The sequence below is a fragment of the Lissotriton vulgaris genome, chromosome 2_1, assembly GCF_964263255.1.
Source record: "Lissotriton vulgaris chromosome 2_1, aLisVul1.2, whole genome shotgun sequence".
NCBI classification, from domain to species: domain Eukaryota; kingdom Metazoa; phylum Chordata; class Amphibia; order Caudata; family Salamandridae; genus Lissotriton; species Lissotriton vulgaris.
In genome coordinates, this window is record NC_141687.1 from 303,319,630 (window position 1) to 303,607,987 (window position 288,358).

Genomic DNA, 288,358 nt, shown 5'->3' on the forward strand with positions numbered 1-288,358 from the left:
AAAACTCCGACCAGCAAGATCCAAAGCGTGAACGTCAGAAATCCGTTTGCAAGAAAGCAAACATAGCAACATGGTAAGCTTGGCCGAAAGTTGTTTGCGCGAAAGCAAGGAATTAACCGGCCAGGCTTCCAAAAATCGCAAAACAACCGAAACGTCCCATAAGGCCACATATTTGGGACGCGGAGGAACAGCCATACGAACGCCCTTAAGAACTTTGGACACTAAAGGATGTTCCCCGACAGGTTTACCGTCAATTGGAACATGACCTGCCGAAATAGCAGACCGGAAATTATTGATAGTACGGTACGCTAGACCAGAAGCCGAATACAGTGAGGCTAGAAAATTAACAATCAAAGAAACATCAGCTGATGTTGGATCAGCTTGCCGTTGAGCACACCAGTCACTCCAACGGTTCCAGGAACCTCTGTAACGCTTGTGGGTATTTGGTGCCCAGGCGTTGCTGAGGAGTCTGGTAGCGTCTGAAGAAAGGCCTGACACAGCCCACCGTTCCCCGAAATTCGCCACGCCAGGAGAAGGAGAGAGCCTGATTGAATCAGGGGATGCGGGTTCTGAAGCGGATCTAACAGGAGATTCCGCTTCTGAGGCAGAAGAAACGGCAATGCACAAGTCATTTCCAATAGAACCGGGAACCAAGGCTGAGCTCGCCACAGAGGAGTGATCAGAATCAGCTCCGCCTGAAAACGTTTCACATATGCCAGAACCCTGGGGATCATCATAAAGGGGGGAAACGCATAACAGAGGGAGGTCGGCCACGGCTGAAGGAATGCATCCGTTGCCAGGGCCTCCGGGTCCGGTCTCCAGCTGAAGAACCGGGGAAGCTGTGCATTGAGCCGGGACGCAAAGAGGTCGATCTGACAAGGGCCCCAGGTCCGTAGAAGTTGTCGAAACATTCGCGGATGGAGTCTCCAGTCGCTGAAATCCCTCAGGTACCTGGAATTCCAATCCGCCACCACATTGCGACAACCCGGAAGGTATTCCGCAATAACTGTGATCCCGTTGTGCAGACAGTAATGCCAAAACTCTTTGGCTATTTCCGCTAACAACCTCGAGCGAGTCCCTACGAGCTTGTTGATATAACGGACCGCTGATACATTGTCCATTCGGAGAAGTATACAGCAGCGGGACTGAAGGGGAGACAGACATTTGATCGCGAACGATCCCGCCAGCAACTCCAGACAATTGATATGGAGACAGCGTTCCTGAGGGGACCAACGTCCCCCAGTCGTGACCGGACCGCAGCGGGCTCCCCAGCCCCATTGACTGGCATCCGACTCGATCACAATCTCCGGAGAGGATCCGAAGAGGGCCCTGCCGTTCCAGGCCTCCATGTGATTCAACCACCACGTCATTTCCAACTTCGCCTCCTCCGATAGAGGGATGCAATCGGAATAGCGGAGGCCTCTCTGAAGATGCTGGATCTTCAAACGCTGCAACGCACGGTAATGCAGTGGGGCCGGAAATATCGCCTGCAGAGAAGATGCTAAAAGCCCTACAACTCGAGCTAATGATCTCAACGATACCGTCGGACTCGAGACAACAGACCTCAATTCCCGTTTGATGTAACGAACTTTCTGACGAGGTAGCAGAAGTTGACAAGAAAGGGAATTGATTTGAAACCCCAAGAAATCTATTACCTGTGTAGGATGAAGTACAGACTTGGGAACATTCACCAAAAACCCCAGAGACTGGAGCAGGTCTACAGTCCACGTCAGGTGAGACATAAGTTTCATCGGACAATCCGCTAACAGGAGGATGTCGTCCAAATAAATGATCAAGCGAACTCCCCGACTGCGGAGAGACTCCACGACCGGATGTAACAGTTTCGTGAAGCACCATGGTGCTGACGAAAGGCCGAATGGAAGAACTTGATATTGATACCACCTCCCCATCCACTGGAACTGCAGAAAGCGGCAATGGGGAGGAAAAATCGGAACCGAGAGGTATGCATCCTTGAGGTCTAGACGGACCATCCAATCCCGTTCCCTCAGGAGATCCCTCAACAGATGGATCCCCTCCATCTTGAAGTGGCGGTAAACCACTCCCGCATTGAAGTCCTTCAGATTGAGGACCAACCTCGAGCCCCCTCCCTTCTTCTCCACAAGGAAGATTGAGCTGACAAAGCCATGAGGATGGCGCACCGTCGGTACAATCGCCCCTTTGGCTTCCAGAGACCTGAGTTCCTCTGTGATGAACTCTCGACTTTGGTTTGAGAAATGGAGAGGAAAAGGAAGACGGGACTGACGCACCTGATGATAAAATTCCAGTTTGAAGCCCTGAACTGTCTCCAACACCCATGCATCGCTGGAGATTGATCGCCAGTTCTCTAGGAAAAGGCGAATCCTGCCCCCCAGAACAACACTGCAAGCAGGAAGAATGCTCACCTGAAGTGGCGGAATCGTGGTAGCCGCCGGAGGATCCACCAGCACGTCCTTTTTTGAACTGTCCACGTCCTTTTCTTGAGGGGTAGAAGTTTGAGCGAGGGGTATAACCTGAGTCCTGACGACCTCCTCTCTGAGATTGGTAACCCTTCTGGGAGAACTGTTGCTGACCTCGGCCGGAAGAACGTCCTCCACTTCTACCGGCCCTGTTGAAAACCGGACGAAGGGTCCGGCGGAGAGACGCCTGAGCCTTATCCAGACCGCTGAATGTACTGACGAAGTTGGTGAGCTCCTTCAAAAAAGGCTGCCCAAAAAGAAGACCCTGAGCCGCAGGACCCGACTCAGAAGTAGCCAATTCTTGCAACTTAGGATCCAGCTTCAGCAAAATGGATCTGCGCCTCTCAGCAGAGACCGCACAGTTGGCGTTACCCAACAGACAAATGGCGCGTTGAGCCCAATTAATCAGTTCATCCGGATCCACCATCCGGTTAGTACTTTTAGCCAGGAAACCAAGGTCCAACATTTTGGTGAGGGGACCCAGGAGATCTAACATCTTGTCCTGGCAAGCCCGCCAGGACCTATCCAGACCCTTTTTGGGGTCTTTAGCAAACTTGCGGAGGTACGTTGTCATAGTTGGATCAATCTCCGGAGTCTCCCCCAGATGATCAGCCAAGTCTGGCCGCGGGCACTCAGATCGGAGACGTGCACGTACCTCCTTTTCAAAGGGATGGCGGATGTGTTGCTGGACGTACTCCGTCACAGCCTGGGAAGGAAGCCAAGCCGTGGACTGGGGATGAATAATGTCCTCCGGCTCGAAGGTCAGGACTGGAGGATGCGAAGACGCATCAACAAAATGCTCCTTGCATCTCTTTTTCTTGGGCGGGGGAGGTGCGGGATCCGAGGAAGACGATGACTGCAGGTCATCGCTTTCACCTTCTTCAAGAACAACGTCTGACTTGGCAGAGGACAAGGACAGCGCCAATTTTTTGAAGACAGAAGAATGTGGATTGGCAGGAGAAGATGACGACTTCTTAGCCGCAGGGACCCAACCCTGCTGCTCAGCATACTTAGTCAAGTGCCTTTTGAGAGGCGTAATAGCACGCACTAGTGCTCTATTCATTGAGTGTTGGACCCCCTTGTCCAAAGCATCCACCAAATGTTGCTCCAGGGAGTCCGGAGCCTCCTCATCATACTCATCGTCATCCTCATAAAAATATTCACTCATGATTCACAATAGATGTGAAAAGCTATGCCCACAAATGAGGAATGCAAATATAAACAAGCCAAAGGCTCAAGTAAAGGGGGGGTGACAAAACCCTCACAGCAAGCCAAAGCTGTAGAGACTACAGGTGAAAATATATATAGAGAGTGGAGGGAAGGCTCACTGTTATCAAAAACGTCACCCTAGGCAGAGCCTATGCAAAGTTTTACAACCAGCGTCCTTTACAAGACACCGGCGTCGACAGGGTCAATCCTGGAGGCTTGTGGGCGTGTACGCCGCAGGGGACGACCTTCTGAGAAGCTCCGGTGAGGCAACAACACGGAGCGCCGGAAACACCTTAACGCGCATGCGCGTTAAACCGGCCGCCTGCACAGGAAGGAGAGGAGCTCGCGCGAATAGCGCGAGGCAGCTCTCGACCCCAAGAAACCACTCCACAACAATAGCAGAACCCAGGCACAAAGCGCCCGACTTCAGGGTGGAGATGCCTCGCACCCAACCGCGCCGCCACCGAAAACACAACGACGGAATGGCGAAGACAAGCGCATGCAGCGCGACACGCGCGGAAAACAAAGCGGCAGATATGCTAAACAGGCGCCGCGTAAGCAATACAAAGTGCAAGGCAAATAACAACAATCAGGTAAGAAGCACTTAACTGGCTGCGGAGCAGCAAAGAAAGAGGAAGTGGGATTGTCTGTTCACCTATTTATGCTAATGAGACTCTATGGTTATTACCCAAGTGTTTCTGGGTAATGTGGTTTTTTACTTGGCTGCTGAGCATTTCAATAAAGAAATGAGACTAAGCATAATCGGAGCCTCCTGTCCTGCAATAGAATTTGCTAAGTTTAGTAAGCGCTGAAAGGGAGATTCATGTTTATACTGATAAATAGGAGTGGTCATGCAATCTTTGGACCAACAGCCGGTCTGGTGCTGTTACTGCTTTAGTCGATGTTCTTTCACAGGCCTAACAGTTGTTCTGCCACTCTGCTCGATTTATTGCACTTGTTGATACATAACTGAAATTTGAGCTGTTCCTACCTTTATCAAGGTGAACTATTCCACATGTTCCGACCATTGAGATTACACATCTACCACTATCTAAATGCTATATAAAGTGGACAGTGTGAGTGAAGTTTATATTGCTATTGCAACAACAAGGTGATAGATGGAATGCTTGAATTGATCTCAGCCACTGACAGTCGCTCGGGCCGTGTCCTAATCCATTGTTTTTCGCCCATCATGGCACCTCATATTGGACCCAACCATATGTAAATCATCCTCGATCCTGCTCCAATTGGAACATTCCAGTCCGACATGGAGGGCCAGATCCTCCTTGAACCGGAAAACAATCAACTCTGGACCGGGTTCGCCCTTATTATGTCCTCATCATTCAGGTATAGCTTAATTCCAGTAGCACAGTGAGCATAGGACCCACTTCTCGGCATACCCTCGCACTTAGGGCAACAACAAGATGATAGATCAGAGTTATTCAAACTGTGGGGCGCGCCCCCCTGGGGGGGGGCGCGAAGCCATCTCAGGGGGGGCGTGCTCTCCACCATAAAATTTCACCTTTCATTGTTTCCCACGGCGGAGAGGCAGAGTGGAGCTGCAGGGGCCCTAAGAAGGGGTGAAAACCATCAACGCCTGATTAACATGCAAAAGGTCATTAAAAGACCTGTGAAGAACTCGAAGGGGGCTGTGTGTCTGCGAAGCTGAAGCTGTCTCATCCCGGGCTGCCACCCAGAGACACAGGAGGGGTCGGGGGGGGGAGGGGGGTAGGGGGGGGGGGAGGGCGAGAGAAGCCCTTTAATTCCAATGGGCGCCTGTTCTTGGCTCGTGATATCTGCGAAATTATTCACCGGCTGCTGGCAGCATAAAAATAATGAAGAGGTAGTGAAGGCACCACAGAAATAGCGTCCCCTTCTCCAGAGTCCTTGCAATACTTGTCTAACAGCGTAACCAGTAAGATGAAAAAATGTAGAGAGATTTTCGGGCTCCTTGTAGAAACCGCGCCCTTTCCGGTATAGATTAATTTGGGTACAATTAAGGATCCAGATCTGTCCGGAGAACGGGAGGGCAGGGGCATCATACCCGGCCTGGCATTTACACCCACGCTTTGCTGGCACCCAGAGGGAACGGGACAGTTAAAGACAAGCCGGAGGAGGCAGGAGATGAAACACATAAAAGGATCTGAGATTAGAACGGGACATAGAGTGAAAGAAAGTGTAGGAAGGAGAATGAGAGGAAGAGGGAGAAGCAGAGGAGGAAGGAGAGTGGAAGAGGGAGAAGCAGAATGGAGGACGAGAAAACATGGGAGGGGAAGGGGATGAACGAGGCCTTAGAAGTGAGGAGAGGCATATACTGAAAGGTGAGAAAAAGAAGGCGTGCAGAGGAAGAGAGAGGTTAGGAGGTATGAAAAAAATGGGTGGTAGTAGGAGGAAGAGGGAGATAGGAAGTGAGTGTGGAATAGAAGGAAGTGAAAAGAGAAAGGAAGAGATAGAAACCGAAATGGGAAAGAAGAAGCGTAAAATTGGGCAACAAAATGGAGGGAAAGGGAATGAGAGAAGATGAGAGTGTGTGAGGGAGAGAGAAAGAGGAAAAGAGTGCAAGTGAACGAGAATAAGTGAAAACAAGAACATGAGTATGTTATTTATGTATTTATTGTTTTGCAAATTGTTTAACAGTGGTCTTTTTGTCACTTACAGTAACATATGGACCGCTTGGGCTCACCATAGCGCGCTTAGGTAGAAAAAGCATAAGTAGGAGAAACCCATTTTCCCCAGCATATGCTTATTTGCACTTTTCTGCAGATGGATTGAGAAAAAGTTGAAATTAGAATCTTTTGTGAATATAAATGGCATTCTCCTTCCAGAAGGGCTTTTAAAATGTGCCAGGATTTTCTGCAGGTTATTTCGTTCATGTGTTATCGGATACAGAAGCACTGCCGTAATTTGCTCACTGCTCACCGACTGCAGTTTAAATTTTACACCCAGTGCTGCTTAGGATGGCCAGAGTTGAAATTGTTTTTTTTAATGCCATTGGACAGTGCTTCTCAGTGGAGAGCATGGTCTTTTAATGGTACTCATTTTATTGACCACAGAAGTTTCTTTGAGGAGGCTTTGCAAGCATTAAGTGCAGAACCCGTAACAATTTGCACACATTTTATCTTGAAAAATGTAGTTTTGGACTGTGTAGTAAGCCTCTGTCATTTCACCACACCAACTCGCATACCTGCAGTTTTCTAAACACTCTTACTGTGTTTAACATTATTAGCCAGATATGGACTGGGACATGCGGATGACAGTCGATTATGTAGAATACCAGGTTCCAGAATTTTTTGTCAAGTGGTGGGGGGGCTCAACCTAAAAAAGTTTGAAGACCTCTGTGATAGATGGAATTCTTGAATTAACTTTAACCACTGGCATTTGCTCCGAGCTGCATCCCAATCCATCGTTTTTCGCCCACCATGCTTCTTCAGTTTGTACCCAGCCATATGCAAATCAGCCTTCACCCTGCTCCAGTCGGAACTGTCCAGTTTGAAATACAGGACCTGGCCCTAGAACTCGAAAAACACGCAACCCAGGACCGGTTTTGGCCTTATTGCATTTATATAACGCTTACTACCCCATACGAGGTGTTGAAACACTTTTCCATAAACAGCACACTACTCCGGAACCCAAAAAGGACTAGTGGTGAATTACGAGAAATATGAGCTCATTAGAGCGGTGGACATGCAAGTCTGTTCGTTGGATTGAATAGGATAGTGGAGGGATAAAGGTGAGAAGAGTCTAGAAAGTTATGTCTGAGCTCATAGTAGTAAGATGAGGTTTGGGATTAGTAAAAGAAAAGATGGAGTAGGGAAGAGTCTCTAGAAAGGGATTAGGGAGATCATAGTAGTAAAATGAGGTTTGGGATGAGCCGAAGGAGGGATGAATTAGGGGATAATTTAGAAAGGGTTGTCTGGGAGATCATAGTACTAAAATGAGGTTTGGGGGAGCCAAGGAGGGCTAGAAGAGGGAAAAGTTTTGAAAGGGTTATTTTGGAGATCATAGTTGTAGAATGAGATTTGAGATGAGCCAGAGAGTGAAGGTAGAGGATATACTGAGAGAGGTATAGGGTGAGTCATGCAGTAGTGCTTATATTGTTATGGGCACACAGCACCTAGAAAATCTGTATATCAATAGTATGCCAATATGTTGTGTGGATCGGGGACAGTGTTAACCTCAAATCATTGGACAATGTGTCCCTGAGACAAGGTTCAAAATAGCATTTCGAGTAAGACCAACTCAAAAAATGAGTTCTAAAGCAGTATTATAGAAAACTATGAAGGTTTCTTAACAAATGTAAAGTGCAATACAAGATTTAGAAACATATATATGCAGCAGCAATGAAGGTCTCTCAGTAATAGGAAATAGAAAATGTTAGACACAATCAGAAATAGTCTCTGAAATGTAGAGCAAAATCAGTGAAACATCAGACAGCCTCCTTAGTGCATATGAAAGGTCTCCAATGAGTTCTGGCTCCTCCCCAAATCATGGGGTTCATATACAGTTTTCTTGCATAGACAAGTACAGAATCAGCAAAGTCAGCACAGTGTGATCATTGCTCTAACAAACCACGATTTGACATTTTTAAGCATCACTTAGCGCCATCAATTTAGCACTTGCCCACCACATGAATAATGATACGCCTTCTGACTTTACGCCATTTGGAGATGCCCGAACAAATTAGTTACATGAACAAATAGAAACCATTATGAATGAATGCAATACAGTGTGCTAGCAGGAGGAGCGTAGAAGAAATGGTCTCTTCTAGTAAGTTAGCCAGTTCTTCAAGAACAAATTTGTCATACAAATTGAAAACTACGCATCATGCTGCATGTATTGTTTGGCAGAAATATAAACAGAATGATCAGAAGGATTCAGCATCCATCCTAAATAAAATGGTATTGTGGCTTAGTTAACGTAACCCAGGAAAGCAAACTAAAACACTTCATATTGATTTGGTTTCAACTGCATTAGCTCCATACACATATGAATTCTATGCCAGGACTGGAAGGGAGGATTAGGCTTCAACTTCCTTCACCTTTATTAACCATCAGCCAATAAAAGTCTGTATTAATATTAAACTACATTTCCCATAAGTCCTTGGGAAATAAAACAAAGTCAAACAGTTTATCCAATCAGAGCAGAGCCCATCTTCTCATATTCTTTAAAAAAAAAGTTGTATATAGCGCAAACCCGACCCAAAGTTATCACAACGCTTTACATGAGCACCAGTTGCATTACATATGGATATATTAATTTTGCTTGGCTCACAGAGATTAAGTGATTTGCTCACAATCACAGGATGTTGAGAGTCCTTGCCGAGACTCGAACTCCATTCCCCAGTTTTGAAGCCGACCACTCCAGCCGTTCCTTGGGGACGTTCATTCCTCAGCTTTCTTCACTTCTCCAGCAACCTTAGATAAGCAAGGGTGTAACAAAACCTGATGGGGCCCACCTGCAAAGTACAAATGGGGGCCCCCCACTCAGTACTGACGGAGCTATGAAGTGTCATGAAAGTGGCATGTGAAAACCGGTCACACTTTTGCACTCACATGGAACTTGCTGTTTTTAGTTTGTGGCTCATGGTTAAGAGATAGACCAGTGGTGGGTCACTAAACAGATGTGTTAAATTGCATGTGAATAGTTTTGCAACCACTACACTGTTAGGATATAAATATATTTACTATTCACAATTCCACTTATGTTTATGTCCTAAGATACTAAGATAAGTAAGGGTGGAGAATAAAGCAGCAAATATATAATTACTTTACAATACAGTGGTAGGTTTCTATAATGTATGCAACATTATTGTAGGTTGATATTAATGACCTAGGGCCCGATGTAGGTGGCAAATACCGGTCGGAAACGGCCGAATTCGGCAGTTTCCGACCGGTATTTGGCTTCTTGAGATGTAGGGGGCCAGATTTTACAGATTCTGTAAATTTACCGAATCGGTAAATTTACAGAATCTGTAAAATACCGAATCGGTATTTTTACCGATTCGGTAATTCCCCGATGTAGGTGGGACTCTTCTGAGTCCCAAAGGCCCTACAAATTTGGTATTTTACCACCCAATCAAATTGGGTGTTAAAATACCGAATTCAGGTGTGCATGCACACCTAGCCATGTGACAGACAGACATGCCCTTAGGGCATGTCTGTGTGCCACATGGCGCACATGCCTATTTTTGGGGTGCCAGAGGGTGTCAAAGTGACACCCCCTGCACACTTGTGAAATTCGGTATTTACCGATTCGGTAAATACCGAATCGGTAATGCCCATTCATTCCTATGGGCTTCAAAGCCCATAGGAATGAATGGGCATTACCGATTCGGTATTTACCGAATCGGTAAATACCGAATTCTTCCGATTCGGTATTCCAGCACATCTGGAATACCTACATACCCACCCCTTAGATTTACCGATTTTTAATTACCGAATCGGTAAAATTCGGTAATTAAAAATCGGTAAATCTATTCTACCTACATCTAGACCTTAGTGTCTTCAGTAGGCCAACAGAAAGTAAATCTTCATGTACCTTATCCCTCTTACATACAAATAAATACTGACATGCCAGACATATATTATGAAGTGCTCCACATCGACTAGCTTTAAGGGAGATCACTTACATAATAATTTTTTATTTTATTTAACAGTTCATATCTGATGTTTCCAAGTGCAGCACAGGTGTTGATAGTATCCAAGCCGATTGTATTCAATTCATAGATTTCAGAAGTTTGAAAGGTTGCTGATTTGGTAGGGCTCAATCTCAAGAGTCACAGAAGCAGTGTAGCTCACTGAGCCATCTGTCTGGCTATTTAGCGCCTCTCAGGACATGGTCTAATAAAAGTTACGCTGGCCTGCCAACACTCACTTGATGCAGGTTTACTTGACTTTTTACTCAAAAAGGATAGTGAAAAAAATTAATCCTGGATTTAGTTATAACTAAGGCTGCCGGTTTTCGGTTTAAACGGATTTCTACATATAAATACAGACAGAAAACTGTAGTAACTAACTAGGTTGGCTGTGGAGTGTGGAATGTAGTGTTGGTGCATTCTACATTCCTGGAAGCCCGGTGGGTTCTAAGTGGTGGCAGTTACAGACGGACCAGCCAGACTGTGTCACTTCTACGCAGCCCCCCACCCAAGCCCTCTGTGATAATCTCGCAGCATTCTTTATCAACAAAATAAACACCATCATTCAAAACCTGAAAACACCCCCCTCTCTGGGAGCCCCCAACACTCAGGGACCCAGCACCAGCTCTCAAAACTTGACGCCTCTAGGCTCCGGTCTGACGGCCAGACTACGGGAATTTCCTCCTATCCCGGTCTCCGAGTTTGAAAGACTGGCGCTTGGAATTACCTCGGGTTCCCCGCTCGACCCCCTGCCTCCAAAGATTTGGAAAAGTTTTGGAACTGAACTTTTTGGCACCATGCGCCAAATATGCAACCAGTCCTTGCACAGTGGTTATGTCCCAACCTCGTGGAAACAGGCGCTTGTCACCCCACTCTTAAAAAAACCCTCCCTGAGTCCAGATTGTCTATCTAACTATCGACCCATCTCCCTACTGCCATTTCCAGCGAAAGTCGCTGAACGATGGGTCAGTTCTTGCCTCTCCCGTCACCTAGAACTGAACAACTTTCTAGACGATCACCAGTTCGGATTCCGTCCTGCCCACGGCACCGAAACAGCGGTCTTGACAGCCATGGAGGACCTTCGCATGCGTGCAGACAGGGGCCAGCCAGTAGCACTGATACTGCTGGACCTGTCTGCCGCATTCGATACGGTCAACCACAGAACGCTGCTGCAGAGACTAGGTGAAGCAGGTGTGGATGGCACAGCGTTGCTCTGGTTTCACTCCTACCTGCGGGACAGGAAACAGGCTGTCTCCCTCCCCCCATTCCAATCTTCCTTCGCACCGGTGCCTCAGGGAGTTCCCCAGGGCTCCTCCATCAGCCCCATTCTTTTTAACGTGTGCCTCATCCCGCTGATCACGTTAATTAAGTCTTTTGGGATAAAAACGATCAACTACGCTGATGACACGCAGCTCATACTCTCTTGGGAAGGAGAAGACTCCATTCCTTTAACCACCTTCCACGACTGTTCAAGAGAGACAGCTGGGTGGCTCCACAGAAACTCCCTCCAATTCAATTCCTCCAAAACAGAGGTTCTGTTTTGTGCGGGCACCAATATACCCCGCCAGTTTCCGAGTGAATTCTGGCCTCCAGAGACTAGAGACAAACCTCTGCCAGTCTCCTCGGTCCGCAACCTGGGAGCCATGCTCAATAACAAGCTGAGTATGGAAACCCAGATAGCAAAAACAGTGGGGATCTGTACAGCCCTGCTACGCTCCCTGCGTAAAATCATGCCACTTCTCCCTGCACAAGCCCGGGCGTCGATAGTCAGGTGTACAATACTTAGTCGCCTTGACTATTGTAACGCCCTGCTCCTTGAGTCTCCAGTGACGCTGACGGACCGACTTCAAAGAATTCAATCTGCCGCCGCCAAGCTGGCTCTTGGTTGGACGAGAAGGTCTTCGGCCACAGCAGCCCTGGCCGAGCTACATTGGCTACCCTTAAAGCAGCGTGTGGCATTCAAGTCCCTCTGCATTGTCTTTAAGGCTCTGCATGGACTTGGGCCCAGACCCCTGCAAGCTTTGTTTCTGTGGTACATTCCCACCAGAGACTTACGATCATCCTCAGCCTGTCTGGTAAAGGTGCCCAGATTCAACAAAGCCAGAACCGGGGGCAGATCCTTCAGGGTCGCAGCGGCCAAGTTATGGAACAGCTTGCCCATTAACATACGCCAGATCTCACAACTTCTTCCATTTAGGAAGCGCATCAAGACCTGGCTTTTCCCCTAAAATTCTACCCGCCTGCTAGTTACTCCGGTCTATCCTCAGCAGAGTATGCAAGGTATCAGCCGCGCATTATAAATATTCAAAATAAATAAATAAATAAGGGACAGCCACATATTTCTATCCGGTGAAACTATCCAAATAAATGCTTTGAATCAACCTATTTTAAGAAGTATTTCTTACTACAAAAACGTTTATTCCTTTGTCTGTATTTATAAATAGAAACTGAAAAATACTTACTAACCGGCTTCATGGTGTGCCCACAGGGGTTAGGAAAAGAAATCTGAAACTGCTGCTGCGATGTTCTCCAGATTATTCTCCCCTCTAAATCACTCTGCCCTCCTGAGTCTGGGCTGAGCACTCTGTTGCCAAGTGAGACTGATCTTTTAATGAGCGAGTCTCTGTACCTCCCAGACAGCAGCAGGCAGAGAGAGCTTATTGGCCTTTAGCAATACTTCAGACATGTATTGAACATGCCACAGGGTTAATTGCCCCCCAGACATCCTGTTAACACCATGACGCTCGTTATCTGTTGTCAGCTCATAGGAACTGCCTGCCCGGCGGTATTGTTTAAAGTGCAGAGAATTGGGCAAGCAGCAGGACAGTGTTGTTTTCATTGTCTCGAAGTAGTGGCAAAACTACACGTTGTTGTGGTGGTGGAGAAGTCAGTGCAGCTCAATTTCTTTGTCAATCTACAAGAAAACTGAAAGGCCCATCAAGAGAGCTCGTTTAAGGAGGGCCTGGCACCACAGCGAGGTTATGGCTTTATTTATCCCCACATCCCCAAATGAGTATGACACCAGTGTATTGGGGGTTTGGTGTGAAGGGGGGGGGGGGAGCTTAGCTTTCTTTAGTGCCTGTGGCACATTTGCTACGCCATTCTCCACCACTAAGCAGCTTCAGTAAAGAAAGAGATGTCGGGCAGTGTCCGCCACTTGAACTCAGAGTGCTGTGGATTGAACCCAGAGGACGGCAGCGACGCATCTTAAATAAAAGTGCTGGGGAACATCTGGGCATCTGAGATACAACAGCGCCTGGTTCACAGCTACAACCCAGAGCCAGTGAACGACCAGACTTGCCTTGGCATCACTGCTGTGGGAGATACATGAAGAAATCAGGAAACTAACAGCCTTATTCATCAAGCCGAAATCGGCTCGCAAAGGGTCAGATTCTGAGAATCTGGCCCTTTGCGAGCGCTATTTTTGCATTTGGGATTCATCATCCCAAATGCAAAAATCGGTAATTGCTAATTCGCTAAATTGCAAGGAATTACATTTAAGGAATCTCTATTTGAGATTCCTTAAATGCAATTCATCAACCATTTTTAAATTGCTAATTAGCAATTTCGGGCCGCTATTTACCGAGAGGTTAGACCTCTCGGTAAATAGCAAAAACTTAGAAAAATGCTTTTAAAAGCATTTTTCAAAGTTGCATGTTGCACACACACATGTCCTTTGGACATGTGTGTGCGCAACACCTGTTTCAATTTGCATTTAAGGTGTGCTACAGGGTGTCCTTTGGACACCCCTGGCACCCTTTAAATCGCTATCTTATTTGCGAGTAGCAAATTGCTAATCGCAAATAAGGAATAACTCCCCATTCATTCCTCTGGGCCTTTGGCCCATAGGAATGAATGGGGAGTTATTCCTTATTTGCGATTAGCAATTTGCTACTCGCAAATAAGGATTGTGTAGGAATCGCTATTTATTTAGCAATTCCTACATGAATCCCGTTTTGCAAGTCCTTAATAGCGATTCCTTATGAATCGCTATTAGGGGCTCGCAAAACGGGAGATTGATGAATCAGGCTGTAAGTTCCTTGATTTTCACTCAGCTTTATTTCCTTAGTCACACAGCAGGAATTAAGTTACTTCTATGGGGCTAAGAGTAACCCTGTGATGGCAAAAGGATTGTGATGTCACCTTCACTACCCCATAGCACTGGGGTGAATTAACAACCATGGATGTGAACATACAGGCTCAAGTCTCGGGTTTTAGTTCACCAGCTCAAGATTCTGGCCAAATCCCTTAATTTCCCAGTGTCTGTAAAAATGAAAATGACCTTGTGTACTCAAACTGTTACTATGTAAAGCACTTCAGTACCTTTGGTGCAAAGTCACACCATAAAAAAAGCTGCAACAAGTGTGCATTGTCTATTAAAATAAATAGCTGTAGCGACTGCTTTTGCTTGCCACAAAAATAAATGTGGATAAATACAGATAAAATGATTTAAAAAAAAATATGGATAAATACAGACAGAAATGTATAAAAAATAAATACCATAAAACCGGGAGCCCTAGTTATAACCGCACCTGCACATTTCATGGATATTGGAGGGAAATACTCTTTTACTATCTGAAAACTTGAAAGTATAAACCCAGTAGTTTGCGGTCAATTGGTCTTAACCACATGGCAGTGAGAATTCTTTTTTGCCTTATGGGGTCTGAGACAAACAGGAAAATCTATTGATCTCAAATTTCAGCAACTAACATTCACTAGCATTTATACATTTCCCTCCTGGCCCCTGCCCATGTGCTACAGTCTAAAATTATGTTGAAGCATTGATAAATATGTCACACTTCGCTTAAAAAAACTATAGTCACCACCAAAGCTTCAGCAAAGATACTCTGAGACACAGAAATGAGAAATGCAAGTACACAGGCAGCATGTTTTGAAGTAAAATTAAACCGGCTTCGAAAAGACCAAGGAAGTAATTTAATTCTGTAGCATTCTCTTCCCACCTACATGGCCTCAGCAAGACCCCACCTAGGAATGCATCCTCTTGAAGACTACAGCACTACACCAAGAAATACTCTTTCTGCATTTTTAGGACCACTCGATGGAAGCTACACAAATATTATCAAACCGAGCAGTCTTAGAAATGCAAAAAAACCAGTATTTTTTTCTTTAATTATGGCACTTGGAAAGACTTCAATTTAGGACATAAATCGAAGCGATACCACATAGCATGCTTAAAAAAAGAAATTCCCTTTTTGCATTTTGACCGAGGACCAGCCCCTCCAGTAGTTGTCAAAATGCAAAAAAGGGCATTACTCATTTCTTCAAACATGACACGTGTAAAATCGTTTCACCTCAATGTGGAGTCCTGAGGCCGCATGCGCATGGTGGGGGTAAGCGCTGCGGCGGCACAGAGACTCGGGATACCAGTTTTGCTTTCCGCGTGGTCCGGACTGCCTCGCCGGCCACGCCTTCTTTATTTTATAGCACTAAGCGTGACGTGCTGCGCCCGCGTATGCGCACGCCAGTGTGCGCGGCTAACTGGACTGCTAACCCGCAGTCCCAAACATTACATTCCTTTCAACCTTTATTTAAACAAAACAAAATATATATATAAGTCATTGTGTGTTGTGGTAGTAAGAAAATAATACTGGGCCATCCGGTCTGTTACCAGTCTGGTGGGTAGAAAGTCTGTGATCAGCCCACGGCAAAGTCCGCCAGTTGTGAAGACAGGGCCGGATTTCTTCTCAGTCCATACCCCTCTGCCTCTCCCCAGGGGAGTACCCTCCATGGGGTCTCTTGAGGTGGTTCTCTGGCACCCCAGGGGTCATCTGGGGACCGGGGGCTGCTGACTCTCGGCGTCTCCGTGGCAAAAGGGCTCGCCGCCGAGTCCTCGTACCGGGTTTCATTTTCACCTCCTCTTGGACTGCTTGGTCCTTCCGACTGACTGGGTGGTTTTTGCTCTGGTTCTTGGCCTTGGGGACCTGGGGAGTTTGGGGAAGCTTTCTTGAAGAACGAGATGTTGCGCGTGACCGTTTCCATCCCGTGTTGAGCTGTCACCATGGTGCCCGTGCGGCGCATGACTGTCCATGGTCGTGGTTCAAATGGAGTCTGAATTTGCTCCCTGGGTATCTGTCCCTTACATATACCTGGTCTTTTTCTCGGATTGACGGTTGTTTGGCCCTGCGTCGGAAGCTGGCATAGTCGTTTGACCGTCTCCAGTTCGATAGAGTCTTTCGTGAGTCTGCGCTGTTCGGGGACCAGGTGTGATGATTGGGAATTGTGTCTCTGACTATCCTCATCGCAGAGGGGCCTGGGGCTGCTTCTGTGGTGCGATGTGGTGTGAGCCGATATTCCCTCAGGAATGTGTAAATCGCTCTCTCCAAGGGGGCCTCCTCTGCATGGGCGATTCGGATGACTTTGTTCAGTGTGCGCATGAATCTCTCTACCTCCCCGTTGGCTTGAGGCCAGCGAGGGGTCACCTTCCGGTGATGGATTCCCCACTCCTTGAGGTATTCTGCAAATTCTTGTCCCTGAAATGGTGGTCCGTTGTCCGTCTTGACACACTCGAAGATGCCATGCGTGGCGATTGCTTTCTCAAACTTTGCAATGACTTCCTTGGCAGTGAGAGTTGTCACGATTTCCACCTCTGGGTATTTGGTGAAATCATCTATGATGACGAGCACGTATCTTCCATGGAAATGTCTACCGGCCCAATGGATCGCAATCGCCTCTCTCTCTATCTGAGAGTATCGTTGTTCTGTTTCGGTTAGGGACCGACTGGCGTAGGCAATGGGTGCCCAGTCATCTTCTCCTTGGCGTTGTGTCAGCACGGCTCTTAGGCCATAAGGGCTGGCATCCACGGCTATGTTGGTAGGCTTCGCCGGGTCGAAGTATGATAGGGTCTTGTCTGCCGACCTGCGGCCTTGGTGTTCCGGAAGGCCTTGTCCTGTTCTTCTCCCCCACTGCCAGGGGGTGGTGGACTTGGTGAGCTACCTGAGGGACCTGGTGAGGTTGGATAAGTCCGGGATGAATCTCTCGCAGAAATTTACCATGCCCAGGAAACTCCGTACCTCCAACATGTTAGAAGGGGCTGGGGCTGCTTGCACATCTCTCACCTTGTCTGGATCGGGGGCGATCCCCTGGTCCGAGAAGGTGTAGCCAAAAAAACTGATCTTGTTTTGGAGGAATTGGCACTTCTCGCGGTGCAGGGTCAAGCCTGCGTCTTTGATTCTCCGCAGCACGCCTCATAGCCTTTGGTGGTGTTCTTCGACGGAGTTCGCATATATGAGCAGATCATCACTAACGTTCAGGACTCCTGGGAGAACCTCTCTGATCGTGTTCTGGAAGACTTCCGCCGCGCTGGAGATGCCGAAGTTGAGACGTCGATACCGTCTGAGGCCTATGTGGGTGGAGAAAGTGGTTATATAGCGGGAGTCTGGGTGAAGGGGCAGCTGGTGATAGCCCGATCGGAGATCCATCTTGGAGAACCACTTTGCTCCGTCAATGGTGGGGGTTAAATGCCGTTCCCTCTTGACCGCCGCGTTGGGTAGGCGCATGTCTACGCAGATGCGGACCTGGCCTGGTTGCTTCGGCTTGCGCGCCACCACCATTGGAGACACCCACGGGTGGGCCCACTGACCTTTTCAATGATGCCCTGTCGTTCGAGGGCCTCTAGTTCGCCCTCCACTTTCCTCCTCAGGTGGAATGCTATTCTTCGATGCCTGAGAGCAACAGGTTGGATGGATGGATCAATGTGGAGTGACACCTCCTTCCCTTTGAGGCATCCGATGCCTCGGAACGTGTCTTCGAACTCTTCTAATATTGTGTTGAGCTCCTCTTCTAATACCGCCATTGCGAATGATAATAGTTGGAGTTCTTCAGCTGCCTGCCCACTGAGGAGCATGCCACTGCCCTCTTTGGTGATGTAGACAGTCGTCGGAACTTTCCAGTCTTGGTGCTGTAGTTCTGTTTGGAAGCACCCGATTAGCGAAATTGGGGTCTTCTGTCCGTATGCGAACACCCGGATCTTTGCTGTTTTCAAGGTTGGTTTCTCCCGCAGTTGGTTGTATACGTTTGCCGCCATGAGCTCAATCGAGGCCCCAGTGTTGATCGTGGCTCTTACTTCCTGTTGGTGTATTCTTATGCGACACTTTGGGAGACGCCTCTTCTGCCTCTGTGGTTGGTCAATGGCGAACACGTAGTGGACTGGGTAGTCGTTGGAATCATCGTCCATGTCTTCACTGTCTGGGCTCTCTCTGATGGCGTGGGCTGCCTCACTCTTCGACTGCATACCGCTGCGAAGGGGTTCATCCGTCCACACGAGCTGCATCTTTTCCCGCGCGCTGGGCAATCTTGAGCGCGGTGGGGCACGCCTCCGCAGTATCCACATTCTTTGCGCTTTTCCTGCTGCTTCCTTCCTCTGAATTGGCGTGATTTCGGCCGGACGACATTGACCTGTTCGGCCGTGTTGACTTGTTCTGCTTTGACTGGCCTATGGAGGGCTGCCTCCATGTGTGACGCTCTCTCTTGCGACAGTTCTTTGGAGCGTCCTAACTTCAGGATGTCTGCCAGCGGTTTTCCGTCTTCTTGGAGCATCTTCACTCTCAGGTTTGACGAGTAGCACCCTTGTATTATTTGACCTCGTATCTCCTCTTGCTCATCACGAAACCCACAGGTGCTGGCGAGTTGTTTAAGCCTGCCATGGAACGCATCAAGCGATTCTTCTGCCTCCTGTCTGGCTTGCCTGAATATGAACCGCTCATAATCTTTGCTGGCCATTGGTTCGAAATGTGCGTTGAACGCATTGAGGAGCGTGACGTAGGTATGCGGTGTGGCTTCTACTAGGGTCTTATATATCCTGTGGATATCTTTCCCTCCCAGATGAAGGAGTAACGCCCTGCGGTGTTCCCTCGCCGTGCCTGCACCTTCAAAGTAGAACTGTAGGCGTTCCGTCCAGTCCTTCCATCGCGGCGCCAGGGATGCGGGGGCGCCGTCCACTACGAATGGCTCAATGGGGGGAATGGCCGTCATGTTGGCACGTGGAGCGGCCTAGCGTGTGGCTAGGGGCAATATAGACGAAGTTCTTGCTTGTCGCGGTTCCACCGTGGCTCTGCCTCGCTGGGGGGCAACTTTGCTGTGTGCGTGCAACCAGGCTGGCGAATCTGGGGCCTCACGCTGTGGCAAAACTTGCTCCTGTGGTCGTGTTACGACCGAGGGCTTCAGCTACTGATCGTATGACCAGGGGTGGCGCTCTTACCACTGCTCCTGGGGTCGGGGCGCCAGCTCCGCCACTCGGGCACACCACGCCTGTCGGCAGCCTCCTTGTCCCACGGTAACATCTGCGGGGATCACCGTTCGCGAACGCCGTCGTCAGCCGGCTCCAGCCTCGGGGCGGGCTGCTCGGTCTTGGCCTGCTGCGCGGGGGCCGGGCCGCCGGTCAAGCGTTGACGCACCTCCGGAGGGCAGACAGGGTGTGGCGGACGGGGCACAGCATGGGTCCTTACACCCTCGTCGCTATTGTGGAGTCCTGAGGCCGCATGCGCATGGTGGGGGTAAGCGCTGCGGTGGCACAGAGACTCGGAACACCAGTTTTGCTTTCCACATGGTCCGGACTGCCTCGCCGGCCACGCCTTCCTTATTTTATAGCACTACGCGTGACGTGCTACGCCCGCGTATGCGCACGCCAGTGTGCGCGGCTAACTGGACTGCTAACCCGCAGTCCCAAACATTACACTCATATACCAAGGTGAAGCTATTTTGTGTCTTATATTCAAAGAAAGAAATACCCTGGGCCTCTGGTGCAATTTGACTACCCCCTGGGTTGCCCCCCATGTGACAGGAGCTTGGGGCCCCCCGCACCGCGGGGTCTGCGGGCCCTTACGTTACGCCCCTGTAGATAAGTTCATTTTCGCTCTCTGTCATTTACGAGGCTATTCTTTAATTGTTTATCCTTTATTATGACATTTAACCACAGTTTAGACAATCGCAAATTATCAGCCATTGTTCTTCTTTACCTACAGCTTGTGTTTTTCTTTCAGTGCGGCCACAGGAACATCTCTCACTCCTCCGCGGCTGCTTTACTTTCACCAGGCTCTCAGTGCAGTCATCCGACACTAGGGGACCCGCACAGGTTTAATTTACACGCTCTGCGTGTCTCTACCCCCTGTGCGGTCAGCACGTTGTTTTCACCCAATCTATTGGGCTTGGAAAAACGCGTCATGCAGTGGTACTTATTTGGGGCTGTTTTACATACAATTAATGCTTATTGTGCACTCTTGAAAGCCGCTTCCTTGAGCTGAACACCCACACTATGGGTAAGACTTAGTTAGGTACTCAGAATGTGAGACTTGCCCAGGCAGTTATTCAGTTCCCTAAATACATACCAAGGGAGTCCTGGTCCCAAGCCCTGTTTGGCCCTTTGATTATCCCTTAATGGGTATACACTAGGGATCGTCCTAATTCAATTATTCCCCATATCTTGCCTATAGGTGTGCTCTCCTTCCCGACACTACTATGGAGGAGTTAAGAGATAATTTTGAAGAGGACGATGTCACTTAGCTCCTGATAGATGGTCATTTTTGACAGGTCATGGACGTGTCCATATTCAAAGCTGTGTCCTAAGAGGTAGTACCCTGGGAGAAAAAGATTTAGCAACTCCAGGTTCACTGCCAATGACCCCGCGGAGCGAGGGAAGATATTGCTGGGCCCCAGCCCCTATACCTCCAGGACAGCCTTACACGTCCGTCGCAGACACTAAGTGCAAACGCGCAGATGATAAAGGGATTCACTAAGATGCCTTCCCACACCTAAAAAGGGCATTTATGGATTCCTAGTCCCTCCCTCAGGATTTCAATACCCAGGTACCCCACGAGGACCCTAATTTACTCCGACTCTCCAAACCCAGGAGATCCAAGCGGTTCACCCCATACCTCTAATGGTGATGGTGATTCTGGCAGACCCTGGTGGAGTTCTGGACTTTATTAAGGTCCAGAGGTGTCAGGGACAACACCCGAAGACCCCTGAGTTCTACCTGTCTCGGTGCACAAATAAACAGAAACACTGGCTTCTCAATGGTGGCGTCAAAGACCAAAGGTTTATTACTGCAGGGACACAGAAGTCACAGAAACTACACACGGGCAGATTCTAGGAGCCTGTTCGATTTGCACTAAGTTGGTTGCTCCTTAAATACAAGTTTTTTAGCTGTGGGCAACATTCTTCACATACTAATACGTTTCTTAAACTTTGTATCCTAAACAATAAATATTTGGCGTAAAACAGGAATCGTCAACAAATTTCTGATGTCAAACACTACGAATGAGGGGTTCCGACTGTTCGATCATAATCCCATGTCATCTTCTCATTCAAGAGCCGGACCGCCTCATCGTAAATTTCGTTACCTCCCCCTAATAAAGGCCCAGAAGGAAAGGAGCAGAGCCAGGTGTAGAAGATAGAAAAACAGGATAAGAGATGTTTGTAGGTCGTAAATGGGCAAGGCTACCGACTTCGGCCACCTAATCATGATCAGGCCAACGAGCACGAGAACCAGTATAGCAGGACTGGCCTCAGGCAGAGGAGGCAGCTTCTGCCGAGTCATGCGGCCACAGCGTTTTTGACTTTAGGTGTACGTGTCATTTTGGCAAGGTGAATCGCCGGCTAAAGCCTACGTGTCCTTAAAGCGAAATGAATTGATCAGAGGTCACTGTTTGTCCATTGACTATGTGAGGGCAAGAGTACAAGATGGATGCCATAATCTAAAATGGATGCCATCAGTGTACCGGAAATGTGCTCATAACAAGAGTGCTCTTGCTCGTAACATAGCGAAAACACCAGGATATACTATATGGATCATTTACGGTTCACTGGCACCGAAATTATGGGTTTTCGACGATGTCGAAAACACGGGTTCGAATCGTCACGGAACCTCACTGGCGTCCGCTTGGTGATCCTCTATCCACAGGGAACAATAGCAAAGAAACTGAGCTCCATGATCCAAGCTCAGATAAGCTAAACCCGGACAAACTATTGCATCGGTGGAATGGTACCTAGCTCCTAAAGAGGCCTCTTATATTGCTGGCTGGCTACAAAAGCCATTGGATAAGGAGATCAGGCCCCAAACCTGAGCTAGAAAGGAAAGTGGCCCTTAACCCTGAAGTGGATACCAAAATGGCTACCTCCTTAGCAAAATTTGTGAGCAATCCGAAAAAAGGCATAGATCGTTCTTGGCGTTCACGCCAAGACAAACTATTGGATGTGTCGGGCTCCCAAGCCAAAATTCTAGACATTGCCAGAGATGCCAAAGCATCTGGTTCCTGAGTCTTCTCAGTGCTCTTTCCAGCTGTGCTCAAATTGCCATCATAGCTTTGGGGAAAGGGAACTGTGCGATATCCACAGAATGTCGTAGGTCCCTTTTAATTAAAATCGGCCGAAAGTTAGGGGAACTCTTCCGTTTGGAGGCAGGGCCTGTAGCAGAGGGTAATCTATTTGGTGACCTATTCATAAAATATTTGGCACATTTGTGAACACATTCAACTCTCTAGATAAAGCCCAATCCTCTATTAAACGATTTTCACACCCCATTGTTTTTGCCAGTCATGGCAAGGGGCGCTCAACAGACCGCACCTTCCACCAAGCCTTCTACAAAGGTGCAGAATCTTGCAGAGAGCAGTGGCAGGACCCAGACAAATTCAGAAATGTTTACCCGGCGAGGACCTATCCCCGATGCCGGGGTGCAAGAGGAAGAGGCAATGGTTACAATACCCCATAAGGTGAGTGTACAGAGCTCCAAGGGGATCAAACTTAGGGGCAGGCTGGGGACTTTCTCACACAACTGAATAGCTCTGACCACTGATGCGTGGGTTCTTTAAACAATCAAGGTTTTCAAACAGAGTTCTATTAATCTCGATAGCAACCAACTTGCCCCAGGCCCCTGGTTTTCCCTCCTGGTCAGTTGGCACTAGTGGATGGTGATATTGTCCATCTTTTCGAGAAAGGGGCAATTGTGCCACAAAACCCTGCACCCCAACTGATTCCTCAGCAGTCTCTTTCTTATGGAAAAAAGATACGAGGGCCATCACCCTGTAATCAATTTGAGGGAATTCAACAAGTTGTCTTGCCTCCCCTTAAAGATAATACAGCGTTCCACAAAATACCACTCCCACACGGTGGCTCAAACACGACGAGGCAGGAGACATAAAACACAACACCACCTAAAAAAGGGGTTTCACTTTATTGAATGAAACACATCAAAGCATCTCTTTTAGAATGAGGCTTGGGGTTTTATTTATGCAATGCTCTCTAACAGAAAGGCTTTCCCAGATGCCAAATTAACAACGTTCAAATGTATACAGATATATATATATATATATTTAAATGCCAGCAATGATAACACACTTGCCAAATGCAGCAGTTAAATGCATGAATAATAATAATGAATAAACAACCAGCAAATAATATGGGACGTCCTGGAAGAAATCAGAACAATATATACACTAAATACGTCAAATGATTACTTTGGATGTGCACTCTGACTCACACATCACAAAGAAAACACCTCAAATGACCACAACCATTGGAACCACGCATCACAATGGTACTAGTAAGAAACAAATCACCTTACCTGATCTTTCACTCAACACCTTTGCCAACTCAAGCTGGAGGAGCCCGTAAATAGCCAGGCAATGGACTCGCAATCAGGACTCAAATCCAGATTCATGAGACAGTACATCTACTCCACAAGTGAACTCCCAAGCTGGCTGTCAACATTCTCTGGCTTTATAGTCTCAAAACACACAAGAAGATTCAAGAGTCTTTACCGCTTCACCAACGAAACTTACTGGAACTGGTCAGTTTCCATGCAAGCATTCCAGGCCAAAAAGGAGTTCCCACATTCCCTCTACATTCTCCCATGTTCTAGCCTTTATCTTAAAAAAGCTTATGAATGCCTACCAGGGTACATCAAACAACCTCTCACAAAAACAACCTTGAACGTGATTAACCCAAACAACTTGAAAACACTCTGGGGGCCTGTCTGTGCGCTCAGAAAAGCTCAAGCAAGGCAGAGTCAGAATTCAGGAGGACATGAAGCCATGTCACAGTCAGCAGTATTAACTTCATAATACTTCCCAATGTACAACATAATGCACATCAGTGAACCACTGCCGATAGCATCACATACTTGATCTCTCAATTTACAACATAATGCACATGTGTATACCAGTGCTCATAACACTGCACTTCGAGACTAAATACCTTCCACACCTCTCTCTTGCTCATGCTTGCAAATGCACATCCCACACGTTCTGTTCTTGGCAAGGCTGTTCTACTCTGTGACAGCTCCCACTGTAAGACTGCAAGATTACAAGAAAGAAACCTTCAAGATAAACAAGGCATATGCAGGGCGTACATTATGGCTAGGATAAAATAACACACCAAAGTCAATTAAAATGATGGTAGTCAAAGGTATTCACGTGGTGTCAGACCATAAGAGTGCCTCTAGCACTGCACAAGTGGTTGGTCAAGATGGTAGGTATCCATCTTCTCAGGGATTTGCTAAAAGCTGAGGTATGGATGGTACAATCCCCATTTTCCCTTCTCACAGACAATTTCTACAATTTCAGTGGAGGTCTTAGATCTTCAAATTTATCTTTCTCCCTTTCAGTCTGTCTTCCGCTGCGTGTTGCTTTACCAAGGTGATGAGGCCTGTTGTCGAGCGTCTGGGAGCTCAGGGTGTCTGGTTGATAGTCTACCTGGACGACATTCTAATCTTGAATCTATGTCCAAGGCATCTGTCATATCATTTGAAGATGACCATCGATCTGTTGTAATCTCTCGGTTTCATAATCAACGAGAAGAAATAATCCCTCATATCTTCTCAGAATATTCAGTCGCTGGGTTTTGTGGTGGATTCGGTCAACACTAGCCTAAGTCTTCTCAAAAACTTTCCAAATTAAAACAGGAACTCAAGCAAACTCTGACCAGACCAACGATTTACCTACAGCACTTAGCCTGGGTAGTTAGGTCTCCTGTCATCGTTTACACAGGCCATTTTTCCGGGTCCCTTGCATTACTCCGCATTACAGCGCCTCAAGATCATTCATTTGCAACAGAGTCTCCCGTGTTCCCAATCCATTTCCTATTCGGAAGAAGTAAACATGGAACTTCAGTGGTGGACCTAACATATGGAGGCATGGAATGGCCAGGCAATCTTCGGCTCTAAACCCGATCCGGTGATGGAGTCAGACACCAGCGGTTCAGGTTGGGGAGCACGTTGCAGGGAATACTCCAAAGGAGGAAAATGGTAATCCATAGAACAGATTCTTAATATAAATTGCTTGGAACTGATGGCAAGGTATTTTGCAGTGAAATGTTCAACCAAAGACAGAGCCCGGTGCTGTGTGCTCCTCAAGATGGACAATGTCGCAACAGTCCGCTACTTCAACCATCTAGGCGAGACGAGACCGAAAGCTCTGTCAGATCTTGTCCCTGACCTTTGGGAATACTATCTTACCAACCAAATTTCGATCTCAGCAGAACATCTTACATGAGCCTCCAATCTGGTGGCAGCCTGACATTCTCGTCATTCGGAGGATACTAGTCTCTGGAATCTTCACCCAAGGGTATTTCAGTAACTTCAGAACAGTCGGGCCATTCACAATTGATCTTTTTGCCTGACAGCTGAATCATCAATTGGAGAGGTATTGCAGTTGGTGACCGTACCCCAGCTCAATAGTGGCTGATGCATTTCTCCAGGTTTGGAGTGTGGAAAAATGGTGTGCCTTCCCTATGCTTGCAATGATTATGAGACTGTCTACTCGGGAGCGGTGACAGCGGGCAGATCTCGTGGTAATTACCCTGATATTGAAGTCTCAAGTATGGTTTCCAGTGCTGATGAAATTTTTTGGGGGATTTTCCAATCCTCCTACCCCTGTTTTAAGATCTTCTTCAGGATCCCCAGAGGAATCCACATCACCTGGTACTCACACTTTCACTTGGTCTTATGGCATGGCGAATTAGAGGGAATGTTGGAAAGGCCCAGGGATTTCAACAGAAGCTGCCACAGTACTCTCCAGAGCCTAGGCAGATAGCCTAAATAAGAGATACTGCTCTGCCAGGTCACTATGATGGGGTTGGTGTCATCAATGGCAGTTTGATCCAGTGGGAGTAGATGTTTGCATTTTGAATTTGCTGGCTGCCTCGGCTTCGTAGGGTCTAACTTATAGGTCGTTTAATACCTTTATATCTGCCATATCAGCTGGCCATATTCCAATTGATGGACACCCAGTCAGAGAGCACCCTCTAATTAGTAAACTCCTCAGAGGCATCAGTTTGTCTGTCCCTCTGAAAGCTCGACATTCTACCCTGTGGAATGTGAATAAGGTTTAAAACTATTTAAATCATGGCCATCCAATAAATATCTATCTAGGAAACAAATGTCGGCAAAATTAGCCACTCTGCTATGCTTGATTTCCTGTTGTAGAGTATCAGATGTGAGAGCCCTGGATCTGACAGGTAGAGTATTCACTCCAGAAGGGGTGACTTTTAATATTTCCAGAAAAACATAATGTAATTTGAAACTGTGTCATACCCATCCTTCCCAGATGTCCCAAAATTATCTGTTGTTAGAACATTGAGGGCTTATGAGTCTATGACCAATGATATACGTTCTCAGGGAAAGCAACAATTTGCTTATTGCTCTTACGAAACCTCACAAAGCAGTTTCTTCAGCTACCATTGCTAGGTTGGTCTGATGGTCATGCAAGAGGTGTGGATTGATGTTTCCCCTTTTGGGGCTCACTCAGTAAGGAAGGCTACAAATCTTTTTCACTGGGTTCTCGTTTAGAGAACATCCTAAGTGCTGCTGACTGGTCCTCCTATTCTATTTTAAAAAGGTTTTACTTCAAACCGGTTACAAATCTGGCATCTCTGGTGGTAGAGAAGCTTTAAACTAGCCCAATCATTTACTCCAGTCCTGACATAGATTGAAAAATTTCCTAGCTATCGTAACAGAAAGTTTAAATTCTTTTAAGGGCTCGGAGGCTGGGATTAGCCCATCCACGTCTAGAACACTTGATTCTCCCTCCCGATAGTAATTACAGTTTGTTAGACCTGGCACCATTGGTGTAGGTCTCCCTTCCATTTTTTGCTGTTGCCTCCTGTATTTTTGCTATAGGTTTTGCTGGTCTAGATGCTTTGGGCACTTTGCCACTGCTATTCAGTGCCAAAGTGCAAGTGCTCTCTACTGTAACATGTTGTATTGGATTAGTGACTCCATGATTGGTTTATTTGATTTACTTGTCAGACCCTAGTACAGTGCACCATATGTGCCCAGGGCCTGTAAATTAAACGCTGCTGGTGGGCTTGCAGCACTGGTTGTACCACCCACAGAAGCAACTTGTAAAATGTGACTCAGGCCTGCCATTGCAGAGCCTGTGTGCAGCCTGGGGCTACCATGTAGACTTGGCAAGTGCACCCACTTGCCAGTCCCTAAACCTTCCCTTTTCTACATAAGGTAGGCCCAAAGGCAGGGTGCATTGTATGTAAAATGTAGGACATACCCTGATGTGTGTGGCATGTCCTGATAGTGAATTACAGCCAATTTCTTTTTTCACTATTGCAAGTCTGCCTGTCCCCATAGGCCAGAATGGGCAGTTGGATTATAACATTTTATAATCCTAACTGACTCAGGGAACCAGGTAGAAATTTGAGTTAGTATGCCTGAACTCAGAATGATAAAATACATGTTTTAGTGAAGTTGGTTTTGACCATTCTGTGTTTGTAAATACCACTTTTAGAAGGTAGGTATTTTCTTGCCTAACCATCCAAGCCTGCCTCTGCTAGGTTGTGTATTTCATGTCTGGTTTGTGAGTGACAGGAGCTGGGGTGGCTCCAGGAGACAGGGTGAGTCAGCACTAGGCTGAATAGAGTTATTTGCATTGGGAGTGGTTGGAAGAGTAGCACCTGGGCCTGAATAGGGCTGTGCCTGCCTTCCACAATGCTTGCTCCACGTCCTGTGGTGTGTCTGATGATCCTGGCCCACAATGACAAAGGAAGAAGTTGTGCACTGGCAGAAGGCACCCAGAACAGGTGTGGACAAAGTACAGACACTCTCTTCCTTCAGAGACAAAGGATTTTTGGTTATAAAAAGGGTGACCCAAAACTTTAGATCACTTCTGGGAATCAAGACGACCCTTTGCCAAGGAGAAGTACCAAGGAAGCTGAAGGAGGAGACTGCCACAGCAGAGACGTTTTAAGGCTGGAGCAAAGTGGGCTTCGGCCCAGGGCCCCACCTCACAAGGGGCCCCCTTGCAAAGTCCCAAAGTCCCAGGCCCCACCTCGCACATTCAAAGTACAAAGCAGACACAAAGCACTTCTTGCCTCGGACAGTGCAGCATGTCTGCTAATGAGGCTTCGGTGGGGCTTGCCTTGTCACTTTCTTCATCCTGATATCCTATCAGATAGCAGGACAGAGGAGGCGTGCTCGCCTCCAACCCTATCCTAGCATCTGACATGGCTGGAAGTTGGAACTCGCTTGTCAGGCCAAGATGAGCAAAAGCTATGACTCATCATGACAGCTTCCGGTTGTTCAGACTGCCTGGCGCGCAGTTTGTGGGAGGCAGAATCCAGGAGAAAGAATCAGAGAGATGTCAATTTCTTAGAACTGTAATCTTTTCCAACAGTATCAGAGCCAAACTGGCTCAGATGGCCTCTATTCTAAACAAGCTATCCAATCACCCAAGCAAGGGCCTAACTCAAACCATACTCTAAATCTATTATTACACTACTGGAAGCAATAGGTATAATACAACACAATACAAGACATCTGTAGAGCGCACAGCTGCCTCAGAAGATGCAGTTTAAAAGATTATTACATTTAAAAAAACCTTAAATGTACTGAACTAAACTGTAGTAGAACAATTCATATTTTGGCGCCTCTTGTACTTACAATGTAAACCTCTGTATGGTACTATATGAATCCTATTATTTCACCACTATGGGAACCTTTTTTAATATTATGCTACACTTTAACCAACATTGAGTATATTCCTTTCGCCTTGTCTTTTATATTATGCTACGTACAGCAGTGACAACCCTGCTGAGGATAGGTCTGTACTTTGTAAAACACTTATAAAAATAAATAAACTATTTTTCACCCCATCCAAGCACTTCTCTTATATACCTACCCAGCCTGCTGCATAGTAATCCAAATTATCCTTGTGCCGTATTGCAGCATGGCTTCCAGTGCTGACACTTTTAGTGAGTTAGGGTACCGCTATTTCTTCACAGACAGCTGTTATGGAATCAAGATGTAGAGACTAAGGGCGTGCTGTAATTGGTGTAGTTTGCTTTCATGTAATTATGCAAAATTTCAGAAAAAGTATGTGAAATTAATTACATGAAATGTAAATCCATCAGTTTTGATTGTGCTGTGGAATTTTAGTTTGCGAACTGAACATCATCTGCGCCATCTTGCCCATTCCTCAGACTCACGTACGAATATGCACGGCAGCCATTTTAGGTACCATGGTCCCCCTGTTCACGATCGATCGTTAGCGCACTCCCCTGACCCTGCAAGCATCCCCCACGCACCCTGGCTGCCCCCGCTCTCACATGCACAAGTCATAAATCCTCTCCTTCCGCGTGACTCTGTCCCTGGGAGTCACACCCCGCGCCTGACCAACACCTCCTTTCCTTCCATGAATACCCCTCTTTTGATAAACCCTTCCTCTACGCTCGATTGTCCACACCGACCCTTCCTTTCATGAATATCTCTCCTTTGATGACCCCTTCCTCTGAGCCCGATTGTCTGCACGGATCCCAGGCCATCACCTAGCCGGAGGATACAGTTTATTGCCCCCTACTATATGAAGTCGCCCCTCTTCAAAGGAGCTACTATTGATCATGGCCTCCCCACCCCCTGAGATCCGATCAGGCGCACACATTCTAAGGAATCGGCGGAACACCCAGCTGCGTGATAGCCCCCTCCTATTGTATGTGGGGTGAGGACCTCTACTGTAGCCACGTGTTGGAATGGGCCGGAAACGGGGGGTTCCGGGGATGTCTTTTCCTTACTTCACAATGTCTTTATTGTAATAAAGAGTGGTCACATGCCATAAAACCAGTGTATAAGAGGCCAGGCCTCAGAGAGGCTGTTAGAGCACCTCGAAACGATACCTTGTTGTCCGATCTGATGTGTTCTGCTCCGTCGGAATAAAACTTGTTTCCTGTCTGCCTGCCTCCAGCGCCTGCCTCTTTGTTTGATAACCCTTGTATGGTATTAGAGGCGTTTAACGCCGGGCAAAATACTTGAGAGACATTGACTCAACCGCCTGACCATTTTTACTTTCAACAATTGGCGTCCCAAACGTGGGGCCCATCAGCGACACGTGGATCCAGTGGGAGAGGTCCCGACGACAGAGTGAACGACTGCAATGATCGGAAGTGCACCTGCCCGATAGACCCTCGTCTGGCAGCCGGTCATCCGAACTTCACTGATTCCGAGCAGACCTCTCTCGAGTGATCTACGGTCCTGACTGGGAACCATCAGGAGTGCCGCAGTAACAACAGAAAATAGAGGACGATCGGGCGCTGGAAACGGAAGACGAGAAACTGTCCATGCGGTCCGGGTAAGGTCGTGAAAGACGACGAATTACGAATTGATTGATTGTTTGCCTAATTGAAATACTAGTATTTTGTTTCGTCGCTCTTTGAGATATTCGCTACCTACAAACGGGGAGGAATAGAAATATTCTGTCTCCCATTGCAGATAGTGAAGGGTAGGTAACGCGGACCTTTGTCCCCCGTTGTAACCCGTCGTGCCTATCTCTTCTCCCCACTGATTGATTGTTGGACTCATGGGTTCTCTGGTTCGTTAGATTCGATACCTGAGATACCCGGTTGCTCCTTGAGACATTCGCTGACTACAAACCGGGAGGAATAGAAATATTCGGTCTCCCTTTGCAGACAGTGAAGGGTAGGTAACGCGGACTTTTGTCCCCCGTTGTAACCCGTCGTGCCTATTTTTCTCCCCACTGATTGATTGCCGAACATAGATTGTTTGCAGTATAGTGCCTTTGAGATATTCTCTGCTTGCAAATAACGGAGAATAGAAATATTCTATCTAGTCTTTGCGAGCAGTGAAGGATAGGTAGTGCGGACCTTTGTCCCCCGTTGTAATCTGTCATGCCTGTCTTCTCCCCACTGATTGGTAGTTGGTACAGCCCGGACCGCTTATTAGAGATGAACCATCCAGCTCCATTGGAGGGCACCCCTAATAAGGACATGTTCACTAAGCATGGACTAGTCGCTGTAGCTATATAGTAAGTTATGGCATAAATATACAAAGAAGGACCCCGAAAGTCAATGGCCACTGATAAGTTCCTTTGATGATCATAAAATAAAAACGTTAGAAGCAGCCCTTCGGAAAAATAAGGCAACGCCCACCATGCTCGATAGTGTCGGCATGTGGCGCAAAGAAGCAGAACAACAAAAGAAAAGAGAAGAAGCAAAAATAGGGAAAGAGTTACGAAAGGCAGCCCACCTGGCCGCTAAGAAACTAGAAGAAGAAATAAAAGGGAGAGAGGAAGTTAGACAAAAGCAAGAATCAGGGTCGGCAGGCCAATGCCCTGTTAGGACCCCCTCTACCCTCTACCCTGAGCTGCCCTCCAAACAACGGGCAAACGACGAGTTACTGCTAGGTCCTCCGATTATCTACATGCCCCCTCCATATGCCCCCTGCCAGCCTCTAGTACAGCACCTGCCAGTTCTGAGTGCGGGCGAGAGTGACCTTAGCGCTAGTGCCCCGGCCCTCGCGGCCTCCGCACCGGCCGCATTAGTAACAACATCAGATGAACTCGAGACTAGCAAGCAGCCACCAGCCAGGCCAAATAGGTTGAACAAAGATGAGCGGGATGGGATTGACAAGATAGCAAAGACACTGGTAGAACGGAAGGAGAGCGAAGAATATACGATGGATATGCACAATTCACATGCCGGTAGCCACAGGCGGCATTTCATTTTACGATTCAGCTACCACACCCTGAACTCATATGAGGATAGGTATCAGAATAAGGGTCCTGCTAAACTGACAACTTTATATAGAAAGGTCGATGTTGGAGATGGGACTGAGCACGATGTGACGGACCTCTTCATGCAAACGCTTGAAGTCTTCCGCCACCTCACGGAACAGAAACTAGAGGTTAAGATTACAGTCCCTGAAACGGCTGGGTCCTCATCAGAAGTAGCCAACACTATGATGCCTATCAGAGAAGCCACCCCCTACTGGGTTCCCCCAAGAGGTCAGGGAACAAACGACGAAATCAACCACGCAGATGCAAAAGGGAGGGTTGTGTACAATTGGGTTTATCAACCATGGGATCGACAGGATATTTTAACTTTTCGGCAAACCCTGCCTGATTTAAGAAAGAACCCAACAGCATTTTATACCGAATTAGGCACAGCCTTGGGTTCAACGAAAATGACTCTAGCGGACATTGACTTGTTTTTCGGATTATGTCTGCCGGCTGATGTGTGGAAGCAAATCCGGAAAACTGACCACACAGATCTGTTCGGCCATACCTGGAATCAACTCAGTGAGCTAGATAGACGGCGAGAACCCGGAAAGAAACCAGTTAAAGACATACTGGAACTCCCGGACAAAATAGTTCAGAAGCTAAAGACATTGATCCCAGAGAAAAAGGTAGATTGGTCGATAGTCACGGCTTGCAGTCAGAAACCCTAGGAAGAGGTATCAGAATACTTCTCCCGATTTGAGACGGTGTTCTCCGACTACAGTGGCCAGGACATGACCACCGCAACCGGACAACACCTATTCGTGCAAAACTATGTAAAGGGTCTATCGCAAGAGGTCTCCCAAAAGTTACAAACGAGCGAGAGTAGTTGGGGGGCCTCCAAACCTGCAGTTATCCTTCAAATGGCTCAGTACTACGAACACCAAAAGAATGAGAATGATCGGGCAACCGAGAGAAAGAAGAAAGATTTGAAAGAAAGGGTGATGATAGCCCAGATACAAGGGGTGGCGGTCGAGAAAGAACCCCACAGGGGGGGCTACCAATCAACCGCCCCTAGAAATCCACCCCCAAAGGACTGCACACCCACTCCCTACTCTGGACGTAGGGACATAGAGGATAATCAGTGTGCATTTTGCAAAGGATTCGGGCATTGGAAGTCTCAATGTCCGGTTCTTCTGAAACTAATTAAAAATAAAGAGACGAGGGATATGACGAATGGCCCCAGGACTAGAGGGCAGGGGCGAGGGTACACAAATGACACCAACAGCGACAGACCAGGAAGATCGAACACGTTTGACCGTCCCCGACAGAACCAGTACCAACTATCTGACAGTGAAAAACGCCCCCGACTTTGCATAGGACTGCCAGGGGCAAGGGAGGGATCCAGTCGAGCTCTGTGTTGACCAGCAAGGTCCTTACGTCACCGCTAAGGTCCTGGGTACAAAGTCTCCATTCTTGGTAGACACTGGGGCGACACGTAGTGTGTTATCAAAACGACTGATTCCAAGGGCATCCTTGTCTGGCTCACACATTACATCGATAGGTTTCGATGGAACGCCCTCCACTAATCCTCTGTCTGTACCTATCCCCTTCGACCTAGGAAACAACCCAACTGACACAACATTTCCGCTCTCCTCCAACTCCCCTGACGCCATTATGGGTATTGATTTACTAAAACATTTCCGAGCTACCATTAGGTGTTCCCCAGATGGAGTCCGAGTCATCCTGTACGACAACCCGAGCATGTCCAGATCCTGCCCCAAACGACATATGTACTCTATAACTGATGCTGACCTGTCCTTGCTCGACACCCTGCCCCCGTACCTATGGGCCAAAAACGACTCTGATGTAGGACGAATGATGATTGACCCTGTGCACATAACTGTTCGACAAGACGCAACGCTCCAGAAACTCCCACAGTACCGGATATCACCCGAAGGCGAGAAGGCATTGGTAGCGATTATTCAGTCCCTGGTAGATGCAGAAGTGGTAGAGGAAGTGGTTAGCAATGTCTGTAACAGCCCTATCCAACCCATTGTTAAGAAGCAAGGTGAGGGAGATGAGAAAGCGTACCGCTTCATCATCGACCTACGAGAGGTCAACAAAGTGGTTGTGCCACAGTACCCCGTAGTCTCAGACATCACCACCATTCTGACCCTCATCCCGTCCACTGCCACCACCTTGACTGTTATTGATCTTAAGAATACATTTTTCTCTATCCCCATCCACCCAGACAGCCGTTATCTCTTCGGCTTCACCCTAAAAAACCGTTCGTACCGATTTTGTAGAGCTCCCCAGGGCTATACTGAAAGTCCCAGCATTTACAGCCAGGCCCTCAAAAGACAGCTGGACGCCGTCCAGTTACCAGATGGAGTGGTGTTGATCCAATATGTCGATGATATCCTTTTGGCGGCCGACACCACTCCACTTGCCATCACGGCCACTATCCAACTCTTGCACTTTCTTGCGGAAAATGGCCACAAAGTCTCCAAAAAGAAACTGCAGTTCTGCCAGTCTCAAGTGACATACCTAGGCCATCTCCTGTCCAAAGAAGGGAGGAAACTTACGCCCGACCGAATCCAAACCATCCTAGATACCCCCGTCCCAAAAACACAGAAGCAAGTCCGTTCTTTAGTGGGTCTTACCTCTTTCTGCCGACAATGGTTACCAAATTTCAGTCTCATTATCAAACCCCTACTTTCCCTGTTGGGCAAAGATGTCCCCTTCCCACTCCCTTGGACCCCCGAATGTCAAGCGTCCTTTAAAGAGTTGCGGGATGCCCTTTGCTCAGCACCTGTCCTGGGAACACCAGATTACTCCAAGCCCTTCTCCCTCTTCACTCACGAAAGGGAGGGATGCGAGTTGTCTGTTCTAACTCAGCCCATCGGCTCTAAGCAGAGCCCTTGTGCCTACTTCTCTGCCACTCTTGACCCTGTCGCCAGAGCTTTGCCTGCCTGCCTACGAGCAGTAGCCGCCGCTGCTGTCTCTATCCGTCAGAGTGAGGGAATCGTACTTTCGAACTCCCTCACGGTGTTAGTACCCCACGCGGTCGACACCCTTTTGAACCAGACCAAGACTCAACACCTGACTAGTGCACGACTGACGGGGTACGAATTGACTCTACTTGCACCCCACATCACTCTGAAGAGATGCACGACTTTGAATCCTGCCACACTGTTGCCCTAGCCTGAAAATGACCCTGATGTGCCCCCTATACACGACTGTGTGACCCGCACGGACGAACAGACCAGGAGTAGAGTTGACCTCAGAGACACTGCTTTTACAGACCCTGATGGAGAGCTATGGGTAGACGGCTCTTGCATCAAACTCCCAGACGGCACCATTTCAGCTGCCTATGCGGTAACGACAGCACGAACAGTAGTTGAGACATCCCGCATCACACAACGATCCGCACAGGCGGCAGAGCTAATTGCCCTCACACGAGCATGTATCATAGCGGCAGGGACCACGGCGAACATTTACACGGACAGCCAGTATGCCTTCGGGGTGGTTCATCATTTTGGGCTCTTGTGGAGGGAAAGGGGATTCCTGACGTCCCACGGCACGCCCATCCTCCACGGAGATCTAGTTTCCGCCCTGATTGAAGCAGTTCTCCTACCAAAATGATTAGCAGTGATCAAATGTCAGGCACACAAGAAGGTGACGGACTTAGTCGGACAGGGAAACGCGCTGGCCGACATCACTGCCTGAACCACAGCTGAGAATAGGACGATGACACGCATGTATGTGACCAGGTCACAAGCAGAAAAATGGACTGACGCTAGGGAGACGATTAGGGACATCCAGTCGGCCAGCACCCCTCACGAACTGACCGAGTGGGCACGGGTGGGTTTAAAGGACGATGAAGGCTGCTGGTGGACAAAAGATGCAAACAAATGGTTGATGCCTGACTCATACTTGATTCCCATACTGACTATGGCACACTCTCCCGCACACATAGGATCTGCCCCCATGACTGAACTCATTTCCAAAGTCTGGCACAACGACAAAATCCCCGACTCAGCCAAATGCCTGGTCCAGCAGTGCCTTATCTGCCTGCAACACAACCCCGGGAAAGGAACTGTGGTACCCCGGGGAGGGTTTGGGATCCGCGACCACCCCTTTGAGGTCCTCCAGATGGATTACATCCAGCTAGAAAGATGCCAAAGCTTGAAATATGTATTAGTCATTGTATGTGCCTTTAGCAAATGGGTAGAAGCCTATCCAACCCGTGATAACACTGCCATGACTACTGCCAAAGTACTACTGAAAGAGTTTTTCCCTCGCTACGGCCTTTGTCGAATTTTATGGAGCGACAACGGCCCCCACTTCATAGCTGAAGTTATCCAACTAATCTTGAAGGGGTTGGGTGTAAAACAGGGGTTTCATGCGGTCTTCCACCCCCAATCCGCTGGCTTAGTTGAGCGACACAACGCTACATTGAAACTAAAACTGTCAAAAATAGTGGCCACCACAGGACTTAAGTGGCCAGATGCCCTCCCACTGGCGTTGCTATCGATGCGCTCCACTCCCACTAAGCACCATTTGACCCCCTACGAGGTTGTATTTGGCCGACCGATGAACCTCTGGACTGCCCCCAAACCGACCTCCATTCACGACGTCCCCGACGTCCTGCTGTCAGATTACTTGTATAAATTAACTAAAACGTTGTCTGTCATTCATCAGCAGGTGCAGCAGGCCATCCCCGATGCTTCCAGGGGTCCGGGTCACGACATCCAACCGGGGGATTATGTGCTAGTCCGGAATTTTCAACGGGCAAAGAGTCTGGAACCCCGGTGGACGGGCCCCTGGCAAGTACTGATCACCACCCGGACGGCCCTTCGAGTGGAGGGGAAACGGCACTGGCTGCATGCACACCCCTGCAAGAAGGTCTCCTCGACCCTGGCCACAACAGAAAACGTCGACACCCAGGAAGAGCTCCTGAACAAAGATCGGCCATCACTGAACTGCTATCCTGATACCGAGGCACTTGAACTTGCAAAATTCTCTGATCCCACTGTGCCATCCCGGGAAGGGTATTTCCTGCATCGAAAGGAGGGAGCTTCGGCTAAGTAGACCACCGACTAAGTTAAATCTCAGAACGGTGGCCTAAAACACAACCAAGGGTTACCCGGAGAGAGGCTAAACAAAGTCTGTGGTTCTGCCCACTACCGAGCACCTTGAAGATGATGGAAGCGCCAGATAAGAAGATGATGGAAGCAACCGGAAATGCCCGCTACAGGAACCCAAAGACTGACAATATGCACAAATCAAAGACAATCGCCTTCTTCATTGTCCTCCTCCTTTGCCTCCTCCTCATGACTTCCTTCTGGATCTTGGAGGAAAGCACACCCGCTCATCAGATATTGCTGACCACTGCACGGCCGACCACCATGAAAGAGCACCACCTGATCTCCCTTTCGCCTCAGCTCCGAGAAAGGTGTAAGGAGTTCTGGAACAATTCCTTTATGCAACTGTTGCACCAGCACAACCTTGCTGCCAACGCCACCAACTGCTGGATCTGCGGGTTGCTCCTGCATGCCACCGGACACTCCATCCCCTTCATCCCTTCTCCTTTCTCAGTTCACGGCTCCTGCCTTGCCTGGTTGATCCTCTTGCAAGAAAGCCACAAGGACAACGCCACTTCTGGTCAAACAGTGTCGCACTTCTACTATGGGTTCTGGCTGAACAAAACCAGAAGGACTTCTGCTCCCTTTTGTCCTGTAACCTCCGGTTCCGCCTTCCATATGGACATCCCTGCCAAAGAACGAGTTGAAATGCAAGTGCTCCATAATCCAGCTAGACCCACCTTCTCCTACCTGCGGAAGCGAACGGCTGCCACTCTGACTGTGGCTCTGTCTGTTATCAATGTCACGGGTCTTGTGTGCATCGAAGGCCTGGGAACACAGCTGGTGGGTCACAGTTCCTGCCACATCACCAGGTCATTGGATTCAACTGATCCCCCCTCCTTTGTCGCCTCTCCGAATATGTACTTTGTTTGCGGCACCAAAGTTTACACTTGGCTCCCGAAAGGTTGGGGGGGGTACTTGCTACATCGCCTTCATTCTCCCCCCCACGTATGTGGCCCCAGCCAACCATCACCGGCAGAAGCGCGCCGGAGACATTGGACAAGCCGACTCCACCGGAGCACAGTTCCTGGATGCGGTGAAGGGACTTGTTCCTCTGTGGGGCCCGATGGCAAACAGCCGCGCCATCCGACACCTGACCCAGGCAGTAGAAACGACCATTAACATCACGGCTGGCATCCTCGCTAACAACACGGCTGAGCTTCAGGCAGTCCGCCTGGTGGCTCTTCAAAACCGCCTTGTTCTAGATGTGGTTCTAGCCGACCGTGGAGGAGCATGCCGCATCATCGGATCCAGCTGTTGCACCTACGTGCCAGATAACTCGCCTTCAGTCTACAAAGTAATCGAACACCTCCACAGACTTTCCTCAGAGGTTCACCAGGAGCAAGAAGGATGGTCGCTTGGAAGCTCGTTTTGGGATACTTTGAAGGATTGAGGATGGAGGTTGTTCACATTTATATTGATACCGGTTGTGGTACTGTGTGGGTGTTGCCTAGGAATTCAATGTTTGCCACCTTTGTGTTCACTCATTTCTAACTGCATGTGCCCTAAGACTTTGGACTTCAGAACTGAGCACATGAGTCCCCTCTATGAGATAGAAATACGTGGTCTTATGGGGATAGATCCGAATTGACAAGCTGGCGAGACATGTTAAAAGGGAGGACTGTGGAATTTTAGTTTGCGAACTGAACATCATCTGCGCCATCTTGCCCATTCCTCAGACTCACGTACGAATATGCACGGCAGCCATTTTAGGTACCATGGTCTCCCTGTTCACGATCGATTGTTAGCGCACTCCCCTGACCCTGCAAGCATCCCCCACGCACCCTGGCTGCCCCCGCTCTCACGTGCACAAGTCATAAACCCTCTCCTTCTGCGTGACTCTGTCCCTGGGAGTCACACCCCCGTGCCTGACCAACACCTCCTTTCTTTCCATGAACATCGCATCAACAAAACCACCATGGGAGGTAGATCCTTCTCCTACCTGGCAGCTAAAACCTGGAACTCACTTCCCACTCACCTTCGCCTTACTCAGAACCACCTAGCATTCAGAAAGCAACTTAAAACGTGGATATTTGACAAGTAATTCCCCACCCTTCTCCAAGCGCCTTGAGACCCTCTGGGTATGTAGCGCGCTATATAAATTTATTGACTTGACTTGACTCTTTTGATAAACCCTTCCTCTACGCTCGATTGTCCACACCGACCCTTCCTTTCATGAATATCTCTCCTTTGATGACCCCTTCCTCTGAGCCCGATTGTCTGCACGGATCCCAGGCCATTACTTAGCCGGAGGATACAGTTTATTGCCCCCTACTATATGAAGTCGCCCCTCTTCAAAGGAGCTACTATTGATCATGGCCTCCCCACCCCCTGAGATCCGATCAGGCGCACACATTCTAAGGAATCGGCGGAACACCCAGCTGCGTGATAGCCCCCTCCTATTGTATGTGGGGTGAGGACCTCTACTGTAGCCACGTTTTGGAATGGGCCGGAAACGGGGGGTTCCGGGGATGTCTTTTCCTTACTTCACAATGTCTTTATTGTAATAAAGAGTGGTCACATGCCATAAAACCAGTGTATAAGAGGCCAGGCCTCAGAGAGGCTGTTAGAGCACCTCAAAACGATACCTTGTTGTCCGATCTGATGTGTTCTGCTCCGTCGGAATAAAACTTGTTTCCTGTCTTCCTGCCTCCAGCGCCTGCCTCTTTGTTTGATAACCCTTGTATGGTATTAGAGGCGTTTAACGCCGGGCAAAATACTTGAGAGACATCGACTCAACCGCCTGACCATTTTTACTTTCAACAGTGCAACTCGTCCTCGTGTAATTTTTAACATGAGAATGCACTTCGCAGTTAAAAAAAATTCAAAAACACACCTGGCGCACGCATTAGTCGGATGTGTTCTGGCCTTTCACATTATTCCTGCACGATTGCCTTAAAATGTTGCCACAAACAGCACTGAAGGCCAGATGTACGAAGCACTGGACACAAAATACTGGTCGTAATTTGCAACCAGTATTTTTGGAGCCAGTGTGGAAATTTGTGAACCGGCCTTTGTTCTAATATGTTGGGTCGCAAATTACCAATTCCTAGTGAGTTCACAATTCAACATACCTCAAGAATATTAATTAGGTAGGTCACAATATGCAATCCACTAGGAATCGCAGCCATGACACAGATGGTGGGCCTGCTGCGGTCAGCAAACCACCATGAATGTGACAGCTTTTAAATAAGGTATTTCTATTTTAAAGATTAGGCAGTGGTCCAAAGGACTATGTTTTTGTCATCATTCACAAATGGAACCTTCTGTTTGTGGTTTGCTTACCAGTTAATTTGAGGAGGTGGTAAAATATGAGTCTTCTGTGACCGAATTCAGTTGCAAAACATTAATACATATCATTATGAATCGTGATTTGGAGGGGACGTCCTAAACACACACCTTCCAAATGCTGATTTGGTCCTTGGTCGTAAACCCAAATTGTGATTTGGTACACGTTACCCAATTGCAATTTGTAGTTTGTACATACAGAAAATCTTTTTTACGGTTGCAAACAGTACAAGTCTGTGAATCCTGTAATTACATGATGTAGGATAATGGAGTAGTTTCCGAAATTTAATGTAAGAAGAGTAATACGAAATCCGAAATTATGCAAATTACGTCAGCTAATCCCAGGTTGATTCCAGGTGTGTGTTTAAGGTTAGGTGTGTAATACCAAAACCTGGGGAGTTTCGTATTAGTAGAGAGCGCCTTGACTGATACTAAAGTAATTTTTACATTCATCTGATCTTCATACAACTTGAGTGCTAGTGAGGTATGTTGTCTAGAACCTCAAAAAGTCACGGATCTCGGTTTTCCATGCTTTGAAGCCAGTTAGAATGTGTGCTTTATGTAAGTGCAACGTGTGCGAAGATAAAGTGCTGCGTGCATAGGCCACTAACTGCTCAATCAGTGCTAAAGTGCTAAGGTCCTTAAATTTATTGGCGTCGTTAGCCTCTGATAATTACTATATCTGTTTGCTGAGCTTTAGTGCGGGCTATGCGTTTAACCTTTTACTACTTGAGGCGTACAGTGCCTTGAGCTCTTCAGAATCCCTGATCTATGTTTTCTATGTCTGTTTACTTACATTAGTACAAACTAGCATACGGCCTATGGAAAATACCCTGTTTAAAATGCAGCGTGGTATGTGCAAAAGTGCTTTGTGCATTGAGCGCCATTGGGGGCAGTGAACACGATTTGTTATTTACATGCGGGTTGCCATAGGAACTAAATGTTTTCCATTTTTAAAATACAATATGTTAATTCAGTTCCCTCTTATATTTTACGTTTTTGAGGTGGATTGCTTCTCCAATTAAATGCTTATAATGTTTAATAAACTCAACTAGAAAGTAGAGCACATGGATAAGATTACTCGTAATAATTGCTGAACAAACTGTAGTAGTCTTGTGAATAGGCATGCATAATTGTAGGGCGCGGGTGGGACCTGGGGAGAGCTCAGGGATGGGAGAGAGCCAGAACAGTTATTGTGCAATTCATTCGTAGCCCTGACCTCCGTTCATACGCAATTAAATCCCAGATGACTCAGTGTCATTTGTTATAAAGTCTTATCATGCCCAGTTGTCTATTGTTAGTCCTCGGTACTCTGATTGATGCCACATTGATGCTACATTTTTTATATTGAATTTTTGCTTTTACAACCGTAGCAGACAGTTGTTCAACTACATAACAGCACGTGTCAGCACACTGGAATTGCAGTTTGTTGTGTACACAATTACACATTATGTAGAATAAGCATTCCCCATCACCCTGCAGTCTGGGTGTTGTAGAGTGCCCCAGTAGGTTGTATGACACTACAGCGCGGGCTATTACCACGCGTGCCATTACACCGCTGTTTTTACAACGCAAGTCGTTACAACGACTTGCGCTGTAAGCTCTGGATAGTGGAATAGTTTAATTTTCTATTCTAACTCCAGCCCACGTTACAGTAGGAAAGGTGTTGGAATAGAAAATTAAACTAATCCCTATCCAATAGCGCCCTCCAGCACAAGTCGTTGTAACGACTTGCGTTGTAAAAGCAGCGTAGTAATGGCAGCGCGTGGTAATGCCAGCGTTGTAAAGGCTGCTCACCGCCCCAGTAACCTAACAGGTTAGCTGTCATGCTGTACAGGGGTGCTCTCTCCAGGCCACCCGCCTCTGACCTAGCAGCGTCGTCATTGCCAACAGTTTCTTGCATTGTTTAAGGGAATCAAGGCTACACCCAGCAGTGCCATCATGGGAGACATAGGAATTATTTTATCTACCATTAGCTCTAGCGTGTGAATTACCTGAGACCGAGATGTTGTAGCTGTTGGACAGGGCTGGAGCACACCAAGTGCTCAAAATCTATCTGACTCAGGGGCAGCACACCCCCAGCATTTAGACCCTGCCAATATGCGGCATTTAGCAAGCAAACAGCAAAAAGATCATTATTTGTCAGTGTTTTCATTACTTATGTCTATAGACCAAAGTATGCAGGCTTAACCCTCTGGTTCTGAAGTTGCGCAGCCGAGTATGTTATAATATAAATACGAGTTATAAGAGGTTTAGGGGTTGGTTTCTCTAACAAGTAAAATAGCAGACCCCAGTCTGGCGTGCTTCTGAAAATGTTGGGATTAATCATTTCATTACGTATATAAGATAATATGATACCCTAGAATGTCCAATGTAGGGAAATGTGTTTGGGCTATGAATTCCTATAATGGAATTGATTTTTGGTTCGGAAATATGTCCCCCATGTGTTGTTATCACTGTAGCAGTGAAAGCAGGGCAGGGCAGGGTTGTGTTCGGTATGGGCATAGAGGTCATGTGTAATTTCAGCTTGTGTATTTCTCAGTCTGGGTGAGGCAACCTGCTATAGAGTTTAGACTGGATGGCTGCCTTCCAGATCTACGTGTAGTTGGTGTAACCTCCTGGATGACAAATGTACTTTTAACAAATTAGAATGTTGTGTGTTTGTGTGACCTGAGGACAAATTATTTATATTTACTATTTCTTCTTTTAAATATCTTCTAAAAGTAATCGCATAATGTAGGTCATGTGCAATTTTACTTACTATGGGTAAACTATACAAAACAGTACTTCCGGAAGCTTCCCACCCATACTTATCTCAAAAATGAAAGTCCCAGGAAGGCCTATTAACAGCAGCACAGTTGCCATCGATAACAATCTTGCTGGTACACTCCCACTTTTTAGGTAAAACTCACTCCATCTCATTTTCGTACCTGAAACCACGTGTTAATTCAGATGAACCGTGATATACAACATTTTAAGCAATGCTAAATGGAAAACTCCTTCTTTCAATAAAGCTGCCATCTTCATTACCACCGAGTGCTGCTAGGCACCTACCTTTTAATTGTGGTCCACATGTTTGTCAAATATGGAATGACAGAAGGCCCTCTCATAATGAAAACAGGCACCGGTAGCACTGCTATAGTAATGGCATTCAAATTAAAAGAAAAATGCAGCTATCTGTAGAGCTCTAGTGCCACACTGTAGGGGTTTGAGCTCCTTTATCAGGGTAGTGGGCTTTGAATGTGAAATTAGTGCACACCTGCGTTACTGTGCTTTGAAAAGAACTGAAGGGCTTCCCAGCGCTACAGAGCTTTGCATGAGACAGAAGGGCATTTCTAATTAGTGCTTTTGTACTTTCAGTGGGGCAGTTAGGCACTCCAGTGTCACTTTGCTTTGAATGTAACAGTAGGGCAATTCTCACCAGTGCAGTTTTACTTACAGGGGACAGCAGGGCACCCCAGAGCTAATGCGTTCTGAAGGAGATAGTAGGACACTCCAGGGTTGCTGTATTTGAAGTGAACAGTAGAGGACTCCAGTGCAACTGTGCTACAAATAGGGTGGAAGGGCACTCCAGGGTTATAATGATTTGAGTAGAACAGTTGAGTTTTTCCAGCCCTACTATTATTTGAATCGGAAAGTAAGGCGCTTCTCATCAGTGCACCTGTACTTTCAGTGGGACCATAGGACTCTCCATGGCTAATGTACTTTGAATGGGACCGTTGAGAGCGCTGGTGCTAGTGGGCTTTCATTAAGACTCTAGGCCATTCCTATGCTACTGTGTGTTGAATGGGACAGTATCACACTCAAGCGTCACTGTGCTTTGAATGAGGCAGCATGGCACTCCAGCACTATTGTACTTTGAATGAGACAGAAGGGCCCTTTTTTTGCAGTTTTATATAGCTACCTATGTTATTATATGACATCTCTTTAATAATGTAATAATTGCACTTTCACAATTGCTTCATTAACCTTCCTGCTTTCTCAAATTTGCTTGAAAATGCACAATTTGTCCACTCTTTTTTCACATTTTCTTGGGGGGAGAACCCCCCCCCCCCCCCCCCCCCGAGGCCCCGTAGGTTGTTCAGGGTCGTTCACTATGCTAGCTTGCCACAGTGTAGTAGGCCAATAATTTTACGGCTCACCACTTTCAAATGTCACCAGCCGCCACCCCCATAGCCCCAGCTATTTGGCTGCTTCATGCAGCCAAAATCTTTAGGGGAAACATGACAGAGTTTCCACAGACTATGTAACCTAATGAGAATTCCAGATGTGGCCAGTAACAGTTACCAACACAATTTGGAATTTTGAAACCACTTCAGTGCATCAAATGGAAATATGAAAGTGTGGGTACTCATTATCCTGGAGTATCTGTTTGCTCCTGAGATGTAAATGTGCTCTCCCATTAAGAGTATTGGCAGTCTGATGAGGAGAATAGGAGCTCTCCCTTTTATACTAAAGAAGAGCAGGGACTCAGTACCTGACAGTATCTGCACTCATAATGAGGCCAGAAACATTGACATACTCAGAAGTGGAACTGTGATCTAAATTTGTACAGATATACCACATTTATGTCACTGGACAAAAGATGCCCGCTCCTTGGCTTTTCTATGAAGTTAATCCATGGAAAAGAAGCAGCAGACGTTAGATACGTTTGATGTGTAGGTGTGTGTGTGTGTCGAGAGAGAGAGTAAAACATAATTACACTGCTGTTGTGGTTCAGCTAATGAAAACATGTGAAACTTCTCTAGTCAGCCAGTTATGGTATGCAGGACATACAATGCACAGCATGAAGTGCATTTAAAAGCATTTTCTTTACATATCTCTGATGCCAGTAAATGGTCAACTTTCAGCTAATAGTGCTCCATTTTTAATTACACAAAGAATAAATAATGTAAGATTATTCCTTATTACTGGAATAAAACTTTGACAGTAAAGAAAGAGTAGAGCCCTAACTGAGGTCCATAAGATAGAGCTGCCACTGTGTTCCTGGCACTGATTTAGCCACCTCTGAGGCACCGGATCGCAAAGCCAGTCGCAAAGCCAGTACCAGGGATAACAAAGGGCAAGCCAGGGGCCAGAGCTGCCATCCTGGTGACTCCTAAATGATGCTCCTGGTGTACAAATCATATATTATTGATCCCAAATAATGTACTAATTTATTCCTCGTGAGCACATAATTGAAATATTGATAGACACTGTACATTAGAAATCCAAAGGCCATGCTTTGTGTAATTTATTAGCTAGTTGAGTTGCCTGTATTTAACTTTTGTTTTGTTTTATGTTTCAATACGTAGCTAATTTGGAAATCCCACTCCCATTAGAAATTGACTCACTGTGAATATTTGGATGATGTGTTCAAAATAAATGTATCCATACTAATATGTATGCAAATATAATTTTAAATGAATCATAAACCTGCCCTGTCTTCATGTGAAAAATTAAAGTTGCCCAAAAACAAATTAAGTCCCACAAAGGAAAGTGATACCTTCTAATTGCTCCCTAAGTAAAAGAGCAATTCTTTCATGCAATTACATTTTTTAACTGAATGCTAGTTACTTTGTGCCCCAACCTCCCACCACCTTGCTGATAGGGATGGTAAATTTGAAATGTACATATTTTATACCTTGGCCTAGTAGGTCCAGAATGTTTGATCATGCTTCTGGATTTCCTGAACATATTCTTATGTCCAACATCATAGTCTGCAATAGTGTGTTGAACAAATGGTTACCAATATAAATAACAAACAACAATGTACTGTTTTCTTACTTCCTCAGCTCATGAGCACATATGTTATTGAATCTTTATATAATCTGATAAGTTTCTCGCTGCACAAAATGAGGCGTTCATATGTGAGTGGAGCTACGAAAAGGACAAAAAATCTGAAGTAAAACAGAAGCTTGCAAAGCTTCAAAAAGTAACTTCATTTTTTCTGGTACAATCGAAATGTTGTACTGATAATGCGGCGCAGTCACAGTATGAAGGAGATGATCTTGTTGCTAATGAGCCAGTAAGAGAATATACTGAGGATGTATCTGCTTCCACTTCCTCTAACATTATATATTTACAAACTGTTTCCGGAAATGCTTCTCACAGTATGATAACAGATGACAGCCAATGTTCAAAAATTCCACAACTAACAGCAGTGAGCTACGCAACAGATCCTGCCTTATGGAATCCTATCACAAACGAAACAAGATCGTATTGAGATCAAAGAGGGCCGTCAACCTGTCAAAATCGAAATAGTGATTTTTCCAGTTCTGCTCGTGTCTATCAAATTGGAGAAAAGAAACACAAGCAGAGTTTATCCGATGCTGCTTTCAAGCAGCAACTGCAAAATGGGGAATTTGTAAGTCATATATTCTCCTTCACAAGGATCAGTGTACTGTTTTGCTTGTCGTTTGTTTTCTAGCACAGATTCTGCCTTCAGTAGATCTGGTTTTAATGACTGGAATCAGGCAGCCCGTCGTATTTCTCAACATGAAGCCTGCCCTGAGCATCAAAAATGCATGTTAGTATACACCACCCGTCAAAAAGAAACTGGTTAAATTGATTCTGAATTAGAGGAACAGATAAAACATGAACAAATATACTGGCAGGATGTGCTGAAAAGAATTGTAGCAGTTGTTACATTTTTAGCAGCAAGAGGTATGGCATTCAGAGGAGAAAACCAGATGATAGTATCACTGCACAATGGAAATTATTTGGGTATTTTTGAACTTCTAAGCCAATTTGACCCGTTTCTTGAAGAGCACATCAGGAAATATGGAAATGCTGGAAAGGGCAATCCCTCATACCTATCAGCAACAATTTGTGAAGAATTTATCACATTAATGAGCAAGCTAAATATTATTCTCTCAGTGTAGACTCCACTCCAGATGTGTGTCACATTGATCAGTTGACATTCACAGTGAGGTATGTAAAGGGTCACGTACCAAAGGAGCGTTTATTTGAATTTATTTCCATTCATGGTCAAGGGGCAGAGTATTGTAGTGAAATTCCTAGAGCGGGCCGGTATTCCATTATCAGATTGCTGTGGTCAGTCATATGATAATGTATCCAATATGTCTGGTCAGTATTCAGGCTTACAGGCAAGACTGAAAGAGATCAAGAAATTTGTTGGTTACGTGCCATGTGCTGGCCATTCTTTGAACCTGGTGGGTATAAAAGCTGCTGAGTGCAGCATGCAGCTTGTTTCTTTTTTTGACTTTGTTCAAAATGTTTACACTTTTTTTGCTGCTTCTACTCATCGTTGGGATGTGCTACTTCATTCTGTAGGCCCAGATCACAAGGTTGTAAAACGCTTGTCTGATACTCGATGGTCAGCTCATGCAGATGTCCTCAATGCATTGTGTGGTGGCTATGATTCACTGACAAATTATCACATTCAGTCAAAAGATACAATGCATGATGCACTTAGTCTCCTTAGAAAAATGGACAAGCTGGAAACCTTTTTTTTGACCATTCTCTGGAATGACATACTGATGCGTTTCAACGAAACAAGCAAGACTGTACAAAAGAAGATGTTAACCTATCTGTTGCAGTCAAAATTATCCAATCTTTAACGTCTTATGTCCAAGAGTAGAGAGACCAATTTGATGACTATGAATACAAGGCAAAGGCAAAAGCTCCTGATACTCATTACAGAGATTTTGGAAAGCGTACAAAACAACAAAGCAGTAGACAAACTCGGTTTGAAGAACCCTCTAGTGACACCGTACTTGAACGGCGGAACAAATTTAAGGTAGAAGCATCATGGATGCTCTGATTGATGGTTTAACACGGCGAAGTGAAGCACATAGAGACCTAAATCATCGGTTTGGCTTCTTTATAGAATTAAAAACCCTGAACACCAAAGAAATCAAAGGGTGGTGTGAAAAGCTTGCCTTTTCGTACTATAAAGACCTGAACAAATCTGATCTCATCAAGGAATGCCAGCAGTTCAAACATTATCCTGTACACAAATATGAAACAATTTCAATGTCTTATCTTTACAGGAAAATAAGAACTGACAAACTAGAGAACACTTTCCCTAACATTGAAATTGCACTGCGGATATTCTTGTCGATGATGGTCACAAACTGTAGTGGTGAAAGGTCTTTTTCAAAGTTGAAGCTCATGAAAAATGAGCTACGTAATCGAATGCTACAAGCCAGACTCAATTCTCTGGCTCTGCTGAGTATTGAGTCAGAAATGCTCCAAGAAATAGAATTTGCTGATCTGGTTAATGAGTTTGCTACTAGCAAATCCAGAAAGAGATGCATACTTTAAGTAGTGTCTTACATGTGCCTAATATTGTACAGAGATGCTCCAAGGTTTTACTTAGAAGCTTTATTTTGCAGAAACACATAGTGACATTTTTGGTATTTATTGAATATAAGTAAATATTCATAGAAACACATTTACATTCCTTTTTCTAAAAATCTGCATTAATATGTTTAACTTCTACAACCTAACCTGCACTTAAAATACCCCTAGATGCTCAGGAATCACAGCACATTGTGCACTTATAGCATTTGACATTATATGACAAGAAAAACTGACAAATGGGAAGAAGACCCAAGAACAAAATCACTTTGAATAATGTTTGCAAGAAAATACCAAAACCGTATTTTATGTGACAAACAGCATTGTCAAAATTCAAGCCAACAGCATGGAGTTCTTGTACTCAATCTTCCCTATTTCATCCTTCTCCAACTATAAAACAACTAAAGAGGGTCTGACATTCCGGAAAACAGCATGGATGCCTTGCAGGCATCTGTAAGACTGAGTAGACCTGAAAAATGGTCAATCATAAATAGGGTCCATCTGAGCATCATAAAATTATTGTCAGCAGTTCACAAAAGCCTATAACTTTCTTTGGTCTATAACTTTCTACTTATCATTGAAACTTAATTCAAGCCTTTGAAACAGGCAGCAAACATTGCCTTCAACAAAACTTCCAAACCCAACAGCATTTATGTTCAATTCCTCAAAATTAAAATAGAACTCCTTAACACAATTACTGCACAGGTCAGGTGTAGATAACAAGATTTGTAAAGAAACAAGATGAGGTCAACAAGGATAATTGCTCAATCATGTTCTGTTTAACCTATGCACCCTGATGTATATGATATCATCCAAACAACCACCTATTGCACAGAACACTTTGAGGAAGGTTGAACGCCAGTGCTTTTCTGTATTTATTACTGTTTTCTGTCGACCCATGCAATAAAGTTCGTCCCAGAATCAACATAGTTAAGGCCTTAAATTATTTGAAATTCACCTGTAAAATGTTAAAGTTGATGTTCTGAGCATGTCTGTGGAAAGAAAGAACGAATGTTAACAATAGAAAGAAGGTAAGAAGAACAGTACTGAAAATAGTAAATGCATAGAAAGTTCTATACCTCAGGCTGAAATGAATGAAAACTAATATCATGGAACAAGACATTGATTGAAATCTAGATGGGTGATTACAGAATTTTGCTAGAAAATGGGACATCACTATGGCCTACTTCAATAATGTTATATTTGATACTTAGAGTGACTGAGAGAGTGGCCTAGCACAACCAGAGTACCCCACAAATCTTCATTTGTCTTCAGTTGTGGATTCAAGTAACATAATCACTATATTTAAGTAATTACAGCTCATTTTTCCTCTTTTAATGTTTCATACATTTTGAATGTATCATTAAATATTGTGTGACATAACAAGGGTGTGAATGAACGTAAAATGAAAAGTGAATTCAAAGGTATTGCAAACAGGGGCCCCAAAATATGTTTGCTCCAGGGCCCCCAAAATCCTTAAAATGTTCCTGCCTTCTAGCCCTGAGAAGATACAGTTCATTCATTGTTGTACCCCATTTATACCTCACGCCACTCTTGTTTCTCCCTCAGAATTCAGTATACTCTTGCCAACATTGACTCAATTTTGCCCTTTATCCCAGGCTGTAAACAACCCTTGAGCTCGGTAAATCCATGAAATTTGCTCTCCTGGTGATCTATCGACTCAATTATCTCTTTTGCTTTGGTGCTAATCTGTGTACCAAACACTGACATACACAAAAAACTCCATCATGTGTGTCTAAGTTCACACCACATAGCAAAAGGTTATGGCTGGTCCTCTGTTAAAAAAAACCTTCACGGCAAGTCACCAATTTGCATTACTGCAAAGCCACCTCACCGAGGTTCTTGAATGTAACTGGTGTCTGGAATCACTGTGATAGGCCTTTTGCCCTCTCCACAGCACCAAGGGCTAGATGTACAAATAATTTTTGCAGTTGCAAACGACCGAGTCCCAGGATCGGACTGTTTCTGACCTCAAAAATACATTTTGGTATGTATTAATCACAAATTGCTATTCAGAAACATGTTACCGAATCGCAATCTGGAATTGCAAATACATACCAATTCGATATTTGGAAGGGACGCGTTTATGGTGTCCCTTCCAAACACTGAATCAGAATGGGATGTATGAATGTTTTGCAACTGAAATACGATCACAAAGCATTTGCACTTAGCACTAACTCAAGGTTGGGGGTAACCCATTCGCAAATGAGAAGTAGTACCCTTAGGACCCCTTCCCCTTTGAAAATGTAATTAAAATATGTGTAAAGAACAGACAGTGGTACCACTGCGTACTTTCAAAAAATAAAAATGAAACTTTTATTTTGTTATTTTTAGATGCATCCTGTTTTCCTCTAAGGAAAACGAGCTGCATTTAAAAACATTTTTTTGCTTTATTTAAAAGCAATCACAGACATTTTGGTCTGGTGACCCAGGCATACCACCATCCCTGTGCTGGCAGCTAATCCTAGTTGGTCACAAATTGCAACAAATCTTGTTAACATTTATGAGCTAGGTCTATTTGCGACCCACTATGAATTGCTTTTTTACTTTTGTACATTGGTAATAGCGATTACCAACTAGCGCTTAGCCAAAAATCGCTATTTGGTAATCAATGTTACTAATCTTCATACATCTAATCCCACATCCTCTCACTTTTGTTTAACCCTCTTATTTTGCTATTATAACTTTTCAACTATACATTACATATTGTAGTGGTTAATAAGCTAAAATACAGTTACATAATAGCATATACGAATAAACTAAACAAAGCGAGTCAGTTAGAAAGATCCGCATCAATAGGCTTAACATTTCTGTATTAATTAGTGGTGAGGTATGTAGCATTCTTTAAATGTTCAGATCTAGGCCCCCAAATAAACAAGCATTTGCAATGCAATAGCTCTCGCCTTTGAGACCTTATAAGTATTTAGCTAAGCATCACATTATTGTCGGACAAGCAACATTTATTTTCTGTGCACAAAGCAGTGAAAGGGTGCAGTACCACTGGTTATCACTAGATGTCCCGTGGAACCTCATTTGGCTGCATAAGATATTGTAACCTGTGAGGGATCGTGCTTAGTGACAAAAGAAAGTACATACATTAAAAATACCATTAAATATGTTTTTGAAAACATACCGTGCTGCAACAAAAGGAATATTCTGAATTTGCTGCCGTGGTGCATTTATTCCAAGCAGAGCAGCCAGCTGAAGTTATAGAGATGCAGCGCTGAAGCTGCAAGTAAATGATAAAGCATGGCGCATGTGAAACAGGTGCCCCGCTAAGAGTAAAGTATATTTTAAGTTCTTTATTTAGCTAATGGAGGTAGGCGGGCATGCTGCAGCTGCAGGTAAAATATAAAGGGCAGTGCTCGTGAAATGGGAGCCGCACTGAGTGTAAAAGTATGTTTTAAGCTCTTTATTTAAAAAAAAGAGTTGGGCGAGTTGTGCTCTGCAGAACAAAAGAAAGGCACGGCAGCCATACTTCAAGACAAAGCTCAGCATGCAGAGCTGCACCAAAACAATTAAAATACATGAAAAATACCATTAGGGTTGAGGAAGTGCGCTCGGGAAGTCATAAGTTTGTGCATGCAACACAAGCTAATTAAGAAAATAGTGCTCTGTAATTGTAAATGAAACACACATTGTAAGAGCACATTTAATTGGGGCAGTCCTTTTTGGAGGTTACAAGAGTAGAAAAGGAGGGACTACTAAGCAAACTAACCAAAGAAAAAAAAGCATTAACAAAAGGCATTCACAAGAGCCAATTGAAAACATGGGCGGAGTTTAAAGCCCATAGATTGAACACAGTATGTCTTGCAGAGACAGAGCAAGCACTGCAGGCAAGACCTAAAAATACTATATCTGATAGGCACTAACGGTATAGTGTGTATACAGGTGTGTCTAATTACCTACAGCTTCATACTTCTACTGAAACCATTCTTTGGGGTCCTTCTGTACTCGTGTATTCAGAAAAGCCTACGCAGCCACATGCCTCTTCACGTCTCAGAGCTACCTCCTTCACCCTAGCCCATAGTTTGACATCTTTTTCCACCTACCAAAGGAGGGGTCACTACCTTTCTTCCACGCCATCGCTACTAAACAGTTGATTACTGCTAATGCCACGTCTAGGAATCTATAACCCGCTTTTGTGATTTTGGGCAGATGGAACCCTCCCAACAAGCATACCTCAGGCTTCCTTTCCACCTATCTATCCTGAGCCCCTTCCAGTGCTTAATTTGGGCCGGGGCTTTCTGGTGCTAAACACCTGCACTTAATTGGTTTCCAGTGCTCGGCACAGGCACCGAATTGTCAACATCACTCTCAGAACAGTCCACCGCATGGTGGAGTTGCTCATCTAATTTAGAGATGAGCAGAACATGGTTGTTTAGGAATGCTATATGCATTAAAATTACTAATGCCTGCCTCCCCAGCCATGTCTTTAGCTTTAGGGACCTGGAATAATCTGAGCTGTCGCATTTACATGCAAGAGTGATGGTTAATAGTTGTTTTGGCAGTGATGACAAGGGCGAAGGGTGGTGCAAGCTGCAGTGGCCTCCATGTCAGAGCCCTGGCACTTAATATTTTACAAATTAAGCACTGGCCCCTCCCAAACATTGTGTAATATGGTCCTGATTATGCATGTACCAGCCGGCAGCTCCAAACCACATGAATGAAATCTGAAGTGAGAGATGAACATTATGGGCAAGGTCACGGCTCACCTCCATATAATAATCCACTTTCCAGTAGAAAAAAATATATGTTTTATGCAAAAACCTACATTGTGTTAACTTCAGCTTAGAGTCTCTTGACACCTTCTATGTGTATTCTAATTCTAATTTTCTCCACATTTCTTATCTTCTATCTCATATACCAAGGAAACATCCCACTTTTCTGTTAGTTTGTCTAAACCACTCCCTTCATCCCATAAAGTGTCTTATAGAATAATGTGACCAGTGGTCCCTATTCCGTATTTTCATAGTAAGCTGTAATAGCACACATTGTGGGGGTTCAGTTGCTCCTGTCCCCCCAACTACTCTCACTCGTCTGCAGTTTTTGGGAGACCTCTTGTGATAGGCCCTTTACATAATTTTGCACAAACAGGTGTTGTCCGGTTGCGGTGGTCATGTCTTGGCCACTGTAGTCGGAGAACACTGTCTCGAATCGGGAGAAGTATTCTGACACATCTTCCTGGGGTTTCTGTCGACAGGCCGTGACTATCGACCAGTCTACCTTTCTTTCTGGGATCAGCGTCTTTAACTTCTGAACTAGTTTGTCTGGAAGTTCTAGTATGTCCTTTACTGGTTTCCTTCCAGGCTCTCGCTGTCTATCTAGTTTACCGAGTTGGTCCCAGGTATGCCCAAACAGGTCCGTGTGGTCAGCCTTCCGGATTTGCTTCCACACGTCAGCTGGCAGGCATAACCCGAAGAACAAGTCAATGTCCGCTAAAGTCATTATCGTCGAACCCAAGGCTGTGCCTAATTCGGTATAAAACGCTGTCGGGTTCTTTCTTAAATCGGGCAGAGTTTGTTTAAAGGTTAGGATATCTTGTCGGTCCCATGGTTGGTAAACCCAATTATACACAACTCTCCCTTTTGCATCTGCATGATTAATATCATCGCTTGTTCCCTGGCCACGCGGCGGGATCCAGTAAGGGGCCGCCTCTCTAATGGGCATCATAGTATTGGCTACTTCTACTGAGGTCGTTTCAGGGACTGTAACCTTGGTTTCTGGTTTTTGTTCCATGAGGTGGCGGAAGACCTCAAGCATCTGCTTGAAGAGCTCCGTCGCCTCACATTCAGTCCCATCTCCAACATCAGTCTTCCTATACAGCCTTGTTAGTTTAGCGGGGCCCTTACTCTGATACCTATCTTCATATGCGTTCAGGGTGTGGTAGCTGAATCGCAAAATGAAATGCCGTCTGTGGCTGTCGGCATGTGAATTATATATGTTCATTGTATATTCTTCGCTTTCCCTTCGTTCTACTAAGGTTTTTGCTATTTTGTCGATCCCATCCCGCTCATCTTTGCTCAACCTATTTGGTCTGGCTGGTGGTTGTTTGCTAGCCTCAGGGTCGTCTGACGATGTTGTTAATGTGGCTGGTGCAGAGGCCGTGACGGCTGGTGCACTAGCACTAAGGTCACTTTCGCTCGCACCTGGGGCTTGCAAACTTTGTTGGCAGGGGGCATATGGAGGGGGCATGTAGATGATTGGGGGACCTAACAGTAACTCATCGTTCGCCCGTTGTTTGGAGGGTACTTCAGGGTAGAGCGCAGAGGGGGTCCTAACAGGACATTGACCTGTCGACCCTGGTTCGTGGTTTTGCGTAGCTTTCTTTCTTTCTTTTATTTCTTCTTCTAGTTGCTTAGCGGCTAGGTGGGCTGCCTTTCGTAATTCTTTCCCTATTTTTGCCTCTTCTCTTTTCTTTCGTTGTTCTGTTTCCTTGCGCCACATGTCGATACTGTCGAGCATAGTGGGCGTGGTCTTATTTTTCTGAAGCGCTATTTCTAATGCTTTTATTTTATGATCGTCAAAGGAACCTATCAGTGGCCACTGACTTTCAGGGTTCTTCTTTGTATATTTATGCCATAACTTAGTATAAGCTATAGCGACTAGTCCATGCTTAGTGAACATGTCCTTATTAGGGGTGCCTTCCAGTGGAGCCGGATGGTTCATCTCTAATAAGCGGTCCGGGCTGTACAGGCTACCAACCAGTGGGGAGAAGATAGGCATGACGGGTTACAACGGGGACAAAGGTCTGCACTACCTATCTTATCACGGCGGACAAAGACTAGACAGAATTTTCCTATTCTACGTTGTTTGTAGGCCGTGAATACCTCAAAAGAATCAATACCGAACACTTAATGTACGGTCAATCAAACAATCAGTGGGGAGAATAAGTGAGTACGAAAAGTTTGCGTTACCCACCCTTTCTCTACCTGCAAAGAGAGACCTTGTTCTTCCCTGTTTGCAGACAAAGAATCTCCAGACAATAATCCCCGAACGATAGTTCGGGAAAACAGTGGGGGAGGAAGATAGGCACGACGGATTACAATGGGGACAAAAGTCTGCGTTACCTATCCTTCACTGCTTGCAAAGAGAGAGCCTGTTATTTTCTCCGTTTGCAGACGGTGAATCTCCAGAGGGTTCAACAAAGCGTAATACTAGTATTATCCAAACAAAACAATTATTCCTCAGTTCGTCGTGTTTACACGACCTTACCCGGACCGCATGGACGGTTTCCTGTCTTCTGAATCCAGCGCCCGATTGTCCTCTCTTCTTCGTGATGTCCGTGGCACTCCTGATGGTTCCCAGTCAGGACCGTAGATCACTCGAGAGAGGTCTGTTCGGAACTAGTGAAGGTCGGATGATCGGCTGTCAGACGAGGGTCTATCGGACACGAGCTCTTCCCGATCGTTGCAGTCGTTCACTCTGTCGTCGGGACCTCTCCCACTGGATCCACGTGTCACTGATGGGCCCCACGCTTTGGGACGCCAATTGTGGAAAAAGGTAGGGCTATGACCTTTTTCAAGATTTGCCCGGCGCTAACCGCCCTCGTACCATTCAAATTACCAAGCAATGAGGCAGGCGCCGGAGACCAGAAGGCAGGAAACAGAAGTTTTATTCCGACGGAGCAGAACACATCAGATCGGACAACAAGGTATCGTCTTGAGGTGCTCTAACAGCCTCTCGGAGGCCTGGCCTCTTATACACTGGTTTATGGCATGTGACCTTTCTTTATTACAATCAGAACATTGTGAAAATAAGGAAAAAGACATCCCCGTAATCCTCGTGTCAATCCCACCCCCATATACCTTCACAATAGAGGTCCTCAACCCGCTGATAAGAGGAGGGGGTCATCACGCAGCTGAGTGTTTCGCCAAGTCTTAGGATGTGTGCGCCTGATCATATCCCAGGGGGTGGGGAGGCCCTGATCAACAGCGTGTCCTTTGAAGAGGGGCGACTCCATACAATGAGGGGCAGTAAATGGTATCTCCTGGCTTAGGCGATGGCCTCGGACCTGTGTGGACAGTCGGACATGGGGTAAGGGGTCATCAATGGAGTGGTATTCATGCCGCGTGGACAATTGAGCGCGGAGGGAAGGTTTATCAACAGAGGGGCATTCATGGGAGGAGAGGGGGTGCTGGTCAGGCGCTGGTGTGACTCCCAAGGACAGGGTCATGCAGAAGGGTTATGCTCATAAGGGGGAGGGAGGGGGAGCCAGGGTGCGCGGAGGATGCTTGCTGGGTCAGAGGGCGCGCTGGCGGTCGATCGTGGACAGAGAGACCATGTTACCTAAAATGGCTGTTATGCATGTTGTACGTGGGTAACAAGCTGGCGCAGACGATGTTTAGCCCGCAAACTAAAATTCCACACTGTATTCCATAAACCTTTGAATGTTCGCCTCAGCGTTCCATAACTCAAAAACTGTTCATGAGCCATACCATATTCATCCATAAGTATTTCTAGATGAATTAGTGCCAAGTTCGAATAGCAATCTCCCACTGTATGAATTCCCGCTTCCATCCAATGAAGTTTCCTGGCAGTGAAAAATTTAGGCAACTCTTTGTGTGAAAGTCTATCAAGGGTAATGCTGAGGCATACAGAGGGTGGATAAAAGTATTCGCAGCACGCTTTTTCCATCATCTCAGATAATCTAGTACCTTGGAATCTAGTGTTATTCTGCATTAAAGGCCAGATATACAACCGTTTTTTGCGGTCGCAAAGGGGATTTTGGCCCCTTTGCGACCACAAAATAGGTCAGTCCAATGTACTAACCCGATTTAGCGAGTCGCTAATCAATTAGTGACTCGCAAAATAGGGTTAGCGACTCACAATTAGAAGGGGAGTGCCAAGGGTGTCCCTTCCTAATAATGTTAATGTTATTGGGCATTTGTAGAGCGCACTTTCACCGGGTGGCTTCATGGCACTGAATAGACCGAGTAACTACCAAAAAAGAGTTTAATTGTATGCGCGCACAAACAGCCAGGTCTTAAGAAGGCCTCTGAACTGCAAGATGTCAGTGCAGAACCGGATTTCCAAGGGGAATGAATTCCAGAGTTTGGGGGCAGGGACCGCAAATCTACGGCCTCCCTGTCTAACTCGTTTGAAAGTAGGGATAGTGAGTAACGAGAGGAGGGCAGAGCGAAGGTTTCGACTAGGAATATGTCTATGAATCAGTCTGTTGACAAAGGCAGGGCTTTTCCCCTGCAGGACTTTAAACACAAGACAGCCCGTTTTGAAAGCACAGTGCTGCAGGATATGGAGCCAATGTAATTTTCTAAGCAGAGGTGTAACTAGTTGCCATCTTGGCTGGCGGGATTTCAGCCGTGGTGCCTGTTTCTGAACCAGCTGCATCCGTTTAAAGAGATAGAGTGGCATCCCTAAATATACCGAGTTGGCATAATCCAAATGCGACATAACAGTGGCAATTATGATCTGGATAAGAGCATCGTGAGTGAAGAACCGATGTATCTTCCTAATTTTTCGCAACTAGAAAAAGCATTTAGAGATCACATTACCAACCTGTGATTTTAATGTAAGCTCGTTATTGAGGGAGACTCCCAAGGTTTTAGCCGAAGAGGAAGGGGAAGGTGAAGGACCCAGCGCTGGAGGCCAGTAAGAAGGGCTCCAAAATATATAACCGTCCACTGTCAAAACAATCTCTGTTTTCCCTGGGTTTAATTTAAGATGGTTATGGTCCATCCACTGTTGTATATGCAGCATGGTGGCCTGAAAGTCCGACACCGAGCTATGGGAGCCATCTATCTTAAAGACCAACTGTAGGTCATCCGCATAGTTAAAAACTGTCACATTCCTATCTATAACAGATTTAATCAAGGGAGAAATGTAAATATTAAACAAATGCGGAGAGAGTGCCGATCCCTGTGGGACTCCACAAGTGATTTTCCGCAGTGCTGCCAGAAAAGGCCCTTGGCGAACTGCCTGATACCTGTCATCCAGGAATGAAGCAAGCCAGCCAGCAGCCAAGCCTCCAATACCCGCAAGTCCGACACGGTCGACCAAAATAGCATGGTCGACCGTGTCGAACACTGCGGATAAGTCCAGCAGTACCAAAGCATGGGGAGAGCCCATATCAGCCCGATCCATGGAGAGTATCCAGGACTGCCAATATGACCGTTTCGGTGAAGTGAGTCGTCTAGCAGTGGGCCGCTCCAACGTTCGTCTCTTTCCTGGGAGCTCCCATAGGCCCGCTCCAACGTAGGGGGCAAGTTCTGTTTTGGGGCCATTATCTCTTTAAGAGTCCCCCGAGTGGGGCTCCAACGTTGGCGCAATATTTGGTTCGAAGGGGCAGTGATTGTTTCTGAGAACCCCCCGAGAGGCCTGTGTTTCCCCCATGGGATGTCTCAGTGTTTGGGGGACATCTTTATTTACAGAGCCCCATGTGGCTCCAGCCTGCGCCTAGTTGTTTCAGAGCCAGATGGCTCCAATCTTTAAGGGGCACATTTGTTTTAAGAGCTCACAGGGCTCCAATATGCTTAGTGTTATTTCCAGAGCCAGATGGCTCCCACGTTTTGCGCTTTGGTGGTTCTAGAGCCTAGAGGGCTCCAATGATGGGCGCAGTTTTGCTCCTAAGGGCCAGTGAGGGCCCATGCCGCAGTTTACTTCCCAACTGCCCAGCAAGTAGTGGGCAGCTGCGCCATAAAGGCGCAGTTGAGAGAGAGTCCCTGTGAGGGACAGAAGTGGAACAGAGGTGCCAGGCCTTCTACAGCTGCGCAGCTGCAACGTTTAGGCCCTGTTGTTGTCCTCAGCTGCCCAGCAAGTAGTGGGCAGCTGCAATGTTTAGGCTTGCGCCGGTGGCGCACCCCTGACTGGCGCTGCGTTGGTAGCGCGCCCTGACTTTCGGGACACAGGGCATTTGAGCCCCCTTTTTTATTGGCCAGTTGGCCAGGGGGGATTGTTAGAGGTATAGGGCGTAAGGCCCTAATGTGATTTTTGCACAATGTGATTTTCTACTATGTTTGTGATGATAATTGCCTAATGTGATTTATATGCTAAAGGTGATATGTGCTTTAAATGTGGTGCTAGGAAATGTAAGGCATCTAGTATGTTTTACGCACCCTGTGTTGATACCTCTAGAGATGGTTTTACCTGTGGAGGTTTGTGTTAGTTAGATTGTGCTTCACTATGATTTACGCCCCTAATGTGAGTTATGCTTAGGGGGTAGGGTCTAATGTGTTTAGACTAGTGAGGAGATTGCCTACTGTATTTATACTGGTTAGGCCTAATGTGATTTATGCGTAATGTGCAATGCATTTATGCCTGTGATACCTCTAAATGTGTTTTCATGCTTAGGAGGTTATTTGCCTAGTATAGTTTATAGTAGTGAGTTTATGTGTCCCTGCGTGATCTATGCCTATGGTTATTAGTATTGCGTAGTGTGTACCTACCTTTTACCAGTGGTTACTGGTTGTGGTCTATAATTGTTATTTGGTGTTACAGTTACACCAAGTGCAATTTCTACTAAGTGCCGATTCTGACAGTGGCCCACGTGACCCTGTCCTATGTAAATTATCCCTTGTGAATATTGCCCGTGCCAGTTGGCACAATGTATATTGTGTGATTACTATCTGATGTGTTTTGACAATACAAAAGTTATTTTTATATAACCTGTGTGAAGTTCCTTCTGTAGTGTGCCTGGGATGTTGTTGCTCTGTGCGTGCACAAATGCTTTACACATTGCCTCCGGGATAAGCCTGTCTGCTCGTTCCAAGCTATCAAGGGGGTGAGCAGGGGTTATGTTGGCGTGTGACTCCCTTGCCCGGACTAGAATGGTGGTTTCTGCCTGGCTTTGGCGTAAGCCTTAGCCAACCAGAAATCCCAGTTCTAACATTGGTGATCAGCAGTGAGGATTAGGACTTGTGTTTGCGCAGTACCACAGCGACAACTGGCTACATTGCAAAACTCTGCATTTTAGATAGTCACATGTTGGGGATTATTGTTTGTGATTTTGTTTTTCCTCAAGAGTGTCATTTTCAAATGGTGTTCCTGCGCTTTTATGTTTAGAGGCAGAAGAGAGAAAATGACAGGGCGGGACGCCAGTAGAGGGGGAGGTTCCCATAGATAAGGAATCCCTTGCTGGATCCAGTGCCCAATCCCTGTTCCTGTCCCCAGAGGTGTGGGTAGATAGGAAAGGAGGAGGAGGAGAAATGGCTAGCTCGGTAAGGTGGTTATCCCCTGAGTATCGTGTGTGTGTCTGGATTCCCCAGTATGGTAGGATCTAGTGGTGGCAGCTAAAATGTGTCCAGTGTGTGAAGTCCCATTCCTAGTTCCCAGAGTATGGTGCCTGGTGCTCAGTAAGAGGGGTACAGGATGAGAGTCAGGGGCAGTGAGGAACTGTCTCAGCAGTCTGGAGGCGGAGTGTGTGATGAGTGGTGTGTTGAACTGGAGGAGTTGGTGTGAGTTTTTTTGTGATAAAAGGAGCTTGCACGGGAGGTGTACCTCTGGTGGTGTGCAGGAGGTCCTGCAGAGGCACTGCACGAGAAGGTGAGCTTCTGGCGGTGTGCTAGATTTCTTGCAGAGGCATTGGGGAGTGATTCCAAAAGGAGTGGCTTGTGTATCTGATGATCCTGTGTAGGGGAAGAGGTTCATGTGTAGCCCAGCTGGGTCCCAGTAGAACGGGAGGGGTGTAGGGGCTCACGTCCTGTCTCAGTGGGGGCAGAGTGAGTGTGGGACGGTGTGTCCCAAGGTGGCCTGAAACCCTGTCTCAGGGCCTGGAGGGTTCCCTAAGGGAGCGCCAGGTCAGGCGCCTAGGCTGTACTTACAGGTCATTTGAGGAGGATCTTCCTTTGTCTAGAGGACGGGGAGCGTCTGTAACCAGAACTCCGGCGGTCCTGGTGTTGGGCAGTACCGCTCCTAAGTGGAGGGTGCAGAAGTCCTGGTTGAGGAGTGAGAGGGGGAAAGAGTCCCCAGTGGAAGAACCAGTGGGTCAGGGGCCAGCCAGGAGGGCTGGGCCACCAGTGAGTGACCATGGTGATGCCACTTCTGTCCTGGGGGATCTCTGACCTTGTCAGGTGGACAGGAGGTCGCGAGGTTGGAGCCAGGTAAGCTGTCACACGACACAGTAGTTGTTTCACCCTCGGGGGGGCATGCGTGCTTCCCGGGAAGTCCTGGTTCGCTGGGCATTTGACCGTCTAGAGTGCTTGACCATTTGTGGGGCCTCTAGAGGTTGTTCCCCGAGGAGGGGGGAGGCCGGGTTCAGGTTCAGCCTTACCTGGAGGGAAGGGCATCTGTAATCAGTGTCCTGACGGTTTGGCTTCCAGGGGTACCGCTCCAAGGTGGGAGGGTGCAGAACTCTGGAAGGGGGTGCAGAGGGAGGGCGTCCTTGCCTCTGACCCCGGTACAACCTGAGGGTTTAGACCCTAGGTTGGGAGATTAGGAAACTTCCAGGTCAAGAAGGAATCTCTGCCAAAGTAGATCAGCTGGAGAGACTAAGGGGGCTGCCCTTGCTGTGTGTTCTGGGGCTCACCTGCAGTTTGTTGTTTCCACTAAGGTAGAGGAAAGGGGACTTCGCTGTGTGCTGTGTCCCCCACCGGCTTGAAGAGGGACTGTGCTTTGTGCCTTGTACCTCCAAAGTGAAATAGTTTCCAGGTCCCAGGTGGTAGACCGGTGATGGAGAGAAGTCCTGGTCTGGTGGGAGATATTTGTTCTGGTGGGTGCTTCTCTGGGAGGGTGCGGAACCCCAGAAGTAGAGGTAGGGTGGGGCATTCTTGCCCGTGACCTCTGGTCAGCCTGAGGGTACGGTCTCTTGGTTGAAGGATCAGTGGTAGTTATAGCTACACTGAGAGGGAGAGTGGAGACTGGCTATTGTGTGCCAGGGGTTACTGCCCCCCACTCTGTGGATTGGTCAGGACCTGTGACATCTGGATGGCCTAGGGCCTGGTCCTGGCCATGGACTACTAGAGAGTGCCAGTGGGGTATCCTAGTTGGGCCAGAGAGCTCTTGTTGAGAGGAAACCATGTGGGTTCAGAGTGGTGTAGAATTGGAGGGTGTCCCTGCTGTGCTGTTTTGTGGCCCAAAGCAGGGAAGCCCATCAAGGGAGTGATTGGTCTACCCTGCGTTTTGGCTGGAAGGGGGTTGTGTTGGACCTGGCGCTTTTTGGCAGGTTCACCCCGAAACTTTTTGCTTTTTCCTAGCCTATTTCTGTAACCTGGTGTTGGTGATTTTAGGCCTCTGCGCACTTTTTCACTGTGGTCCAGTGTAAAGTGCGTGCGCTCTCTGTGTATGTGTGGTGAGAGTGACCTGCCCTCCCATAGGAATGCATGGGGAATATGTGTGACCATGGTAGTTCCTGATGTGTGGGGTGTGCAGGGTCAAGTTTGGTATGTGCGAACTCGTGAGATTGAATGCTACGCGATGATGTGTGCGGCTTTATTGTATCTGGTGTGGAAGTGCAACTTTTAGAAGTTGATAAGGTAGGGATTGCCTTCAAGGGGTTTTTTAGTCAAAATTTTCCACAAGTTTTTATAAGAGATGAATCACAGGCCCAAATAATTTTGGCCCAAGCTAAGCGATAGCGAATCACTACACAAATTTACAGTGACTATTTGATTTAGATAAGGAACTAGAAGTTACACAAAACAAAAACAAGAGGGCACAGAAACCGGTGTATATAAAAATACTTTATATTTTGTATTTTAAAGAGGGTACTAAAGTGTATATAAACAATGTGACAAGAAGGAAAACAATATACAATCAAGACATCTTTACTGTAACATTATGTAACACTTTTCTTCTTTGTTAAAATTGAGTACAAAAAATGATGGAAGAAAAAGCGTGGGTCGACGTTTCGGTCTCTATCGTTTCAATACAGAGACCATCTTCAGGACTTATTATTATTATTATTATTATTATTATTATTATTATTTATTTTTATAAAGCGCGATAGTCACCCGGAGGTATCCCAGCGCTGAAGAACCATGAATTCACCAGGTCAACGGAGCAAGAGACTGAGAAGAACCAGGGAAGAAAGGGGGAACTGAAACAGAAGAAGCGGGGGGGGGAGTACAGAATTAGGGAAAAAGGTGAGTTTTTAACAGTTTCCTGAAGCGCAGGTATTGAGGTTCAAGACGTAGGTTACGGGGAAGTGAGTTCCAAAGGCGGGAGGCTTGTACCGAGAAACGTCTACCTCCTGCTCGGGTTTTCCTGAATCTAGGGATGTTGGTGAAGTTTTCTGCATTGGAGCGGAGGGACCTAGAGTTCCTATAGGGAGTGACAAAGTTACTGAGAACAGGAGGGCCTTGGTTCTGCAGCGTTTTGTGAACGAGACATAGGGCTTTGAATTTGACTCTCTCCCTTATGGGGAGCCAATGGAGGAGTTTAAGAGCGGGCTTGGCAGATGCTCTGGCCGGGGTGTTAGTGATGATCCGGGCGGCCGTGTTCTGAATTATCTGTAGTTTAGTAAGGGTCGCTTCGGGGGCACCCAGATAAATCACATTGCTATAGTCCAGTCTCGATATTATGAGACCTTGGACTAAAAGTTTTTGGGATTTAGGGGGGAGGAGGGGCAGGACTTTCCTCAGAGATTTTAAGAGACCGAAGCAGGTCCCTGCCACCTTCTTGGCTTGTGAGGTGAAGGAGAGATCGGAATCAATCCACACACCCAGACTTTTCACCTCTTTTTTAGGATCAGGGGGCGGACCCAAACAAGCTGGCCAGCTGTCCAGGGGAAGTGAGGCTCCTTTCGGGCCTAGTATGAGGACCTCGGTCGGTCGGTCGGACTACACAAATATACAGAAGTTGACCCCTTTAACAGTAAAACAAAACATAATTACTGCTCAATTCTTGACTAATCTATCTAATAAAAACCGGATAAGATGTGCAAGACAAAATTAATACATTTCAAAGACAAAATTACATAACCAAACTGAATTCTTTAATCATTTAATGACCTTTTAATATTCAAATATATCTTTCTGAGTTATTGCCTTAATTTGACTTTATTCACTAAATGAACATAGTAGACTTGAAAAATAATACCCCTCGATACCTTTATAAAAAGAAATAAATACCTGATATCAGGTGATAGCAACCATATTCAAGTATGTCATACAGGTTTGCTTCAGTGGTTTAAAGTCGAATCTGAAACCATCAATGAACATATGTGATATATTATTATTATTATATTTAAGTTGACCTTGTTTAAAGTTCAACATCATCTTAAATAAAAAATCCAAAATCGTGGGGACATCTGGGCTGGCCTCATATCGCAAACCAGTGTAAAGGGTCTTGCTTATGCCTACAGTTGGTTAGATCCACTTGATTGTCCATCTTGCTTTAACATAAGGACAACATTATGTAAGTATGTTGTTCAATAATAGATGACTGTCTCAACAATATTTAAGCATCAGCCTCGCTATCATATCCTCAGTATCGATATGCATCAACAGGCATTATTTATATGATGACATAAATCATTGCTCTACAGGGATAATTTAATAAAGAGAGAAAACTGAGGAGCAAAGGATTATACGCTTATTATATAGAAATGATATAGTGCGAAATATACTTGGAGCTCTTTGATTCTTGTCATGAGGGCACTTATTTATTGTATGTGGAAGTTATCTAAGGCATTGGTTTAAAGCTAAAAGGGTCATTGAATGGAGTAAGTAATTATATAGCGCTATCCATCACCTTTGTTCTTTCTCGAAGGTACGCTTAATTTTCTGATTCAGGTGATGCTTTTCAGCTCGGAAGTATAATGTGCACTTGAGTACTAGATAAAGAGGAATAAAGGGCTCAAAATTCTAGCAACTGTACTCATCAAACCGTGTTTTATTAAAAATATATTACAAAAAAATCACCTTATTAGCTCAGCACGAGAACGCGTATCTTATTTTGATGCCTTGTTATTTGTTGTTAACGCGTTCTTGGATCGGGTCAATTTAATTGAAAACCTGCTAAAATAAAAATTGGAAAAAGTGGCTTAGACTACTTATCAAATAAAGAAAGTAGTCTCGGTTTTAATTTTAAAGAGCCACATTCTACGGATATCGACATACCTTGTGAACAGCGAAGAGCTTCATAGACTCAAGCGGCAACAATTTCCACAGAGTTATAATGTTGCCTTATAACCGTGTTTGGAGCGTGAAAGAGGACTTGAAGAAAATTAATGGCCGCCATCTTAAGCTAGTACAACAAAGTATATGGCTGCGGATAACTTGCGATGTTGTTGATATGGCACTTTCTATAGTTAAAGATATGTAAGAACTACTAAATTCGATCTAATATTTAGTCGTGATTTTATTTAGTTTTAACATAGAAGTATTATATTCGTAAATGGTTTCAAGTTCGACACTAACATATGAAATATAGATTCATGAGAGATAGCTTCGATTGAATATTTACATCAGATTATAGCATAAAACAAAAATAAATATAGCATCTCTCAGGGGTAACATTGCTTGGCATCTTTAGAGTATATTTACAACAAGATATTAAGTTTAAATTTTTCAGATATATATTCGCAATTTCAAACATTTCTTCGACAAAGTTGGTGCACTGCAAAACTTCTAAATAATATACAAATCAATGGGATATACAGAATGTACAAACACGAATAGTCTTTGTTATCATACATAAGTACACAAAGCATTTTTAGACTTAGACATTTTCAGTAAGGACTATAGTGTCGTGTTTATAGTCGAAGCCTAATTATTCATGTTATATATCACTGATGCGATATAAGATCATATTAATTTTAGTTACGACCATTACTGTTCCGAAGGCAAACATTGATGGTATTTAATGTAAGCAAGCTAAAGCATGCCATTTAGTGGCAGTATTCAGGCACCAGTCTTCTAGAAGTTGGCATGTCTGTGCAGTGAATGTGAATTGGCTGTCTGGCTTGTGATTGGCTGGAGCTGGCTGGTTTGCCTGGCTCCAGGAGTCAGGATGGGTCTGCCTCAGTGGTGAATGGAGAGATATGCATGTTGATGGCAGGGAGGAGTTGCACCTGGGACCTGAATAGGGCTTGGCCTTCCCTCCACAATGCTGGCTCCACCCCCTGTGGTGCGTCTGATGTCCCTAGCCTGGCCAGTGAAAGGGAGAGAGGAGCAGAGCAAAACAAAGTGCTAAGGAGTTTCCCATAACCAGTTGTAGCTGGTTCTCCCATTGCCTGCACCCTGATAGACAAAGGATTTTGCTGTATAAAAAGGGGACTGTGACCCCATGAAAATGTTCTTGTTTCTGACTGGAATCAACCAGGGGCGTGCTGCTGCTGCTGGGCCCAGGGGAAGGCTTGCCTCCCTGGGCCCTGCTCAGCCCCTGGATTACTGATGGACTTTGTTGCTGGGGGCCCTTTTCTTTCTTTAGGGGTCCTCTCTTAGGGGATTGATGGTCTCTGTGCCCCCCTGGCACCTGGGAATGCTGTATCCTCATTTGTCCCTTTTATTAGGGGCACCTAGCTCCTGAGGGCTGCATTTACTTGCAGCGCGGGTGTCTACTCCGCCTATTTTATTATTCACAAGCAGGAGCCTACCCTGCCTTTTTACCCGTGTTTTTGGTGCCCTAATTGAGCGGGTGCCACCCCGCTTATTTAATTATTTAAATTCGGGTGCCCACCCCGATTATTGCAGCTTAGTGTTCCTTTTTGCAGCGGGTGCCCACCCCGCTGTTCGTTTTCATTTTTCAAGGGTGCCGACCCCTGGTTTTTTGCCCCCGAGTTTCACCGCTGCGGGCCCGAGCCGACACAGGATTTTCCCCTGGCCCGCGCTCAGCACAACCCGGAAGTCAGGCAAGCCCTGGTTGGGACATGGGCGGGGCTTCCCGGAGGGAAGGAAGCCCCGCGAGAGAGAGAGCTGCCGAAAGCGAGGTCGAGAAGCCGGCCGAAGAGAAGCGTCCCGGAGCCATGAGTGCTCCACACTCTGAGTCCCGGTCCCGAGATGGGGGACCGGGTGAAGGAGCGCCTTGTAAGGGTGGGGCTCTCGTGAGGAGAGAGCCCAGCGAGTGCCGAAGCATAGCTGCCCCCGCCGCGAGTGAAGGAGGAGCGGAGACCAGCAGCATTCAGAGACCGGTGAGTGTGGCTTGCGAGGGGAGAGGCAGAGTCAGAGTGGCCCCCTCTAGCAGTGGGCCGCTCCAATGTTGTTCGTCTCTCTCCTGGGAGCTCCCATAGGCCCGCTCCAACGTAGGGGGGCAAGTTCTGTTTTAGGGCCATTATCTCTTTAAGAGTCCCCTGAGTGGGGCTCCAATTTTGGCACAATATTAAGGGCCGCGAGGGCTCCAGCGTGGCCACCGTTCTTCCTGTTGCCCCTCGTGGGCATATTTATTGCCAGTACTCGCCGAAGAGGGCCTATGGGTTTCAGAGCCTAGGAAGCTCCCACGAAGTGGCAGTGAATGTTGCTGGGAGCCCCCCCGAGAGGTCTGTGTTTCCCCCATGGGACACCTCAGTGTTTGGGGGACATCTTTATTTATAGAGCCCCGTGTGGCTCCAGCCTGCGCCTAGTTGTTTCAGAGCCAGATGGCTCCAACCTTTAAGGGGCACATTTGTTTTAAGAGCCCACAGGGCTCCAACGTGTGCAGTGTTATTTCCAGAGCCAGATGGCTCCCACGTTTTGCGCTTTGGTGGTTCTAGAGGCTAGAGGGCTCCAATGATGGGGACAGTTTTGCCCCTAAGGCCCAGTGAGGGCCCATGCCGCAGTTTACTTCCCAGCTGCCCAGCAAGTAGTGGGCAGCTGCACCGTTTAGGCGCAGTTGAGAGAGAGTGCCTGAGAGGGACAGAAGTGGAATAGAGATGCCAGGCCTTCTACAGCTGCGCAGCACTTAGTGCCAGCTGCAACGTTTAGGCCCAGTTGTTGCCCTCAGCTGCCCAGCAAGTAGTGGGCAGCTGCAACATTTAGACTGGTGCTGCAGGGCATTTGAGCCCCTTCTTGATGGCCAGTTAGCCAGGGGGGATTGTTAGAGGTATAGGGCGCAAGGCCCTAATGTGATTTTTGCGCAATGTGATTTTCTACTATGTTTGTGATGTTAATTGCCTAATGTGATTTCTGTGCTAAAGGTGATATGTGCTTTAAATGTGGGGGTAGGAAATGTAGTGCATCTAGTATGTTTTACGCACCCTGTGTTGATACCTCAAGAGATGGTTTTACCTGTGGAGGTTTGTGTTAGTGAGATTGTGCTTCACTATGATTTACACCCCTAAATGTGAGTTATGCTTAGGGGGTAGGGTCCAATGTGTTTAGACTAGTGAGGAGATTGCTTACTGTATTTATACTGGTTAGGCCTAATGCAATTTATGCGTAATGTGCAAAGCCTTAATGCCTGTGATACCTCTAAATGTGTTTTCATGCTTAGGAGGTCGTTTGCCTAGTATAGTTTATACTAGTGAGTTTATGTGTCACTGCATGATATATGCCTATGGTTATTAGTATTGCGTAGTGTGTACCTACCTTTTACCAGTGGTTACTGGTTGTGGTCTATAATTGTTATTTGGTGTTACAGTTACACTAAGTGCTATTTCTACTAAGTGCTGATTCTGACAGTGGCCCACGTGACCCTGTCCTATGTAAACAATCCCTTGTGAATATTGCCCATGCCAGTTGGCACAATGTATATTGTGTGATTACTATCTGATGTGTTTTGACAATACAAAAGTTATTTTTATATAACCTTGTGTGGAGTTCCTTTTGTAGTGTGCCTGGGATGTTGTTGGTGTGTGAGTGCGCATATGCTTTTCACATTGCCTCCGGGATAAGCCTGTCTGCTCGTGCCAAGCTACCAAGGGGGTGAGCAGGGGTTATCTTGGCATGTGACTCCCTAGCCCTGACTAGAATGGTGGTTTCTGCCTGGCTTTGGTGCAAGCCTTAGACAACCAGAAATCCCAGTTCTAACAGCCTTCAATAGTGAAAAACGAAAATGTCTGTAATTCACTATTAGGACATGCTACACACATCAGACTATGTCCTTCCTTATACTTACAATGCACCCTTCCCTTGGGCCTACCACAGGGGTGTCTAACATGAAGCAAAGGGAAGGTTTAGGGACTGGCAAGTGGGTGCACTTCGCCAAGTCGATATAGCAGTGCTAGACTGCACACAGGCCTTGCAATGTCAGGCCTGAGACACTTTACAAGCTGCTTCTGTGGGTGGCACAACCAGTGCTGCAAGCCCACCAGCAACATTTGATTTACAAGCCCTGGGCACACATGGTGCACTGTACTAGGGGCTGACAGGTAAATCAAATAACCCAATCATGGAATCACTAATTAGTACATCAATTTAACATAGGGAACACTTGCACTGTGACACTGATTAGCAGTGGCACAGTGCCCAAAGCATAAAACCAGCAAAAACATATCAAACCAGAGTAGGCAATCCGTCAAAATGGAAGTGTCGCATTCTAATTTAGGACCCTGATCAACCCTATGACCTTATGCCCCTATACGGCTATAATCCATTTATTCCCATATAATGGCATAAACGTTCAAGTGTAAAATCTCAGAATCTCGTCTCTGACCTCACACACACACAGCCACATTCCTATGGAGATTCCTCTGCAGCTCATTAGTAAATGACACAGCAGAAGTCACTATCTAAGATTCCTAGATTAACACTCCGAGTTCTTCAACAAGATGAAAACTCAGCAACCTGGGAAAGCCCTGCTTGCTATGTTTTGATTAGTAATAGAACTCTAATGAGCACTGAGAGACGATCACTTCCTAGTGACATCTTTATTGACGTCTTATGTCCAAAAACGTACGTCAAACAAGGCACCTTTCAGGTATAAATATTACCAACGTTGCCTTAAACAAATGCTAGCTGCCTCATAGACATCGCTGCCGTTATCGCTGCTGATGCTATCGCTGCGAACGAACGAACAACGGTGTGGTGAACAGAGGAGCTGAACAGCCGTCCATTGCAGAGCCCAGCAGATGCAACCAGCCCACGGACGCTGCCCCTCCTCCTCCTCTTTGACGCGCTGAGAAAGACGCTGTCTATTTTCACCTGCCGAGAAAATCCAGCTCCGGCATTTCCAGCCTACTCTTGCGAGTGACTGGGATATCGAGTCCTGAAGGAGATACAAGCCCTCCAACATTCTATTCCAGAGGTATGGTGTTGACTAAACCCTTAGAGAGAATTCTTGAAGCAAACCTTGGCAAACCCAACTTAACTTAAGCTACTTACTCCCTTCCACGTGTTAAGCTTAGGTCAGGTACACTGGGGTAGGCGTAGTTAGAAGCACCAGTTGAGTATGTTAGTCAAATGTATATATGAATGTATATATGTTTTATTCATTTTAAACCATTGTATGGCTAAGAAACCATATCAATGCTTTTACAGTATTATTTCGCAATACTCATTTTACTGTACGCACTTTTTATAATAACAAGTCTTGCAATTGTGGCAATTCATTTCTCTTGTATGAGAAGAAAGACTGTTCAATAAATAATACCTTTTATTGAAAACGCCCGTTTCTCTATTCTCTACATATTGTGGAAGTAATCTGCACAACAACTGACTGAGTAAAATAACTGTCTATTGTTTCACACAACTCTAGAGATTGACTCTTATCTGAGGAGCAAAGTTGTCATGTTGCACGGTTGTTGGAAAACTGAATGCCTTCTTGGCTGTGCCAGGGAAGCTGATCACTTCCTATTCAGTCAAGAAAGTTTCCAGTGACCTCTGAGCTAGTTGGTAACAAACCCAATTAAGTTTAGCATAGTCAGTAGAGGCCTGGAAGATCCGCACTTCTACGTCGATACTACTGTTTATGTTATTCCAATGTGCAGGGCCTATTGGGAAAATAGCAACTACACTACATGGCGCCCAACGTTTGGTAAGGCGATAAACTAACGCAAGACGTTAGAGTAACTCAGTCGTGCATTTTTCACACAGACCCCTTTCTCCCGTAAATACTCCAATAGACATCTGGAGTGGGTGAAAGGTTAAAATCCACCCGACCTTAGTAGGAAGAGATTCCTATGTAAAGCTCTGGTTTATTCAACGTTGAAGGATACAGTGTTCCAAAATATTGTGCACCTAATCTTTGTCTCCTTGGAGACCTGCTCTGCAAAACCTGCATTTATAAAATGTCAGTAGAAAAAGACAGAACTGATGCCGCAGTAAATGCGACTCAGCAGGGTCCCGATAGTACAGGGACTAATGAACCAGGTGCAATAATCATCCCGGCACCTTTAAGAAAATCTATAACGTTAAAACTTATAGAAAATGGACTGACCACACAAGGTGGCACAGTCGTCTTCGTGATAGAGGCACACGAATATCGGCAGATAGAGGTATTCTATTCTTGGATAAAATTTCCAGCAGCAAACGCTGCAACACACGAGTTCCACTACCCTGCAAACTCCTGAGGCGGAAGCCGGGAGACCACTTATTTTTAAAACTGTATTTTTGTGTCACCATTTGCTAAAATATCTGTATTTTTAAATCGAACTCACCCGTCTGGCACCACCGGAACGGGCTCTAGAAACGCCTTAAACAGCGATCTCTTCGCTGCAACAAACAAACAAAAAGCAAACAATTTTGCCGCCATTGACGGCGAGGAATCGAGGCCACGCCTACCCTTAGGCCACGCCCACCCGCCCACCGCAGTATAAAACGCTGCCGACAGCGCTACTAAATCAGAACCCTGCAAACTCCTGAGGCGGAAGCCGGGAGACCACTTGATTTTTAAAACTGTATTTTTGTGTCACCATTTGCTAAATTATCTGTATTTTTAAATCGCACTCACCCGTCTGGCACCACCGGAACGGGCTCTAGAAACGCCTTAAGCAGCGATCTCTTCGCTGCAACAAACAAACAAAAAGCAAACAATTTTGCCGCCATTGACGGCGAGGAATCGAGGCCACGCCTACCCTTAGGCCACGCCCACCCGCCCACCGCAGTATAAAACGCTGCCGACAGCGCTACTAAATCAGAACCCTGCAAACTCCTGAGGCGGAAGCCGGGAGACCACTTGATTTTTAAAACTGTATTTTTGTGTCACCATTTGCTAAAATATCTGTATTTTTAAATCGCACTCACCCGTCTGGCACCACCGGAACGGGCTCTAGAAACGCCTTAAACAGCGATCTCTTCGCTGCAACAAACAAACAAAAAGCAAAAATTTTGCCGCCATTGACGGCGAGGAATCGAGGCCACGCCTACCCTTAGGCCACGCCCACCCGCCCACCGCAGTATAAAACGCTGCCGACAGCGCTACTAAATCAGAACCCTGCAAACTCCTGAGGCGGAAGCCGGGAGACCACTTGATTTTTAAAACTGTATTTTTGTGTCACCATTTGCTAAAATATCTGTATTTTTAAATCGCACTCACCCGTCTGGCACCACCGGAACGGGCTCTAGAAACGCCTTAAACAGCGATCTCTTCGCTGCAACAAACAAACAAAAAGCAAACAATTTTGCCGCCATTGACGGCGAGGAATCGAGGCCACGCCTACCCTTAGGCCACGCCCACCCGCCCCTTTTCCACCCTTAAAGAGATGTGCAATTACCGGACGCGCAGCGGACGGGCACAGCGGGCGCGCCGTCAGCGCGCCGAAGGCGCGCCAAAGGCAAGCCCGTCTGGGCCCGTCCGGGCCCAGCCGGCCCTAGGCCCAGTCACTCTGCCCGTTGTAGACAGGAACGACCGGACCTACACCCGTGAAGACTTATTAGCCTTAAACACCGAAAAACACCCCTCCTGCTCGCGCATCCTGAAGGGTGATACGCAATTCCCCGGATGTAACATCTGCGACACCGCCAAACAAAACCCGGCACCCAAGGGCTTGTTCCTAGGCCTACTTAACTGCAGGTCGCGCGTGAAACACTCGCACAAAGTGAACCTCTTGATTACAAACTATGCCCTAGATATCTTGTTTCTTACAGAAACTTGGCTCACCCCTAGCAGTGGCCCCGACACCGTCCTAGCACTCCCTCCCGGGTACTTCATGTGCTCACTGAATAGACCTGAGGGCAGGGGAGGTGGACTAGCCATAATCCTTAAGGACGGCTTCACCTGTAGAATATCTGACGGCAACATCAAGGGATACGAAAGCTGCCACTATACGATACAAATCTCCCCAGTCACCTCGCTGTCAGGAACACTGGTATACCGCCCGCCAGGCAATCTAGCAGATTTTCCGAACAAAATCACGGAGCAGTCCTCCATTAAATGTACATCTACCACCAACTACCTACTATTGGGAGACTTTAATGTACACTTCTTGGACCCGACTGACAAACAGGCCAGTGAACTACTTCAAGACTTCACCTCAATGGGCCTTGACCTTAAAAACCCACAGGCCACTCATGAAAGAGGGCAACTGCTTGATCCCATTCTCTCCAATATTCCCGACCTGAAAACCCTTGACCATATCCCCCTTCCCTGGACGGACCACTTCTTGGTCCCCCTCGTATGGGACATCACCACTCCGCCCCCTCAACCTCCCAAAATCAGAACGTATACCAGACGATGGCAGAAACTGGAACCAGACGTATGGGCAGCCAAACTCAGGGAAAACACCCCCAACCCCTCTCAAAACACCTTAGTAGGGGACAAAGAATTTAACACCTGGATCACCCAATCGCTCGACGCCATTCTGCCTAAAACTCACTCTCTGAAACACACCAAGAGAGTGAACCTCTCACCCTGGTATACTCCGGAACTCAACCTCCTGCGCAAGGCTTGTAAAAAGAATGAACGCCTTTGGAGGAAGGAAAAAACAGAGGGAAATAAAGAAACGTTCCGTACCTCTGTAAAATCCTACAAAAAAGAGCTCCGCAACACTAAAACCGGCTTTTACGAGAACAGAATTAAAAACGCTACCTGCTCGGCTCACGAAACCTACTCCGTTCTTAAAGAACTCCTCCACGCCCCCGATCCCCCACTCACATCTCTTGACCCCAAAGAAGCTGAAACCAAATGTAACAATTTAGCCACCTTCTTTGACGAGAAGATTCAAAAAATTCTCCTTGCTATACCCCCCCCGAACTGGCCCACACGGATCAGGACCTCACCCTCATCCCCATTAATCCTCCCCCGCCGTCGGCCAGCCTTCAACCCTCCCTGGACGTTTTTGGCCCTGTAACAACAGAAGAGGTAGGGGCAACCTTGGCCTCAATTAAAAGCGGTTCCCCCATCGACCCTGCACCCCTCCGCTTCCTGAAAAAGGTCTCGAGCACCATTATCCCTCCCCTCACGGCTCTAATCAACTCCTCCCTTTCGGAGGGCATAGTCCCCCCTAGCTGGAAAGCGGCAGCAGTTAAAGGCCTTTTAAAAAAACCCTCCCTAGACCCTATAGGCCCATCTCCCTTCTCCCAGGAAATAGCAAGATCGTGGAGAAGCTGGTGAACAAGCAATTATCACTCTACCTAGAGAGCAACAACCTATTTGGTATCTCCCAGACAGGGTTTCGTCCAGGTCAGGGCACGGACATCACCCTCCTGGCAGCAGTGGAGAAGGCCAGAAGCATTTTGGACATGGGAGGATCAGTGGCAGTGATCCTCCTGGACCTCAGTGCGGCCTTCGACACTGTAGACCACCTCACCCTAATCCACCGACTGGGAGAAGTTGGACTGAAAGGCATGGCCTTGAAGTGGCTAAAATCCTTCTTATCAGGACGTTCATTTCAGGTACGGGAAAATGACAGCCACTCACCCTTCATCCCCCTCCGATGTGGAGCACCGCAGGGCTCTTCCTTGAGCCCTACGTTATTCAACGTGTACATGGCCCCACTGGAAAAGAGGGTCAGCTCGTTCGGCGTGTCAGTTATTAACTACGCCGACGACACCCAGTTGGTCGTAACCCTTTCACACCCCCACCAAGCCCCCTCTGATCTTCACAGCTGCCTCTCCGAAGTCCACCGATGGATGAATCTTTCATCGCTGAAGTTGAACGGGTCTAAGACTGAGATACTCTTGATGGGCCACAAGGGGCCCTCCCTGCCACTTCACCTTTGGCCTAGCTGCCTAGGTGACCCTCCCACACCCAAGGACGAGGTCAAGAGCCTAGGTGTGTGGATCGAGAAGGACATGAGCTTTAGAACTCAGGCAAAAAGGACTGCAGGGACATGCTTTGGTCTTCTCAGAGCCTGCAGGAAGATCTTCCCCTTGCTCCCCGAAACTGCAAGGAGGCTCCTCATTCAGGGTCTAATTCTGGCAAGATTGGACTACTGTAACGCCATCTACCTGGGAGCTCCCGAAGCCACCCTTAACACCCTGCAGAAAGTCCAAAATGCCACCGCCCGCCTACTTACGGGCACACCGGCAAGATCCTCTGCCAGGCCGGCGTTTAAGTCTCTCCACTGGCTCCCAGTCAGAGAAAGGGTGGTCTTTAAGGCCCTCTGCTTGGCCCATAAAACCCTCAATAATAACGCCCCCCCCCTTCTCAAAGAACTCCTAATCCCCTACAAGGCGGAGAGACATCTCCGCTCTAGTGGAGAAAATCTGATCTCGGTTCCCAGAGTCAAAAAGGCCAAGACCGGTGGCCGTCGTTTCTCAGTCCACACGGCCAAACATTGGAACCACCTACCACGGAGACTTAGGACAGAACTGAACCACCTCCAGTTCAGGAAAACTTTAAAGACTCTCCTTTTCCCGCAAACATAATCCCGTCATACGACAGAAACCCCTGGAGAAGCAGGTTAGCGCTGGGATGCTCTCTGAGTTACTACACGCTTTATAAAACCATTAAATAAATAAATAAATTAAATAAGGAGTTCCACCGGATGAATACGCTCCCTTCGAGGAGATTGAAATCCCATTATAATTCCAAGAGCATCTGCTCTGGTTTAAAGGCACCCTAAAACATAATGATCATATAACCAGGCTCGGTCCACTAGGTAGACCAGGAGCAACGTGGCCGGTTCTAGCCAGCTACACACCACATCCGGACATTGATAAAATGTCAAGTAAAGAACTCTTAGTTAAAATAAGAGAATTAACAAAAGCATATAGAGAGTTAGTAAAATTATTTATTAAAAATAATTCAAACACTCCTAAAAAGAGCTGGGATGGAAATAAACAATCCACTCCCAAGGAAAACGTTTTCCAGTCCAGAGGAAGGTCTCCTCGACGGAGGGAAAGAACTCCGACTTGAGAACACCAGTCTCCCCAGAGGGAGCCCTCTGAGAAAAGATATAACCTTAGAAATAGTGATAATTTGAAAAAACCTGATAGATATCAAAGTATTGATACACGTCCCTCTCGATCTTTTTCGCAGAAATCGGAAAGAAGAGGACAGTCAGACCCAGGAGAGCACACCAAGTCCAAAGACAAGGAACCTGCTCAAAGTAAAAAGTTACAATTTCCAAGAAAGAAGGTAGCCAGTATTAGAGTAATCGAACATGCCGAGAATACTGAGGACACAGTTGAAAAACGGGGAGTGGGCACAGACAATGCTAGACAGTGCAGCAGAAATCAGTATAGCCCGCAAGATCCTGATGAGTCATCTGGAGACAGTGGACACGAATGAATACATTCAAGTAGAAACTGCCGACACCAGAGTTAGTAAGATATACGAAATAACACTGCGTATAGAGAGTGATAAGACTAGGAAAATAAGGGGTCTATTTTGGGATAAACTCTTAAAAGGCTATGATATTCTGTTAGCTGAAAAAGATTGGTCCCCAGAGTTTGTCAAGGAGTGCCCTCGTGGCGAAGAAATGATTATGCCTGCCTTCTCGAATCATATTCCGATTCACAAAAAATATACTTATGCAAGGAAATGGGCAGTAGCCCAGGCGCCAGCATTATATAAAAATCATGTAGGATGGGATGAGGACTCTCCTCCTTACAAAATCCAGTTAAAAAGTCAACCGACTGCACAAAGGCAGTATCCCATTAAGCAAGAAGCTAAAAAACAAGTCAGGGACATTTTTGATCAACTTGAATACCAGGGGGTGATTGAAACATGCACCTCTCAAATGAACAATCCTTTGTTTCCTGTCTCCAAGCCAGACAATTCATATCGTCTAGTTTTGGACTACAGACACCTTAATGCATGTTGCAAAACTTTTGCAGTACAAAATTCGCATAGTGCTGCACTAATGAATAACATAGTTAGGAAAAAATATAAAACAACATTAGACATATCTAATGGTTTCTTTTGTCAAAACATTGCACCAGAAAGCAGATACTTGACCACTTTCTCAGTAATGGGGTCGCAGAAAATTTCTGTAGGCTCCCACAGGGATTCAAGAACAGCCCAGGACTATTCTCAGCTAGAGTTACTACAAATATATGATGATGAGGCATTATCTTACGTAGATGATATCTATCTCACAGACGACGACTTGGATACTCACTTGAAAAGAGTGAACACCATAATACTTGGGTTCGCTGCAGAAGGTTACAAATTCAACTTTAAAAAGTCTCGAATTGCCCATCTGACAGTATTATTTTTAGGATACGAATTATCAAGTGAAGGGAAAAGCCTAGCGGACAACTTCTTAGAGAAGTGCGCTGTACTCCAAGCTCCAAAAACGCTGAAGAACTTACAATCGATTCTAGGCTTTCTGAATTTCAGTAGAACTTACATTCTAAATTACGCAGAGAGGGTTAAACCTCTCTACGAACTAATTAAACCTGATTTTAAACCAATAACCTGGACTCAAAAACACACAGAAATTTTGAGATCACTGCAAACAGACATGTTAGCAAAAACAAAATTAGAAACACGTGATAACACATGCAATCTTGTAATCCGAGTCATCCCAGGAAGATGCAGATTCACGTACCTGACCTCTAATGAGGGAGAAAAGGTACCAATTTCAATTAAATCTCACTTGTACACACAAGCGGAAAAAACATTCAGTCACACAGAAAATACTGTGAAAGCAGTGCAAACTGCAATAGCAAATAAACGAGAACTAGCACACGGCAAAAGGATTAATATCCTCACAGCGGAACCCGCCTTCGAGGCGCTATTCAGCCCAGTAAACCTGCCTACAGTGTCACTGGATCCGAAATGGATACAGTGTATAAATTCTCTTGGAGCAGATGACGTGAAATACTATTTCGCCCCGCAATTCGAAAAACTGAATGAATTGACTTATGAAGAAGAATATCCTCTGCCAATCGAACTTATGCCTCTCCCACAGTACGCCTGTATAATCTATACAGATAGATTTGTACAGCATTTCAATGTAGAGAACAAATCCTACGATGCAGCCTGTGCGATTGTTAAAGGTCGTTGGCTCTGCGGTAAATTCAGACTGAAAATAACAAAAACTGAATCAGTAAGAAACTGTTCGGCTCAGAGAGCTGAAATCAGATCTTTAAAGATGGCGCTTGAAAATGCAGAACGTGAATTCCGGACACTAATCGTGTGCGATTCTCATTTTTGCGTCGACTCTTACAATAATAAGTTCCAGAGCTGGATCGAAAACGATTACAAAGATGACACAGGTGCCACAATAAAGCATAAAATGCTTTGGAAACAGGTAGCTCTTTTACAGAAAGAACTACAAAAGTCTCACGTGATACACACTCTGAGTCATCAACGTGATGGCGTTCACGTTGCAGGGAATTCATTGGCTAATACAGCCACAGCGGAAGCAACTAAACCGGCTTCCGTAGCCACAAAAAAGCGTTCAGAAAAATACATAGACGGGGAAACCATGCTGGCAGTAAAAACGTCTGTAAAAGGCGACTGTGCAGCACTACCCGTGAACTATCCACTCAATTATGCATACGTAATCGATGCAAACTCGGTTCCTTTTGCTCGAATCCCTGGAGTGGGGGATAGGGTAATTCCAAACAAGAACCGGAGGGGCTTCCTCTTACTGGAAGCATACATGGGGTTGGGTCTGAGACACCAAACAATCAAGGACTCTCTGAAAGAATTACAATCAGAGTACTGGTGGCCGGGAATGAGCGTAGATATTCAATATTTTGCTAAAAATTGTGAAGACTGCAACAGAGATCGCAGTGGAGAACCGGCCAGTGTAGTTTCAGGAACCCTGATAGAAAGCATAAGGCGATCTATCCGCGCAATCAAAAAAGAGAAACGCGTCCCATTGTACATCATTAAGACAAAATCCACTTAAAAAATGTGGCCCCAGCGCTCGGCTGACGCCAGAACGGTTATAAAAGATCTGCGAGTCTTTATCAGCACATACGCAATTGCCATGTTCCATTCTGACCAGGGTCCTGCTTTCAGCTCTCGAGCTTATAAGGAGGTCATGGCCAGCATGGGAGTTGGGTTGCGGTATTCTTGTCCGTCACACCCCGAAGGGAACAGTGTGGTAGAAAGAAAAAACCGGGACATAAAGCAATCTATAACAGCGAAGGTATTAAGTTCGGGTGCTGGGTGGGTCAAACATTTAATAAGTGTCCAGTTAAGTCTTAACAACTTGCCAAGAAATTCTCTAAAAGGTTTCAGCCCATACGAACTATTGTTCGGAACTAGAATGCGAATTCAGGACTTAGATAGTCAGGTATCAGTGGTAGACGATAAGAAAACAGACTTTGACATCAAAGACTGTTTGGCTGTTTTACAGGACTTGAATGAAACAAGAAAATCCTTAAGCAACATAAAGTTAAAGCAACAGCCAGCTACCACTGACGAGGCACCACCAGCACCAGCCCCAGCAAGGCCTGTCTGGATTCCAAAGATTGGGGATCTAGTCAGAGAAAAAATAGCGGTGAAGAAGGAATTTGGGCCTTCTTACAGAAAAGCAGTACCTATCTTAGCAATCAACGGAACAAGATCAGTAGTACTACCGCCCCTTGCTGGTAAAAAGGAGAACAGAGTTGTATCAATCGACCTGGTAAAACCACTAGCATGTGGCCTATAATCAACAGTAGGCCCAGTGGACTCCCAAGAAACAACAGAATACCCAAACTTGCAACAATCCAAGAGGTTCAAACTGAAAGACTAATCACATTCGATCAGCCTGCAGTGCACAGAGAGGGACTATGCAATAATGCCATGGAACTCGTGCCTCTTGAAACACAGATTGAAACAGTTCGTCAAGAAACACCAGTCTACAATGATGTGGCATCAGAATGTGCTACCGAAAGACAAATTGAAAGAACAATCCCAACAATTGATAGAACTGCCTCTGGCTACTTCATCAACTTCGACAACTTTTCCGAGGATCAAAGCAACTCCGAAGTGATGCCAGAAACAAAGACTTTTAAAGAAAAAGCAACAGAACTCTTTCAACAAATCAAAGAAGTATATCTGGATGCACCATTGATTGAGCATTGGATTATTTCAGGGGTATTCATACTCCTACTAGGCCTAATTTTAGTTTTAATTTTAGGAAAGTTTATTACGATACAATGGACACAGCAAGTCAGAACATCAACTTAGTCCTCAAACCACACAGATCATCCCATGTGAAGAAAAGAGAACTGTCAACAGTAAATGTCACAGCCATTCCAATACCCGGTGGGGTAGTATGGGAGAAAACTGACTATGAAATCTATGGTCCGGTCGAAATCCTGAAGTATCCTCATCAATTCAAGGTTTCTTTAAGTGACTTTGTAAAACCTAGTACATTTTCTGATGATTGGGACTTTGAAAGTATTAATAATATGATGTCTGATTTAGTAATGTCAGCTAGATTCACAGAACATGATTATTTACAAGGTTCGTCTAGTTATGAACAGATGTTCTGCTACACACATTATGGTGATCATTACTTGCATAAGTCTGCACAACTAGAAATGTTTTTAAGTATAATCAATGGCAACATTGTGCTACACCACCTAAAAGCAATTCTAAAACATTCTATGAGAAATTCCAGTACTTCTCAGGGTTTAACACCAGTGATGCAGAAACGTTTTATTATAAACTGTTAGATAAAACAGGGTTGAAAACAATGCTGACAAATACTAAATTGATATATTCAGAAGCATTTTATGAAAATATGATGACATTTGGTTTTGATTTTTGGAAAAATAACATTGAAACGAAAACCATCTGGGGTACAAAAGAGTGGCAGGTACAAGGCCTAGAAGCATTATTCAGAGCCTGCATGATCCCAGAACAAATGATGTTTTTAAATGACACAATTCACCAAACATCCTGTCTTGGCCTAGCTAAGATTAAAGACCTTAAACAAACCTTTATTCCAAAGCCAATACCTGAGAATACAACAACAGATATTGAGATAGACGTATCTAAAAGTTTACATTTAAACAGAACACATCCTGATTGGAAAAAGTGGTTAATCTGGCCTACTGACACAAACAACTGTCAAGATAGATTCGTGAATAAAACACAGGGGTTAAAAAATGACCAGACAAGACTCTAGATACTCCCAGAGACAACATCCAGGGATAGTAACAACATACAGTGTAGGGAAACTCTGCCTCGAATGGCTAGGATCATCCACACTGGCAGAAATGAAGCAACACTTGTCTTTACTTAAAGATGGTGCTGATTTGCGCGATTTCATTCTGGGACCACGCAAACAGCGTCAAAAACGTTTCATAGTGACCAGTATATATGCGGTATACAATGAGGCTTGGAAAGTCACACAAATTGAAACAGCAGAAAAAATACGAGAAATTGATAGTATTAATTTGGAAAAATCACTTTCTGTAATGGACAATGGGTTAATGACTCTGTCCTCCAGAATATATTCACTGGACAGTATTGTATCATCTGCCATAGATATAATAGATAAAGACTTGCTAATGTTACAGCATGGCCAGTCACAATTACGTTCTATTGTACAGTTAGGCTGGACGCTGCAAAATCTTTGTTCAGCCTATGTGCCTTGGCGTTTAATCAACACAACGTCATTGTTTTCCATCTTTAACCTTACTGATAAACAAATCAGCTTGGCACAGAAAGGAGCAGACTATACAATCCTGAGCATCGAAAAACTTGAGAGATTACCATTGACAATGTCAGAAAGTCCTGTCATTGAATGGATAATACACGGGATTATCACAATTCCGATAACAACTTTCCGATTTAAAAATTGCCTTGAATACATACCTACTGGCCAGTATGAACGATTGGGTAAAGGTTACATTAAGTCAGCATGGAAATTACCATACACACACAAACATGCTATAGTGACAGCAACAAAAATGTATTTCTTAGTGGTGAAAACTGTAAACATTCACTAAGCGGTATACTTTTGTGCCAGGGTATTAATTTACGCGGAGCCTGTGAAGGAAATTCTAACAACCTTTCATGCCACCAACATGTCACACCTGCAACGCAGATAGAGCCTTTCTTTATGCAGCTCTCGAATGGGAGTTACATTCTAATAACGGATCACAGCTGTTGTGGCCTTTTGCAAGGGAAAGCCTATCTCGTAAGCGTAACTTCCATGGTCAAATGCTGTATGCAAGCATTGTTTCTGAGAGGCCCTGGAGACATAGAGACTCCCATTTGGCCTCGTTTGAATTTCTCTTCTATACGAATTGATACTTTAAGCAAAATGAAGTCTGTGCTTTTGCAGACAACAGTGCCCATCACGTCATCAAAAGAGATGTATGATCTCCTAGTTGCAAGGGCGGCTACGGACATACATGACCTTTTAGCAACAAATTGCCCCGTGCATTTCACAGAAATGCTTAGCCAAATTCTTAACATGTCTAGTGCCATAGGCATCCCAGGCATATTTAAGACGATTTTTACGGGACTGCTAACACCATTTCAAGCAATTCTGGGAATCATTCCCAATTTTGTCCATTCAGTCTTTGGCGGCATACCCCTGATTTTGGGACTTGTAGCAGGAATTTTATTTTTGACCCTCCTGCTTCGATATGGCAAGCCACAGCTCAGACATGACTCCGGCGGGAATGAAAGAAACAATCCTAGCAGTGCGCTACCGGGACAGAATAACTAGAGTCCTTGGATTGGCCAGGCTGAGAGATCTAAACATGACCTGGTTCCTTTCATTCAGACCTATATGGCAAACCTGCATCTTACCTGTGCTACGATGTATGCTATGCGGAGATGAATGCGTGTTGGACACCTGTCTTGCACTTCCATCAGCAGTACCAATGGATATCGATACTTTGCCAAGTCCTGTAACGGCTCACGCATTGTGTTGTCCCCAGCGGTTACCAATCCTGATGACGGCATTCGTTGAGACTCCTGTACTACGACTAGGTGGTAACAGTGGAGCGAGTGACAAAAGCAACATCACCCAGATACGACCTTCTGTGAGCATTGCTGATCCAGACTTTGATGATAGCAATCATTCTCACACCTGCCAAGTTACAGCACTATCGAATTTGGTCGAACTGTCACCTGATTTTGTAGACCAATTTTTTGAGAGCCTATCTGAAATGATGTTCTCCCCTGAACAGAAACAATAACTTTTGAAAAGCATTCCGACACACAGCGTTCCCATGAACTCTGAAATCGGCCTTCAGTTTTGATCCACAAAAACTACTAAAAGCGTTGGAACTCTATTCTCCCGTTCACAAGAAAATATTTTTTGGATTGAACTATTTTTCATAATATTTTCCCCTTTTTCTGGCACGAATTCTTTGCTTAAAGTAGAACTATTCATAAAGAACAGAAGCCTCTACTTCTATTTAGGTAAATCTAGAGACATAATAACTTAACACCAGCCTGTAGCTCATTTTACAACAAATGCATTTATATGTGATGAAATTATCTCGCCCTTCTTTTCTGTATTAAGAGATATTTCATGTGTAATTCTTTCGCAAAATCGTTCAAACTGATTACATATGCTATAATTTTTTGAATGATTCCTATATTTTCACGTATTTCAAATACGCCTATTTCAAATGCAAATATGTATTTTGGGGTGGGCAATGTTACACATGCATCTTATTGCTCCAGTTTTAGTAATTTGATGGACATAAATTCGTGGAGTGGGTGTCGCGTTCTAATCTAGGACACTGATCAACCCTATGACCTTATGCGCCTATGCGGCTATAATCCATTTATTCCCATATAATGGCATAAACGATCAAGTGTAAAATCTCAGAATCTCGTCTCTGACCTCACACGTTCAGAGCCACATTCCTATGCAGCTTCCTCTGCAGCTCATTAGTAAATGACACAGCAGAAGCCACTATCTAAGATTCCTAGATTAACACTCCGAGTTCTTCAACAAGATAAAAACTCAGCAACCTGGGAAAGCCCCACTTGCTATGTTTTGATTAGTAATAGAACTCTAACGAGCACTGAGAGACGATCACTTCCTAGTGACATCTTTATTGACGTCTTATGTCCAAAAACGTACGTCAAACAAGGCACCTTTCAGGTATAAATATTACCAACGTTGCCTTAAGCAAATGCTAGCTGCCTCATAGACATCGCTGCCGTTATCGCTGCTGATGCTATCGCTGCGAACGAGCGAACGATGGTGTGGTGAACAGAGGAGCTGAACAGCCGTCCCTTGCAGAGGCCAGCAGATGCAACCAGCCCACGGACCCTGCCCCTCCTCCTCCTCTTTGACGCGCTGAGAAAGATGCTGTCTTTTCTCCTGCCGAGAAAATCCAGCTCCGGCGTTGCCAGCCTACTCTTGCGAGTGACTGGGATATCGAGTCCTGAAGGAGATACAAGCCCTCCAACATTCTATTCCAGAGGTTTGGTGTTGACTAAACCCTTAGAGACAATTCTTGAAGTAAACCTTGGCAAAACCAACTTAACTTAAGCTACTTACTCCCTTCCACGTGTTAGGCTTAGGTCAGGTACACTGGGGTAGGCGTAGTTATAAGCACCAGTTGAGTACGTTAGTCAAATGTGTATATGAATGTATATATGTTTTATTCATTTTAAACCATTGTATGGCTAAGAAACCATATCAATGCTTTTACAGTATTATTTCGCAATACTCATTTTACTGTACGCACTTTTTGTAATAACAAGTCTTGCAATTGTGGCAATTCATTTCTCTTGTATGAGAAGAAAGACTGTTCAATAAATAATACCTTTTATTGAAAACGCCCGTCTCTCTATTCTCTACATATTGTGAAAGTAATCTGCACAACAACTGACTGAGTAAAATAACTGTCCATTGTTTCACACGACTCTAGAGATTGACTCTTATCTGAGGAGCAAAGTTGTCATGTTGCACGGTTGTTGGAAAACTGAATCCCTTCTTGGCTGTGCCAGGGAAGCTGATCACTTCCTATTCAGTCAAGAAAGTTTCCAGTGACCTCTGAGCTAGTTGGTAACAAACCCAATTACGTTTAGCATAGTCAGTAGAGGCCTGGAAGATCCGCACTTCTACGTCGATACTACTGTTTATGTTATTCCAATGCGCAGGGCCTATTGGGAAAATAGGAACTACACTACAGAAGGGAGACTCACACCAATGATGCCAAGTCTAACAATATCGTTGGACGTGAGTTGTCTGGCAGACTCTGTCATCACTGAGCTGTCCTGAAAACCTAATTTTGGCAATCAAACTCCTCTATAGTAATGACAAGTCTTCAGTCAGGTATGCAGTGAGAGGAGAGGTAGCAGCCAGCCTTGAAATCAATATTGGTGTCAGGCAGGGCTGTGTTTTGGCTCCAGGCTTTTTAAAATCTTCTTAAATTATGTAGATAGTAATCTGAAGGCTCTAAACCTTGATGTGCTAGTTTGTTGGGGTCAAGAAAATACAATAATGGAATTTGCCGATGAGGCTGTGCTTTTGTCAAGCACTGAGATGGCAATGCATCAACTCCTCAAGGTATTCAATAATTATTACAACACCAAGAAGCTTCGAATCAACACATCTATAACAAAATATATGATCCTAGAGAGCAGTGTCAAACCTAGGGACACTTTCAAACTATATGGAACTGCATGTGGACCACTACGACTATCGTGGGGTGAGGTCCAATGAAAAGTTGTCTTGGTCCTCCCACTTGCTAGAAAGTGAGGCCAAGCTGAGTCAGTATGCCAGTGGAGTCCTCAGTTTTGCTAAAAGTCAGGGTCCTCGAGGCATATCAAGGGCAAGCCATTGTAGTGCAGTCCTATGAGGTAGAGTTTTGTGGCTATAGAAAGGCCAAGGGGCTGGCAAGAGCAGAGAACCATTTTTTGTGCCAACTCCTTCTTGGCCCAGGGACTTCAATGGCTGCATTGAGGCTTGAGCTGGGTCGTAAATCGGCCGGGCAGCATGTAGCACTACAACCCCTCCTATACTGGGTAAGAATTTGGACAAAACCTGAACTGAAGAACTATTTGGACATTATGCAGGAACTCTGGTCTTATGCCAAGTTAGCGAAACTACCTTGGTACACTTATCTGGCTTTCACAATGAATGTCATAGGCTGCACAGAACTTTGGTTTAATCCAGAAAGCCTGACTACAGAAAGTGGGCCATTGGTAAAGTAGAAGTTTTGGGTCTATAATTTCAGTCATCTGAAAGGGAAAATGATAACTTATTTCCAGGTCCTCAAACCCTTTCCTAAATATGAACCATATATGGACAAACTGAAAAGGTCTATATCAGATTTAGATTAGGCATTTTGCTAGTAAAACATTTTACCAGCACCTGGAAAAACAGTGGTAGGAGCCCACCTGCGGCAGATGTGAGTTTTGGGGCGTAGAATCTGTTATGCATTTTATGTTGTTCTTCTCTTTTTTCTCCTTCCTATCTTTTGCTCCCATGGCATTAGACTTTGCAAGGATGCTTATGTTTTTATGTCTGTGCACAGACTCTGAACAAATCTTTAACCAGGTTTCTTCTTATATATATATGTAGCGTGGAGGGCCACTAAACCGTTCACCACTGCCAACAGCGATATCTTGGGCTCATGATAAGAATCCAGTTCTATCTGGTGATGTTTTTGTATCGTTTGAAGTTCCAGCATGCAGCTGCTAGTAATTTGTATGTTTACATCTGGAATCGCTGATTTTATAGGGTGGGGTAGTTCTAGTCTGACCAGTTTAATCCCTATCATGTGCACTTTATCAGCATTGAATCCCCCAAGCACTGGTCCAATACAACATTTTAATACATGTTTTTAACTGTGGTTGACAGCCAATTCAGCAGCACCCTGTAGTCGATTATGTATGAGTGCTATAAATAGCACTGTAGTTCCTATTTTTCCAATTGGCCTTGCGCATTGGAATAACATAAACAGTAGTATCGACGTAGAAGTGCGGATCTTCCAGGCCTCTACTGACTATGCTAAACTTAATTGGGTTTCAATCAATCAATCAATCAGTGACACTTGTAAAGCGCGCTACATACCCGTAGGGTCTCAAGGCGCTTGGGGGGGGGGGTGCCGCTACTGCTCGAACAGCCAGGTCTTCAGCTTCTTCCTGAAGGAGAGGTGGTCTTGGGTCAGGCGCAGGTCGGGCGGGAGGGAGTTCCAGGTCTTGGCGGCCAGGTAGGAGAAGGACCTTCCTCCTGTAGTCGCTCTTCGGATGCGGGGGACGGCGGCGAGGGCGTGGTTGGCTGATCGGAGGTGGCGTTTGGGAGCGTAGAAGTTGACTCGGCTGTTGAGGTAGCTCGGGCCTTGGTCGTGTAGGGCTTTGTGTGCGTGGGTGAGGAGGCGGAAGGTGATTCTCTTGTTGATGGGGAGCCAGTGGAGGTCTCTCAGATGTCCGGAGATGTGGCTGGATCGTGGGATGTCGAGGATGAGTCTGGCTGAGGCGTTTTGGATCCGCTGGAGCCTCTTCTGGAGCTTGGCGGTGGTCCCGGCGTAGAGGGCGTTGCCGTAGTCCAGTCGGCTGGTGACGAGGGCCTGGGTGACGGTCTTCCTGGTCTCTGTGGGGATCCACCAGAAGATCTTCCGTAGCATGCGTAGGATGTTGAAGCACGCCGAGGAGACGCTGTTGACTTGCCTGGTCATGGAGAGGGAGGAGTCCAGGATGAAGCCCAGGTTTCGTGCATGGTCTGTCGGTTTGGGTGCGGTGCCCAGGGCGGGAGGCCACCAGGAGTCGTCCCAGGCGGAGGGTGAGGAGCCCAGGATGAGGACCTCCGTCTTGTCCGAGTTCAGTTTCAGGCGGCTGGTCGTCATCCACTCGGCAACCTCTCTCATCCCTTCGTGTAGGTTGGCTCTGGCGGCGGCGGGGTCGTTGGTCAGGGAGAGGATCAGCTGGGTGTCGTCGGCGTAGGAGATGATGCTGAGGTGGTGTTTGCGTACGATGGCCGCGAGGGGGCTCATGTAGACGTTGAAGAGGGTGGGGCTCAGGGATGAACCTTGGGGGACGCCGCAGATGACTTCGGAGGCCTCTGACTTGTGCGGTGGTAGGCGGACTCGCTGTGTTCTTCCGTCGAGGAAGGAGCTGATCCATTCCAGCGCCTTGTCCTGGATTCCGATGTTGCTGAGGCGCTGTATTAGGGTGCGGTGGCAGACCGTGTCGAATGCCGCGGAGAGGTCTAGGAGGATGAGGGCCGCTGTTTCTCCGTTGTCCATCAGGGCTCGGATGTCCTCGGTGGCGGCGATGAGGGCGGTCTCGGTGCTGTGTTTGGCTCGGAAGCCGGACTGTGAGGGGTCGAGGGATCCATTCGTCTCGAGGAAGGCGGCCATCTGCTTGTTGACGGTCTTCTCGATGACTTTGGCTGGAAACGGGAGAAGCGAGATGGGGCGGTAGTTCTTGAGGTCGGTGGGGTCCGCTGTTGGTTTCTTGAGTAGAGCGCTGAGTTCGGCGTGTTTCCAGCTTTCGGGGAAGATGGCGGTGTCGAAGGATGTGTTGATGATGTCTCGCAGGTGGGGTGCGATGACAGCGTCGGCCTTGTTGAAGATGTGGTGAGGGCAGGGGTCGGTTGGTGATCCGGAGTGGATGGAGTTCATCGTGCGGATGGTGTCTTCGGTGCTGATCGGGGTCCAGGCGTGGAGGGTGGTGGTGGGGGGGGGTGGCTGGTCGGTCGTGGTGTGCGTTGGTTGGTTGTTGAAGCTGCTGTGTATGTCCGTGATCTTGTTGTGGAAGTATGAGGCGAGGGAGTTGCAGAGGTCTTGCGATGGGGTGATGTCGTTGTTTCCTGCGCTGGGGTTGGAGAGCTCTTTCACGATGTTGAAGAGTTCCTTGCTGTTGTGTGCGTTGTTGTCCAACCGGTCCTTGAATGCTGTTCTCTTGGCGGCGCGGATCAGCTGGTGGTGTTTCCGGGTGGCAAGTTTGTAGGAGGTCCTGTTGTCCGGTGTCGGTTCCCTTTTCCAGACTTTCTCGAGGGCTCGGCAGTTCTTCTTGGAGCTCTTGAGTTCGTCGGTGAACCATGGGGGTTTGTTACCAACTAGCTCAGAGGTCACTGGAAACTTTCTTGACTGAATAGGAAGTGATCAGCTTCCCTGGCACAGCCAAGAAGGGATTCAGTTTTCCAACAACCGTGCAACATGACAACTTTGCTCCTCAGATAAGAGTCAATCTCTAGAGTCGTGTGAAACAATAGACAGTTATTTTACTCAGTCTGTTGTTGTGCAGATTACTTTCACAATATGTAGAGAATAGAGAGACGGGAGTTTTCAATAAAAGGTATTATTTATTGAACAATCTTTCTTCTCCTACAAGAGAAATGAATTGCCACAATTGCAAGACTTGTTATTATAAAAAGTGCATACAGTAAAATGAGTATTGCGAAATAATACTGTAAAAGCATTGATATAGTTTCTTAGCCATACAATGGTTTAAAATGAATAAAACATGTATACATTCATATATACATTTGACTAACGTACTCAACTGGTGCTTCTAACTAAGCCTACCCCAGTGTACCTGACCTAAGCCTAACACATGGAAGGGAGTAAGTAGCTTAAGTTAAGTTGGTTTTGCCAAGGTTTGCTTCAAGAATTCTCTCTTAGGGTTTAGTCAACACCATACCTCTGGAATAGAATGTTGGAGGGCTTGTATCTCCTTCAGGACTCGATATCCCAGTCACTCGCAAGAGTAGGCTGGAAACGCCGGAGCTGGATTTTCTCGGCAGGACAAAAGACAGCGTCTTTCTCAGCGCGTCAAAGAGGAGGAGGAGGGGCAGGGTCCGTGGGCTGGTTGCATCTGCTGGGCTCTGCAAGGGACGGCTGTTCAGCTCCTCTGTTCACCACACCATTGTTAGCTCGTTCGCAGCGATAGCATCAGCAGCGATAACGGCAGCGATGTCTATGAGGCAGCTAGCATTTGCTTAAGGCAACGTTGGTAATATTTATACCTGAAAGGTGCCTTGTTTGACGTAAGTTTTTGGACATAAGAAGTCAATAAAGATGTCACCAGGAAGTGATCGTCTCTCAGTGCTCATTAGAGTGCTATTACTAATCAAAACAAAGCAAGCGGGGCTTTCCCAGGTTGCTGAGTTTTTATCTTGTTGAAGAACTCGGAGTGTTAATCTAGGAATCTTAGATAGTGGCTTCTGCTGTGTCATTTACTAATGAGCTGCAGAGGAAGCTGCATAGGAATGTGGCTCTGAACGTGTGAGGTCAGAGACGAGATTCTGAGATTTTACACTTGAACTTTTATGCCATTTTACGGGAATAAATGGATTATAGCCGTATAGGGGCATAAGGTCATAGGGTTGATCAGGGTCCTAGATTAGAATGCGACACCCACTCCACGAATTTATGTCCATCAACTTACCAAAACTAGAGCAATAAGATGCATGTGTAACATTGCCCACCCCAAAATACATATTTGCATTTGAAATAGGCGTATTTGAAATACGTGAAAATATAGGTACTGTACGTCTTTAAGCATAGGAATCATTCAAAAATTATAGCATATGTAATCAGTTTGAACGATTTTGCGAAAGAATTACACATGAAATATCTCTTAATACAGAAAAGAAGGGCGAGATAATTTCATCACATATAAATGCATTTGTTGTAAAATGAGCTAGAGGCTGGTGTTAAGTTATTATGTCTCTAGATTTACCTAAATAGAAGTAGAAGCTTCTGTTCTTTATGAATAGTTCTACTTTAAGCAAAGAATTTGTGCCAGAAAAAGGGGAAAATATTATGAAAAATAGTTCAATCCAAAAAATATTTTATTGTGAACGGGGGAATAGAGTTCCAACGCTTTTAGCAGTTTTTGTTTATCAAAACTGAAGGCCGAATTCAGAGTTCATGGGAACGCTGTGTGTCGGAATGCTTTTCAAAAGTTATTGTTTCTGTTCAGGGGAGAACATCATATCAGACAGGCTCTCAAAAAATTGGTCTACAAAATCAGGTGACAGTTCGATCAAATTCGATAGTGCTGTAACTTGGCAGGTGTGAGAATGATTGCTATCATCAAAGTCTGGATCAGCAATGGTCACAGAAGTTCGTACCTGGGTGATGTTGCTTTTGTCACTCGCTCCACTGTTATCACCTAGTAGTAGTACAGGAGTCTCAACGAATGCCGTCATCAGGATTGGTAGCCGCTGGAGACAACACAATGCGTGAGCCGTTACAGGACTGAGCAAAGTATCGATATCCATTGGTACTGCTGATGGAAGTGCAAGACAGGTGTCCAACACGCACTCATCTCCGCATAGCATACATCGAAGCACAGGTAAAATGCAGGATTGCCATATAGGTCTGAATGAAAGGAACCAGGTCATGTTTAGATATCTCAGCCTGGCCAATCCAAGGACTCTAGTTATTCTGTCCCGGTAGCGTATTGCTAGGATCGTTTCTTCCATCCTTGTAGGAGTCATGTCTGAGCTTTGGCTTGCCATATCGGAGCAGGAGGGTCAAAAATAAAATCCCTGCTACAAGTCCCAAAAATAGGGGTATGCCGCCAAAGACTGAATGTACAAAATTAGGAATGATTCCCAGAATTGCTTTGAATGGTGTTAGCAGTCCTGTAAAAATCGTCTTAAATATGCCTGGGATGCCTGTGGCACTAGACATGTTAAGAATTTGGCTAAGCATTTCTGTGAAATGCACGGGGCAATTTGTTGATAAAAGGTCATGTATCTCCGTAGCCGTCCTTGCAACTAGGAGATCATACGTCTCTTTTGATGACGTGATGGGCACTGTTGTCTGCAAAAGCACAGACTTCATTTTGCTTAAAGTATCAATTCGTATAGAAGAGAAGTTCAAACGAGGCCAAATGGGAGCCTCTATGTCTCCAGGGCCGCTCGGAAACAATGCTTGCATACAGCATTTGACCATGGAAGTTACGCTTACGAGATAGGCTTTTCCTGGCAAAAGGCCACAACAGCTGTGATCCGTTATTAGAATGTAACTCCCATTCGAGAGCTGCATAAAGAAAGGCTCTATCTGCGTTGCAGGTGTGACATGTCGGTGGCATGAAAGGTTGTTAGAATTTCCTTCACAGGCTCCGTGTAAATTAATACCCTGGCACAAAAGTATACCGCTTAGTGAATGTTTACAGTTTTCACCACTAAGAAATATATTTTTGTTGCTGTCACTATAGCATGTGTGTGTGTATGGTAATTTCCATGCTGACTTAATGTAACCTTTACCCAATCGTTCATACTGGCCAGTAGGTATGTATACAAGGCAATTTTTAAATCGGAAAGTTGTTATCGGAATTGTGATAATCCCGTGTATTATCCATTCAATGACAGGACTTTCTGACATTGTCAATGGTAATCTCTCAAGTTTTTCAATGCTCAGGATTGTATAGTCTGCTCCTTTCTGTGCCAAGCTGATTTGTTTATCAGTAAGGTAAAAAATGGAAAACAATGACGTTGTGTTGATTAAACGCCAAGGCACATAGCCTGAACGAAGATTTTGCAACGTCCAACCTAACTGTACAATAGAACGTAATTGTGACTGGCCATGCTATAACATTAGCAAGTCCTTATCTATTAAATCTATGGCAGATGATACAATACTGTCCAGTGAATATATTCTGGATGACAGAGTCATTAACCCAATTGTCAACTACAGAAAGTGATTTTTCCAAATTAATACGATCAATTTCTCGTATTTTTTCTGCTGTTTCAATTTGTGTGACTTTCCAAGCCTCGTTGTATACCGCATATATACTGGTCGCTATGAAACGTTTTTGACGCTGTTTGCGTGGTCCCAGAATAAAATCGCGCAAATCTGCACCATCTTTAAGTAAAGACAAGTGTTGCTTAATTTCTGCCAGTGTGGATGATCCTAGACATTCGAGGTAGAGTTTCCCTACACTGTTTGTTGTTACTATCCCTGGGTGTTGTCTCTGGGAGTATCTAGGGTCTTGTCTGGTCATTTTTAACCCCTGTGGGAATCTATCTTGACAGTTGTTTGTGTCAGTAGGCCAGAATATTCAGGAACCAAACCATGTTTAAACTGTGGCAACTGCAACAGTGTAATCAAGGGGAATAAGATCAACCACCCCATGAAGGGAAATGAAATCAAGCTCAAAGTCAACGCCACATGTGACTCGAGCAACCTGATATACGCGATAAAATGCCCATGTGGAAAATTATACGTGGGAAAAATGGAACGACGCATGAAAGTACGATTGACTGAACACAAATCGAACATTCGCTTAAAAAATATGAAATCGTCACTATCGGCCCACTTCGTGGAAGAACAACACAATATTTCTCAACTCAAATTCACCATCCTTGAAACCGTACCGAAGATAGAAGGGAGAGATAACACAAAATATTTAATGAGAAGAGAAAACGTTTGGATCCAAAAACTCTCTACACAGAAGCCTTTTGGCTAAATGATAGGATCGAACTGTCATGCTATCTTTAGTATTGCTCCAAGGACTAAATTGTAATTACTGTGACTGCTCATACAGTTATATCATAATATAATACTGTTGATTTATAATCACCAATTGTTGATATGCATCTCAGATAACCCTATTTCAGTCATCATTTTCCAAACACACCTATAGCTCAGCCGGCTAAGGGTAAACATAGGATTAATCACGACCCAGGGGTTCAAATCCCTATAGTACGCGTATTTTTCTGCAATTAACTTTTTTAACACACCACTATCTTTAAACATACTGTTATTTCTCAATTTTTACTTTCCTTTATTGATCCCACGCATTCTACTCCCAGCAGGATGCATTTTAACCCCATCACCTAGGCGGGTGACCAAACTACAGACACACGAGTCAGCCCATTCCCTTGCAACCCTCCCCACACTTAGTCTGTTGTTCACATTCATGACAACGTGATCGCAATTTTTTTTAATTTAAAAAACGCGGCTAGATTCATTTCTACGCCGGCGTTAGTAAGGAAGCCAGGACACCAGAACACGTTACGATTTTTGCCCCAAGGTTAGTTAATCATTTTTCTATTCAATTCCAACCTGCACTCGTACGATATAGAACCTGTAGCATACTTAAGTCGAACTTTCCTGCCTATTTTTCACAGATACATGCCCATATCAATACGAAAGACTCGTAAGTGACACAACGTTTTTCTTATTTAACTAAAAGTCTTATTTAGGAACCTCATGGGTTTAGATGTTAGCGCAAGTGATTAAATAGCTATAAGCACATAGGATGCTTTAAGATGCATGTAACCATTGGTTAAACAATGTTTCCACTTTTTGTTTTACGTATGATTGTTTAAAGAACGATAATGAAACAGTATCCTAATTTTGTTCATATACATTTTTGTAGTGTCTGTTCCCTGACGAAGGGCATCAAGTAATGCCCGAAATGCATTGGATTTGGCCAGAAGACATTGTCTGAAGTTAAAGATATGTTTAAAAATCCTAAACCGTGATTGAAAACAAACAGAAGGAAAATCCATTTAAATGAATAAAGAAACACAATGAACCTACTTAAAAACTGAGTGGAATTCTTTTTTGACAAAAAGACGAAGAAGATGTGTGCCTAAAGGGATGAAACTAGTGATTCACTAGCCTCACTTTCAATTCAAGTAGGCCAGATTAACCACTTTTTCCAATCAGGATGTGTTCTGTTTAAATGTAAAATTTTAGATACGTCTATCTCAATATCTGTTGTTGTATTCTCAGGTATTGGCTTTGGAATAGACGGTTTGTTAAGGTCTTTAATCTTAGCTAGGCCAAGACAGGATGTTGGGTGAATTGTGTCATTTAAAAACATCATTTGTTCTGGGATCATGCAGGCTCTGAATAATTTTTCTAGCCCTTGTACCTGCCACTCTTTTGTACCCCAGATGGTTTTTGTTTCAATGTTATTTTTCCAAAAATCAAAACCAAATGTCATCATATTTTCATAAAATGCTTCTGAATATATCAATTTAGTATTTGTCAGCATTGTTTTCAACCCTGTTTTATCTAACAGTTTATAATAAAACGTTTCTGCATCACTGGTGTTAAACCCTGAGAAGTACTGGAATTTCTCATGGAATGTTTTAGAACTGCTTTTAGGTGGTGTAGCACAATGTTCCCATTGATTATTCTTAAAAACATTTCTAGGTTGTGCAGACTTATGCAAGTAATGATCACCATAATGTGTGTAGCAGAACATCTGTTCATAACTAGACGAACCTTGTAAATAATCATGTTCTGTGAATCTAGCTGACATTACTAAATCAGACATCATATTATTAATACTTTCAAAGTCCCAATCATCAGAGAATGTACTAGGTTTTACAAAGTCACTTAAGGAAACCTTGAATTGATGAGGATACTTCAGGATTTCGATCGGACCATAGATTTCATAGTCAGTTTTCTCCCATACTACCCCAACGGGTATTGGAATGGCTGTGACATTTACTGTTGACAGTTCTCTTTTCTTCACGTGGGATCATCTGTGTGGTTTGAGGACTAAGTTGATGTTCTGACTTGCTGTGTCCATTGTACTATTTTTTCCCTCAATGAATTTTCCCCAAACAAAGTACCATGATGAACCAAAGCAGGAGGAAAAATACACCTAGTCCAAACCAGAACTCTAACCATGGAGAAATAAGGTAAATTTCCTTCAGTTGATGAAAGAGTTCCGTTGCTTTTTCTTTAAAAGTCTTTTTTGTTTCTGGCATCACTTCGGGGTTGCTTTGATCCTCGGAAAAGTTATCGAAGTTGATGAAATAGCCAGAGGAAGTTCTGTCATTTGTTGGGATTGTTCTTTCAGTTTGTCTTTCGGTAGCACATTCTGATGCCACATCATTGTAGACTGGTGTTTCTTGACGAACTGTTTCAATCTGTGTTTCAAGAGGCACGAGTTCCATGGCATTATTGCATAGTCCCTCTCTGTGCACTGCAGGCTGATCGAATGTGATTAGTCTTTCAGTTTGAACCTCTTGGATTGCTGCAAGTTTGGGTATTCTGTTGTTTCTTGGGAGTCCACTGGGCCTACTGTTGATTATAGGCCACATGCTTGTGGTTTTACCAGGTCGATTGATACAACTCTGTTCTCCTTTTTACCAGCAAGGGGCGGTAGTACTACTGATCTTGTTCCGTTGATTGCTAAGACACGTTTTCTGTAAGAAGGCCCAAATTCCTTCTTCACCGCTATTTTTTCTCTGACTAGATCCCCAATCTTTGGAATCCAGACAGGCCTTGCTGGGGCTGGTGCTGGTGGTGCCTCGTCAGTGGTAGCTGGCTGTTGCTTTAATTTATGTTGCTTAAGGATTTTCTTGTTTCATTCAAGTCCTGTAAAACAGCCAAACGGTCTTTGATGTCAAAGTCTGTTTTCTTATCGTCTACCACTGATACCTGACTATCTAAGTCCTGAATTCGCATTCGAGTTCTGAACAATAGATTGTATGGGCTGAAACCTTTTAGAGAATTTCTTGGCAAGTTGTTAAGACTTAACTGGACACTTATTAAATGTTTGACCCACCCAGCACCCGAACCTAATACCTTCGCTGTTATAGATTGCTTTATGTCCCGGTTTTTTCTTTCTACCACACTGTTCCCTTCGGGGTGTGACGGACAAGAATACCGCAACCCAACTCCCATGCTGGCCATGGCCTCCTTATAAGCTCGAGAGCTGAAAGCAGGACCCTGATCAGAATGGAACATGGCAATTGCGTATGTGCCGATAAAGACTCGCAGATCTTTTATAACCGTTCTGGCGTCAGCCGAGCGCTGGGGCCACATCCATATGAATCTCGTACAGGAGTCCACTGCGACCATGATATATTTATAGTTGCCGTCCCTCTGTAGGGGACCACAGTGGTCCAGGTAAACACATGCAAATGGTTTATCTGAGATGAGAAGGGGTGTCTGCGCTGGTCGTTTTACAGTTGATACTTTCATTCTTTGGCATATTTCGCATTCTAATACATACTTCTTAGTTTGTATTCTTATGCGAGGCCACCAATATCTCTGTTTTAATAGTGATATTGTTGCGGAAACGCCAGCGTGTGCAGAAGCAAGCCCTTCGTGTGCCGCTTTTATTAGTCCTAACCTGTGTTCCATGTTTGGAATTACTCTATCCCCCACTCCAGGGATTCAAGCAAAAGGAACATTATTTGTATCTGTTAAATATAAGTACTTTTCTGGAAAGCCTTTCGGGAGTGTTGTATTAACATCTTTTACTGACGCACTGACAGCTTGTAGAATGTTGCTGTCTATTTTTGTTTGTGACCGAGTAATCGCAGCTACGGAAGCCGTTTGCACAGCTGCCTTCGCGGCTTCATCAGCCAATGAATTCCCTGCAACGTGAATGCCATCACGTTGATGACTCAGAGTGTGTATCACGTGAGTCTTATGTAGTTCTTTCTGTAAAAGAACTACTTGTTCCCAAAGCATTTTATGTTTGATTGTGCCACCTTTCGCATCTTCGAAACCATTTTCCACCCAATTCTGCAAGTATTCATTATAAGATTGTACGCAATAATAAGAATTGCACACTATTAGTGTGGGGAATTCGTGATCGGTATTTTCTAGCGCCATCTTAAATGCTACCAATTCAGCTCGTTGAGCTGAGCAATCTCCTAGAGATTGTGTTTTAGTGACCATTGGTCTAAATTTTCCTTTGTGCCAACGACCTTTAACAATCGCGCACGCAGCACTGTAAGCTTGTTTGCCCCCAACTACGGGTTGTGCTGATCCGTCAGTATATATAATACTTCCATATTTTTCTAGAGGCAGTATTTCAATAGGCAGAGGACATTCATATTCATATTGTAAAAATTCCTGTGTCTTTAAGTTAGGATCAAATTCGGAAACTACGTCTGTTGCAGCAAGACAATTAACCCACTGGATCCATCTCGGATGCAAAGCTTTAGCATTAGGAATGCTTGCTTTAGTTACCGCTTCTAATGCCGGTATAGGTGTAACAATTATTATTCGTTTACCTTGTGCTAGGGCCCTTTCTTTTGCTACAGCCGTCTGAACCGCAGTTAGAATTTTCTCCGTTGAACTGAATTTTATTTCAGCCTTTGTGTACAAATGTGATTTGTAAGCTATTGGTACCTTTTCTCCCTCATTAGAGGTCAGGTACGAAAATCCGCATCTTCCTGGGATGACTCGGAGTACAAGATTGCGTGTATTGTCACGTGTTTCTAATTTTGTTTTTGCTAACATGTCTGTTTGCAGTGATCTCAAAATTTCTGTGTGTTTTTGAGTCCAGGTGATTTGTTTAAAATCAGGTTTAATTAGTTCGTAGAGAGGTTTAACCCTCTCTGCGTAATTTAGAATGTAAGTTCTACCGAAATTCAGAAAGCCTACAATCGATTGTAAATTCTTCAGCGTTTTCGGTGCTTGGAGTACAGCGCACTTCTCTAAGAAGTTGTCCGCTAGGCTTTTCCCTTCACTTGATAATTCGTATCCTAAAAATAATACTGTCAGATGGGCAATTCAAGACTTTTTAAAGTTGAATTTGTAACCTTCTGCAGCGAACCCAAGTATTATGGTGTTCACTCTTTTCAAGTGAGTATCCAAGTCGTCGTCTGTGAGATAGATATCATCTATGTAAGATAATGCCTCATCATCATATATTTGTAGTAACTCTGTTACTCTAGCTGAGAATAGTCCTGGGCTGTTCTTGAATCCCTGTGGGAGCCTACAGAAATTCTTCTGTGACCCCATTACTGAGAAAGCGGTCAAGTATCTGCTTTCTGGTGCAATGTTTTGACAAAAGAAACCATTAGATATGTCTAATGTCGTTTTATATTTTTTCCTAACTATGTTATTCATTAGTGCAGCACTATGCGAATTTTGTACTGCAAAAGTTTTGCAACATGCATTAAGGTGTCTGTAGTCCAAAACTAGACGATATGAATTGTCTGGCTTGGAGACAGGAAACAAAGGATTGTTCATTTGAGAGGTGCATGTTTCAATCACCCCCTGGTATTCAAGTTGATCTAAAATCTCCCTGACTTGTTTTTTAGCTTCTTGCTTAATGGGATACTGCCTTTGTGCAGTCGGTTGACTTATTAACTGGATATTGTGAGGAGGAGAGTCCTCATCCCATCCTACATGATTTTTATATAATGCTGGTGCCTGGGCTACTGCCCATTTCCTTGCATAAGTATATTTTTTGTGAATCGGAATATGATTCAAGAAGGCAGGCATAATCATTTCTTCGCTACAAGGGCACTCCATGACAAACTCTAGGGGCCAATCTTTTTCAGCTAACAGAATATCATAGCCTTTTGAGAGTTTATCCCAAAATAGACCCCTTATTTTCCTAGTCTTATCACCCTCTATATGCAGTGTTATTTCGTATATCTTATGGGGCTCGCTAACTCTGGTGTCGGCAGTTTCTACTTGAATGTATTCATTCGTGTCCACTGTCTCCAGATGACTCATCAGGATCTTGCGGGCTATACTGATTTCTGCTGCACTGTCTAGCATTGTCTGTGCCCACTCCCCGTTTTTCAACTGTGTCCTCAGTATTCTCGGCATGTTCGATTACTCTAATACTGGCTACCTTCTTTCTTGGAATTTGTAACTTTTTACTTTGAGCAGGTTCCTTGTCTTTGGACTTGGTGTGCTCTCCTGGGTCTGACCGTCCTCTTCTTTCCGATTTCTGCGAAAAAGATCGAGAGGGACGTGTATCAATACTTTGACATCTATCAGGCTTTTTCAAATTATCCCTATTTCTAAGGTTGTATCTTTTCTCAGAGGGCTCCCTCTGGGGAGACTGGTGTTCTCGAGTCGGAGTTCTTTCCCTCCGTCGAGGAGACCTTCCTCTGGACTGGAAAACTTTATCCTTGGGAGTGGATTGTTTATTTCCATCCCAGCTCTTTTTAGGAGTGTTTGAATTATTTTTAATAAATAGTTTTTCAGAATTTTTGAGCAGTTGGGGCTTTACTGGTTTCCCACCCAAGCTGTCTCTACCTAATTCTTCATAGCATTTCTCTATGATTCTGGCAAGCTCAATTGGTTGATCTGTTATATCCGTTTCCTTCAACTTCTGGCGGATTGCCACAGATGCTGCTTCTCCTTTTATATTGGCTAGTAATATAGCCGAGACCTGCTTGAAGTCTTTCAGTAATTTCATACCAAGAGTTAAAGCAGGTTCTGGACCGTATTCATTTTAAATCTGTTTTAGCACATCTGGTATTACCGCCATAGACGGAACACCATGTGTTTTTGTGTAAATGGAAGCAAAGACTGTACCCCAAGTGTCACAGTCCTCCACGTGTGGTGCGACCCCCATTGGAAGGCAGATGGTCAGAATCCTGTGTTTCTCAATAGGGGTAGTATTCGGAAATACTGCCTCTATTTGAGTAATTTTCTGCGCTAACCAGAAAGGAATTTGTTCCAGTTTTACGGGTGTTTTACCAAGACATGATTGTATGTTCTGTGCTGTAATTTTATTTGTGTTCCCCTGATGAGGGGTCAGCTGTGGAACATTAACAGCTGGTTGGACTGTTGCAGTCCGCATTACATATTGGACTAACTGTCTATGTATTTTAATTAGTGTTTTTAGCTGTGCTAACAGCTCTACTCTAGACATTTTTGCAATGTCCGGATGTGGTGTGTAGCTGGCTAGAACCAGCCATGTTGCTCCTGGTCTACCTAGTGGACCGAGCCTGGTTATATGATCATTATGTTTTAGGGCGCCTTTAAACCAGAGCAGATGCTCTTGGAATTTTAATGGGATTTCAATCTTCTCTAAAGGAGCGTATTCATCCGGTGGAACTCCTACTACGTAGTAGTGGAACTCGTGTGTTGCAGCGTTTGCCGCTGGAAATTTTATCCATGAATAGAATACCTCTGTCTGCCGATATTCGTGTGCCTCTATCACAAAGACGACTGTGCCACCTTGTGTGGTCAGTCCATTTTCTATAAGTTTTAAAGTTATAGATTTTCTTAAATGTGCCGGGATGATTATTGCACCTGGTTCAGTATTCCCTGTACTATCGGGACCCTGCTGAGTCGCATTTACTGCGGTATCAGTTCCGTTGTTTTCTACTGACATTTTATAAATGCAGGTTTTGCAGAGCAGGTCCCCAAGGAGACAAAGATTAGGTGCACAATATTTTGGAACACTGTATCCTTCAACGTTGAATAAACCAGAGCTTTACATAGGAATCTCTTCCTACTAAGGTCGGGTGGATTTTAACCTTTCACCCACTCCAGACATCTATTGGAGTATTTACGGTAGAAAGGGGTCTGTGTGAAAAATGCACGACTGAGTTACTTTAACGTCTTGCGTTAGTTTATCGCCTTACCAAACGTTGGGCGCCATGTAGTGTAGTTCCTATTTTCCCAATAGGCCCTGCGCATTGGAATAACATAAACAGTAGTATCGACGTAGAAGTGCGGATCTTCCAGGCCTCTACTGACTATGCTAAACTTAATTGGGTTTGTTACCAACTAGCTCAGAGGTCACTGGAAACTTTCTTGACTGAATAGGAAGTGATCAGTCTCCCTGGCACAGCCAAGAAGGGATTCAGTTTTCCAACAACCGTGCAACATGACAACTTTGCTCCTCAGATAAGAGTCAATCTCTAGAGTTGTGTGAAACAATAGACAGTTATTTTACTCAGTCAGTTGTTGTGCAGATTGCTTTCACAATATGTAGAGAATAGAGAGACGGGCGTTTTCAATAAAAGGTATTATTTATTGAACAGTCTTTCTTCTCATACAAGAGAAATGAATTGCCACAATTGCAAGACTTGTTATTACAAAAAGTGCGTACAGTAAAATGAGTATTGCGAAATAATACTGTAAAAGCATTGATATGGTTTCTTAGCCATACAATGGTTTAAAATGAATAAAACATATATACATTCATATACACATTTGACTAACGTACTCAACTGGTGCTTATAACTACGCCTACCCCAGTGTACCTGACCTAAGCCTAACACGTGGAAGGGAGTAAGTAGCTTAAGTTAAGTTGGTTTTGCCAAGGTTTGCTTCAAGAATTCTCTCTATGGGTTTAGTCAACACCATACCTCTGGAATAGAATGTTGGAGGGCTTGTATCTCCTTCAGGACTCGATATCCCAGTCACTCGCAAGAGTAGGCTGGAAACGCCGGAGCTGGATTTTCTCGGCAGGAGAAAAGACAGCGTCTTTCTCAGCGCGTCAAAGAGGAGGAGGAGGGGCAGCGTCCGTGGGCTGGTTGCATCTGCTGGGCTCTGCAAGGGACGGCTGTTCAGCTCCTCTGATCACCACACCATTGTTCGCTCGTTCGCAGCGATAGCATCAGCAGCAATAACGGCAGCGATGTCTATGAGGCAGCTAGCATTTGCTGAAGGCAACGTTGGTAATATTTATACCTGAAAGGTGCCTTGTTTGACGTAAGTTTTTGGACATAAGACGTCAATAAAGATGTCACTAGGAAGTGATCGTCTCTCAGTGCTCATTAGAGTTCTATTACTAATCAAAACATAGCAAGCGGGGCTTTCCCAGGTTGCTGAGTTTTCATCTTGTTGAAGAACTCGGAGTGTTAATCTAGGAATCTTAGATAGTGGCTTCTGCTGTGTCATTTACTAATGAGCTGCAGAGGAAGCTGCATAGGAATGTGGCTCTGAACGTGTGAGGTCAGAGACGAGATTCTGAGATTTTACACTTGAACGATTATGCCATTATATGGGAATAAATGGATTATAACCGTATAGGGGCATAAGGTCATAGGGTTGATCAGGGTCCTAGATTAGAACGCAACAGCACTCTTTTGCACGGCTGCACTTATAAGCACAAGCACTTTATTAAGTGGCTGAGTTCTCAAATATCAATGGATTTACATGTGTTTTTACCTGTGATTGGAAGCCAGTTCGACTGCACCTTGGTCAGGTAGTCGAATATGTACTACTATGTACTAGTGATACAAATCAGTACTTTACACATGGTGCACTTAAAAGTACTTTATTAGTTGGCTGTGTTCTCAAATATGAATGGACTTACCACGAGGAAGACTTTTTAAAACTTTTGTATACAATTACTTTTTCATATTGTCTAATTTTAATACTATATTCACTCTTTGTATTGTATATTGTATGGCCATTTTTTACAAGCCGAAACAATAAAGTTATTAACTCTCAGTATCTTTATAATGGCAAGGTCAATAGGGTGCAGATTTAGAAACTCCTTCCCTTTCTGGTTTCTATAAAACATCTCTTGTGATGTCAATGTTCCGCAGTGCCTGACATTTTGGAAACTGACTGTTGCAGCTTGGAAAATGTAGTTAGATCATCATGTTCATGGTAATATATTAAGACTTGTCTACAGTCTACCTCTGTTTGTCAAATCTGGTATGTAGCATGTGGACTCTTTAGATCTCTAAGGCTTGGTCAAGTTCTCATTTTCATATTTGTGGCAGTGTTGTCTCAACGAAGCCACGGGTAACATCGTTGCCCCTCTAAATACAGACTTAAAAAGCACCTTTTATTGCTATAATTCTCAGTTTTTGATTGAAGTTGAAGTCATTTTCATAGCTTCAAACATTTGAATATTACGGCACAGTTGAAACTCCCAAGGAACAAAATATTCCAGGAAAACAACAATAAAGTCACCCGTTCACCCAAATTCTCTGCTTGCAGTTGCAAACAATACAAGGACTAAAACCCAAATTAACATTCACCTTCACTCCTATGAGAGAGAGAAAACAGGTAAAATGTAGCTGGGTGACCGGCTTGGATGGGGACAAGGAAAGTGCAAAAGTTGGGGAACTATAGGAGGTGGGGAACATGTTTGTATATTAACTCAATTGTGTTTAGAAATAGGGAGCGCCCCTCCATCTCACCCAACCCATTCCACACCAATTTTTTACCCTTAAGGAGTGTCAAACAGTGCAAAGTAGAGTCTACCCCTGTTAGATTCCTCACTGCACACTGTTACTCAAGCTGAGTGGCCATCTTTTGGCTAAGAAGTTCTTTGCCATATCGACGCTGGAGAATATGTTACACTTTTCTCCATGCCACACCTTGAGTCTTGCGGGGTTCTACACAAAGGCCTAGTTGCCTGTTAATTGACTGTAATTGTCTTCTCTTTCTTGCATCTGGTCTGGTCTCCATAGTCTGAGAAGAGATGCACTGGCTAACCTTTTAAGTGAAGCCACCTTGAGTAATATTGGGTCGTGGAGATGAGGTTTCTGGAGCACCACTGTAATGCTTCAACCTTTCAAGGCCGTAGATGGATCGGAAGTTCAGGAGGGTAGCCTATAAGCCTTATGGATCATATTTTAGCCAGGAGGCAGGATGCTTACCATTCTCTCTTAATTACAGCCTTAGTTTTAAATTCATGAAGCACAACATTTGCCTGAAGGTACCTTGGAACTTAAGGATCAGAGACAAGAAACCTATGAAGTTGCTTCTATCCTGCTCTCAAGCTTTCACAAGGCAGTGACTAACAAGGCCTGGAACACCTGCTGATCCTGGACTGTCTTCTCGACTCCCCTGGTCTGATCCATCAGCTGCAGCACTTTGCCACACAATGCCCTCAGCATTGTTTTTTCCTAACACTTCGGATGTCATTCTTTCCAGGCAGGATACCATAGCCTAAAATCATTTTTTAAATCTTTTTCATCTTTTTGGGAAGTGTTAATGGTACCATCATTTTCCCTGGTGCTGATTCATTGCCCTCTTGTTCCACAGGCCCACCCCACCTCGCAAAGTGTGCATGGAATCCTGTTTCCTCTGTTTTTGCTGTCTATACGATGCTAAATTTGTAAAAGAACAAATGCCAGGACCCAAAGCATTTCTCAGAAGCCTATCCTGTTGTCGAGTGCCCGAGTGCTGAAATACCAAAAATGTGTAGTCCACATCATGCCTCTTTAATCCACCACCCTATACTCTTTGTTCTTTTATCTCACTCTTGCAAGTTCCTTTTCATCCCTTTTCCTCCGTTTGTCACTGTTTTTTCTTTAATTCTCTCCCCCCTGCCGTCTGTCATCCCTACCTTCTCTGTCTGAATAATCTCTACGCTTCTGCCCCATGGAGCACCTCCCTGGATGCTCTGACTGAGGCCCTGGCATTTGCGGCTGGCAGGGATAAGCACTAGACTTACTAAGCACAGCCAGCCAGCCACCCGCTGCTCGGAGCATCCCAGCCCTCTCCTGCTGAGTGTCTAGCCTGGGGGCGATACCACCGGCGCTTCACAAGGGTGCAAGGGCCTCCCGTGCAACCCTTCATCACCTGAAGGATACGCTTCAAGAGATAGTTCTATATTTTCCAAACATTTAAGCACAGTCTTCGGTTTTTAAATACCATCCTCCATGCTACTTCAAAGCACCAATTCCCTTACAATATGGCCAACCCTCTTGCATGGGAAAAACCTCTACAGTGAAAAACAGAGGGACAGCTCTACACCCACAAATGCCAACAATGTGGAAAGCGGTGCTGTCCCTTCTAGCCCTGATAAACTACATTTCAAGTAACATTTTTGTACCCCATTTATACCTTTATGCAGGGAGAGAATGTGGTCCATGGCTACACTGCCGACTTTGGTGCTGGAAACCAAGGTTCGAGCCTCAGGGTCTCGTCCACATCCTGTGATTCTGGGCAAATCACTTAATCTCCCTGTGCCTAACTCCTTTGCTGCGTCGAAAGCTCAGCACCCAGTGCTGAACGTTCGAATGACGAGTGCTGGCCCTTCGGCCAACGGTCGTTCGCAGCACTGGGGAGGTAGCGTTGCCGTCGGCCGTTGGCCGACAGCAGCGCTTAAGGGGCTAAATGTGTCCTTGTGTAACGTAACCGGTGCTCATGTAAAGCGATCCAATACCTTCGGGTCGAATTTGTGCTATATAAATCTGCATCAGAAAAAAAATACGCTCTAAAAAACAAAGGTCCTTAGCTTATCAGAATCAAGAACAGCAATGTAATATAGGCCATAATAGGAAACGATATTTTTGTCCTCTGTCCAGCCGGACAGGGTATTTATTTGAACAAAATGAACAAAAATGATAAATGATTAAGAGGTACAGTCCTGTACCTTACTCAAGAGAGACAAACAACATATAAGGAAAAAGGGTTTCACAGGCAAAAAACGAGCAATATTGGCAACAATGGGGTGTGTACAAGTGCAAGTGGTGTGTGAGGGTGAGGGTGAGGGGGTGTGAGGGTGAAGGGGTGTGAGGGGGTGGGGGTGTGAGGGGGTGAGGTTGAGTGAGGGTGAGAGGGTTGTGAGGGTGAGGGGGTGAGGGTGAGTGAGAGGGTGTGAGGGTGAGAGGGTGTGAGGGTGAGTGGGGGTGAGGGGGTGTGAGGGTGAGAGGGTTGTGAGGGTGAGGGGGGTGAGGGTGGGTGAGGGTGTGTGAGGGTGGGTGAGGGTGTGAGGGTGAGAGGATGAGAGGGTGTGTGAGGGTGTGTGAGGGGTGTGAGGGTGAGTGAGGGTGTGTGAGGGTGGGTGAGAGTGTGAGGGTGAGTGAGGGTGTGTGAGGGTGAGAGTGGGTGAGGGGGTGAGGGTGGGTGAGGGGGTGTGAGACTGAGGGTGTGTGAGGGGGTGTGAGGGTGAGTGAGGGTGAGAGGGTGAGGGGGTGTGAGGGTGAGTGGGGGTGTGTGAGGGTGAGTGAGGGTGTGTGAGGGTGAGGGTGTGTGAGGGTGAGGGGGGTGAGGGTGAGGTGGTGTGAGGGTAAGGGGAATGAGGGTGTGTGAGGGTGAGGGGGTGTGAGGGTAAGGGGGTGTGAGGGTGAAGGGGTGTGAGGGGGAGGGGGTGTGAGGGTGGGTGAGGAGGAGTGAGGTTGAGGGGTGTGAGGGTGAGGGGTGTGAGGGTGAGGGGGTGTGAGGGTGATAGGGTGAGTGAGGGTGACGGTGTGTGAGGGTGTGTGAGGGTGACAGGGTGTGTGAGGGTGAGTGAGGGTGAGGGTGAGTGAGGGTGAGGGTGATGGTGTGTGAGAGTGAGGGGGTGAGAGGGTGAGGAGGTGGGTGAGGGTGAGTGAGGGGGTGAGGGTGAGGGTGAGTGAGTGTGTGTGAGGGTGAGTGAGGGTGTGTGAGGGTGTGTGAGTGTGTGAGAGTGAGGGGGTGAGGGTGTGGGGGTGAGGGTGAGTGAGGGTGAGAGGGTTGTGAGGGTGAGGGGGATGAGGATGTGAGGGTGAGGGTGTGAGGGTGAGTGAGGGTGAGTGAGGGTGTGTGAGTGTGTGTGAGGGTGAGTGAGGGTGTGTGAGGGTGAGAGGGTGTGAGGGTGAGGGTATGTGAGGATGGGTGAGGGTGGGTGAGGGTGTGAGGGTGAGTGAGGGTGTGTGAGGGTGGGTGAGGGTGGGTGAGTGGGTGAGTGATGGTGAGGGGATGTGTGAGGGTGAGTGGTGTGTGAGGGTGAGGGTGTGGGGTTGTTAGGGGGTGAGGTTGAGTGAGGGTGAGAGGGTTGTGAGGGTGAGGGGGTGTGAGGGTGAGGATGTGAGGGTGAGTGAGGGTGTGTGAGGGTGGGTGAGGATGTGAGGGTGAGTGAGAGGGTGTGAGGGTGTGTGAGGGTGGGGGTGTGTGGGGGTGAGGGGGTGTGAGGGTGAGAGGGTGTGAGTGAGTGAGGGTGAGAGGGTTGTGAGGTTGAAGGGTTGAGGGTGTGAGGATGAGAGGATGAGAGGGTGTGAGGGGGTGTGTGAGGGGTGTGAGAGTGAGTGAGGGTGTGTGAGGGTGGGTGAGAGTGTGAGGGTGAGTGAGGGTTTGTGAGGGTGAGTGAGGGTGAGGGGGTGTGAGGGTGAGGGAGGGTGACAGGGTAAGGGTGATGGAAGTGAGGGTGTGTGAGGATGTGTGAGTGTGAGGGTGAGGGTGTTGGGGTGTGAGGAGGTGAGTGAGGGTGAGAGGGTGAGAGGGTGAGGGGAATGAGGGGGGTGAGGGTTTGAGGGTGAATGAGGGTGAGTGAGGATGGGTGAGGGTGAGTGACGGTGTGTGAGGGTGGGTGAGGGTGTGAAGGTGAGTGAGGGTGTGTGAGCGTGTGTGAGGGTGAGAGGGTGTGAGGGGAGGAGGTGTGAGGGTGAGTGTCTGAAGTAAATGGTGGCAGGGCAGACATCATAAGACAGAGTGAAGAGACTGCATGGGCACTGCATTGGTCAGTTTCAGAATCAGTAGGGGCAGAGTCAGCACAGTCTGTGAGGGATCAACGTTTCTAGAGGCAAAGAATAGCGGATGTAGCATTGCAGCTAGCAAGTCGAGTGTTTTCAAGCTGAGTGCCCCTAGAGAGATGGCAACACTGCAACAGCATTTGAGGAGCAAGGCTACTGTAAACAAGCACAGTAGGCTTTTTACTTTCGTCCAGAAACAAGCTCTCGGCATTGCTGTGGCGGGGGAGGCGGGGGAGCTGGCGCGCAAGCGCATTCCTTTGAAGTCTGATGCGGGAGCGAGGGAGCGGCAGCTTTGAAGTCTGATTGGGGGGAGCATCAGCCTTTAAAGTCTGATGCGAGGCTCAGACAAATGGTGGTGTGACGTGGCTGGCTTGCACGCACATAGATCACATGAACTGTGTCTAATCCGCAGTTTTGGCAGACTTTTCGTACTGCTTACTAGAATCTCGCCGCAATGCTTACGCATTGCTTCAGTGAGACCTAAAAACTTCAGTGCAAGCCACCAATTTGCATAACTCCAAAGCCACCTCACCGAAGTTCTTGAATGTAACTGGTGTCTGGAATCACTGTGGTCAGCCTTTTGCCCGCTCCAAAGCACCAAGGGCTAGATGTACGAATAATTTTTGCAGTTGCAAATGCCCAATTCACAGGATCGGACCGTTTCTGAGCTCAAAAATGCATTTTTTTATGTGAAAGGTCTTTTTATTCAGCATGACTTCAGAATAACAGATTACATTTTGGAGAGCAAACAGGGCGCGTGATAACATTTGTGTCTACAAGAAGATCAGTTTCTCTTTATGCGAAGTCCCCATGCCCTCCATATTGACTTCGAGTCATGCCATTTTAGTAAAACAAACATTAGCAGAAATAACTCAAATAATAAGGTGAAAATAACCCACCCTTCCCTGGTGGCGGTGATTCATCTTAAGAAACCCAGTTGCATAATCGGACAGACATCAAATCGTAGGGTGTTACCCTTCTTCTGCTTATCTGGTCCTCTGCATCCAATTGCGGAACTACTAATGTATATGGGCGTGTTCGGCTCTGTGCTTTAGACAACTTTGAGCTGAAAAAGGTGCATAGCTCTTATGGAAGGTGGGCATACCGCTGAGGGGAGACCCAGACAGAAAGGAAACCAGTGGGCCCCACCTGTATTCAAAGTTTTTGTAATCATCTCTAAAGATATCTGCTAGTCTTCCCATAGAGAGGATTCTCCAGAGGCGTGATTGCCACTGCGATAGGGCCGGTGCTTTCCTCTTGTTTCCGAGCTGCTGCTATCGCTGTTTTGGTTGCCCCTAGACAAGCCCACATTATTGCATTTTCTGCTTTTGTCTGGTGCTCGAGATCAGGTTCCCTGATGCCTAAAAGGACTTCATCTATAGATGTCGGTTTAGGATAGCACAGCATGTCTTTAATGTGAGCTAGGATCTCCTCCTAAAAGGGCCGAATAGTGGGAGTAGTCCCACCACATATGACGGAAATCCCAGAGCATGCTGCAGCCACGCCAGCAAAGATCGGAAGAATCAGGGAAAATCTTTTTGAGTTTAGCAGAGTACAGATAACAATCAAAGAGGGTCTTGTAGTGGGCCTCCCTTAAGGTCACTGAGTGGTTGCTCTTGGTTATCTCCGACCATAAGTGCCCATGATGTGTGTATGGTCGATAGCAGCAGAGCATAGAGGGAGGAAATGGCCCCTTTCATGCTGCCCGCCTTCTGTGCCCATGTTTCTATCAAGGTGCGTTCTCTAGTGGCGGCCTCCCTCACTGAGGCTGGGACACCTAATGTTTGATTTGGAGATAATGAAAGTGCTCACTACTAGAAACTTGAAACTCTATTTGGCAACTCTCAAATGTAAGCATGTCAGAGTTATGAAACAGGTCTGAAACCATCAAACAACTCCCCTCCCGCTATGCATCTAAAGTACCCTTTGGCAGGGCTGGGGGGAAGTTGGGATTGAAGTGGATGAGGGTGTAAGGCAAAGGAAAGGAAGTCAACCTCCCATCCCTCGTGACCTCATCCTAAAACTTAAGGGTGGTTCGTGTCGGAGTGCTGATGTATGCGTTGGTCGGCCTGTCTCTTTTCGGCTTTCACAATATGTGCCATATCGTTCAGCCAACTATCGTCCTGTCCATGTCGAGTCAATGTTTCTCAGATTCCCTCATGGACCACTCAACCATCACCTTCAGTTGGGCCGCCATGAAATAGAGTGAGAGATCTGGAAGTGCCACTCGCCCCTCCCTTTTCAGACGCTGTAACACGTGGAACGGGAGACGAGCCGTACCACCCTGCCATATGAATTTAGTGATGAGAGAGCGAAGTTTGGGCAGTAGCCCGCGGCCCAGGTCGACTGGGAGTGCCTGGAACAAGTAGAGGAGTTTTGGAAGTTGTGACATATTAACTTCATTTATCCGTCCGAGCCAATGTTATCTAGTCAAGCAGCTAATATTGCAGAGAACATTTTGGCCTCCAGGTTCAGCAATGCAATGGGTCTGTAGGAGGCACAACTATGGGGGAGTTTCCCCGGCTTGGGAATAACTGTGACCACTGCCCCGGCCAATAAGGTCGAAACTATGGAATCCTCTGCTCATACGTTGAATAGTGAGGTGAGGTATAAGCTCTGGCGCAAATGTTTTATAAAATTGGCCGTCAAACCATCGGGCCCCAGTGACTTGTGTAGCTTGAGGCTTGCAATTGTTTTCCCAACTTCTTCATTAGTGATGAGGCCATTAAGCCGATTGTTCTTCGAAGGCGGGACTTGGGAGAGATCCAGCGAGTGTAGGTATTTTTGCTGCAAATCTATATCCGGGGGTGTGCCGTTATAGAGATCCCTATAGAACTCTACGAAAATGCATGCTTTTGCATCGTCTTTGTGGGTAAGAGAGCCGCCTTCATCTTGGATGCCCCCTATGTTTTCCCATTCGCTTTTTTTGCGTAACTGTCTCGCTAGGTGCGACCCCCTCCTTCCCACTCAGGGCATACAATATCAGTCGGAGCCGGAGTAGCGTATATTCAGCCCTATTTGTATAGATCGCTTTGAGTTTCCCTTGCACTGCACTAAGCTGTCGATGCAGATTCTGGGAATGAGCCTTTTTATGGTCCCTCTTCACTTTCTTAAGTTCCTCCTCCAGCTCTAATAGTTCCTTTTCCCTCCGTTGGTTCAGTGTAGAGTTCAGTTCAACACATTTGCCTCTGAGGACTGCTTTGAACTCATCCCAATTATTCTGGGGAGAAGTGGCCTGGGGATGATTTAGGTAAAAGTATGCCGCGATGGACTCCCTCAGTTCATCCCGGAGAAGTCTGTCCTGAGTCACCGAGATTGGGAAGTACCATCTTCGCGTACCTGCCCCATGGCTTCCCCAAGACATATTAATGGTCACTAGGCTATGGTTCGAAATAGTGATTGGAAGTATCTTTGCTGCTTGTAGTGAGCTTAGTAAGGATTGGCCTATAAAAATGTGGTCCAGTCTGGAATAGGTCAAATGCACGTGTGAGAAGACGGTGTAGTCTTTGGTGGTCGGGTAGAGCATACGCCAAGCGTGCCGTAAAACTAGAGCCTGTATTCTCTGTTTGATTCCCTTGGGGAAATTACATGTGGTCGCCCTGTGAGGGTATGTGCTGTTCAACTCAGCATACCAGATCAGGTTAAAGTCACACATGAGTATCGTAGGCCCCTCCGCAAACTCTCCTAACATAGCTAATAGGTAGATCAGAAACCATGTTTGCCCCGTATTGGAAACATTTGTGAAGATGAACATGTAGAGCCTGCCTCTCAGCTTCTCCTTGTCGGGTCCAAGCTGGATTCCACGGAAGCGAAGATGAAGGCTCCCCACACTTCCAGCAAACGACACCCTGAGGACTAGTTACACGTGCTCACAGATAATTGTTCTCTAAAAGTGTGGGGAATAAACCATAGAGTGACCACCACTCTTTCCTATGTGATGTAACTGGACTTTCTGTGGTGAGGATGATCAGAGAAGATGAACACTGCAAAAAAAGGACAGCCTAATAGTATCTTAAATTCACAACACAAATGAAAATGTTTACAAACATTATTGCATTTAGTGGTCAGTGCGCCACTCACCAAATATGACCTTGTGCAGTCTTGGAATCTTCAGCAGTAGTCTTTTATAGGATATTCGCTCTTATTGCAGGTTGAGAAGAGGATTTCTTCAGTTATGATAAGGGTTGGAAGTGAGTAGACTACTGGCTGGATCACTCTCATACAAACTCTCACTCAGAAATAGTCTGGGGATCAGTAGGTGAGAAAACAAAAAGAAAAAGGAAGGATAGAGTCCGTTTTCAGAGGAGCATAGAACACTCTATGTAAGAGTCAGGGGGTTCTAAGCAGGCTCTATGAACAACAAGCTTCAGGACTAATATGCTCAAAAAGGCTGAGGAATGTAAGACGTGTTGTCCGGCCCACGGGGGTACAGAGAGGGCGGAACAGCCATGCTTTTACTGGGAGAGAAAACAATGCCTGAACTGGCGTCCGGCTCCGGCTGAGGAGTACTGGAGAGGAGCGACAAGCTGGAAGGACGAACACGGTAAAAAGGAAAACCCGGCGTGCCGTCCGGCTCCACTATCAGGAGGAGCGGAACCGCAGCACGCAGGCAAAACAAAAGACAAGGTCTGCCGTCCGGCTCCCGTGAGGACAATGGGAGCAGAACAGCGAGACGCTTGCAAAACCACACAAACACCAACCTGGCTAGTCGTCCGCTCACTGGGGAGGAGAAACTAGCGGAACGTCAAAGCACTAGCCCAAAAACGATAAGGCTTGTCACCTGGCTCCAGAGGGGGTGCGAGGAGCGGAACGCACAAGCACTTACCGAAGAAATATGGGTAGCTCAGAGAAAATCTCAGGAAAAAGCTGCTCGTAGTAGGAGAACGCCAGCAGCGAATACCGGAAATATCGGAAAGGAAGAAGGGGGTGTGGTCACACGAGTCAGGAAGTAATCCAAGCACTGCCTTGCAAGAGAGACCGCTTCTTACGTGCTGTAGGGACTGTCTATAAATTACCCCTCAAGCGGAAAACACCTCGCACTATATGCATCAATTTTCGCATCGGGCCCTAGAATCCACTCGTTTCCTAACACCCCTTTACCATAATTATCCTGCCCTCCCAATCTTCCTTTATAGCCTCAGTTTGAAATTTTGCAGAGCTACGAAACAGCAGAGCAACACCCTTCTGTTTGGAATTAGCAGATGATCTGTAGATTAAGGGATAGCTTTTATGGCGATGTCGCAGAACTTCTGATTTTTTAAGGTGTGTTTCCTGCAGCGCAACTACATCAAACTGATGTTCTGACAGGTATTTCCATATGTTTTGTCTTTTGCGAGGGGAATTTAATCCTTTTACATTCCAAAAAGCTATTGAGACCATATTATGGACCTATATACCTCCCCTCACCCATTTTCCCCCTTGACTCAAGCTTTTCCTCAGGCCTCCCCTGATCTGGTAGCACAAACACCCAGAATAATAGTGATGAGGAACTTTGCTCCCCCCACCTAAAAGAGATACCCAACTGTCCCTTGGCCCCGGTCGGTTCTTGGTTGAGAAATCCAGTTTAGTACTATCTTGGGCTTTGGCCCATTCATCTTGGGCTTTCGGTCCATTCATGTTCCCCCAACACGAGCAGCTGCACACAGCTGCTCGTGTTGGGGGAACATGAATTTTCTCGCCCGCGAATCGCCAATAGTTGTATTTGTCTCCTTGTAGTCCTGCCCAAGAGACAGAACAGGTGCCTCTCTCTTGAATCCTGTTTTGCTACTCTATGACCTCATTTCACAATGAGCTTGCCTTTTGATATCGTTCACCATTGCTGCTTGTGTCTTATTGTCACAGTCGCTCCTTTCTTAGGGTCCTGGCTGCCTTCATCCTCGGGGATAGGAAGACCTAGGATGAGAAGGCCTTCTTCCAGATCGGAGACGTGTTGTGGCTTGTTGTTAAGTTCAAAAGCAAGACCGAAGGGAAAGGTCCACCTGTAGCGTATGTTGTCGGCCTGGAGCTTTGTCGTTACCAGCCTGAGTTGCTGCCTGCGTGCCAGAGTGGAGAGGGCTAAGTCCTTGAACAGCAGGCACTTGTACCCTTGAAAAGAAGTCTCCTCCTTCTTCCTTGCAACTTGTAGAATTGCTTCTTTCGTTTTAAAAGAGTGCAGATTGACCAGAACATCCCGTGTGTGCCTTCGCTCACCCATCTGCTGGCTTCCCACTCGATGTGCCCTATCAATCTTGATCTTCAACTGGCGCGGGCACAGAATCTTTACGAAGAGTCCTTCCACAAATGCTTCTAGGTCTGGTCCCTCTGCGCCTTCCTCCAGGTCTCGTATTCTAATGTTCTCCCTTTGGGAACTATTTTCCAAGTCTTCAGCCTTCAAGAGCACCTGCTGTAGCTGTGCCTGGAGATCTTGTTGCTTTTCCTGCATCCTGGCAGTGCGCACGTCCAATTCTTGTGTCTGCTTCTCTATTTCCAGGACCCTGGAGCCCACCGCGTCCACATCGTGCTGCATGGTTGACATGCGGTCATTGAGGCCTGTCTTCAATTGCTCTATGGAGGTCTGGATCTCTTGCTTGATCTCAGCGCACCATTCCGACTTGAAGTCCCTGAGCGAGGCCACCAAGTCTTCTCTGGGGAGCGCCATCGTGTTCGCCTGCCCTCCTTCGCCCTGAATGTGCCTCTTCTTTGCTGACATAAAGTAGGTGGAGTCACTCCCCCACTGGTCTGCAACCCCTTCTTGGGGAATGATGTAGTGCAATAAGCCACTGCTGCGACGGGGCTGGGGTATTAATGTGTTTCACTTGTTACATCTCAAGGTGGCAATCTAAGGTCAGGCAGGTGTTAAGGCATTACCTGTGGTGACGCTGTGCTCAACGGAGTCGCCGCTTATGGATCAGGTGCCTCATCAAGAGGGGCTCGGATGCTCTGACCCTCCATCCAGCTGCTGAAGTCAGTGTTGCCTCTCCATCTTAAAGCAGCTCCTGTTCGGGTGCCATCCTAGAGTCAGGCACTGCTTCTCAACGTTTCGTCTATGTTGCCAGCCAACCTTGTGAGTTTCTCTGGGGGGACCCCCCCGGGCTGCCTCCGTGTGCCATCCTGCTGCTATTGCTTGGCTGCTCATCTCTGTGAGCCGCCAGGTGCTGCCTCCGCGCGTTGCTGTGGGCTAAGATTGGGCACCTCCTCGCACTTATGTATGCGGTGCAGGGGGGGAAGAGCTCCTATCCGGCCCACTCTCCCTGCCAAATAACACTTGTCTGGTGTTTTCTGTGGTCTCTGCTTCCCATTTTAGACCTGAGAGGGCCGCGCAGGTCGATGCGGACTCCGGGTTTCACTCAAGTGCAGACATTGGCGCCATCCTAGCTCCGTTCTCCATTCCAGGCCTCAGCTTGCAGCGCTTAGATTTGGCCTGTAGAAGCGCTGGTTTTAAGTCCATGGATCACCTACGGAACCGCGCTGCTGCCCTCAACCAGATCAGGTAAGTTTGGGTCCTCTAGCATCGGTGTAGCCTTATCCGACCTATGTGGGGCTCTGGAGCAGGTGTGGATCACGTCCACCCAGCCATCTTGCCTGGCCATGCCCCCCGCAGAAATGCATTTTGGTATGTATTAATCACAAATTGCTATTCGGAAACATGTTACCAAATCGCAATCTGGAATTGCGAAAACATACCAATTCGATATTTGGAAGGGGCGCTTTTAGGGTGTCCCTTCCGGATACTGAATCAGAATGGGATGTATGAATGTTTTGAGACCGAAATGCAATCACAAAGCGTTTGTACTTTACCACCAACTCAAAGTTGGTGGTAACCCATTCACAAATGGGAAGGAGTACCCTTGGGACCCCTGCCACTTTGAAAATGTTAAAACATATATTTTTTAAGAGCAGCCAGTAGTACCACTGCCTGCTTTAAAAGAAAAAAGTAAACTTTTCATTTTTTATTTCTTAAGTCATCCTGTTTTCCTCTAAGGAAAACGAGCTGGATTTAAAAACACTTTTTGCTTTTTTTAAAAGTAATCACAGACATTATGGTCTGCTGATCGCAACATTCCATCATCCCTGTGCTGGCTGCGAATCCTAGTTGGTCACAAATTGCGACCAATCTCATTAACATTCCCGAGGTAGGTCTATTTGCGACCCACTACGAATTGCTTTTGTATTTTTGTACATTGGTAATAGTGATTACTAACTAGCGCCTCGCAATAAATCTCTATTTGGTAATCCATTTTATTAATCTTCGTACATCTAGCCCCAAATTCTCTCACTTTTGTTTAACCCTCTTTTTTTGTTCTTATTATATCTTTTTAACTATACATTCCATATTGCAGTAGTGCTTAACAAGCTAAAATACAGTTACGTATTAGCATATATGAATAAACTAAACAGAGCAAATCAGTTAGAAAGATCCGCATTAATAGGCTTAACATGTGTGTATTAATTAGTGGTGAGGTACATAGCATTCTTTAAATGTTCAGATCTGGACCCCCAAATAAACAAGCATTTGCAATGCAATATCTCTCGCCTTTGGGACCTTATAAGTATTTAGCTAAGCATCACATTATTGTCGAACAAGCAACATTTATTTTCTGTGCACGAAGCAGTGAAAGGGTGCAGTACCACTGGTTATCACTAAATGTCCCTCGGAACCTCTTTTGGCCACATAAGGTACTGCACTATGTGAGGGATCGTGCTTAGCGACAAAAGTAAGTGAATTCATAAAAAATACCATTCAATATGCTTCGTCCAACATGCCGTGCTGCAACAAAGAAATATTCTGAATTGACCACCATGGTGCATCTATTACAAGCAGAGCAGCCAGCTGAAGTTAAAGAGATGCAGCGCTGAAGCTGCAAGTAAATAATAAAGCACGGCGCTTGAGAAACTGGTGCAGCGCTAAGAGTAAAGTATGTTTTGAGTTCTTTATTTAAAGAATGGAGGTGTGCGAGAAGGCTACAGCTGCAAGTAAAAGATAAAGTGTGGTGCTTGTGAAGTGGGCGCCTCCCTGAGAGTAAAAGTATGTTTTAAGCTCATTATTTTAAAAAAAAGAGTTGGGCGAGCAGAAGAGCCGGGGCCTCGAGTTATTGACTTAGCCGGGTTGCAGTTGAACAACATCGGTCGTGAGAAGCCAGCAGGGTCCGGTCTATCGCAATGGAGATCTTTTATGCCCGATTTTGACAGCGATTATCCTGATTGACCAACATTAGGGGAGGAGTGACGTGGCACGATCAAGGCTGTGGGTGGAGTTCTCTGTCCAGCGGACTCGGTTCGCCCCCCGCCGGGGTTCGGTGAGTCGGGGTCTTCGCTTGCAGCAGCGGAGTGCCAATTGCTGCCACAGTCACCCTCCGCCACTGTCCGTTCCGCTCCTGTCTGTTCCCCCGGAGAACCCGGACTCTATGGGGGTAGTGAATATGATCGGTACCGAACGAAGAGAAATGGATCGGATGGAGTGTGAGCCGTCGATAAAGACAGTATTGGCAGCCATTGAGGCATTTCACTCACATATGGATGCCCTGGTTCACAGAATGATTACAAGCCTATTTGAGACGGAGTGTGTGGAAACGGACCCTGCTCCACTGCAGGAACTGCAACCAGCTATGATTCACAAGACGACCACTTTGATCCTGGACGAGGACCCCGTGCGAAAAGCGGCGCCGAAACCCTTGGTTGTAATTCTGGAAAATCATGTCCCCGGTGTATCAAACGTATCGCTACGCCTACCATCATTGCTGACTTTGGAAGTGTCGATTGGCGTTCCCTTCCTGGAGACCCTCAGTGGTGATTTTTCTTGGACTTTTGTCTTATCCTTTCCCTCTTTGGTGACTTGAAGACTGCAGAGAGGACTATACTGGGACTATCCATCCATGAGGGAGTGTTTCTGTACGGATGAAGTTTCCGAGGACTTACTGACTTTGATTAGTACTGGCCTGAACTTTTTCAGACTACATTTTCACTTTGATTCTCCTGTAGACGCAGTGGTCCCTCCGGGAGGGGTTCGAATGGTGATTCGGAGGGGCCAAGGCTGAGATCGGTCGACCGGGGTTGATACAATGGTTAAAGGGATGAGGGATTTGTAACTGTTGGAATCATGGGAGGTTGGGTGATGTATCATAGCTCCCCCTACTTTACTCTCTTTGTGATTTCGGTATAAAATTGTATTTTCATCGTAGGGGTTGCTTGTCTATGGCATGGGGGGGAAGGGGACCGGGAGCCCATACGGACATGCCTTCCCCCATTTTTTACTCTTTTCTACATTTAGAACATAGTTAGTAGGGGCGACAGGCACACTGCTGGTTGGGGTTAGGCGATTGCCATATGCAGGGGTGCAGGGTGGGGGGATGGATTTATTGTTTTCTTTCGGTTTCCGTTTTTTTATGGTTTTCTTTTTCTTCAATCTTTTCTTCAGTCTCTCCCTTATTAGTAATATTGACGAAATATCCAGTTTTTGTTTAAATTCCAGTGTCTGGTTGCCATGCTTCCTCTGCTATTCTGATTTTGTGGGTGGGCGGGCTCTGTGCGCCTACGCTTAAGTTGTTTGTCGACTGTACTGCTGAAAATCCTGTTTCGTGTTCCTTAGCACATGCGTTTCAGTGTTTTTTCCATTGCTCCACGTCTATCCTGTTACTATACCTGTCCAACCTATTATTATGTATGATTGTATGGCACCAGATATGTCTGTTCTTTTTTCCTTGGTTTATAAAATAATAAAAAGATTTATAAAAAAAAAAAGAAAGTAGTGCTCTGTAATTGTAAATGAAACACAAAGTGTAAGAGCACATGTAAAAGGGGCAGTCCTTATGGGAGGTTACAAGAGTAGAAAAGGAGGGACTACTAAGCAAACTAACCAAAGAAAAAAAAGCATTTACAAAAGACAGTCACAAGAGCCAATTGAAAACATGAGCGGAGCTTAAAGCCCGTATCCTGAACACAGTATGTCTTGAAGAGGCAGCGCAAGCACTGCAGGCAAGACCTAAAAATACTGTATCTGATAGGCACTAAGGGTACAGTGTGTATAAATGTGTGTCTAATTACCTACAGCTTCATACTTCTGCTGAAACCATTCTTTGGGGTCCTTGTGTACTTGTGTATTCAGCAAAGCTCTGTATCACTTCACTCCACAAATCAGACAATGAATGTCTACGCAGTCACATGCCTCCTCACGTCGCAGAGCTTCCTCCTCCATCCTAACCCATAGTTTGACATTTGTTTTCACCTATCATGGGAGGGGTCACTACCTTTCTTCCACGCCATTGCTACTACACAGTTGATCAATGCTAATGCCACATCTAGGAATCTATTACCAGCTTTTTTGATTTTGGAATGAAGGAATCCTCCCAACAAGCAAACCTCAGGCTTCCTTTCCACCTATCTGTCCTGAGCTCTTCCCAAGCACTGTGTAATATGGTCCATATTATGCATGTACCACTGGGCAGCTCCAAACCAAATAAAAGAAATCTTCAGTGAGAGATGGACATTGTGGGCAAGGTTCCGGCTCACCTCCATATGTGGAGAAGTGTGGCTCAGGGGTTAGAGGCGGCAGACCCGGAAGCTGAGATCGGCCCTGGACCAGGGTTCAATTCCCCGCCCCGACGGGGGTTGGGCTCAATAATTCCACGGACTCGATAATTCTCGCTCCGGTGCCTACTCGACTCACGGGTTCACACTCTGCGACTCTGGGCAATAGCTTGCTTAATCTCCACAACGGCCCCTCGCGGCGGGATGCCAGGCTTTCACCTTGTGGATACCCTGCCGGGGTATCTCACAGGGGAATACCAGGACGGGTTCCCTAAGCAAGCGCATAGATGCCTGCGATGTGGGCGATTTGCGCTATATAAATACATGTACATTTACATTTACATATAATACTCCACTTTCCAGGAGAAAAAACGTTTATGTTTGATGCAAAAACTTACATTGTGTTAACTTCAGCCTAGAGTCTCTTGACACCTTCTACGTGTAGTCTAATATTCTCCACATTCCTTATCTTCTATCTTGTATCCCACTTTTCTTTAAGTTTGTCTAAACCACTCCCCATCATCCCATAAGTGTCTTATAGAACATTGTGCCCAGTGGCCACAATTCCGTATTTTCACAGTAATCTGAAATAGGACACATTGTGGGGTTACAGTTGCTTCTGCATTCCATAAACGTTTGAATGTTTTCATCATAGTTCCATATCTCAGAAAAACTGTCCAGGAGTCATCCATAATTATTTCTAGATGAATTAGTGCCAAGTTCGAAAAGCAATCTCCTACTGTATGAATTCCCACTTCCATCCAATGAACATGTTTCCTGGCAGTGAAATATGTAGGCGACTCTTTGTGTGGAAAGTCTATCAAAGGTAATGCTGAGGCATAAAGAGGTTGGATAGAAGTATGCGCAGCACGTTTTTTCCATCATCTCAGATAAACTGGGTCCTGGGATTCTAGTGTTATTCTGCAGTAAATGTGCTATCAAGGCTCCTTGATTTGGTTCCTTCTCCATCGTCCAAGCTCTTCAATACCTACCCAATCCAGACTTTGCACAATTAACTGTAATTGTGCCACCTGGTAACATAGGTTATAACGTGGGACACTAAGGCCACCCTGCTTATTTAGTTATTAAGTGTTTCTAATGCAACCGTCTGCCTTCCCCATCCAATACCAGTTCTCTGATCTCTGTGAACCACTTGACTGGTACCCAGACTGTAAACTTGTAAACTTGCAAATTTCTAGAGTGCGATTTGCTGCCCGGAGGCGTCCAAGCGCTAGGATAACCAGAACCTACTGATGAGCAGAGGAGGGGAAACTGGCAGTTAGTGGGGGGAAGTGAACAGGAAGGTCTTTAATTGTTTATGACATACAGTGAGGTTAGGGTTGGCTCTGAGATAGAGTGGCAGAGTGTTCCAGGTCTTGGACGCATTGTAGGCAAACGTCCTTCCGCCAGATCTAGATCTTTTTATTCTTGGCACCACTGCCAAAAAGGTCTGGCTGGAGCGAAGACTTCGGTTGGGAGTGTAATGAGTGACTAAGTCGCGGGTGATGCTGGGGCCTGTGTCCCAGAAGGCTTGATGGGCTATGCTGACCTTAAGATGAATAAAAAAATTGCAGTAATCTCAGTATATTTCTCATCTTGGTGAGGACTATTCTAGTCATAAAAGTCCGATAGAGGGAACACCAAAATGCCACAGACCCTGTCAACCCTCTTTTCTTTATCCCCGGGCCACGGTCTCTTAGGTCTATTGACTGATTGCATATATTCACCACAAAATATTTAAAGGTACGATGTCCCACAGCAGTTGAATGTCTTCTAAGTCAGGTTCTTCCCCCTCTGGACTAACTGGAAAAACATAGTACTTGACACTTTTAGCCTTAAGACCAAAGACCATTCCAAATGCCATTAAAAGTGAAATAGTTGGCACCAAATCCACTACCCCATGTTTTACAGTTTATACAAATACAGCAGATGTATTATACTAACACAAGCTTCATAGTATAGAGACTTAGTCCACATATAGCATCAGTGAGTGTCGGTGGGCTTTGACTAGCTCACAGTACCACATCTAACCCCTAAACCAACCAGGGTAACTGATGCTGTTGGTAAACTCAAACATGACACTTTGTTTTTCAAGGAATCCATGGAAACAGACCTAACCTTTTTTTTTCACCGAAGCTAAACACAAAAAAGATACAACAATGGATTTTCAAACATTTATTGAAATGTTCGTATTCTTGTATAAAAAGCGTGAGCTGCAATGCTTAGAAAGATTAGGCATGTGACTGCAATCAGCATTGTTATAATAGTGAACAGGATGAACATTTCAACCATGTTAATTGTTGCTAATGTTTGCCTACTCCTGTCTGTATCTACACTATCCTAAGAAAGCATAGCAGTAGCATAACCCCCATTCCTTGGTTTTGGGTGTCAGTGCACAGGTTATCTTCCTTAGCAGGGTGGAGGTCGGAATCAGAAGGGCTGCATCTCAGTCACATTTAGCACGAAGCAGTGTATATCAAACTGTGGCAGAGGTGCAGAGGAGCTCGTCTAGTTTCAACTGGCTAAAATGAAGTGTCTCCTAATGAGCACAGAAAGAAAGAAAAAACACTGACATTGTGTTCTTCATGTACAACCCTGGAACCAACTGTACAGACTACAGGACGTCAGTGCCTATTAAAGATGCACATACAGCACACTCACTCTTTAGCAGAAAGTGTGGCAAAGGGCACCACGAAAAAGAGAAGACAACCTAGGGAGGTAAATCTACACTGGAGAATAAATGTGAGCAATGCAACACCCATTACTAAAATACAGTAATACATCGTTACATATAGGGTGTGCACTGTGACCCAAAATGGAATGCCCCTAGAATCTCCATCCCTGCTTTATGAGCCACGCCTCTAAAGGTTCAATATCAATAGCAAAAAAGAGTGCGGAAAGAGGTCGGCCCGCTGAGTTCTGTTCAACATACTGTACTGGTGCAAGGTGCAATTCACTGCCTTTAGTCGGTTCACTGGATTTGAGAAGAGTCCCCATATCTTATCCAACTGGACTCCATCTTCATTCGAGCGATATCAGCCTTGAGATCATTCCAGCATATTGTATCAAATGCCTTCTTGAGGTCCATCAAAGCTACCATAGCTCCAGGGTGCTCATCTGCATGTGTCTCATCCAATATTCTGTTCAGTATTCTGAGGTTATAAGAGGTATTGTGGATGGGTATGAACCAGTTTTGGTCTTTAGAGATCAACAGGGGCAAGTGTTGCTAAAGTCTAGTTGCCAACTCCTTGTATTTTTTAATCCAGATTTAGCATTGATAGAGGTCTGTATGATGATGTAGTGCCCCAGTCTTCCCTGACTTAGGGAGAGGCTGCTATGTAAACTTTGACTAGATGTGATTCCAGTAGAGTGGAGTAAGTCTGGCAAAACTATGCTGGAAGTCCTTCAAGACCTGACGTTTTGCCTCTGACCAAGTTTTTAATAGCCCCGACCTCGTTATAGTTGATCTGGCTCCCCTGTTTCTAACCCTTCACCAAGTTCGATAATCTTAGCGGGGTTTTATTCAGAAAGGGTTTTGCCTCTGGCCAAGTCTTTAATAGCCCCTTTACCCTCGTTCTCGCAAATCGGTTCACCCAGTTTCTCCGCCTTCGCCATGTCCAGTAATCTTAGCAGTGCTCTATCCAGAAATTCTTCAACCTCTTACACCATTGCCCCTCAGTCTGGGCATAAAAACCACTGTAGCATTCCCAAAAATTTAATTAATATAGTTCTGGGCGTGCACCATTTGGCCACTAAGGTTTATTATTTGCATGATCGGGGGCCTTCTATTCTCAGGTCAGATCTGGGAAGCCAACATTTTCTCAGGTTTACCCTCTTCCTCTTCGCATCTATTGGTGTGTTCCATATACAACTTGTCAAAGACTTGGGAGTGTCTCTCCTTATTCTCTACTAATTTAGTCTGAGAGGGAGGGTTCTCCCCCACCACTATCGCTAGCTCAAGAATTGTTTTATCTAAGTTTAGAAATTTGATATCTTATGCTTTCCTTTGTTTTATGTATTATTGCTTTTATTAATGTCATATGTTATGTGGACCTCCGTTTGAGTTCTGTTTAATATTAATAAAAAATACATTTGATTTGATTTATGCTTTTTCGACTCCAATCATCTTTCAAATAATGGCTCCACACCGGCAGGTTTTTTTTTTTTTTTTAAATAGCCATTAGTATGACAAAAGCATAAAACTATACAGTACTATAGAAGCAAAAAAGCGTAAAGTTCACCATCATGTTAATCACATAAATCTACGTCATAAGAAAAGTTACTCCATTTTAGCCAGAGAAGAAAAAGAAAAAAAGGGAATACAAAAGATCGGGGAGCGAAACGAAAAAAATACAGAAAAAAACTGAACACAGCGACTGGGTTATGAGGGAGACAACAGCAAGGTGCATAAGATAGAGTAACAATGCAACGTTAATCCCACTGGAGACTAGTCCAGATCCTTCTAAATTTTAGCAGAGAACGGGGACCTCTTACCTTGGCTAGAGCTCGTTCCAACTCAGACTGTCTAAATATTGTCCAGACTTCTTTTACATTTGGGCTAGTATTATTGATCCAGGCTCTGACGATGCATAAATGGGCGCATGCAATGATAATAGTGGCTGACACGGGACCGGAGGTAGATCACTCATGCACTCAGAGTGATTCAGCAGGTCATATTGTTTTAAAAATAACTTCCAATTTGCTGCTATTCCAGATTGTCTTTTAACTGCTACCTTTTACTCTTTTTAAACTTGTTTACGTGCTGTGTGGGGTCAGAGCTGTGTTCAATGCTCTGGGGGTAAAGGGGCTCACTTACTTACGCTTTTTTGCATGCTGGACGCCGGGTCAGCAGTCTAGTTGCTGTACCCGACATAGCCTCACTCGCATAAAGGCGCGTGATGAGGACCGGGCCCAGGGGTCAGAACCCCTGCATCTTTTGCCCCAACTCAGTATTATTACTCCAGTACTCAGCTCAAACAGTTAAACGGCTATTTGGGGACCACCTGTGCTCATTCTATCCCGCCGGAAGTTTCCCGAAAGATGCCCTCACTGCAGGTTTAATTTCTCCTCTAATAGCACAGTACCTACCTCATCTAAGGACCAATCTTTTTATTGAACTGCAGATCCCTGCCCAAACATACAGCAGAGATCTGGAAGCTCCTTAAGGACTCTGATCCAGATGTGCTGTTTTCTTACGGAAACCAGATATTGTGCAAGCACTCCCACATGGTTTTGTGATGCAGAGGGTGGACAGAACAACAGGTAAAGGCGGTGGGATCACTATTATCCACAAGGAACAATTCACTTGTCGCCTGCTTCGGAACCCCCTTTCAGATTGTGAGAATGCCCACTTCAACATAGAATTTAAGCCACACCTTTCTTTTACTGGCATTCTCATCTATCGCCCCCCTGGAGCGGTAGGAACATTCAACATATCATTGTTGGAGGCAGCAGTTAACCAGGCCAGCTCGGCTGCTAATTTTACTCTCCTTGGAAATTTCAATCTTCATTTTGACGATTTACAAGCAGTAAATACAATTGAGTTGGCCAGAGAACTTGCGGCTTTCCATCTGCCCCAAAAAATCCCTCAAGCTACACATGTTAAAGGATACCTCCTCAACCCGGTGTTCTCTAATCTAGAGTACCTTAAAGGAAAAGATCCTACCCCTCTCCCATGGTCTGACCACTTCCTCATTTCCCTTACCTGGTCTCCACAGGTTACAATACCCATTACTCAATATACATGGATCCAAGGTCGCTCCTGGGCCAAGCTCCCCTTGGAGAAATTGGTCCATGAACTGGAAAGGATCAGACCTAAGCCTGACCCCTGTCCAGTTAAAGCCAATGATGACTCTTCTGACTGGATAGAGTTGTCATTGGATGTGGTCCTTCCGAAAACTAGGATAAAAAAGGCCGGCGGGCCTCATAACTCCCCTTGTTTCTCCCCCGAACTGCGCACCTTAAAACAGTGTTGTTAGGTAATGGAAAGACATTGGAGGAAAGACTTCCTACCTATCAAAAAGTTGGCGTATAGGGCAGCTATTAGTGTCTGTAGAGCAGAAATAAAAAAAGCCCAGACCTCTTACTACGAGGGAAAGATTTTGTCAGCGAGAAACCTTCATTATTATTAAAAAACTACTTAAAGCCCCCGTCCCACGAGTAGTACCGGACACCTCAGATCTACATGGCAATAAACAGGCAGAATACTTCACCACTAAGGTCCAGAATATTCTTGAATCCCAGCCGCGTAAGGATGACAATGGTGATACCTCCAACAAGCAGATGAATCTTGACCTACATCCATCCGAACACCCACTAGAGGCCCCACCCCTTTCCCAGGAATCACTCCTTAACTTGCTGTCCTCGGTAAAGAGCGGATCACCCAAGGACCCCGCACCGCTTAACATCCTGAAACAGGCAGCTCCGATAATAGCTCCTACCATTACGAACATGATTAATGCCTCATCGCCCACAGGAATAGCTCCTACAGACTGGAAAGGGGCAATGGTGAAAGCCCTACTTAAGAAACCTAATCTGGATCCGGCCGACATGGCCAACTACCACCCTATCTCCCTTCTCCCAGGTATAGAGAAGATCACAGAGACAAGATCACAGAGAAATATGTTAATCAAACCCTCTCCTGCTACCTGGAAACGTACAACCTGCTTCACTCCTCTCAAACAAGATTCCAACCGTGACAGAGCACTGAAAATGCCCTGTTAGCAGTGGTGGAAGAAAGAAAAAAAAACGTAAACTCAGGAGGATCGTCTGCCATTATACTCCTTGACATGAGCGCAGCGTTCGACACGGTGAACCATGGGATCCTGGTTCACCGTCTCAGGAATATAGGAGTAACAGGCATGGTCCTTCAATGGCTGTGCTCTTTTCTGGAGGGAAGATCTTTTCAGGTATTCGAGGAGAACATTGGGTCTAAACCCACCTCTTTACCGAGCGGAGTCCCTCGGGGCTCATCGCTTAGCTCGACTCTTTTTAATGTGTATATGGCCCCTGTGGCGCCTATCGTAGCCTCCTCTGGTATCTGCCTGGTGACCTACGCCAATGATACGCAATTGGTGGAAGCGTTAATCCAAGCAGAGCAAAAAACTAATGGCCTCTATTCTTATCTTGAGGATGTCTCGAAATGGATGGATGCGTCTCATCTCAAGTTTCATGGCGGGAAAACTGAGCTCATGATATTGGGCAACCCCCTTAGCTTTAAATCCAGTTCCATGTGGCCAGCCTGTATGGGTCCTACACCAGTACCTAAGTCAGAAATCAAGAACCTGGGCATCTGGTTGGACCAGGATTTGAACTTTAGGGTGCAGGGCCGGCTATTTGCTATGGCCTGCTTAGAACGGGCCGCAAAGTCCTCCCCCTCCTCCCCTTCCAAGCTAAAAAAAGTACTGGTCCAATAACTTATACTTTCCTGACTGGACTATGGTAATATATCCAACAAGGAGCACAAAGGGTAAAGTTAGAACCCAAGTCGCCCTCCACTCATATAGTCATCCAAACAACAATGACTAGGTCCTCATAGGCAATTATATATAGATTCAAACGTATAACTCATACCGTAATTTTACAATTATCTCCCCTTTTCCTTAGTTGCACTAGGGGTAGAGAGTATAACGTTTATTGCCAAATTTAAAACTCCTCCATCCCAATTGTTTTTTTTTTTTTAAATCTTTTTATTGGCAGGATAAATGAAGACATTCATGACAGGTTGACCATGTTTGCATGTTTCGCATTGCTTATGTGAATACAATCGTCATTTCCTTTAGTATGTAACCATTTTCATTTTATAAAGTCCAAAACATTCCCTGTACAACACCCCCCTCCCTTACCCTCCCCCCCTTGGCACTTACATAATTCACATTCCAACACTCATGGTTCCTGACCCCTCTATAAATGCACATTTCTTGTTGAGTACCAGCTGCAACCTTACAAAGGACTATACATAATTCTTTCCGTATATTGTATCTGTCCCGTGCACCCAGAGGTACTCCCAATACTCGTATTATGGTTGGACCCAGCCAATGAAAGGGCACTCTATCCCTTGTGTGTATCATCACATCTGTTATCCTACAGCTATAGAATGGTCAGACTCAACGTCCTCTCCCGCTTCAAATGACCCCAATACCGTGTTCCAATCCAATGATATGGGGGTCTTTCTGAGCCCCCTGCGCTCTTTGCGCTGCAATGTCGTACTCTCAGCCTTCCCCCAACGTACCACCTCCGCCCTCCACGTCTCAGGATCTGGTGGCCTAGGCGATTTCCACTTCATGGTTATGGTGCGCTTCGCGAGAATCAAGGCTAGATCAGTGAAACGTGTGCCTACGCTCTTCTTTCGTTCTACAGGGCCCAACCCCAATATGGTATACTCCAGTGCGGTGTATGGTTTAGCAGGGACTAGTCTGGCCAGGTCATCATGTACTGTCGTCCAGAAATATCCCAGTTTTGGGCATGTCCATAACATATGTATTAGTCGTGCGTCTTCCGCGCCGCACCGGGGACATGCATCAGTTGTGTTGGGGAACATTGTGTGTAGGCGGTGGGGTGTCAGGTATGCCCTATGTAGAATCATAAGCTGTATGAATCACCGCCCTCCTCCAGTAGTCAATTGCTAGTCGAAGCAGGGGGGTGCTGATCTCGGGACCTCCGCTTTTGGTAACAACAGGGTGTGGACACTCCCCCTGTTCCACTCCGTCTCCGACATGCCAATTTCATGCAAGTTGCGCCCCGCCAGCCAATAAGCCAACCATTGCAGTTGACAGGCAAAGTTATATTCTTGGAGATCCGGGACCCCCATACCACCTGCCTCGGTGGGGAGCTGCAGTTTAGCTAAGCTAATACATCGCCTCCCGGAACCCCAAATCAGCTCCGTTAGTAGGGTATTGAGTGTTTTGAACATGGATGCAGGGACCACCAATGGCAAGCTTGTGAAGTAGTATAGGAGGCGGGGCAGAACCACCATCTTAGAGATGGTCACCCTGCCTGCCACCGACAGCGACAGTGCAGTCCAAAATTGCACTTGTGGTTTCAGCGCTGTTAGTGCCCTCCCCAGATTGCCATCTAACATATCCCTTGCCTCTCTGTAAACCTGTATTCCAAGGTAACGGAAGGTGGTCTCCGCCACTTTGAATGAAAGTATGCGGTGCGAAGGGCAGTTGGGCTTCCGCCCCAGTGGCAGAGAAGAAAAACCTGTATGACTTGGGTTCACTAATAGTAAGCCCCGATAGTGAGCGGAAGCTTTCAAATATGTCCGGGACGGGGTCCAGCCCCCCTTTCAGGTCTCCGAAGTACAGAATGATATCATCTGCATATGCCGACACCACATGGGTCACCCCATCTCTCCGTATCCCCCTGTGCTGTGCAGACCCGCAAAGTTTACATAGCAATGGCTCTAGTGCCAATATAAATAGTAGTGGGGACAGTGGACACCCCTGCCTTGTACCCTTCGCTATGTCTAAATGCGCCTAGATGCATCTATTTGTGCGCACCCGGGCCGTCGGGCGGGAGTAAAGCAGTCGGATCCATGCAATATACTCTGATGGTATTCCAAAGCATGTGAGCCATGTAGTCCCATCTAATAGAATCAAATGCCTGCTTTAGATCTAGGAAAACACAACCCTCCGAATCCAACTGCCCTGGCCCGCCCAGCATGAGTTGACTGAGCCATCTTAGATTCATAGCAGTGGTCCGGCCCGGTGCGAAACCGCACTTGTCTGGGTGTATCAGCTTCGGAATATACTGGGCCAGTCTCGTTGCAAGAATTTTACTCAATATTTTATAATCTGTGTTCAATAAAGACAGAGGTCTATAGTTTGCCAGGTGTAAGCCATCCCTGCCCGGTTTCAGTAGTGACACTATTAGAACCTGGAGCGATGATTGTGGAAGGCCCTGTGTTCGCAGCGCCTCCCGGTATACCACAAGGAGTCGCGGCGCCAGGAGGTCAATAAAGGTTCCATAAAATTCCATGGGAAGGCCATCCGTGCCTGGGGCCTTTTTCCGCGGAAGTGCTTGTATGGCTTAGCGTATTTCCGCAACCGTAATCGGGCTTGACAGCTCTTTGCTTTGGCAGTCCTCAAGCAGGGGCAACTCTAATCCCTCCATGAACTCCCCAAATGCAGTGTCAGATAGTGGGCTGTGCGGGCCATATAGCATTTCATAATAATCTCTAAATGCTGTGTTAACACCTAGCTGTGTCATTGCTAGTGACCCCCCTGATCAGTGACCTCCAGTATAGGCAGTTGTACTGGCTCATCCCGTACCAGGGTCCCGCCCTGTCTGCTTGTGCATGTGTCGGCATGTGTATTCTCTGTAGTCCAGTATGCGCAACTCCTCCAGCAGCTCTGCGTGTTGAATATGTGCCTCTTGTAGTGGTGTAAATGGTACGTCCGTGCCGGCAGCCTCACTTTCAAGCATAGCCAGGCGCCCCTCTACTTCCCGGAGTCTTTCCATTACATTGTGTCTCATACCCACACGTGTGCTCATCGCCTCTCCCCTGATGGACACTTTAAAAGCGTCCCATTCTATTTGACGGGAGCTCGCAGATCTATCGTTCACGGCAAAGTAATTGGTTATTGCATCAGCGAGTGTTGTGCGAAAGACCGTGTCCTCCAGTAGGTCTGGCGTGAGACGCCATGTTGGTGTGGGTGTTGGAATCCTAGCCCATTGGAAAGTGACTTCTACTGGGTTGTGGTCTGATAAAGTCTTGCTCATATGTTCTGCTATGGTTACCGCCCCTAGTAGTGCTTTAGTGCAAAAAACGTGGTCGATTCTGGTATGTAACTTATGGGGTGGTGAGTAGAAGGTGTACTCCCTATTCAGTAAGTGCTTACCTCGCCATGCATCTACTAGGTTCAATCCCTCTACCCATTGCGCCAGCGCTTCAGCCTGTCTTCTATTCTCAGTGGCCTGCAGGGGCGGGTGGAACCTGTCTATTGAGATATCCAGAACGGCGTTAAAGTCCCCACTTATAAGCTAGTGAAATTCTGCCCAGTCTGCCAGCACTCTGTTAATGTTAACCAAGAAGACCGATTTGCCTGAGTTCGGCGCATAAATACTGCCTATCACAACAGGGGAGCCGTCCAGTAACCCTCGGATGAATACATATCTACCTTCCGTGTCCAACCTCATCTCTACTAGCTTGAAGGGGACTGAGTTCCTCATCCATACGGCTGCCCCTCTCGAAAACGCATAGTAAGAGGTAGCAAATAATTGCCCCTTCCATTTTTTGAGTAGCTTCCCACTCTCTGCATTTTCCAAATGGGTCTCTTGAAGGCAAGCAATTTTAACATTCCTTCGGTTGAGTTGTGCTAATATTCTGTGGCTCTTGTGGACAGACCCCATACCACGAACATTCCAGGTGCACAGTTTGTAGTCATTAAAAGTCCCCATTCCGGTCTACAGCAGGCAGAGTCAGTGAGCACTGCACCATGAAGAGTGTGTACATAATCCGCTGTGATTCCAGTGCCAAAACAACATACAACCCCACAACTACAAGGTCCCCAAGTAAAAACCTTCGGGGTCCAAACATTGTTGCCCAACGTGGGCATAGGTAGAACCAAGACATGTCTATGTGGTGGGGAGCGGGGACCACTCACACCAGTCCTGAGTCTGTTGGTGTTACTCCGTTGCGCCCTTGGCAAGTGTGTCCCTCACCCGCGATCGCCCTTTGCACAAAGTTCATACGTCACCATTCGAAGTCTTCTACTGGTGCAGTCAGATTTCATTTGCCTCTTGTGTCGTGATCTTAGGGAATAGCTGCAGGCTATCAGCCGAGCCCGACACCTCCGTATGTGTATTAGAGCGGCTATCTGTAGCCGCTTGGTCTCTTGCGTCATGTTCCGCAGTGCGGCCTCTGTCAGTTGACCAATCCCTGTCGTTCTCCTAGATCTGGCCGGTGCTGTCCCTCCACTAGCTGTAGACCCTTTCACGCGTTCCTCAGTCATGTCAGCCTGGCTCCGCTCCCCTTGGTGTGAAGGTCCTTCACCCTGGCCTCCTTCAAACGGGTCCTGCGTATTTGGAGGCGTCAGGGTTACTTCCATCCATTCCGCTACTTCCTCAGGTGTGTCGAAGAAATATGACTTGTTATCATGCAGTATTTTAAGACGAGCTGGAAACAGTAGAGTGTATTTCAGGCTTCTCGCCCGTAGTTTGCGCTTCATCCCCACGAATGATGATCTGGCTCTCTGTACTGCCGGGGTGAAGTCCGGGTACACTGAGATGGTCTTGTCTTCATAACGTAGTGGGGCTTTTTCTCTTGCCACTCTCAGTACGGATTCTCTATCTTTGTGATGCAATAGACGCGCAATCAGTGGGCGCAGCGGTGCCCCCGGTCTAGGTGGCCTCGCCGGCATCCGGTGCGCTCTCTCCACACTGTACATCTGGGTGAGGTCCTGAGGGCCCACGATCTTCTTCAGCCAGTCCTCCATGAATTGCGTGGGGTTCCTCCCTTCGCTTCGCTCCGTAATACCCAAAATTCGCACGTTGTTACGGCGGGCACGCCCTTCCACGTCGTCCATCTTGTCCCAGAGCTGTTTGATCTGTTTCTCCATGTTTTCAATTTTCGTGGAGTGGTCTGTTTGCTGCAGAATTAGGTCGTCCAGCGCGATCTTGTGCTCAGTGACCTTCTCTGCCAGCTTGTTGTGGTCTACCCTGAGGAGCGACAAACCCGTCGCCATATTGTCCATACGTGACTCCAGTGCCTCCCTGGACGCCTTTATTTTGGCCAATATAAGGTCTAGTTTAGCGTCCTGCGTGTTCTTGCCTGTTGGCGGTATTATCTCCATGTTGGAGGAGGCCAATGGATCCTCCGATCCTGTAGATTGAACATCGGCGTTGGTGCCGTGGTCTTGTACTTTCGCCTTATTCCTGCTCATGGCCCTCGTCTGCAGGGTGGCAGCCGCAGTGCCCCTCTTCTACTACTGGGGCAGGGTATGCGCAGTTATCCTGTAGGTGACTTATATGCAACAAGCACGGTCGCTTCACAGGCGCTTGTACATATGCATGGGTAGATGGTCTACAGTGCGTCAGGGCTGCGTCTGCTCCCAGTGGCAGGCTTCACCAGTGCCCCCGATGGATATTCTGTTGGGGTGTCGCCGGCGTCTCATAGTAAAATGGCGCCCTCCAGCCACTCCTATAATCGTTATGCGCCACACCCAGAGCTCCGGTGCATTCGGGATTCTCACAAACAGCAAGTGCAATGCCAGTTGCACCCCAGATAACTCCGGATATTATCACGTACACTTTTCTATGCAGTCTTGGGTTTCATATATCGTTTGGGCCCCACCTCACAGACTGTTTTGGCACTGCGCCTCGGTTCAGTACCTTGGGTGCGCTGCAACGGCTGCCACCGCTCCTCTCTTATGCCTTCGTCGCCCTCAGGAGCAAGTGCTGGATGTTGGCAGCAATATGGCGGTCGGTGCGTCCTGTAACAATGGCGCCCTCCAGCCCAGCACGTCCGATGAAATGCGCGCCTCCAGCCCACCCGCTGTTGTTAGGGCTCCAGTCCCGCGCTCGGCGGGTCAGGCGCGCGCACTCAGTGCCCCGGGGCCCCAGGCGCCTTCTCCGCGGGACTACAGGGGGACTCTCTGTCGGCCTGGGGGGACTCCCTCACCTCGTTCCTTTACGGTTGCCGGCGCTCCGCTACTGTCTGCACCGCTTCAGTCACCCTCTGGTTGCGCAGTGATCGCCAAGTATCTCCCCGAGTGGCAGCGCTCCGTGCGCCCCCGATTAGCTGGTCTCCAACGCCGTCGGCTTGCCTCCCCACTTTAGGCCGCGGCTTCTTCCCAGGATCTAGGCCGCATCGGTGCGAGTCGCCGTGCTTGCTCACCGGTGGCTGCCGAGGTCGGTAGACGGCCGTCGGAAGGTCCCACAGTCTTTTGAGGTGCACAGGGATTAGCTGGGCGATCGGGGAGCAAGGGAAGTCAGGATGTTCAGCCTATTTTACAGGCAGTGGAGGGAGCTGCTCTAAAGCACGTCCGCCATGCTCGGCTCGTGACCACGCCCCAACTCCTCCATCCCAATTGCGACAGTCTATATAGATGCACCAAACAATAATGTGTACTGTGAAAAAAGTGTGCAAAGACAGGATGACCCCTCACAGGCGAACCACCAACGGGATACCTGATAGGTACTCACCAGATAAGCCCTGTTATCATCATCGGCGGTCATCAAGCCAAAAGTAAATGTGTTCAAAAAATGTGAGTGCAGTGAAAAACACGTGAAAAAATAATAATCAAAATGTGTAATTTAAATGCATAGGTGTGCACGATTACTGATACTATATTCTTACTTCATGCACCATACTAGGTTAAAAAACCAAAGTTGGCTGCTGAACATGCACACCAGTTACCACACGCCGACATGTTTCATTGCCTCCTCAACTTTATAGGCAATTTCTTCAGGACTATAATTTTTTTTACCACTGCAACGTTGTTGAACACATCAAGACTGTCAATAAAAAACATAGAACATACATGAATTGTATTTCCAGCATACCCATTACACTCCTTTTCATAAAATATATCATTGCACAGAAACCTTATATTTATATTTACCCTTAATGAGCCAAGGTATCTCCTACCAGCCATAAGGATTTGTGCGCACTTTTTGCGTTGGGCTGCCCCCTGCCTGTGGGTCGCCTTTGATTCTAGTCAGTAGCTATCTCTACGGGAAAAAGAAACCATGTTACAAACAGTGCGGGCCAATGAAACTTACTACCTAAAGTTCTTAGACAAAGGGGATGGCCGGACTCGTATTCGCAAATTGTCCCTGAAGTCTCCGTGTAACACCTCTAATAGAACCCCCTCTAGCTCTCTCCTTACCGACCAGAACATGGACAGCGCGTTATCTCAACCCGTTCTGGACTCTTGGTTTTACCTTCCGTATTTTATTTACCAAAACTGCAGCTCGAAATATCGCTATAGTGGTGCCGCATCTCGCGAGAGCGTGACGCCTATCACTGGCTGGGGCAATGGATTGTACGATAACTCGTAGTTATGCAGCCGCCATGTTTGAATATGTCAGAGTCCTGCAATATCTCCTATTAAATGTATATTCTTGAGTATCAACACCTTAAATCGGTAACATGTTTAAACTAAATACCCTAGTTGTTATATGTACCAAACATATAGCAACAATGAGGCATTGTTATAACCTTTACACAAGTGTGGGCATCAGTACTGGGAGTTAGATAATCGGTCACTGACTTATCCCTAAATCTCTATGCGTCAAGCTACTAACAGACTAAGCATCAATGTGATGACTATTGTTCCTCTTAAGTACACCGCAACGATGCTCGAACATTAAAAAATTTGTCCCAGCGCTGCGAGTTGATAGCGTCAATACTAAAGATTGTATGATCAGTCCGTACTTAAATATCGCTGACCTAGTGTCTAATCTGCCCAGCACGTAACACAAAATCAGTCGAACTGAGATCGAATCTCACAGACACAAAGTCAAGACTCATTGACACATCACCAGGATACCTCGGTTTACTAAAGATCTTAACAGTTGTTAACATGCCCATAGTAGCTGTACTGTTCTAAATATGAGCCTAGTTGGAACTCGGATGTTAATCTTCAAACATGCCTAGATGGAAACACAGGCACGAGCTTGGGAAGAATATCCTTAAAAGGTCTTGTGAGCGCATCTTCATCAATACCTAATATCTAAGGCTAAACAATATCCTTATGACGTTTATTTTTGTTAGCCTACATGCGGGTATGGTGGACTTGAAGTGCATAAATATAGTACTTAATATACCTTATTCCACTCCAAAAGTTCATTCAGTACTAATTTTTCACTTTGTTCTTGGAAAATCCATCTTGCTTCTTTGGATATCAGTAGTCTTTCTACATTTTGTGGATCACCAATTACTTTTTCCAGCACTGTCCATGTAAAGTGGTGTTTTGTTACATGGCAGTGTTGGACTACTTTGGTGGACAGTTTGCCAGCTCTTATTGTGCTCAGGTGTTCTTGAGGTAAAACCAATATATTGCAAACCGCACTCACATTGCAATCTATAAACCACATTTGTGGTATTGCAATTGCTAAATTGGCTCAAGAACCACTCTTTGCCTGATCTTAAAGTGACACTCAAGGTTTTCTTGGTGAGTGGGCATACTGAACAAGTCCCACACGGGAAATGACCTTTTGGAAGCGAGCTCTCCCTTGCTGTTTTGACAGGGGGTGCGCATGTATACACCAATTTGTCTTAAAGGTTGCTAGACCTTTTAAATGCAAACCTCGGGGAGGGGGGGCATTTTGAATTCATTGACCGACAATAGTGACCAGTGTTTTTGGATGAACTGCCTGATTTTGGTGGCTAACGGGTCATATGTCATCACCACAGGGACACACTCTTCTTTTACTTTTTGATTTTTCTCCAATAGTGCACTTCTGGGGGTATTCAGTGCTCTCTTTTTGGCCTGAGTGATAATCTTGGCTGGATATTTTCTTTCTTGTAGTTTATTACTCAGATCATGAGCCTGCTCCACATACATAGCTGTAGACGAACAGTTCCTACGATATCGCAGGAACTGACCCACGGGCAGGTTGTCCCTCAATGCCCTGGGATGGTAAGATTCGTGCAGAAGGAGCGAATTTCTGTCGGTGGGTTTCTGATGGACTCGAGTCTGGAGTCTGCCTGCCTCAGCTTCTAAATCTAAATCTAGATATACAGCAGACTTATGACTGTAGTTCCATGTGAAACGGAGGCTCCGATCTTGAATATTCAGCCACTTCAGGAACTCTAACAACTCTGGCTCTTCCCCAGACTAGATGCGGAGCACGTCGTCAATATATCTCCTCCAGAGGCGTAAATGCCTCTGGAAGGGATTGGAAGATGGATAGACGACGTGCTCCTCGAACTGGCCCACATAAATGCAGGCCAGGCTGGTCGCCATTGTAGCCCCCATAGAGGTCCCAGTGGTTTGCAAAAACAGGCTTTCTTTATAGCCAAAAAAGTTTTTGGTCAGGGCCAGTTCTATACACTGGAGTACAAAAGTCTGTGGGACATCATAGAAGCATTCCTGTTCCCCAAGAGCGTGTGCTGCTGCCACCAGGGTAGCGTCTTGGGGAATACACGAGTAAAGGGACTCGATATCTATGGTGACAAGGAACTCTTTTCCTTGATCGAATTCCATATCTGTTGGCTTGGGGTCCCTCCTGTTCGTCTTCACTGGATGTGTTTTCAAAGGTCCAATTACTGACAGTGTGTCTCTGTTGTTGCCTACCTCCTCTCCCCCTACGTTGACCACCTGAGTTGGACTGCTCTGTTCCTTTTTTCATAGTAAGTGTCACTAGTGTAGGGAAAAGCCCACCTGTGTGTGTATTTTTCAAGGTTGCGTGTGAGTCCCTTGATTTTTTGGTTCACCATATAGTTTTTATATTCACTAAGATTGTCTTGTTTATTTATTTATTTATTATTTATTTATTTATTTATTGTAAAGTTTTGTATAGCGCGAACAAGACCCGTAGGTATCAGAGCGCTTTACATTACAAGAGGTAGGTTAGAGATTAAACATATATAGTATAAAGATTTGAAGAGATAAGAGGTACATAATTATTCGACTCTAAGGAGGTGAGCATATATATATACATACAGTAACAGTAGCATAAGGCAAATATCAAAATATAGCTTGGTCACAATGAGTACCGCCAGTTTTGATTCATTGGTCATATCGCAGAGACTTTATCTCCATTAACGCCGATAACTCTCCCTTCTAATTACATAGATGTTCTGTATTGGAACGTCAATATTTCAGTTTTAGTGATGAGTTGTCTTACCTATGTAAGGAACTTACTCATCAGGAGAATCTTTGCTTCCCTCTGAAATGTAGCTGTGTTTCGAATTTTCCTAATGTTTGGAGGGAGTGAGTTCCAGATTTTGGGGGCTGCTCCTGAGAACGCTGTGTCATAAGTTTTCTTCTTCCTGAAAATGGGTGGTCTCAACAACAGCTCCTTGGCACTTCTAGCTGGTCTGCTTCCTCCTGTTAATTCAATTTTCTCGGCGCGGTATCTTGGTGTATTGTAGTGGAGTGCTTTGTGGGTGATACAAGCTTTTTGTTTTGTTTTTTTTTAAACTCTTTTTATTATGAAATAAACAGAACAAAAGAAAAATTAGATCTCAGGTGAATGCAATCATTTTACAACAGTTCGGTTCATTGGGCACTGTACAGGATCAAGTAGTTAATAAAAAGAAAACATCGGGATCATGTGGATTCCTGTGGTGCAATATCCGGATCTCCTCCTGGGGCTTCACAAAGGCCTCCACGATATTGGTTCCAAGCCCCCCACACCTTCCCCCACTTCCGGGGGGAGCCCCTGGCAACATAGACAGCACGTTCTCTCATCATACACCAATCGAGGTCCTCCTCCCATTTATGCACCTGAGGCGGTTGGCGGGCGCCCCACAACTGCTCAATGTTCCGCTTGGCCACCATGCATGTCAACATCACCCATTGCTTCTGGTATCATTGAGGTCCGTCGGTTCCCATACATTCAAGAGGCATCTACGGACTTCCATACGTGCTTCCAAACCTAGCACAGCTCTCAACTCCTCGTGAACCTTCTCCCAGTAAATTTGTATGACGGTGCTGTACCAAAGAATATGCATCAATGTACCCACTTCTCCACATTCTCTCCTGCATGCTGCGCTAGACGCTCTGCCCATTCGCACGAGCCGCGGCCCGGTAACATAAATTCTGTGGAGCACTTTCAGTTGGACCAGGCGAAGCCTCATCTGAACAGCGACTACCTTGGGGGACGATAGCGCCTCCGTCCAGTCCTCGTCATCCATTTGAAGGCCATCCGCACACCATTGCGATCTAAGCCTAACCAACGGGTCTTCTGCATTGTTAATTAATTTTCGATATATCAGGGAGATAGTCTTGTCTGGGATATGACCATCAAGGACCCGGTCCTCCAGAGGAGACGCCTCTGGGAGTTCCGTGCCCTCAGGAATATGAGCTAACAACGAGTGCCTCACCTGTAAATAACAAAAGTATTCGTTCTGGTGGAGACTGTATTGGTTGCAAGTGAGTCAAACGTATGTATCCAATTTTCCCCCCACACATCCTTAATCTGAGTTATTCCAATGAGGTCCCATTTATCAAACCCTTTGGATTTCCATAAGCTACCCAGTTTTTCGGAATTAAGCAATGGAGTGGCCAATGTAAGTCTGGCCTCCAGGCCCAAACTTTTGGTGGCAGTGTGCCACACCCGTATGGAGTGTGCCGTTGGGCCCGTAAGGGGAAACCTACCCGGTCTAGAATACAACGCTCTATCTATCCTGCCACCCGGGGCCTGACCTCTATCCATATCATAGCCTGGATCTCCGGGGACTCCATACTCAACGTGGTTCAAAGCAGCCAAATGAGATGCCCAGTAATACCTCCGCAAGTCAGGCAGCCCTATACCACCATCAAACCAGGAGCACGTCAATTTGTTAAAAGCTATACGAGCCCCACCATCCCACAAGAGGCACCGCTGAAGGGCCTCTATCTCTCTGAAATAAGCCGCTGGTATGGGGTCCATTGTATTCTGTAAGGCATATAAAAAACGTGGCAGTGCCATCATTTTAAACAGGGTTGCTCTGCCAGGCAAAGACAGTGGGAGAGTCCGCCAGCGCTAATAAACCCCCTGCATCGAGTCAAAGGAGATAAAAGATTATTATCATAACGCCATTTCGGATCGAGCGAGACATAAATTTCATTACAAGACCGGAGGCTACCATCATGCAAATACTTTTATTTGCTGCCCAAACATGCAGCCTTTAAAGAATGTCATCACATCACAATAAAATAGAACTTTAACAACATAACAACTAGGTTGAGCAGGCTCCTATCTTCCTCTTTTGTTTGCTGCTCTGACACAGATAAGTACTATTTTTTCTGGCATACCATCTTAATTTATTTATGGATATTTTGGTATATTTTAGATGAATAAATAAGTAAACATTAGTTATCTAATAATAGTAGAGTCATAAAATTCAACTATTTGCAGAGTCTGCTTTAATATGGTTTAATTTAACTTCTTTAACATCATTGTAGCAACATTGTCTTTTTAGATGATAACATTTCCCAGTCCAATTTATGGTTGGGATTAGCCTTTCATTTCTGCTTGCCTTATGAGATCGGTGAAAATTAATTCGTGGTAAGTATTCAAGTATTTTCTAATCATTGACTTTTGTACAGTCTGTTTTTTCTGAACTTTCCAAGCCTAGAGTGAGGGAGGACCCGTAAGAGATTAGAAGCGCCTCTCTTGTTTATAATAAAAAAAAAGGAGATCGAAGAAAAAGCGGAAACGCTGACATATATATTTGATTTCCCGCGTCTCTTAGCAACCTAGAGACGCGGGTAGGTGCCAGCTTGACGACGGGCCTTGCGCATGCCCATTATGCTCCCTTGAAGCCTCACGCGTCTCCTAGCAACTAGCTGGGAGACGCGGAAACGTAGAACATCCTCGCGCTTCAATGCGCGGAGATTTGATAGAATACACTCCTAGTCTCCATGGTTACACCATTCTCAAGAGTGTAACGGAGACAGGGAGTACGAACCTTTACAGAGCCTAAATCTGAAAACTAACCAAAAATAGTAATATTTACACGAATTAATACTGGAAGGAGATCGCCACCTACTGGTTTCTAACAGAATCGGCACAGGAGTTTCTTCTTTTAAGATAAGTGAAGAACTCGCCATTACAAGGAAAGTCTTTTCTTGAAATCATTCCAAGGATACTTCCTTTATAATTAACCCTTGAGAAGTTATTTAAACTTAAATCTATCTGGAGTACAATTTTTATTATAACTTACCTTATTTGTCATGGAAGACAACACTAATGATGCAAATGTTTCCCCTAAGGAACCTTTGCCTGACAACATTAGAAATCTCTTTAGAGAGGAATTTAGATCTTCTATTAGAGAGGCTGTTGACGCTGCTCTCGCAAAGAGAAAGAGAGTTTCACCTACGGAGGAGAATTAATTCTCACTCTCGGATGGGGAATCTCCTTCAACATCTGCAGGGCAGAAAAAAGGGTAAGTACTCCAAAAGAGAAATTATTCTATTGAAACATCCAACAATGCATACGAGACTGGTGGCCCTCGCGCCACAAGAGTTATTGGTGCTCTTTGCAGCACACTAGATAGACCTCAATTACTTGAGGCAGGGAGAATAGGTGTCCCTAGCGGCACAATAGAAGGCGGTACCCTCTACGGGACAAATGATTTTAATGATTATTTTGAAAGTCAACCAACAGACTATGATAATTTTGACAAATTTATCTTTGATCCTCAAGATTCATTTGAAGATATTGACGAAGATCTAGAAACTACTTCTACTTCTAGCCCCAGTCAAAGACCCATTTGGTGGGGAAATGTTTAATCCCACTACAATCCGTCACCCCCGTAGCACCGAATGGTGGCCTATGGATCATGTTGGTAAATATCTATCACAATGGGTTAGAAAACCCCTTGATATCAATACCCGTAATCTTTTAAGGAACGAATGCCCTCGTCCCTCTTCAGAGGGCAGGATTTGTAATACTCCTAACCTTGATCCTGACCTAATCACCTTTCTGTTCAAGTCTAGAAGGGATCCCAGAAAAGGAATCGAAAGGTGTCTTAAACAAGCTCAAGATAAGCTACTTGATGTAATGGGACCAGTCTCTAAAATTCTGGATATCACAGAAGAAGCTAAAGCTAATGACACACCTATAGACATCGAAGTGCTTCGAGGTTGGTCACAACGTGCTATTTGCCTTGTTGGCAATGCTAACGCGAACTTAATCACTGAACGTAGAAGGGCTGTTCTCCTAAGGATGAAACCAAAATTAGCTGATCTCTCAGCTAGTGAAGATATGTCCAACACAAAAGGGCTCTTATTCAGAGACAACTTCGTTAAAACACTCGGGAAGTATGTCTCCACCTTTAACGCCTTTAGTAGGGCACAGTCTAATATGAGTAGAGTCTTTGGAACTCTATCACTTTTTGGAAGGGCTGACAGAAGGGGACAATCTGTCAGCCGCACCTCATTTCGGTCCCAGTTTTATCAAGACAACAGAGGCTATCGTCCCTATAGAGGTTTCCGTGGAAACTCAAACTTCTATCCACAAAGAGGAAGGGGCTCAAGATCCCGTGGTGGCAGACCTCGATCATCCAATCAAGGAAACTACGATAAGGACAACCCCTTCTATCCCCTTAAAGGTGCAGGAAGATTGAGACAATTCAAAGAGAATTGGCTTCGAGTCACTCAAGATTCATGGGTTTTGGAGACTGTTGTGGGATTCAAAGTAGAATTTCGGGAAGAACCCTTTCAGGAAAGAGCTCCCAGAGAACTCATTTTAGACCAGGAAAATTCGAAATTAAAAGAGACAAAGATCTCCAAAATGTTAGAGAAAGGGGCTATTATAAAAATTCCACTTTTAGAACTTTTGACCCTTGTCAAAAAGAAAGACAAGGGTTGGCGACCTGTTATAAATTTAAAAAATTTCAAGATGGAGGGTATCCATCTTTTGAGGGACATTCTTCAAACCAAAGACTGGGTAGTGAAATTGGCTCTGAAAGATGCCTATTTCACCATTCCCATGCACGAGGAATGTCGCAAATATCTCCGATTTACTTGGAAAGGAACTCTCTATCAGTTCCAATGTCTCCCCTTCTGTCTATCTTCAGCCCCTTGGTGTTTCACCAAGGTTCTTCGTCCGGTGGTCAGTTACCTAAGGGAAAGGGGGATTCGCCTTTTAATTTATTTAGACGATATCCTCATCATGTCTCAAGACAAGACAGAAATTTTGGAACATTTAGATATCACTATGAACCTCCTTCGAGACTTGTGTTTTATCATAAATTTGGAAAAATCTATTTCAACCCCAAATCAAGAAATAGAATTCTTGGGTTTCAAAGTCAATACTATTCTATCCAACCTGATCCTTCCCCACCAAAAGGTTACCAAAATAAGAAAACACGTTTCCTACATCCTTTCAAAAGATATTATCCGTCTGAAAGACCTAGCCAGGGTTTTGGGTCTCCTTTCATCCTCTATACAAGCAATTTCTCCCGGCCCACTTAATTACAGGGGCTTGTAGAGATTAAAAGCTCAAGGCCTGAGGAAGGGTCTCTGGTACGAAGATTCTCTTCCCCTTTCAGAAGACGCTCGAGAAGACCTACATTTGTGGGTAAACAACCTCCAAGCTTGGAATGGAAAAGCTATATTTGGAAATATACCAGATTTTATCCTGGAATCAGATGAGAGCAACCGTGGTTGGGGTGCTCGTCTGAACAACTTAGAAACCGGTGGGAGGTGGTCCTTTTTAGAATAATCCCTCCACATAAACTCTTTAGAAATGTTGGCAGCCTTAAATGCCCTTATGAGCTTCAGAGAAGTTCTGAAGAACTCCAATACTTTAATCCATCTGGACAATTTCTCAGCTGTCTCTTACATAAATCGATTGGGTGGCGCGAAATCCCAAAATCTCTTGGATATCGCAAAGAAAATATGGTATTTCTGTTGGGAACACAAAATCACCCTCAGAGCAGATTACATTCCCGGTTCGTTAAATCTGAGAGCAGACTGGAATTCACGTTTTCTTCACGATTCCAGCGATTGGATGCTGAATCCCAGATTTTTTTCATCTAATTCAGGAAGTTTGGGGTCAAATTCTGATAGATTTGTTTGCCAGCCGATTGACGAACCAAGTTCAGAAATACTTCAGCTGGAGGCCAGACCCAAACGCGTCGGGAGTAGATGCCTTTCTCCAACCTTGGGAAGGGACGAAGGGCTGCTACGCCTTCCTTCCCTTCTCAATGATTCAGAGATTATTGTGAAAAGTGAGACTCGAATCATGCAACATAATTCTGGTGACTCCTTTTTGGAAATCCCAAGTATGGTTCCCCGGTGTAATGGAACTGGCAGTAAACTTCCCATGGTTGATCCCATCTTGTCCGGGCCTACTACAAGGCCCAGACTGAGAAGAACATCCTTTAGTCTTGGAGGGGAAAATGAACCTTCTTGTCTGGAGGATATCAGGGATTCAGGGAGATATTCTGAACTTTCGGGAGAAGCTAAAAGCTTACTGGAAGAATCATGGGCCCCTGGGACCAGAGAGAGATACAGAGGAGTATGGAAGAAATGGTCTGGTTGATGCCTTGAAAGGGATTTGGATCCCATTCAATGTCCTTTACATTTTGTAGCCAATTACCTCGCTCATCTTTTTGAGTCAGGTCTTAGATCAGCTATCTCTTCAGGTCATTGTTTGATTAATAACCTTGCCATCGGTAGTAATCCACTTATCAAAAGTGTCATGAAGGGTATTAGACTAAGGAGACCTCCTAGGGTTCGCTATGAATCCTTTTGGGACGTTAATCTTATCTTTAATCTTTCCATGTCCTGGCCTTTTAATCAATTACTTTCCCTTAAAAGAATTTCAATGAAATTAGCAACCTTACTATGTTTAATATCCTTCAGGAGGGTGTCTGATATCAAAGCTCTTGAACTTTCCTATAGATTTTATTCTTCTGAAGGTGTTCCTTTCGATATCTGGAAAAGAACTAAAATGATGTCAGAATCTATCTTCTATCCCTTTTTTCATGAATGTGAGAAATTATGTGTTGTTAATTGCATGAAGTGTTATGAAAATAAGATTTCATTTTTTAGACCTGCTGGCTGTGATCAACTTCTTTTATCTTATGTTAGACCTTTTAGACCTGTTTCATCAGCAACTTTAGCTAGATGGATCCGTCTGATTATGCATGAGGCAGGTGTAGATCTATCTGGGTTTGGTGCTCACTCTTCTGGAGGTGCAATGGCTAGCAAAGTCTTTTGGGCTGGGGGTTCTCTGCCCGAAATACTTAAAGCTGCAGATTGGTCTAATGCAAGTACCTTCTCGAAGTTCTACTTGAGACCGATAGAACATGTTAGCGGTGCAGCTTTGCATGGCTTTAAACATGCATAATGGTAGCCTCCGGTCTTGTAATGAAATGACGATTCTCCAATTAATATGAAGAGAGAATCTTGATTTTATTAAAGACATACGGAGGCTAACATTATCCCACCCTCCTCTCCCTGAGAGGTTTGGGTTGATTAATGTCAAATGTTTTTTTCACAAAAATTGTGATTGTCTGTTGCCTTTTTCACTATATGGCATTTTCTTTCCTTCTCAGATAACAATCTTAAGGAATAACTTTTTTGATGAAATTTCTTCACTGTACTCCTGTGTCATCGCAGCCCACGAGAAAGATAGGAGCCTGCTCAACCTAGTTGTTATGTTGTTAAAGTTCTATTTTATTGTGATGTGATGACATTCTTTAAAGGGCTGCATATTTGGGCAGCAAATAAAAGTATTTGCATAATGTTAGCCTCCGTATGTCTTTAATGAAATCAAGATTCTCTTTTCATATTAATTGGAGAATCGTCATTCCCAAGTATTTAAAACCGTCTTTCTCTATACGGATGGGGCATGTATGAGGGATCTCCGGGGGATCCCCGGCAAGAACATAAAGTACTCCCAAAGTACATAGGAACTTCGAAAGCCATCTCTGTGATTGCGCCAGCACCCGGGGCGGACTGCGGTCTAATTCACCATCAAGCACTGCATTAAAGTCTCCACCCAGTACTAGCCCACCTAGGGGAAGCGCAAGGAATATATTACTCAAGTCTCTAAACGTCTCGGACTGAAGGGCTGGCGGCATATATATGGACAGTAGAGTAAAAGTGCGTCCCCCAAGCTGGCCTGTGACGCCGGCATATCTACCCCGCTGGTCAACCCAAGTCTTCTGTACTGAGAAGGGGAAGGAGTTTTTGATCAGTATACCCACCCCCCTGGAACCGGATGTGAAACCCGCATGCACCACCATTTTGTATCCCCCTCTGTGTAAAGCCATGCATTTGTTATCAATTAGGTGGGTTTCCTGTAACAATACTACATCCGGGGAGTGTCTCCTAATGAGTTGACTAACCATCCCCCTCTTGATCTTATATCCTAAGCCATTCACGTTCTAGCTCAGCACATTTATCCCCGATCCTTTTTTTTCACGTGCCTTCAAACTCATACGTGAGAAAGATCAAAACTGGATAGTCACCTGAGTCAAAAAAATTCACAGACATACACAACTCAAACCAAAACAAAAACTCAATCTCTCTAACAAACACATATCCCCTCACCCCCTTCGCACCTCCCCCCTCCCTGAACCCCTGCATAAGGACAGCGCCCAACCCCAACTCTCAGTGTGCCCATCGCCCTACCCCAACAAGTTAACTAAAGATAGTACGAGGGGGAACTCAGACCCCGGCCCCTACACCCCCCTCCAAATAAGACCACCCGATTCACAGTCATGTATAAGTTCCATTTGAAAACCCCTCTCCCTCTGCGACATTTGTGGATCAGTTAAATCCGGTCTCACTGTTACTCTGAAGCCTCCTCCGTTACCGAGCGGTAATTGGTTTTTGAGATGTAGGGGGCCCAAATTTTACCGAATCTGTAAATTTACCGATTTGGTAAATTTACAGATTCGGTAAAATACCGACTCGGTATATTTACCGAATCGGTAATTCCAGATGTAGGTGGCACAGTTTGCAGTGCCACAGACCCTTAGGAATTCTTATTTTACCACCCAATCCTATTGGGTGGTAAAATACCGAATTCCAGTGTACATGCACATCTGTGCATGTACACTTATGCCATGTGACACACAGACATGCCCTTAGGGCATGTATGTGTGCCACATGGCACACAAGCCTGCAATTGGGGTGCTACAGGGTATCAAAGTAATTGGAAAATAAAAATTACCTACATCTGCCTACTTCCAATTTACCTACTCTTAAATACCGAATCGGTATGATTCGGTATTTAAGAGTAGGTAAATCGGAATTACCTATATCGGGCCCTCAGTCTTTGCGCAGTGCTAATAATAAGGATGAGCCAATCTCTTGTGCACTTGTTAGCGGTGTAGCTCCAGTCCAACCTGAATTTACTGTCATCCAGGAAAATCCTGGGTTCAATTCTCACAAGGAGACTTGCTGGAGAGGATCCTGCTCTGTAATATTCGGCATGTTTGAAGAGTAACATCCGAGTTCCAACTAGGCTCATATTTAGAACAAGACAGCTACTATGGGCATGTTAACAACTGTTAAGATCTTTAGTAACCCAGGTATCCTGGTGATGTGTCAATGAGTTTTGACTTTGTGTCTGTGAGATTCTATCTCAGTTCGACTGATTTTGTGTTACGTGCTGGGCAAATTAGACACTAGGTCAGCGATATTTAAGAACGGACTGATCATGCAATCTTTAGTACTGACGCTATCAACTCGCAGCGCTGTGACAAATTTTTAAATGTTCGAGCATCGTCACGGTGTACTTAGGAGGAACAATAGTCATCACATTGATGCTTACCGCCCGATTCATGAACCTAAATTGCGCTCGCAAGGGGCCGGATTCTGAGAATCCGGCCCTTTGCGAGAGCGATTTTTGCATTTGGGATTCAGCATCCCAAATGCAAAAATCGCTAATTGCGATGTCGCAAATGTGCGAGGAATTACATTTAAGGAATCTCTATTAGAGATTCCTTAAATGTAATTCAACATCCAATTTAAATTTGCAAATTCGCAATTTCTTGCCGCAATTTACCGCGAGGTCAGATCTCGCGGTAAATTGTGAAAACTCAGAAAAATGCATTTAAATGCATTTTTCTGAGTTGCATGTTACACACTTACATGTCCTTTGGACATGTGTGTGTGCAACACCTGTGTGAAATTTCATTTGAGGGGTGCTACAGGGTGTCCTGTGGACACCCCTGGCACCCTTCAAATCGCAATCTTATTTGCGATTAGCTAATTGCTAATCGCAAATAAGGAATACTCCCCATTCATTACCATGGGCCTTTTGGCCCATAGGAATGAATGGCGAGTTATTTCTTATTTGCGATTAGCAATTTGCTAATCGCAAATAAGGAATCAGTAGGAATCGCATTTTATTATGCGATTCCTACATGATTACCGTTTTGCGAGTCCTTAATAGCGAATCGCTATGATTCGCTATTAGGGGCTCGCAAAACGGCCCGTTGATGAATCAGGCTGAAAGTCTGTTAGTAGCTTGACGCATAGAGATTTAGGAATAAGTCAGTGACCGATTATCTAACTCCCAGTACCGATGCCCACACTTGTGTAAAGGTTATAACAATGCCTCATTGTTGGTATATGTTTGGTACATATAACAACTAGGGTATTTAGTTTAAACCTGTTACCGATTTAAGGTGTTGATACTCAAGAATATAACATTTATTAGGAGATATTGCAGGACTCTGACATATTCAAACATGGCGGCTGCATAACTACGAGTTATCGTACAATCCATTGCCCCTGCCAGTGATAGGCGTCACGCTCTTGCGAGATGCGGCACCACTACGGCGATATTTCGAGCAGTAGTTTGGTAAATAAAATACGGAAGGTAAAACCAAGAGTCCAGAACGGGTGGAGATAATGCGCTGTCCGCTGATCTGGTCGGTAAGGAGAGAGATAGAGGGGGTTCTATTAGAGGTGTTACACGGAGGCTCGAGGGACGATTTGCGAATGCGAGTACCGGTCATCCCCTTGGTCTAAGAACTTTAGGTAGTAAGTTTCATTGGACTGCACTGTTTGTAACATGGTTTATTTTTCCCGTAGAGATAGCTACTGACCTGAATCAAAGGCGACCCACAGGCAGGGGGCAGCCCAACGCAAAAGGTGTGCACAAATCCTTATGACCGGTAGGAGATCCCTTGGCTCATTAAGGGTAAATATAAATATAAGGTTTCTGTACAATGATATATTTTATGAAAAGGAGTGTAATGAGTATGCTGGAAATACAATTCATGTATGTTCTATGTTTTTTATTGACAGGCTTGATGTGTTCAACAACGTTGCAGTGGTAAAAAATCATAGACCTGAAGAAATTGCCTATAAAGTTGAGAAGGCAATGAAACATGTCGGCTTGTGGTAACTGGTATGCATGTTCAGCAGCCAACCTTGCTTTTTAACCTGGTAGGGTTCAGGAAGTAAGAATAAAGAATCAGTAATTGTGCACACCTATGTATTTTAATTACACATTTTGATTATTATTTTTTCACGTGTTTTTCACTGCACTCACATTTTTTTAACACATTTACTTTTGGCTCGATGACCGCCGATGATGATAACAGGGCTTATCTGGTGAGTACCTATCAGGTATCCTGTTGGTGGTTCGCCCGTGAGGGGTCATCCTGCCTTTGCACACTTTTTTCACAGTACACACTATTGTTTGGTGCTTCTATATAGACTCGCAATTGGGATGGAGGCGTTTTAAATTTGGCAATAAACGTTATACTCGCTACCTCTAGTGCAACTAAGGAAAAGGGGAGATAATTGTAAAATTACGGTATGAGTTATACGTTTGAATCTATATATAATTGCCTATGAGGACCCAGTCATTGTTGTTTGGTGGACTATGGTAATGCCTTTTACCTGGGTGCCCCCACCACAGTAATTGCCAAACTACAGTCAGTTCAAAACAGCGCAGTCATACTTTTGACTGGAGCTTCCAATAGACAATCGGCGAAACTGGCACTCCACTCACTTCACTAGCTCCCAGTGCAGGAACGAATTAGATTAGAGGCCCTTTGCCTAGTGCAGAAATCCATGCAGGGGAATGGGCCTCCTATTAACTCATCCATGATCTGTCCCTAAAAGGCTAATAGGAAACTTCGGTCCGACGATTCTCATCTGGCAGAGGTCCCTAGGATCAAGAAGGCCAGAAGCGGTGGACGGCTCTTCTCTTATAACGCTGCCAAACTGTGGAACTCCCTGCCATTGCATCTTCGCATGGTTCTCAATCATCTTGCCTTTCGTAAACAACTGAAGACATTTCTGTTTCCTTAGTTCTTTCTTCCTCCCCCGTGTCAGACCTAGCACTGGGATGCTCCCGGATAGCCATGCGCTGTATAAATGTTTTTTCATTTAATTTATTCATTTAATAATTAGCTCTCATAGATAGCTACCTCAAATTTAACCCCAAGAAATATTTCCTTTTCAGTAAGCTGAAAGCTATGGCCAAGGTATAGTAAGAGAATAGAGGAAACATCATTCCAAATTGTGCTGAGCCTCGGGCACCTAATAAACATGTGCCTTAAGTCTGCAGCAAAGAGCTGACATTTTGGGCAAAATTATTTGGCCGAGGGTTGGGACGTTACCCGCTTGGAGATAAGCTCTGGCGTATAGTACAACATAAAGACTGTCCGATGCTGTTGTAAATTCAAGTAGGCAGAGGCTACTCTACTCGGTTTAATGTACCCATTGCCTCCTGTATTTCCTCAACTGTTCTATCAATTTTAAGAATCCGGCTTAATTTTATGGAGATCTGCAGGCTATCATCACAAGCTACTGCAAGAAATTTCTGGTAAGCTGTGCTGATAGCGCCACGGCCAGAGCTTGTATATATTTCAAACAATATTTCCGATGGACTTGGCATTTCTGATAGCCCCTGTCCCGGCAGAAAATAGTCCCTTATTTGTAAGTATTTTAAAAAGGTAGTATGCGGAAGCCCAAACTCATCTTTTAATGCAGCAAAAGTTCAAAACCCCCACCTATTATAAAACCCTTATGCTGCCAGACTCTTCCAATGTGGTCCTGGAATATATTGTGCAGCGCTGGGTTGCCTCATAACACCATGTACTGGTGCAGTGGGGACAGAGAATAATCTTTATGGATATCTTGCCAGATCCTAATGATATCTTTGACTACCTTAAATCTGACATGCTTGTAGTAGTTGGGATCAGAGGTCTTGTATAGTGTGAACCCAATGGACGTTCCACAAGCTAACTGATAAGATAATACACCCGGACCAACATCGAGCCCATTAAGCAAGCTCCGAATCCGCCCAATGAATGCCTCCCACCTGCTTAATTGTAAAGTGTAAAGTCTGGGAGCTTAAAGCCCCCTTGTTTGTGAGGCGGTTTAATGAACCTAAGGGCCCTCCTAGCACGTCTATACCCTCAGATGAAGCTACCTATGACGCTGCCTACGCGCTCAAAGAAGGACCATGGAACCTGCAGGGGAATTTAGCGATATAGATATAAAAATGTTGGGAGTATATTAATTTTAATTATGTTACAACTTCCATACTGAGGGGGAGCCGATGCCAACTGCGCAATTTAGCCATAACTAATTTAACAAGATGTTCATAATTCAAGGTAACAACATCCTCTGCTTGGCTGCTAAGACAACCACCTAGATATGTAGTCGTTTGTGTATCCTCTAAGGATATAGGCAGAGTGTCAGATTGGAAATTTAAAATTGTCTGAGTCTTGGCTAGATTTAGCTTGGCGAAACAGACAAAAAGCACAGCCTCTTGTGTAATGTCAGCTATAGCGTCGACTGGGTTTGCAGAGAAGACATCAATGTCATTGGCGTACTCGGTCAGCTTGAGTTTCATACCATTGAGACACACTGGGAAGATCCTTACGTTCTGCAACAGATGCCTTATAAAAGGCTCGATGTGGAGGGCAAATAATAAGGGAGAAAGCTGACAACCCTGCCGTGTACCCCTTTGAACTGCAAAGTACGCAGATGAAATGCTGTTCAGCTTGACTGCTGCTATAGGTTTTTTTTTAGAGTTTCAGGACCAAGGAGATGAACCTAGAGCTGAGACCAAATGTTGCCAAATTGAGTCAGAGTGCAACCCAGGCAGCTCTGTCAAAGGCCTTTTCGGCGTCAAGCATGATCATCCCTATGGGTTTATTTCATGTGCCGGATACATCAAAGGCAGGAATAGCTGTATTGATATGGGTTGCCGTGTCTCTACCAGGGAAAAACCCATGCTGTAGCTCAGAGACTAGCTGATGGATAAGGGGGTGCTGGCTTGAGGCCAAAATGTTAGAATTATTTTGAGCATCAGCGTTGATCAAAGATGGGGGCGATATGAGCCTCTGTCCCCAGGCGGTTTCCCCTTTCTTAGGGAATACCACGATATTGGTGACACTCCAACAGGCAGGGGCCTCATCCCCATTAGTAATGCCAGTGATCAATTCAATAAAGACAGGTACCAAACTGTCCCTAAAAACGTTATAAAACTCAAGCAGAAGAGTATCCTCACCAGCCGCCTTGCCTGAGGGTAGGGAGGTAATTGCGTCCTCAACCTCTGCTAACTCTATATCTTTTGACAATGATACAGACCCCACAGAGTCAAGCCTTGGTAATTGGCTCTCTTGCAGATATTCGAGAAGAATGTGATTATTGCTAGACGCTGGATCGCATTATAATTTGGCATAAAATAGTCTAAACTGTTTGACTATATCCTGTGATCGAGTATAAGACAGACCGCCTTCTCCTTGACTAAATTTGATGTTGGAGCTAGCCTTCCGGTCAGAAATATGGATAGCCAGCAGCTTGCTGACCCTCTCTCCATATTCATACTGCAGGGTTTTATGCTCATAATAGTTAGCGGCAACGTCCTCTGCTAACCCTCTATTAAGCTTAGATCGTACTTCTAGGAGCCGGAGGTGTATTGGCTGCTCCGCTAGATCCCTTACTACAATTGCTTTTGCACGCTGACATTCCAGATCTAGGTAGTCTAGGCAATCCTGCTCTGCCTCCTGTGTTACCCGCCGATTCTGTGCTAAAATAAACTGGAGAGTGGCCCCCTGACGCAGGATTTCATACAGTCCCATACCGCAGAGATAGAAGCAGTGCCCATGTTTATCTTAAGTACTCCCCCAGTGCTCTTCTGATATGTGCCTGATACTCTGTGTTATTAAGTAAGTGTCGAGGAAATGAAAAGGCCTGATGAGCCTCTATGGCCCATAGCTGCTTCTGCAGCATTAGCATCACTGGATTGTGATCAGATGTGATTTTTGGGCAGACCTCTATACGTGCGTTTTCCTATAATGATCTCTTGATAAGAATCATGTCAATACAAGAGTACTGTTTGTGTGGATATTAATAAAACGTATACCCTGGCAATGTTGGGAACAGTGTCCGCTCCACACGGCAAGATTAAGCGTTTTCCATTCTACCATGACAATAGACACTGTACCCTGAGTAGTATGAAAATACTCTGTGATTGCTTCTCGTAACAAAGGTCTACATGCGCATCAGTCAAGGCAATAGGCTGCAACCCCCAAACGGGTATCGTTTGCAGGGTCTCTCCAGCCGCACACACACTAAGAGAGAGTTGTGGTCGGACAAGGTTCTGCTCAGATACTACGAGCTCAACATATATTGACATAGATTACCAAAGCTTCATATTGGGCCTGATTCACAGAACTAACTTAAGACAAAATCCTAAATTTACTACCATTTTCGTATTCACAGAAGGCACTTACTCATTTCGGTATTCACAGAAGACACCTAACTTTAGGACTCCTAAATGCCTTCTGTGAATACTGAATGTCTTAAAATAAGGATTTTTCTCAATTTAGTAGTAGTAAAGTTAGGACTCCTAACTTTAGGAGTCCTAACTGCCTTCTGTGAATACCGAAAGTCTTAAAATTTGGATTTTTCTCAATTTAGTAGTAGTAAAGTTAGGACTCCTAACTCTAGGACTCCTAAATGCCTTCTGTGAATACCGAAAGTCTTAAAATTAGGATTTTTCTCAGTTTAGGAGTCCTAAAGTTAGGACTCCTAACTTTACTACTCACTAATATAAAGCAAAATGTAATCCGCATATAATGAAATAGCGTGTGTTTCCTCCCCCAGCTGTATACCTCAGTGTTCTGCCGACTGACGCAGGGCTGTCGCCAGTGGCTCTATAGCCAGGGAAAAGATTAGCGGTGAGAGGGGGCACCCCTGTTTAGTTCCTCTTCCAATCTTTATGGGCCCTGAAAACAGGGTTACTAAGGGAACACATATTGTAGGAGCTCCATACAGTAATTTGACCAGACTTAAAAAGTAAGGTCCAAATCCGAATTTCTGTAGCACTGTAAACATATGGGGCCATTCAATAGTATCAAAAGCTTTTTCTAAATCTAGTACTAGGCAGCCCGCTGCTGGCCAATTCACTGTAGCATTCTGCATTACCCGGTAAAGCCTGCATATGTTGAGGGAGGTATTTCGAGCAGGGAACTAGCCGTTCTGGTCTTGATGGACAAGATAAAGAGTGATGGGCACCAATCTGCCTGGCAGGACTCATGCCAGTATTTTATAATCCCCATTCAGTAGCGCTAGGGGGTCAATAAGCGCCTGCTTGCGTGAGGTCTCTATCTGGCTTCGGAAGGGTAATCAGTGTAGCTTCTGTCAGAGTGGCTGGGAGACAGGCAGTTTGCAATGCCTTAGTATACACACTGAGTAGCTGTGGTCCCAAGAGATCAGCATATGTTTTGTAACATTAATGTGTGAAACTGTCCGGACTGGGAACTTTGCCAGATGGTAATGCTCGCATTGCGCCTCTTACTTCTTTGAGTGTGAGCGGGGCATCTAATTCCCTACATTGTTCAGGTGGGAGAATGGGAAAGGCGAGGCCATCAAGAAAGGTATGTATATCTGCCTCAGACACATCCAACGCTGATAGGTATAGTTATGTGAAGTGTGTGGTTAGCTAACTGGGGATTTCGTGTTGTGTGTATTTGAGTCCACCTTCCCGAGATCTAAATTTAGTGATGGGTCCCAGAGATTGGTCCTGTTTGATCAACCAGGCCAGGAGGGGCCCGGATCGGTCCGCCGTGTCATGGGTTTTCGCTGAGTGTGCCGTGAAGTTCAAACATCTCAGGCGTTCTCGGAGTGCCGTTTGTTGTTTATGTGCTTCTAACAATGGGGTGGAATCCGGAGCTTCCGTTATCGCTTGTGATTCCATTGTCAGTAAATATTTTTCCACCTCAAGCAATTCCGATGATATTTGTCTCCTATTACCGCAGCCCAGCCCCAGGCACATTCCACACAGTGTAACTTTCACAGCGGCCTATTCCACCATGGTGGATGTTGTAGTTCCAGTATTATGTGTGAAGTACTCACTGATGGCTCTCCTAACGAGTCTCGGAAGACAGTCTCTTCCAACATCGTGGGTTATAACCGCCATGTTGGGATATCAGGGTTTCCACACTCCCAAGAGAGAGTGACGTAATGTGGGTTATGGTCGGAATGTGTGTGACCCCGGTATTCTGAGCCTGTCACATAGGGAAGTGGGGGGGGAGGGGGTGAGCTCAAGAACCTATCTAGTTGTGCATGCAAATCATGGGGCATGGAGTAGAATGACTATACCCTCTCTCCAGGTTTAGGATGCCTCCAGACATCTACCAGGTCACAGCGGTGTACCCACTTGCTTAGTACAGTTGGATTAGCCAAAGCAGTCATGCATCATAGGGGGGAAGGCTCTGTCTAGTCCTGTGTCCATGATGCTGTTAAAATCCCGCCTATCAGCCATGGTATGTCGCACCATTTAGTCAATGTCTGGGATAGTGATTGCAGGAAATGTCCCTGGTCTAGGAGCATATAAATTACCCAGCAGGATATAACGCCCATCCTGTCTACCCTTTAAAAACACATATCTGCCTTCTTTGTCTGTAAGAGCCTCTTTTACCATGAAATGTGTGCCCGGATGGACCCAGATTAATGCCAAACGAGCAACCAAGAAAAAATCAATAGCAAAGACCCTACCCATCAACTTTCTTTGCAATCTAACCGTTTCGATCCGGGCCAAATGTTTCTCCTGTAAGAGATCGATGCATACATTGTGCCTCTTAAAATACGTATACACTGTGTATCTGCGGGAGGATGTACAGAAACTATGCACAATCCAAGTAAGAATCATATAGTCTGTCATGACGCCTCTGTATGAAAAGAATGAGACATAATCAGGACCATGCATGCAGCTATACGTGTAGGTCGGCTGTCTGCGACGTAACCGCCCGCGCCCCCCAAAACCACACAGTTAAGAATGAGGAAAATGAATAGGCCAACATGGCCATGCTGGAATATTAATAGAGCAGCCCCTGTAAACAATAGGTGCTGCCCAAACCCTGGCGAGGAGAGAAAACTGCCTGTGTAACCAACTAGTTCCCAATGTAGGGGAAAATGTACGGGGGGCGTACAGCCTTTTAGGGCATTCCACTGTTAAATTCCCTATATTTCTTGCGTCATTGCATGCAATTATGAGTAACATCTCGGGTGTCCTGTGTGGTCCTTAATACATTTGCAAGCAGTTAAGCCCCCCCGACATAGTAAGCAATAATTGAGGGTTACAATGCCAACTTGCGTCAAGGTGCAGTCTATTAAGAAAGATTGTACTGCGGGTGCTGTTTCTACAATATTATATAATACCTTCAGAAGTCTGTGGCATTACATCTGACATTCGCAATGATGCAGTGTCCGACAGGCCTGCCGCCGATGAGCCCTCATCTTCCGCGGAATGGATTGGTGTTCCTTCTTTACTGACTGCTTCCAAGGCCTCTGCTATACACCTTGCTATACGAGCTACCACTTGTCATTCCTGTCTGATCTGGTCTGGGCCTGGTGCGGCAGATAGTTTGAGAGTTTGTTTCTTGGGTCGGTGACTGCGATTCCTAGGTCCATTTGCTGCATCGTTTCGAGTTCCTGGCATGCACGACGGACGAGGACCCGAAAACTGGCCTGTAGTTTCCAGCCAGTCCCAGGTGTCTTGTGGCGTATCAAAAAATCTTGCTTTGCCATGGAGATCACTTATAGTCTTGCTGGGTACAAAAATGAATATGAAATGGCTAATTGTCGAAGCTTTTGCTTGACTTGCAGGAAAGAACCTCAGAGGCGCTGGACCCTTATTGTATAGTCCGGAAAAACAGGACCTTTGTGTTCTCGAATTTGACCTCAGAAAGTTTCCTCGTTTCAAGTAGGATCATATCTCTGTCTCTAAAGTGCAGCAGTTTAAAAATAGGTGGATGTGCCCCTGTGCCAAGGCATAGCTTCCTGGCTGGGATATGGTGCACTCACTCTATAGTAAAGAATGGAGACAGAAATGAGGAGGGTAGAATGTCTTTAAGCCATTGTTCCATAAACAGTTATAAGCAGGGGAAACCCAATAAACCCTTGTAGGCTTGGGCAAAGTGCAATTCACAACAAAAAAGTGCTACAAGGGATTTGTTTTTAGATCATTCGGTCTAAGTTCTGAGTTGTACCATAGTAACACTCAACAGTATCCACAGGATAACAAAATTGCTTTAAATGAATAAATGAATTAGTGGAAGGTCAGAAGAAAAGCAGAGCAAGGGGATTTTATGTTTCAAAAAATCTTTACTGAAAAAAAGTTGTGGGAGATAAATGTACAAATTAATTATAGCAAGAAATCATGAACAAAGATTGAGAACAATGTATCTATAGTTCATGACTAAACACATCAGCTCCTTATTGGTAAAACAAAACACAACCCAAAATGATCAATTAAATGTGGTTATGAATACGTGTTGTGAAACAACATTAGTGGAGTTGATGGAATGTCGACGTTTCGGTCTCTGTTGCTGATGTCAAGAAGACCATCATCAGGACGATGGCTTTTCTATTGCTGAAGCAAAGACTCCCTATTTAAAACAATAAATTCATATCAATAAACAGATTGTTGTTTTAATTACAAACATAAAAGCTCTGCAGTTATTTAAAATACACTAAATGTTCACAGAGGACAAACACATTCCAAGTATGTCCCACGTGATGTGTTGCTGAAAAGATAATTGATTAAAAAAATTCAAAAGACTTCTTTGGTCAGTTCGGAAATTTGATAGCATAGTCATATTGTGGTACCACAGTTGGTTCTGTTTACAAACTGAGGGCAAGTGAATCTTATGTAAATCATTGCAAAAACTGAATTATGTAAACATTCAATACGTTGTTCAGGATGGCTTTATAATTATGAGAGAAAAATAGATTAGCAAAGTGATTAAAATTCAACAATTACTTTTTTCTAATTGTTTCAAAGATAAATTCAAATCAGCATCTGTATTGGAAAAGATTCAAATTGACATTTAGAAATTGATTGCGATAATTCTGAAGATGCTTATAGGAAAACATTCAAAGAGATACACTTTCAGTTGGTATGGTTGATTTGTCATCATGAATAACATATCAGACGTTTGAAAGAACCAGACTGATGGTCTATGTTGTAGACCCCTTATATGAACCCATAAAGGCATGCATAATGAAATGACATTAGGAATGGTACCTTGGGGTGTGAGAGGGTGTGTCTCCTTTAGTTGGCTGTCACCAAAAATTTATAATATAACATCAATAAAATTCTGAAAAAAATGAAAACGCTGCGTTAAACTTCATCTCAAAGGGTGTGAAGGAGGATATGGTAATTTAGAAAGTTGTGCATACCTTGGGAAAAACATGCAAACCGCCTCAGTCGGTTGCGTTAGGTGAATTAAAACACCGGTCGTGTGAGACGCTCTTCAGTTCAGTGTGTTCTCTGGAACAATAATAGAATGTGATTTGGTCTCAGTTCGTCGGCATTAGTACATTCGGCAGAAATCAAGTATGAATGGACAAGCCACATTATGTTAAAGCACAATAGATGTGGGCATGGACTTAATTATTTACAAAGTTATGCCTACCTTAAAATTAGAGAAGAAAGAAACCGTCTCGATCGCTTGCTCAACACGAGAATAACACCTCAGAAGTGTTGGACGTTGTTTAGATCTGTTGGTGCTCTAAAACGTAATGAGTTGTGATTGAGTCACCTTTCATGATGATATGTATACACAGACAATTGTGATTAACATATACAGATGGGTCCGATAATGGATTCAACGGTTTTCTAAATGTGAACTCGGCGCATTATTTTTAGAATGCTCCTTTGGCTATGTTTAGAGAACGTATATTAACTCACAATGCTCACTGTATATTCAGCGCAAGTGAGAGAGTCATTTTTTGGGTCTTTGTAAAAGGTAGCGTAGACGTCCGAACACTGTGGCTTGTAACGCTAATTTATGATAAGCAGTGCTCGCTGTGTAAATATGGTAAATGAGCAAGTTATTTTTCGAATAATTAGTGCGAGTAGACGGGCTATTGTTCTAATAGTTATTTAAGGCAGCATACGCGACTGTAGAGCCGACACATAGCGGCTATTAGCACTTACTTTTACAAAGGTTCGGTTTGAAGAGACAGCGTATCCTCCATCAGCGAAACGACGTATCGTGGCTCAATGGTCAATCAGAATGACAGAGCCAATGGTTGTGGATTTTAAAGACAGTGAACCGGAAGTTCTTATGGACGCGATTAAATATCATGGCAGAATTTGATGGAGATATTTATATTTTTCACTCGGCAAGCACCTAGTAAACAACTACATAGTTGCAAGATACTTTTGCAAATAAGTATGGGTTGAATTGATCTACCCTTAGGAAATAATATACCGGCCGTGATGGAGGATACGCTGTCTCTTCAAACCGAACCTTTGTAAAAGTAAGTGCTAATAGCCGCTATGTGTCGCACTAATTATTCGAAAAATAACTTGCTCATTTACCATATTTACACAGCGAGCACTGCTTATCATAAATTAGCGTTACAAGCCGCAGTGTTCGGACGTCTACGCTACCTTTTACAATGACCCAAAAAATGACTCTCTCACTTGCGCTGAATATACAGTGAGCATTGTGAGTTAATATACGTTCTCTAAACATAGCCAAAGGAGCATTCTAAAAATAATGCGCCGAGTTCACATTTAGAAAACCGTTGAATCCATTATCGGACCCATCTGTATATGTTAATCACAATTGTCTGTGTATACATATCATCATGAAAGGTGACTCAATCACAACTCATTACGTTTTAGAGCACCAACAGATCTAAACAACGTCCAACACTTCTGAGGTGTTATTCTCGTGTTGAGCAATTGATCGAGACGGTTTCTTTCTTCTCTAATTTTAAGGTAGGCATAACTTTGTAAATAATTAAGTCCATGCCCACATCTATTGTGCTTTAACATAATGTGGCTTGTCCATTCATACTTGATTTCTGCCGAATGTACTAATGCCGACGAACTGAGACCAAATCACATTCTATTATTGTTCCAGAGAACGCACTGAACTGAAGAGCGTCTCACACGACCGGTGTTTTAATTCACCTAACGCAACCGACTGAGGCGGTTTGCATGTTTTTCCCAAGGTATGCACAACTTTCTAAATTACCATATCCTCCTTCACACCCTTTGAGATGAAGTTTAACGCAGCGTTTTCATTTTTTTCAGAATTTTATTGATGTTATATTATAAATTTTTTGTGACAGCCAACTAAAGGAGACACACCCTCTCACACCCCAAGGTACCATTCCTAATGTCATTTCATTATGCATGCCTTTATGGGTTCATATAAGGGGTCTACAACATAGACCATCAGTCTGGTTCTTTCAAACGTCTGATATGTTATTCATGATGACAAATCAACCATACCAACTGAAAGTGTATCTCTTTGAATGTTTTCCTATAAGCATCTTCTGAATTATCGCAATCAATTTCTAAATGTCAATTTGAATCTTTTCCAATACAGATGCTGATTTGAATTTATCATTGAAACAATTAGAAAAAAGTAATTGTTGAATTTTAATCATCGTGCTAATCTATTTTTCTCTCATAATTATAAAGCCATCCTGAACAACGTATTGAATGTTTACATAATTCAGTTTTTGCAATGATTTACATAAGATTCACTTGCCCTCAGTTTGTAAACAGAACCAACTGTGGTACCACAATATGACTATGCTATCAAATTTCCGAACTGACCAAAGAAATCTTTTGAATTTTTTTAATCAATTATCTTTTCAGCAACACATCACGTGGGACATACTTGGAAGGTGTTTGTCCTCTGTGAACATTTAGTGTATTTTAAATAACTGCAGAGCTTTTATGTTTGTAATTAAAACAACAATCTGTTTATTGATATGAATTTATTGTTTTAAATAGGGAGTCTTTGCTTCAGCAATAGAAAAGTCATCGTCCTGATGATGGTCTTCTTGACATCAGCAACCGAGACCGAAACGTCGACATTCCATCAACTCCACTAATGTTGTTTCACAACACGTATTCATAACCACATTTAATTGATCATTTTGGGTTGTGTTTTGTTTTACCAATAAGGAGCTGATGTGTTTAGTCATGAACTATAGATACATTGTTCTCAATCTTTGTTCATGATTTCTTGCTATAATTAATTTGTACATTTATCTCCCACAACTTGTTTTCAGTAAAGATTTTTTGAAACATAAAATCCCCTTGCTCTGCTTTTCTTCTGACCTTCCACTAATTCATTTATTCATTTAAAGCAATTTTGTTATCCTGTGGATACAGTTGAGTGTTACTATGGTACAACTCAGAACTGAGTGTTACTATGGTACAACTCAGAACTTAGACCGAATGATCTAAAAACAAATCCCTTGTAGCACTTTTTTGTTGTGAATTGTTCCATAAAAGCAACGACATCCTGGCCCTCCGCTCCTTCCGGTAGACCAATCAGGCAAACATTATTCCATCTAGAGCGGACCTCTGCATCTTCCACACGATCTTCAAGGTTGCATATTCTGGCCTCATGTCCATTTTATTGTTTCTCTATGAAATCGGTGGCTGTCTTGAGCTCTGCTATGTCTTGCACTGCAGAAGCAACTCGGTCCCTCAATTTCCAATGATCCGCATGCAATAACATTAGGTCAAATGCCACTTTATCCATTTTGGATTCCAGTGACTCTCTAGATCTCTCTCTGGCGTTCATAATTGTGTCCAATCTGTCCTCTGGGAGGCCTTGCTGCGACGCCAACTGTGTTGGACCCATCTCTATCGGGCCTGCAACTTGTGAGGAAGCTCGTGATCCAATGCCTTTAGTGCGGCCCATCTCCTCAGCTGAGTGATCCCGTTCGTCTGGCTGACTCATTTCACCTTGCAGATTTAAACTGTATAGTTGGGGATAGCTGCGCAAACCAATGTAACGTGTTATACCGCATCAGAGCTATATTTATGGCAGCTCTACACCGGTGTGGCATAGGGAGTACTTCTATATGATGTATCTCGTTGGGCTCCCAGTTATGTTTTCTGGTGCATAAGCGCTGAGCAGAAGCCGCCTCCCTTATCGCTTGGCAGAAACGGTGCTAGGTATGGCAGTCTGGGGGTAGCAGCCGTTCTGGTGATGGCGTAGCTAGGAGTCTCTCCATATGTAGGGAGCAGTACCCGCAGTAGGCCTCACCTTAAATGTAGTGATGGTAACTTGGAGCAGTCAGCCCTCGCAGGTACGCCAAACCACAGGGCTCAGAGTCTGGGTCAATCAGTCTGCTTCAAGAGGGCTCCCCTCGGGGGTTCTCTTATTTCCAATCCTTTACAGGAGACGTCCGGCGTTGTGGGCGATGCAAGCACTCGCAATCTGCATGGTGGGACCGCTACTCTCCCAGTCTGTGATGGCCAGCCTCTGTTTTCTGGACCTGGTGCGGCCTGTCCTCCTCTCGGCACAGGACCAGCTTTCGATTACGTGGGCCTGGTGTGTGTGCTCACATCGGAGCTCGCCTCTGCAGCGGTATGTCGCAAGGCCTCCCCTCACTTACTCGTCCATGACCTTGCCACTCTGTCATCACTGGATTCCTCCTCTTCCCTTCCCGCAGGTCACCTCACCAGTAGCAAGTATCAGCCTTGCATGGTGTCCCTTTCCGGTACCACCTCACACGCTTGTCCGGCTGACGGTCCCTCTTCCCGGTTTGCCTCACGCTCCGGTATGCCACTGTGTAGTGGGACCCACAAGCGGCGGCCAACGCAGTTCTGCCACCACCAGTGATTGTTCACTAATGCTTGCGTTGCGCCAATTTCTGTCTGTCGCAGGCCAGGCCTGGGACACACCAATGATCTGGCTCGTGGTCTATAACCACAGCACCGCCTGCCCCAAAGCTTTCGGGACACCACTGCTCTTCGCTTCGTGCACACCTCACATTTCCACAGTGCTCTGAGTTGTGTGCTTCTGGCACCCACCGACCTCTTTACCAGCGGCGCCCTTCTCCGCCAGCGCGTTGCGCATTGAGCGCCACCCCCGGCGCGCTCACTAAGCCAAGGCCTTACTTCGGGTTCCGACGCTCAGATGACGGAGCTCGGGCAGCGCTATCGTCCTCTCGGACTCCTGGGGTTGAGTAGAGTCTTCTGAGACACCGTCCCTTGGTGGATGTTGCGGATTTGCATATATACTTACTGGATTATGGGGATATGTGGCAGAGCGACCATAAAACACATCTGCCATGTTGCCCCTGCAGGCCACGATCCTCCTCCAACTTGAAACATAATAATAGTCACCAAAGCACTAAATCATTCCCAAACATGGATCCAACATCTTTCAGACAATCTAACAGGGATGCTGAACAACAGAAGCCGGGCCAGAAGCAGCCTTCCGAATTGGACCTCCATCAACAGAGAAGGTAACAAGCCTTACTCAACCTCTTCTCATGTGTGAACAGCGACTAAAGTCGGAAACTAATTTCAACCAATCTTCTAATCATTTCCAGAAATGAAAAATATCACAAGGTAAAGCCTGTCTGCATATATCGGCGATACAGCATATGTCAAACATAACATTGTGAGAGTATGGAATCCCCATAGTATTAGATAAAAACTTTGTTACAGAAATCAAATAAAAGCATTTGAATTGCGTAATTGCATATAGATGGTGGAATAATCCTCGCCTCATGAATTGAAAATTCTAAATGCTAGAATTTTTTTATTCTATGCCAGGGCCAGATGCTCCGATTATGCTTGTTCAAAGCTGTGTTACCACTACTGATGCAACATCGACAATCTGTTTATTAATAAACTGTTGGAAATGTAGACTCGGTAGACTAATCCGCTTCCCTCATAATATCCTCTATGCAAGAGCCTAAAGCATATGATTTTGATGCCATGGCTCCCCTAGCAGAATGAGCTTCAAACGTGGATATGTCAACATCTGCTTTCGCTAACAGCCATCTCATCCATCTGGCAGAAACCACCAGTTAATAAGGCTTTTGAATACCAATGAGCAGTTGGCCACCAGTGTCCTGTCTGCACTTGCTAGTGGAAGCCTTGTATTCCTTCAATCATTGAACAATACAGAGAATTACCCAGAAAGGCCAGGTAGGATACCAACCTGGATTTTTTTTTGTACGACGAGAGATGGTGAATGTAACTTCATCCGGAGAAAACACCCTGCCTGCCAAAACTAATGTGCGAACATCGGAGACCCTTTTACATGAAATTAGACACAATAACATAGTGAGCTTAGCCGAAAGCTGCATTCGCAACAAATATCTGTTTTCTGGCCATCGCTCCAGGAACCTGAGAACAACATTGACATCCCAAAGAAATTAGTACTTACGTACAGGAGGATTGGATATATGAATGCCCCTCATTAACTGGCATATTAAGTGGTGTTCACCCACAGGTGTATCGTCAAGAGGGAGATGTCCTGCTGAAATAGCAGACCTGTAGTTATTTACACTCATGTACGCCAAACCAGAAGACGCTAGATCGGAAAGGAAATTTATTACCATGCCACACTCTGCCCCCACAGGATCAACACCCCACTCAGTGCACCAAACAAACATCTCCTCCAAGCAGGAGCATAACGTTTATGAGTGCTATCTGCCCATGCCTGCCTGTTGAAAACAGCAGCCTGTTAAGAAATACTTGGGGTATACCATATTTCTCTGACACCATCCGAGCTATCTACCTGAGTTAACTGGACAGGACTAAGGGATGAGGATGCCCCTCTGGACCCAATAACAGATTTAGACAGCAAAAGTGTTAAACATGAGTAGCAATTACTAACACCAGGGCTACAGGGAACCAAGGTTGAGCTCTCCAAAATGGAGTCACGAGAATGACCTTCGACATCTGAACCTGACTTGTGCCAGGACTCTGGGTATCATGAGGAAAGGAGGGAAAGTGTAACCCTGAAACTATACATACGCAGCTGTAGCCTAGGCTTCCAGATCCGATCGCCAACTGAGGAACTTTGATAGCTAAAAATTGAGCTGTGATGCAAGCAAGTCTACTCTGCACAGACTAAGCAGTTGTGAAGGCCCTGGAACACACTGGGATGCAGCTTCCAGTCGCTAAAATCCCTTAGGTGACGAGAATTACAATAAGCTATTGTGTTCCTCTTGCCCGGAAGATATACCACTGTGATAGTGATCGGGTGACTGAGACAGAAATGCCAGAAAACCATGGCAATCTCTACTAGTAGGCAGGACTTTGCCCCCCCGCCCCCCAGTTTGTTGAAGTACCAAACAGCTGAGATGTTGTCCATTCTCAGCAAAATGCAGCGATCCGTCTTTGAGAGAGAGAGACTCCTGAAGCGAACGACCCCACCACGAGTCCCTTGTAATATGTATGGAGACTCAGCCCCGCCTCTGACCAACCACCTACCCCCCATCCTCAATGGCCGGCATCGGATTCTATCACCACTTCTGGGGAGGTGCCGAAAATAGCCTTGCCATTCCAGGATTCCATGTGTTCCATCCACCATGTCATCTCTGTTCGCGCCTTGTCTGAAAAGCATACTGCTCCTTTGTCCAGCAATGTTTGAATCTGTGAGTCTATAAAGGACTGTTCTTTTTGCGAAAAATACATCTGTTTTGGAGGGTAGAACTGGGCTAGAGCATCATAAAATTCCAGTTTGAAGCCCAAGATGGCCTCCAGTACCCAAGGATCCAGGGAATTCTGCCTCCAATTATCTGGGAACATCCCAACGCTTCCTCCTAAGGTTACCTCCAAAAATTGAATCATTCTCACCATTATATCTGGTGTCCTGAACCACTCCTTTTGATCATCTGCGACTGCCTCGATGGAATCGGGAATGACCTCCACCGGCACAGGAGGGGTAGAAGGTATTTTCAGCTGGATCTCCATACCACCCACCCCTGCCTCGGAGATAGTATCCTTGTTGAGAGCCTTGAAAGGATCCATGGCCCGATACGCTTCCTCCAAAACACCCGGCCTTGCCAAAAAGGAAATTTCTGCCATATCTAGTGTGGAATAAGTGGAGCAAAACCCCATCCAGCTCCTTGGCAAAAAGACCCCCAAACAGTAGACTTTTGGCAACTTGGCCTGCTTATGAGGTAACCAGATCATTACGTTTCGGGTCTACTCTCATGAGAATAGACCTCCGCCGCTCTATGGAAATAGTGCAGTGTGTATTGCCCAGTTGACAAATAGCTCTCTCTGCCCAACCCACCAGAACATCTGAATCGATAGGGGAGTTTGATTCTTTGGCATGGAATGCTAATTCTAGCATCTTTATCAGGGGGCCAGAAATGTCAAGTTACTTGACCTGGCAGTTACACCAAGCCCGATCTATGCCCTTCTTATGGTCCTTTGAATACTTTCTCATAATGGTGACCATGGTAGAGTCCAACTCTGGGGAATCTATGGCTTTACCTACAAGATCTGGACAAGGGCATTCAGCTCGAAGGTGAGCATGGACCTCTTTATCGAAGTCCTGGCAGTGGTGCTTTTGGAAGTACTCAGCAACCTTCTGAGATGGAGCTCAATTTGAAGCTCTGTTGTGTATAATCTCTGTGGGCTCGAAATTAAGTACTCAAGGGTTCTTGGCGGAAGAAGATCATTTCTTCTTCTAGGCCCAAGTTTATCCTCCTCTTCAGGGTCCGCAGTGTGGGAGGAGGAAGAATGCGACTCCCAGGTTCGGTGTAGGAGGAGCTGCAAGATTGAAAGGTCTCTTCCAGAGGGGGCGCATTATAATCATGTTCAGTGTCTTACTTACTTCGCAATTTTCCAAACACTTCAGTATGTACCCCGACCTGGGTCTTTATTTTGGCCTTGCTCTTTTCGGTAGGGTCAGCTTCACTTCCTGCTGCAGGGATCAGGGTTGCCAGACCAGTTGATGTGCATAATCATGTAGGAGGCGAGTAAAAGGACCTAAGGCCCGAACTAGGGCCTTATTGGCTGTTTGCTGCACACTGCAGTCAAGTGCAACCACCGAACCCAGCTCCACTGGTCATCAGCCTCATCGGGGCAGACCCCTATGTCGGTCTCATACGGCTCCCACATGCCATGTTCTTGATAGGTTTCTTAATTATTAGGCACTTTGAAGAGAGAGTGGGAGAGTGTGGACCCCAGCCAGGCAATACCCAATATGCTTCAGATAAAACGTGGAGGAAGCTGCCTGGGTCACTCTAGGCCAAGCCTGCATCAATGTTACAACCCTTCGCTGTTTCCAGTAGTCAGGGCATAGGGGTAGCAAAGCGAGTGAGCTAGCTACCACTAGCATGAAACACGCTGCCAGCGAGGGGCGAACGCTAGTGAAATCTACGCGTCACAAGAGAAATGGCGCGTGCACGCTGGCCTCGTGCTGATAAATATGAAAATAAGACTACACCACTCACGAGGACGGGCATAGGCCACTCCCAGCCCCCACTCCACTGAAGCAGCTTTGCGGTCGGAAGGCCGTCAAAATGTGACCAGCGTATTAAACAGTAGTACAGCAATGCAGATTTAGATTGTGAATCAAATAAGGTCATAAAATACTTATCTGGCTCCAAAGCAGCCAAGAAATAGGACTCAAAATGTAGTTGACAGGACCTAAAAGGGTTGCTCTACTGTGATTGGGTCATGTGATATGTGGCATATCAGGGTTTATGGGAACATGTATTTTTGTTTAATTAAATGTGATTGGCTGCTGAATTTTACAGTAAAGAAAAGCAAAGCATAATCCTCGCCTCCGGGCGTGATATGTAATTGTCAAAACAGTACACTCGTTTGTTGTGGTTACGACCGCACAGTTTGTCAGTTTCCAGCACTTCGCCTTTCACTTACGTAGAAGCGAGTCTCTTTGCATTCATTTACACGATCTTTTGAGTATAATCAATGCATTTAGTAGTACTGTTACAATAGAATAACAACAACAAAAGGCTAATATGTGTCACATGACTGTTGAGTTTAGCTTTAACTAGGTCATAACATCTTAACCCAACACAACCAAACCTCCGCTAATTTTCTCTTTAAAATAATTGGCTCTATGCACCTATACCAGTGGAAACTGAACTTAACACGTTTTTTGTTGTCAAATGTTGCTGCTATCAAATCTCCTGATAAAGTCATTCACAACAAAAATTCATTTTTTAACTTTTTATCAACTAAAACATAATGAAAGTGAATAATATAGCAACCAATATCAATATGGCTATTCATTGGATATACTAGTAATTGTACGAAGCAGCCAGAGACGTTTTAAGGCATGGGAAAGTGGGCTCTGGCCCAGGGCCCCAGCCTTTCAGGGAGGCCCCTGAGAGAGTCATGCCCTGATGACACTGAATAATTCTTAAACAGATTGTTGGAAATAGTGTTTTCCTTTGATTTATTTTTAATGTGGGTAATGTGCGAAAGTCTAATACAGACATTTTTCAGACAAATCAATCAATCAGGGAATTATAAGCGTGCTACTCACCCTTGAGGATCTCAAGAGACTGAGACCAGGGGGGGTTTGGGGGGTGATGCTACTCCGGTCAGCTGAAGAGCCAGGTCTTGAGAGTCTTCCTAAAGGTGTTCAGGGAGAGGACGCGTCTGGTGTCTGCCGGTAGCTAGTTCCAGGTCTTCGCAGCAATGTGAGACAACTTCTTGGGTCCATTGTTGTGAAGGCATTTGTAGGCATGAGTGAGGATTTTGTAGGTGACTCTCTTTTCCACGGGGAGCCAGTGGAGTCTCCGCTGGTGTTGGCTGATGTGTTCGTGCCGGGGGATGTCGAGGAAGAGCCTGGCCCCGTTGTTTTGTATAGTTTGAAGTTAGCAGAGTAGGGACTTGTTGATGCCGGTGTAGAGTGCTTTGCCTTAGTCCGTCTGCTGGTGATGAGTGCGTGGGTGACTGTCTTCCTCGACTCGTGGGGGATACATTTAAAGGTCTTGCAGTGGGTGTTGATGCAGCTGGAGCTAACAGTGTTGACCTGTCGGTTCATGGCGAGTGATGAATCGAGTACGATGCCAAGGTTTTTGGCGTGGTCTGTGGAGGTCAGGGGTCTTCCGAGGGCGGTGGCCCACCAGGTGTTGTTCCATGCTGAAGGGGTGTTTCCAAGGACGAGACTTCTGTCTTCTCTGCATCGCGTTTTAGACAGCTGTTGGTCATCCAGGCTGCGACTTCTTACATTCCTCTCTGGAAGTTGAGTTTGGCAGTGGTGGGTTCTTTGGTGAGGGAGTGGATGAGCTGGGTGTCATCAGCGTAGGATACGATGTTAAGGCCGTGTTGTTGGACGATGGCTGCGAGGGGGCATGTAGATGTTGAAGAGGGTCAGGCTCAGAGATGACCCCTGTGAGACTCCGCAGGGGATTTCCGTGGGGGCGGAGAGGAAGGGCAGTAGTCTGATCATTTGGCTTCTTCCGGTGAGTAACGAGCGGATCCAGTCCAGGGCAGTTCCTTGCATGCCGGCATTGTGTAGTCTGGTGGCTAATGTGCGAGGAGAGACGTGTCGAAGGCTGCAGACAGGTCAAGTAGGATGAGGTGGAAGTAGGTTCCAAGCTTGTCGCAGAGGTCTTGGGACAGGGTGATGTCTGTGGCTTCGCTGTGTGGGTTGGTGAATTCCTGAATGACACTGAAGAGTTCCTTGGAGTTAGTGGAGTTGGTGCAGATTTTGTTGTGGATGAAGTTTCTTTCGGTAGTTCTGATTTGTTTGGAGTAGTCCGTCAGGGCATCCTTGGAGGTGGAGTAGTTGTTGGTTGCCTTGGTGTTCCTCCAGTTCTTTTACAGGCGTCTGCAGGTGCTCCTGGTTTCTTAGAGGTCGGTGGTGACTCAGGTAGCTTTTCTGGGGTGTAGTTTGCCGGGGTTGCGTAGCGGGTGAGTTTGTCTGCACAGTTGGAGATCCAAGTGTGGAGTCCTCTGGCTGCGATGTTTGCGTTGCATGCCCAGGTGTGGTTGTCTCAGGTGAGGGTGGAGTTCAGTTGCTCATCAGTGACCTTGCTCCAGTTCCTTCGTGGTGGGTGGGGGCTGGTCTTGGTGCCTTGGGTTTATTCACGAACACAAAACAGATACCCGACACCAACCTCCTACAATGCATCCTGCTCAACACCCGCTCGGTCCACAAACATGCCACCGACCTCTGGAATCTACTAGACACCATCTCTCCAGATGTCGCCTTCCTAACAGAAACATGGATGAACTCCACATCAGCCCCAGACATCACCATTGCCATCCTGGAAGGCTATAAGATCATCCGTAAGGACCGGACCGACCAAACAGGAGGAGGCATCGCCATCGTCCATAAGAAATCCATCCGCATCTCAACCAGCTCAGACGTCAATCTCGCCAACACTGAACACCTTCACTTCCAGATCCACATCGACCCCAAGACCACACTCAGAGGCACCCTCCTCTACAGGCCACCAGGACCCCGTGCACAATTCAGTGAGGACATCACGGACTTCATCACCCCACACGCCATCCCCTCCGAGGATTACATTCTTTTGGGAGACCTCAATTTTCACCTTGAAAAGAACAACGACCGCAACGCCACCACCCTTCTGGACAATCTCGCCAACCTCGGACTTAAACAACTTGTCACTACCCCCACCCACATCGAAGGTCACACACTCGACCCTATCTTCACCTCCAGCAAACATGTCTCCTTCAGCCACACCACAGCTCTCCTTTGGACGGACCACAGCTGCGTTCACTTTACCTACAACAAGACCACAACCAACAACCATCCTCAACCCACTCTGCGAAGAAACTGGAACAAAATCACCATCGACCCGATCTCCTCATCGCTTCTTCAAAACCCCCCTGCCCACTCCTCAAACCCCGACCAAGCAGCCATTAACCTCACCCAATGGCTATCCAACAGCGCCGACATCCTAGCACCGCTGAAAAAACGTCAAATCAAACTAGGCAGCAAGAAGGCCTCCTGGTTCAACGATGATCTTAAGAAATCTAAGAAACTCTGTCGCTCCCTTGAGAAGGCCTGGAAAAAAGACCCAAACACCAGCACCAAGGACGCCTTCAAAAACGCCACCCGTATACACCACCAACTGATCAGGAATGCCAAGAAAGCCGCTTTCAAGGACCGTCTAGATAGCAACGCCCACAACAGCAAGGAATTATTCAACATCGTCAAGGAATTTACCAACCCCTCAGCCAACTCCAACGACATCACCCCCTCTCAAGCCCTCTGCGACTCCCTAGCCTCATTCTTCCACAACAAGATTGCAGACATCCACAACAGCTCCGACAACCGACCCGAAGACCAACCCACACAACCCTCTGCAGGACCCCCACCCCCCTTGAACATCCTCAATGACTGGAACCCAATCTCCACTGAGGACACCATCCGCCTGATGAACTCTATCCACTCAGGATCCCCCACAGACCCATGCCCTCACCACATCTTTAACAAAGCAGACGCCATTATAGCACCGCACCTCCGAGACGTCATCAACTGCTCCCTCAACTCCGCCACCTTCCCGGAAAGTTGGAAACATGCCGAACTCAGCGCCCTTCTGAAGAAACCCACAGCAGACCCCACCGAACTCAAAAACTACCGCCCTATCTCGCTCCTTCCATTCCCGGCCAAAGTCATCGAGAAAGCTGTCAACAACCAGCTCGCCGCCTTCCTCGAAACCAACAAATCCCTCAACTCCTCACAGCCCGGCTTCCGAGCCAAACACAGCACTGAGACCGCACTCATCGCAGCAACAGACGACATTCGAACTCTGCTAGACAACGGATACACAGTCGCCCTCATCCTCCTCGACCTCTCCGCAGCCTTTGACACAGTTTGTCATAGCACCCTAATACAACGCCTCAGAAACATCGGAATCCAAGGAAAAGCACTGGAATGGATCACCTCGTTCCTTGCCGGAAGAACTCAGAGAGTCCGCCTTCCACCATTCAAATCAGAAGCTACCGAAGTCATCTGCGGCGTGCCACAAGGATGTTCGCTCAGTCCCACCCTCTTCAACGTATACATGAGCCCCCTCGCGGCCATCGCACGCCAACACAACCTCAACATCATCTCCTACGCTGATGACACTCAACTGATACTATCACTCACCAAAGACCCCAACACCGCCAAAACCAACCTACATGAAGGAATGAAAGAAGTAGCCGAGTGGATGAAGTACAGCTGTCTAAAACTGAACTCTGACAAAACTGAAGTCCTTATCCTTGGTACCTCCCCCTCCGCCTGGGATGATTCTTGGTGGCCAGAGGCCCTTGGAAAAGCACCCATCCCGACTGACCACGCACGGAACCTGGGCGTCATCCTGGACTCCTCACTCTCTATGAACAGACAAGTCAACGCCGTCTCATCTTCTTGCTTCAATATTCTTCGCATGCTCAAAAAAACATTTCGCTGGATCCCCACCGAAACTAGAAAAACGGTCACCCACGCACTGGTCACGAGCCGCCTGGACTACGGAAACACCCTATACGCCGGTACCACCGCAAAACTCCAGAAAAAACTCCAACGTATCCAGAAAGCCTCAGCCAGACTCATACTAGACATCCCGCGTAAAGACCACATCTCTGGACACCTGAAAAACCTCCACTGGCTCCCCGTTAACAAGAGGATTACTTTCCGCCTCCTAACCCACGCACACAAAGCACTCTACGAACTTGGACCCGAATGCCTCAACTCACGACTTTCCTTCTACACCTCCTCCCGCCACCTACGATCCTCCAACCAAGCCCTTGCAACTGTACCTCGCATCAACAAAACCACCATGGGAGGGAGATCCTTCTCCTACCTGGCAGCTAAAACCTGGAACTCACTTCCCACTCACCTTCGCCTCACTCAGAACCACCTTACATTCAGAAAGCAACTTAAAACCTGGATATTCGACAAGTAATTCCCCACCCTTCCTCAAGCGCCTTGAGACCCTCTGGGTATGTAGCGCGCTATATAAATCACTTGACTTGACTTGACTTGAAGTGAACGCAGTGGTGGTCGGCCATGGTGGTTGTGTTGTGTGGCTCAAGTGAACTCTGTTACCTGCAGCAAAGATGAGGTCGAGGGTGTGTCCTGCTCTGCGTGTTGGTGTGGTGACGAGTTGGTTGAGTCCGATGTTGGTGAGGTTGTCACAAAGGATGGTGGAGTTGGGGTTGTTGAGGTAGAAGTTAAGGTTTCCGATGAGTATGTAGTTCATTGATATGATGGTGTGGGCTGCGATGAAGTCTGTGATGGTGGTGGTGAAGGATGTCCGGGGACCGGGGGTCTGTAGATGAGTGTGCCACGTAGTGTGGTCTTGGGGCTGCTCCAGATCTGGAAATGCAGGTATTCTGCGAGGCCTCCTCCCGGGTGGTTGGGACAGTCCTTCCTCTGGATATTGTATCCGTCCGCGATGGCAGTGTTGATGTTGGGGATGTAGGCGGCGTTTGTCTCTCTCTCTCTCTGTGAATAATTCGATGTCGGGCATGAGGGAGACGAGTAGGTTCCAGATTTCCAGCACACATTGAGGAGGATGCATCTGAGGTTGTTGTCGGTGCTGGTGTTGGTGTTGTTGAGGGCCGGGGTGGTTGTGAAGGTGAAGGTCCGGCAGCAGTGGAGGCAGGAGAACTGGTCATGGGTCTTGTTTGGTGAGGCCTGTTGCTGTTGAGTGTGAGGAGCGCGGTGGAGTCTTAGCGATGGAAGGTTGTGGATCCAGGGTTTCTTGTGCTGGTTGCGGTTCGGTCGCAGACGGTCTTCCATGCGTTTGCTGCATGACCTTACAGTGCTCACCATAAGTAGGGGGGGGGGCGGGACGAGAGACTGGGAGGCAGTAGCGGGGCAGTGCAGTGGGGAGGGGCCGCTGGGGCAGCAGCGGCGGGAAATCTAAACTACAATAAAAAATAAGGTTAAAATGTTTCTGTGCTAAGGGAACACCTAGCGGGGCAGAAGATAAGGGCAGAGGATTTAAATAAATAAGGCACCAGCCAGGCGGAACTGGCACAGCTCCGAACTGGGAAGGAGACAGACTGCAGCCTAGAACCCTCACCAGGTGACAATGTGGTTATGTTTCATGCAACATCCATAAAAAAGTTTCTTTTAGATCAAAACAGGACCTCACATATGAGAAATCGGGGTCACAGAGATTATTTGCAGTAATATTCGCGATCTACAGCTGTATTACAATACTGAAAACACACATCACTACCCTGAGTATTAGATGTACACCCATTTAGAATTTGGACCAGTGTGACTGTGCACTGTCAGTGAGATGGCCAAAGAGGGCATGAAAGCGCTGAAACTGGATCATAAATTCAAAGCTGTTCTGAACAAGGGCACCCAAAATTCGTTACAAGGTGACAATGTGTTTATGTTTCATGCAACATCCATAAAAACGTTTCTTTCAGATCAAAACATGACCTCACATATGAGAAATGGGAGGGGGGGGGTCACAGAGTTTATTTGCTGCTATATTCGTGAGCTGCAGCTGTATTACAATACTGAAAACACACATCACTATCCCTGAATATTAGATGTACACCCATTTAGATCCAGGGTTTCTGGTGCTGGTCGCGGCCGGGTCGCTGACGGTCTTGCGTGCGTTTGCTACACGACCTTACAGTGGTAACCATAAGTAGGGGAGGGGGGCGGGACGAGAGACTGGGAGGCAGTAGCGGGGGCAGTTCAGTGGGGAGGGGCCACTGGGGCAGCAGCAGCGGGAAATCTAAACTATAATTAAAAATAAGGTTAAAAGGCTTCTATGTTTCATGCAACATCCATAAAAACGTTTCTTTTAGATCAAAACAGGACCTCACATACAAGAAATGGGAGTGGGGCCACAGAGATTATTTGCAGTAATATTCATGAGCTGCAGCTGTATTACTATACTGAAAACACACATCACTATCCCTGTACACCCATTTAGAATTTGGACCAATGTGACTGGGCACTGTCAGCGACATGGCCAAAGAGGGCATGAAAGCGCTGAAACTGGATCATAAATTCAAAGCTGTGAAGAACTGAAACCTCTTCATTCTCAGGGGTCTTACTAATATCAATAAAGAACTTGGCACAGAAGCTAAAAAATGAAAAGACATCTTTATTAAACTTAATACGTGAGGCCACGTCACACAGAAGCCGTAGCAACCGAATGAGGTAGTCTAAAGAGTACAGAGCACAGAGGTCTTTTATATGCTTAGGGTTACAAACTCAGCATAAAAGAAAGGGACAGTCCTAGCTTTTGCAAGCATACAAAATACCTAATATGGACATACAAGATCTGCGAAATATTAGCCAATAGAAAAGCATTATGTAACCAGAATGTCCCCCTTACGTCGTGTTTCTGCCCTACCCATAAGTCAATCAATTACGGCACTTATAGGTCAATAAGTAATGGCAGAACATGTCTGTATGCAGTTAGGCCAGCTAGTGTCTGAGATTGCTTTCAAAGCAAGGACAGAGGGGGGTTTTCTACATGTTGCAGTCCAAAGGGCAGAAACACTTCATGAATAGAGCAGTCTGTGTAAAGGCAACAAAAATTGATGACAAATGTAAGATGGAGCCAAAATTAAAGAACCTCAGACCCTACTTTTGCCATTACACAGGCAAATCCTAAAATTATTTTGCAAACATTAGGTATTTCAGTGACTATTGACAATGCCAATAAAACAATAAGAATCAGTCTCCAAACACCCATTCTATGCAATTGCACGGGAAATACCCAGAGTCCGTCGTAGCCTCTCTGGCAGGCTTCTATTGTCCATCAAATCCTGTTTCTGTTGTTTTCTTCCGCATGGGCCTCTTCATTCAGGCCTTTCATGAAAATGATGTTACTCAGTATTAGTTGGAGTGCCTTCCTGGCAAACACTAACAGCTCACTTGAAAGTCTCAATGTCTCAATGCAGTGCACCAATATTTCCTGTGGTGCAGGCACTACAGATAGTGTGCTCTTCATTGATCAAGATTCAGAAAAGGGGGTGGTGATGAACAGAGTGTCTGAATTAAGCAGACCACTCTTACCCAGTCCAAAGATCAGGGCTTGATCCATCACCGTTTTTTAGCTCACTGCACCATCCCAGCTCAGAACCTGGCTCCATGCAAATTAGTCTGTTCCTGTGCCAGTGCATGATGGGAACAGGGCAAACCAAACTACAAAGCCAATTCTTAAACTGGGAAGGAAACAATCTTCCGGGGACCGGTTTCTGGCATTTCAGCCGTCGTCGGCCCGGCTTGCTTGAATCCTGATGGTGCAATGAGCAAGGGACTCACATCTGAGTATACCCTTCCACGCTTATGGTGGACAAAATGATTCAGAAAAGGGGGTGGTGATGAACAGAGTGTCTGAATTAAGCAGACCACTCTTACCCAGTCCAAAGATCAGGGCTTGATCCATCACCGTTTTTTAGCTCACTGCACCATCCCAGCTCAGAACCTGGCTACATGAAAATTAGTCTGTTCTTGTCCCAGTGCATGATGGGAACAGGGCAAACCAAACTACCAAGCCAATTCTTATACTGGGAAGGAAACAAGCTTCCGGGGACCGGTTTCTGGCATTTCAGCCGTCGTCGGCCCGGCTTGCTTGAATCCTGATGGTGCAATGAGCAAGGGACTCACATCTGAGTATACCCTTCCACGCTTATGGTGGAAAAATTATTCAGAAAAGGGGGTGGAGATGAACAGAGTGTCTGAATTAAGCAGACCACTCTTACCCAGTCCAAAGATCAGGGCTTGATCCATCACCGTTTTTTAGCTCACTGCACCATCCCAGCTCAGAACCTGGCTACATGCAAATTAGTCTGTTCCTGTCCCAGTGCATGATGGGAACAGGGCAAACTAAACTACCAAGCCAATTCTTATACTGGGAAGGAAACAAGCTTCCCGGGACCGGTTTCTGGCATTTCAGCCGTCGTCGGCCCGGCTTGCTTGAATCCTGATGGTGCAATGAGCAAGGGACTCACATCTGAGTATACCCTTCCACGCTTATGGTGGACAAAATGATTCAGAAAAGGGGGTGGTGATGAACAGAGTGTCTGAATTAAGCAGACCACTCTTACCCAGTCCAAAGATCAGGGCTTGATCCATCACCGTTTTTTAGCTCACTGCACCATCCCAGCTCAGAACCTGGCTACATGCAAATTAGTCTGTTCCTGTCCCAGTGCATGATGGGAACAGGGCAAACCAAACTACCAAGCCAATTCTTATACTGGGAAGGAAACAAGCTTCCGGGGACCGGCTTCTGGCATTTCAGCCGTCGTCGGCCCGGCTTGCTTGAATCCTGATGGTGCAATGAGCAAGGGACTCACATCTGAGTATACCCTTCCACGCTTATGGTGGGCTCACTGCACCATCAGGATTCAAGCAAGCCGGGCCGACGACGGCTGAAATGCCAGAAACCGGTCCCCGGAAGCTTGTCTCCTTTCTGGTGAAGAAATGGCTTGGTAGTTTGGTCTTCCCTGTTACCATGATGCACTGGGCCAGGGACAGACTAATTTGCATATAGCCAGGTTCTGAGCTGGGATGGTGCAGTGAGCTAAATAACGGTGATGGATCAAGCCCTGATCTTTGGACTGGGTAAGAGTGGTCTGCTTAATTCAGACACTCTGTTCATCACCACCCCCTTTTCTGAATCGTTTTTGGCCACTATAGGTGTGGCAGGGTATACTCAGACATGAGTCCCTTGCTCACTGCACCATCAGGATTCAAGCAAGGTGGGCCGACGACGGCTGAAATGCCAGAAACCGGTCCCCGGAAGCTTGTCTCCTTTCTGGTGAAGAATTGGCTTGGTAGTTTGGTCTGCCCTGTTCCCATGATGCACTGGGCCAGGGACAGACTAATTTGCATATAGCCAGGTTCTGAGCTGGGATGGTGCAGTGAGCTAAATAATGGTGATGGATCAAGCCCTGATCTTTGTACTGGGTAAGAGTGGTCTGCTTAATTCAGACACTCTGTTCATCACCACCCCCTTTTCTGAATCATTTTTGGCCACTATAGGTGTGGCAGGGTATACTCAGACATGAGTCCCTTGCTCACTGCACCATCAGGATTCAAGCAAGCCGGGCCGACGACGGCTGAAATGCCAGAAACCGGTCCCCGGAAGCTTTTCTCCTTTCTGGTGAAGAATTGGCTTGGTAGTTTGGTCTGCCCTGTTCCCATGATGCACTGGGCCAGGGACAGACTAATTTGCATATAGCCAGGTTCTGAGCTGGGATGGTGCAGTGAGATAAATAACGGTGATGGATCAAGGCCTGATCTTTGGACTGGGTAAGAGTGGTCTGCTTAATTCAGACACTCTGTTCATCACCACCCCCTTTTCTGAATCGTTTTTGGCCACTATAGGTGTGGCAGGGTATACTCAGACATGAGTCCCTTGCTCACTGCACCATCAGGGTTCAAGCAAGCCGGGCCGACGACGGCTGAAATGCCAGAAACCGGTCCCCGGAAGCTTGTCTCCTTTCTGGTGAAGAATTGGCTTGGTAGTTTGGTCTGCCCTGTTCCCATGATGCAATGGGCCAGGGACAGACTAATTTGCATATAGCCAGGTTCTGAGCTGGGATGGTGCAATGAGCTAAATAACGGTGATGGATCAAGCCCTGATCTTTGGACTGGGTAAGAGTGGTCTGCTTAATTCAGACACTCTGTTCATCACCACCCCCTCTTCAGAATCGTTTTTGGCCATTATTGGTGTGGCAGGGTATACTCAGACATGAGTCCCTTGCTCACTGCACCATCAGGATTCATGCAAGCCGGGTCGACGACGGCTGAAATGCCAGAAACCGGTCCCGGAAGCTTGTCTCCTTTCTGGTGAAGAATTGGCTTGGTTTTTTGGTCTACCCTGTTCCCATGATGCACTGGGCCAGGGACAGACTAATTTGCATATAGCAAGGTTCTGAGCTGGGATGGTGCAGTGAGCTAAATAACGGTGATGGATCAAGCCCTGATCTTTGGACTGGGTAAGAGTGGTCTGCTTAATTCAGACACTCTGTTCATCACCACCCCCTTTTCTGAATCCTTCATTGATCAAGGGCACAGATCATCTCATGCAGACCCAAGTACTATTAATTGGGGAAGAGCAACAGACTCTCACTCTCAGCAACACTTTTAGGCTCCAACACTCTCTATTCAGTGTCTGAGGATGCTCGGGCTGCTCTTTCATGGGCACCATAATGTAGTGCCTTTTGCCAATCTCAAATCCTCCAGGGCACTGCACTTCCGTTGGAGCAAAGGAAAAGGGGGTGTGTGTGGCCAAACACTCAGGCCAAGGGGCTCAAGGGACTGCACACTGTCAGAGGTTAACCAGCACATGACAGGCGCTGTTTTGCACTGAAATTCTGGTTCTGTGGCAAAACCAGCTCCTCCTTCTTTTCTGATGTTCAACGCCTTCTGATGAAGCAAGTACAATACGATGGAGATACCACTGATGGCACGCTGGCGATCACTGTCCAATCTTGCTACTTTTCTGGGTGCCGGGACTTTTCATCTGTTAACTGTCACTGATGGGATTGTGGGTGAGTTCCGCAGGTTATCATGACTTAATCGCGCATAACCTAGTGACGTAGGAAATGTGACACAGTTGTTTCCTTCAATTAAGTACAAAAACAGTTAATTGTATAACAAGGGGACTGCAAGCAAGTGGCCTGCAATCTTTAAAGGAGTGGCCATACGTCATGGGACATTTCTGGTCTAGAATACACTGTCATTCTCAAAGGCAATACAAAGACAAAGGCAGTGGGCAAAACAGTGCCTCTAGCCTCTTTAATTGGGTTTCCATGTGAGAGCATATCCTCTACCACCTAAGGGTAGATAGCTACATTGGAATTCTATCTGAATTGATGTCCTCACATATGGTGGCATTGTCTAATGGGGCAAACACATTTTTTTCTCAATGATTACATATAGGTGTTCCTAAACTCCTTATCTAGAACACCTCAAAAAAGAGATCAAATAATACATATTATCAGGGACATGTTGATACCTCCCTTTAATAATTGTGCATCAGGTGGACTATGCAATACAAAAGCTAATGATAAAAATGTGGAAACAAAAGATAAGAACTAGAGAGTCCTGGTATTTCCATTATTTAAAATACATCTGGTCCATCAAAAATTAAAGCAGCAGAAAAAAGGAACTAAAACCAAATTAGAATAGGCATTGAATTTGTCATATTCAAAAAACCGTAAGGTGTCTCCTATTGAGGTGGAAAACTTATCTTACTATAGGATTGAGTCAGTTAATCAGTCCATCACTACCCTAACAGTCAGACTGGAAAACATCAGAGTAGGCCTAAAGAAAATTTTTGAAAACCAGACTGGTCATACAAAAGGGAATTATACATAATATGGGGTCTCTGGTACATTACTGCAGTCTGGAAGTGTGAACCTGAGCAATACACCAACTGGTGAAAGGAATTTGGAAAAGGGAAATGGGACTAGGTAAAAATGAAGCCTTGTTTCCTTTATGGTACAAAGCCATACACTACTTAGGAAGCAGAACAAAACTGACGAATGTAATATAGAAATGAGGTCACCATGTACAAGAGTCACAAATCTATCATTTATCCTTACGTCCAATCAGGATACATAAATTTAGGGCTGCCTGTTCCTTTAAGGGAAGAGGACAGTATTGTGAGTAATTGCAGATGACACACTTTGATTCTGTATATCTCTTTTCTATTTTCCTTCAAATACCATTAAAGCCAAATTTGACATACACTGGTGAAGTGTTGTCTCGTTTTGTTCACAGCATGAAAAATCATATCTGTGAAATTTATGTCAGCGCAAAAAAACCAAAAAAAACACACATATGCCAAGCCATCAGATATACGCGCTGTATATCAACCACAAAAAGCATAGACAAAACAATAGCATATGTAAATAGGCGGTGACACACAGCACTATTGCATGCACTTTTATGCACTGTGAACCTGCAGCTCAAAACAGAATATTCAGGCCTGCTTAATTTGTCAGGCTTAAAATCCTCACCCTCCTTTTGACAGCAGATCACCAGTTAGTGAAGATTTGGCTGTCAAACACAACTAACTGTGTCGCTTCTGACACACAGGACCAGCAGGAACAATTCCTAAATGGATAAAATGCAAAAATATGTAAAACGCACGAACATTTCTTCACATAACACACAAAATATCAACTGTAACAACCATCTTTTGAAAACATGCTAAACCTTTTTAACTTTCCAAAAACGTTTTCACAGACACTCTGGGTGTCCCGTGCGCCAACGCCCTTTGAGGCCCTGCTTTTCCAAGCAATGATTTCTTCATCTGTTTACACTTACTCCTATCCTACCTCACTGACCTCAAGGTCAAAATCTGCCTTGCGGGCTCCATAGCCCTCTATCTCTTCCTCACTCTAAGGCTGAAAAGGGAAAAAAAACCTTCCCAACTCTTTCTGACCTGCAATAACCAACCCTATTTAAAAACACATGATATAAATATTACTCCTGTTAGGGGCTACAATTTATTTCTATACTTAGATTATTAAAACAGTAACTGTGAATAATTCACAGAACATAATACCACACATACCAGTTTTTAGAACAAATGCTTGTTTGCAATGGTACTCATTTCATCAACCATAAAAGGATGAAGGTCTCAGTTAGGTCCAGCAAAAGTTAAAACCTTCCACCCTGATATTAAACTCAAACCTCTGCACCAGGCATCTTGGCTCACTGACCTATTTAAGGAAACCCAAATGGGAACAACCTGCAAATTTGTATTATACCTAAATGTATGCATTTACTGAATCCTAAAGCACTTTAAAGCTATTGTAAATGGCAAAAATGCCCAAACTTTACCCAAATTCGACTTTGATATTCGGGGCACTTAAAAATAAAGATCCTACAATTGCATTACTTATTAATCATCCTCAGAATGTTCTTTACAAATTGTAGAGATTGGACATTAGACATATCTCCTGCAAAACCTGAGAAAAATAAGTTTTTCACGCCTGCGTCAAGTGAAATTCTATATGCTAATGTCCTCATTATGCATTATACCATACCTTAAATTAGTTATAATGCTAGGAGGTCACAGTATAAGTATTAAGCTTCATGAATAGTAAAAAACGAATTTTGTAGCACTTATTTTTATAACCCAATCATTTTTGATAATTCCACATATTAAGGCTCTGTAATTCCTCGAATATGACTTCATTTCCTTTTTATTTTTTTTATTTTCTCTGTGCCACGTAGGCCTGCAAAGATAGCCTGACAAACAAGGTGGTCTTGCCTTCCCGGGTCATGTACACATTAACCAGATTAAACTGTAAGAAACTAACCTCTTCACCCGAAACTGACCTCGCAAAGCCAATTTCCCTGATTGATCTTTATCTGAGATTGCCAATCAATGTTCAAGACATCGTTAACTTTTTAGTTTCCTTGCACTTGCCTTATCTTGTTTCAGAACCTGTTACGGGTTCTTTCTTTTTAAATGTTTCTTCATTACATGGGTTAATTATTATTTAGCAACTGAGCCAAGAATATACTTACAGAAATGCTTAAAGAGAGGAAAACCCTTAATTGAAATGTCTTCCTATTATACAAAATAATGAACCTTAGTTTTAGAACCTTTTTAAAACAATATTCTGAAATGCAAAATTTCTCCCGTTCAACTGAGGGCAAAATCCTGGTTGAATAAATATTCCTGTTTATGTAGCTTGTCTCTAAATGTTTGTAACATGAGAAGCTGGCAGTCTTTTTCAAACTAAAACATATCAATGCGTGTTCTATATTATTTTGAGTTCAGCAGGAATTTACTTCAGCTGATCTGTTTGCCTGTTAATATCTAACACAATGTATGTAAGTAAAAAAATACTAGAAGTTTATTTATTTTTTGCAAAACACCCAATTTCGTTTTTGGGGGCTTTTTATTCCTAGTGAATGTGGATTTACATTTTAGTTTTTAAACATTTAGACATCTTGCTTAATAGACTGAAAACATCAAAAAGAAACACAAACACACATTTGAGCTCATTTCAGACATAAACAGAAAAGGGGTCAAACACTCAGGACACACAATACGGCGCGCCATGCATTTCGTGAATAGCGCCATCGCCATTCACTTACAGAAATTGCACTAATGGGAAAACCACATAGACATTTAAACACACATTTAACCCACATATCAATACTCAGGACAGAAATAAAGGACAACCCACAGACTGTACTTAAACCAAACCATTTGTAAATACTAGTTGTTAGTCATGTTTACAAGAAACGCTTCTCAATTGTGTTCCAAAAGACTGCAAAATCAGCCCAACAGACTAATGTATGTCCAAGAAGCGAAAATATACTCAATTCACTAGCTTTGACTAGCAGAACACCAAAAATCGCTCTGCATATCTTCATTCATAAAATTGCACAAAACAAAGGATCCTTGTATGTATTATGTCCATATTTTAATTCCCTGGGGATACAAAATCACCAAGAAAGAAATATGCTTGTAAATCTAAACCTATTTAGATATTTCCCGCTAGGGAAGCCAGCTAATTTACTTCACATCACACTATGGTACCTTTCAAATAAAGCAACACATTCTCATGTGAGCTTTGGAACAGGCATGCCAAAAATATTGCAAAATATACAATATTATAATCAAAATAGTGCTTAATGTACTTTTCGTACGTGTACCGTTCAACTAAACCAAATAGAGAAAATTCTCCTCATTACCTGTCTACACAAATTGCAATTCGCATATACAAACCTATACAAATCCAAAAGTTGGCCAACACAAATTCCAAAGTTCCAAAGCTACATTTCCAAATTTGCTAAGATCATATCTTATAGCTCACTAATCTAGCTTAAAACTTCAAGGGGTTATCTCTACCGATACACTCGCAAATCTACGAGCCCCTCGGCTTTGGTTATAGCAGCAACCAAATAAAACCAAGAATTCAACCCCTCGGCTTTGGTAATTGCAATAACCAAATCAAAACCAAGAAACCAAACAAAATCGTGGGAGCGACCCACTTGTACTTCTTACTCTTACTAATCAAAAGGTTATCCAAATTCTAACTGTCAAGTTCTACATGACCAAACGGTCTTTTTTAGAATACTCACACCAAAAAGGTTCTGAGTCAGGAGTGACATCATGTGGAGGATCAAAATCAGGAAGAGCAGAAATACACTGGGCTGTAGAGATGAAGAATCTCCAGAATCCCTGTGCACAGAGTACCTTCTTAGTAGAATCCTGTCTTGTCCTCTTCAGTAGATTTCTGTCTCCTGACAAGATCACTCCTACAGAAAGTCACTTCTCTGATGAAGCCCGCGTTGGCCGCGCCATCTGAAGAACTGAAAAATCTTCATTCTCAAGGGTCTTACTAATATCAATAAAGAACTTGCCACAGAAGCTGAAATATGAAAAGACATCGTTATTAAACTTAATACGCGAGGCCACGTCACACAGAAGCCGTAGCAACCGAATGAGGTAGTCTAAAGAGTACAGAGCACAGAGGTCTTTTATATGCTTAGGGTTACAAACTCAGCATAAAAGAAAGGGGCAGTCCTAGCTTTTGCAAGCATACATAATACCTAATATGGACATACAAGATCTGCAAAATATTAGCCAATAGAAAAACATCATGTAACCAGAATGTCACCCTTACGTCGTGTTTCTGCCCTACCCATAAGGCAATCAATTACAGCACTTATAGGTCAATCAGTAATGGCAGAACATGTCTGTATGCAGTTAGGCCAGCTAGTGTCTGAGATTGCTTTCAAAGCAAGGACAGAGGGGGGGTTTCTACACGGTGCAGTCCAAAGGGCAGAAACACTTCATGAATAGAGCAGTCTGTGTAAAAGCAACACAAATTGATGACAAATGTAAGATGGAGTCAAAATTAAAGAACCTCAGCTGTTCTGAACAAAGGCACCCAAAATTCGTTTGGCCAAGGGCTCCCAAAATCCCTAAGACCTCCCTGGAATCAGAAACGACAAAACATTATTATTAGTACTAATAATAATAATAATAAATATTAAATTACATTAAAAGTTGTGGCCTCGCTAAAAGGGTGTATTTTTTTGTTTCTTGCCCTTTAGTGAAATGCACCAGAGCAGCCTGTCGCATGTTAAAAAAATAAATGTAAACATTTGGGTGGCAGTTTACTCACCTGCCTGAAGCTGATTTTAAGTTAATTTCCTGTTCACTAAGAAAGCTGGGACAGGCGCAGCTTTCCAAACATTGGACTGGGAATGTCAGGTGACATGCCCCACGGGATCTTACTCCTGCTGTGCGGAATTAATTCCCCTGTACAAATATATGTTTTTTCTTCTTGGAGAAAAAATGTTTCCACCAGTAAAAAGTTCTAACCATATACCCCCAACAAGTCTGGGGGTGATCTGTTCTCCTTTCCATCCTGTGAGGGGAGCTACTTCAGCCCATGGAGGAAATCTCAGACCATTTCCAGGGGCGAAAAGGCGTCAGAGAGGAATTGGGTAAGCTCACAATTGTACGAGGAATGCCCACTTCCCACCACTTGAGTGGGATTTATTACTGCAGATTTCTCTGCACTTGTGGCATTTGTGCTTGGCAGTAATTTCTTAGTAGATTCCTGGCAGGCATAAACCAGCATTGGTAAATGCATTAGGTTTCGCCTATGTGAATAATAATAAGCTACTTTTTGTAAGATGTAGCTTGCTGAGTAGTTGTACAATGTAACTTACAGAAAGTCTGTTAAAGTGTTATGACTTGTTTATGTACAAAAAAGCAATATATTATGCGGTTACTAGTGGTATAGTGCGGGTAAGAAATAGCAACATTTTGAAAAATGAAATGAAAGAGGGAGAAATTAGAATTAAATGATGCAATATTATGTTTTGGAGGAGTTCTGCCAACTTTTTGGCCTGGTGCCACTGCACCTGCTGCACCATTCAAGTCATGCCCCTAGTGCCTGCAAGATAACTGCATTTGTGACTGCTTATTTAGCAGTTAAAAATAGCAATATTTGGTGTTTAGAGGAGTTCTGACAACTTTTGCCCCAGTGCCACTTCCCCTGCAGCACCATTAGAATAATGCCCCTAGTGCCTGCTAGATTACTGCACTGGTGATTGCCAGTTTAGTAGTAAAATTTAGCAATGTTCTATCTTTTGTGGGGTCCCTAGAGTTTTTGGCCCGGAATTCACTGTACCTGCAGCACTATTGAAATCATGGCGCTAGTGCCCGCTAGATAACTTCCCTTGTGACTGCCTGTTTAGTAGTAGAATTTAGCAATATTCTGTGTTTAGTGGGTTCCCTAGAGCTTTTGGCCCTGGTGCCACTGCAACTGCTGCACTATTAAAATCATAACCCTAGAGCTTTCTAGATAACTGCACTTGTGACTGCCTGTTCAGTTGTAAAATATAGCAATATTTGGCGTTTAGTGGAGTTATGACAACTTATGACCCCAGTGCCACTGCACCTGTTGAAACATTTAAACCAAGCCCCTTTCAACTGCAAAATATCTTCAATTATGACTGCCTGTATTGTTGTAAAATATATCAATACTAGCAGCCCGTCCCGACGTTGTCCGGGTATGAATTGCTGCCGGTCAGTAGTATATTGTTTTGTAGGATTTCGTTTTGATAGCAGTTCTTATCTGTGACAGGCCTGTGAAACGCTCAGATTCACAGTGCACTGCTGATGCGCTTAAGAGTGCGCGTTCAGTAGTGTGTGAACTCGAGTTTCCCTACTTTATTTTTCCTTGCAATATTATATAGCGCAAACTCGATGACATGGCATGAGCAAAATTTACATTACAGAAGAGCACAATCATTTGTGGTAGGCACGGGGAGACAAAGCGATTTGCCTGGAATCACAGGATGTTGAGCTGATGCCGAGATTCAAACGTAGCTCCCCAGCTCTAAAGTTCGCAATTCTAGAACTTGTGGCGGGAGATGTGTCTAAAAGTTAATGTCGGTGCTGGCCATCAATGAGAGAGACCTGTGCATTTTTCCTATCGGCGGTGAAAAAATATGAGTATGTTGCTGAAGATGTAGGCCGCCGTGCCACCAATGTACTTACCGGGGGAGGGTAAACACCCATTATTCCGCAACTTTCTTTCCGCATACCATCACTACGCATACTTTCATTACGAAAGTACCATGACTCTGCAATACCATTATAACGCATGGCATTACATTTAATATGCTTTTACCACGCATACATTTACAACGAAATTCGTTGTAAATGCATGAATGGTAAAAGCATGTTTTTTTAAATGTTTGGATAAGGTAAGTATGGGTATAGGGGTATGTGTTTTGGGGTACTGAGGTATGTTTTGGGGTGTTTGAGTATTTTAAGGGTTCATATATAATTTTGGGTTGTGGGGTACAGGGGTAGGTTTAGGGATAGGTATGGGTTTTGGGGTACAGGGGTATTTTTAGGGTTCAGGGGTAGGTTTGGGGTTTGGGGTACAGGGGTATTTTTAGGGTTATGGGCTAGGTTTGGGTTTTGGGGTACAGGGGTATTTTTATGGTTCAGGGCTATATTTGGGTTTTGGGGTACAGGGGTATTGTAGGGTTCAGGGGTAGGTTTGGGTTTTGGGGTACAGGGTTATTTTAATGGTTCAGGGCTAGGTTTGGGTTTTGGGTACAGGGGTATTTTTAGGGTTCAGGGGTAGGTCTGGGGGTGCAGGGGCATTTTAAGGGTTCAGGGCTAGGTTTTTGGGGTACAGTGGTATTTTAGGGTTCAGGGGTAGGTTTGGGTTTTGGGGTACAGGGGTATTTTTAGGGTTCAGGGCTAGGTTTGGGTTTTGGGGTACAGGGGTATTTATAGGGTTCAGGGCTAGGTTTGGGTTTTGGGGTACAGGGGTATTTTTAGGGTTTTGGGATAGGTTTGGGTTTTGGGGTACAGGGTATATTTATAAGGTTAAGATGGGTTAGTGTTTAATGGTGTTGGTTTTTTTAGGGAGTAAGGGTGGGTTATGATTATGGGGTACAGGGGTATTTAAAGGGAGCAGGGTGGACACCCGGAGCTGGAATGTATAGAACTTGGTAAAAAAAACAATGAAATATTGGGCACAATGCTCGCTTTTATTTCCGTAATCCCGCACTCAGCACATGCCCACAGCACACGATATGAGACATGGCATGAAGGGCGGAACGTACCACATGCCCCCAGCATTTGTCACGCCCCCAGCACAACGCAGACACGCCCACAAGGGACTACTTTGCTAGCACGGTTCTTTTACCTTTTAAATGTATATGGTGGGCGTCTGCATAGCCTATGTCCTTCTGCTGCAACTGCCCTTTCCAACTCTGTATTGGGTGTTGTGATTGGTGCTGTGGTTCCTGAGATTACCCGCCTCAAAGGTTTGGGCTCTCTCTTTATTATATTAGTATAGATTAGGTGTTTAAAGGAAGTCTGACAACTTTTGTGCCCGGTACCACTGCACCTGCAGCACCATTGAAATCATGATCCTGTTGTTTGCAAGGGAAGAGCACTTGAGACTGCCTGTTTAGCTTTAAATTTTAGCAGTAATCTGGGTTTAGTGAAATCCATAGAGCTTTGGGTCCTGGTGCCACTACACCTGCTGTAACATTCAAATCCAGTCCCTTTTAACTGCTATGTAACTGCAATTGTGACTGCTGTATAGTAGTCAAATATAGCAATTTTATGCGTTTAGAGGAGTTCTGACAACTTTTAGGCCCGGTGCTACTGCACCTGCTACACCATTCAAATCAGACCCTGTTGTCTGCAAGATAACTGCACTTTTGGCTGCTTGTTTAGTTGCAAAATATAGCATATATCTTGTACATTAACTTTATTTTCTAACGTACAATGTTTATTGCAACATTTAGAATTTGATCATAATGACCAAATAGATTAAGTTGAAAAAATTAATCTGACAATGCCTACAAAGTGCAAAGAAAGGTACTGAGGCGTGAATAGGAAATGACACCAGCAGCCTAAGGCTAAATCATTTACTTTGCTCAACTAAGTAATAAAAAGCAAGCATTCCAGCATACTGTTAGAAGCTGTCTGCCTTTTCTTTGGGAAGAGATCTTATCTTGACAGTGAATGGGGCTTAAACAGTGTGAACAGTTTTAGTAGAAGTGTTGTAAATGCGTGAAGCCAGAGTAAGTTAACAAAAAAAAGTTCCACACAAAAGAAAAGGAACACAGTAAATCGGCAATGGGATCTGCTAAAAGCCCCCTTTTAAGATACAATAAATAAAAGAGATTTCTCAAGCGCTGTGCAGGTTAAACCTAAAAAGATCAATTTGATTGTAAACAAATGTTTAAAAACAAATTTACCTTTGTGATGAAAGCTCTAAAGGGCATATTATCAATGGCCAGCGATAATTAATCCTGGCCGTGCTCAGCCAAAATTTTATTATCGCAGGCTATCTCTGGAATGTATTGCCCTGGTAGCGCGTTATTAACAATGCGTTACTCCAGGGTGGTAAAAATTCCAGAGATAGCGAGGATATCGCTATTTTACAGAGAACATCACTGGTTTTCCGGCGATGTTCTCTCCAAAACGGCGATAACCTTGCTGATACGACCCACAGGGTCGTATCAGCATAATCCACCTCAATGTTAGGGATAGGTAAGTCTGCATTTTAGCAGACGTTAGTTTTTGGAGAAAATAGCAGTTTTCTCCAAAAACTAAAGTGTGCTTAAATGCTGGGGCAGCCTTGTAAATATTGCGATGTGAACATCAGCGATATTTGCAAGGTTGTCCATCTGGGGTACGCCCAGTGACTGCCACTTTGCATTTCATTAGAGATGCAAAGAGAGGCGTTAGGAAAAAGGGCGCTAACATGTGATTATGCTTGTTAGCACCCTCTTAAATAGGGCGATAGTTTTATCTCCGCTTTTTTGGCTTTTTAAGCAAAAAAAGCGGAGATAAACCCCTTGTAAATATGCACCTAAATTTGTAGCCTAATGAGCATCATCAAAGTACCCAATGACACCTGGTTGGTTTAGTCTTGTACCATATGTTCTTTCATCATAAGCAGGGTGGCTGTTGCCAAGTATTCTGATCTGGAGTGGAGTTTCCCTTCTTCTAATTGTTTTGTTGGCAGGAGTGTATACAATGCTGCAATAGCACATTTGGTTCTCTTGTTCAGCGACTGTAGCTAAAAAGTGGACACTGTGATTACTATTCTTCATTATGCGAGGGATCAGAGGTGAGCAGTACGCAAGCAACGTCAAACAAATACCTACAGGTGCTGCCCAAAGGCAAATTGAGTGACTCAACACTGTCACCAGGTGCTATGGAAGCAGTACTTTTAAGTACATTGATGACAACAAGTTTAACACCAAGATCAAATCAGCAACATTGACAGCTGAGTCAGACAGACAGACAGACAAGATTACTTTATTCGGTATCCATGAATACCATAAAAAATATACAGCAAACATGTTAAAAAACGCCGGAGATAAAAACACTCTACAAGGTACTACAGTAAAAACGAGATACAGAACTACTAACACATACTACTAAAATAGACTGACATTTATAATTAACGCTATACCTAAAGGGCATTCTAATCAATAGAAAAGATGTCTATAGCAGAGGGCTTGGTGCCGGCTTGGCGGGACAGAGAATTACTCCCAAACAGGACCCCTTAAAACGTCTAGGTTTAAAAAGTCCATTCAAGAACCTCATACAGCAGAGGGCTTGGTGCCGGCTTGGCGGGACAGAGAATTACTCCCAAACAGGACCCCTTAAAACGTCTAGGTTTAAAAAGTCCATTCAAGAACCTCATACGGGATAGCCCTGGGTGGAAGAAAGAACGGTCACATGATAAGAGTCAACATCCAGAGTCTATGGTTTTCCTCAGTCTTGCGGCCATCCTTAATAAATTAACTGTGCAAAAGAGTGTGAAGGCCTCAGCAGACAGTTTCAGAAATAGTAGCGCCACCCTTGCTTGTTTGAACCTAGCAGACTTTAAAATTCTTTTTAAAAACAACCTCCTGGGTGGGCTTAAAAAGGGCACAATAAAACAAAATGGAGCGTTTCCTGCAGAGACTTATAGTCGCTGCCGCAGGGGCCCCTTAACTCAGTCGTTGGGAAAAACCCCTCTGGGCACCCCAAGATGTGGTGAAGTTGGTTAAACCTAAATCTCATCATCAGAAATCTGTCCTGGGCATTATAGAAGTAGGCCAAGTATGGTTCCATTCCAGGACTAGATTTAGCAAGTAGGTCGGCTCTTACAGATGGTTTGATCAACTCAGTGTCGTCCCTCTGCTTTAAAAATGCCATCTTGATAGTCTCCTTAGCCTGTGCCGCCAGCGAATTCGGGTTTTCATAATAGTCAGCATGACCCAAACCAGCCAGAGTTTCCTTTACGTATTTCATCCAGGGGATGTTATGCCCTTGGTCCCTTTTAATGTAATCAGATATAATCTGTCTTCCTAGAGTCGCTTCGGGGTTTGACCATGTTTTTATCCAGCAAAGGAGGGGTTTTAATTGGATCTCGTCTCTGATATAAGAGAGACCTAACTCTTCGTGGATGGAGTGAGATTGTGTACTCTGTGGGACTCTCAATAATCTACGCAGGAATTTATTTTCTTCAACCTGTATCTTTGTAGGGTCGGTGAATCCCCATAACTCATTTCCATATAGCATTTTTGCCTTGCAAATGGCCCTGTACAGGTTCGTGATTTGTTCTGGGGCCCAACGTCCCAGCCTTTGTGCAAATTTCATGATTGCCCCCGTAGAACTAGAGAGGGAGCTACGATTCCCCTCCATCAGTTTGTTGAACCTAGCCCGGGGGTCAAACACGATACCTAAATAGGAAAATGCCTGTACTTTTTCTAGAGAGTGGGAGCCAATCTTGAAGTTGAAGTTTCTATCTGGTCTTTTCCCCATCACCATGATATAGGATTTGGAGAGATTTGCGGACAATTCCAGATTCTCCATAAAGCTAACAAAATGATCAATCAGGTGCTGGAGGCCCCGCGCGGTGCGAGACAACAGCACCGCGTCATCCACGTACAACTGGACCGGCATTTCTCTATTGCCTATCCTCGGGCAATCTGCCCCTAATTCCCCCAGAGCCTTATCTAAACCATTAATATATAGTGTAAATAAAAAGGGAGCCAAGATACAGCCCTGTCTAACGCCCCTGGAACAGGGGAAGGGATCCGTGGTATCTCCCTCTTCGTTATATCAGACCCGGGCTGATGTGTTCTGGTGTAAGGTGCGTAGAATATTCACCAGTCCTGGATCCACATCCATGGTCCCCAGTAACTCCCATAGTTTGGAGCGATTGACCCGATCGAAGGCTGCTGTCAGGTCCATAAATGCCAGGTACACCGTCTCATTGCTGGCGACGGTGTACTTGGCAACAGGGAGGTAGAGTTTAAGACATTGGTCAGTTGTTGAGCGCCCCGGCCTGAAGCCATACTGAAAGTCCGAGATGATTTCGTGCTCTTCTGCCCATTCCATGAGGCGGTTAAGTATTGCTCTCCCTATGACTTTTACTGAGACGTCAATAAGGGAAATAGGTGTGTAGCATTGTGGGTTATCTTTATCGCCCTTTTTGAAAATTGGGACAATTGACGCAGTGGACCATGAAGGAGGCATGCCTATCTCCACTGCTGTATTAATTACTCTTGCTAAAGTTGGAGCCCACAGGTCTACCTGAGATAGCAGGAGGTCGGGGGGTATCCTGTCCGGTCCCGGGGCCTTATTACGGGTTAAACCCTCTATTCCCGCTTTTATCTCACCCAAGGCAAAGGGGATGTCCAGAGATGTTTTGTTTTCAACCCCTTCAAATGGAGGTGCAATGCTTGGGCAAACATAGTTATAAAGACCTTTGAAATGCTCCACCCATGCCTCTGGTATAACGTGGCAGGCAATTTTAGATTTATCCTTATCTTGAGAGAGGGGGTAATTTACAATTTTCCAGAAGGCAGACATATCCCTCGCTTCAGCTGCCTCCCTCAGATTTTCCCATTCCTCATTTTGCAGTGAATATTTACGCTATTTCAGGGCCTGTTTATACCTTCCCTACACAATGACACACAGAGCTTGTCTCTGGGGGCCAACTTTAGTGCTGCTTTAAGGTCTCTAAGGGCACTAGAACATTGCTGGTTGAACCACCTTGGGGTGTCTTCTACTTTGTTTCTCGTTGTACATCTAAGAAGCTCATCAATATGGCGAGCAGCCCCCTCATATGCAGTAATTAGGCCTGCCCCCTCAATGGCGGGATCCGAGGAACAACCATGTCTGTTGATTTTCCCCCATCAGTAGAGCCTTATAGAATTGATCACAGTCAATGTTTGCCCATCTTAATCTTCTCCCCTGATCCGTTGCTTGAAGAGATCCTCTAGTCTGTTTGCGCGGGGAATGCTTGACGAGGTCCGGGCCCTATAAGGTCAGGACCAGCGGGTTGTGATCGCTGAAGGGGCTTAGTTCGACATTGAAGCTCAATATCTGACAAATTAGAGTGGCGGGTACAAAGATAAAATCTATAATGGAGCCCCTTCCTTTGCCTTTAAAAGTCGAAGGGATGCCCACGGCCGACTACTCTTATCAGGTCTAATGTGTGTGTTATGGCATGAGTGCCCAAGACCTTGCTAAGCTCCAGTCCCTCCCTAGTGTGTTCCATATGTATTCCGGTTTCCCTTGGGCACGATGCCCAAACCCCCTGACTATTAAGTAGACTGTCGCACAAATGGCTATTAAAATCTCCCATCACTATCAGCTGCGCTATGCTCCCTCCTAGTGATTCCAGTCTTGTCAATCTATGGTCCAGCTTAACCAGGCTGGCCATGGTCTGTCCGCCTTTAACGGCGTTATAAAAATTAATGAAAGTCAATTTGAAACCCCTAGTCATGAACTGTAACCCTTGAATGCATGCAGAGTCCCAAGCTAGGTTCTCCCATTTTCCCCTTAGCCTCAGGTCCACATACGTGATCAAACCTCCTTTAGCTCGCCCAGCCAGAGATCTTTGGGTGGGGACGAAGTACATTTTATACCCTGCCATTACTAAATTGGTCTAATCCACCTCCTATGTTTCCTGCAAGCAAATTATTTTGAAGCTCCTTATATAATTCAGTCAGTTCTGATTTTTTAATTTGCTGGACAGGCCTGCTATATTCCAGGAAATTATATTAATAATTCCCTGTCCTTCAGATGAGGAGGGTTTGGACCCAGGCCAGTCAACCCCATGTGGGGTAACGATCCTCCAGGCGGACTGGACTCGGTTCCAAGTTCTCTATTTACTGTCCGTTCTGTGGACTGTGTTTGAATGTCCGTCTGAATTCAACCTCCTCCTCCCGTGGCCGTGGCTGACTGTACTTCCTCCATGGCTCCCCCATTGAGCTGTAATTGGCCCCTCAGGTAGTCAGTCCAGGTCGCTTAGGACAGAGACACTTTGAAGGGGGGTACATCGATTGAACAAAGGCACTGATTGCCCCCGTCCATTATCCTTACCCTTGGAAACCTTGGACCTTCCCTCTTCTGGGTTCACACATGGTCTCTCTAGAAGAAGCCCAGTAGGAGTAATCTAGCCCTGGAGTTACTGGCGTCCTGATAAATCCCCTTCTTTTGATGGTACAATAGATCTCTTACCAACTCCGGGTGTCTAAAGTTTAGTATTACACAGTCTCCCAGGAATCCCTTTCTGCTCTTTCCAATCCATGATACTCTTCTGGCCATTAAAATGTGTCTGTGGTTACTTATACTAAAACCAATGTTAATGGCCAGCCAGTGGGCTGCTTTAATAATCAAGGAGCGGGTGGTTTCTTTCCTGCCCTCAAGACATGGCTGGATCCCTGTCAGAACCACTGTGTAGGGACTTACTGCTGGAGGTAGATCTAGTACTGGTAATTCTTGGATATTATTTGTCACGTCCGTCTGTGAGGATACTAGTTCAGTAAGTCTAGCACCTCCCCTCACCTGATCGCACAATATATTATCCTTATTAGAACGGACCAATGCCCTCTCCTCCCTTGAATGCCTGTTAACTGTGCTTGGACTGGAGTCACCCCGAACCGCGCTGCATGTGCCTTTTTCTTGTGGGTTCTTCCTTAACGCATCTTGCCTGTCTTTAATCGGGTCCATTACAATGTTATTCACCCCGCCTGTGCCATCAACATTAGGTAGCCCTGACTCGGGGTGTGTAAGAATCTCACCATTTCCCCTCCCCATCAGCTGTGGCCCTTTCTTAGTTACGCCCTCTATCCTGTCTTTCGTTAATAATTGCGAGAGTTGCCCTTCTATTACATTTAGCCTCTTCTCTAGAGGTCCCAAATACGCTAAGAGTAGGGATTCAAATTTACTAATCAGCTCCTTATTGCATCCCTTCGCTGTCACAGCCTCAGAACAATTCGGGCACCTAATGGGTGTTATTGATGCCTCTTCTTCCGGGCCCCCTCTCCTTCTAGCTACTCCTCTCTGTCCTTTCTTTTTCTGCATATACGGTCCCCCCTTCTTTGTGCTCCTGGCTTGGACTTTGGTCTCTCTTGATTTGTTATTATTAGTGGTAATGCCCTTATCCTGTAAACCCTTTTTTGAGCGCGTGATCACTTCCCCTCTGGGCTCTGTGGAAGATTTTTCCGCTATTTCCTGATTAGGCGTATTTGCTTCCTGATCCCTTCGCCCTAGAAGGTCAGGTGTCAAAGATACGATCCTGTAATTCCGCCCCCTCTTGATGGTAAGAATGTGACTGAACTTGGTCATTATCATATGGATCAATGATTTGTACAGGAGAATGTATAGTGGCCTTAGTGGTGACCCTGTTTCCCGATGTGCTTTGCCCGGGGACGAGCCCTGTGAGGGGGATTGGCAACTAGCAATGAGGCCCATGGACGATCTCTTTTGTTCGATAAGCTTATCTAATGAGAGCCTCATTTCAGTTAACTGCATTTCGTGATTCAGGAGAGACTCAGCCCTCACTATGAAGGCGTCCAGGGTCCCCCTCACACCTCCCCCCTGCACTCTGTTTGTCTCTTTCCGGGTACACATGTCCTTAAGATTAAAATTGCCCCCAGAGAGTTTCGCCAGTGATTATTTTTTATTTTATTTATTTATTTATTTAAGCTTGTATCGCGCACAGCTACCCACAATGGGTTTCCCGGCGCCAGGGATAGACTGTAGAAGAAAGAGGGAGTGTCACCTTGACTTGAGGCCTCAGCCGACTATTGGTCATGCTTAGTAAAAAGCAGGGTCTTCAGAGCCTTACGGAAGCGGAGTAAGTTGGTCTCAGATTTTAATGCCAATGGGAGGGAGTTCCAGTATTTAGGACCCAGAGTCGAAAAGGAGCGGCCTCCCATTTTTGTCAGCTTCCATCTTGGTACTGTGAAGTTACCAGTGTCCGATGACCTTAGTGAGCGCAGGGGTCTGTAGGGTTGTACCAGCCCCTGAACATATGCTGGGGCGCTGCCCTGCTTAGCCTTGAACATGTAGCAGAGTGCCTTGAAATTAACGCGTTCAGGGATGCTCAACCAATGAAGGTCACGCAAGGCGGCAAATATTGTTAGCAGTACCTTTGGTTAATTGGTGATGCTACGCAAATCTTCTTCACGCCCTCCAGATTACTGCCTCCAGAATGGTTCCAGAATATATCCGAGTGACCCACTCTGGTGCCAGGCCTCCCTGAGATTTCTTCATGATTCCAGTGAACAAGAGGGATGTACCGCTACTCACAGATAGAAGAGGAAAAAAGGGTGGTGGCCCAGCCTTTGCCGGCCCCTGCCAGGCGCCAACGGGCCCGCCCTTGGTTAGCCAGCAGGTTTGTGCAAGCGGAGCGTTCCGTGCTGCGGGAGTCCGCACCCCTTTTTTAGCGCCTCCTGGCGCTTAGATGATGACGCGCTTCAGGTGCGCCCCCAGGCACTCTGGGAAATGTAGTCCCCCTCCGACGGGCAGCCGGGTGATGCGGGTGAGATGCGGCGTGATAGCGTGGGCCGCGTGCGGTCAGCGGCGGTTCCCCTCCTGTGGTCCTGGTCGGCGGGAGGGTGTGCAGCACTTCAAGAAGTTAGCCAGCAGGTTTGTGCAAGCGGAGCTGAGTCACTTTCAGCAACAGTACTACCTAAAATTGGCTTCCGAACAGTTTAGACCCACCAAGATCACTGGCACATTTGCAGACTAAGATGTCATTTTATATCCCCCAGGAGCTTCTTCAGTGTTGCAGCAACCAAAAAGCCTGTAAGAACTGGGTATAGCCCTCCATCCCCGCAGGGTCAAGCCATTGTTTTGAAATTTGGGGCAGTTTGTGCATAATCCTTGGTGGTCTAGAAAAAAGAAAGAAAAGTAGACATAGACGGAAGGTGAGAGCAGGACCTACAACAGATCATTAGCCTGTATGACAGTTAGTGGTAGTAAAAAGATGATAACGCAAATGCGACTTCATGCCAGGAGAAACCCTGAGGAGGGGAGAAAAAGTTAGTAAGGATTTCCATCAACTGCCCTTCGTGGCCAGTGTCATCATATGGAAAACCAAAGATGCCCCTGTCACCTCAGCTCTTCTGGCAGCAAGCCAAACGCTGGTAGGCTAGGCGTGTTGTGACAAGGATAGAAAATGACGGACTAAGTATCTCAAAAAGTATACTGATGCAGTGCAAGAAAAAATGAAAATGTAAGTGAGTTAAAAAAGATACAGCAGTGGTCCAAGATACCTTTATTAATGACCACTGGTGGACTTGTTAAAAAACACAGTGTCGGTTTTGAATTGATCTACCGAAAGGAATGGTCTACTAGTTTCAGCCGTAGTGGGTTCAAGGACCTCACACACTCATACACTGCTCTCTCTAGTACACTTAGTTTTTTGGGAGATATGTCTTATACACATTTTTAATATTTTTTAATGTTTTGATTATTTTAACACAGAGGACTTATGGAATCCTACCTTTAGGAATCTGCCCGATCACATCAATCTGTCCATGTACATCCCTGACTGGATTTTTTGGCTCATTAGGCTGTATTTGTTACTCTCATTTTGTAGAGCGGTGCCTCCTTTGACCTGAGTCAGAGCCAGGTGAGGTGAGGCTTGTTACCTCACACAGGATAGGTGAGTGAATTACTCTTGTACTTTTTTTTGTAATCACAGAACAGTTTAGAAGGCAGTGATTGACATAGCATTTCATTGTGTATTCTGGATCTTGATGCTTGTTTTATCTCTAAAGGTATGAATAATCATCCATCCTGTATAGAGGTATTGTGATTGGTCACATGTAATAACATTGTGATATTTTTAAGCTTTTTTGTTATCACTGTTTCCCAAAATTGCACTTAATGCAGTAGCTATGTTAACTAGGACCTGAAGATAGCCGGGGTCCTTGAACCCACTACGGCTGAAACTAGTAGACCATTCCTTTCGGTAGATCAATTCAAAACTGACACTGTGTTTTTTAACAAGTCCACCAGTGGTCATTAATAAAGGTATCTTGGACCACTGCTGTATCTTTTTTAACTCACTTACATTTTCATTTTTTCTTGCACTGCATCAGTATACTTTTTGAGATACTTAGTCCGTCATTTTCTATCCTTGTCACAACACGCCTAGCCTACCAGCGTTTGGCTTGCTGCCAGAAGAGCTGAGGTGACAGGGACATCTTTGGTTTTCCAAATGATGTCACTGGCCACGAAGGGCAGTTGATGGAAATCCTTACTAACTTTTTCTCCCCTCCTCAGGGTTTCTCCTGGCATGAAGTCGCATTTGCGTTATCATCTTTTTACTACCACTAACTGTCAGACAGGCTAATGATCTGTTGTAGGTCCTGCTCTTACCTTCGTTCTGTGTCTACTTTTCTTTCTTTTTTCTAGACTACCAGTTTTTCTTGTGTTGTTTATCAGTAGGATTGGGGATTGAAACTGGTTGGGTCTTTAAATATTTTCCCTATGACCCCCTCTCTCTCCCTCTCCAGGAGTTGAGTTATGTGTGATTAGTTGTGCATAATCCTTCACAACTTTTTTCACAAAAGATATCCAGGCCAAATGTGGCTCTTTTTTCTATAAACAATTGGGATTCTAAAGGTTCCCAGTCTTTGTGCTTCCCTCTAACGAAAGTCAAGAAAATAACTAAATGGTTTTTTTCACAAAACGGGAAAAAGTTCTCTGCAAGAAAGTGAGTTTTTTACTAAGTAAAAACATCAACAAAAGGTTTCCTATAGTAAGAGGCTCATGAAGTTAGCTACACTATTGAGACAAGTATGCCTACAATGCTTTTCCCTGTTTTCTCCTTACCAAGTTTTTCTCCATCACATCAATAGAGTGTGTGTTTTCTGTTACTTGTGTGTCTGTCATGTTTTTACAGGGTTATTTTCTTCACTTGTAGTATGACCACCATTACTCAGTGAGCACAACCCGCATGATGTTTTTTCTAGGTGACTGCACCTGCTAAATGTCTTCGAGAGCATTATTGATGTTCTTCCTCATTTTTCCTTAGGTAATGCAACTTGCATATTACTATGGATATACCGCTGCAGGTACATTATAGCCTATAGGTCACATATTTTGCACTTTTTGTATATATTAGATACAGATTTTACACAGTGAAACGTGAGTAAGGTGGGGAATTTGTGCACCCCGTCCTGAAGAAGGAGTTGATCTCCGAAACATGTCGACACACACATGAGGTGATGTACATAATCACGACATAAACACCTCGCACTTCACATTTTTTAATAGTACCAGCCCGGGGGCCTAATTAAACGTTTCTTAGTCTTACCCCACGAGCTAGGTACTTTTTACTCTTTCACTCACTCTACCACTCACTCACAATAATATAAAAATACCCTCACACACCATACATAGTCATTGACTAAAGTTCTCCCGCATAATCGTAGGTCGCACCACACAGCATCCCATAGAGGGGTGCGAAAACCCCTATGATGAAGCATGACACCAAGGGTCCTTTTGGTGTGTGAGGGGTATTTTAAAAAACACTAAGTGCTCCCCACCACGGTGAGGAACATTTCCAAACACCACAAGGTGGATCCTTCACCATCAACAGCACCCCCATGAGCGCTGAAGGTCCACTGAACGCCCGCAACACCGAAGGCCTGACATGCATCCTCCTCAATGTGCACTCCCTACACAGACACGCCGTAGAGATATGGGACCTGATCGTCAGCCTCTCGCCCGACGTCGCCTTCTTCACGGAAACCTGGACCAATGCCACCTATGGCCCAGACATCATCACTACCATTCCCGACAGATACAAGATCCAGAGAAAGGACCGCCCCCACCGCCCAGGAGGAGGACTCGCCATCGAACAAAAGACCCCTCTCCGACTCTCCACCTCCAGCACGAACGACCCCCTCTCCAACACAGAACACCACCATTTCCAGATCCAGACCAACCCCAGGACCACACTACATGGCGCCCTCGCCTACAGACCCCCGGGGCCTTGCACCTAGAACGCAACTACCATTACTGACCTTGTTGCACCCCACGCCATCTCCTCTACGGAACACATCCTACTCAGAGACCTGAACTTCCACCTCGACAACTGCAGCGACCCCAACTCCACCACCCTCCTCGACAACCTCTACAACCTTGGAATGAAGCAGCTCGTCAACACCCCCACTCACAGAGCAGGACACACCCTTGACCCCATCTACACAGGAGGGACAAACATCCACTTCAGCTATACTACGCAGCCCCTCAGGACGGACCTCCACAGCATACACTTCACCCAAGCCCACCCCGCGCCCGCCACGAAGGAACTGGAGCAATATCACAGAGGATCACCTCAACACCGTACTCCTCCTAGACCCCCCTGCACCACAACTGACGCCAGCTCTGCAGCCAAAGAACTTCACCTCTGGATCTCCAGCTGCGCTGACAAGCTCGCACCCCTCCGCCACCCCACCAAACAACATCCCCTGAAGGCCGCCTGGTTCACCACTGAACTCAAAGAAGCCAGGCACTCCTGCAGACACCTCTAGAAAACCTGGTAAAACAGGAAAACCACGGAAGACCTGAACAGCCACAGGAGCACCCTGAAGGAATACCACCAGCGCATAAGAGAAACCAAGCGGTCCTTCATAAAGAACAAAATCCACACCAACGCAACCAACGCCAAAGAACTTTTCAACAACATACAGCAATTCACCAAACTCCCCAGCGAAGCCACTGATGTCACACCATCCTAGGAACTCTGCACAAAACTCAGCTCCTACTTCCATCTGAAAATCAAGGCCCTCTATGACAATTTCAGCAAACAGATGCGGGACACCACCCCCCTCCCCACCACCGAGCCAACCCTTACGACCTGGAACCCTGCCACCGTCGAACACATCACCGCGACCATGATGAACACCCACTCAGGAGCCCCCACGGACCGCTGCCCAGCGCACATCTACCACAGGGCCGCTGCCGCCATCGCACCCGAACTAGGGTAGACCATCAGCGCCTCGTTGAAATTCTGCATTTTCCTAGACGACTGGAAGTGGGCATAAGTCAAACCCCTCCTCCAGATACCCATGGCTGACCCGACGGACCTGAAAAACTACTGGCCCATGTCTCTCCTCCCCTTCGCTGCCAAATTCACTGAGAGACTTGTAATCGCTCAGCTGACCGCCTTAATCAGAGAGAACTCCTTCCTAGACTCCTCCCAGTCTGGATTCCGCAGCAACCACAGCACCAAGACCGCCCTCCTCGCTGCCACTGATGCCATCCGTATGCTACTCGACTAGGGACATTCTGCGGCCCTCAGTCGACAAGACCTCTCCGCAGCTTTCAACACCATCTCACATCGCACTCTCGCAGCCAGACTTCACAACATAGGGATATGAAGAACCGCCCTCAACTGGATCCAATCCTTTCTCTCCGGCAGAACCCAAAGAGTCCGACTCCCTCCTTTCCTCTCCGAACCCACGGATACCAACTGCGGAGTACCCCAAGAATAATTGCTCAGCCCCACGCGCTTCAACATCTACATGGCCCACCTTGCCGCCATCGCCAGACAGCATGGGCTCAGCATAGTGTCTTACGCCTACGACACCCAGCTCATCCTCTCCCTCACGAAGAACCCCGAAGACACCAGTTTCTGCTTCCAGGAAGGAATGAAGGATGTCGCAGCCTGGATGAAATATAACTGCCTGAAGCTCAACTCGGAGAAGACTGAGGTCCTCATCCTAGGACCCGCACTCGCCCCCTTCCCCTCGGACAACACCTGGTGGCCCTCCACCCTCAGGACGCCAACCACCCCTACAGACCACGCACGGAACCTCAGCATCATCCTTGACTCCTCCCTCTCTATGACCCACCAGATCAACTCCGTCACCTCCACCAGTTTCAACTGCCTCCGCATCGTACGCAAGACCTTCAAATGGATATCCCCGAATGCAGAAAGACAGTCACCCATACACTCATTACCAGCAGACTGGACTACGGCAACGCCCTCTATGCCGGAATTAACAGAACTCTTCTACACAAGCTCCAAACCATCCAGAACACCGCAGCCAGACTCATCCTCGGTATCCCATGGCACGAACACATGACCCAACACCTATGAGACCTCCACTGGCTCCCCGTCGAGAAGAGAGTAACCTTCAAACTCCTCACCCACGCCTACAAATCCCTCCACAACAATGGACCCAAATACCTCAACAAGAGAGTCTCTTTCCACGTAACCATAAGGAACCTCCGCTCCGCCGACCTCGCCCTGGCAGAGACCCCCCGCATCCGTAGAAACAGAGCAGGAGGAAGAGCTTTCTTCTACATCGCAGTCAAGACCTGGAATGAGCTCACAGCTAACATCAGACTCTCCCCAACCTTGCACACCTTCAGGAAGAACCTCAAGACCTTGCTCTTTGACTGAACCGGAGCTGCACCCCTCTCCCCTCTAGCACCTTGAGACCCTCACAGGTGAGTAACGTGTTTTATAAACCCTGATTGATTGATTGATTGATTGATCTGCAGAAGCAGATAATGCTTAGGTAGGTTCAGTGGAACTCCTCTTGTGATGCCTTATTATGTTGTATCTCCTGAAGAGTTCTGTGGTATCGTAGAGTGGTACTTCTTAACCTTTTGGCTCCTGTGGAACCTCCCTTAATCATTATTGGATTCTAGGGATCCCCACTGAATCATTATTGGAATCTGCTGACCCCCACTGAGCCACTATTGGAATCTGGGGACCTCCACTGAGCCATTATTTGAATCTGAATGTGACGAACTTGTGAGACTCTGTAAAAAGGTTAAATCAGGGTTTCCATCTGATCCTATGAGGCCGGCACAGTTTTTGGATTCTATGGATCTTGTTCTGAAACCTCTACAGCAGATACTTAACTTGTCTTTTACCACTTTGATAGTACCTTTGGCCTGAAAACAGGCTTTGGTCTCTCCTATCATTAAAAAGCCCACACTTGATCCCTCTCTGCCTGAGAATTTTAGGCCGATCTCTTTGCTTCCATGGGTGGCTAAAATGGCTGAGGCTCATATGAACGAGATGCTGGCTCACCATATGACCCTTAACAACATTCTGGACCCGTCTCAAAACGGCTTCAGATCGGGTCATAGTACTGAGTCAGCCTTGTTGGCCTCCACGGAGTACTTAAGATCTACCCTTGACGCCGTTCATAGTGCAGCGCTTATATTATTAGATCTTAGCCCTGCCTTTGATACGGTGTCTCATGACATCTTGTTGTACCGTCTGGAGGCAATTGGGATCATGGATCAGGCCCTGGAATGGTTCCGTGCATTTTTGACGGATAGATCCTTCCGGGTCTCGGCACCACCTTTTCGGTCTCAAGCCCATCCCATCTGCCAAGGGGTTCCGCAGGGCTCTGCGTTGAGCCCGACGTTGTTCAACCTTTATGTTCAACCTCTCGCGGCTGTGGCTAGAGAGTGGGGCCTAACGTTAGTTTCGTACGCTGACGATACTCAGCTGATTGTCACCTTGGCTGAAGGTCCCTCTACCGCGGCCTCGAGGTTCAGAGATGGGAAGACTGCTGTTGCCCAATGGATGGCTGAAAATTGCCTTCAATTAAATGCCACTAAGACCGAGGTGAGGCTGGTAGGGAAAAACACCTCCCTTTGGAACGAACATTGGTGGCCAGCCTCCTTAGGCATTATGCCTGCTACCAAGCCAGTGGTCAAGAACTTGGGAGTGCGGCTGGATGCAGATCTTAATTTTCAGTGCCATACGAAGAAGATGGCAGCGACATGTGTGGTCTTGTTGAGGGGCCTTCGCCCTATTCTGAGGTTTTTCACAGCGCCTGTTCGGCAGCTTATTATCCAGGCTACAATTCTATTGCGCTTGGATTACGCTAGCGCGCTATTTTTGGGCGCTAATAAAGCTGAGATTCTGCGTCTTCAGCGAGTTCAGAACTCAGCAGTCCGAGCTCTTGTCGGACTGCCTCGCAGATGTTCTGCTAGAGCCACTATCAGAGCCTTACACTGGTTACCGATTCAAGCCAGAATCCAGTTCAAGACACTCTGTTTAGCGTTTAAAATCTTGAAAGGTACCAGCCCTGAGTTACTCCGCCCACTCTTAACTCCGTACACTCCTCAGCGTAACTTGCGTTCCTTAGGTCAACATCTGGTAAACATACCCAAGTTCAGACTCTGCCGTGTTGGAGGTCGTTCCTTCCGACTGTTGGCGGCCAAACTGTGAAACTCCTTGCCTGTATCTATTCGTAGCATCGATGAGCTTCTCCCTTTTCGGAAAGCCATTAAGACCTTTCTTTTTCCTTTGACTTAGGTTTTTCTCTCTTGCAGTTTCCTTTTCCGGTACTATGTTACGGTCAGCGCCGGGATGCCCCTTAGCTGGGGCAGCTGTGCGCTCACACAAACCATTAACATTGACATTAACATTAACATTAACATCTGGGGCCCCCAGTGAATCATTATTGGCATCTGGGGTCCCCCACTGAGCCATTATTGGAATTCTGGGGACCCCCACTGAATCAATATTGGAATCTGGGGACCCCCACTGAAACTAGGTAATTATGATGATTTAAACTGCTGAACCATACACATAAATACAGACACAATCATTCTACAAACAAGTACACAAATAATTAAATATTTTATTTAATTTGCAAACAAATATAAAAGCTCATATTTTTTTAATGGATAGGTTAGAGCTTTTCTAAAATCAATTGAGGCCTCCCATTGCCCATATTATATTCTGCTTAGTGCACTTGCAGTGCTCCCACAAATCAATATGAAGATAGCAAATTAAATTTTAGGCTACAATTTCAAATTCCTTCACATTTACAGAACGTTTTAAAATTTTCGACTTAATTTTACTTCTTTATTTATATACATCTGTTTTCAAAACATTCACGGACACCCTGAGTAGGTGTTTCGGTCCCCGTTCCACAAGTTAAGGACCACTGTTCTTGAGTGCGAGTGCTGTGTGGCCTCCTCAAACTCTGAGGGTACAGAAAACCCTGATACAGTATGCACAAGTACTTTATGCCTCATAATACCAGAACAGCGAGCAAGACACACATTGCATTGCTAGGGGTTTGGCTAGAGCAAGGAGCAGTGTAACTATATTGTAAATCCATTGTGAAATCAGGGAGTTATGCAGAAAAAGAGAACATTATGGTACCATACGAATGATTGTCCCGGTGACATCCTATTCAAAGAGTACTGCTGTTACATGATGATAAAGTTACCCATGTGATGTCATAAGTGAAATTGTTTTTTTATAAGCTGAAAAGTTATTAGACTACATCATCATTTCGAACATTATCAATTAGATGCAATGTGATATACCTGTTTTATTGCAATTTTTTAGTGAGGTTCAAAGACATAAATCATAGGAGTTAGGTCACCTCCGTGAATTATGGACAGCAGTCCAATGATGGGACTTCTTTTTCCTGATTGGTGGTACATCTCCATAGCGACGAGAAAAAATGAGTGGCAGGTTCCTGAGTATCACAGCGCACCAGTACAGTTACAGTATGCTATTCACATTACAAATGCTGCAGAGATCAGTTTCAGTTTATATTCCTGCGTCCTAAAAGAGGTCTTCAGCATTTTTTATTGTCTTTGCGAGTTTCTCATCCCAGTCACAATAGGAAGCTGCAGATAAAACATGATTTAGATTGTTAAAGGTGGCCTATCGGAGCACACACTAGCAGCAGCAAGTTTATAGTAGAGTGTTTTAACACAATTATATATATATATATATATATATATATATATATATATATATATATATATATACATATATATATATATATATATATATATATATATATATATATATATATCGTTTTAAAATGATTTCAGCCAAAAATAATTAGGTGTCCCATTTGCCTTTGACTAGTGTTTCTCATACCTTTTAAAACCACTGCCCAGTTTTTAGAAAGGAAATGTGTGTGACCCGCCTAGCTCTAACAGACATGAGGCGGGAGATTTTTGAATGTAGTAGTAGACATGCTATAAAAATGATATGCAAATATCATACTCTTTACAATTTTTGTGTTCCTTCTTAGCAACAATAATCTATAAATGTCATAACATTGACCATATCCTTCGATATGTCTTTATCAGACTGTGACCAAGATATTGATCTGCCCCACAGTGGCAGGTTGTAAACTGCACTGGAGCTGGAACACTTTTCAGAGCGAGGTGCTAGCCTCTGGTATCTGTTCACTAAAATTACAAGGCTTTTGAAAAATCTTGGTGTTAATACCAGAAATGTTAGCAACTCTAAAAAAACTCTTCTGCAGCAGAGTATGGGGTGTTAAGGCCTCATATCCAGTTTGCATCAAAATGTGGCCCAGTGGTGCATTTTGAAATATATATATATATATATATATATATATATATATATATATATATATATATATATATATATATATATATATATATATATATATATATATATATATATATATATATATATATATATATATATGTGTGTGTGTGTGTGTGTGTATGTGTATATGTGTATGTATATATATATATATATATATATATATATTCACTGAAAAAAACATAGGTTTGACACCAGTTATAGTTAGCTAGAAATTTTACTGACATAAAACCATTGAAATTCCCACGTTATAGTTAGTTGGACTCACTATAACTTGCGCGCCTGCAATGCACTGCTGATGACGTCACATATTACATCACTCATGACATGGTCAGTGACATCACTCATGACATCACTGGGAATTTCAATGGTTTTATGTCAGTAAAATTTCTAGCTAACTATAACTGGTGTCAAACCTATGGTTTTTTCAGTGAATGTAATAGGTTTTTTAAATTCTAATTCCTAACTATAACTGGTGTGAAACCTATGTTTTTTTCAGTGAATTTCATAGGTTTTTTAAATGCTAATTCCTAACTATATATAGGGCCTCAAACCTATGTGAATTTCAAAGGTTTTTTAATAGCAAATTTCTATTGCTATCAAATATAATATTTTTTATAATGAATCCTATATTGTATATTTATGTAATACTATTTTTTATATGTATATATATTTTTTTTTTTGCCCTGCAGCGCTCCCGGTGCGCGTACTGGTGTACGCACCGGAAAGCGCAGTTTTGCAGGGCGCCCCGGTGCGCGGACCGGTGAGCGTCCCGTTTGCGCTATTGGCGCAAACGAAAACATCATCGTGACGTATCGCGTAGCCGCGTCCGCGTGCTACACACGGCGTAAGCGCACCTGGAAGCACCCGAGCGCTTACGATCGCGCTACGTAAGCGACCCGGGGCGCGTAGCGTAAGCGCGTCGGGTCATGTGACCTGAAAATAACACTTTTCATTGGTTCAGGACAGTTTTGTTTTCCAAATGATGAAAGCCCCCACCTCATTCTCGCTTTGTACTTTGACTGAGGAAGACCTGTTTGCAGACCTATTTGTACCTATCTGTACTGAGAAATGGCTGCAGTAGCAGCAGCAGCAGGAGCATCTCAACCACCACAACCACCACCACCACAAGGACCACCACAACACCACAGTGGTGGAGAAGAAGAAGAAGAGGAGGAGGAGGAGGAGGAGGAGGAGGAGAGGCGGTTCCTGCCTGAAGATACTACCCCCTATAAGCCAAAGGAGCACATTGTCTGGGAGTTTTTTAAAATCCCAAGGGGCCTCAAGAAAGTTAATGCGCCAAAGGTTACTTGTCATGTTCTGTGGCACTGTACTTTCCAGGGGGAACCCTGCCAAAAATTATTCTTTTGGCAACAACACTATGATTCGCCACATGCAACGCCGGCACCCAAACAACTATGCTGCGGCAGAGGTCAGAGAACTGACCAGAAACCCTCCCCAATCTTTTCCCAGCACCTCCCAAAGTAAACAACCCACTCCATCGGGTCCAGAGACAAGGGAGATGGTCCCAAACATCCAAACCCAGTTTGGAGATTATAAAATAATTTGTAAATTTTGCGGGACTACAATGTGCTATGGAGAGCAAAGTATTAAACTAATTAACCGTGCTGGAGACAACCACAAGTGCAAAAACAAACCTTAATTTTTTCCTGGTTTTTTTGCTCCAGTTGAGCCGTTTACAATTCCCTGTTTTTTGTTTGTCCCCATAAACATTACAAAAAAATATAAAATTGTTCATAAAAGCCAAAAAAAGTAAAACATGTTCCAAAAAACAATAAAAAAATATAAAACAACAAAAAGAATAAAAAAACAGTTCTTTTTAGAACTACCTCCAATTTATAAAAAAATGCTACATTTTTAAAAAACTCTGTCATTCTTTTTTCCCCATGGTACGCTCTGCGGTGTGCGTACCGGGCGCTCCCCCCGCGCAAATCGAAAAAAAATTACACAAATGTTTGCCCCGTGGGGCCCTTTTATGGCCCCCACATCAAACCTAGGGGGTCAGGGGGCCCCCTTTTGGTCATTTCCCCCTTTGTTTTTGCCACCTCTTGTGTCTCGATCCTACCGAGACACAAGATGGCGGCCGCTCCGGACTGTTTGGAATGTTGACAGACACCCGAGAGCCAATCAGCTTTTCGCTCGCGAACTCGCGTAGTGCGCTGGAGCGCGCCACGGTGCGCGTACCGGGGCGCTTATAGATATATATATATTTTTGAACCTAAATTACTCAAAATCCACTGGAGCACATATCTTGAGACATAGCAAAGGCACATCGGGCTTCCAGTCCCTACAATTTTGCCAAGTTTGGTGGAAATCCATTCAGCCGTTCGGGCTAAAAGTGAGTCCAACCGCCCTATGGAAATTACCATGGGAAAAACACGTTTTGGGACCCCCCTTTTATCTCGGCCCCCGCTTGACGAATCCCCTCAAACTTTCTGGGAAGGAGCACAGCGCAGCGAGGCAAATTTAAGGAACATTACAGGCAGATCCCTCAATTGACGCCAAAGTTATTCTCAATAGAATGTTGCGGATTCCCTATAGAAAACAATCCTAACTATAACTACCTACTGGCGACCTCCAGTAGGTATTATATATATGTATATATCTCCGTCCTCACAAGCAGTAAACCACAAGTTGACGAGACTGTGTGCTGGCCAAAGTAATTTATTCTCAGTCAGCCCTCGGACGCGTTTCGCCTGACCAGCAGGCTTGATCACCGAAGTTACAAATGTACATGTATATATACTTACATTTTGAAAAATGGTTTTCACTCAGACTTGCTTGCTTGTGAGGACGGATGTTTAAAGACCCGACTTCGGAGGTCTTTACGACGACGAAACACCCGCTGCTCTGGTTGGCGGCAGCAATTTCGGAAGTAAAGAGGAGTTGATATATATATATATATACATATATATATATATATATATATATATATATATATATATATATATATACATATATATATATATATATATATATATATTATATATATATATATATGTATATATATATATATATATATATATATATATATATATATATATATATATATATATATATATATATGAAGCAACCTCCGTCTCCTCGCGCACTCGTTCTCCCACGACTACGCCTGCGGACACAGACACGGACCAAATTTTCTTGGATGCTGTTAATCTTAATTCAGCTGTCGCCATATCGTTTCGGCACAAAGCCTTGATCACATGATATATGGAAAACACACTTAAAAAAACAAAAAAAACATTTATCTTCGCACCCACTTGATGGATGACCCTGAAACTTTCCATGCACAATTACAAACAGTAGGGAACTTTTGAGGGAACATTTAGTAAAGATTCATCAAAAGTTATAAGGAAGTCAAAAAAGGCTTTTCCTGTGAAATAAATATGATTACAAAGGTGCCTCAGATCTTAGAGACGCACTCCGAACGCACAGGCAGCAGGTTCCAAACCTTTTTAATTTGGCAAGCTTCACACTACAGCTATCAATAAGTAAGTCCTGACACGTTTCAAAGCTCACGCTTTTTCTTCATGGGATTGCAGTACATGAAATGACGAGGAACAGCAGCCATTTTAATATTATTGAACAGGCAACGAGAATAGAGTTGAATTGTACGAACCCCACTAGAGGGGAATTATTGAGGCTGCAGCTACCAGCATACTGCTCACCAGGGAGCGCATGCGTAATTGGATTAAAATGGCTGCGGTTCCTCATCATTTCATGACCTGACATCCCATGAAGAAGAAGCGTGAGCTTCGTAACGTGCTGGGAGTTACATATTAACAGCTGTAGTGTGCAGTTTACCAAATTAAAAAGGTTTGAAATCTGCTGCCTGTGCGGAGTGCGTATCTAAGATCCGAGCCCCCTTCGGAATATATATATTCCATAGGAAATCAAAAAAAGTGCATTTCCAGTGTTAAGCCACATAGAGATTTTAGACATACCTGCAGTTCGAACCTCTGGACGGAATTACACCAAGTTTGGCAGAAGAAGCTTTTGGTCCAGAAAGAGTGCTTTTTGTTATTTGTTGTAAAACCGTCATGAATGTGATGGGTGTGCCAGTGTTTAGCCACATTTAGACTATCAATCTGTGGGTGGATTTTTACTTCTGCCATCCTCAGGTTGTGCTCCGCATCCAGTCTTAAACGGTACTTAGTCTTTAATAGCGCAAGTGCTGGGAACCCAATCTCACGAACTCCTTAATAAATAAATAAAATCGTAAGATGTAAAGCACCATGCATAAGTGAACTAAAGGGAGGATTGCTGTGATGAACGCACTATAGGGAATACATTATGGGTGTTTCATTAAGTGGAACTTAAAATATGGAACCTGACTTTGCTTATGGGGGCTTTGCATTCAAGTAGCAGTTGGATGTCACGCAAAATGTAATTTGCATGATGTATAGATCCCACACATGAGCACACATAGAATACAGAATAGTAACACATAGGCAAGGGAGTAGCCAGACAAATTAAATACCTCCCACTCTGAACTACAGCTCTTATGGCACCAAGAAAGCAAAGTAAGTCATCACAACCCTCCCCATTTATCATGTACATTTTGTCATCTATTAATTCTTTCACCATTCATTCTGGCCTTCCATCTGTGTCCCATCCATATCCAAACCTTTTCAAACATTTGCAAACCTATCCATCATCTATCCTCCCATCCATCATTTCACTCACCCATCTCTCCATCCACCCTTTCACTCATCCAACCATCATCCAGCCATCCTTTCACCCAAGCTATCCTTTCACTCATCCATCCACTCTTCCACCTATTCACTCATCCATCCAACCATTTACCCGTTCACCCATCCAGCCATCCTTTCACTTACTCATCCATCCACCCAGTCACTCATCCGTCCACCCATTCAACCTTTCACTCACCCATCCATCCATCCTTTCTTCCTCTTTCCACCCTCCCTTTCACTCATGTATGCATTCTTTGACTCATCCATCTTTATGTTCTTCTTTTCACTCATCCATGCACACATTTGCCCATCCATTCTGCCAATCATTCATCCATGTTTTCACTCATCCATCTATTCATCCTCCCTTTCCCTCTCCATTCCCCTTTCACTTAGCCACCCATCCTTCTATCCACCCTTCACCCATCCACCCACTCATCCATTTACTCATCCACTCATGAATCCATCCATTGATCAATCATCCACCCTTATACTCTTCTATCCATCCTTTTGCCCATTTACCCTCCTCAGTCACTCATCCATCCTTACATCCACCCTTTCACTCATCCAGCCATCTATCTATTCATTCATTCACCCTTTCACTTATCAATACATCAATCCATCCATCATTTCTCTCATTCATCCACCCATTGACTCGTCCATCATCCACCCTTTCATTGATCCATCCACCATTTCACTGATCAATCCACCCTTTTACCCATCCATCTACCCTTCCACCCATACATACATCTATTTACTCTCATCCATCCTTCCACTCATGCATCCATCCATCCCTTCTCTCATTATCCATTCACCCTTTCTCTCATTATCCATTCACCCTTTCTCTCATTATCCAGCCACCCTTTCACTCATCTATCCATCCTTTCACTCATCCATCCACCCTTTTACCCATACATCCACCATTTCATCCATACATCCACCATTCCACCCACCATTCCACCCATACATCTACCATTCCACACAGACATCTATTTATTTACCCTTTCTCTCATCCATCCTTCTACTCATTCACTCATCTATCCATCATTTGCCTCATCATTCCATTCACCCATTCACTCATCCATTCATACTTTCACTAATCCATCCAGCTATGGCCTCCTTGTATAACACATTTTGTCTGCAAAATGTCTGTAATACACATTAAATATGAATGATAAAAAACCACTATTTACAACATTGTGTTTAAAAATTACTCAAGGTCATGAGGGCAAGACTCTGCAGAACAGAGCTGGCTCTTTCACCTCCCCACCCCCCCCCCGCGCCCCCTTCACTCCCACCCCCTTTGATAGGCTGGGGCCCTGGGCCAGAACCCACTTTGCCCATGCCTTAAAACTTCTCTGGAAACTTTGGTCCTTTCTGGGAAGAGCTAACTCTCCCAGGAGGGGGTTAATTCATGGAGTTGACAGCTTCAGCTGCAGTGGGAGGCAAGGGGTCTCCTCTGCTAAAACTGAAAGCGTGTCTGTTTGTTTGCTTTCGTTTTTAGCAGAGGAGACTCCTTGCCTCACACTGCTGCTGAAGCTGTTAACTCCGTGAATTAACCCCCTCCTGGGACAATTTCCCAGACAAAAGGACGGGCACGTAGTTCCCCATCGATTTCCCCTCGCACCCCCTCCAGCCATTCCAGAGTTCTCCAAACAAAGGAAAGATTGGAGCAGAGTGCGCGCCCCCCGGGAATGGTGTCGCACCCCACAGATTGAAGAACTCTGCACTAAGGTTTCCCAGGCTTTTGCCCTTTCCATCTTGCCAATCCCCAGACTAGCTTCCCTCAACAGTATCCTGCTTTCTGCACACGCCCATTGTTCTAATTCTCTTCTCCAGGTGATGGTCACTGGACCTCTTGGGGCCTTCCAGTTTCTAGCTATCTCCCTCTTGGCTAGGATGTAAGCGAGGTCCTGAAACTTCCCCGTCACCTTATTCTTGGCCGTATGTGGGAACCATCCTAGGAGGAAGTGCTCTGGTGATTGTGGTAGCTCCTTATCAATCAAGTCGCCTATAACCTATTGTATGTCTCCCCAGAAAGTCTGCAGTAGGGGGCAGTCCCAAAACATGTGGAGTATGTGTGCCTCCCTCTCCCCACAACTCGGGCAGGCTGCTACCTCTGCACCAAAGTACTTCCTATGCGGGCCGGCGTTAAATAAGCTCTATGCAAGACATAATAGTTAATTAATTTAAAACGAGAGTTCCTGGATGCTTTTGATACGCGCTCTAGAATTTTTTCCCAGTCCTTCTCTGGTATTTGCTTACCGAGTTCCCCTTCCCACTGGAGCTTCAGGCCTCCGCGCATCTGTTTGTATGGCCTTGTATAAGCAGGACACCGTTTTGATTCTGCCCGCTGAGAGCGCCACATATCTGCACCCAGCCAATGCTCGCAGCTCCGTGCCCCCACCCCTCCAATGCTCCCTAATCTTGGGAGTCAAGGCCCTGTGCTTCAGGAAGTGACCCCTAGTGAGGTCAAATGTAACCGGCAGGTCCTTGAAGGGTAAGAGTGCGGAGTCCCTGTACAGGTCACCCATGTCTCTCAGTCCCGCTTCTACCCAGTCCTCTAGCCCTGCCCAGTGCTCTCCCTGGGGGAGATACCGCAACATTGTCAGCAGTATGCCAGGAGAATAGGGAGCCACAGCACCCACCTACCTCAGGTATCTGGACCAACAGCGCGTTATCACCTTGATAGCATTAGTGTCCGATGGCGCGGTATGGCGGACTGGTAAAAGGATTTTTGCTAAGTTGGCAGTATCAGGCGCATCCGGGCAGTACTCCCTGTCAGGGTTGCGGTCTGCCGCTAGCCATTAGATCAGCCAGTATAGCTGTGCAGCTAGGTAATAGCTCACAAGGTCAGGCACCACTAGTCCCCCCTCTGCTGTAGGGCATCGCAGTGAGGACAGTGCTACCCTCCGTCTACCTGTGCCCCAAAGAAAGGAAGTAACCATGGAGTGTAGGTCCTTAAACATCGCCTGTAGGATCCACACTGGCAGTGTCCCGAAATAGTAGAGGAGGCGCGGCAATGTCACTATCTTCAGGACCGCCACCCTTCCAGCAACGGAAAGCGGGAGCGTGCTCTAGAAATCAATTGCTACCTTCACTGCTTTCCCTATATTACCCTCCAAGAGGTCCGCTGTGTCATGATAAATTTGTACACCCAGATATTGTAGGCATCTAGGTTCCCACCGCAGGCGCTCCAAAGTAAGCCGTGGAGGGGTGTCCGAGGTTAGCGGAAACAAACTGGATTTTTGCCAGTTAACCTGGAGTCCAGATACATACAATGTCAAATCGGGGCAGCATAGTGCGTGCCCCGTGGAGTTTGCCTGCAGTATTGTCCAAGAAGATCAGAAGATCGTCTGCATATAATGCTATCAGATGTCGGCCGCTGATGTCTCTAGAACTTTATAGTCCTCGCCGCTTCTGGCTCTACACACCAGCGGCTCCATGGCCAGAGCAAACAAGAGGGGGGAAAAGGGGGCAACCCTGCCTCATACCTCTCTCCACCCCCAGTTTAGATGAGATGCCCCCAGTTTAGATGAGATGACTCTTCCAGTGCGCACCCGGGCTGAAGAGGCTGTGTACAGGAGCTGCACCTATTTCAGGAATCCCTCCCCTAGGCCCATCCGGGCCAGGACTACATACAGATATTGTCACTCCAGGCTGTCAGATGCCTTCTCTAAATCCACTGCGAGCACTGCTGCCTCCTGCTTGTTGTACCCGTCAGAGTCCATTACCGTTAGAAGGCGTCTGATGTTCGTAGCTGTGTGACGCCCTGGGATAAATTCCGCCTGGTCAGGGTGAACAAGATGAGGCATATGTGGCAGTAAGCAGGTCGCGAAGACCTTACTCAAGATTTTATAGTCCATATTTAACATGGACAACGGTCTGTAGGCCTTGTAGTCATGGGGTCCCTTCCCTGGTTTAAGTATGGGGATAATAAGGGCCTCCCTGGTGCTGTCAGGTAGCTGCCCAGTTCTCGAGCCCTCTGGTACATTGCAGCCAGGTGAGGGGTCACCTCTCCTTCGTACGTTGTGAAAAATTAGGCGGACAGGCCGTCTGTATCCGGCGTTTTATTATGCGCCATTCCCTTGATGGCCACCCGAATCTCCCGGTGCGTGATATCCACCCCTAGTAGCTCTGCAATTTCAGGGGTCAGGCGCGTCAGTGGTAGATAAGCCAGGTAGTCCCCAATGTCCGCCAGCTCGCATGTATATGTTTTGGTATAAAGTGAGGTGTAGTAGCGTGCAAAAACCTCCTTAATTTTATGCTGAGCAAAGTGTCTGATCCCCCATTTGTCTTCTAATTCTACTAGGGGGGAGCCCCGGCTCACCGGATTCGTCGGCCACGCCGGGAGCGATCTAGACTTGCCCCCTTCAGCATGGGTGCGCTCCAAGTATTTTTTATAGTCAAAGCTCCTGAGCCTCTCTGTTTGTCTCGCTGCCTCCTCTTTGGCATCCAGGAGCGCTCTTTAGAGCTCCGGATGTCCTGGTCTCCTACGTTCCACTTCCCGGAGAGCCGACTCTGCCCCCTCTACTTCCCTCATAATGACCTTCCTGACTCCTGTGGCACACGTAATGAACTGGCCCGGCAAGACCACCTTGAAAGCGTCCCATTCTGTGGTTAGGGATGCAGTTGTCCCAGTGTTGAGTTGGAAATATTTAGCTATATCACCCCTGATTTCCTCCCAAAAGTCCTGATCCTCCAGTGTGTCTGGTCCAAGTCACTGGCGGGTATGCCCACTTCAGGGACAGAATCAACGGATTATGGTCCAAAATGGTGCGGGCCAAATACTCTGCTGACGTGACCTGTTGTTGACCGTCTACTGAGCACAACAAAGCATCTAGGCGCTAGTGTGCCTCGTGAACCGCCGGAAAAAAGGAGTAGTCTTTGATTTGCAGGTTCAAGGTTCGCCATGCGTCCAACAGTCCCCAGCTCTGTCTCCAAGTGTTGAACGCGTGGGAAGCTCGCGCCGCCTGGGAGGTTAGCAATGGAGGGTGGGATCGGCCCAAAAGTACGTTGTCTATACTGTTAAAGTCACCCCCCACTATTACAGTACCTGCAAGATATTGTGCTAATTTATGGCTTAGTGTCTCAAAGAATGCGGGCTGATCTACATTAGGGGCATATATACTAATCATGGTTATGTCTCGGCCCTCCAGCCTTCCCCTGATGGCCACATAACTGACCTCCGGATCGATTACTGAATGGAGCAATTGGAACGGGACTCCTGCCTGGACCCACACTAACACCTCTCACGCATAGGCCGAGTAAGTCGTGTAGAAGAGCTTCCCCCTCCACCTCTTGTGTAATGCCTGTTCTTCCTTTTGTGTTAGGTGCGTTTCTTGTAAAAGGTCTATCTGGGCTCCTCGGGCTTGATATATGAGAGGACTTTAAGGCGTTTAGACATAGTGTGAATGCATCTGATATTCCAGGTCATGTATTTGTAATGTTGTTTGTCGGCCATCTCCAAGAATTGCCATAATCTGGGCCCCTCCCAGGCCTGGCAGCACCCACCACACCCATCTCCCGTTTGAGCCCACATGAAATCTTACCTTCTACAACCCAGTGTTACCCCCCGAACCCAACAACAAACTTGCCCCTGAACTCCCAACCCCCAGGATAAGGAGGAAAAAACAACACCCCATCCAAACCAGATTAGACAGTCTACAAATGACTGCTTGTAGGGAAATCAGTCAGTTCCAGAGGGTGGCCCGCCGGTGAAGCTTTCCCAGTCTCTGCAGCTGCCATCGTTCTCCGCACCTGCGGCCGTCTGCCTCGTATCACTTCCCCCTTAATTACCCCAGTACCTATATGCAACAGCAGGGGTGTCCCGCCACTCCCACTCTCCGCATAACCTAGGCCGCACAGATCTCACCGTCATATGATGCTATCTGCTGTCTGCGGTGTGACACTCTGAATCAGTTCTCTCTGTGCCTCATAGTCGCTGAATCCTATCTCTGAGCCGGTACCCACCACATAGCCGCTGTCTTCAGGGATATTCAGGCTTTGCATCCCTCCACTGATCTGGGCCACCATTTGCATCGCGTTCAGTCGCTCAAGCTGTGCTTCTTCCTGCAATGGCGCTAGAGAGTCTGTTCTTGCCCTCTGCATCCTGGAACTTAATCCCCGCCGCCCTCTGCTCGCCAGGCTCTGTGGTGGGCCAGCTCTGTCATGGCGGTCTAGCCTGTCAGACCCCTCCTGCAGGGTTTTGAAGAACTCTGTGCCCCCGCTGTTACCACCCTGAGCGTGGCTGGGTACTACGTCCCATATTTGTAGTCCAGCTGGCGCAGTCTCTGCTTCACGTCCCTGGAGGATCCCCTTTGCCATTGCACCTCCAGTGGAAAATCTGGGAAGATGCGCACTATCGAGTTGTGTACTTGTGTTTCTCCCTTGAGACGTGCCTGGGTCAGGATGTGGTCTCTGTCTTTGTAGTGTAGGATTTTCGCAATCACAACTCTTGGCGGAGCACCTGGGAGGGGCGGCTTCGCAGGGACGCGGTGAGCCGGCTCCAGAGCAAAAAAGTTTGACAATCCCTCGGGCGCAATCTCTTCTTTGAGCCATTTCTCAAGGTAGGCCGTCATATCATGACTTTTGATTTTCTCTGATAGGCCCACGATCCGAAGGTTACTTCTGCGTGATCTGTTTTCGGCATCTTCAGCCCTGTCTTCCAGCATGCACACTTTTGTTTCCAGTTGAGACATTCGTTGTTGCATGGTACCCCAGGAAAATTGCACAACTCCCTTGCAGGGGGAGGAAAGGAGGGGTATAACCACTAGTACAGTGTCAGACAGAACAGCCCATCAAGGGGCGCCTATTTAAGTGTACACCATGAGCCTTTGAGAAAGAAGATGACTTCGAAACGCGTCAGGCAGCACTGGTGAATGGCTGCTAAAGGGACCAGTGGGCTTGCATCCTCCGTACCTGAAAATAAGTCTGAAGCTTGCAGCTCTGTGTTGCGGTTTGAGTGCCTTGAGTGGCTGCATGAGTTGGTGAGTAGCTACATGAGTGTCTATATGGGTTAATGATTGGTTGTCTGATTACCTGTATGGTGTAGGGGTGTGTGTAACTCCCCGCATGGATGTGTGAGTGGGTGAGTCAGTCGGTGTATGGGTTCATGAGTGTGTCTGCGAGGGGCTGTATGGGTGAGTGAGTGTGTGTATTCCTCCTGTTGGTGAGTGAATAGATGTCTCAGTGGTATATGTGGGAGTAACTACATATGTTAAAGGCGGCATATATGAGTGTTGGAGTATATAAGTGACTACATGTGACAGTGAGTGATTGTGACAGTGGCTGCTTGGATAAGTGTGTGCTTATGTCAGTGATTGTAAAAGAGAGTAAATAAATGGTACACTCTATATGAGTAAGTGAGGTGGTGTGTGTGTATAGCTGTATAGGTGAGTAAATGGCAGTGTGATTGATTCTTTAGGTGATTGACTAGATGTTTGAGTAACTCTTTGGGTGAGTGGTGGTGTGTGAGTATCTGTATGGGTGTATGAGTAGATATATCAGTGGCTGTATTGATGAATGACTGTGTGTATGAATGACTGTATGGGTTAGTCAGTGGATGTGTGTGTAGACATATGAATCAGTGAGCAGGTATGTACTAACTGGTATGGTTTCAAGATTGGTAGTGTGGGTGTATCAAAGGTTATATTAGGGTGTGAGGAGGTGCATCAGATGATCAACTGGATAGGGTCATCACTGATGTCATCAGTGACTTAATTTGAAATGTCATCAGTGATGTCATAAGTGATGTCACTGACCATGTCATGAGTGATGTCATATGTGACGTCATCAGCAGTGCATTGCGGGGTGCAGCTGTTATAATTAGCTCAGCTAATTATAATAGCCGAATTTCTCTGGTTTTGTACAAGTGAAATGTCTGACTAACTATAACGACCCTGAAACCTATGTTTTTTTTCAAAGAATTTCTATGTTTTTTTTAGAAGGCTAATCCCTAACTATAAAATCCCTGAAACCTGTGGTTTCTTCAGTGAATTGCTAAAGTGTTTTAAATGCTAATTCCTAACTATAACGTCCCTGAAACTTGTTTTTTTTTTCAGTGAGTTTCAAAGGTTTTTTAAATGCTAAATTCTAACTATGCCTACATACGTAGGACATGTGCAGAAAGAGGGAGAAAGGGCAGAAAGAAGCAAGAGAAATGCATAAAGAGGCAACAGAAGTCCAGAAAGAGGAAGAAAGGCGCAGAAGGAAGCAAGAGATGTGCAGAAAGAACCAACAGAGGTGCAGAAAGAGGCCTTGTTGCAAAGTAATCCTGTGCCCTGGGCACCCCCCCAACATTTTGCTGACTGGTACTGGTGGTAACTGTCTCTGACTGACCCTGTCTCTGCCTAACCAGGCCTGGAGCCAGTGCTATGCTAAAAGACACTTAGAACACAGCAAAAACACCTACATACCCTAGCATACACTATGGGTTGTGGTACCCCTGTGATTGGCACGACCTCCCCTGTAAGGCCCTATTACATAATAGGGCAGGGGGATTAAAACTACCTCTAAGTCCATAGATTATAATAGGCCATGGCAGTTTAGAGGCCAGCATCCCTTTTCTGCACTTGCATATGTGCACTGCTGAGCCTGAGGTCAGTTTAAAAGTAGCCCTGTATGTGCAGAAAGAGCAGGACAGGTACCAAAAGAGGCAAGAGAGGAGCAGAAAGAGGGATGAAGGGTGCAAAAAGTGGCAAGAGGGGTTCAGAAAGAAGCAAGAGAGGTACAGAAAGAAGCAAGAGAAATACAGAAAGAAGCAACAGGTGCAGAAAGAGGGAAGAGGGTTGCAGAAAGAGGCAAGAATAGTGCTGAAAGCAGCAACAGATGCAGAAAGAGCCAAGAGAAGTTCAGAAAGAGGCAGCAGAGGTTCAGAAACAGGCAGAAGAGGTGCAGAAAGAGGAACAAGGTTACAGAAAGAGACAAGAGGGGTGACGAAAGAGGCAAGAGGGGTACAGAAATTTGCAAGAGAGGTGCAGAAAGAAGCAAGAGCAGTGCAGTAAGAAACAACAGCGGTGCAAAAAGAGGCATGAGGGGTACAGAAAGAGGAAGAGAAGTGCAAAAAAAGAAGCAACTGGTACAGAAGGAGGCAAGAGAAGTGCAGAAAGAGGATAGAGAGTTGCAGTGACAGGCAATAGGGGTGCAGAAAGAAGCAAGAGCCATGCAGAAGGAACCAACAGAGGTGCAGAAGGAGGCAAGAGGGGTACAGAAATTTGCAAGAAGGGTGCAGAAATTTGCAAGAGAGGTGCAGAAAGAAGCAAGAGCAGTGCAGGAAGAAACAACAGGTACAGAAGGAGACAAGATGGGTACAGAAAGAGGCAAAAGAAGTGCTGCTAAACAAGAAATAGAGATGTGGAAAGAGGCAAGAGGGGTACACAAAGAGGCAAGAGAGGTACAGAAAGTGGCAAGAGAGATGCACAAAGAGGGAAGAAGTTGTCACGAATTCATTGCTTATAAGGGTTAGGCAGACGAGTGGATGGAGGTACTACATCTCCCAGAACACTTAACTGTAGTCTGTTGTCTCTTTCCTACATCTAACCTCTCGCTGGTTTTCCTTACAGTCTCCTCCCCTGCTCTTAACCGGTGCTTGTCACCTGAATCAATGGTGGAAACCACTACGGCTTCTGTTGTTTGCCTGGAACTTGTGAGACTCGTGTTTGGTGTTTGGAGGCATGAAGAAATCTCGTCATGGAAAGAAAACGCGCTTCAGCGCACTCATGACCTTTGATCTTTATTCCGGCAGCCGGGGATCCGAGTTGCTGGATTCCGTGTACCGCAATTAGTTTATGCAGTGCGGGTAACGCGGAACAGAATTTTAATGGACTTGGAGTCTTAAAGGAACATTCTTTTGGCTTCCTGTGCCTGTTGGGGCCCCAACATTGTCGGCAATTGCGAATGAGGCTTTGGAATTTTCCTTTCTTGAGAGGAGTGGAAAGGAGGCTCGGATTGCTTTTCCATTCAGCCTTGGATATGAACACCAGGAAGTGATAAAGACATGCATTGGAAAACCAAGAAATAGTGGTCAGATAAGTAAAGGTTTTGTTACCTTTCGATATTGGTGACTTAGCTGGCCCAGAACTGTTTCAGGCATTACGAAACAAGGGAGGACTTATTTTCTTTTCTTTTCTTTATTTTTCCTCTTTTTGCATCTTTTTATTCTTGGATAAAAGTGGCAGTATATATAGTGAGTACACCCATTGAATACAGGTTTATAGGTGTTGATAGATACAAAGGGGGAGGGGATAAGTACTCACCTTTTGTTTCTTGTGTCTCCCCTTACAGTTCCCGATCATAGAAGGAAGTGTATCGATCCTACCACCTTAGCAGTAGATGATTTCTGGCTGCCACAGTGTTTTGGTTTATTTCTCCCTTTTTTCCCTTCCCTTGTTAGGGTCCCCTCCGTTGAGTGTGTGGTTATCCGCTCTCAGGTGCTACCGTGACGGGTGGAAGGGAGAAGCTAGCATCATCCTCGCTTCTGCTGTTTCCAGTGTTTGTAAGGTTAGTGAACCTTTCTCTGTTGTGACAAAAGGGTGCAGCAAGAAGGAAGTGGGGTGTAGAAGACTCAAGAGAGGTATAGAAAGAAGCATGACAAGTGCAGAAAGAAGCAACTAAGGTACAGAAAGAGGCAAGAGAAGTGCAGAAGAAAGCAACAGAGGTGCAGAAAAACGCAAGAAAAGTGCAGAAACAGGCAAGAAAGTTACAGAAACAGCTAAAAGAGGGGCAGAAAAAGGGAACAGGGGTGCAGAAAGAAGCTAGATGTGTGGCAAAAACAAAAGAAGTACAGAAAGAAGGAACAGAGGTGCAGAAAGAGGCAACAGAGGTGGAGAAAGAGGCAAGAGGGGTGCGGAAAGAGGGAAGAGGGGTGCAGAAAGAAGCAAGAGAGGTACAGAAAGAAAAGAAAGAAGTGCAGAAAGAAGGAACAGAGGTGCAGAAAGAGGTAAGAGGGGTACAGAAAGAGGGAAGAGGGATGTGAAAGAGGCACGGGGTGTAGAAATGTGCAAAAGAGGTGCAGAAAGAAACAAGAGCAGTGCAAAAGAACCAACCGCGGTGTAGAAAGAGGCAAGAGGGGTACAAAAAGAGGCAAGAGAAGTACAGAAAGAAGGACCAGAGGTGCAGAAAGAGGCAAGATAGGTACAGAAAGGGGGAAAAGGGGTGCAGAAAGAGGCGCAACAGGTGCAGAAAGAGGCAAGAGAAGTGCAGAAAGAAGCAACAGAGGTGCAGCAAGAAGAAAGTGGTGCAAAAAGATGTATGAGAAGTACAGAAAGAAACAAAAGAAGTCTAGAAACAAAGAACAGAGGTGCAGAAAGAGGCAAGAGGAGTGCAGAAAGAGAGATGAGGGGTGCAGAAAGACATACACGGGGTGCAGAAAGAAGTATGAGAGGTGCAGAAAGAAGCAAGATAAGTGCAGAAAGAGAGAAGAGGGGTAGAGAAAGAGGCAAGAGAAGTGCAGAAAGAAGCAATAGACATACAGAAAGGGGAAGAGGGGTGGAGAAAGAGGCAAGAGAGGTGCAGAAAGAAACAAAAGAGGAGGGGTGCAGTAAGAGGCACAAGGGGTGCAAAAGCAACAGAGATGCAAAAAGGGGAAGAGAGTTGGAGAAAGAGATAAGAGGGAAGCAGAAAGATGCACGAGCGGTGTAGAAAGAAACAAGAGAAGTACAGAAAGAAGGAACAGAGGTGCAGAAAGAGGCAAGAGGAATGCAGAAAGAGAGAAGAGGGGTACAGTAAGAGGTACAAGGGGTGCAGAAAGAGGCACGAGGGGTACAGAAAGAAGCAGGCGAAGTGCAGGACAAAGCATTAGAGGTGCAAAAAGAGGGAAGAGGGGTGCAGAAGTTGGCGTCAGAAGTACAGAAAGAAGCAACATAGATGCAGAAAGGGGGAGAGGAGTGGAGAAAGAGGCACAAGGGACGCAGAAAGAAGCAAGAGAGGTGCAGAGAAGAAACAAAAGAAGTACAGAAAGAAGGAACAGAGGTGCAGAAAGAGACAAGAGGAATGCAGAAAGAGAGAAGAGGGGTGCAGAAAGACGTACACGGGGTGCAGAAAGAAGTATGAGAGGTGCAGAAAGAAGCAAGATAAGTGCAGAAAGAGGGAAGAGGGGCAGAGAAAGAGGCAAGAGAAGTGCAGAAAGAGGCAATAGACATACAGAAAGGGGAAGAGGGGTGGAAAAAGAGGCAAGAGAGGTGCAGAAAGAAACAAAAGAAGTGCAGAAAGAAGGAACAGAGGTGCAGAAAGAGGCAAAGGGGTACATAAAGAGGTAAGCGGTGTACAGAAAGAGGCAAGAGAGGTACAGAAAGAGAGAAGAAGGGTGCAGAAAGAGGTAAGAGAGGTACAGAAAGAAGCATATGAGGTGCAGAAAGAGGCAACAGATGTGCAGAAACAGGCAATAGAGGTGCAGAAAGAGGCAAGAGAGGTGCAGAAAGGAGAAGAGATGTGAACAAAGAGGCAAGAGAAGTGCAGAAAAAGACAAATGTGCAGAAAAAAGCAAAAGAAACGGAGAAAGAGGCAAGAGAGGCTCAGAAAGAAGCAAGAGTGGCTTGCACACCATTAGTACCAATTTAACACCCACATTTAGCAATAAGTAACAGGTGACCATTCTAGGTTTGCAAAGGGCCTTCCACCACAATGTAACACTTGTCGCTGCATTTTTGGTAATGTTTGAGTTAGAAACAGGGCTATTTTTGTTCAAATTTGCAGATTAGGGAGTAGATGAAGAATTATGTGGCTAATGGGGAAAATGTGTAACTGTGCGAAAGTTGGTGCAGCCAAACAGTCGTATAATTCAAGTAGCCCTGCTCATACCTCTGACTACGTCCATAAGTGCTCCTCAATGATTCCTTTTTAGGTCTCGGACTAGCGTCGTACTGCACTGCAGTGTGGCGGAGCTCCGAAATTTAATTTTTTCTAGATGTTTCCTACATTGGCTGGCTACAGAAACGGAGGCCAGCCATTGGAGGAGAGGGGCATCACTCCATTCAAGCCTCGTCTTTTCCAGATTCAGGGGCGTTTCTCTCTCGTCTTTTTGTTTTTTAAAGCCCCGCCCCTTTTCTAGTGGTGGGCGTTTTTTTTTTTACTACGAGCCGTTTCCGTCTTTGTTTCTGGGATGTACGGAGCGATTTTCGGGCAAGGAAATGTTACCAGTCCGTAGAATAAATCATATTTTATCTAGTCCTTAAGTTCGTCTAGTTAAGAATAGCTGTGGATTCCAAAGCCACTATTTTACCAACATGGCGCTCATGGACGACGCCCAATATTGGGTAACACTGTAGCACTTTAGATCTTTTTTTTAAACTGTGGTTTTCATAAAGCCCCACTAATGTTTAGCTCTTTTCTGTGTTTGTGTTGCAAGATGAACAGCGTCTTTGCAGGAAGTGCATTGTACACCTTGGTCACATGCAGAGGGTTGAGTCCCAGACTCCCTTTTTCCGACTCAGCTTCACGTGTAAGGCCTTGGGGTCATCGCGCATGCGCTCTCCGCCTACATTTTCTTCTAGTCTCGCCGGTGTTCCGCTTGGGTCCGGAGCCACCAGACCGAAAAAAGTTGACCCAGTCATGTGGAGCTATTGGGCTTGGCGAGGTCATGGACGAGTGTTTTGTGACTATTATTGGTTTTCTTTGGAGTTATGAGAGCAAGTTTTCAGTGGGATTTTAAAGCAAGCTCTTGCGGGTACTTTTTGGGGGGAGATAAAGGGGCTTGGATCGGGACTTTCCTTAAAGTGTACTAGCTCTGGGTGTTGTGAGCTCCTAGGAGTGATCTCTTCGGGGAACGGCTGGGGTTTGCCAAACGTCTAAGTACTTGGTCATAGATGTGTTTTGTTTTTTTAGGGGGAGGTGCACTGAAGGTCCAAGTGGTATTTATAGCAGAGTTTTAGTGGGACACTAACAGCCTGATTCATCATACTCCCGTTTTGCGAGCCCCTAATAGCGATTCATAGCGAATCGCTATTAAGGACTCGCAAAACGGGATTCATGTAGGAATATGCAAAAAAAATGCGATTCCTACTAATTCCTTATTTGCGATTAGCAAATTGCTAATCGCAAATAAGGAATAACTCCCTATTCATTCCTATGGGCCAAAAGGCCCATAGGAATGAATGGGGAGTATTCCTTACTTGCGATTAGCAATTTGCTAATCGCAAATAAGATAGCGATTGAAAGGGTGCCAGGGGTGTCCAAAGGACACCCTGTAGCACCCCTTAAATGCTACTATGAACAGGGGTTGCGCACACACATGTCCAACGGACATGTGTGCAACATGCAACTCAGAAAAATGCTTTTAAAAGCATTTTTCTGAGTTATCGCTATTTACCACGAGGTTTGACCTCGCGGTAAATTGCACTTAACCATTGGAAGGGCATCGTAATGCAAAAGTAAAGATTTTCTTTCTTTTTTGGGGGTATATTGATATTGTTGTGCCCAGTAGATTGTTAATTTAGTTTTGGTTAATCTAAAACAATATAATGTATCCAATCTAGTAATGGCTGTTCAGAATGAGCTAATTGTAAGGTAGATTTTGCTTCTACTTTTGTTACACTTGGGGTGAACGGTTGTTCCTTGACAATTCTGATCAAAAATGTCTTGAGCAACACGGATTCTAGTTGTATGGCTTAAATGCTGGAGGTAGCCGTTATATGGTGAATAATCCTGTGAAGGGAGGAATGTGCCAACTACATCCGTTTGGTGATCTGTTGAGAGCTTGGTGCGGTCAGTATGTCTAAAATGTTATGTTGGGGTAGAGCAAAATGAGAATCTGAATACGATGGAATACATTTATTGGATGTTCTGTGACAGCAATCTGTGTGTCATGGTGTATCTGAACTGTGTTGGGTGTAAGAGAGAAGGTTTAACCTATTTTGCTGTTTGATTTGCCTTTGGGGCTAAATAGATGAAGAATGCAGACAATAAAGTCTATTTTCTGTAAATGTATATCACTGCAACTATTAGTTGTGTGTGTGTAGGTGGCTCTGTGTGTGTGTGGGTGCCTGTGTATATGTGTGGGTGGCTCTGTGTGTGTGTGGGTGGCTCTGTGTGGGTGTGGGTGGCTCTGTGTGGGTGGCTCGGTATGTGTGTGTGGGTGGCTTTGTGTGTGTGGCTCCGTATGCAATAGATCTCGCATTTGCAAGAGATTAAGCTAGGCCGTTTTTGCCCCATGGTACCGGAGGCATGGCGCACAATAAGTGGCGCATCCCTGCTGATATGTAGGGATGCGCCACTTATTGTAAAAATGCCCCCACATACTTTCTATCCACATAATTTCACTGCACAACATACCACATAATTCCACTAACACAACGTACATCCACTCCACTCCAAAAAACATTATAAAAAACTTTTACATTTACAACACCAATAGCTCTAACTCTCGCAAATGCGATACCTATTACATTGCAAATGCTTCTTTAAACTAGTAGTCTCATTTGCAGAGTGTTGGAGAAAGGGTGCTGGGCCTCCGACCAGCACTTAGGAATTCCGTTGTGTAGGAGGTACAGGAGGTACCAGGAGGGCTTCTTGGCCCCCAAAATCCCTCGGGAGTAAAGTGGACTATAGCCCCTATTCCATAGTCTGCCTGGAGGCGCTTTTGCAGAGTGGTGGAGAAAGTGGGCGTCTCCTCCAAAGACGTCTTAGTAATCCCACTGTGTGGGACTTACTGGAGGTAACATGAGGGGTAGTTGGTTCCCAAGGCCATCCTTGGGGGCCAACTACCCCTCCTATTACCTCCAGTAAGTTCCACACAGCTGGATTGCTTAGTTGTCATAGCAGGCCACGCCCCATTTGCCCATCACTGGTGGTCGTTAAGGGTGAACTAGCCTACCTCTTATCTCCAGTAAGCCCCACACAGTGAGATTGCTGAGAGGTGGACACAGGCCACGCCCCCTTTCTTCACCACTCCGCAAAGAGCCTCCTGTCACGCTCTTGGTTGGGGGATGAAGTCCCCTTTCCTCCTCAGGGTCTTTGGGGGCCAACTAGCCCTCCTGTTACCTCCAGTAAGCCCCTTACAGCTGGTTTGCTGAGAATGCTCAAGGGCCACGCTCCCTTTTTATACCCCTCTGCAAACGTGGCGCCTGGAGCACTGCTGCTCGGGGGATGAAGTTCACTTTAGTCCTGAGGTCCTCAAGACACAAGAGGACGACATCACCCCACTAGCAATGCGCCAAGAGGCGTGTTTACAGAGTGGTGTAAAAAGAGGCGTGGCCTCGGACCACCTCAGCAATCCCACTGTGTGGGGCTTGCTGGAGGTACCTGGTGGACTAGTTGGCCCCTAAGGACTCATAAGACTCTAGTAGACTTCATCATCCAACCCAAAAAGCACCAGGAGGCGCGTTTGCAGAGTGGTGCAGGGAGGGGGCGGGGCCTCTGCCGAGATGCCGGCCCCCTTCTCTTAATATTTTTTGGGGGCTGGGGACCCCATCCCCCAGGGCTTGAGCCATTTTTTTAAACCCCTTGCATGCGGCACACATTTTGGCACTGTGCGGGCGATTTGAATAGTGGGCGGAGAAGCATGCAAGGGGTTATATTAAAAAACGGGAAGGGGCAGCGCGGGCCCCCTTCCAAGACTTATTAATGCCCAAGGGGACCCCATTCCCAAGGGCTTTACCTCCTTTTCCCAATTTTTTTTTTCATTGGGAGCGGGCCCCTCCCGGGCCACTTTAGGACCAATGGGACACTATCCTCCTGGGTTTGCCAATCCTTTTTATTTTTTTTTATTTTTTGTGGGAGGGTGCCTCTCCTGGGTCACTTCTGTGCCCAGGGACCCCATTCCCTGGGGCATGGCCTCAGAGTTGGGGACCTTGGTGGGAGCCCCAATGCCCCCACGGTCCCTGACGGCTGCCCGCCTCCTGCGGGAGCCAGCATTGCTTTTGGGCCATGGGAGCTTCTAACTTGCAGCTCCCCTTGTCCAAAAGCAATTTTGCTGTGCTTCTTGGAAGCGAGAGCGGGTTTCCTGCTCTAGCTTCCAAGAAGCAAAGGAGTGTTTGTTATGGCAGGGCGGTAGCCATGCTCCTGCCCTCCCATAACAAATAGCAATGTCCCGGGTGGGCACCCTGGGACATTGCAGAAGCTGGCCCTGGGGGGTGGCGGTCCCCAGGTTCAGGAGGGGGGCGTGCGGACCCCCTCCCAATGTAAACATAGCTTTAGGGAGGTGGTGTTCCCCGGGGCCAAGGGTCCATAGCGGTGTTTAATTTACTGAATACCCCAGTGAGGTGGCGGCCCCCAGGGCAGCATGGGGGGGCAGGAGCCCCCCCACACACCGTTCATTTTTTTTTAAATAGCCCCAGGGAGGTGCCGGTCCCCATGGCTGCAGGGGGCCGCGATGTCCCTCGCACTTCATGATTAAAGCCTGGAGTCCCCGAGGATGCATGGGGGCAAGAGCCCCCCATGCTTTTTTTTTACCTTTTAATAATAAAGCCCCGGGGAAGTGGCAGTCGCCAGGGCTGCGGGCGGCCACGATCCCCCGCATTTGAATAAGGATCCCTCTGGGGAGATGCTGGTCTGGTCTGGGCTGTGGCGGGGCCGCAATGTCCCCCGCACTTAATGAATAAATCCCCAGGGAGGTGGCAGTCCCCGGGGCTGCGTGGGGGGCAAGAGCCCTCCATGCTTTTTATTTATTTTTTAATAACAACTCCAGGGGAACTGGCAGTTCTCTGGGCTGTGGGGTGACCGTGAGCCCGCCTGCATTTGAATAAGAATCCCTCCGGGGAGGTGCTGGTCCCCGGGCTGAGGGGGCCCCCGCAGTCCCGCATAAACATACAAAATGCCCCCGAGACTTGGCCCACCTGGGGGCTCATTAAAACGAAGCACGGGAGCCCGCACTTAATTTTCTTTTTCTTTTTTCTTTTTTTAAATGTATTTATGGTTTATTAAACATAAAACAAGTACAGTACATACATTACTTGGGTAAATACATGCTTATACATTTTGTATGACATGACAATGTGAAATACATGGCAGCGTCCATAGCAATATGGAGAATATTGGTCAAGTTTCCGTTGGCCTCATACAATACATATTTATTACAATCTAACAGCGTTTTTTTTTTACAGAAACTGTATGCTTCTGAGCCACTATGTGCGTACCCTGTATCTTATTCATACTTGCATGCCCATTTGCTTCAAGGCACCTGTGCCTTGCTTGTGGTGTCAATAGGCTGTGTGAGTAAATATGCTTTAAGGGGGTCCCATATATCTCTGGGACGTGAAGCTAGTGGGAGGAGTTCCATGTAGGTAAGTATTTGATCCTGCCAAAAGATCATCAGCCTGATTCATGAAGCAAAATTGCGCCCGCAATAGCTGCGAAAATGCTATCGCGGGCGCAATTCCCATAATCGGAATTCACCATGAAATTTGCGAATTCGCAAACACAGATTTGCGAAATCTCAAAAATAATCGCAGAATGCCGGCAGGATACCAATTGCGAATCGGAAATAGCGAGAAAGCACGGATTCTGCGAAAATAATTGCGAAATCGCACATTACTCGCAATCGGTATTCATGAAAAATCGCTAATAGCGAAAAAGCCCAAAATCGGATTTTGCGAGGCGCAATTTAAGGACAACCCAAAGCAGGTGGTAACCATCAAACCCATAGGAAAAAAATTTTGAAAAACCGTTGGCCAATCAGTAACTGGTGCAGGCCTGACCAAACACACTTAAGGGGAAGCAGTATCAGCAGAAGGAGTCTCACAATGCCAGGAATGTACTTGGTGGTCAGGCGGCGAAGGCTACAGCGAGCAGCAAGGAGGAGACGCAGAATCCAGGACAGGCTATTCCGCCAGTGGGTCACCCTGCTGGGCCAGACCAGAGAGCAAATATACACAAAGTACCGGCTGAATGGGGCTATGATAATCAAGCTAATACAGGACCTTGACCCCCTGATGCAGCACCCAACAAGGCGGACCAATGCCGTCCCTACACATGTCCAGGTATTGTGTAGCTTGCACCTCCTGGCTTCTGGGAGCTTCCAGGGGATAGTTGCGGTAGCTGCTGGGATATCCCAGCCCACCATGTCCCACTGCCTACGTAGTTTCCTTGACGCAATGCTGACCCAACTACACCACCACATCAAATTTCCCACCAGCCAACAGGAATTGGATGAGACCAAGCTACAATTCTACAATGTTGCCCGTTTCCCACACGTGATAGGATGCATTGACTGTACCCACGTCCACATTTGCCCACCTGCTGCAACGGAGTACATGTACCGCAATCGCAAGTCCTACCACTCCCTCAACATCCAGATGGTCTGAAATGCAAAGACATACATCACGGACATAGTGGCACAGTACCCGGGGAGTACACATGACTCATTCATATTCCGGCACAGCGGCCTCCACACACGACTGGTCAGGGGAGACTTCGGGGAAGGACACCTACTTGGTAAGTACACTTTGCCCACAATGTCACATTGCGAATAACTAGCTGCGCTGCACAGGCACTCACCCTCTGCTCCTCTCATTCAGGTGACAGTGGGTACGCCCTGCGTGAATACCTCCTCACCCCATACCTCAACCCTGCTACACCACAGCAACGGCGTTACAACGTATCACACATACGCACAAGGAATTGCATAGAGAGAACTTTTGGCCTACTGAAGAGCAGATTCTGCATACTTCACCAGACAGGTGGGGCCATGTACTACAGTCCTGAAGTGTGCTGCCGCATTGTGGCTGTGTGCGCTATCCTACACAACATTGCTACCAAGCGCCGGATACCTGTCGACATCTCTGGCAGTGAATCGGAAGGGGACGACCGGCCACCTGCACATGCGCGCCATGCACGCGGGGAGAACCCAGCTGAAGGCCACAGACGTCGCAACCACATCACACTGAACAGTTTCTAGTGCACCCTCTACCCTCACCCCACAAATCACAAATGCATGCAAAATGTAATAATGACACAACGCCAATGTGTGCTGCAAAATTAAATATTATTGTTTCATTCACAATAATGGTACCAGTTTAAATGTTGTCATTGCTAACACTATTTCAGCATACTGCTGTGTGAAAGGACAGGGCAGGCTTATACTCAGCCTGTGCCTGTAATAGTCCTATGAAGTCAAGTGCGCCTCCTGCGCGTACCACCCAAGCGCCTCTGCGGCTCATCCTCATCCAAGGCACGTGTTCTTGCAGTGGGCCTGGTGCTGCGTCTGAGTGCCCCTACGTGTGAGGCAGAGTGGCTGCTCACACTCGATGTCCCCTCACTGGCATCATCACCCCCAACAGTGGCAGGTAGAGTAGGGTGTAGTGCTGTCACGGCAGTTGTCAGGTGCTCAAGGACCCTGGCCACATCCTCGCAGCACTGGATGAGCTGCTGCTGCTGCGCAAGGGACCGGCGCGATAACTGTGAGGTGGCATTGCCTATTACATAATTGGACCTGGTGTAGGCCGTCAGCCGGGTCAATAGCTGACGGTGGCGGCGGTGTGCTGCGTTGCGCTGCGATGTGATTGCAGCAGTGTTAGCCTCCATGGCTGCAGTCATGCGGGCCATTCCCTCCCCCACACCTGCCATGGCTGCCGTCATGCGGTCCATCCGGTCCCCCACTCCAGCCACATTGCGGCAAATGTTGTACATCTGTAGCTGTATGGCACCTTGCCGGCGTGCCTGCAGCTGATGTATACGGAGCATGCGTCGTTCCACGCTCATTCTCGCCAGCCGCTATCCATTCCCCCTCCTGCTGATAGGTGCATTGGTCTGCAGGCGAGACCTGCCACGCCTGCTCTGCTGGCCTGACACAGTGGGTGGCCGCTGTGTTGCCGCTGTCGCGGGCCCTGATGTTGAAGCACCAGCTGCTGGTGGTGTCACGGTAGGCGTTGCTGGTGCGGCAGGGGCTGGAGGCACACTGGTAGTGGGCCTGGCTGCGGCAGTAGTTGCTGCGGCAGAGGCTGGGGGCACACTAGTTGTGGGCCTGGCTGCGGGAGTAGTTGCAGCGGCAGAGGCAGGGGGCACACTAGTAGTGGGCCTGGCTGCGGGAGTAGTTGCTGCTCCAGACGCAGGAGGCACACTGGTGGTGGACCTGGCTGCAGGAGTTGTTGCTGCGGCAGGGGCTGGAGGCTGTGTATGTGGCGGCACCTCCTCCTCATCCTGGGCCTCCTCATCTATTTGCAGCCTCTCGCTGTCGCTGCTGTCTGCGCCACCTGTGAGGGGAAGTGGACGTTCATTAGTTGCATGTATCTGTCACACGTGCAGTTGCTACATGCATGCTGGGTGACATTCCCTGACTGGCTATGGCTTTGCGTACTTTGGAACCTGTCTGGCTGCATTGTGGTACTTCTACATTGTGGCAATGAAAATACAACAAAGAGTAATTAACCTGCGCACTCCTTATGTGTACTGAAGTACTCTATTGCTATACAAAGTTAGAACGTTGTTTGTGTGCTGTTTGGTTGGAAGGCAGCCAGCCCTGATAAATGATCAACCTCTGGTGGAAACTGCACTAGTGTACCAAACGCACTACTTGTTTAAAGTATTACCATTAGAAACAATTAATCCATTGTTACTTGTCCTAGTAATCACTCATGAGATTCTTTTCAAAAAATATTCTTATATTTCTTCAAGCCATGCATTTATGTTACAAATCCAGGAAACTGATGAATTTATACATGATAGTGAGAAAATCAAATGCATCAACGTTATTGTGTGATGATTATAAAAACATTAAAGCACAATCAATCATATTAATTAAATCAAAAATGGAAAGACAAGCGTATGATTAAAGAACACAATTTGAAATAAAGGCCCAATGCATTTCGGGGGGTTCCCTTCTTCAGGGGCACTGTGAGAAATAAAATATTATATCAACTGACTGTGACAATATATTTCAAAATTGCATGCTAAATTGCTCAAATAAACTCACTTATAATCAATGTAAACGGGCAGTTCTATTTACAAACAAGATGGACAGAACCAGCTGAACATGATTGCAGTGTATAAGCTTATTATAGAGGTCAAAAGTGACATGAAAAATATATAAATCAACTTAATTAGTAGCAACGCCACTAAAAGAACACCATGAAGAAGTGAAATATACAGACCACTACCACCACTTTAGATGAAACATCCTCACTGTAAATATAAGTGAGCGATCACGTGATTAATTGCGAAATCTAAAAACCACCGCTTAGTGAGAGGACAAGAAACCGGGTCCCTGTCACAACAGGACTCACTTGTAATAAAAGATGAACTTGGAAAGCAGTTAACGTAATGTGAAAGGAAAATAGCCTGACGTAGCAGCCCTGGTAAAAAAACAGAAAAACCAATCTACTTTTAAAAAATTGAACCAACTGCTCATGGAGTGAACGTGAATTAGTGAAACTGTGTTAATACACTTACTGTGATAAATGACAACTGCGCGGTTAATCCGTACTCTCACTATCTAATACAGTCAACTCTGGAACTGAACCAAGGAAGACGAGGATTTGTGGGTCTTCTAAATTCTCATGCGTACAGAACGCTGACATGTGGGCACGCTCTGTGAAAAATAAACAAAAACCCTATAGGTATGTACCTCATGAAAATTTGCTTGTGATCCAAACCTACTGCAACGATAGCCATATGGCCACCTCTCACTCAAGCCATCATACCTTGCTCGAAGAGCGCCATACAACGTGTAAATCTGTGAACCTGATTGGACCACTCAGTTGCAACACTCCTACACCAAAGCTGCCGATTATTGTGAAAGATAATTACAAAGTACCAATAATAGAACCATGTTACATAGGCACTCGTTCTTCAACAGTGTAATAATTGACTCAAATGACAACTCACCTTCCGTTAACAGCCAGTGTCACGAATGGGGTTGTATCTTATACAGCCGACTCGGCCTCAACAACGAGAATAACTGATATCAACAGTGCTTCCCGTTGACAACCTATGTCACGAATGGAGTAGTATCTTGTACACGCCGACTGAGCCTAAACAACGAGAATAACTAGTATCAACAGAGGAATCCTGTTACACAACGCTAAAAAGTTCTGCCTAAGCGAGAGTTTCTTACTCACCACGAAAAATCCAGCCCGCGTAAACTCGTATTCCCGGAACTGATTCCGTGAACGCTACTAACTTCCGATTGGTGATCACTATTTCTAGTGATCAACACTCAAGGAAAGAGGACTGTATGGAGCCATCGTGATAGAGCCGCCATGATAGAAAGGTGCTGTGTGTACGCTCGAGTCTGAAATAACTAGAGATCTAAATAAATGCAACGTGTAAATTTACTAGTGTTTAATGAAATAGCCTATGTATACGACGCTAATAACTTCCTGTTACTGATGCTGAACTCTCGAAAAGAGAGGTCTGAATACAGCCACCATAATGTAAAAATCTGAATGAAGCCGCCATAATAGAAAGGTACTGTACAAACGCTCGAATCCAAGTAACTAGAGATGAAAACAGGTAAATGAGCTAATGTTAATAAACCAGCCTATAAGTGAAGCGCTATTTAATATTGAGGTAGGGAAAAGAAGAGGAAAAAAAACGAATCGCTGAAAACAGAATCGCAAGTTCCTGTGCCAGCGTAATGAATAAAGAGCTAAACGATAAAATGGATACATTGTTGCTCGATTAAGATGAGATTAATGGTACCACTGTTGACTTGGATTGCTTGAGCTCGGAATCTCAAAACAAGCGATATTGTGTTCTGAATTGCCTCAGACTGCTGCAAGAACAGAACTCAGCGGTACATTCTGTGTAATAATAAAGCCCAAAGCTGCATGAATAGATAGTGGGAAAAACAAATAACAAGATGCAAGAAAAGAGAGAAAGGACAAACATGAATCACATCTTATGTGCACTAGCCAAACCACATGCATTATTTGACCTGAATATAAGCTCATTTACAAACGAGGCTAACTAAACCACATGCAGATTTGTATGAAAGACAGCAGGTTTAACACCATGATTCCTTATTTGTTGATGTGAGATGTTATTGACAACAAAACAATTACAGAAAACATTGCAGTTCGATTCTGTCATTGAGCCCATTAGGTACCAGTGTCTGCAGATATTTTATCCACCAAGCTTCTCTTTGTGCCAATAGCATTGTGTGGTTCTGATCTGGTTTGACTGCTATGATTTCTAGAATAGTGAACCTGAGCTGAGCATTAGTATGTTGGTGCTCTAGCCAATGTGTTGCACAATAAGACTTAGTAGACTTAGTTCTGAATGTGCTCTTGTGTTCTGTTATGCGAACTTTGATCTTTCTAGAAGTTTTACCCACATATAATGTTCCACATGGACACTTGATAGGGTAAATTACGTTGGAACTATTACAGTCCCCATTGTATTTGAGTGAAATTTCTTTTCCCGAATGTGGGTGATGGATAACATTTCCAGTCATTACATTATTACAATGGACACAATTGTAACATTTGCGCATTCCATAGTATTGTTGTTGAGTCTCAACTGTTTTAGAAGTTATGATCTCCTCGATATTTTTGCTTCGTGTATACGCGAAAAGAGGTTCCTCATCATATAGTCCCTTGAAATCAGGTTCTTGCCTCAATAATTCCCATCTCGATTTAATGATGTGTTTAATAGCTTGAGATCTTGATGAGTATTTAGACACGAAAACGTGTCTGTTTGTTTTCTCTTTTGGTTTAGTAACTAACAACATTTCTCGTTGTTTCGATTCAGTCTTACTCAAAGCTGCTGATAAGATTTCTTCAGGGTAGCCTCTTTCGTTGAATTTCTCTTGCTGATGTTGTAATGCAGATTGTAAATTAGATGTATTGGATGTGATTCGTTTCACCCTCAACAATTGTGAATACGGTAGATTGTTTATTAGAGAAGGTGGATGAAAGCTTGTATACAATAGCAGATTGTTTCTATCTGTTGGTTTTGTGTATACTTGTGTCTCAAGCGTGTTGTCCCTTTGAGTAATCATTACATCTAAATAATGAATGGTGTGTTGGTTGATCTCATGAGTGAATTTAATTCTCTCATGTTTATTATTCAATTCACCAATCAGTTGTTCCAGCAAAATTTGAGAATTCTTCCATACTAGGAAAATGTCGTCAATGAATCTAACGTAAAACGCTAGATTAGTGGACCAGACTTCTTGGCTGAAAATGTGTGTGTCCTCGAATTGCGCCATAAATGTATTGGCGTACGCCAGCGCTCCCGAAAAACCCATAGAGGTTCCGCTCACTTGTAGAAAAAACTTATCTTGCCATACCAAATAACTGTGCTGTAGACAAAATATCAACAATTCAAGAATAAAGATTTTGTTGACAGGTAGTTCAGGTAATTGTAGAAGAGCCCACTCACAGGCTTCAACACCTTCTTTTAAGGGGATAGAAGTATACAGAGCAGTTACATCGATAGTACACATCAACCAGTTAGGACTGTATTCCTTTTGTACTTGCTGCAACAAATTCAGAAAATGAGTGGTATCTTTGACGTAACTGCGCCAAGACTGTACAAATTTTTGTAGGAAGGGATCAATCAGTTGGCCCGCTGGAGAAAAAATAGAATCACAACCTGACACTATCGGTCGGAAAGGTGGGTTGTTCAAATTCTTGTGCACCTTAGGGAGCATGTACAACCTCGGTCTCCTTGGGTATTGAACTGTTAAAAAGTTACGTAATGTTGATGTAATCCAAGCCATATTTTCTGCTTTGTCTAGAATCTGATTGAGAATTTCCATGAAACTAGAGGTCGGGTCTTCTTCCAATGAAATATATGTTGTTGCATCATCAAGATGTTCATTAACCTTCTGTTCGTAGAAACTGGTATCCATTATAACTAAAGCACCTCCCTTATCCGCCATTTGGAAAGTTATCCGTTCATCTGAACTTAATCTACGTAAGATATCCATCTCATCTTTTCTCAAATTTGACCGCATACGTGGATGCAGATTTAATTTGGTTAAGTCATGACGCACCAATGATTCAAAGGTGTCAAGGATTTTATGTGACATTGGTGACATAAAGATACTTTTCGGTCTGAATGATCTTAATTCCGAGTCATCTTCATCTTGAATCATTATTGGTGTATCCGAAGATGGTACTACATTTGTAAAAAAATGTTTTAACCTTAGGTTTCTTAAAAACCGAAAGACAGACACTTCCAATTCTAATTTGTTGGTGTGATAAACCGGTACAAAAGTGGTTCCTTTGTTCAGTACCATTTCCTAGGACCTAGTCAGTTGCTTGGAAGAAATGTTAATTACGAGGGTTTGCCCTTGCTCCTCAGACTCCGAGCTTCCGCTTCTCTTTCCTTGGCTTCCCTTTCCTTTGTTTCTTTGTCTTTGTCTTTGGCTCCTCCTTGTTTTTTTGTGACATCTGGAGGTCTCCCTCCCCCTTGAACCTTGTCTAAAAAAGGCAGTGCTGTGGATGTACTAGCTCCGTTTTTGGTTCCAGATGTTGATGACTCTTGTCCTGTAGACAATGGCTGTCGTGATGGGTCCAGATCAGTATCAGATACTATTGATTCCTGAGACGAAGTTGCAGGTTTTAAATAGGGGCGCCGTTTGGCATACACCTCTGCCCAGGTGTACACCTCGTTCAATTTATAATCAATTGTATCTCTGCGGAACTTCCGTAATTTTCTTTCTTGAATGTCTTTTCCGTAAGAATCTAATTTACTATTGAGATCTTCCAAAGTGAGCTTCCAAAAATCTGCCTCACAACGTGTTGACAAGTCTGCTTTGATTATATGAATTTCTTTCTCTAGCTCTTTAATAGTTTTTGATAGTTCCTTAATTAGAAGCAAAATTAAATCAAGTGAGCATTTGTTCAAAACTGCTTGCCACTTTTCCATAAATCTTTTGTTATATTGGAATTTATACAACGGAGGCTTGATGGGCAAAGGTAATCCACGAGGGATTCTTTGCACCTTATGGTACTGGATCAACGTCGAAGCATGTAGCCGTTGGCTCAATGCTCTTTTAGCTATAAACTCAAGTTGTTTCAATTGTTGTGGAATAGAACTGCCTTGTACGTTAAACGAAGGTGATTGTTCGATGAGCGAATAGATGCCTTCAAATTGTGTATCTGTGTAGGTTCTAGTATCTGCTCTGTTTTCAGTTAAATTAGAGATGCTGTTGAATGACATGTTTGTATTAAAGAAAATCGGGGTGCTGCGGGTCAGTGTAAGTGGCAATGAAAATACAACAAAGAGTCATTAACCTGCGCACTCCCTTATGTGTACTGAAGTACTCTATTGCTATACAAAGTTAGAACTTAGTTTGTGTGCTGTTTGGTTGGAAGGCAGCCAGCCCTGATAAATGATCAACCTCTGGTGGAAACTCCACTAGTGTACCAAACGCACTACTTGTTTAAAGTATTACCATTAGAAACAATTAATCCATTGTTACTTGTCCTAGTAATCACTCATGAGATTCTTTTCAAAAAATATTCTTATATTTCTTCAAGCCATGCATTTATGTTACAAATCCAGGAAACTGATGAATTTATACATGATAGTGAGAAAATCAAATGCATCAACGTTATTGTGCGATGATTATAAAAACATTAAAGCACAATCAATCATATTAATTAAATCCAAAATGGAAAGACAAGCGTATGATTAAAGAACACAATTTGAAATAAAGGCCCAATGCATTTCGGGGGGTTCCCTTCTTCAGGGGCACTGTGAGAAATAAAATATTATTTCAACTGACTGCGACAATATATTTCAAAATTGCATGCTAAATAGCTCAAATAAACTCACTTATAATCAATGTAAACGGGCAGTTCTATTTACAAACAAGATGGACAGAACCAGCTGAACATGATTGCAGTGTATAAGCTTATTATAGAGGTCAAAAGTGACATGAAAAATATATAAATCAACTTAATTAGTAGCAACGCCACCAAAAGAACACCATGAAGAAGTGAAATATACAGACCACTACCACCACTTTAGATGAAACATCCTCACTGTAAATATAAGTGAGCGATCACGTGATTAATTGCGAAATCTAAAAACCACCGCTTAGTGAGAGGACAAGAAACCGGGTCCCTGTCACAACAGGACTCACTTGTAATAAAAGATGAACTTGGAAAGCAGTTAACGTAATGTGAAAGGAAAATAGCCTGACGTAGCAGCCCTGGTAAAAAAACAGAAAAAACAATCTACTTTTAAAAAATTGAACCAACTGCTCATGAAGTGAACGTGAATTAGTGAAACTGTGTTAATACACTTACTGTGATAAATGACAACTGCGCGGTTAATCCGTACTCTCACTATCTAATACAGTCAACTCTGGAACTGAACCAAGGAAGACGAGGATTTGTGGGTCTTCTAAATTCTCATGCGTACAGAACGCTGATATGTGGGCATGCTCTGTGAAAAATAAAGAAAAACCCTATAGGTATGTACCTCATGAAAATTTGCTTGTGATCCAAACCTACTGCAACGATAGCCATATGGCCACCTCTCACTCAAGCCATGATACCTTGCTCGAAGAGCGCCATACAACGTGTAAATCTGTGAACCTGATTGGACCACTCAGTTGCAACACTCCTACACCAAAGCTGCCGATTATTGTGAAAGATAATTACAAAGTACCAATAATAGTACCATGTTACATAGGCACTCGTTCTTCAACAGTGTAATAATTGACTCAAATGACAACTCACCTTCCGTTAACAGCCAGTGTCACGAATGGGGTTGTATCTTATACACGCCGACTCGGCCTCAACAACGAGAATAACTGATATCAACAGTGCTTCCCGTTGACAACCTATGTCACGAATGGAGTAGTATCTTGTACACGCCGACTGAGCCTAAACAACGAGAATAACTAGTATCATCATCTAGTGATCAACACTCAAGGAAAGAGGACTGTATGGAGCCATCGTGATAGACAGTAATGAGTGTTGATCACTAGAAATAGTGATCCCCAATCGGAAGTTAGTAGCGTTCACGGAATCAGTTCCGGGAATACGAGTTTACGTGGGCTGGATTTTTCGTGGTGAGTAAGAAACTCTCGCTTAGGCAGAACTTTTTAGCGTTGTGTAACAGGATTCCTCTGTTGATACTAGTTATTCTCGTTGTTTAGGCTCAGTCGGCGTGTACAAGATACTACTCCATTCATCACATAGGTTGTCAATGGGAAGCACTGTTGATATCAGTTATTCTCGTTGTTGAGGCCGAGTCGGCGTGTATAAGATACAACCCCATTCGTGACACTGGCTGTTAACGGAAGATGAGTTGCCATTTGAGTCAATTATTACACTGTTGAAGAACGAGTGCCTATATAACATGGTTCTATTATTGGTACTTTGTAATTATCTTTTACAATAATCGGCAGCTTTGGTGTAGGAGTGTTGCAACTGAGTGGTCCAATCAGGTTCACAGATTTACACGTTGTATGGCGCTCTTCGAGCAAGGTATCATGGCTTGAGTGAGAGGTGGCCATATGGCTATCGTTGCAGTAGGTTTGGATCACAAGCAAATTTTCATGAGGTACATACCTATAGGGTTTTTGTTTATTTTTCACAGAGCGTGCCCACATATCAGCGTTCTGTACGCATAAGAATTTAGAAGACCCACAAATCCTCGTCTTCCTTGGTTCAGTTCCAGAGTTGACTGTATTAGATAGTGAGAGTACGGATTAACCGCGCAGTTGTCATTTAACACAGTAAGTGTATTAACACAGTTTCACTAATTCACGTTCACTCCATGAGCAGTTGGTTCAATTTTTTAAAAGTAGATTGGTTTTTCTGTTTTTTTACCAGGGCTGCTACGTCAGGCTATTTTCCTTTCACATTACGTTAACTGCTTTCCAAGTTCATCTTTTATTACAAGTGAGTTCTGTTGTGACAGGGACCCGGTTTCTTGTCCTCTCACTAAGCGGTGGTTTTTAGATTTCGCAATTAATCACGTGATCGCTCACTTATATTTACAGTGAGGATGTTTCATCTAAAGTGGTGGTAGTGGTCTGTATATTTCACTTCTTCATGGTGTTCTTTTGGTGGCGTTGCTACTAATTAAGTTGATTTATATATTTTTCATGTCACTTTTGACCTCTATAATAAGCTTATACACTGCAATCATGTTCAGCTGGTTCTGTCCATCTTGTTTGTAAATAGAACTGCCCGTTTACATTGATTATAAGTGAGTTTATTTGAGCTATTTAGCATGCAATTTTGAAATATATTGTCACAGTCAGTTGATATAATATTTTATTTCTCACAGTGCCCCTGAAGAAGGGAACCCCCCGAAATGCATTGGGCCTTTATTTCAAATTGTGTTCTTTAATCATACGCTTGTCTTTCCATTTTTGATTTAATTAATATGATTGATTGTGCTTTAATGTTTTTATAATCATCACACCATAACGTTGATGCATTTGATTTTCTCACTATCATGTATAAATTCATCAGTTTCCTGGATTTGTAACATAAATGCATGGCTTGAAGAAATATAAGAATATTTTTTGAAAAGAATCTCATGAGTGATTACTAGGACAAGTAACAATGGATTAATTGTTTCTAATGGTAATACTTTAAACAAGTAGTGCGTTTGGTACACTAGTGGAGTTTCCACCAGAGGTTGATCACTTCTACATTGTGGCCACACTACATGTCCCACAATGCTTTAGCTTCTGTGTATCGGGTTGTGCACCGCCTTAATGTTAAATCCAATTTCAACTGTGCTCTTGGGTATCACTCCCCTCCTGGAGTGTATGTCAGACAACTTCTAGCTGCACACTTATTGCCTCATAAGTGTGTCACCCTAGGCACCAGTATATATTTGCTGGAACCTCCAGTGTAGTTTTATTTCAACAATTCAATCTTCAATCGTTCTATAGAAATATTTACTCCATATTCTTATTAAGATCAAAATCCAAAATTATTTTATTCACTTTTCATTCTTTTCAAAATTCAAGACAATCCATGTTCCAATGCATTTCGGTGTTTGACCACACCTTCGTCAGGGAACGTCTACAATTTAAATAAACAAAACATTTTCTCAGTGCATGTACCATTACATTTGACATTTCTTACGCGCTGTGAATGAGGAGTCAAGCTAATCCTATGGTTTAAGTTGGCATCCGTATGTTAAGTATAACCGTTATCAGTAACTGTATCAAGTTTTAAGTAAGTTTGTTTAACACTCGGGGTTCGCTACTTAGTTGCGCGCTAGTTACATTTAGCTGTGGGCTCTACCCCTACTGCTCTGAGAATAACGGCTGTCTCTCTGTGGTTATGCCCGCCATTCCTCACCTTGTTCGTAAAGTGAAATCAACTCATTCTGCTCCCGCGGAGTCGTCCCGCTCCGCTCGAAGTTCAAATAATCTTCGCTCACTACACGCTGGTTCGCGCATGCGCTGTATGTAGGTTAGACTTTTTTTATCTGTTCTAGCTTTATTGTTCGCAACGCGATCACTTCTGTTATTTACTAATAGATCAATCTCAAGCTCGTGCGGGCCCATAAATACAAATTTATCATACATGTGGTGCTATACTTGTTTCTGATAATACGTGATGATATTGATAATACAAGAATTTATCACAAGTAACAAGTAAATTCAGTCCTGTCGTTCATTCCATTGGGCTTCAAACTACAAAGATAGTAAATCCAATAGTTTTCTCTTTTTAAGAGATTTTTTGTTGTTCATTGTTCCTTCTTTCTTAGGGACTATTTCCAGTACACATGCCCTTAATTGGTTGATATTATGGTGTTTTTCGGTAAAGTGCGTGGCCACTGTTGATTTTAATGACTGTGTTCTTATATTACTCTTGTGCTCATTGAGCCGAACTTTTAGTTTTCTTTCTGTATGTCCTACGTAGACACTGCCACATGGGCATTTCAGTAAGTACACTATGTTGGTAGTATCACATGTGGCGTTCACTTTTAAGGGTATTTTATGTCCTTTCATCGGGTGGTTGATACTTGCACCCTTCATAATGTTGTGGCAATTTCCACAATTTAGACAAGGTTCTGTTCCTTTAAAGGTCCGTTGACTTGACTTTTGTGTCGGTGTTTTTAACAACTCTCCAATGTTTTTACCCCTGGTATGAGCAAAGAGTGGTTCTTCATCGAATATGCCTTTAAAGTCTGTTTCCAGCTTCACTATTTGCCAGTTTTTATGAATTATCCTTTTGAATTGAGCGCTCACGTTTGAAAATTTGCTCACACATGTTATTCGTGGTTTTTTCTCTGTATGTTTGTAAGTTAGTAATTCTGTTCTGGTTTTCTTTTGGGCTCTCTCTTTTGATTTTTTGATAATGTCTTCCGGGTATCCCCGTGATAAGAATCTGTTGCCCATTATGTTCAGTTGTTCTTGGCGATCATCGTCTTCCGAGACCAATCTCATAACCCTGAGGAATTGCGAGTAGGGAAGGTGTGTTTTTAGTGACTGTGGGTGATGGCTTTTGTACTGTAACAGATTGTTTCTATCTGTTGGTTTTCGATAGAGATTTGTTATGAAGGTATTGTTCCTCTTGGTGATTTCCACGTCCAGAAATTGTATGGTGGTTTCATTTATGTTCCAGGTGAATTTTATTCTGTCGTTCCTGTTATCCAAAATTTTTAGTTGATGTTCCAGAGATGCTTGTGTCCCCTTCCATATTAGGAAGATGTCGTCTATGAATCTCACATAGGTGAGGAGATGAGTGGCCCATTCCTGGTTGTTATAGATATGTTCCTCTTCAAAAGATCCCATGAACAGATTGGCATACGCCGGCGCGGCGCAATTTCCCATCGAAGTTCCATTTAGTTGGATAAACCAAGATTGTTGTAGGTGAAGTAGCTATTCAACAATGTAAATTGCATCAATTCCATCAGGAAGATTTGCAAGTCTTCTGGATAGGTGCTATGTAATAAGGCTTTCTCAATGGCAGCCAATGGAACTTCGATGGGAAATTGCGCCGTGCCGGCGTATGGCAATCTGTTCATGGGATCTTTTGAAGAGGAACATATCTATAACAACCAGGAATGGGCCACTCATCTCCTCTCCTATGTGAGATTCATAGACGACATCTTCCTAATATGGAAGGGGACACAAGCATCTCTGGAACATCAACTAAAAATTTTGGATAACAGGAACGACAGAATAAAATTCACCTGGAACATAAATGAAACCACCATACAATTTCTGGACGTGGAAATCACCAAGAGGAACAATACCTTCATAACAAATCTCTATCGAAAACCAACAGATAGAAACAATCTGTTACAGTACAAAAGCCATCACCCACAATCACTCAAAACACACCTTCCCTACTCGCAATTCCTCAGGGTTATGAGATTGGTCTCGGAAGACGATGATCGCCAAGAACAACTGAACATAATGGGCAACCGATTCCTTTCACGGGGATACCCGGAAGACATTATCAAAAAATCAAAAGAGAGAGCCCAAAAGAAAACCAGAACAGAATTACTAACTTACAAACATACAGAGAAAAAACCACGAATAACATGTGTGAGCAAATTTTCAAACGTGAGCGCTCAATTCAAAAGGATAATTCATAAAAACTGGCAAATAGTGAAGCTGGAAACAGACTTTAAAGGCATATTCGAGGAAGAACCACTCTTTGCTCATACCAGGGGTAAAAACATTGGAGAATTGTTATAAACACCGACACAAAAGTCAAGTCAACGGACCTTTAAAGGAACAGAACCTTTTCTAAATTGTGGAAATTGCCACAACATTATGAAGGGTGCAAGTATCAACCACCCGATGGAAGGACATAAAATACCCTTAAAAGTGAACGCCACATGTGATACTACCAACATAGTGTACTTACTGAAATGCCCATGTGGCAGTGTCTACGTAGGACATACAGAAAGAAAACTAAAAGTTCGGCTCAATGAGCACAAGAGTAATATAAGAACACAGTCATTAAAATCAACAGTGGCCACGCACTTTACCGAAAACACCATAATATCAACCAATTAAGGGCATGTGTACTGGAAATAGTCCCTAAGAAAGAAGGAACAATGAACAAAAAAAATCTCTTAAAAAGTGAAAACTATTGGATTTACTATCTTTGTAGTTTGAAGCCCAATGGAATGAACGACAGGACTGAATTTACTTGTTACTTGTGATAAATTCTTGTATTATCAATATCATCACGTATTATCAGAAACAAGTATAGCACCACATGTATGATAAATTTGTATTTATGGGCCCGCACGAGCCTGAGATTGATCTATTAGTAAATAACAGAAGTGATAACGTAGCGAACAATAAAGCTAGAACAGATAAAAAAAGTCTAACCTACATACAGCGCATGCGCGAACCAGCGCGTAGTGAGCGAAGATTATTTGAACTTCGAGCGGAGCGGGACGACTCCGCGGGAGCAGAATGAGTTGATTTCACTTTACGAACAAGGTGAGGAATGGCGGGCATAACCACAGAGAGACAGCCGTTATTCTCAGAGCAGTAGGGGTAGAGCCCACAGCTAAATGTAACTAGCGTGCAACTAAGTAGCGAACCCCGAGTGTTAAACAAACTTACTTAAAACTTGATACAGTTACTGACAACGGTTATACTTAACATACGGACGCCAACTTAAACCATAGGATTAGCTTGATTCCTCATTCACAGAGCGTAAGAAATGTCAAATGTAATGGTACATGCACTGAGAAAATGTTTTGTTTATTTAAATTGTAGACGTTCCCTGACAAGGGGGGGTCAAACACCGAAATGCATTGGAACATGGATTGTCTTGAATTTTGAAAAGAATGAAAAGTGAATAAAATAATTTTGGATTTTGATCCACAATGCTTTAGGGCATTACCTGATGTGCAACGATGGCATGAGTATGGAACATTATGGGAGGCTATATGATCATGGCCATTCATAGGGGACAGGGTCGCAGTCGCATGCCACTTACCTTGGATGTCTTGGGTGGGGCGGGATGAGTCCAGACGAGTCACTCCGATGCACGCCTCAGTCTCCAGCGTGTCTTCTACTTGGTCCTCCAAGGGGGTGTTTGGAGGGACTGTAGGTCCTCCCCCTCCAGTGCCCAGGGACTCTCCAAGCCTCTCAGCTACCTTCTCTTGGCACGACCTCGGAGGTCGTACCAGCGTTTCTTGAGTTCGTCCAGTGACCTATCGGCCACACCCACAGAGTTCACCGTGGACGCTATACCCTGCCAGATCCTGCATTTTTCCTGCTCGGCCACCCTCCTAGAGTCCTTCCCAAACAGTTTGGAGTGGTTGGCCACCACCCCTTCTATTAAGTGCTCCAGCTCCTGCTTGGAGAATTTTAACTTTCTCTTCCGCCCTGTGGTGTTGCTGGGCCTATGAACTGCATCCTCAGACATTGCTGCAGTGTAGTATCACAGTGAAAATCCAAGCAGAATTGCAGGAGCTCTCCCAGTTGCTGACTCGAGGTCTGCCTCACTGTGGTGAATGGGGGTGGGAACTGGCTGCTTCCTGGTTGTGATGTCATCACTGTGCTCGAAATGCGACTTCCCGTTTTCCCGATCTCGCGATTTTGCGATCTCGCTATTAGTGATATTGATATTTGCGATATCGCAATTCCGACACGGATGTAGCCGGAAATTGCGATTTTTCTGCGATTATCGATAGTCTCAAACGGCTTTTGCGGCCGCAGTTTATCGCTAATTGAGAATCGCAGATTCCGGTTTTCATGAATCAGGCTGCATATCCCTTATCCAATCCTTAAACGTAGGTGCCCTGCCTTGTCCGCATCTACATGCTCTTCTCCGCTTGGCTAACAAGAGTCCAAGAGACACAAATCGTCGATATGCACTTCTAGGTTCTCCATGTATCCCAGCAAAGCTAGCAGGGGTGAAGCCTGAATTTGAAGTGACGTCATCTGTTCTCTTTTTTTTTTTTTTTGGGTGATTGGAATGGTTTTATTCCAGATGTGGTGTGATAATGTCCTTGTCAAGCTGAAATGTGGTTCCAGTTGTTTACATCGCCTCCCGCCGCTGGATGCACTAAATTCACACTCGATTGTGGGCACGCTACTCTTCCCCCTGTTTTCTTTTTTTTTTTATTTCAAAAGATTTTATTAGAAGAATTTTTACAAAACAGTACAGAGTAACCCGAAACAAAGGCAATACTGGTTTGCTGTAGTAACACCCATGGATAATGATACATACTGGCTTGCTGAGGCGCTTGAGTGATGGTTATACATAAACAGCTTGAAACATCGACGTTACATACAGGTTCATATGCGTTGCCCCCGTCGGGCGGAAGAGATAGTGTATAGAGGTAAGTAGAACGAAAGACGAGAAGAGAAAAAGGAGAAACGGACACGAGTGTGGTGTGTTGTGGGTTGCTTGACTACAGAGTTTGCTGACGGGTGGCGCCAGGGGGGAGGGGGGAGGGGACCATAAGGGTGTCTGGTGGTGTAGTCCGTTCACGGCGGTTTTTGCGAGTCAAGGTATTTGTCCAGGGAGAGCCACATCTCATTGCCCCGTCCAACTTGTGGTGTTTGATTTTTTGTTATGTTGTCTGCACCCCTTAGGAAGGTGACCCAGTTGAACCAGACTCTGAAAGTGGCCCTCCCAGTGTCCTTCCAGTTAGAGAGGATTGTCTTGGTTGCTGCCATGAGGAGTAGGTCAATGAGGCTCCTGTCATTGGCAGAGTGTATCTCTGGGGCAATGAAGGCATTTGCTATGCTGAGGAGGTCTAGTTGTGGAGTGTACCCTGTTACATTATAGATGAAATCTCTTACTTTCGCCCAAAATGTTTTAACTTTAGAGCAGTGGACAATCATGTGCGCTAGGTCTCCTTTCTGTTTCTGACAGTTCCAACATAGTTTGTTGTCTATGAGCCAGACCGCTGCTAGGCGTGCCTGGTTCCAGTACGCTCTGTGTAGGAGCCAGAATTTTGTTTGTGCCAGTGTGATGGTGACTTTGTTCCTGCTTGCCGAGGACCAAAGGTGAGCTTTTTCTCTCTCGCTAAAGCGCCCGGCATGTAATGTTTCCCAGTATTCTATGGCCTTACTGTTTAATCTAGATGTTTTTGCCCTTAGTAGTTTATATAGGTATGACGTTTGATGCCCAAGTTTGTTGAGGTTTGTCAGGTATTGGTGTATTGTTGGTACTTCTTTGCTTAGTCCTGCTTTGGTGATTGCCGCCTTAATTTTAAGAAAGTTATATAGTTCTATGTCTGGGAGGTCGTGCTTCTGTTGTAGGCTGGCAAAGGTGGATGGGGACCCGGGTTCCTCTAGTTGGGATGGGGTGTGGATACCTCACTGGAGCCAGGAGGTTAAGGTGAGTATGCTGTTCTTGTATTTTATTTTTGTGTTGAACCAAATGGATTCCCATTTTGTATTTTTATGCTTTTTTCCATTCTTTTGTCTACTTGTAAGAGGGCGTTTTTGATGTTCCTGAGAATTGTGTTGCTAGCTTCCGGGTGTTTGTTAGCAGTGAGGAGGACCGCAGGGTTTAGGCCACCCAGCAGGGCTCTTTCTAGTTCCAGCCAAGCCGGCGTATAACCCTGTTCTGGCGTGAGCCAGTATATGCCTTGTCTGGCAATTCATGCTGTCTGGAATGTCTTAAAGTTTGTGACGTTGAGCCCCTCTAGGTCCTTTCTGAGCCTAAGTTTCTGGAGGCTAAGCCGGGCTTTTTTACCCCTCCAGAGGAACGTGTTAATCATGGTGTTCAGTTGTGTGTGAAAATCTTCTGTAACTATTAGTGGCAGCATGCTCAGCAGGTAGTTAACCATAGGGGTTTTTTGTTTCTACCCTACCCCACCAGCTGACGTACTTGGGGGACCACGTGTCTAGCCTGTCTTTTATTTTGTTTGTTAATGATTTCTCGTTGTGCTCAAGTGTTGACTTGAGGTCCCTGTCAAAATAAATACCTAGGTATTTTAGGGCTCCCTTTTGCCAGTGTAGGCCCGAGGATCCTAACACATCCCTGGTGGTGTGAAGGTTGAGTGGCTTGCATTCGGACTTGCTTCTGTTAAGCTTGTACCCTGCTACTTTGGCATATACGTCAATGGTATTCATTAGTGCATCTATCGAGGGCTCGGGGTTCTCTGTCATGATGAGTATGTCATCGGCATATGCTGCAAGTTTGACCGTGTTGCCATTGACCTTCCTCCCTTTTATCTTGGCGTTGTTTCTGATCATGGCCAGTAGGGGTTGTAGGGTCAGTAGGAACAGTGCCAGGGACAGTGGGCAGCCTTGTCTGGTGCCTCTTTCCAGAGATAGGGCCTCAGATGTGCCCCCATTCACTACAACTCGGGCTTTGGGGTCCTTATATAGCGCCATCACCATTGACCTATAGTTCTCGCCTAGGCCAAACTTCTGCATGCAATGGTCAAGGAAGGGCCATGAAACTCTGTCGAAGGCCTTTTCTGCGTCTAACGCGATCGTCACTGCTGGATTCGTATTGGCAGAGGCATGGTTTATTATGTGGCATAGGAGTTTTGTATTGTCTTGGGATAGTCTATTTTTAAGGTAGCTCACCTGCGTTTTGTGTATGAGGTTTGGGAGCTGTGCATTAAGTCGCCCGCTAATATTTTTGCGTATATCTTGCAGTCTACGTTAATTAGAGAGATGGGTCTGTAGTTCTGTGGGAATTGTCAGTCTTTCCCTTCTTTGGGAATAACTATGATGTTGGCCTCCGCCATTGAGTTTGTTATTTTCCCTCCTTTGATGCACTGTGCGAAAACCTCTTTCATTGTGTTCCTAATTAGGGGGAGGAAGTGTTTGTAGAATTTGGTAGTGTAACCGCCCGGCCCCGGTGCCTTGTTATCCTTTAGGGCCGCTACTGCCATGTCTATTTCTGCTCCTGTAATGTCTAGCTCTAGTGTTGCGCGTTGGGCCTCTGTTAGCTTTGGTAGGTTAAGCTTGCCTAGGAGGGCTGCTCCCCCATCTGGGTTTAGGTCTTTGTCTTCTTTGTATAGTTCCTCATAGAATTCTTTAAAAACCCTGAGGATCTCTTTGTTGGATCTTTGAGATGTCCTGTTGGGGTCAGTCATGGCTGCGATGGCATGTTGTCTTTGCTTACTTTTAAGGTATGAGGCCAGGGCCTTGCCTGCTTTATTAGCTGAACAGAGGTTTATGGCTTTGTACCTGTTTATCCATGTACCTGCTCTCTCGCTTAAAATCTTATTGAGCTCATATTTTTTCCTCGTCAGGGTCGTCAGTGTGTTTTTGTCGGCTAGGTTGACGCTGTGATGCATCTCCAGGTCTTTGATCTGCCCCTTTAATTCTAGTATTGTTTTGTTCCTGTCCCTATTAATTCTGGACTTGATGCTTATTATTTTCCCCCTTATTGCGGCCTTCATAGCATCCAAGAGTACTCCCTTGTCTATGTCTGGCTTGTCGTTGATTTCTAGATAGTCTTTAATGGCTTCCTCTATGGCGGCAGCGTTAGCTGGATCTCTAATGACATCGCTGTTGAATCTCCATCTACAGCTTGTTTCTTCGTTGTGACGACCGCTAAGTGTTAGGCTGATGAGGGAGTGATCTTACACTGTTCTTGGCGCAATCTCTGTGTGTTCTACAAGGTGGGTGTGATCAGGATGTAGTCAATTCTGCTATATGAGTTGTGGGGGTGGGAATAAAAGGTGTAGTCTCTTGCGTCTGGGTTTTGGAGTCTCCATGGGTCCCTGAGGTGGAGTTTGGCGCATAGGTTCCTAAGTATGTGTTGAGACTGTGTCTGGTGGCTGGTTCTTTGTGGGTGTCTGTTTATGGTTTGATCTAGTACCTGTTTGAGACCCCCTGCTACTATCAGGAGCTCATCTTGGGGGAGACTGCCAAGTTTGTCCCCCACCTCCCTCCAAAAGGACTCATCCTCTGTGTTTGGGCCATAGATGTTGGCGATATGTACAGTTTCCTCCCCACGCTTCAGACTGGTTATTAGCAGGAGCCCATCGTCGTCCTCATGGCACTCGTGTAGATCCATCTCGTGACGCTAGTGGTGATGCTCTCTAATGCTCTGCCGTTGTTGAGGCACATCAGTTCAGCCCGATCAGTGGTGATGTCTATCCCTAGATATTTCACCTTCGAGTCACACCATTCTATTGGGAAATCAGGAGTGAAAGCTACAGCAGAGGTAGTGAGTGGAAAAATCTGAGATTTCGTCCAATTTATGTGTACTCCTAAGAGTACCACAAACCGTACACATTTTTGCAGTAAGGGTTGAGATTCTGTTGGGAAGCCCTAATATATAAGGTAATATTGTCTGCATATAACTAAATGATTATTGGGCGCAGATGACAACTCAGTGCTTTATCTTGGTGATGCTGCCTGATTTTGGCAGCTAGGGGTTCAATCGCAAGCGCAAAGAGCAGAGGGGAAAGTGGGCACCCCTGTCGGGTGCCCCGTGTGATAGGGAAGGGGAGTGAAGTTTGACCATTTATTAGGACATTGGGCACCGGAAAGGTGTATAAAAGGTGAACCCATGACAGAAATCCTTTAGTAATCCCCATGCATTGCAGAATGACAAATAAATAATCCCATTTAACCGAATCGAGGGCCTTCATGGGATCTAAAAAGACTGCCACTAGGGCCAACTATTTTGTGAAATAGAGAAAAGCGTACGAAGATTGTGCGATGTCGCCCTCCCCGGAATGAAACCGGCCTGGTCTGGCAACACTAATTTCTCCATTAGTATGCTTAGTCTATTGTCCAGTATTTTGGCGAGAACTTTTGCATCATTGTTGATCAAAGATAAAGGGCGATAGGAATCCCATGCATCCGCAGGTTTACCGGGTTTTAGAAGTGACGTAATGAGAGCTTCTCTCATAGAGCCCCGGAGAATGCCTACTTCTTGAGCTTCGTCATAGACCTCCTTCAATATGGGAATCATTTAATCAATGTAATCTAGTCAATCGGAAGACCCTGACTTCATCCGCACGATTGCAGCTCGTATCTCATCACTTTCGAGGGGCGCAGCTAGTAATTCTCTATGTGTGTCTCCCAGTAAGCCAGCCAAGAGCTATATCCCCCAAGTAAGTAGATAAGTCACGTGCTTTCTACGAGTGCTATGTTGGTCAGTATAGAATGAGGAAAATATGTTAAGGATATCTTGACTGTCTCTATACCGTGTCCCATCACCATCCAGGATTTCTAATACGTGATTGGAGAAATGAGGTGTGCGAACCATCGCAAAAGCCCTGCCTCGACGCTCACCATCCCCGTATTTACGTGCCACAAAATATTTCCCCCTGAAGCGCATCCCTCTCTCGGCGGCATCTTTGTATTCCAAGAGATTATCCCTGAATTTCGCCTGATGTACCTCATTTGTGTTTTGCCCCATTTCACTTTCCAACTGCTTTAGCTCTCCCTCAAACTGTTGCAAACAATGACTGATGTCTTGTAAAACTTCAAAGCTATTGGTTATGTGGGAACCCCGAATCGTGACCTTACAGACATCCCATATTGTGTCCACATGTGTGACTGAGCCCATGTTTCTCTGGAAGAATTCAGTGATTTCTAGTCTCAATTTCGACCTGAAGGTGGTGTCCAATAGTGCTTCCAGCTCCTAGGAATAGCGGTCAAAGCTGGGGGGTATCACTATCCGCACTGGTAAGGTTTTGGCCAGATGCTCTGAGTTACTTATCCATGGGCCCCTTGGGAAACCACCCAGTAGTCCAGTCTAGCCCATGTTGAATGCATCATTGTATGATGTGTGCTTTTCCTTTTAATAGGGTGAACGTGTCTCCATGCATCAAGGAGGCCATGATCATATCTGCCAAAATGCCACGTGTTTTGGTGTAGTGATGAGGGAGAGGGTTGGATCTGTCAATGATTGGATTAGGTGCTCTGTTAAAATCACCCCCCATATGATGAGTGTGGCTCCTACGTCAAGGATTTGTCCCCGTAGAGTGGTGAAAAAATGTGGATCGTCTACATTCGGCCCATAAATACTAGTGTGACAGACTAAAATCCTAACCTGCCCAAGCCATGCAAAACCTTCCTTGCGAGTCATGACTCGTCCCTCCCAGGATAAATGGAGTATTTTTTTTTAATAAGGATCACCATACCTCTAGAATACGTGGAGAAAACTCTATTTGCAGCCCACGAATGTGGGAGTGTGGCGTGAATCGAAATGTGTCTCCTGTAGCCTGACAATGTGAATTTGGTGTTTATCTAGGTATGCCAGTATTTGCCTGCGTTTACCGAGGTCACCTAAACCTCTAACATTCCATGTTAGAAGTTGTATTTTTAATGCATCAATTGATGGAGCCATAAATCAAACATCTTGTATTTATCGTGATGTGTACCACATAGTTCTGTCCATGTAAATCTGTGTATGTAACAGCAAGTACATCCATTTCGTAGCTTAATTTGTTTGATTGTAGAACAACGTTCCCCAATCCACCCCTGCCCACAACAACACCCCAATCGTGCTGGCATATTGCTGCCCGCCCAACACCCAACCCATTGCAATCTGCATAAAAACCCTACACTGTTTGGGGGGACGCCCTTGGAGGAGGCCGCTAGAGGTCAGACAAGATTCTCCTTTCTCCAACAGGTGTTGGCATAGCCTCCCATTAGAATGGAGAGGAGGAGAAGGGGGTGCTTGGCATAGTCCCTGTTACTGTCCCAGTACGTACAACACCCTCAACCCTTCCCTTTTTACTGTCCCATTATTACTTATCTGCCACCAGCATCTTGAGAACGCCTTCTTTAGGTGTCATACATTGCACTCCTCCCTGTGGAAGACAATCCGCAGTCAAACGGCCACGTATGGAACCTGAGGGAGGAGAAAGGATAGTCCTTCAAACCAACTTTTGCTGAACCATATCAAAGTCCAAGACAAATTGTTCTTTAGATTCAAGTCCCACGTAGGGGATGCAGATCTGGATGGGCGCTCCTTCACTTCTCGTTGTGAAGTTTGTCATTTAAAACTTTTGAGTAAGTCGTCCACTTGTTGCCCGTTGAGAAAGAAATGGTGTTCGCCCTGATGGGTCACTCACAGGCGTGCCGGATACATTAGAGCAAAGTCAATTTGTGCCTTGCGAAGCTTCTGTTTAGCAGGAAAGAATTTACGTCTCGCCTATTGCACTGCAGCTGTGAAATCAGGGTATATGGTGAATTCATTGCCTTCGAACTTCAAATGTGTCTTTTCCCTGGCCAGTTTCAAAGCGACATCCTGATTTCGAAAATTCAGTAGGTGGGCTATGATCGATCAGGGATTGCCTCCTGGGGGAGGTCCATGGCCTAACAAACGATGTGCCCTTTCAATTATCATCTGAGGGGAGAAAGCTTCAGCCCCAAAAGTTTCCCGCAGTGGGCGTTCAATAAAATCTTCCAAGCGACCCGTGCTTGTGCTTTCCGGAATACCAATGATGCATATGTTGTTGTGCCTGCTGCGCACTTCTAAGTCTTTATTTTTTGCAGTGATTACCTTGAGGATCTTGTCCATCTGGGCGACCTGTTGCCTCATTTGCGTCGTGGTATCTTCATTTTCCGATATCCGTCTCTCCCTCTCTTTAATTCTTCCATCATGTTTGTCTAGTTTGTGAACTATGGAGTCCATACGGTTTGCCATGGAGTTCATTTTGCTCTCTATGTATGATAGGCTTCATCTTCCTGGGCAGGCGGTGGTTCTTGTGTGCGCTCTGCGTTGACCTGATCTTGATCATCCAAACTGGCGCACGTTTTTTGACTTCAAAGAGGAGTTTGGACTATTTACCGTCTACCTTCCCCATTTCAGGATAGTTGCGGTGTAGCAGTAGCGAAGTGAACCAGAGAGAGGCTAGACAGTGTGCTCTATGGTCGGGAAATAAGTATCAATGTGCTCTGAAGCAAGGCAATGACACCGCCATATCAACAAGAACACCTCCACTAGGGTGTTGTGTTGGTCATAGCAGATTCCACACTATTGTCGCAGAAGTGATGAGGACCCCTTTCCCTAATGAGACGATGAGCTGCCTTAACCTTGAGCATGGGTCTCAGATGTGACCTGCAAGTCAGTAGGTATAAAATATGTGTGTGCCACTGTTAAAGGAGTTTCGTCCAATTGCACAATGTATACAGGAGTACAACAGACCATCGCTTTATTTCAGTATGGCCCACAGAGAATGTTCGCGTCTGAAGAGACTTAAACGTGGTAGAAAAGCACTTGCATATTAACAGCCAGCTATGAGACCTCCAAAGCATCAAAGCACACAATGTTTGGTTAAAACAGGCTGCATGCGCTCCCTTCTCTTGTTGCGGAACAGCCGGGTAGCCCTACCAGAGGAGTAGCGCTTATCTATACTGGCGGCTGGCTAAAGGGCACCTTCCTTCGCAGCGTTATGAGCGCGCCCTCCCTTCACTTCAAAGTGCCGCTGTCAGCGCTAGGCCCAAGGGGGGAAACAAGATCAGCGATGCTCCCAGTCAATCAACACGGATTCATCCCTCTTACTGCAGCTCCGCCTCCTTGCAATGCTGTGGGAGATCTAAACTGCACGGCACCATCTCCGGTGTTCAGTGATGACGGTCGTTACTACTCTGGCTGTTGTGCGTTCAATGGGGACCCAGTCACCAAATGGAATTCCCAGGGCTCACGTATCGATGAAGGCCGTCCACGTATTTAGCAGCGTCCACCGCAGTACCCTCGACAAAAGTTCCGCAAGGCACGAGCATGTCAGGCAGTGTTCTTTTCGGCTGGAATTAAGATTGGAGCTTGTCAACTGGCAATCGGCAAATATTTTAAAGGTAATTCAGTAATGGCAGACAGGATAAAGGCCTGATCATGCCGCCAAGCAGCAAGAGCCTCACTGTAATGCGGCCATCTTGATCATGCGCCACCTAGCGCCCGACCCCTGAGCAGGCCAAGGGGTTCAGGGTATTTTTCTTCATTTGTAACTTTTTAAAACATTTTCGTGTTACGGTTCTACCAAGATACAAGATGGCTGCCAACACTTCCTGGTTTGGAGTGTTGGCTGCAAATCCAAATGAAGCTCGTGCTCGGGAGGGTTCGCGAATCCTCAGATATCTATATTCTTTTTTTTTGCATTTCTCAGGAACTAGGTAACGGATTTACACAACTTAAAGCAAAGAGTGCACTCTGGACCAAGAGCCACCTCTCTGCCAAATTTGATGTAATTCCCTTCAGCGGTTCGGGCTGTAGCCAGAACAAAGGTTCCTATGGAAATTAACACAGCAAAAAACTTGTTTTGGGACCCCCCTTTTTTCTCGGCCCCCGCTTGACGAATCACCCTGAAACTTTCAAGACAAGAGCTGACCGGAGCGGGCCATTAGTTTTAAAAATTTCGCGCAGATTCATCAAACGGCACCAAAGACATTGGTAAATCAAAAAACTTTTTTCCTATGGAAGTTAGGGGGCATATTAGCAAGAACCTCGTTAAAATTATCGCCGTTTTAGAGGCAGGAAATTGCCGCTAAAACGGCTATAATGGGCTTGCTAATATGCGTTATAGAATTCCAATGGAAGCCCAGGTGAGATGTGCAGGACATCTAACCTGGGCGTCTATTGGAGTTCTATAACGCATAATAGCAAGGCCATTATCACAGTTTTAGCGGAAGTTTCCTGCCGCTAAAACAGCGATAATTTTAACGAGATTCTTGCTAATATGCCCCCATGTCCTAACTATAACTACCTACAGTAGGTAATGTATATATATATATATATATATGGCAGGGCAATGTGGAGGAAGCTGAACATTTTATTACAGAGTTGAATACAAATGACCTCAATCTGCGCTTTACATCTAACATTAGTTCAACCTCCATTAACTTTTTGGACGTAGAGATTTACATTCATGCAGGTAAATTGGACACCAAGCTGCATAGAAAACCTCTGGCTGGCAATGCAGTATTGCACGCCAGCAGCTTTCACCCTGCCAGCAGATTTAAAGCTAGGGGGTATTCAAATAAGTGATTCATCCTTAAATATAGGCAACAGGATAAGCCATTAAAAAAGATCATCCGAAAAAATTGCCCTTTCATTTATAATGATCCAGTCATTGGCCCTACTCTACCCAAACAGGCATCTATAACTTATACCAGTGCACCATCAATGAGAGATGTCCTGGTCAAAAATTATCCTTATATGCAAACTAAGAACACTTGGCTATCACAAAGGAAGGCTTCTTCCGCTGCAGAACATGCAAAGCATGTCAGCACGGAGTTAACAAATCATTCTACACTACTCCTTTCAGTGCAGCAGAAAAACCTATAGAGAAAGCCCTAACCTGTAAATCTGATTACGTGGTATACGTTTTGGAATGTCCCTATGCCCTGTAATATGTAGGGAGTACCATACTACAGGGATACAAGCGTATACTTCAACACATCAGGGCCATCAAAAACAAAGACATAACGTACCCTTTAGCGAGACACTTTGGGGAGAAACACAATGCAAACCCCAAAGAACTTAAATATTTTTTAATTGATGCCATCCCACCGTAGAAGAGAGGAGGGGATAGAGAAAAGGCACTCAGAAGGCTTGAAACTAGATACATTTTAGACCTAGATACCTGGAGGACCTTTACACATGTCTCTAAAAATCTTAAACCAACTTGCTGCATTAAAAGCCCCCCTTTTTAGGTTAGAAACTCACTAAATAAAAATACTTTTTACACACTTTTTTACACACATTTTACCTGGTTATTAATAGGGATTGTATACACTGTTGTTAATCATTATAGCACAGGTTTTAGATAATGGAATGTTCAGCATAATAATGTATAACTATATGAATTGGTATAATCCATTTTTATATCAAAGTACTGTACATTTTAACCTATGATATATATATATGACTTATTGCGCAAATAACACTTAAGGACTATGGTAAACCAAATCAGCAGCAGCATGTTTGATGACACCGCCCATTGGAGGGTTTTCTCAAAAAGACACGCTATGGAAGCACCACATGCCCCATAATGCAACAGCATATAAAGTCCATCTGGGGACGGAAAAAAAGTTGATTGAAGCAGTTTGGCAGTGGTTGCTGGTGGCGTGTCGTGGTGTCGGCTCCTCTGAGGAAGTTCAAGTTAATGAACGAAATGCATAAGGAAAAGGCCACATGCTGACCGTCAAAGAAATTAAATTGCAAAAAGAAAAGTCAAGTGTGCGACTCGTTTTTCCCGGGTGCGGGAAAGTTTCGGAGGATATATGACGGCTTGGTTCTGCCGTGGAGTCACGCACCACCCAAAGAACACCATAACGCTGCACCAAGGAACCGGCTTTTGCAGACATGGAAACACATAGCAGCGACGGTGTCACCAAGGACTGTCTTTGGTAAGGGCTTTGAATCCGTTCTTGAAAATGGGGCGGTATTAAATTGACTTATTGCGCAAATAACACTTAAGAACTATGGTAAACCAAATCAGCAGCAGCATGTTTGATGACACCGCCCATTGGAGGGTTTTCTCAAAAAGACACGCTATGGAAGCACCACATGCCCCATAATGCAACAGCATATAAAGTCCATCTGGGGACGGAAAAAAAGTTGATTGAGGCAGTTTGGCAGTGGTTGCTGGTGGCGTGTCGTGGTGTCGGCTCCTCTGAGGAAGTTCAAGTTAATGAACGAAATGCATAAGGAAAAGGCCACATGCTGACCGTCAAAGAAATTAAATTGCAAAAAGAAAAGTCAAGTGTGCGACTCGTTTTTCCCGGGTGCGGGAAAGTTTCGGAGGATGTATGACGGCTTGGTTCTGCCGTGGAGTCACGCACCACCCAAAGAACACCATAACGCTGCACCAAGGAACCGGCTTTTGCAGACATGGAAACACATAGCAGCGACGGTGTCACCAAGGACTGTCTTTGGTAAGGGCTTTGAATCCGTTCTTGAAAATGGGGCGGAATTAAATTGACTTATTGCGCAAATAACACTTAAGAACTATGGTAAACCAAATCAGCAGCAGCATGTTTGATGACACCGCCCATTGGAGGGTTTTCTCAAAAAGACACGCTATGGAAGCACCACATGCCCCATAATGCAACAGCATATAAAGTCCATCTGGGGACGGAAAAAAAGTTGATTGAGGCAGTTTGGCAGTGGTTGCTGGTGGCGTGTCGTGGTGTCGGCTCCTCTGAGGAAGTTCAAGTTAATGAACGAAATGCATAAGGAAAAGGCCACATGCTGACCGTCAAAGAAATTAAATTGCAAAAAGAAAAGTCAAGTGTGCGACTCGTTTTTCCCAGGTGCGGGAAAGTTTTGGAGGATATATATATATATATATATATATATATATATATATATATATATATATATATATATTACCTACTGGCGGTCGCCAGTAGGTATATATAGTTAGGACCTAGTTTCCACAGGAAATCCACAACATTCTATTTGGAATAACTTGGCGTTGATTGGGGAATTTGCGTGTAATTTTCCAAAATTTTTGCCAGTTACGCTCCGCTCCTTCCCTGAAAGTCTCGGGGGGATTTGTCAAGCAGGGGCCAAGAAAAAAGGGGGTCCCAAAAAGTGTTTTCCCCATGCAGTTTTCCATAGGACATTTAGACACGACTACAGCCCGAACCGATGAACGGAATTACACCAAACTTGGCAAAATGGTAGGGCCTGGTATGCTGTACGCCCTTTTGGTAAAATGGTGTAAATCCCTCCAGTAGTTGTTGAGAAAATCGGATTTGAAAAATATATATATCTATAGGCATTGCACCGTGCATGCACTGTAAGCTTACTGTACTCTGTACCTCCCAGAGTACGAGCTGCATGCTAATTGACTGCCACTGTCTGTCAACACTCCAAAACAGAAATTGTTGGCAGCCATCTTGTGCCTCGGTAGACGGAGGCACAGAAAAGCAGAAAAACAAACGTGTATAACTCAAAAAGGGGGCAGGGTAGAAGCATCCAGACCCCCTAGGCCTGCTCAGGGGGTCTCACAAGGACCCCCCAGGCCAAATTTATTTATTTATTTTTTTGAAAAATCGCGGACGCGTACGGTGCGTGCACCCTCGTGATTTTTTGGGCCTGGGGGGTCCTTGTGGGACCCCCTGAGCGGGCCTAGGGGGTCAGGGTGCTTCTACCCTGCCCCCTTTGCGTGTTTTGCACCTTTGTTTCACTGCTTTATTGTGCCTTGGTTCTACCGAGGCACAAGATGGCTGCCAACACATCCTGGTTTGGAGTGTTGACAGACAGTGGCAGCCAATCAGCATGCCTTTCACAGGAAAGCAGCATGCTCATTGGCTGTCAACACTTCTAACCAGGAAGTGTTGGCATTCATCTTATGCTAGGTAGACCGAGGCACAAGAAAGCAGAAAAAGAAACGTGTAGAAAAAAAAGGGGGCAGGGTAGAAGCACCCTGACCCCTAGGCCTGCTCAGGGCGTCCCACAAGGACCCCCAAAGCCAAATATGTTTTTTTAAAAATCCTGGTATGTTTATTTAAAAATTACCCCCAAGGGAGACCAAATCGCGGGGGCATAGTGATAAAGAAGTGTGGGGGTGCCCAATCCCCCCCACACTGCCCCGGGGACCGCTGCCCTCCGGGGCAAAGCAAAGCAGCCTCCTGGCACATACTGGAGGCTCCTGGTGGGTTAGTTGCCCCCCAGGGACCCTCAGTATGCAAGTGGCATTAGTTCCCCCTCTGCAAACATGCACGGGGGCTGCGTTGCAGAGAGGTGTAAAAAAGAATGTGGCCTCATTACACCTCTCAGCAATGCAGCCCACTGTCTTATACTGGAGGCTCCTGGTGGGCTAGTCGCCCCCAGGGACCCCCCGTATGCAAGGGGAATTAGTTCCTTCTCTGCAAACGCGCCAGTGTTTGTGCTGCAGAGTGTTGTAAAAAGGGGGCGTGCCCTCTGAACACCTGCCTGCAAAAATGTAGTAAATCAATATAAAAAAATAACAATTAATACATTTAAACTTTGTCATTTAAAAAACCTTCGAAAGTAAATGAAAAAAACATAAGTTTCAGGCCTGATATAGTTAGGAATTAGCATTTTAAAAACCATTAATAAATCATAGGTTTCCGGCCTTATATAGTTAGGAATTAGCATTACAAAAGCTTGCAAATTCACTTAAAAAACCATAGGTTTCAGGCCTTATATAGTTAGGAATTAGCATTTAAAAAACCTTGCAAATTCACTGAAAAAACCATAGGTTTCAGGCCTTATATAGTTAGGAATTAGCATTTAAAAAACCTTGCAAATTCACTGAAAAAAACATAGGTTTCAGGCCTTATATAGTTAGGAATTAGCATTTAAAAAACCTTTGAAATTCACTGAAAAAACCATAGGTTTCAGGCCTTATATAGTTAGGAATTAGCTTTTAAAAAACCTTTGAAATTCACTCAAAAAACTATACGTTTTTGGGGTGTTATAGTTAGCTGGACATTTCACTCATACAAAACCAATGAAATTGCTCCTATATAGTTAGTTGTACTAACTATATTTCGCGCACCCGCAATCCACTGCTGATGATGTCACATATTAGATCATTCATGACATGGTCAGTGACATCACAGATGACATCTCAAATGACATCACTGATGACATATATATATATGTATGATCAGGTATGTGATTAGGAGACGTCAGGGTATTTAAACCTGGACGCAAAAATGAGTTTCTTACCATCTAATATCAACAGCTGCATTTCTAAAATTTGCAGGTATTTATACCGCTATTTATGTGATGAAATTGAGCTATATGGTATGCTATGCATTAAGACCAACAGTGATAGTATTTTGTTTATGTTTATGCTGAATTTTGCACATTATAGGCACCTGTCACTTTAAGGGTTAACAACACTGAAAAGGTAAAATACCAAAAACAAGTAAAAACTTTGAAAACGTGAAAAAAATGGCTGTGTATAAAAACAGGATGTAACACATAACGCGCATCTTGTGATCAAGGCACTTGTAGTGCCGAAACGGGTAATGCAGCTAGCACTGATGGTGGACTCGACAAAATAAAGAAAAATCTGCACCTTATTTGTGGTCCGTGCTCCGTGTTTTCCAAGGAGTGGCTAGGAGGTGGCTGTAGATATATATATATATATACATATATATATGTATATATATATATATATATATATATATATATATATATATATATATATATATATATATATATATATATATATATATATATGTATATATATTTATATGTATGAATATGTATATATGTATATATATATATATATTCACTGAAAAAACCATAGGTTTCACACCAGTTATAGTTAGGAATTAGCATTTAAAAAACCTATTAAATTCACTAAAAAAACCATAGGTTTCACATCAGTTATAGTTAGCTGGAAATTTTACTGACATAAAACCAATGAAATTCCACGTTATAGTTAGTTGGACTCACTATAACTTGCGCGCCTGCAATGCACTGCTGATGACGTCACATATTACATCACTCATGACATGGTCAGTGACATCACTCATGACATCAGCAGTAAAGATATATATATATATATATATACAGATGGCCCTGCTACACAAAGCGACCCAGATTTTTTTGCTGGCACCACGCTGTTCACAGCGTTAACAAGATCGAGGGATCAATATATCCGGTATCCGCCAGTGTCTTCAGGCCGGCATGGATGGACTGAGGTATTTTATCTCCATTGGGCGTCGTCCTCCACATGACTGCCCCTGCCCAATCGCAGACTTGTTGGGACTGGCTGCAGCAGTACGAGGGGACTCGAGGCAGCAGCCGTGGATTTCATCATGCTCTGAGGATTCCATCACCACCCACCTGCAGGCAAGCACTTACCTACTGTTTTCACTCCCCCACGCCACCAACCCAGTTATGCTGACACAGTGCTTTCTGGGAGTTGAAGTCTTGCGCATACATCACAAGCAACAACAGGTGTGCCGATTGCATCAGGGGGAGTAGATTATGGTGCGAGCATGCATTTAGCAGCAGGAAGGAGTAGATGGGAGTAGGACTCATTACAGTGCAGGGTGCTGAAGAAGGCCGATTGCTGAAATGCATTTGCCGCCACTGAGACATTTTGAATAAAACGAGTTACCCGCCTTGTAATCCCCTCTGGCCTCTGATTTCTTCTTCTGAAGGGATATGACATCTCAAATGACATTACAGATGACATCATCCAGTGAATGTGTATATCTGTCAAGTTTAAATATTTTTCATATATATCTATGCCAAGGTGTATTGAAGAATGAGTGGATTTACAAGTGCCTGAATGGATTATTTAGTAGGTGCGTGACTGACTGTATAAGTGAGTGATTGAACACGTCTTACTGAATGCATGGGTTAGTGACTAACTTGTGTGAAAATCTGTATTAATCTCTCAGTTGGTGTGTAAGAGGCTGCATGGGTTGGTGAGTAGCTACATTAGTGTCTACATAGGTTATTGATTTGTTGTCTGAGTATCTGTATGGGTGCCTGACTGTCTGTGGGGGTGGGTGAAAGGGTGTGTAACTCTGTGCATAGATGTCTGATTGGGTTATTCACTCGTTGCATGGATTTAAAAGTGCATCTGGGAAGGGCTGTACTGGTGATTAAGTGTGTATGGGTGTGTTGGTGAGTGAATGAATGTCTCAGTGGTATATGTGTGAGTAACTACATATGTTTTAAGGTAGCATATGTGAGTGTTGGAATATATAAATGACTATACGTGAGAGTAAGTTACTTGAAGAGTGTGTGTATAAATGAGTGCTTGTATCAGTGATTGTATAAGACAATAAGTATGAATTAGTATCTGCATAAATAAGTGATGTGTGTGTATAAATAACGGAGTTGGTGTGTATAACTGTATACATGAGTAAATTGGTATGTGATTGATTCTTTGCATGATTGACTAAGTGTGTGAGTAAGTATGGATGAGTGGCAGAGTGTTACTGCATGTATTGGTGTATGAGTGCATATTATAGTACTGTATTGATGAGTAACCGCATGTAAAAGTGACTGGATCTGTGTATACACGTAGGAAATAGCGGGTGGTATGTAGCATCTGGCATTCTTGTGTGTATGGTTTCAAAAATAGTAGTCTGTATTTTAGAGTGCGTGTATCAAAGTTTACATTAGGGCATCAGTATATGCATCAGATTTTCACGTGGATCAGTGGTGTCACCAGTGATGTCATTTGAGATGTCATCAGTGATGTCACTGACCATGTCATGAGTGATATGTGACATATCAGTCAAATGTTCAACTAACTATAACGTCCCTGAAACCTATGTTTTTTTTGGTGAATTTCTAAGGTTTTTTAAATGCTAATTCCTAACTAAAACGTCTGTAAAACATATCGTTTTTTCAGTGAATTTCAAAGGTTTTTTTAAAATGTTAATTTCATATTTTAATGTTTATAAAACCTATAATTTTTCTATTATATTTTTAAATATTTTGGAACTCCATTATAATTCTTTTTTTAACTTTAAAAATTATGTAATGTTTTATATCTTCCCCAAAAAATATGTATCTCTTTTTTTTTTTTAAACTGCACTCCCATACCGGTAGCGTACCAAGCTCCTTCACCATGCGAATCCCATCCACCATATTGCTAAACTCGTAAATGATGCGCATTTCGTATCCATCGGGTTTGTGGCACCTCGTCTCGTATAACATCATATACGCATGAAGTCGCCCCAGCTGCTACTTTGGTATCCGACGGGTACGCAGTACCAAGCCACGCGTTGCGTATGCGACGAGTGCACGCCACCAGGCCCTGTGTTACGCCACGGTTTTGCCCTGGGTACGCCATTCCCTTATTTTTTGTCTCAAAAGTATATCGAAATAACTTTAAACAGTATATAAGAGTATGGGATAATCTAAAATATTTTAAATATTTAGACATTTCTAACTGTAATAAACTTCCTTTATGATAAATATATTTTCTCAAAACTGCGTCGGGTGTGGCCTCCTTATACGCTTGGTACGCGATTGCCACGTGACCTTAAAAAAAAAGCATTTGATTGCTTCATAACATTTTCCATTGTAACAGTTGGACGACCCCACCCATTTTAGTCATTCTCTCTACAGCGTTTGATGAGACACACCCCTTCTGCTTAGAGAGCTTTTTCGAAAAGTGTTTTTCTGTATACACATATCTTATACTACACACAACATGCAACTATCATCTTGATCAATATTCATGGTCTGTACATTAGCCTTCCAAGTGTGATGGCCATGCATCTCAAACGTTACATCAAAAAACAAATATGGGTTACACGATGCCCCTGGTGTGTGTGTGTTCACATTATTGTGCTGCCTGGGTATTTGTGGCTCTAAAAAGTATCATCAGCCACTGGCAGAGTGCACATCCTAGATCACATGTGACAAACAGTAAACATTAATGTGTAGATTTGTATTGCTGTACGCTCTGTTGTCAGGCTTTACCAAAATAGTAGTGTGTTATATGTGAGACTTTCAGATTCACGTTTGACATACATTGCATGACTGTAATGAGCATTATCACTGTGTATGACGTAGCCTCACAGCTGATCCTCCCTCCATCCGAGCACATTCCAGGTGTGCGCCTTGTGATAGCAACACTTTCAAAAATACCGCACACCATTGACATGCATGTCTGTGCATATCCACAAGCTTGACAACGACATGTGATGTTGACCATTCAATGTTTTCGAACAGCATCTCATTAGCGATAGTTGCCGCCCTCCCGCTGCAACGTCAAAACTGCAAAAGAAACACACATAGCTACACTTCCTAGCCAGGCAGGAACTGAACAACCCCCGGATCCTCGGAACAATTATTCACACCCCTACGCTGGCCTGGCGTACACAAGCCCAGCCCACTTTGCGTACGTATAAATAGAATAACGACAAAGCCACATGTCCCAGTTCTTCCACAGTGCCTCAGATGATATGGCCGCATCCACCTTGCATATCACAATGCGCAAAAAAAATACAAGGGATCCATAAGGTGTACACTATCCTGGCAATCAACACTGGCTCTAAATTGTGAACCCTACTGCCCGTAGTGTTTGCACATACAACAATGACAGCAGGTGAGCAGTGGGGCCTGGGTGCACAGCTGCCCCAATTGAGCGCAGTGCTGCGGGAGGGGTGGGCTGCATCACCCTGAGTGTGCAGGTGCGAACAAGTGAAGTTGTCCTGCGTAATGATGTGATCTCTGACCTCATTCAATCACATCTCTGTCTCATTTTAAAGACCTACTGGACCGTACTGTAGGCCTGAACGAGCAGGCAGCGCTGCCCTACAGACTCGTTTTGAGCACAGTGCTGCGGGAGGGGTGGGCTGCATCAGCCTAAATGCGCAGGTGCGAACAAGCGTGGTTGCCCTGCGTAATGATGTGATCTCTGACCTCATTCAGTCACAACTCTGTCTCATTTTAAAGTCCTGCTGGACCGTACTGTAGGCCTGAGCCAGTGAGCAGCCCTGCCCTACAGACACGTGTTGAGCGCAGTGCTGCGGGAGGGGTGGGGTGCATCAGCCTGTGTGCGCAGGTGCGAACAAGCGATGTTGCTGTGCGTAATGATGTGATCTCTGACCTCATTCAGTCAAATGTCTGTCTCATTTTAAGGACCAGCTGCATCGTACTGTAGGCCTCAGCCAGCAGGCATCGCTGCCCTACAGACACGTGGCGTTGGCTTTTAGGGAACTGTAGTCAGCTGCTTACTAAGTGTACATGCACACAGGCTTCCGCCACTGCATTACACGTGCACATTATGCTTCTAGCATGCGCTCTGTTCCTTTGTCTGTGAACGTTGGCATAACGTATTATTATTTAACCTTCTGTATTCTCGTGCACTCCAACTCCTCTTTGAACCCCGATTACCACTAACAGTTGGTAGATCGTACTTCAAAAATGAAGGATGCACCCAACTGGTGTTTTCTATTAAGCTTTAAGTAAACCTTCATTTACCTCCAGACGTTTCCACCATTGAATTATTTCTTCCTTTTCAGACACTGAAATGATTGAGCCAAAATGGGTGGAGCGGGTGCCCACCCCGGCATGATGCCTTGGCATTCTGACGCCTTCCATTGTGGTATCAAGACACAGTCCCCAACCGGAGACAGCTCTCGCACCCTACAAAGGTACTCCGGACTCGGAGCTTACACCAACATGTCGTTGGACACATCGATGGTGGCAGGTGAACAGTGAAGCCTGGGTGCGCAGGAAATACAATTGAGCACAGTGCAGGGGAAGGAGCTATGGTGCAGCACCCTTGTTGCACAGGTGCAGGCAAGCGATGTTCCCATAGCTAATAATGTAATCTCTGGCCTCATTCATATGTTTCATGTTAAGGACTTGCTGGACCACAATCTTTCTTGTGGACCCCAGGGTCCTAGACAAACGGGTGACTGGAGGTATACACTGAGGGCTGGGTGCAGTAGGCCGACGCTCTGTCTCCTCCTCCGTCTGTTCTTTTGACTCTCCCTCTCCTTCTCCCTTCCACCCACTCCCTCTCCCTCCCATTCTCACGATCTTCTGTAGATTTATTGATGATTTTTACATACGACATCGATGTGAATACGTAGGAGTCCGAATATACTATTAGTATTGCACGATTTTTATGTGTTACTGTTTCTGTCTCTTTCACCAATTATGCGGGTCATAATTGAATGTTATGTATTTTATTTGTTGTATTGAATTGGTTTTTATTCAAAATCCTACAGTTATTTTTAGCTCAAGAACTGTTTATATTTTATTGTAACTTTCAGTGTATGTATACATAATAAATTGTGAATCCCCTTTTTATTTAAGTTGTCAACCTATGTATGATTTTATGTGATTTAGGTTTTAATTTCTTTAACCAAATGCTGTATAGTTTTGTTCATGGGAATTATTCTCCTTGGTTGTACAACCCTATTTCCCTTGATTAATTTAAGGGGTACAGACAATAAATGTAGTGTCTGTCAGTTGAATAAAACAGACTGAAGAGTAGATAATTGAATGAAAAGTCCAACATGCGAGCATCAGAGAGGCTTTTAAAACCGGATGTGAGCAGCGCGTGTGTTCCCTTTCAGAGCACAGGGGCTTCCCTTTCAGAGCACAGGGGCTTTTGTTCAAACACGTTAGTAATCACAGCTTCCCTTGGCCGTGGAGAGGAGAACCACCGTCACCTTTGACTAGAAGCAGTCGGGGTGATTAGGAGCTTCGGAAAGGAAAACCATTTCCAGTCTGTGAAGTACGTGCTGCTTATGGGAGAAAATAGCACGCAAGTTGGACTTTCTTCCTACTTAAGGTGAAATGACTTTGTAAACCACACAGGGGGGCCCAGCCCACTTAGGGATTTATACTTAATTCACCATTTCGGGACTATGTTTACAAGCATGCTTCTGGATGTCTTGTAAATATGCCACGCCCACTGGGGGCGGGTCTTCCAAAATTGAAAGGTCGGAATAAAGGAAATGGTGAATACTTGTGTCCTCCTGTGACAGTCCATGATTAAGGGGCGTTACCGCCTTGAAACGCGTCGGATTTCTGTTTAATTGAATGAAAACTCCAACATGCGAGCATCAGAGAGGCTTTTAAAACCGGATGGTGAGCAGCGCGTGTGTTCCCTTTCAGAGCTCAGGGGCTTTTGTTCAAACACGTTAGTAATCACAGCTTCCCTTGGCCGTGGAGAGGAGAACCACCATCACCTTTGACTAGAAGCAGTCGGGGTGATTAGGAGCTTCGGAAAGGAAAACCATTTCCAGTCTGTGAAGTACGTGCTGCTTATGGGAGAAAATAGCACGCAAGTTGGACTTTCTTCCTACTTAAGGTGAAATGACTTTGTAAACCACACAGGGGGGCCCAGCCCACTTAGGGATTTATACTTAATTCACCATTTCGGGACTATGTTTACAAGTTCAAGTTCAAGTTCGGGCATTTATATAGCACACTACTCACCCAGAGGGTCTCAAGGCGCTTGGGGAAGGGGTTCATTATTTGTCGAATAGCCAGGTTTTAAGTTCTTTTCTGAAGGAGATGTGGTTTTGAGTAAGGCGGAGGTGAGTGGGGAGTAAGTTCCAGGTCTTGGCAGCCAGGAAGGAGAAGGATCTGCCACCCATGGTGGATTTTCGGATGCGCGGGACTGCGGCGAGGGCTTGATTGGACGATCTTAGTTGGCGGGTGGGTTTGTAGAGGGACAGTCGAGTGTTGAGGCATTCGGGTCCTAGATTGTAGAGGGCCTTGTGTGCATGGGTGAGAAGACGGAACGTAATTCTTTTGTTGACGGGAAGCCAGTGGAGGTCTTTTAGGTGTCCGGTGATGTGAACTTGGCGAGGGATGTCCAATATGAGTCTCGCTGATGCGTTTTGGATGCGTTGGAGTTTTTTCTGTAATTTTGCTGTGATTCCGGCGTATAGTGTGTTACCATAATCCAGTCCACTCGTAACCAGTGCGTGGGTGACAGTCTTTCTTGTCTCGAGGGGGATCCAGCGGAAGATCTTTTTGAGAATGCGAAGTACGTTGAAGCAGGAGGATGAAACTGCGTTGACTTGTCTGGACATCGAGAGAGAGGTGTCTAGGATGAAGCCAAGGTTACGTGCATGGTCTGTGGGTGTGGGTGCTGTGCCCAGAGGGGAAGGCCACCAAGAGTCGTCCCAGGCAGAGGGGGAAGATCCTAGGATGAGCACCTCCGTTTTGTCTGAGTTGATTTTTAGGCGGCTATGTTTCATCCATTTGGCTACTTCTTTCATGCCTTCGTGAAGATTGGTTTTGGAGGTGTTAGGGTCTTTGGTGAGGGAAAGGATTAATTAATTGGGTGTCGTCGGCGTAAGAGATGATGTTGAGGTTGTGTTGGCATGCGATGGATGCGAGTGGGCTCATGTAAACGTTGAAGAGGGTGGGACTGAGTGATGATCCTTGTGGTACTCCACAGATGACTTCAGTGGCCTCTGAGTTGAATGGGGGAAGTCGGACTCTTTGAGTTCTCCCGGCGAGGAACAAGATGATCCAGCCCAAGGCTTTTCCTTGTATGCCGATGTTGCTGAGGCGTTGTATAAGGGTGCTGTGGCAGACTGTGTCGAAAGCGGCGGAGAGGTCGAGTAGAATGAGGGCCGCTGTTTCTCCGTTATCCAGTAGTGTTCGGATGTCGTCTGTCGCTGCAATGAGGGCGGTTTCGGTGCTGTGTTTGGCTCGAAATCCGGATTGAGATGGATCGAGGGAGTTGTTGGATTCAAGGAAGGCGGCGAGCTGGCTGTTGACGGCTTTCTCAATGACTTTGGCGGGGAAAGGGAGGAGGGATATGGGTCGGTAGTTTTTAAGTTCAGAGGGGTCTGCTGTGGGTTTCTTCAAGAGGGCGCTGAGTTCGGCGTGTTTCCAGCTTTCTGGGAAGGTGGCAGAGTTGAACGAGCAGTTCATGACATCACGGAGATGGGGTGCGATGATGGAGTTTACCATCATGCTGCTGGATGTCTTGTAAATATGCCACGCCCACTGGGGGCGGTTCTTCCAACAATGAAAGGTCGGAATAAAGGAAATGGTGAATACTTGTGTCCTCCTGTGACAGTCCATGATTAAGGGGCGTTACCGCCTTGAAACGCGTCGGATATCTGTTTAATTGAATGAAAACTCCAACATGCGAGCATCAGAGAGGCTTTTAAAACCGGATGGTGAGCAGCGCGTGTGTTCCCTTTCAGAGCGCAAGGACTCCAGAGGTGATTACGACCTCTGTGTAACGCGCTGAGCGGGAGCCTTTGCTTGTCCTGCTGGAATTCATTACAAGGACGCAGGCAGTATTAATCTGTGACTTTGATCATTTTTTTTAAAAATCGCCGCATATTTTGAAATCGCCGTTTTTTACCAGGCTCACATCCCCCACATACCTGCTCTTCAAAATTTGATCTGGTCACCCGCCGCTTGAGCGGGAACACTCACTCCCCCCACACAGCAGCTCCATCTTGGCTGGTGAAGCAGGCCTTACAACAGTGGCCGCCATAGGCTGGGAGGCGCTCTAGTCTTTGGGCCTGGTTTGCAGCAGGCGCTATAAAGGTGAGACCTGCTTGTGCGCTTGTAAGGACTCCAGAGGTGATTACGACCTCTGTGTAACGCGCTGAGCGGGAGCCTTTGCTTGTCCTGCTAGAATTCATTACAAGGACGCAGGCAGTATTAATCTGTGACTTTGATCATTTTTTTTTAAAAATCGCCGCATATTTTGAAATCGCCGTTTTTTACGAGGCTCCCCCACTTACCTGCACTTTAAAATTTGATCTGGGCACCCGCGGCTTGAGCGGGAACACTCACTCCCCCCACACAGCAGCTCCATCTTGGCTGGTGAGGCAGGCCTTACAACAGTGTCCGCCATAGGCTGGGAGGCGCTCTAGTCTTTGGGCCTGGTTTCCACCTCCGCACGGTCGGGCCCAGGGACCAGGACCACTGTCCTACCAACTGCCCCCCAACAAACATACTCCCGCTCGACACTCCTTGCCCTAAAGGGGGTAATCCCATCCTCATGCAGCCATTCTGTGGACCTTGCGCTCCACCGCTTTTTATGTCAGCGCTGTCCTTTTAGGGCGACGGAGGTGGTCGAAAACAAAAGGAAAATAGAGGTAGATCTGAAAATGGCGTTGATAAACTGCCGTTCATTACCGAAACATGCCATCGAAATCTCCCTTTTAATTCAAGACCTGGACCTTGACATCCTTTTTATAACAGAAACGTGGCTTGGATCCAATTCTGGCCCAGATATCGTCCAGGCTCTCCCGCCTGGATACCTGATCCAACATAGGGACAGAGTGTCCAAGGTTGGAGGAGGGATTGCCATCCTTTATAGGGATCATTTAATTTGCCGTATGACTGGTAGCTCTATTCCAGATTGTGAGAGTGCGCAGTTTTCTATTACATTATCTCCAGAACTGTCATTCTCAGGTCAAGTCAAGTCAAGTCAAGTCAAAATCCACTTTATTCGATTTAGTTAAAAATCATAAAAGCATTCTACAAGCAGTTTAAAAAGGTACAACACAAGTTCATGGGAAGTTACAAACATCAGTAAAAATTTATATATACACAATTTAAAAACAGCTAAAGGAAGAACAAATATTTAGCTAAAAATTACAGGTAAAAAAAAGTACATTTCATCCTGCAGTACAAACCCCTATATTACATTTTAAGTCGCCTCCTCCTGATCCTGACAGCAGCAACAAGATAGTTGGCCACACTAAACATAACCAAAGCTGAATCCAGCATTTGTAGATACAGGAGGGCTGGTTTTGCCTGATGGAAAGCTTTGTCCTTCAATAGAGGTACCAGGTATTTCTGTCTGGGCACAATGTAGAAATGGCAGAACAGCATAAGGTGCATATTATCTTGTTGTGAAAAATTGTCACAGTTACACACAGGTGCCTCCTCCTGCTTATGCCAGCCTTGACTATCACAGAGAACCGTATAAATCTGGTTAAATCGAAATTTTACCAGAAGCCACCTATGAAAAGGGATATTAACAATGGCAAGATACGGTTGTATAGCAAGGCAAGTAATAGTCAAAAAATGGGCTCTAACCGTGAGCTTTATAAGTTGACGTTCCTCCCTCTCCACAGTTTTCAGTTTAGACAAGTTGAGCTTGACCCAATCTAAATCAGATTTCTTTAGACCTTGAGGGGCAGAAAAAATCTCAGGACGACCAAGGTCCAAAGAACACTTATGTATGTATGATAGCCAAGCAATATCTTTAAATTTATCGAATTTTAAACAGTCCAGTAGTATTTTAGGATTTAAACCTAGATTGTTATTGGTCCAGGTCCTAATCCATAACAAAATAGGTGCCATTAAAAGGATATCAGTGATATACCCTAAACCAAGCTCCTGGTGGACTGAAAACGTGGCTGATGATTGGGGGAGCCCTAGTATAGATCGAAGGAACTTATTTTCTTCCCTTTGAATAGATTCACTATTCACATAACCCCACAGGCCTGAGCCATACCTGGCTATTGCCACAGATTTTGCCCTACACAAACTTAATAAAGCGCCATAAATTATAAAAAGGGGATTGGTAACGGCTATCAGGAGCGCACAGCACAACGTCAAGGTTTATGTAGCAAAACAGATTATCAAGTAGGTGCTCAGGAAGAGGTGGGGGGCTGGTTACCACAGTCCCCAAGGCAAACCTAAGTCCAGACAATAATTGTAGTCCTCCGAGCACTCAATATTATCAACAAAAGAGAGTCTTTATGTAGTTTTCATTCTTTTAATGTTCACTCTGCATCCACATCAAATCCAAATCTCCATCAAACGATTGCTTGCAGCCAACGCGCGTTTCGTCAAGTCCGTGTAGGACAATTTGACTTCCTCAGGGCTAGCTAATGGTAATCGTCTACCCTCGGACCATCCAAACGATATTCCTTAGAAAATTGGGTCAATTTCCTTCCGGAACGCCAGATTAAGAAACAGAAAAACGATACTGACTAAACGACACGGACTCGTGTCACTGATCCTTTTTAACACGGAGGATTTTGAAGATACAGTGAAAAAAACGCATATGTACAGATACTGGAAGTTAAGGAATTGATTGGAATAATACATTGAAACTCTGATTATAAGTGAGGATTTGGACAAAAATATACGTGCTGGAGACACATACAATAACCCTACCACTATATGATCAAGAACGTGTAGAGAAGGAAATTGACCCAATTTTCTAAGGAATATCGTTTGGATGGTCCGAGGGTAGACGATTACCATTAGCTAGCCCTGAGGAAGTCAAATTGTCCTACACGGACTTGACGAAACGCGCGTTGGCTGCAAGCAATCGTTTGATGGAGATTTGGATTTGATGTGGATGCAGAGTGAACATTAAAAGAATGAAAAAAACATAAAGACTCTCTTTTGTTGATAATATTGAGTGCTCGGAGGACTACAATTATTAATAAAGCGCCACTCGGCTTCCCACCCAGTCTCCTAGAAAAACTTAAAATTGCATTTGCCGAGCTCCTAACCGCTTTGGTTTTGGCTGTGATTTGGGGAGCCCAGCTGCCCTTGGTATCATAAATTACACCAAGGTAAGTAAATATTTTGACATTAGTGATCACCTCACCATTACAATAGAACTGTTTAGTATTGTTTTTAGCAGCCCCAAATGCCATGACATGAGATTTGGAATTGTTTACCACTAAGTCAAGTGAAGACATAAAATCACTAAAAGCATTTAAGAGTCTCTGCAAACCTAAGTGTGTCCGAGCTATCAAAGCAGCGTCATCCGCGTACAGGAGGACAGGGATGCGAGTATCCCCTGCACGCGGTATGTCCAAGGTAGCAGTTAAAAGATTCTTCTCTAATGAATTTATATAAAGAGTGAACAGCATGGGAGCAAGGATGCAGCCCTGCCGAACACCCCTGCTCGATTTGAACCAAGCTGTACGATTTCCTGCTTGATCCATTCTAATTGATGCTTTTAAGTCCTTGTGGAGCTCAGCCAAAAAGTGCACAAGGGGAGGATCGAGTCCCAATTTTAGCAACATGGTCCACAGCCGGGCTCTGTTGACTAAATCGAAGGCTGTGGACAAATCCATAAAGGCAACAAAAATTGACCCCTTTTTTGCCGTTGTATATTTTGAAATTATCAAATGAAGGTTTAAACATTGGTCCTCTGTTCCTCTGCCTGAACGAAACCCATACTGGGCATCTGTTAAAATATCATTTTTTTTTTGTAAAACAATTTTTATTGCAGATACCAATGCAAGCATTACAGTACATCCGTAAGTATATTTAAAGCGGGACATCTGATACTCACATTTCTTCGAGGTAGGACATACACAGCCTCACAACCCGCATCCCTGAGGCCGGGTGGCGACTATCACGATCAGTGCTTCCCCCTCCTTACTAAAGGTCGGCATGTCCAGTGGTCAACCGCTATCTGCTTTTAACTTTTATCAACAAGTCCCCCCCCTCCAGCATCCAATCAGTGCGTACAGTACTTCCTGGTATCATTGGGACGCTACATCCCCTTCCCCCAACATGTGTCCCTCCCCCCTCCCCTCTGGTGTTCTGTGGTGTCCAGTGCCTGTGTCCGGTAGCAGTATACTGATGTGTGTTGGTAAGCTACGGAGTTTGGAGTGAATCATTGAGTGCGTGTGTCCATGGTAGGCGCTAGGAGCGGCACCGCCTCCCCCTGAACCCCTGGGTCTGTTGCCTCCCCCTCCTCCTCACTCTCCACTGCACTGTCCCGGAGCGCCTGGACTAGGATTTCCCATGCCATGGCCGATTCCTGAGCTTTCTCGTCCGACCCCCGTCGTGCTAGTTGGTATCTAATTGTGCTCTCCGCTGCCGCCCATTTCTGAAACTCGGCCAGCCATTTCCTGTGTGTTGGCGCAGTCCTCGCCTTCCATCCCCTGGTGAGTTCCCTCTTGGCGATAAGTAGGCCCATGTCTATGAATTTGCCCGTCAGTTTATTTTTACGTGTGTGTGGAAACCAGTGCAGGAGTGTAGTCGCACCATCGTAATGCAGATCCCTGTCCGTGACCTCGTTCAATGTGTCGCCCACTTCCCTCCAGTAGTCCTGTAGGTGCGGACAGCCCCAGAGCATGTGCAGTAAGTCCGCGCCTAATAGCGCACATCTGGGGCACGCTGCGTCCACTGCGCCAAAGTATCGTGCTATTTTATGCGGGGTAAGGTAGGCTCTATGGAGTATGTAGAGGTGTATTAATTGGAAGCAGGCGTTTCTGGTGCTCTTCCTGGCTCTCTGAACCAATTGAGCCCACGTCGTGTCCGGGATCTCCCTCTGCAGGTCCGTCTCCCATTGGGCTTTTAGACGCGCTAGAGGCTGCAAATTATCCTCGAGTAGTCTGGAGTGCAGACATGTGACTGCCTTGACCGTCCCTGCAGCCATCATCGTGTATTGGCATGCTGGCGACGTTGGGGGCTCAAGCAGCCCCTCCCCCCAGTGCGCCTGGATCACTCGTACCACGGCTGCATGCAGTAGATAGTCTCCCCTCGGGAGGCCGTATTGCTCCTGCAAGGTCTGGTATGGCGTGAGCACCCCATCAGTGTAAAGGTCCCCCACCATCTGCAGGCCAGCCTCCTCCCAACCTTGGAGGGTCGACCAGTCGCCGCCATGTGGAAACGCTGTGAGCATACCCAGCGGGATTTCAGGCGCATATGGATGGCCAGGACCGGCCCGCCTCTGCATGCGATTCCAGCAGAGCCTCAGCGTCCGTTCCTCCTGGGATAGTCCTCTGAGTGCAAGTTTCTGTTGCAAGGTGATGTACGCCAGTACGTGGCGGGGGGTGCCAACGTCCCTCTCTTGTTCTGGGCCCCGGTATACCCTTGCCACCTCCTGCGTGAAAAACTGCAGCTGGGCAGCTAAATAATAGAGCTCGAAATCAGGGACCGCGAGTCCGCCCTCATTCTTCGGGCGGGTCAGGGTCGCCAAGGCTATCCTCCGCCTGCCAGCGCCCCACAGGAAGGACACCACTTGGGACTTCAGGCGCCGAAAGACGCTTCCCGGTATCCACACAGGAAGAGTCCTAAAGAAGTATAACAATCGTGGCAGGGCAATCATTTTAAGCAGAGATACCCGGCCCGTGATGGACAAAGGAAGAGTGGCCCAAAAGGTCATGTTACCTTGCAACGTGCGGATACAGCGGCCTACGTTGCCTTCCAGCAGGTCTGCGGGCTCATGGTAGATATGCACCCCTAAATAGACGGGTCCAGGGGCACCGTTCCGCCCTCCGGAGAGGGAAGAGGCATGTCTTTGCCCAATTCACTCTTAGGCCCGAGACCTCCCCGAATCGCGCTAGAAGACTCTCCGCCCCCTCCACTGCTTCCTCGGCATTGTCCAAGAACAGCAGGAGGTCGTCCGCGTACAACGATATGTAGTGGTGGGTCCCGCCAACCTCCAGCCCCCGGTAATAGTCACCTCTCCTAGCCAGTGCTGCTAATGGTTCCATCGCGAGAGCAAATAACAGGGGGGAGAGCGCACACCCCTGTCTAGTATCCCTATGCACTTCATAGGGATCCGATATCAGCGCTCCCACCCGTACCCTAGCGCCAACCGACGCATAGAGCACCTTCGTCCATCGCACATAGCCCTCACTGATGCCAAAACTGTGCATCACCCTGTACAGGTAGCACCAATCCAGGCTGTCGAAGGCCTTCTCTATGTCGATCGCCATGACCATAGGGGCTCTGGCGAGCGGCGGGGGGTCCGCCACGAGCCTCAGCAACCTGCGGATATTGTGTGACGTGTTTCTGGTGGGTATGAAGCCCGACTGGTCCTTGTGGATCAGGTCCTGCATGTGGGCCACTAGCCTAGCGGCCAGTATAGTACTCAATATTTTATAATCTGTCGTCAGCATCGACAATGGTCGGTACGACGCCGGATCAGAACTGTCCCTACGCGGTTTTAGTAGGGGAATCATGATCGCCTCGCGCATCGAGCGGGGCAACTCCCCTTTCTCTTTCGCTTCGTTGTATATGATTTGGAATCGTGGGGCTAGGATATCAATATATTTACCATAAAATTCAACTGGTAGCCCATCTACACCCGGTGTTTTATTGCGCGCCATTCTTTTTATGGCCCCTCTAATTTCCGCCAAATCAATCGGGCCCCCGAGGGCTTCTGCCTGTTCTTGCTCGAGGCGTGGCAATTGGACCTCCGATAGCAAGGCGTCCACCATCTCGGCTCGATCCACCGGGTCCCTCCCATACAGCCGTTCGTAATACGCCCTAAAACAACGCAATATGTCTGGCTGGGTGTTGTATGTAGTGCCATCCGCACTCGCCAGAGACAGTATCGGAGTAGCGCCCCTGCTGGGATTAGCCAACCAGGCCAGGAGTGTCCCAGTCTTATCCCCCTCAGCGAGCGCCTTAGTTAGGTACGTCTTATAATCAAAACTTCGAAGGCGCTCCATCTCTACTGCCACTGCCTCCCGCGTGGCGCATACTCTGTCCTGCAAATCGGGGCGATTGGGCCGCTGTTTCTCTACCACCCTCAGGGCTCGCTCAGCCCTGTCCAGGTCATCCACCAGCGTCCGCCGTGCACCCACAAATTTCCCTATACAGTGCCCCCTCACCACAACCTTGAGCGCGTCCCACTCCGCGGCCCTGGAGGAGGCAGTCCTCTCATTCTCCGCAAAGTATTGGGAGATCCTTCCTTCCAACGCTCCGCAGAACGGCGGGTCATCCAACGTGTCTGGGCGAAGCCGCCACGTCGGGATCGGTGAGACTTCGTTCATCCAAGCCAGTGTGAGGAGTAAGGGGTTGTGGTCCGATATCGTGCGTGCCAGGTACTCAGTCCGGGCAACCGACGGAATTACCGAGTGGGAGCACAGGAAAGCGTCTATGCGGACATGGAGGTCGTGTATGCCCGAGTAGAAGGAATAATCCCTCTCAGTCGGGTGCTGTGCGCGCCATGCGTCCGTCAGGTCCCACCTCCCCAGCCAGGTAGATCTGTGCCTCGCTAGTCTGTGTACCGGAGATGCTTGCAGTGGTGGGTGCGATCTGTCCAAGGTAGTGTCCTCTATAGAGTTGAAGTCCCCCCACATCAGCACTGGCCCAGTTAAATAAGAGGCTAACAGCTTGGATAGCCTGGTGAAGTATAAAGCCTGCTCTACGTTCGGCGCATAGGCGCTACAAAGAACAATCTGGCGACCCCTGAACAAACCCTCAACCACCACATATCTCCCGTCTGGGTCCACAGTGTGCCTAGTGACCTGGAAGGGAACCCCCGCCCGGATCCAAATTAGTGTCCCCCTGGCAAACGCCGAGTATGTGGTGTGGAACAGGTGACCCCTCCACCTCCTCTGCAGTGCGACCCCCTCTTTTTTAGTTAAATGGGTCTCTTGCAAGAAGGCAATGTGAACTCCTCTACGAACAAGGTGGGAATGTATCTTGTGCCTCCTCGTCATTGAGTTCAGTCCCCGCACATTCCAGGACACACATGTCAGCGAACCCATATTAGCCATCGCCCCAACTTTTCCGATTCAGTCCAATAACAGTTCGCATCCGGACACCAGACACCAACCCGCCCCCTCACATCCCCAACGCCCCCCCCCCCCTTCCCCCATCCCAAACCCCACCTCGAGTCACCCCAACTACTCCAGGCCCCCCACCCCCAGAACAAGACCCAACCGCAAAGTAGTCGCTCCCATCCAAACCAGTGAGCGAACGTGCCCACTAAACTTTGTAGTCCGTAGTAAACACCACAAAGGGCCTTTTGGGCCCTGTGGTACGTGAACTGGCTACTGAACCTTTCAAACCCCGTCCCCATGCCCCCCTGCCCCACAGTACTCAATGCGACTCATAAAAGAAAAGTCTCACAGTGGTCTGTCCCAGTGTTCGTAGAGGCGTCGCCTTCAGAATCACGTCCCTCCGTGATCACGGACAGCTGTCAGGCCTCGATGATCTCCCCAGAAGTTTGTGGCGTGACCTTCAGGCCCCTGGCGCCTTCCAATCCCGATAAGTCAGTATCCGAGCCCGTGGCCAGGGCCTCCGAGGCTGAGTCCCTCGTCGAGTGGGCCGGTGCCGTTCCCGACACCTCTTTCACCGCCTGCAGCGCCGCCCTCCGTTCGTCCTCCGTTTGCAAGGTCGTCGGCCTTCTGGAGCCCCGGTTGCGGCCACGGAGCCTACGTGATTGCCTGATTGAGTGGTTCTGGCGCTCCTCCTCAGTCCTAAACCGGGCCCCGTCCGTTCCCGCTTTGTAGGTGTCCCACCAGGTCCACGCCTCTGCCGATGTTTCAAAAAACAGCGCCTTCTCATCCACAATCACTCGGAGCTTGGCCGGGAACAGCACCGAGTACTGCAGCCCCTCTGTACGCAGTTCCTTTTTGATAGAGAGGAAGGAGGCACGCTGTCTTTGGGTCTCAAAAGTGTAGTCCGGGAATAATGTAACCCTGCTGTTATCCACTTGAAATGGGCCAGCATCCCTGGCCCGTTGTAGGAGCCAGTCCCTGTCCTTGTAGTGGAGCAGTTTGATGACCACCGGGCTTGGCGGCAGGCCCTCACGCGGGGGTCGGGAAGGCACGCGGTGCGCCCGCTCCAGGGTGAAGAAGGGAGACAGGCCCTCCGGGGCAACCACAGTCTTTAGCCAGTCGGTCAGGTAGCCCACCATGTCCAAGCCCTCTTTTTTTTCTGGAAGGCCCACCAGGCGCACGTTATTCCGCCGACTGCGGTTTTCAGCATCCTCTGCTCTCCTCTCCAGGGCTTGTATCCGCTCCATCGCGTCCGTGAGCCGTCCCTCCATCGATTTATGTGCCGGTACAACATCTTTTAGGGCGTCTTCTGCTTCCTTGACCCTGTCCGCCAGCTTCGCATGGTCCGCCCGCAGAAGCCCCAACCCCGTCGCCACCTGACCAATATCCTGATGCAGTGCCTCCTTCGTGGCAGCAATGGCGTCCAGTATCCGGTTTTGCATCTGTTGGAGCTCCGTGGGAGGTCGTGAGGAGTCGTCTGGCGTTTCCGTGGATGGGCCCCCATCTCCTCTGGGTCCTTTAGGTTTCCCCATCTTTCACCTTCAGTACGGGTCCGGGCCCCCAAGGCCGGTCGGGTGGTGACGATGACCCCGGCAACAGGCAGGCCGGCGGCCCCTCGGCGGCTCCGCCACCGGCCGGACGTCCAGCGGTGTAACGACCCCTCAGGAGAGGTCTGTGGGGATCAGGTCGGGCACCAGTCGTGGGGATATCGCTCCGGGGTCACACAGGGCTCCCCTACCTCCCCGAGAGCTAGGCGTCCACCCCGGGGTCCATGTGGCAAGCCCCGGCTCCTCTCCCCCACTCAGCTCCTCCTCAGGCCGTCCGCACTGTGCAGCAGTGGCGGGTCGGAGCCACCTTCACCCGGAAAAATGAGCAGCCAAGCCCCTACCGGCTCCCCAAACTCTCAGTGTCTTGCAGGCGGGGGGCGCTTCTCCAGAGTACAGGAGTGGGGCAGGCGGGCTCAAGTGGTCTCTCCCAGCCCTCAAGGTCGGGGTGCAGGTAGTCCCAGGTGGGTCTCGCCCAGAGCTCGAGGTTGGGCCGCAGCGGTCTCAGGAGGTCTCAGCTGGTCTCTCCCAGCCCTCAAGGTTGGGGCGCAGGCAGTTTCAGGTGGGCCTCCCCCATAGCTCGAGGTCGGGGCGCAGGCGGTCCCAAGCGGTCTCAGGCGGGCTCCCCCAAGGGAAGGGATGTAGTCCCCAGCGCACAGGAGTTCTCTGACCCAATGTCGCCCGGGTCTAGTGCGTTGGTGCGGCGGCCGGATCCAAACCTCTTCCGGGCCCTCTTCCAGAGGTAGCACCACAGCTCAGACGGCCCCAGGGACCTGAATCATCGGCCCCGATATCCGGTTCCAGAGCAGGCCTCCCGGGCGGGGCCCAGCTGCGCCGGGGCTGGCTCCCCGCTCGGACTCACTGAAGCGTCCCCTAAGGACCAGTCCCGCCGTGGAGCGGTCTTCTTGGGCAATCCGCCAGGGCCAGGGATCGGGCAGCATCCACTGAGGTCACGGGCCTTAAAGCCGGGGTCTAGATTACTTGCCTCGCAGATGGGGCGGAGCCTTGCCGAAGCTCCGCTCGCGACCGGGCCTCACGCCGGCCTCAGGGTCCGCCGGTACACCGGGCAGCTGCAGCCTCCCCTTGGCAGTCCGATGCTGCGCTGTTCTCCTTTCACGGGCAGCAAGACCTCAGGGGCGGATCCGCAGCCGTCCTCCAGCATTCGCAAGTCAGGCAGCCGCCATCTTGCGCTCGGATGTCTCGGGAGACCTTCGCTCCGCAGCGTCCTTTGTGAGTGTCCCTGCGGTACGCCACTCCAACCGGGACAGACCTGGGTGTCGTCTCCGGGATCGACCCGATTTCCACGGGGATCCCGGGTCCAGAACAGGATAATAGGCTGCGACCGTCTTCATCGGCTGCTAGCCACGCCCCCCATCTGTTAAAATATCATTATGTAAAGACCAACTATTAATTCTTGCCAGCAAAACTTTGCCCAGGACCTTCATAGAAGAATCCAACAAGGATATAGGTCGAAAGCACTTGGGGTCATTTCTTTGGCCCTTTTTAAAAATAGGGACTATGATTGAACATGCCCAGGTTTTTGGCAAACCCCCCTCAAGCACACAATTAAAAACGTTGGCTAAGATCTCTGCCCACATCCCTGGATTTAGTTTATAGAGATCCAAAGGGACCCCATCAGGGCCGGGAGCTTTATTTGCAGATGAGCCTAATATCGCAACCTCTACTTCGGATTTACTCAATTTTAACATAGGAAGAGGAGTTGGGGAACAAGGCATAGCAAATACCTCAACCATTTCATTTGACCCATATATATTAGAGAAATGTTTAAGCCACTCTGCTTCAGGGATATTTACTTCAAGATCCATGTTATTTGATTGAGCAAATAAGGGGTTATTAATTATGGACCAGAATTTGGAACTTTGTTTAAGGGTGGTCGAATCCATTAAAGAGTCCCAGGCTTCCTCTTTAATGACCTTTTTCCGTGACTTGACCGCCATAGCATATTTCTTCCTCAACTGTGCCACCATTAACTTATCTCTGGGGGAATGTTTAAGGGCTTTCAGCAAAGCCGAGTGTGCCTTAGAGCATGTATGATCGAACCAACCAAAAGCTGGAACAGGACCCCTCCTTGGTCTAGCTGTAAGCTCTTGTTCCACTCTGGTACAGATAGCCTCAAAGGCACTAACTACCTCCTTCCCCCCCTTTCTAAGTCCCTACATTTCTCAAATTCTACTACCATACTTTGCTCAATTAGACCAAGAAAGCCCTCAGGGCAAACTTTGCACCATTTAAGTCGCCTTCCCTGGTCTTTGCTCCTTACATCCCTCGCAGAGGTGGCCCTCAAGGGCCCTTTGCTCAAACTAGAGGTAGCGTCCAGGACTAGCAACACTGGGTTATGGTCACTAAACCCGCTTACAATTGCATTATAAAACAGTACATAGCGTAAGAGCCCCGGGGACATAAAGAAGTAATCAATGATCGATTCACTTCCCCTTGCATTATACATGACCACACGCTTTTTTAAATCTGAGAACCCTGGTTCAAATAAATCGTTAGTTGATCACAAATTTTCCATTGCCACACCCTTGGGGCTATGCTCAAAATGAGGCAAAGATGTATGATCTGGGCCAGTATCGTCCTCAATCTGACAGTGTAACCCACACAAATGAACATTAAAATCACCCATCATAATTAGTTGAACAAAAGTGGTTTGTTTTGACATGTAATTAATTAAAAAAGAAGATAAACCTTCTAAGACAAAATTAGGGCCCCCCCCCTGCATGGAATTATAGCAGTTTATTAGTACAATCTTGTTCTTATCTGCCAAAAGGATTTCCACCAGCTGAAAAAAATGTGAGGAACTGGGGATTTCCTTGACAGTGCCTGCTATTTTAACTGAAACTTAAAAGCAGCAGACCCCCTCTATCCCTTCCTGCCGTGGAACTCTGCGCATTAACAAAGAATGAAGTATAGCCTTCCACCCAGAAAGCCTTTTCTTTTGACCAAGTTTCCTGTAAGGCAACTATATCATGTTCCTTTAGCTTTTGTAGCCAAATCAAATCCTCCTGTTTAGCCCGTAGGCCCGCGATGTTCCATGAAAGTAGCCTGATGTTCCCCCTGCCAAAATCTAAAGGGTCATTTACGGCAGTGCTAACTGTATTACATGGTGCGAGTTTCACAGCATTATCCCTGCATGGGACAATCAGGCTTCGTACTCAGGCTCTAGTCAGTCAATGTCTATTTGGTCGGCTAGAGCCGTGAACCTATTTGACAATAGTAAATCATTGGTAGGAACGTTCCTTACAGAATTAATTAAGCCACCGGCCCTGGGAGGCTTTGTCACCCATTGATTAACCTGCAGAGGCGTAATAAGTTTGTCCTCAGCCCAAGCATTTTCGGTAAAATGTGACCTGTTGTTCTCGCCATCACCTGTCCTATAAACTCGGGGATAAAAAAAGCCAAGGGGCATCGCACGGACACCCTTGCCTGCTGGGTCCAGTGGGGAACCATCCCAAAAGAGACGGCTGGCGACATTTCTAGATTTAAAATTAACAATTACACAATCTCCAGCTACCTCTTTCTTGCTTGTGCCCACCCAATTGACCCTTCTTCCTGTTACAATATTATCTGCGATGTTACTTTCTCCCGTGCAGTTCGCATTACACCATTTTAATATGTTTAAGAAGGGTATCATGATGTTCAACCACCCCATCTGCAAGTTTTGGCACATTAACCAGAATTGCTACAAATGGTGTTGCATCCGGAGGTAAATTCACTGGGGGTACCCTTCCCACCCAACCCCCCTGTGATCCTCTAGGCCTTACTATGGCATTTACGCTGGGAGCAGCCTCCATCATAGGAATATATATGCCTTTGTCCACTTTCCCTTTTTTTTTAACAGGGTTATCAACGGCCACATTAGAAGTCAAGGTGGGTCTATTGATATGGGAACCATCATCCTTAGGGGCAGAAACCTGCACAACTGTAGGACATGGCACCAGAGATGTGGAAGGGAAAGGGGCCCGGGTATTTAAAACATCATTAATGCGCTCACATTTTGCCACAAGGCCCTTGATACAATCCTTCAGAGTCTCAGTAATGTCAGAGGCAATCTGTATTAGTGCGGCTTCAAGTCTCTCTGTGAAAAGTTTTTCTAATAAAGACGAGATGCCCTCCTCAGTAACATAAATTGAACGTTGAGCACCAGGCTGGCTCATTTCTATACTTCCTGATTCCCCCAAAGCCGCTGGAAATGATGGTATCACTGTTTCAGGCAATACCGGGAACGGAAGAATAGTAGGAGTTTGTGGCAGGATGGGTCTACAAGACTCAATGATGACCCTAGGTTCCAGCGGGATACAGTTAATAGTGGAAGTATTAGATGTGTCAGCACCCACAGGCATAGTTGCAAGACCCAGCTCACGCTCTGACTCAGCAATCTGTGTTGACAGTTCACCCACTTTCGTTGTTAGATACGTGATAATGCTAGTGGTATACTTAGGCACCTTAGCTTTTGCTCCGCCTGCCGCCGCTGTCACAAGTTTGCGCTTACCCATGATGAAAGGGATGTGGCCCGTGCCGTCCCTGGTCGTCCTTGGACGGCCTTAGACGGCCCGCCCTCTGCCCGGGCTCAGCCCGGCGCTTCCCGCGCACGTCCCGCGGTGCGGGAGGTGTTCCTTGCGCTTTGTAGCGCCTCCGGGCGCCAAACTGACGTCACCGCTGGAGCGCCGGACCCCGGGGCAGCTGGGAGGTGTAGTTACCCGCTGTCGCCAGGTCCGGCGTGGAAGGAGATGCCGCCGTTGCCCTCACGGCACCGAAGAGGAGTCTCTGCTGCCCAGGACAGGTAAAAGGAACTGGCCGTTGCCCTCACGGCGTTGTTTCCGATGTTCGGCGTCCCCCAGGCACCCTCGGTGCTCCTTGCGCTTTGTAGCGCCTCCGGGCGCCAAACTGACGTCACCGCTGGAGCGCCGGACCCCGGGGCAGCTGGGAGGTGTAGTTACCCGCTGTCGCCCGGTCCGGCGTGGAAGGAGCTGCCGCTGTTGCCCTCACGGCACCGAAGAGGAGTCTCTGCTGCCCAGGACAGGTAAAAGGAACTGGCCGTTGCCCTCACGGCGTTGTTTCCGATGTTCGGCGTCCCCCAGGCACCCTCGGTGCTCCTTGCGCTTTGTAGCGCCTCCGGGCGCCAAACTGACGTCACCGCTGGAGTGCCGGACCCCGGGGCAGCTGGGATGTGTAGTTACCCGCTGTCGCCCGGTCCGGCGTGGAAGGAGCTGCCGCCGTTGCCCTCACGGCACCGAAGAGGAGTCTCTGCTGCCCAGGACAGGTAAAAGGAACTGGCCGTTGCCCTCATGGCGTTGTTTCCGATGTTCGGCGTCAGGTCTTTTGATCTATCGTCCACCTGGCCCGATAGGACAATTTCAGGAAGGACTAATCGAAACTATTCTAGATTTAGCTAGTACGGTTTCTAATTTTATAGTGCTGGGAGACCTGAATCTCCACTTTAATAATTTCTCAGATCTCACCGCAATGGAACTGACTAAGGATTTAGCCTCCTGTGAATTGAGTTTAATAGTCTCACATCCCACTCACTCCAAAGGGAACCTTCTAGATCCCATATTTTCTAACATAGCGGAGTTAACTTCAGCTGAGCCATATTCGATCCCTTGAGCAGACCATATGGTTATTCCTTTCATATGGAAGGCATACAGACCCAGTCCAACTATACCTTCTCACAAAGCCTTAGGTAGGCGCTGGACGAAACTAGAGCTAAATGAATGGCTAGAAATATTGAAGAAGAGCGAGCCTCTGAGTAATCAGGACATAGATAGGGCAAACAAAGACTTCAATTAATGGATTGAACAGTCATTGGATACCGTGCTCCCAAAAAAACGTATTACAAACAAGAAAGGCCCTACTAAACAACCCTGGTTTAATTCGGACCTAAGGTCCCTTAAACAGGAATGTAAACGGGAGGAGAGGCAGTGGCGGAAACATTTTGATGAGGAGAAGAAAAATAAATACAGATCCACCATAAAAAAATATAAATCTGCCCTTAACATGGCCAAATCCACTTTTTATGCAGGAAAAATTGAGGCGTCCGCAAACTCCCCGAGAGAGATGTTTAAGATAGTTAAATCTCTGCTGAAAGCCCCGGACCCGCCATCATCTTCTGATGAATCTGGTGTTCGCTGTGACGAATTAGCAAATTTTTTTGCCACCAAATTCAAAAGATCCTTCTCTCCCTTCCCCCCCTACCTACGGGTGAACTAACTCCCCCTCTGGTAGGTGGCACTGACTCTATCTTGCCTCAGCTTTCTATCTTCTCCCCCCTCAGTGTAGAACTTCTACCCCCTCTCATCAATTCCATAAAGAGTGGTTCTCCGCTCGATCCTGCCCCTATGACCATCTTAAACTCGGCTTTGCCCCACATTAGCACGCCCATCATCAACTTAGTCAACACTTCGATTGAGTCAGGCACTGTGCCACGAGATTGGAAGTTGGCTATGGTCAGGGCTTTGTAAAAAAAAAAAAAACCTTGACCCTGAAGACTTTTCTACTTTTCTAACTATCGCCCCATTTCCCTTCTCCCTGGCATTAGTAAGCTGGCCGAAAAATGGGTGAACAAACAGCTGGCATCTTTTTTAGAGACCCATAACTTGCTCCACCCAACTCAAACAGGGTTCCGGAGAGGGCAGGGAACCGAGACAGCACTGTTGAGGGTGGTCGAGGACTCCAGGAGGATTCTGGACGCTGGTGGCAGCACGGCCATTATCCTCCTGGACCTCAGTGCCGCCTTTGACACGGTCAACCACCGTGTCCTCCTATCTCGCCTTGAAAAGATCGGGGTCACGGGCAAGGCCCTTATGTGGCTCGAGTCTTTTCTTAGAGACAGATTTTTTAAGGTCTTTTCGGGGAACAGTTTTTCCCTTCCAGTACCATTACAATGTGTGGTGCCACAGGGCTCCTCCCTCAGCCCCACACTGTTCAATGTGTACATGGCACCTCTCGCGGAAGTAGTGACCTCCTTTGGAATCCAATTAGTAAGCTACGCTGATGACACCCAGCTAGTTGTCTCTTTGAATCAGGTAGAGCCCCTTCCGACCAACCTTTGCAACTGCCTGGAAGCAGTTGCAAAATGGATGGACCTATCCCACCTTAAGTTGAACGGGGGAAAAACTGAGCTGATGCTATTGGGGAAATCGAGCCACATTTAACAGCTTGACACTCTGGCCTTCCTGCATGGGGCCTGGGCCCACTCCAAAGACCGAGATTAAGAGCCTCGGATTTTGGCTGGATACGGAGCTGCCATTCAAAACCCAGGCAAGGAAGACAGTAGCTACTTGCTTTGGGTTGTTGAAGACAATCCGCAAAATCCTTCCTCGGCTACCTGAAAAAGCCAAGAAAACGATAGTCCAGTCCCTCATTCTATCTAGGCTGGACTGTGGGAACGCACTTTATCTAGGCGTCCCTGTCTCGGTTATT